This window comes from Alligator mississippiensis, chromosome 1 (assembly GCF_030867095.1).
Source record: "Alligator mississippiensis isolate rAllMis1 chromosome 1, rAllMis1, whole genome shotgun sequence".
Classification (NCBI taxonomy): Eukaryota; Metazoa; Chordata; order Crocodylia; family Alligatoridae; genus Alligator; species Alligator mississippiensis.
In genome coordinates, this window is record NC_081824.1 from 114660499 (window position 1) to 114948856 (window position 288358).

At 43.4% G+C, this 288358-nt stretch overlaps 1 non-coding gene across 1 annotated transcript; it reads right to left on the minus strand.

Moving 5' to 3' along the window:
- Positions 1–213019: 213019 nt before the first annotated feature.
- On the minus strand, positions 213020–213102 carry TRNAL-UAA (transfer RNA leucine (anticodon UAA)). The gene has a single exon. It is a non-coding gene; the product is annotated as a tRNA-Leu (tRNA).
- Positions 213103–288358: the final 75256 nt, after the last annotated feature.

Sequence of the window (288358 nt, forward strand, 5' to 3'; positions counted from 1 at the left end):
GCTGCAGCCGCTCCCAAAAGCGACTGCAGCGACTATTGGAAGTGGCTGCAGTGATCGCAGCAATTGGCTGGCTCTTTCAGAGGGGGGCATTGGTGCTCCTGCCTGCCTCCCCCATCACCTAAACAGCAAGCGCAGCTGGTCAGGGGATGCACCGGTGCTCTCAGGAGGTGCACATGCACCCCCTACATGTCGCCACTATACATGTGTGCTACTGCATAGTAGCTAATGTATTGTTAATTTAGTAATCGTATTTCCTGGTACTAGCAAACAGTGCATTAGCCTCATTTACTGTGCAGCAAGTCCCGTGCATATGTAGATAGTGTTAGATTAGTCTAATGCACAGTAAATATTCTTGTGGAGACATGTCTTGTATGTATTACATATTAAAGAATATCTCTGTATTTTTCTGAATTAAAAATGTTTTTCACATATATATTTGAGAGATGAACTCATATATCAACATTTCTGCATGACTAAATTAATTTTCAAAAGAACTTTTTTTGGCAGGATATTTTAAAGAGGGAATTTTCTTAATGAGCATTAACCTCAGAAATGAGTAAACACGTGGTTACCTAAAACAGATTGTTGCTGAAGTCTACAGAAAGCACATCAATAAAACTGTTTTTGCTTTAAGAATGATAGAATGAGATGCAGAGTAGTAAACTAATAATTAAATAAATCTAATTTATTTAGTCTAAACACCAAACTTGAAATGTGGACACAAAAGAAAACAGAATGCATGGAAGAAAAATTGCATGATGATTTATTACCAAGGTGTTTCCTTTGAAACTATGAAGACTGCATGTGTTAAACATTCTGAGAGAACCAATTATTTTACTGTTTGTGTAACATTTAAGGGGTGTCCTGTTAAGCCAGATTGAAGGAAGAGAATTTATGGGACAGCTTCCTTTCCTTGCCAACCAATCAGAGTAGATGTTTGGGAAGAGGAAGTCCTAGAGCTAACACATAAGCTCACTGTAAGCAGTAGAAATTACATAGCTGACTAAAATTATATTGGGAAATGTCTATGTGAAGACCTCACTGTCAAATAAAAAGGGAGGAGTACAAATGTCAGACAAGTGGAACCTGGAAGAAAGATAGTGCTGAGGAAGAGAGAAGGGATCGTAGAGAAAAAAAGGGACTCTTAGAAGGCAATTGCCCAGAAAACAGAATGGTTCTGGACCAGAAAAAATGTTTTGAAAACATAAATAGAGAGTGCTAGAAGAAGCGTTAAAGTAGATAAAGAGTCCTTTTGTTTAAGAGACTCTGTGAGAGTCTCTGGTTATGATGTAGCGGAGTTCTTAGGAGAGACAGACTATTGACTGACCAAGCAGACCAAATACTGGAAACAGAACAAGATGACCAGCTGGGGAAAGAACCACAGACAAAGAACATTACAAAGGAATTCAATCCTGGCAAATAGAATTGGCCAAGAACTCTCTAAATATAAGAATAACTTTTTTTCCCCCTTTAGGTCACAGAAGCGTATAATCTTTATTTAAGTACAAATATTTTTTAATATTTATTCTAGGTACTTTCTATTTTTCCAATGTACAATCCATTTAAATGTTCACAAATGGCTTAAGAATTGTGGGAGTTAAATAGCATGTTCACAAACATATCTGTATTACTGGAATTTAGAGCAATATGATTGAACTGTGTCACTTTATACCAGATGAGGATCTGACTCACAAACTAGTAGAGGTTCTTTCAGTCTTATTCTCCATATAAAGCATCCGCATGCCACAAGTATATCAAATGAAAGAGATATTTTGTATGTTTAAGCTATTTGCATGCTATTTATTATTCATTATGATTTTTTTTTGTTACACTAGTGCACAGAGATAGAGTCAGGACTAGGATTCTCTTGTGTTAGATGCCACCTTACAGACAGTCCTTGTCAAAAAGAGTTATTATCTAAGTAGGCAAGATAGCCTTATCTTAGTCATATTGCCCCCTATTTTTCGCAAAGGGAAATTAGGCACAGAGACTGACTGGTATGTTGAAAAAGTTTATTTTGAATTTAAAAGCGGAAAATGCTAAATGCCAATAGGCTTGTTTATATAATCCCTAACAATTTTTACTGAGTGTTTCAGGAATTAAAAAAAACACAGAAGAGTATGATCCATGTAATTTGGCATAGAAACAATGCATTTGACACATTTTTATTAGTTACAGTCATAGAAAATTAGAGTTGGAAGGGACCTCAGGATGTCATCTAGTCCAAACCCCTGCTCAAAGTAGGACCATCCCCAACTAGATCATCCCAGCCAAAGCTTTGTCCAGCCACATCTTGAAAACCTCTAAGGATGGAGATTCCCCAACCTCTCTGGGTAACCTGTTCCAGTGCTTCACTACCCTCCTCATTAGAAAGTTGTCCCTAATATCTAACTTAAACTTTCCTTTGCTGGAACATTTCTCCTTGTTCTGTCATCTGCCACCACTGAGAGTAACTTAGCTCCATCCTCTTTGTAACCCCCCTTCCAGTAGTTGAAGGTTGGTATTAAGTCCCCTCTCAGTCTTCTCTTCTCCAGACTAAATCAGCCTTTCCTCATAAGTCATGTGCCCCAGTCCCCTACTATTTTTGTTGCCCTCTGTTGGACTTTCTCTAACATAACATAACATAACATAACATAACATAACATAACATAACATAACATAACAATAATAATGACTTTGTAATAAAATCAAGTTAAAATGAAAAATTATATTCACAAAACAGAAAGAAGTATTTTTTTGTTTTTTTAAAGCATATTCTTAGGAATAAATATACGTGTTGTTATGAGGTGGATGTTTATAGTGAATATGACTGTTTCTGTGACAGAAATGCAGCAACAGTTAGCAAACAGGAAATATTTGCTGTGTTGATGGAGCCATATTAGGTATGGGTAGTTTTTTTAAGTGTCTAAATATCTTAGGCATTTAGCCTCATTGACTGCAAAGGGATATTTATTCCAAAGGCATAGAGGTCCCATATTTCCCAAGGTATTTAGGGTATTTAGGACGTGTCTACACATCATCCTACATCACTGTAGTGATGTGCTGTGGTGACGTACGATGCGCTACAGCGATATAGTGATCATGTGAGTCTACACGTGGCTGGCAGCTTCTTCACTGTAGCCGTGTGCTCCTTAGTGGCTAAAACTAACCATGTGCTACATGCAAAGTGCAATATGGGTGGTTACTGAGCTGTGCTTTGGTACTTTCAAAAGGAAGCACTTAAGCATGGTGCAGTAACAACGTCACCATAGGACAACATGTAGATACACCTGTAGATACCTAAATCCAGTAGCGTAACTAAGGGAAGCTGAAGGACAGGGGGATGAGGAGTGGAGCACCAGCCAGGGCACCAACTTGAAGGTGGACACAAAAATAGCAGTTGCTGCCACTGCTGGCTTGTCATTGCTGCTGAACTAGCCATTGCTGCTGTTTCATGAACTGTTGCCTCTCAGGATGCCAAACTTCCAACTATGCCTCTGCCTAAGTCCTGTTGATTTCAGTGACATAGGAGTCTAAATAACATTGAGGAAAAATCTCATCCCTTGTCTATAACCTTAAATTTAACAGATTGTTGTTGAATGTTTTTGTTGAGCACTTACTTGCAACAAGCATATCGAGTCATGACATTCCAGTAGGTTTATGTATGTACAGAATAGGAGACAAAACATGACCTTTTATTGGTATCCAAGGGGAACCATGTTATGATTATATGGAAAAACACTGTGTTATTTTAAATACTACATATTAAATAATATTTCAAATTATTAAAAAAATAAAAAAATAATAGTTAATTTAATAATTAGCATGCTAGGTGCTTGCTATGATGCTAACTGCAAATAGTGGGTGCATCTCACAAAACACCCACTGTGCAGTTGTTACTGCACAGTCATTTAGTACTTGCATAGCCAAGTACTAAATGGCTGCGCAGTAACCGGTGTTACTGTGCAATAGTGTTCTCACACGGTTGCCTGGTAACACTTACTGTGCAGTAGCTCATTACTACTGCCCAGTAGCTTACTGTGCAGTAGCATCACATCACAGTTCATGCCTGGCGATGCTACTGCACAATAGTAGCAAGCTACTGTGTAGTAGTAATGAGCTACTGCACAGTAAGTGTCTCATTTAGACTTACCCACTATATTCTAAATGTCCTTCAACTTTATAGACAATTCTATGGCAACATGTATTGCAAGACCTAGAACAAAAGGATTAATTTAAAACTTTACTCACTAGCAAACACTGACCAGTCACTATTTAAGATACCCTGCAGGTGCATCTACACGTGCCATTAAGGCAACCTGATAAAGATTCATAGACATTAGGGCTGGAAGGGACCTTGAAGATCATCAAGTCCAGCCCCCTGCCCCAGGAGCAGGAAGTCAGCTAGGGTCAAAGGATCCCAGCAAGATAAGCATCCAAACGTTTCTTGGAAGACTCCAGAGTAGGTGCCTGCACCACTTCTGGAGGGAGTCTATTCCAGGCCTTGGGGGCTCAGACAGTAAAGAAATTTTTCCTTGTGTCCAGCCTAAAATGGTCATGGACGAGTTTATGACCATTGGTCCTTGGTATCCCTTGGGGCACTCTGGTGAACAGACATTCCCCCAGATTCTGATGCATACCCTTTATGTACTTATAGGCAGCCACCAGGTCCCTGCTGAGCCTGCACTTTTCCAAGCTGAAGAGTCCCATGGCTCTCAGCCTCTCATCATAAGGCCTATTCTCTTGCCTTCTGATAGGCATCTGGCTGGGGTCATCTGAACCCAACACTCTTTCCTGCCTATGCAGGGGGTCGGACTCAATGATCTATTGAGGTCTCTTCCGACCCTAACATCTATGAATCTATGAATCTATGAATCTATGAATGCATGTGGCTCTCCTCTGGACTCTCTCAAGCTTCTCAATATCCTTCTTGAAGTGTGGAGCCCAGAATTGGATGCAGAACTCCAGCTGTGGTCTCACCAAGGTCAAGTACATAGTGAGGATGACAACCTGGGATTTACTTGAGAAGGATCTATGAGTGCAAGCCAGAGTTTTGTTTGCTTTACCAGCTGCCACATCACATTGGTGACTCATGTTCATCTTGTGGTCAGTCATGACCCCCCAAGTCTCTTTCAGCTGTGGTGCTAGTGAGTGTAGCACTGCTGAGCCTATAAGCATGCTGGGGGGGGGGAGGTTTCTGTGGTGGAGTACCTTGCATTTTTCGGTATTGAACATCATCAGGTTTATATCTGCCCACTTACTAAGCTTGTCCAAGTCAGCCTGGATCACTAGCCTATCCTCAGGTGTGGATGCTATGCCCCAAAGTTTAGTGTCATCAGCAAACTTGGCCACTGCGCTTCTCACACCAATATCAACATTACTGATAAAAATGTTGAAGAAAACCGGTCCAAAGACAGAGCCTTGGGGGACACCACTGATCATGGAGCACCATAATGATTTGCATTCATCAACTACTACTCTCTGGGTTCAACCTTGGAGCCAATTTCCCAGACATAGGATTGTGGTGTAGCCAAGGCCACATTTGACCAATTTTTGCATAAGGAGATCATGAGACACCAGATCAAAGGCTTTTTTAAAGTCCAGATATATGATGTTAATCTCTTCTCCCTTGCCCAGGTGATATGTCACCTGATCATAGAAGGAGATGAGATTGATCAAGAAAGATGTTGCCTCCTCCCCAGTGAAGTGAGGTGGAGGCCATCTCTTCCCAGCAGACAACTGCCTCTCTCACCAAAGAGTGGACTGTGATCATGGAAGCCGAAGCCTTCACTATGATACCAGTGCCACAGTCTCTGGTTGACTACCTCGATCCTCCTCTCCTTCCTCAGCCTATAGCCCAAAACCAGAAGGATCAAGGAGAAGACCACCTATGCCCCCAATCCCTTAAACCCTGCTCCCAAAGCACTTTAGTGCCTCATGACCAGGATGGGATCACTCTGAGCCGTGTAATTCGTGCCCACGTGAATAAGGAGCATACAGTAATGGTCAGTGGGCCAGATGAGTTTTGGGATCCTCTCAGCTATGTCCCAGATTTGGGCTTCCAGGAAGCAGCAGACCTCCCAGGCTAAGGGGTTGGAGCAGCAGATCATGCCCTCAGTCCACCTCTGGAGGGAATCTCCCATGACGACCACTCTATGACTGGCCATAGGGAGAGCAGGGGTGGTCGTTGAAGATGAGCCTGCATTGCCTGCAGGAGCTGGCAACTCGGCAGGCTCTACTGGGGCTGCAAGAGGTTCATACCTGTTGCAAAGCTCCAGAGGGTCAGGGACCTTGGTGCAGCAGGCCTTGGGGCTGTTGATCACCTTGGTCCAACCCCCGGGGTGGACAGCATGGGAGATCCCCAAATCCTCCCTTGTCTTGGAAGGTGACCTTGGTTTACCCTCTGCCTCCAGGGGCCGAAGGACCCAGCAGTAGGAGTCTATCTCCTGCTTGCTATCCGGCTTGATGGCATGCAGTCTCTGGAATGCAACCTGGAGCTCCTCTATCTGGCACCTCAGAGACTCCAAAGTGCAGCAAACCTTGCAAGGGGAGGTGGCCATGCTCCCGGTCCCATGTGCCTGGAAGCGTGCCAGGCAGCCCATCTGCATGGAGCCAGGTGAAGTAGGAGCCGGGTGGGGGCATGTCCCTCCTCATCTCTGACTCAGCTGCCCTGCAGCTAGCTGGGTTAGGGGTCCCTCCCTCCCTGCTGTGTGCTCCACCTACCTTGGGTTGCACTGGGGGTCTGGGTTGGGGTCCTGCTAGGGGTTCTGGGGGTCCCTAGGCTCAACGGGGGCGTGACAGGCTTCCACCTGTGCAGGAGTTAACTGTTCTTGGGCACAGCATTTACACGTGTCCAGGAAAACAGAAGTTTGAGCTGGGGTGGAGCAGCCCTGGCCTGGCAGCAGCCTCAGCAGTTCAGCCCTGGGCTCTGGGTGGCAGAGGGGCTGGCTAGGGCACGAGAGTGCCCAAAGAGTGGAGCCATGTTGCTAGGCAGCGGGTAGGGGTCTGGCCCCCGCTGCCTGGGTACAATGTATGCCTGGGACAGCATTAACATGTATGTTTAGGTGTAGTTATTTTCACTGCTGTTAGATAGTAGTGTCCCCAACATAGGTTAGGCACAAGAAACAAAGGCTGGAAACCAAGGCTGAAAACCAAGGCTAGAAACCAAGCCTGGAATGGTCTTGTGAAGTGAGATCCCACTGAGATCAGGAGGGCTAAAGCAAAGCATGCAACCCTTGTATTGCTGCTAACTACAATGTGGCTGTTCTGTGGATAAACAGAGAAGTTTTGTCATCGAAACTACATTCTGCTGTGGCTCAACTGGGATGCATGTAAGGGGAGAATTTAACATCTAGATTTGTACAAGATCAAAAATCAAATGTTTAGGGATGTATTTTCATATGCTACATTTATTGCTACTTAGTGATTTTTAAAAAAATTAGCTCACATCATTGCTAAGACTCTATATTTAGGATTTTGTCCTTATTTTTCTAGAAAATCTATGAGCATAGTGAGAGGCAGTATCTACTCAATGCACATCTACACATGCATTAAGATGCTTTTCCTAATTCATATAAAATTTAGTACCTTCAATGTGAAGTACTAAACAAATCCTCAGTAGGCTCCCTTAATGCTCAGTAATGAATGCACATACTTTTAAAGTGATGCTTAATGCGCAGTAGCCTATTTACTGCACATTAGCATAAGAGCATGTTTTTTTATGCAATGCTTTAATGTGCAATAAAATAGGCTACCACATATAAAAGCACATGTGTAGATGGATCCTATGAGTCACAATCTGAAATAAGATTTTGGGCTCTCAGACAATATTATTTCTAAGTATTGGTTTACAGTTTACATCCTTCAAGTCTGTCTTCATTAATAGCTACTTTATATACATGAGAAATCCAGGGCTTTTGGTCATGTAGAGGGCAAGAACTGCATAATGTTCTACTTGTTTCATAAACAATATGCTTTCGCTTATGTAATCCAAAGTAATTTTAAGGGGTTGGAATAAATGAACCTAGCAAAATAGGAAAAAGTATTAAAATAGCATCAACACTGAACAGGTACATGCAGTGTCACAAGCCTCAAATTAACTCATTCTGACTGCACGATTTTATCTGCACATAGTAGCCAGATACAGGTGTTAAACTTTTACCAGTATAAGTGATTGGAAATTGGTCTATACCCACAACAGAACAGAACTTCAGCATACAAAGCCAGTCTATACCCATAACTGAACAGAAGTTCAATACACATAGACTGGTTTAAAAATGGTGGAACTAGCTCTAAGATTTACCTCCCCCACCAAAGGGCAAATGTGTGTTCTGTTTGCTACAGATCTAAAGTACACCACTTACCAAAAACTGCATAACTTAGGTTGATTCTGCCTTGGGCATTTTGAATGTCCGGACCTAGTGTTCTCACAGCAGCTCATATAAAAAGCAGATGTTGCTTTTTGCCAAGGTCTGGGGTCTTTGCAGAAGGAAGTCATAGCATACTGCTGGTAATGCAGGATACCAAAGACTTATTCCAGCTTCTGTTTGGAGTTACAGGTCTGGCGGAAAATCGAGCCATGAGACATTACATGTAGCAATTGGATCTTTGTCAGTAAAATTTACTCAGTTTAGGATCATACTGTTGGGAGGTCATGAGTGAACCTATGCACCGGAATATGTGAAAGGATTTTTGAACAGCTTAAGTGCTAGGCAGCTGGAAAGGCAGACTTTACAATCACTGAGAAACATACTCTAGCAGACAGATTTGGAAGTGGGGATGTTTAATAGACCATGGAGAAGTTAAAAGGGAGGATTAGACAGGTGGTCAGGTCACCATAAATGCATAGGGTAGTGTTGTAATTAAAAATATTCCTCTACTCAAGTCTCCTGGCTTCAGCATCAGAACTATGGCTGGCATAGACATAATCTCATTTCCAAGGGAGTCTTCATTTATTCCAAGTCATAAGAAAATTTTACAATGGTTTTAAATTCCTACAAATGGTGACATATAAACCATTTAGATTTAATGAGAGAAAAAGATCCTTAAACAGTAAGGCAATTTTGAATAAAATTACTTGATAGTTATGAACTATGATATGATAATGCCTAGAGCTAAGTGAGGAAAAGAAAAATTCAAATGGCCAAGGTTGTTTCCATTTCACAGAATCTGAAATAGTCTTGCTTCTAACATGAATTTTTATCTACAATGTTATCAAAGGTAGTTTTGATAGGATTACTGATAAACAGTTTGTTAATTCTGGACAAATTAAAACGGTCACTGATTTTGTTTTTTTTAAAAGTAAAACAACATCTATGAAAAATGCTGTCTCTAATATATACTGTTTAGATGATGTCATCCCTTTGAATACTGGGCATGATGCATTGCATGCTAAATTTACTTGTTAAACATTGGGAAGTTTTTTGGGTTGTTTTTTTTTACATATCTGAGCTGAAATACGTCAGTACATTCTAGCTGACTGCCAAACTATGCCTGAGAGTCACACCCCACTTAATGAGTCCTTGTGTCCAGTCATTGAGAAAGAAGAAGACTCTGTCATTAAAAATGTAACATATGGATATACTGTCATTTAAAAAATATATCATTTTAAACAAGTGGAAAAGTTCCTGTCCATTCAACATTATTGCAAGTCTTGTTATATGGGTGTTTCCAGAGGCAGAACTGGAAGGGGTGCAGTGTTTCAGAAAACTCCCCCTTTCAGTGAACCACATTGTGGAAGCAACAGCTGAGGACTTCTTTTAAGTCCCTGAAGCAAGTAAGAATTCCCCCCTCCCTTTCCTTGCATGCTCAGCAGCACTTGCTCTCCCCTTTCATCTCCACCTCACTGGAGGGACCTACCCACTGCTGCCACTGTCTCCAACTGCCCTGAGGATGTGGGCAGGGCTTCAGAGCCACTTTCACCCTGGATCCATGCAGGGCCTGACTGAGCCAGGGACAGCAGCAGCAGTGGGTGGGTCCCTCATCTCTACCGGACTCCCTAGTGTTCCCTGCCAGCCTGGGAACAGGCATGGGAAAAGGAAACCCTCCTGCTGCTGCCACCACCACTGCTGCAGCTGCTGTCCCTGGCCCATCTTGTTTCTGGTGCAGCCCAGGTGTAGTGGGGCACGAATGACTCTAGATCTCCCCCGATCCCCAGGTCAACCTGGGATAGCAGCAGATTGGAGGAGGGGAATGGTAGGTGAGGGGAGGGAATGTATTGTTGAGCGTGAAGGGAGAGGGAGGGATGATTCTTACTTGCTTGAGGGACTTAAAAAAAATCCCCACCTACTGGTCCTGAGTCCTGGTCTGTCTGTCCTGGTTTGCAGTGAAGGCTAGAAGCCAAGGTGCCAACCCTGCAGCAGTCCCTTCTGCTGCACCCCCTTTCCAAAACCCTGGGTCCTCCCATGTGTATTTCTGATTCAGATCCACTGGGGGGTGGTATGTGGGACCATGTTCTTTGCACAGCCGGGGTAGCTAGGAATGGAAGTGTTGCTCATACACATTGTACTATATTTTGGCAATGTTTGTGAAGTTTGGAGGGCAGGGACATGAACTGGTTAGGCAAGACAATGGTAAAGTGTTCAAGACACAGAAAAAGGAGGAAGGAATGCTAAAAAAGGCATTTGCACGCATCTCATTTGGAGCCATGAGAGTTACAGGGAAAGTTTTCTATTAAAAAAATCAGGGGCTTATTAAGTACAGTATTCCCTGAACCTTACTATGGGAGCCACCATTAGAGGAACAGGTGGCTTCCCAACCTAAAAGATGGGTTAAAAAGATATCTTATTACAGAAGAAGAAATGGGGGATTCTGCTGGCACCATCCACAGATCTGTACCAGGTTTTACATGCTGAAATTCAGGGCAAAACAGCTGGGTGTCTCCTGTGATTGCAGCTGAGTTGTTGCAGGAAAACCAAGCTAAAGGCAGATGCCTATGATAGGGTGGCTAATAAAGTGACTGGTTTCTATCATACTCTCACTGGCTCAAGAAGAAAGGTGTTCTCATTCTTCTGAGGGGAAACTTTGAGTTGCTCTTACTTGGTCCCTTTCTGTGGGTTTTCATGGCATCTAGGACTTTGCTTTTAAGTGCTCTGCTTTTCCAAGACTTTCAATAGATGGAAGAGTGATAAAGTGCCCTTATAAAGCTTCCAGTAATGCAAAAGAAGTGAGTGGGTCCTATTCCTGGTAATAAAAGGATCATTCAGAATTTGATTTTTGACTGGCCCAAAAATAGCACATTTTTTCCTCCTGTGGCATGTTTTAATCCTCCTGGAAACTCACCAGCCTGGCAACTTTCAAACCCTTCACATTAAAAAGGTCACTTGTTCTGCTATCTAAAAACTTGTGCCCAATTCATTTCACTCTACACAGACCAGAGCCATAGAGATTACACTGTTTATTCTGCTGAGTATGCAGGTCAATAATGTGTAGCAAGGACTGTGATGGATTTGTGCCCATTCACGCTACCTGAGATTCCAGCACCTGCTCTCAAAAGAGTTGCATCTCAGGTTGTTAGGCAAGAACAGTTAATGTAGCACTTAGGCAAACACATTTATACTACAGCATAATCTAATCTTCAGGTTTGAAATATGCTGACACCTTCAGAATCAAATACTTTGACTCTCCAGGTGCACATGTGCTCCAGGTGGGTTCGTGGGTGCAGCTTTCAGACAGTACATTAAAAACTGCAGCCGTGTCTTTGTGAGGCAGTGCTTTGTCATTTTTATGAGGACACTGGCCTTTGCCAAACTTCCCTTTCCCCAATGATTGTGTATAGTGCTGTGCCCTGGCTGATTGCCACACTCCCTCCCAGCAGGCTGCACTTCACTGCTACTACATGAACATAGGCTGGAGTAAAAAGTGGCCTATAGATATAAAATACTAGTGTAAGGGGCTTTTTTTTCTGACTGCTTTTCCCATGAGGGAAGGCTGGGGAGATAACCTCATGTGATTCTTCACTATTTGTATTTCACTGAGCCTGGATAATGAATCTGCAAAAAAAGCAGACAATATCAGTGGGAAAAAGCTATGAGATTTTAGAAATCCTTCCTCCTTAAAAATCTAAATCATTGCTAATAACTCATTTGAAGACCTATAATTTTTTATCTTTCCAGGAGTCCATTAACTGATATTTATATTTGTATAGCATCTGATCCACAACTAAAGCTCCCATTCAATATTCCACTACAAGCTAAACAGCCCATAAGGCTAGCATGGGTTATGACTGATACCACACAGGTAGGGGGTAGGGCTGCCAACCATCCTGGGAGTTTATCAGGATAGGCATCAATCTCCCATTGACTATTGAAAGCAATCCGGGAGATTGATATTGTGAACAGGTTGAACAGTACAGTTAATAACATTATGTCATGTTGGAAAAAAAATCTCCTGGAATAACTTCAGTCAGAGTTGGCAATCTTAGGAGGTGGTAATGTGGCTAGTGTCTGTCCAGCTCTCTGATTCCTTGTTTGAATAGCAAGGTACCCATTTACAGCTGGGTCAAAGGTAGGTGGGGACGGGGGAAGGAGATAGGGGGCAGCCTTCAACATGAGTCCAGGGAGAAACTGCCAGTCTCATGTTTTCTCATAAAAGAACAGCTTAAGTGCTCTGCCACCATGTCCCAGTATTGCAGGACAACTAATAGATAATAAGAGTTGGTTATGAGAATGCAGATCTGTTCTCTGTGAATGATCTGATGAGCAACTGAAATTCTGATGGGGGTCAAGGCAGTGCCAAGTATCTCAGCATGAACACAGTTAGACAGTTAAGATCTCACACTAGAGAGTCTCCATGTAGGTTGGATTGCACTTCAGTTGGTCTCCCATGGAGTTTTTGTCTCAGCAGGTTTCCTATTCATTCTTTGAAACATTCCGTTCTTTTGGTTAAGAGACATGTGCTGCACGTACAAAACCTTCACTCATGACGTTATTTGACTGACATCTCCTGCCCCCGTTGGCGTGAGTGGAAAGAATACATTACACATAAATGCATCTTCTGTCTGTGGAATGGATTGTCATGAGACATGGCTCTACCAAAGGAAAGAGCTTTGGTTTAGGGCTGTGGACGCTGGAGTCAGTCCACAATAAACTAGTGTCTCTGGGACAGAGATATTTCAATCAGACACAGCATTCTAAAATGCATGCAGGCCTAGAAATAAAAAACACTTCACTCTCACAGAACCCTACTCTCTTTCAGTTTTCCTCCTCTTTTCTTTAATCTGTGCATACTCCAGATAAATATTTTTCCTGGTAGCTAAGTATATAATAATAAAAATATTTTTTTCATATATCTAGACTGAGTCTTGCCCCTGTACAAGTGTGGAAGGGAGAGACAGCCCTAATCATTATCCTTAACCCTCCATGTGTCTGTAGAGCTGGCCAGGGACTCATCGGCCAACATGGATGGGATAATCACACTCAGGTAGGGACTGGTTAAGGGTACAAACCCAGTGGAGTTTGGCTGATGTGACTGAAGGTAGATAATAGTAAAAAATAATAGAAAAATCTGTTAGCATAAGCTTCTTGAGGTCCTTAAGGAAGCAACTGAGGTCAAATTCTAGGGGTCCCAGCCGCTATGTACTACCTGCTTGGCACCATTCAGTATGAAGGGTGGATTATTACCCTTACAGAGTTAGTCAGTAGAAGTCTTTACATGGAGTTACAGAAAGATAAACATCCACACAAAGGTTAGAATGACTGAACATCTTGTACATTACAAATCAGGTTTTTTTTCCATGGTTACTTCCCAGCCTGGTGTATCCAGTCACTAGTGACTGTAGAGATCCAAAAATGGCACAAGAGACCTCTTAAGTACTAGGCTGCCCTGCACGCTTGGCACCAAATTCAGACGACTTTGAGAAGCAGTTCAAATCTTCTGGAGGTTTTTATTTTCTTTGTATTTCTTTCCATAATAAAGCAGGTCTATTTTTAGGATTTGGCCGATACATTTGAACCCAGTGGTTTTAGTTTCACTGTTGTTGTTTTTCCTGCCTTAAATAAAAAAGCAGTGGTCTTGGCTGATCTTAACTGTGCTTAAGCACTGCTTCTCTAAATGTTATACTCAAAGGGGTTTTGTATGTGCACATATGTGGAAAGTTTCTTTATGTTTCCTGGAATAAAAAGGGTCCTTGCTTCCTCTGAATTTATGGTCTGTATTTGCAATTTACTCCAGTAAGATTGAATTTAAAGGAACACTGCCATGGGAATCAAGCCCCAAGTTTAACAGGTGACAATCATGCATTTTATTTTTGATAAACCTCAAATAGAAAATGCATGATTGTCACCTGTTCAATTCCTTAGTTTCCCCCTAAAATTTATTCCTTGCTAAGGCCCACAGGCTGTGTTGTATAATTTTTTTTCCTTTGGGCAAAAAGAGCTAGAGACATCCACTTGCATAACCAAGGTAACCCCATTCTTGCATCTGCCAGACAGATCATTTGATGTGAATGTGCTGTCCACCCCACTCATTGTGCAGAAACCCCATCTCTTCTGCTTTGTTCATAGGTTTCATAGATTTCATAGACATTAGGGCTGGAAGGGACCTCAGAAGATCATTGAGTCCAGCCCCCTGTCTGAGGGGCAAGAAGTCAGCTGGGATCAAAGGATCCCAGCAAGATAAACATCCAAATGTCTCTTAAAGGAGTTCAGCGTAGGTGCTTGCACCACCTCTGGCAGCAGTCGGTTCCAGGCCTTGGGGGCTCGGACAGTAAAGTTCTTTCTTATGTCTAGCCTGAAATGGTCTTGGAGGAGTTTGTGACTGTTTGACCTTGTTGTCCCTTGGGGCGCTTTGGTGAACAGGCACCCCAAGGGACAACAGGTGTTCAGACACTTGTTCTTTTAAGGTTGGTGCATCATCATGTGATATAGGTGTGATATAAGCCAGAGTATTCCACACAGAGTGTAGTTGTTGATGACTATATTTGTACTACAGTGTGGCTCAGGACTGAGGGCTAGTTGTCTTAAGGGCTGTCACAAAGTCATGGGACCTGCATTTGGTTTATGCTAGAGTTAAGATTTTGCCCAGGTGTGTATTCTGTTGTCTTGAGGCAGCACACTCATAATTCGTCTAGACTAGAATAGGCAGGTTCATTTTGGTGTAAAAGAAGAAGCTGTAACTGGAACTGTTCCTTAGAGTACTAACAACAACATTGGGATTGACAAATAGAATTGATGACTTTGACTTGTTGATTCAGTATTATTTGTATTGTGGGAGCACTTGGAGGACTCCACCTCATTTATATTCCACAAGTTAGGGATGGGCAGACAAATAAAGCACCCGGCTTCCATCAAAGCTTTGTTCAAAACTCAAGCCAGACTTTTTCAACATTGACATAGTGGCTAAATGTTGTCCTGGGTACCTACAAAATGTTAGAAGTTAAAAGGCTGAAACTCAGTAAGTACCAGAAGAAAGGATGCTCTGGCAGTGTTTTTAGGAACCTTGGCTCAAATCCAAAAAAAAAGAAGACTTAATCTGTTTATGTTTTTCATCCAGTTCCTGATGCAAGACTTGGAGACTCCCCACTTTCCCCACGAGGCTGCAGACTCATGATGGTGCTTACTATCTCTGTGGCCTAATGAATTTTTAGGTGGAATGACTTTTGTCAGGATAGGCAGAGAGTGCCCCCACCCCAGAATAGCCTCTAGTATGGTAGTTAAGGGCATACTCCTGGGATATGGGAAAAGAGGGTTTCTATTACAAACTGGAGAAGGGAATTGAATAGATCTCCCATTTCCTGAGTGACTGCTTCAGTTGTCAAGCTATTGAATAATGGAGGTTGATACCATCATGTCCTCCTCTGGCCATATGAGGCCCTTTCTGTATTTTTGAAAAAGAAATGCCTAGGCCTCAACCTTCAGAAGAGGGTTCCAGGCTATAGATCTTGAATGGAAGAAGATACTGTCTGGCAGTGTTTTGCAAGGCAAGTCAGTCCTCCAGTACTGATGGGATTTAAGACCACTGTCCTCAGCATTGGTTTCTGCTCAGCATGTAATTTCTTGTGGCATATAATGTATCACATACCTAATCCAGGGGTATGTATCTCATTTCAGGGGCCAGTCACATAGAAATTGTGTACTGTAATATTCAGCACTAATAAGATCCCTTACTAGATCTGGCCTTTGCTATTACTATTAATTTTGTGTGAAAGGTACGTGGTCTTCCAAAAAAAATTAAGCTATAGCCAGACAGCTAATAACGATTGGTTGGATAAGGAAGGGGGCAAACTGAGAAATGAGATAACAAAAGAGATGGTCATAGAGCTTTTGATGGACCCGAATGAATTCATTCCAACGAGCCAGATGAACTTCATCCTAGTGTAGTGAAGGAACTTGCAAGGCAATCTTGTCACTCTTGACAATGATCTTCATGAAGTCGTGGGAAATAGGCCAGGTACCAGAGGACTGGAAGAGGGCCAAGGTAGTGCTCTTCTTTAAAAAAGGCAAAAAGGAGGACATAGAAAACTACAGGCTGGTTAGTATCATCTCAATACCTGGGAAGTTACTGGAGCATATCCTAAGGAAAGCCATTTGCAAGCATCTGGTAGAAGAAAGGCTGATAGCAAGCAGCAGCATGGATTTTTGAAAAACAAATCATGTTAAACAAACTTGCTGTCCTTCTTTGACAAAGTAAGTACTTTAGTGGATGAAGGGAATGCTGTGGATATAGTATATCTGGACTTGAGCAAGGCTTTTGACAAGGTCCCACATGGCCTTCACATAAACAAATTGGAGAAATGTGGGCTGGACAAAACTACTATAAGGTTAGTGTTCCACATTTTCAGTTTTTATTTAAAAAAAATCCGGGAATTTTTCAAGGTTTATCTTCCAAACATAAAAACCAGGTTGAAATCGGGATGAAAGGAAGAAAAGAAAAGATAATCGGTTTAAATAGGGGAAAATAATAATACATTCCTGCGGTGGTGAGGGAGGGAAGGAGTAAGGCTGGGACTAGGGAAGGGGCAGGGTGCAGCCCGTTGGTTGCTCCTGGGGCTGCAGCAGGGAGCAAAGCGGAGGGAACTGTCAGTGGGTGCGGGGCGCAGGATGGGAGGTGTGGCTCTTGCTGCTATGCGCACCCTGGGAGGGCTGTGGGCTGGGGGCTGTGCTGGGCTCTTCCTGGGGGGTGTATGCTCCTGGATCTGCACTTGGGATGATCATTTGGCACAACCCCCCAGCCCGCAGCCTTTCTGGGGTGCACATAGCAGCAAGAGCTGTGCCCCACCATGACCCGCACCCACTTAAAGTTCCCTCCGAAGCTGGCATCGGCTGTTCACAGGGCCACTGCAGCAGAGGCTGGAGTGAGTGGGAACAAGTGGAGCCCCAGGAGGCATGGTGCATGGCGCAGCTTGTCCCCGCTCACTCCAGCCCCTGCTGCAGTGGCCCCAGGAGCAGCTGATGGGCTGCGTTGTGCCTCAAACCCCGCAGGGCTCTGCTTGTCCCTACTCACTCCAGCCCCTGGGCTGCACCATGCTGTGCTGCAGGCAGCTGACATCAGCTGTTCCTGGGGCTGCTACAGCAGGGGCTGGGGTGAGTGGGAACAAGTGAAGCCCCGGGGGCATGGGGCATGGTGCAGCTTGTCCCCACTCACCCCAGCCCCTGCTGCAGCAGTCCTGGGAGTGGCCAATGCCAGCTGCCTGCAGCTGCTGGGCAGTGCTATGCCCCAAATGTCGAGGGGCTCTGGTCACCCCCACTCACTCCTGCCTCTGCTGTAGCAGCCCCAGGAGCAGCCGACACCACCTGCCTGCACCATGGCGTGGCACCAGCATCGGCACTTCCCACCCCACCCAGGGTCAGAGCCGGGAACTTGAACCCCCAGGCAGCAGGCCCATGTGGAGCAGTGGGGTGCAGCGCTGGCCACAGGGAGTGGGGCCTGGCTCTCCCACCAGCCCCCTGGTGGGGCTTGCAGTTCCCAGCACCTGGGGCAGGGCCACAGCTAGAACTACTGGGGTGCAGCTGGGACCCACTTGTCCTGGGAGTGATTCCCGTGGTCCCTCCCACCCCACAAAGGGTCAGAGCTGGGAGCCCTGCACCCCCACCTAGGCAGCGGCTCTGGCCCGCTTCCTCTGGCCCCTGTGCACCCACCGCACCCTCCTTCACATGCGGTGGCCATGCTGCACCCCCCCCCCCCAATCCAGCCAGAAACCTGTGCCTCAGCACTTTTAGCTTAATGGCACCCCCAGGCATTCCCCACTTGTGTCAGTTAGCAAGGATTTTACTGTACCTGGTAAAATTGAGTGAACTGAAAAATGGGTGTAAATCAGTAAAAACCGGTGTAAATCAGTAAAAACCGAATAACTTCAATAAAAAAAAATCAGGGAATTTATTGGTGAAAATCGGTAAAAACTGAAAATCTGGAACACTATATATGGTGTATAGGGAACTGGCACAATAGCCACAAGCAACATATAATTATTAATGGGTCCATATCAGAATGGCACAAGGTTTAGACTGGAGTCCTACAGGGGTCTGTCCTGGGCCCAGTGCTTTTCAATCTTTTTATTAATGATTTGGATGCTGGCATAGAAAGCTTATTGAGCACGTTTTCAGGCAACAGAAAACTGGGCAAGATTGTGAACATGCTGAAGGATGGGAGTGCAATTCAGAAGGATCTCAACAGGTTGGAAAGCTGGGCTAGACCTAACAGGATGAAGTTCAATGTGGACAAATGCAAGGTGCTGCACACCAGGAAGAATAATCAAAAATACAAATATAAAATGGGTGACATCTGGTTGGTTAGCATCACTATGGAATGGACTTGGGAGTCTTGATATATCACAGGCTCAGCATGACTCTACAGTGTGATGCAGCTGTAGAGAAGATGAATGTGATTTTGGGATGCATCAATACAAGAATTAGGTTCGCGATATGGGAGGTGATAGTACCACTCTACTTGGTTTGGCCTCATCTGGAGTATTGTGTGCAGTCTGGGCTACACATTTTAAAAAGGACATGGAAAAGCTAGAGAGGGTCCAGAGGTAGGTAACAAAGATAATACAGGGCTTCAAAAACAAGTCATATAAGTAAATGCTAAAGGAGCTAGTTATGTTCAGCTTGCAGAAAAGGTGCTTATGAAGACGCATGATATCAGTCTTCAAATACCTGAAGGGCTGGCATAAAGAAGAGTGAAAACACCTTTTTCTCCTGCTGCAGAGAGGAGGATGGGGACCAATGGCTTGAAGAGGCAACTAAGTAAGTTTAGACTGGCTATTCAGAAAAACTTCTTCACTGTTTAATAGGAGGCAATGGAATAGACTGCCCAGGAATGTGGTGGATTCTCTATCACTGGAGGTGTTCTAGAACAGGTTGGACAGCCACTGTTTGGGGAAGATCTAGGCATAGGTATGCCTAGGTTCTGCTAAGGGTATTTCCCATGCTTCTAGGTTTTGCTGGTTGCCCCACTCCCCCCTCCACCTTCCTACTACGTGTGTCAGGGTGGTTTTTTAAGCCCCCCTCAGAGGCACTGAGTGTTGGCTACAGCTGAGGCTTTAGATTTCGACTAGTTTAAAATCTAAAGTGTGCTGGGACGAAAGACAGAGCTTCCCGGCTGGAGAGTCTTGTCGCTCCACTCATGGTCAGGCCAATTGCCATATCTGGGATCAGGAAGGAATTTTACATCATGGTTAGATTGGTACAGACTGTACAGGGATTTTTGTTTTCCTCTGTAGAGGAGGGCATGGGCCTCTACCTAGGATCTCTGAAGCATATGTTGACAACCTTCTATAGAAGCAGGACGTTGGCTGCTATCTTTCCCTTGTTTTACTGGTGGCAGATTTGGGTGTTGTGTCAGGGTTGACAGTAGCCTTATGTAGAGTTTAATTTACAGATTGTATAGGATGGTTTGGATAGGGATGATCCTGGCTTAAACAAGGGGTTGGACTAGATGACCTCTGGAGGTCTCTTCTAGCTGCTTTCTCAATGTTTCTATAAAATAGAAATCCAAAGGTCAAAAGCTTTGTTGAATCTAGTGGCCCCTTGGGCTAGTACAATTAAGGAATGCCAATTTTTGTGACCAACAGCACACAGGCAGCGATGTCTCATATCATATCTGGCCACTTTGGACTCCCAAGACTGAATGACCAGGTACACTTTTAGAAGTGAGTCAACTGGGGGTGGCATAAAACTGGAAGACACAAAATCTCACAAGAAAACCTGTTCCTACAATATTTTTGTATGAGTCTTTTAATATTTGTATATGAACCCTATATGAACCCTCCTGAGCTACCCCATCATTTGTAATTTGCTTGTCACTGGGCACATCTACATGAGATGTTTATCGAGGAACTGCCTAATTAGCTCTGCAGTAAAGTCTCTGTCTACATGTGTGGCCCTATAAACCCACAGTAAACTAATTAAGTCTGACATAGGTTAGTACTTGTGAATACAAATACTATCCTATAGCGGAGTTCTTTAGTGTGTAGCAATGCATGTGTAGGGGCTGACTGGGGCACAAGAATGCTTCATTGTGGGAATTGCCTGCTGACTAGCCCTGTACTGAAGCACCCCTGTGCCCCAGCCAGCCCCTCCATTGCACAATGAACCAGGTTGACCCCCTGACCCCTTGTCAGCTGGAGCTGCTTTGGCCTGGCTCAACGTGCCGATGTCCCAGGAGTACATGTAAATGCAGCCCCTGGGAACAATAAACTATCGTGAGGTACTGCATCACATTCATTGCATGGGTAGGTGTGATCACAAACAGCAATCCTGCAGGGTGCTCATAGCCTTCAACTCTTATTAAAGCCAATGAACATAAGAGATGCCACAGGTCCATTTAGCCAAGTAGTCACAATGGTGCAAAAAGGATGCTAGGGGGAAATGTATTTTTGCAGAGTACCCTATTAAAACTAATTTGCCTCCTGCCCCTCTTCTCTTACAGCTTCCAGCATTTAGAAGCCTAGGTACTCCTAATTTGGAGCTTGCACCCATCTGATAGACCTATCCCGCATGAGTTTGTCTACTCCTCTTTTGAACCTGGTTCCATTGTTGGCCTCTACAATGGAAGCTAACAACTCCCAGTATATTGTATGTATTGCTGAGCACATCCCAGAGCTGGTCTTATAAATATTAGCATCTATTGTTAAATGTAATGTTATGATTCAGTGAGTTCCAGAACACTGACTTAGCATAACCCTATGCAAATAGTTTTACAATACTACATTAGAAATGACAAGGGAAAAAGCCATTCATTGGTATAATACTCAAATCACAGATCTCAAAGTTCTATAAGAACAGGCTTTCTTATGAAGTCTCTAGTCTTTCTTGGGAAAGAAATATTTCAGGTACTTTCTGCCATTGGTTTTGGGTGAAACCTGAGATACGTGGAAATATATTAACATTGAAATACATGTATGATTAGGTAAGTCCAGGATTAAGAAAAGGAGGGTATAGCAGATGTCACCTACCACCCCTCAGACCATGGGATGGATGAGGGTGAGGTTCTGCTGGAGCCCCCAGGCTGGTGGGAGATACTGGGAAAAGGGGAGGCCAGGCAGGCAGCAGGGGACAGAAAAGAAGGATTGCCCACTGCTGTCAAGCCTGGTATCCATGTGGCTGCTCCCTGCAGCACCTGCTGCAGCAGGGCAGGAGTAGCCCCGAGGCTCCCCTGGCACTGGAACAGGCAGGGTGGCAGGCAGGTCCTTCTTTCCCACCTCTGCTCCCTGGGTGTCCTCTGCCACCTGAGTGGATGCAGTTGTAGGGAGCAGCTGTGCTGGATGCTGAGCTCAGCAGATGATGGTAGTAGCAATGTGCCTGCTCCCCACCCAGCCCTCACCCATGTCTCCCACCAACTAGGGGCGGGGGAGGCATAGGGAACCATTTGCTGTTCCTGGCATAGCCTGGCATCCTGTGCAGCTGCTCCAGAGCCCCTGGCTGGAGTGGGGAAGGAGCAGCTCTGAGGCTTCTCTTACTCTCTTGGCCTAGGGACAGAAGTTACGTATACTGGTTTAAGTAATCAGAAACTGATTTAAACTGGTAACAGAACAGAAGCTCAGTGCACATAAACCAGTTTCAAAATGGCTGAAACTAGTTTAAGATAAACCTGGTTGAATGTAGTATCAGACTTAACTGATTTGGGTCAAACTGGTTTATGGAAGTTCCGTCCCAGACCCCTTGCTGATTCAAGTTAAATCAGAGTCCCCTAGATCCCCGAGCGAGGCAAAAGAGGGAAAGGGGCCAGGAGGCTTCCATGGCTGACCAGAGAAATCCAGGGCAGCCTAAGGGCCAAAAGGGGAGCACATAAAAAGTGGAAAAAGGGTGAGATCACTAAAGATGAATATACCTCCTCTGCTCGTGCTTGTAGGGAGGCAGTTAGGCGGGCCAAAGCTACCATGGAGCTGAGGATGGCAACCCAAGTAAAGGACAACAAGAAATTGTTTTTTAGATATATTGGGAGTAAAAAGAAGGCCCAGGGAGGAATAGGACCCCTGCTAAATGGGCAGCAGCAATTGGTGACAGATAGAGGGGACAAGGCTGAACTCCTCAACGAGTTCTTTGCCTCAGTGTTCCTAAGCGAGGGGCACGACAAGTCTCTCACTGGGGTTGTAGAGAGGCAGCAGCAAGGCGCCAGACTTCCATGCGTAGACCCTGAGGTGGTGCAGAGTCATTTGGAAGAACTGGATGCCTTTAAGTCGGCAGGCCCGGATGGGCTCCATCCGAGGGTGCTGAAGGCACTGGCCGACGTCATTGCAAAGCCACTGGCGGGAATATTCGAATGCTCGTGGCGCACGGGCCAAGTCCCGGAGGACTGGAAAAGGGCTAACGTGGTCCCCATTTTCAAAAAGGGGAGGAAGGAGGACCCGGGCAACTATAGGCCAGTCAGTCTCACCTCCATCCTTGGTAAAGTATTTGAAAAAATTATCAAGGCTCACATTTGTGAGAGCCCGGCAGGGCAAATTATGCTGAGGGGAAACCAGCATGGGTTTGTGGCGGGCAGATCGTGCCTGACCAACCTAGTCTCTTTCTATGACCAGGTTACGAAACGCCTGGACACAGGAGGAGGGGTGGATGTCGTATACTAAGACTTCAGGAAGGCCTTCGATACGGTATCCCACCCCATACTGGTGAACAAATTAAGAGGCTGTGATGTGGATGACTGCACAGTTCGGTGGGTGGCGAATTGGCTAGAGGGTCGCACCCAAAGAGTCGTGGTAGATGGGTCGGTCTCGACCTGGAAGGGTGTGGGTAGTGGGGTCCCACAGGGTTCGGTCCTTGGACCGATACTCTTTAATGTCTTCATCAGCGACTTGGACGTGGGAGTGAAATGTACTCTGTCCAAGTTTGCAGATGACACAAAGCTATGGGGAGAAGTGGACACGCCGGAGGGCAGGGAACAGCTGCAGGCAGACCTGGATAGGCTGGACAAGTGGGCAGAAAACAACAGGATGCAGTTCAACAAGGAGAAATGCAAAGTGCTGCACCTAGGGAGGAAAAATGTCCAGCACACCTACAGCCTAGGGAATGACCTGCTGGGTGGCACGGAGGTGGAAAGGGATCTTGGAGTCCTAGTGGACTCCAAGTTGAACATGAGCCGGCAGTGTGACGAAGCCATCAGAAAAGCCAATGGCACTTTATCGTGCATCAGCAGATGCATGACAAATAGGTCCAGGGAGGTGATACTTCCCCTCTATCGGGCGCTGGTCAGACCGCAGTTGGAGTACTGCGTGCAATTCTGGGCGCCGCACTTCAAGAAGGATGCGGATAACCTGGAGAGGGTACAGCGAAGGGCAACTCGTATGGTCAAGGGCCTGCAGACCAAGCCCTACGAGGAGAGACTAGTGAAACTGGACCTTTTCAGCCTCCGCAAGAGAAGGTTGAGAGGCGACCTAGTGGCTGCCTATAAGTTCATCACGGGGGCACAGAAGGGAATTGGTGAGGATTTATTCACCAAGGCGCCCCCGGGGGTTACAAGAAACAATGGCCACAAGCTAGCAGAGAGCAGATTTAGACTGGATATTAGGAAGAACTTCTTCACAGTTCGAGTGGCCAAGGTCTGGAACGGGCTCCCAAAGGAGGTGGTGCTCTCCCCTACCCTGGGGGTCTTCAAGAGGAGGTTAGACGAGTATCTAGCTGGGGTCATTTAGACCCAACACTCTTTCCTGCTTATGCAGGGGGTCGGACTTGATGATCTATTGAGGTCCCTTCCGACCCTAACATCTATGAATGTATAAGAATGCTTTCCAGCCTTGGGCTGGGGTGGGCTGGGCTGTCTGCTCTAGCAGAGAAGGGTTGGGGTAGGGGTAGGGGGAGAGAGTCAGGAACTACCTCTCCCAGGCAAACCTTGGCTGGGGTTAAACTCCCTTTCCCCAAGTACAGAGCTGCCCTGCCCTGCCCTGCTAAACTTACTGAAAGTTACTGCTGGCTGCGACTGTGGGCTACAAATCCCAGAGGCACCTGGATGCAGGAAGAGGAAGTGATGACAACCTTGCAGAGTCCTGCTGTTGTGATGCTGGACTGCAAATCTCAGAGACCTTGGGGGCAGCAGGAAGAGGAAATGCCAGAGAGCTGTGCTCTAGCACCCCTGGACTTCTGGCCTGAGCCATTGCAGGCATGTAACTGCATTTCCTGAATCAAAGGTAAATGTGTGTCCAGTTGTTTCTCAGTCTAATCTATGCAGTTTAGACTAACCTACAAAGATGGAATCAATTCAGCCTTGGGCTTTTTGACTGTCTGAGCTTAGCTCTGGTCATTTGGGGCAGAAATGGCAGCAGGTACACAGAAGCATAACAAGCAGGCTTTTTATCCTGGGCACCCTTGAGAGGCAGTGAGTGTGGGAAGGGGAGCCAGAGCTGCATGCTGTAGTCTTAACTACTCTGGGGATTCAGAAACAAGCCCTGGTCACTGCTGCTACTATGGCTTGGTTTGTACACTCTGGCTGTTACTTCAACAGCAGCAGCACAGTGTGCGCGCATCTGGCTGCTGTTGCAACAGCAAAACTGTGGGGCTGCTTCTGCTGCCAGGGCACAGACTTTGCAGGGGTGAGGGAATCCTTCTGACACTCCTACTAAGTTGGTGCCCAGGGCTGGTGCCCCAGTCACCCCCTGGTAAGATGCCTTACTCTGTTCTCCCTTCCTATGCCTTCTTCCTGTGTGTCCCCTATGGGCATTCCTTGCCAGTCAGGGGGCTCCATTTGTGAATAATCTCCTCTCTCCCCAAGCCTCACAAAGGTCTTATCTCAGGCTGGTGGAGAACTGGAGTCCTAGTATGCCTTCCAGTGACCTAGCTCCAGCAGTGCAAGGGTGGGTATGACTATCACACTGCACCCCTCTTAGATCCTCTCCTGCTTGTGTGCATGGATATAAAAAAAAAAAAAAAAATCCTGAAAGTGTTTCTTTCCTTTCATTCTTCGATAACTCTTTCTGCATACTAAAAGCTAGCCAAACTCTTCTGAGTCTCAAAAAATCTGTGGTTCCAATTTGGCTTGAGTTTAGACTGAGACACATTCATGTAAGTTCTGACTTTATTGGTACTAACTTGCCTAGCCTTAATTAAAACAATGTAGCCATCTCATAGTAAAGGAGTTTTGAAGGCATTAAGCTTGTCATATTTATGGATGTACTTTTCAAAGTACTAGAAGTGTTAGCTTCATTGTCCCAGACAAATTCCAGAGCAAGTAATTACATTCTGTCCACAGCATTCTCATGCCATTTCAATTGGATATGGTATTCTTCTTCACTTTCCACCCTACATTCTTGTAATATATTGCTATGTACTTGTAAAACATCTGGGCCCAAAGGCAATTCTCCTTTAGGCAGGTAGGCAGCACTTACATGGCTAACTGTAGCTGCCTACATTGCCTATGGGGCTACTTACATGGATTTTAGATCCTCCTCACCCTTGTGCTGCTCTCCTTACCCTTTTGAGCATGTGCAGGACATACTTCAGGCACTGACTCTCTGTAAGGCTGATATTCTGCCCCTGAAGGTGTGTAACTGTGTAAATCACCAAAACATTAGTTACAAAAAATGATGACTAGCAACTCTTTGATGAAGGAGAGCCCTCCTGCCTTTTAGCCCAATAGCTTGGTCATTAAGGCACTTTCTCAGTGGGTGGGAGAGCCAGGTTTTAGACTCTGCTTAGCCAGGAGAGATGTGAAGCCATGTCTCTCACTTCCCAGCAAAGCCACATCTTTTGCTTGGCGCTCACTAACCCTCCTCTGAAATGTGGCCCATTGGGCCATATAAATATGGGGCTACAGGTAACATTGCCTTGTGCCCTAGTGAGACAGCCACTTCTTTGAGAGTGAGGGGGCCCTGGGTTCTTCTGCCTGCCCTCTACCCCCAGTCAAATATTGCATTTTATGCATAATAGTTACTGAATAAAATGGATAGAAAGCAAAGGGAGGGCTTTTGCTCCATTTGCTGGCAAGTGTACTAACTACAAGGCAACTGAGCTACAAAGGTGTGTGACAGACCTGTTCTGCTGTCAAGCAGCTGCTAGCTGTGATTTTTATGTAACTAATATTTTAGTCATGTACTTGTAGTTCTGTGCCTTTCCAGATGGAATGAAATCACAACAGAACAAAACTGGATGTTTCTAAGCATGCTTAGAAAGGAATGACAAGTTGCACAGGGGGAGAGTGGATGGCAACTTGGGCAGCAGAGACCATGAGATGATTGAGTTCAGCATCCTGAGGAAAGGAAGGAAAGCAGCAGGGTAAGGATCCTGGACTTCAGAAAAGCAGACTTCAAGTCACTTAGGGAACTGATGGGCAGGGTTGCCTGGGAGGCCAGTCTGAGGGGGAAAGGAGTCCAAGAGAACCAGATGCACTTGAAAGAAACCTTTCTGAGACTGCAGGAACAGATCAAGGAGAGACTGAGGGACTAGATCGCTTCAGCCTTCACAAGAGAAGGCTGAAAGGTGATCTTGTGGCTGTCTATAAATTCATCAGGGAATGGCAGCAGGGAATAGGAAATGCTGTATTTAGTAGGGCACCCCCTGGAGTAACTAGGAACAGTGGCCACAAGGTGATGGAGAGCAGATTTAGGTTGGACTTTACAAAGAACTTCTTCACAGTAAGGGTTGCCAGAATCTGGAAAGGGCTTCCAAAGGAGGTGGTGCTCTAGTTGGGGATGGTCTAGTTGGGGATGGTCCTGCTCTGAGCAGGGGGTTGGACTACATGAGTACCTGAGGTCCCTTCCAACTGTAATTTTCTAGGATTCAATGCTCCTATGAGACTAAGAACTAAATCCACACAAGTGGCTCAAAATGCCGTTTTTGTGGTTAAAGTTAGCTGCATGAGCACTGCTTACCTGACCCTAAAGGAACTGGATTTTGGAATTTGGTATTTGAGAATAGTTCAATATAACCAATGAATAAGAGAAAGTAATAGCATAATATGTCTCTGTTATTTGTTAATAAAAAGGAACCTCTTAATAGGAAACTTACAAGATAAGAAATACTTAATTCTTTGCCTTAATACTACAATAGCTAGTGGTATACAACTAAGTAATATAATAATTAGTTATTTTCCAATAAAGATTATTTTGAGAGTAGATTGGCATAGTGATACTTGTTATCGCTGTTACTTATTTGTTCTGGTACCTTTTAAATCTGATGAGCCTTTTGCAACATGAGGCTGAGATTTAGATATCATACTCATATAAGAACTACAGTAGAGCTACGTAGCAAGATAAAATAGTCAGAGTTCTCTCTCTTGATGGTTACATATCTGTTTTATTTATGAATGCATCTATTGACCTGGAAGTAAAATATTTTTGAAAACAAAGTTTTCCTTTAGTGTTTTTAGATAAAGGCACCAGTAATTCTAAACATTTTACAAATATCCCCTGCTTTTTAGTGCTCCTGAGATTTAAAAGTTGTATTCTTTTAGGAAAGAGGGGCAAAAAAGAGGTTTGCAAGATCTTTTGCCCTTAATATGGACCAGTATTATTAATCATTAACTGATAAATATTTTTTTAAGAAATCTCCTTTTCATAGATATAATGGCACATTTTACATTGTTTTCTTTAAACCAGAAACTTCAGAAAACTAGTTTAGTGTGCAGATCAATTCACATAAGTGGTTTTTTTCCTTTTTATTTTCTTTCAATATTACCATTAGCAGTATCTAACATGTGCTTTGATTAGGAAAAAAATAAACATAGATGAGAACACCAACAACAAAATCCATAATCATGTTTCTTGCGTGCAAAAGAGAAAAAGAAGACTGCCTTTTAAAATATTTATTTTAATCTTGAAAACTTGTCAGAATGAAATCCTGGCCTGCTTGATGTTATTGGCTATAGTTCAGTTTTGCTCAACAGGGTACTGTGGGGATGGGTGCCAACATGAGAACTGAGAGAGATATACAGATCAATATGTTACTCTAAGGCTGGAATCCCATTTCACTTTGCATGCCTACCTGGCATTTACCCAGCCACATAATTGCCATTTTTGGCACTTATACACAGTTTCAAATTCTCTTTTGCCATTTGGTCTTATAGGCATATCTGTTGGAAGTGGTGAGGAGAAGGGCTTTCCTGTGTTTTATCCCAAAGGTTAGGGTATTCACCCAGGAAGCAGAAGAACAATATTTTATGTCCCCCCTTCATCCCAAGCATGGTTGAATCTACATTTCTGCTTTTAAGCACAATGTGCTAGCCAGCAGACCATGAACTTTTTCGGCCCGCCACATGAAGATGGCCCACTTCATGTTGCATTTATTATCCTTGGAATATAGATGGAGGACAGGAAAATTTCTACTCCAGCAGTGACAAGGGCTCAGGCCAGGACCCAAGCCCTGCTCCCATGTGGAGCAGCACCAGTGGTGACATGTAGGGGGTGCATGGGGTTGCACATGCACCCCCTGACTGGCCACACTCACCACTTAGGCAATGGGCAGGGGGAGCAGGTGGGAGAGCTGGTGCAAGCACCAGCCAATCACTGCAATCACTTCTGGGAGTGGCTGCGGCTGCTTCTGGGATCGGCCAGCGCTTGCTCCCAGAAGCAGCTGAAGCAGCCCACAAGATTGCCCGGGGGACCCATCCCCGTGTCCCCCAGTTGGCGGGATCAGCTATGGAGGGACCCCCCCGGTTGGCGGGACTGGTTGCAAGAGGGGCATGTGCCCCCCCAACTAAGGCGGCACCACTTGCCTATGAGCAGCACCCTTCTCACTGAGCGACATACTTTCTTTCTCTGTCTCCAGAGAGCAAGTTTCAAGAGGAGAGCTGGGAAGTGGTGTGGTTAATATCTAACTTGTGGCCTGCTGGGTTCAAACCTACTTTGTGTGAGGGGGATCTAGAACCTGGTTTCCCATGCCCTGGGTGAGTGTCCTAATCACTATTCTATTGAGCTAAAACATGGTGGAGCTGTCTTCCTCTTTTGCCAAAATCATGCTGGGTTTTTGCCTGGCTACAATTTTGGGACTACCCAGTGTTACAGAATCATAGAATCATAGAAAATGAGGGTTGGAAAGGACCTCAGGCAGTCATCTAGTCCAACCTCCTACTCAAAGAATGACTGTCTTTAACTTTATCATCCCAGCCAAGGTTTTGACTAGCTGGTTCTTAAAAACCTCTAAGGATGGAGATTCTACAGCCTCTCTGGGTAGCCTGTTCCAGTGCTTTACTGCCCTCCTAGTGAGATGGTCTTTCCTAATATCTAATCTAAACTTCCTTTGCTTGCAACTTATATACATACTTGGGCAAAAATATAGCACAGTGGACATGTCCAGCCAGAACACGGGCCTATTTAGCATGCTAAGTAGGTGTGTAGACACTTGTTTACCCTTAGCTAAATCTCAAACTGTGTATAAGGAAGGGCTGCAAAAAGACAGTTACATAGCTGTGTAATTGCCCTAAATGAATCAGGAAGACTAGTACCAAGAACTGTTCCCTTTAGGACTTGTTTGTACAGGACGTTCTGTGCAGGACTTATGTTTCAAAGTTGTACAATCTATAGTACCGTGGTCATAATAGGGCTAAAAATGCTGAGATGTTGATAGCAGTCTTGAAGACCCCAGAAAATTCCCTAAACACATACTAAATCTATGAGTGGCTTGGGTTTGACTGGTTTTTAGAAATTGGTTTTTCTGCTACTGGTAGCTGAGGGTTTGGTTTGTGGTGGATTTGCCACTTTTGCCTGGCAAGCCAGGCTTGGAGAAGGACACTTCAGATTGGTGGAACATTTCCACCAATCAGGTAACAGCTGGGAGGGGCTTGCCCCTCCCCTGCTCAAAGGGTCAGGGCGAAGAGTCCCTGGACCTGATTAAAGACTGTGCTTTGCAGGTCCGGCAGACTTTGAGGCAGGGCCTCCTGTGTAAATAAAAGCCCAGTGTGCTGACACAACAAGGGACTCAAGAAGAGCGGGGCCCAGAAGAGCTGGGGAGAGTAGCCCAGCAGGCTGAGCCAGTGGCATGGAGAGCCCCTGAAGATGCCACTTGGGGATCTAAGCAGTGGGAGGCTCCAGCGGTGCACGGATCGGTGCATGGAGCCCAGACCCTGGGAGCATCACAAGGCTGCTCTGGTCCACCCATGGTGCACAGGGACGGTGCACAGAGTCAGGCCCTGGGAGCTGCTTGGGGTGGCTTGGGCCAGTGGTCCCAGTGTGAGGTCAGGCAGCTGAAGCTGCTAACACGGCTTGGCATTGTGGAAAGAGCCCCAGGAGCCTGGAGTGGAAACCAGGAGAGAAAGCCCTGGCATGAGGCTGGACAGCCAAAGCCTGGGTAGTGTGGCTTGGGTTAGCCAACAGAGCCCTCAGTGCCCAGAGCAGGCCACAGAGCCATCAAGGAAGCCTCAGCAGGAGGCCGGGCAGGCTGAGAGTTGGTGGTGACATTGCTCCAGGCCACGGGTGAGCCCTGGGTGCCCAGAGCAGGGCACCAGGTCATTGAGAGGAGCCAGAGGCATCGCTGGAGAGAGGCCTTTGTGGGACTGGTCACCAGGCGATACGCCTTGTCTTCTTCAGAGCAGAAGCGTGAGTTTCTGGGGAAGCGCGTCCCACAGGGGAGGTGGCCTTGAGATAGGAGGGTCTGCAGGCTCTACCCACCTCCATTGTGGGGGAGCCATGTCCACATCGCAGACCCTAAAGGGAAGGAACTCCAGGGAACATGTTGTGGGGTGCTGATCAGTGTTTGCTTTGTGCTGTTTATGTTAATATAGGTATGGGTTCTCCTTAAGGGGGTTTATATTGGTTTACATGTTTCATTGCCTATATATGTTTACTGTCTATTAACTGAACTTACCTGTATGGTTGCCTTTATACATCTATTGCATTGCTACCTCAACTTACCTGGGTTTATGTGAGTTAATGCTTATATGTGTTTACTGTGTTGATGCCTTGACTTACCTGTTCCAGAGTGTTAATGTTCATCTGTACAGGGAGGTTAATTATTGCCTGTGCTGTGGATCACCTGTACTCAGTTCCCATTTACCTGTTCTATGATTTTGAGTCCCTCAAAGTGGTGCAATGTGTTGAATGCAGGTTATTGTATGTGGTGTCACATACCAATTCTATTGTAAATATTCTCTTATTCATATTTATTTTTGTGTAGCAATACATTTGTATATAGTCAAGTGCTTTGTCCCAGCCTGCCTCTATAGAGAAAAGAGAGAACTGCTCCCTGGTGGCAGGCCCCTCTCACAGCACTCTTGCCTGACCACATCAGCCCTTCCACTTTTGGACAGGGCATACCCCTGGGTGTACCTGGGCAACAGGTGTGCAGAGAGAAATCACATCTGTTTCCTAAAAACAGTGAAGCCCTACCTTAGCTGGCTCTGACATTCCTCTCCTACTTGAGCTTAATGGGCCTGCACTAATTATTATTATCCCTGCACTCATTTTGTTGACCTTCCTGGAGCTATGCTTGAGTTGTACTTGATTTTATATCTTTAGACAATTAGGTTGGGTCTACACAACAAAGTTTTGCTAGCATAGCTATATTGGTTTGGGGTATAAAAAGAACACACTGCCTAGCTGACACAGTTTTGCCAGGAACCCCTCTTGTGTGGAAACAGTGTCAGCAGCAGAGTGCTTTTGTCAGCTGAGTTTGTAGTTCAGGATGGTGGTAGAAGAGCTGCTTCCATCAGCATATATACTGAGTTTACACTTGATAGGTATCTGCCATCAGAGGCTATGTAGTGTAGGTAAGCCCCATGACATGAAAAGCTAACTCCATATTTCACTGAAAGAGAACCAAGAACAGGGGCGTATCAACAAGTTACCATAAGACAAATGGAGCAGGGGCTTTACCGCATGTGAACTGCCCTGAGTTAACTGGCCATTAATGAAGGATAAGCTACTTCTCCAAGACCTTGCTGTTTTCCTAATGCTGTTTTATAAAAAGTTGGTATTGGGTTACATTAATATAAAATGAATCAACAGGCTAGAGGGAGAAAACCCAAAGCCAAATGGAAGGAAGGAGGCTCAGCAGGGCACAAAACAGAAAAGCTAATAATCAGAAATGAAAGGATTGTTGTTGCTTACCAATCCCCACAAATGTCTTTCCTTAGAGTGCATGAGGAGATTTTTGCTTTAATCACAAAGATTTCCATTAGAGTGTTAAATACATATATAAATCTGACTCTTGAGACTGGAGTCATGGAGAAGCTGTTGCTTCTGCAGAGAATTTACAGCCCAGATGCGAGGGATTCAGCTAAACAAATCCAAATCTGACCTGACACAGATGCTTGAAAGCTAGAATGGTAAAGCATCTGACCTTATTCTGTGCGTTTCCTGTAATGAAAATTCCTTGTGATGACACTGAAACACACTGAGAGATTTCTTTCAGTAGAGCTGTAATGGGACAAATGAAAACTAGCAAAGAGCTCAGCATTAAAATAATAACTTTGGCTTTTGATCTCTTCCTGTTACTACCTCCTCTAGTCCCCAGCTCTGATTAATATCTGACTTTTTTAAATACACGTGACATCGCGTGCATGTGTTTGGGAGCATATAAGCTCAGGCAGGGGAACCAGCTTGCATAGATTTATGTTTTGTTGCTCTACTTGCCAAAAAAGAAACTGTGACAACCATTGGACTGTGCACTAGAATATGAATCAGTGAAGGGGAGAGGATAAAAGGGAGCCTCTGGGGAAAGATGGAGCAAAAGACCCTATTTCTGTACCATCCAGATTTCAAAAAGGAAATGGAATTTTAATAGTTTTGACTTACAGGATTAATAACCTCCAAAGAAAATCCACGTGCTGCCAAGTCCACTGCCAGACTGTGGATGCTTACAGATCCGCCAGTACTTCTGTTTGTTTTCTTTTTCTTCTTCCTGAAGGAGCGGCTAGAGCTCCTTGGCCTTCTCAATGTGAACACTTAGGACTTCATAATCCACCTTGTTGTTCAGCACTACAGCAAAAACAAGAAAGATATTTCCTAAGTATCTACTTGCTTTAAGAATTGCTGCTTTTTTGTTAACATGTATATTAACAAAATGTATATTAACAGATATATACAAACCAGAAAGGATACTAGTGTGCGTGTGCATATATGTGTGTGGGGGTGTGTGTGTGTACACACGCACACACACATTAATATCCTTTCTGGTTTGTATATATCTTTCTGTCCATCTCACTTCAGATTGCTTCTTGTTTTCCTGCATTACCTAACTATAAAAAAAAGGTTTTGGAAATCTAGAGTTCAATGTCAGAAAAAGGTCTGATGCCCTGAGGTGCAAGGGCCATTTTTTTTTTTTTTTGTATGCTCCATTCCATTTACATAGCCCATATCCCAAGTATGGAAAGGTGCTAAGATCAATCTATCACATATATGTAGTTACTCAGTATTTCATGGAAACTGACTTCAATAATGGATTTCACACCTGTAGTGCTTTCCAACCCTGGATGCCCAAATCTCATAAATTAAATGCCTTTTCAAGTTTTCCACACTGGGAGTTTTGTGGGTTATGGAGATGTCTCATAAATACAACCTCCTTTAGCACAACAAAGGAAACCTGGAAACCAATGCAATTGGTGTCTTGGACGAGGGGATTTAAAACAGAAGATAAGGAATTGCATTTTTTTTCCTAATAATTTTGGGGATGCTATAATAGATTAACTGGAAAGTAGATTTTACCATCTTTGGCATTGAAAAGTGAAATACTGTTTTGACCCTTAGAATACTGACATTTTCTAACTGCCCAGAGAAGGGAATATTTAATGTAAGATGCGTATGCATGTGCACAAGTAGGCACTGTACTCTCACAATGCAATTGAATCCAGGCACAGAAGCAGGAATATATCCCATACTTTCTTATCTGATGAGCTCAAGTAGTCATTTTCATTCAACACTTTCTTTATTTTGCACAGTAGACATTCTATTCACAGTATTAATGTTCTCAAACATAAAAGGCACATATTGTGATAACTGAGAGGTTAGTAATATGTAGCATGCTGATCTCTCTTGCTGTTCTATAGTATTTGCACTTTAGACGCCATGTTTAGTATTTAGAAATGTCTTCTAGAATGTTAAGAAAGAGGGCAATTGTTATGTGGTTATATATAACTTTGCTTTCACTTGATTGAATGGAGTTAGTAAGCGGCCATGTACACTCATGCTTGTAAGAATGTGGTCCTGTTCAAACAGCTATGTATGAGAGAAAAAATAAATTGTAGTCATCTTCCTGTTGTGATTATATCTCACAGGGCTTGAATTAATACAGGCCCCAACTTGTTCCCAAGGAGGTCAATTGGAGGTTTGCCACTGAATTTGACCCCTATTACATACCTCATCACCAGAAGCAAACTTCCTATAGCCCAAACTACACCAAATATATGCAGACCATGCTGGGACAAAAAATGTAAAAGCTGTCAACACATCTCTGCCACTCCCACAATAACTACTCCCCACAACAAAACCATCACCATTCCTAGATCTTAACCTACACCTCCAGAAATGTAATATATCTCATCCAGTGCACTAAATGCCCTGATGGAAAATATGTAGGAGAAACCAAACAACTATGTACCAGAATGAATGCACAACAAAAATCTATCAAAGACCAATTACCTGTGGGGGCACATTTCTCACAAGATAACCACTCTTTCTCCGATCTCTCAATTCTAATTGTCAAAGGGAGTTTACAAAACACCTTCCGTAGATGAGCCAATGAATTTCACTTCACAAATCTGCTGGATACAAAAAATCATGGACTAAATATAGACATTGGATTTATGGCACATTATAACCTGCCTAATATCTGATAACCCCAGGTAACCTGTCTGCATTTTAGACAGAGGGTGGTGGTTGACAAAAGTCAATTGTTGTGGTGTGCTGTGACCAGTGGGGTCCCTCAATGCTCTGTTCATGGGCCTCTACTATTCAACATCTTCATTAATGATGTGGACATTTCTAACAAAAGCAGACTGGCCAAGTTCGCCAATGACACCAAACTCTAGGGTAAAGCATCCACACCTGAGGACAGGAGGGTGATCCAGGCTGACCTTGACAGGCTCAGGAAATGGGTGGATGAGCACCTGATGGTGTTTAACACTGAAAAATGCAAGGTTCTCCACCTTGGGAAGAAAAACCTGCAGTATGCTTATAGGCTCGGCAGTGCTACATTGGCTAGCACTACAGACAAAAGGGACTTGGGGGTCATGATTGCCCACAGGATGAACATGAGCATTCAATGTGATGCTGCAGCTAGTAAAGTGAGCAAAATGCTGGCTTGCATCCATAGATGCTTCTCAAGCAAATCCCAGGATGTCATTCTCCTGTTGTACTTGGCCTTGGTGAGGCTACAGCTGGAGTACCGTGTCCAGTTTTGGGCTCCACAATTCAAAAAGGATGTGGAGAAGCTTGAGAGGGTGCAGAGGAGAGCCACGCACATGATCAGAGGTCAGGAAAGCAGACGTTATGAAGAAAGGCTGAGAGCCATGGGACTCTTCAGCCTGGAAAAGTGCAGGCTCAGGGGTGATCTAGTGGCCACCTATAAGTTTATCAGGGGTGCTTACCAGGATCTGGGGGAATGTCTATTCACCAGAGCACCCCAAGGGATGACCAGGTTGAACAGTCACAAACTCCTCCAGGACCGTTTCAGGCTGGATGTAAGGAAGAACTTCTTTACTGTCCGAGCCCCCAAGGTTTGGAATAGACTGCCACTGGAGGTGGTTCAAGCATCTACTTTGAACACCTTCAAGAGAAATTTGGATGCTTATCTTGCTGGGATCCTATGATTCCTGCTGACTTCCTGTCCCTGGAGCAGGGGGCTGACTCGATGATCTTCTGAGGCCCCTTCCAGCCCTAATGTCTATGAATCTATGAATTATGTTCTATCACCAGGTTAACATTCCCTCTTTCCACCCCACCTACCTGTCTCATACCTATTGTCTCCGATTGCCTCTGATCCTCACTGCCATGCATTTGCATTTTCACAGACCTGCATTTTGCATATTGGCTTCTGTTCTACCCTGAACACAAAACACCAGCAGACTCTCCTTATGCCTGAAGAAGGGTGTTTGTGCCCGCAAGCTTGCAAAGAACAATTTTCCCAACTATTTAGTTGGTCAAATAAAACATATGAGATCTACCCGAAGAACTTTGTCTTTCACATGCATGCACCTTTAGAGAAATAATTCATTCTACTAAACCACCATGACATTTGGATATGCCTTTTCATTTAATCAGTATGGCTTGCCAGGGTGTCTATGTATAGAAAGAGGAGGCAACATAATAATGGCTGCATTGGATAAGATTCAAGGTCCATGTTTTTCTGTATTGTCTCTCCAACAGCAGACAGTTCCATGTATTTTAGAGGAAGCTGCAAGGCAAGTCAAAGTGATTTATTGCACAATAACATAGCAACTTCTGGCAATGCTAGTGAATTAAAAAGATTAGGACACTTTGGCTAGCATTTTCAGAAGTGCCCAAGTCACAGAGACCATCAGAGGTACCAAAGCACCGTTAACGTGACTTAGGTGCCTATGCCATGTATGTAATCTTCAAAATGTTACCATTTATGTAAAATGAAAGAATCAAAGGATTCCAGGTTCAATGATGCACCAAAAGATTGTTTGAAGAAATAGTTCCATAGTGGAACAATAGAAGTCCTCTTTCCAGGATGTCTACAGAAATAAACATTGTTAGGCCCAATGATATGATGATAAATATGAGGAGGTACCTACCAAAGTTGTGATTGCAAGATTTGTGCAGAAACCATGATTTTGGGTGGGCTCCATGAAAAATGGTGGGCTCTGTGATTTTGGTGGGCTCGCTGCAAATAAATAAATAAGTTTTTTAAAAAAGCTTACCACCAGGCCAAGAAAAGTCTGGGAAGCCCTGCAGTCTTGGAGCACAGATGGCAGAAGGAGAAGGTGGGGGGCAGGGAGTGGGGGCAAGAGGAGAGAGCACGGAGGAGGAGGTGGCAGGGCAGAACAGGGCTGCTTGCAACAGGAGTCATGGAGGCTGCCTCTGCACTTAATAACACATGGAGTCATGGCTTCCCTGGGCTTATTCAGGGTAATTAAGCTGCAGTTTTGGGACATGTGCCAATCTGCAGGGAGGGGTGGGACTACCAGGGCTCCTTGGCCAATCAGAGGCATGAGGGGACCCACTATGCTCAGCCTGAAAAAATGGTGGCCGGCTCTGGGATTTGCCCACAAAATTGGTCAGCTGCCAATTTGGTAGACCCCCTAAATATATGAGTAATGAAGTAGTAAGATAGAAAAGCAAATTGTCAAAATTTCACAGTTGTTAGAATTCAGTGCTTTCAACATTGCTAATGTTCCTTGAAGAAGAATTGTTCCATCAAAGATGGAAAGATGAAAGGGCAATCCCCTTTTGGTATCCAAAGGTATAAAATAATGGAGCAGTTGGGAGGCAGTTGGGTGACTGAGGTGGCATGAACTGCTGGTTTAATGGTTGACATTTATAGTTTAACATGTGACAGTTTGAAGCACTATTATGGTATCAAGTCTTGGTATTAATAGGGAGAAGCCTAATCTATATAAAGGAGCTGGGAAGCAAGATGCTATGGTAAGACAGAAGATCCAGTGATGATTAGTCAGTTCTTCGAAAGGAAAAGTGACCTTGCTTCATGCTCTGTCTGTGTCAGTTCTGCAATTGCTGAAGTTTTAAAAAATTCCAAGCACTTGTATGGGTTGGGGAGAATATTTAAAAGAGACATTTGTGATTTTTTTTTTTTTATCAGTGTATCATTTACCCCTTTGAGAGGGAAACTTGTCAAATCTATTAGATCCTGAAGCCAGTAAAAGGTCACTTACTCATTCTCAATCAGGCCAGGGAGGATTTTTCATTCTGTTCGTCCTCTTCACATAACCTCTGGTCTCCCCACAAACATCCAGGAAGCTCTGTGCATGGCCCAGCCAGCCAGGTTTTTCTCTTGTGATTGATTGCCTTCTCAGTTCTTGCTTGGTGTGTGGCTGCTGCTTATATGTGCTGAAGTGCTCTGAATGTTTTATTTGGCAGTGACAGACTTACATGCGCTGAGCCCCGAGTTGTTCATAAGGTCTGTTGAGGGCTTTGAAAGCTATGAGCTGGAGCTGGATTGGTGACCTCCTTTTTTGTGCAAACTCCATGTTATTTTCCAAGAAGTTTAGATCACTGTGCACAGCACTGAGCAGCTAGACAAGGTATCACATTGGTCTGAGGCTTCCTGAATGTTTAATACAAAGAGGGAAAAGATTGGCTCAATTGGAAATTTTCAAAAATAAAATTTTTCCTAATACACGAAAGGCTTGTATTGGGTCAGAAGATTAAAAAATACCTCCAAAGCTTCCTTCTTGCCTCTCATAAGCTGGTGATTGCCAGCATGTAAACACTCAGGGTTATATATGTGACAAATACAGTTAGTGTAAAATAAAACAGATGAAAACATAAGAAAATAAGAAACATAAGAAAATAAAAAATGGGAAGAGTAAGATGAATCAGAATCAGTGAAAGCCTAGGTTATTGTGGACCTATTTTTCTTTCCTTGGCAGTCAAGTGTGATTGCTGATGAGTTTCAAATTTAAAAGCAATGCTAGCTTTCTGGGCTTCCTCAACATCTTTGAATGTTTCAGCTCTTCAAATGGTTACAGGACATGCAGTGCATCAGTGCAGTCTTTAAATGGCATCAATAATTCAATCATTCTCAACACATCACTGGGATTTTAAAGATTCAGCCTTATCTATGTTGTATAGTCTGCTGGCTAAAGAATTAGCTATTTCATGTCTGGCATCCTGAATGGTTAAGAGAATCTGTATGTGTGTATGTGTGTGTGTGTGTATATATGTCCATGCATATATGCACTTACTCAGAGACATTGGCTTGGATCCCAACCTGTGCTTCTCTAATTCTGAGGCCATTCATAGATTGACTCACTCTGATTGTCTGAGCTGTTAAAGGTCACCAAGGTAGTTTGAGCAGGCAAGTATTATGGCATATGAAGGAGACTGAACCATGTTCAATGAGCAGGTGGCTATGAGGTTGGATGACAAGGGAGATGCTATACCACTCAAAGGGGAATCTGACACTAGTCTGTAAACATGCTTCAGGACAACACAAAGCCTCCATTTTGCATGGGAACATCAGAACTGCTCTTCTCAAACCTGTGCCTAACTAAACCCCACACTTCATAATTCCTACCTCTTCTTCCTCTCAGCAAAGATTTAATCCATATGCTGCAATAAGCTCTTTTAAAATGCATTATTTTTTTTATCAAATAAGCTACGTTTCACTTTCTAACGTAAACTGAAACTTAATCAGAGAAAAATTAAAGCCAACCCATGCATAAAAATAGGCTATTTTGTGATGTGCTGTCCTTGCCCTTCCTCATGGGTAGTCACATTTTTATTGATTAGCAACAGCTGGTGAATTACAATGCATCTCCAAGCCATTAGTGTAGACTAGTTAGATGCTGGTACTCTATGAGTATGCCTATATTGTGTCTTCAGAGAAACAAGCTCCACTTCCTTGCTCCTATTCTGCATACACTGTCTGTTGAAAACGTGTAGTTGCTGTCAGAGCAGGGCTGAGTGGACCCTACACCGTTCTCTGCAGCAAACCCTAGACAAAGACCCTGAGAGCATCCTTGGGCTCCCCTTCCAAAAACAACAATGGAACATTTTTCTGACCAAAAGGAGCAAGCCAGACATTTCTCTGAGTAGTGGTCTTGGGATTGACATGGAGGCAGTACAGATATATCTGAGGACGTATCGCAGGCTGAGGGAGAAATTTGCAAAGGAGATTCATGTGACCAATTGCTACTGACATTCAATGGAAAATAAGTGTCTAGCTCACTGGTTCCCAAACTGTGGCTTGCAACCCCAAATGGGGTCGCAGCATCAGTGGATGGGCTCACAGGGCGTGCTGTTGTGGGTTGAGAGTGAGGGGCCATGCTGAGGAAATGGGGCCATAAATAGGGTCATGCTGAGGAAAAGTTTGGGAAGCACTGATCTAGCTACTCTTTGTGTGTTATAAAATTTCCTTGCATTTATACCTGTCTGTGGGGCGTGCCCCCAGCATGAGTAGTCTGCTGTCTTGCATTTCCAAAATATAAGGAAATTGTTAGAATGATATGTCAAACCTGCAAGCTGAGATCCTCATGGTTGTACACAAATAGTTAAACCTAGAAACCGTCATCATGGAAAAACTACAAGGGAAAGGCATAAAAAAAAGTTGACGAAAAGGGGAAAAAAAAAGAAGTAAGAATTAGGTTTAGAACTGAACTCCACCACTCAAAATAGCTTCATTTACAGGAAGGGCACAACAAATCCCTTGTTTTCTCAGCACAAGGGCTGTGTACTGGTAAATATTTTGAGAATTTTGCCTGTAGTGTTTGCCTAGCAAGAACATAAAGATTTCTTGTGAACTATGGGGGGGAGCTAGTGCCGCTGCACAGTCACTCAAATCTCCATTGCTCTTGTGTGCCTCTAGCCTACTGCCAGTAAGCGAGACCACTGGAGTCACACTGTTCCTATGAAACCATCCAGTACATTTTATTCTGAGTTCAGATGCAATGGTCTTCCATGTTGCAATCACAGACACAAGAGCAGCCTGTCGAGCCTTCCCTCAGCCCTCTCCCCCACTGTCACCACTTGGGATGGCTGTAGGGAGTATAAATGGAACAGGAAATTTGACCACGTCCAGGATCAATGTCATTAAAGACACGTCTTGTTTTAAAATCGAATTTTACATAACTGTTCCGTTATATAATATGCTTTTGTTTGTCGTCTTGATTTTTATCGACGCAGTGTGCATTCCCCTGGACCTTTTCATGAAAGAATGTTTATACCTGTGGGCAAGTGCTAATGGGAGTGAAAGGCTTGCATTCATGGGAACAGCATTTAGCAATTCATGGTTGCCAAGGTAAGCAGCAAAGGCATGCCCTCTGCCACTCCACTGCCTCTAAAAGAAACAGTCTCTAAGGTAACAGGCTAGCACCCCTTGAGGCCAAAAATCTCTAGCTTTTTAGACTGAAAAACACATTAAATAATACCAAGAAAAGCATTTTTTTGTCCAGACCTTTTTTCCCAACAAAAAAGGGGCTCAAAGTGTTCTATTTTTGGTCCTGTGCAGGAATTTAATTCAGACCTTGCCCAGTGCATTGTGAGCTAAACACCCCTTTCACAGTTTAGTTTCAGGGGCACATGGGACTAATGAGCCAAGGCATGACTGCAGTTGGAGGCTGGAGTCTCCCAGGCCTGTGACTGTTGTTCAAAGTGAATAGGCAGTTTCTCTGATTAGGTTGGAATTTGCAGCATTATCTGGATAGTTATGCGCAGCAAGCACTTTTTCCGGGATCACAATCAATGAGGGAAACTGAGCCACCTGAGAAAAATCTCAGCAAAGACCCTGATTGTTTAATGTTGTGACAGAACAGGAGAATGTGCCTCTTTCCTTGACTTTATCTAATGCTGAAACTGTCTGCCAGGCTGCCATCTCAAACAGGGGGAGGGGGTGAGGGGCGGGAAGTGAATCATCCTGGTAGCAACCACAAGATTTTCACAGGAAGAACTGCCATTACATTTTTGCTTTAAATGTTTCTGTGTAACACCTTATTAAATTATTAATATACACAGAATTGATTGCTTCTAGTAATTCAAGTATAATTGTGGAGGGGGTATTCACATTTTTATATGTGAATGGGTGAAAGGGGGTCAGTTCATCCACTGTACTTTTCATAGTTTTGGAATAAGCTCTGTTCGGAAAAGCTACATGTGGAAGCTTTGTTGTAGCTGCTTTAGTTATTCTCCTAAATGATCAAATCTGTTATGTATGTAGCTCATGGTCAAAAATAAAATAGTGAAGAGGAAGCTCATTTGTAATGTGTCTTTTAACACAAAGATCTACTTTAGTAGCATGCAGGTTCCTAAATCTACCAGGTCCCCAAAGTCAGTTCTTGTGAAGGGAAATGTCTTCTGTGAGTCCTTACAACAATTTGCATGATTTCCTCAGTATTGATCTGAACCTTCCATTGTTCAGAATAAAAGTGCAGGTTAAAAAGCCAGTCAGGCTGACAGTCAGGTCTGATTGTATTTTTGAATGTGTAATACATGCCTAACATTGCAGTAATTCCTTGGGAATACAATTCATATTACTTAGATGATTTACAACCACAACAATGCTCAATAACGTGAGAGAGTGGTGAGTGACCTATTTTCTGCCTGATGGAATGAATACCAACATGATTACTTTCACAGACAAGAAATGAATCATTGACAGGCTCCCTCCCACATATTCTTCCATCCCTACTTCATTTCCAACACTATAAATACATTCTCTTGAAGCTGTTCAAAGCTACACCCATAATAACATTACAATGAACTTTAACGAGAGAGGTGTCAGTCATATTGTCTGTCCCATAAACACCTATAATGCTATTTGATAACATTGTCTTTCTTGAACACACAACTTGAAGAACATTATTAAGGGTGCAAAGTCCAATGCTAAAAAGTTAGGAAATGCCTGATACAAGACTGATTCTGCATATACACCTGTTGCTTTCTGATCTAGTCTTAATTATATGATTGCGTATTATTTTTTCCATGGATCACGCATCAGTCTTTCTATAAGACTGACTGGTACTCACCGAAAGAGCAGCGATTCAATGTTTTAGTTTCTCTTCATTCTTCAGTTTGTGGCCTCATGCCATATCTACTGTCCATTATTCAAACTCTGCTCCGAAAACAGAGGGCTAGGCCCATAAAAAGAACTTAAACTCTGCACTGCAATTCTGAGAGGTTCCTGCTGCCTGCTGAAATGCATAGATATGTGATAGGAACATAGACTCCATATACAGTACATGGGGTGAATTAGGTATCTAAGAATGGGATTCTCAGAAGCTGGTACAGTAAGCAAAGAATTGCTTATTTTAGCCAATAGGAAAAGTCCACGATGGGTATATGTCTTAAATCCTATCTTAACTCAGGGACTCAGGGCTCTAATCTGGGTTTCAGATGGGTTTCACAATACGGAACCATATCCTTTTTTGGCACCTATTTGGTACCTATTCCAGACTTTCCTCATAGTTCATTGAATCATGGAGAAGAATAAGCATGAATCTATAGCATAATGGTTGGGTCAGTCACCCAGAAAAGGCATGAGATCTAGGTGACAGTCCTTCTCCCATGACTGCTTATGTATTTTATATTAAGTACTCATTGGTTTGAGACCAAACAAAGACATAGAAACCAAGTCTTCCTTCACTCAGGTGACTTATATAACCATGAGAGTATACTCATGGGTTAGGGTCATACTTTGAGAATGAATTTTTAATTTTCCCATGGGAAGTAGAGCTGTTTGCACAGAAGGTAGCCAGAGTCCTTCAAGTCAAAAGAATCCTACATCCAGGGAGATGGGACGTCAGATCCTGCCAGAAAATGAAGGATCCTGAACATTGTAGCCTATTGCTCTAGACACTGATCTTTTGGACACAATGCTACTGGCTATGGGCTCCATGTTTTATGGTACAGCACAAGCACTTTGAAAACACTTACTGGATCAGGTCCTGAAGGGGCAAGTGAGGTGTCTAGCTGCTCAGTAATGTCAATACTTGGATGTTTCTGGATATGAAGATGATGATGGGTGATCACTTGCGAATGAGTAAGATTGTCTTCCAAGGATCTTAATAGTGAGTTCACAGGTGGCTCCATAGCCCAATTCTAGATCCACATGTCTTGTTGCAGTGAGGCCAGTTGTTTCCAGGAGGGATGGGCACTGTGTTGCTGCATTGGATGTTCTGATGTTCTTTTTGCCTGTTCCTCTTTTCCTCTTCTGCCTGTCGACGAGCTGTTTCAAAGTGTTGAGGTCCCTCCCAAAGAGCCTTCCTCCATTTTGGTTGGTCCTGAGCAAGGGTCTCCCAAGTGTTGATGCTGATGTTACACCTCTTCATGTTTGCCTTCAGGGTGTCTTTGAATCACTTTCTTTGCCCCCCTCTACTTTGCTGATTGTCTTTCAGCTGTGAGAAAAAGATTCTCTTTGGAAGGTGGGAGTCCCGCATGTGAACAACATGACCTGTCCAGCAAAGTTGGTTTTGGATGATTGTGGCCTCAATGCTGTTGGAATTTGCTTTGACCAAGACACTGATGTTTGTATATCTATGCTCCCAGATAATCTGAAGGATCTTGCGAAGGCACCATTGGTGGTACTTTTCCAAGCTCTTGAGATGTCTTCTGTATGTCGTCCAAGTTTCTGAGCCATACAGCAGAGTTGGAATAACAATAGCTTGCTAAACAAAGAGCTTGGTTTCAGCGAGGATGTCGTTTTTAAAGAAAACTCTCTTACTCAGACCTCCAAAGGCTATGCTCAGACATTTCAAGTGGTGTTGTATTTCTGCATTGATGTCTGCCTTTGATGAAAGATGGCTTCCAAGATAGGCAAAGTGATCCACGTTCTCCAGAAATTCTCTGTTGATCTGGCAGGGGGAGGGAGGATTGTTTCTCCATTTGGAGCAGGTTGGTAAAGGACTTGCATTTTCCTGATGTTTAGAGTTAGGCAAATACTGTTGTAGACTTCTAAGAATACATTACGGATGGTTTGAAGGTCCAGTTCAGATTGAGCAATGACAGCATTGTGAGCTGCATACTAGAGCTCCATTATGGATTTTATCATGGTTTTGTTTTGGACTTGAGTCTGTTGAGGTTGAAGAGTCTTCTGTTCATCCTATACACAATTTCAATTCCAGGTGGGAGCTTTCTGTTGACGAGGTGCATTATGATGGAGAGGTGCAGACTCAGAAGCAGACTACCAAGCCCATAAAGGAATTTACCAGAGAACACTTATCTCTTGATTTTTTGTCACTTGTAGGGTTAGGTAACAGGCCTGAGATTCTACACTTTGGACTTCAGTGCCTGTGCCCCAGTAAAGCCACATTGTGCATCTACTAGAATTATTAATTTCCTCACAGACTTTACTAAGAAGCTATCCCTACAGTATGTTCATGGTTTACTAACATCAATTAATTTATAGTCACAAGACTGCTGTGGGGAGTGAGGGAGTCATTATCCTCATTTTGCAGATGGGAGTAAATATACTGAGACACTGCCATCAAAAGTTTCTACTTTTTGGAGACCTAATATGAAATATCTTAGATATGATTTTTCAGAGTGTCATGACCCAAAGGTCTGATTTTTTTTGTGTGTGCTTCGGGACTAAGAATTATCCCCGTGGGTATACAACTTCGTTGTACGGAGGAGTTCTGCTGCGCAGAGAACCAGCGTGCAGGGAAGTGTTCCCGCCACTTTGCAGCAATCTTTGCAGGGTGCATTTCCTTTGCAGCACAGAAATGCACGGTGCAAAGATTTCCCGCTCGTCGTATGCAAATTTGTGCCCCGCAATTGGCTAGTGCTAAATTATTCACACGTGGCGGCTAGCGATTGGCCTGCTAGCCATATAAGAGGCTTAAGCAGTTTCCGCCCAAGCCGAAGAGGACTCCGCATCCATCTCGTGGGGACTCTGGGTGTGCACGGCAGGGTAATAGAAACCCTGTGTGTCGCTCAGAGGAGTTTGGCGGCCTGATCCACCGCCCACCTCTTCCCGTCCTCGAACAGAGCCTACTATAGGACGTAACGATGAGTTTAATGCGCGCTTGTCCTGGACATCCGGAGTTTGTCATGTTCTGTCTGCGTGGAGCCTTGCAACCTCCACGTGTGTTCGTGTTTTTTGTTGTAACCGCAACTCAAGCAAGTTCTCAGCCTACACCATGACCATCTCGGTGTAAGTAAAATAATCTTAAAATCAACCGTTACGTGTCTGTGCCTAATTCTAGCTCGGCGCCCGCCCTCTCCGACCCAGCCTGCCCAGGCTGCTGGCCACAGCCCGCGTGCAGAGCGACGTAAGCGACCTGGGGTCAGACCCGGCGCGCACATGGCGACGAGGATGGGATCGGGATCACCGCGACCCATGATGGGATCGGGATCACCGCGACCCATGATGGGATCCGGCGAAATCCTCGCCGCGCACATGGCGACGAGGATGAGCTCAGGAGAGGGCTCATTAGAGTTAGAATTAGTTGAGAACTGCCCTTGGAGAAGTGGGAGACACAGCGTAGCAAGTGTCGGAGAACTGGAGGCGCACCTCGCGTACCACCAGGCGGGCGGAACGGGCCGGAGATGTGTCCGTGGACACCTTTCGTTAAGGGGAGAAGAGGGAACTCCAAAAGTCGGAGCCCTGGAAGGGGAAGAGATAAATATTCACCCCGCGGCGTTCGGGTGTATCATGGGCGATGAGCGGGTCCTGTATAGGCCCCTCGAAGCTGTGACCCTTGCCGAAGTCGACCCGGCGAGCGCAGTAAGCCCGACCCCCACCCGGGAGTGTGTCCGTTGCTCACGGTGTGCCCAAGAGATGGGAGAGACGATGCCAATCGGCTGGTTTTCCCCTTGTATGGTGGTGCCTAGACTGAGGGGTCGTGAGCGTCCGTCCGAGCTCCGCAAAGACCCGGAGACGGAGGACCGCGCCGTAGATGAGAGAGTGGTCCTACAGTATGACAAGGGGGAAAAATGAACACAGCTTTTCAAACTATGGTTGATTTAATGACTGAAACTTTAAGTTTAAAGACCCAGCTGCATATGGCCGTTCGAGCAGTCAGAGAAGCGGCTGAGAAAGGGGATCTTGAAAAGCCCCAACAAGATGGCGCCGAGCAGAGGGAAGACCGCGTGGAGGAGCCGGAAGTGAGGGATGGAGCTTTGGGAGAGCCCGCGAGGGTTCGGCCGGTGACTCCGCCCAGCGACGCAGCGTCGGTTCCGTCGACCACGCCCCTTTGCCGAAGGGAGGGGGAGTCAAGCGGAGGAGTGCATCCGCCCCTCCCGCCTAAGACAGCAACGACTCCCACTGTAACAATGACTGCAGCTCCGACAGAAACAGCAACAGCAACGACAACTCATGAGGAAACTGATCAGCCTGCAGTACAAAGCAGCCCAGTCATCGGTCTGCAGAATGCAGTTCAAGCTACCACCTATTATGCTCGTTCCAGAGCAGAAATGCAGAATTTGTGTAGAGAATCCAGGATACGATCCGACGAAACTCTGGCTGTGTGGTTGGGACGTCTGGTCGTGGAACTTGGGTCCGACCTCCTGGACCAGGAAGAAGCAAGCTTCTTGGTGAGACAAGCTTCATGGAGTAGGGGACATGTCACCAACATCAACATGGTGGCGTTTAGCGTCCACTGGCCTATTCCGATTCCAGCGCTTGTGGCAGGAGTGATTGAACAGAAGGCCCACGCATGGCACAACGGCCGACCAGAGCACACCGGTGCAGAACAGCTTGTACTGGCGATCATCGGAGTTTCATACTGCGCCTGGAACCCAAGAGAATGCACGTTGGGACTAACACCGCTCCAACGAATGCGACCGTGGCCTCATTGTCACCTGCGAGACCCTGGAACCGTTCCAGTGACCCTTGACAGTATAGATAGTTGCCTTAAAGTTTACGGGCAAAGAAACATCATGGTTCTGCGAATTGTGCTGAACCCACTGGTCGATCATCCTGTGAGTAGTCTCCTTCATTAGTTGTCAAGACTGCGCGTCCTAATGGAGCCAAGACTATCCAGTGATCGGGAGTGTCAACGCCAGACTGAGGCTCAGAACACGAAACACCGCGAATCCGAGCGTCCAGTATTACGCCAGAGAACACAGGAGGAGAGATACATGTTTGGATACCTCCTGCAGCGTTCTGGACTTAATAAGAGACAGCTTCGGATTTTAGGAGACGCGGGACAATGGCACTAGCCTACGAGTTAGGTTTTCATTATCTAGAAGAAGGCGACGATGACTCATCGACGATTTCGTCGAGTTGCTGAGACGGAAAAGAAAGAGAGCTGTCCATTATAAAATCGTGTTTATGTATTTGTATTTAATAGTACTGATAAGTTTAATCGACTGCATTATCGTGCGGTCCTGTGTGATTTTATAGATAGTATTGAATAACCATTTTAAGAGAGTTCTTTTACAGATCTGGGATTCGGAGTGCGTGGTGGAGAGAGGCCCCGAGAGGGACAACATCACCGAGAGGAACAAAGGCCTGATGCGTGATTCCACCATGATGCCCACCGAAGTCATGATCATTCAGTTTTTTGTTATGAATGTGATTTTATGTATATGTGTGTGTACCGGCTATTATTTGATTCAATCCCTTGAGGACGAACTTTTATTGTTGACTGATTTTGTTTATGCTCGTTTAGTTTCGCGAACCATTGGCAGAGCTATGAATAACCCAGATGATAGGTTTGAAGTATAATTCTATTGTGCCTTCAGCAAGGGGGGATGTCATGACCCAAAGGTCTGATTTTTTTTGTGTGTGCTTCGGCACTAAGAATTATCCCTGTGGGTTTACAGCTTCATTGCACGGAGGAGTTCTGCTGCGCAGAGAACCCGCGTGCAAAGGAGAGTGTTCCCGCCACTTTGCAGCAATCTTTGCAGGGTGCATTTCCTTTGCAGCACAGAAATGCACAGTGCAAAGATTTCCCGCTCGTCGTATGCAAATTCGTGCCCCGCAATTGGCTAGTGCTAAATTATTCACACGTGGCGGCTAGCGATTGGCCTGCTAGCCGTATAAGAGGCTTGAGCAGTTTCCGCCCAAGCCGAAGAGGACTCCGCATCCATCTCGTGGGGACTCTGGGTGTGCGCAGCAGGGTAATAGAAACCCTGTGTGTCGCTCAGAGGAGTTTGGCGGCCTGATCCACCGCCCACCTCTTCCCGTCCTCGAACAGAGCCTACTATAGGACGTAATTACAAGTTTAATGCGTGCTTGTCCTGGACATCCGGAGTTTGTCGTGTTCTGTCTGCGTGGAGCCTTGCAACTTCCACGTGTGTTCGTGTTTTTTGTTGTAACCGCAACTCAAGCAAGTTCTCAGCCTACACCACGACCATCTCGGTGTAAGTAAAATAATCTTAAAATCAACCGTTACATGTCTGTGCCTAATTCTAGCTCGGCGCCCGCCCTCTCCGACCCAGCCTGCCCGGGCTGCTGGCCACAGCCCGCGTGCAGAGCGACTTAAGGGACCCGGGGTTAGACCCGGCGCGCACACAGAGTACTTAAAATTCTAAAGTTGTGCCTGTGAGTGCTCAGTATTTCTGGAAAGCAGACCCCAGGATCTTAAGTCAAGAACCCAGCATATGAGGAACATCAACTTAATGGCCACTGGTGCAAAAGTTGGTTTGGGTGGTCTGCCTTCTATCACGTAGGAGCCCTGTGGCAGAGACAAAGACAGAATTAAGTTCTTCAGAGCCAAACTCAACTGCGTTAATTTTGAGACACCCCACTTTCTCTTCCTGCAGTCTTCTGGCCTTCCAACTCTTGTAAAACACCAGGCAGGAAACAGACTCACTGTTCAACCCCAATCCATCCTTAGAGTAGGTCCATTCTGAGGACTGAATAAAGCAGGGATCCTGTAGAAAAAAATGAAATCAGGTCATTCGAATTTGAGACTGCATCATAAGGTATACACACAACAGATGAGAAAACTAAGGCAACCTTCCCCATGTTTTGAGGGCTTGACATTAGAGCATTAACAGTGCTTTTTCAAAAAAGTTTTATTTTTGTGTATGTATACATACATGTGTAATTTCCTAGGCTTTAAAAAAAAAGCAATTGGAAAAAAAATCATCAGAAATGTAGTCATGTGGCATTATATGACACATGTGGATCAGTGGTCTTTAGATTCCCAGCACAGACTATAGTCACTTCCTGTATCTGCTAAGTAAGTAGTTATAGGTTATTATCCTTCGTGTTTGAACCAGCCCTTTTGAGTGAAGACATGGCCTCAGTGAAGATGAAATCTTTGGAGCATTTAACAGTAAAAAATTAAAAAATCTCCACTGAGCATGTGTGAGCTATACATTTTAATAACCTTATTAACTTGACTTAGTCTGAGTGGTTTCTTTTCAAAATAGGCACATCCTTAAAAGACAGGCCACCCTCTGCAAAAATATGTCAAGTCCATTTTCCAAAGAAACCTACAGCTTCTCAAAGGAAAGGTCATTAACATTAATCATCAAAAAAAACTACTTCTCACTCATTCTCGGAAACAGCTGAGCTGTTTTGGCTGAATCTTTCTCAAACAATTCAGCCTGAGGCAGATATCCAACATGTGAATTAGTCCAAATGGTTAAAGTTTGGCAAAAATCATAGTGACCAAAAATAAGGTCTTATAATGGGAAGTGCTGAGCAATCTTAATAACATGGTATGATACCAGCCTCCTGGATAATAATGTGAGTAATAAAAATTATGGATGGGATTTTCAAAAGTGATCATCAACGCCCTAGTTATGCTTGACTAACATTAATAGTAATGTTCTCTCTGACTTTTGTGGGAGAAAAGTTAGGCCAAGAATGAGCTCTTTTGAAAATTTGACGCTTTCTTTTCAATGATGAGATATTATAAAGTACCAGAGGCTAAATAGTAAACTTGGCTATTTCATAGACTGGATATTCTGACCCCTCTCTTTTAAGAACTGCTAGGCTGCTGGCTTGGAGAAGATGAAACCTTGTAAGAAATATTAAAATACTTTCAAATTCTTCTTAAAATTCTTGTCCACACCTTTCATGAACTATAAATACTCTTACTCATGTTCAGAAGCCATTGTGCTTATGTGATGTAAACTATACATGGTCTTCTTGTCATTTTTCTTTCAGCCCAGTCTTCCTATATACTGTACCTGTACATCTGTATCTACATCTATACCATGCTTATCACCAATAGTATCTCAGGGCCTGATCCAATGTTGAGGAAAGTCAGCTGGGATGATACCAGTTTATTGTCCGGGACCAATATGAGGCTGTTCTCTGTGACAGTTTTTCTCTAGTTTTACTAGCAGCTCCTCAACTTGAGACTGCACTAAAATTAAATCTTTTTTGCTGTCTTTATTCATTAATTCAGGAGAAAGTTAATTTTTGATAGGTTTTCAATCAATCACGTATTTTTGCAAGATACTAGGAGAGAATTCTGTTTAATATATCAGAATGGCAGCTTTCCAACCACGTAAGTGCCCTATTCACTCAGGTATTAGTTTTTTGGGAGTTATTGTTGTGTCCATATAGCTTCCAGTCATGCACAGTAGGCTATATGCTGGCCAGTAAGGTATGTGGCTACATAGCTGTGTACTTGTGCATGAGTCCTGGAAAAAAGCCAAACAGGAGGACAATGACTTTTCCATATTTTAGCTCTTAAATCTGTGTGATTAGGGTACTTCATAACATTAGGCCATAGGTCAGGTTTTACGTAGTATTCTCTCCAGTGTTCCTTTTGAAGCCAAGATAAACCTTGTGCTTTACCTTTCTTATTTCCTTCTTTATATATTGTTAAGGCCACAGATGCTAGTATTTTTCAGACATTTAAAAATTGTGACTTTCTTCTGATAATTTTATCATATATCAGAGACAATTGAGCAATGCAATTTATATGTAAAGGAAAAAATATTTCCCCCTGGCATGTCATTAGCTCTAAGACCTGGTGCATGATGCAACCCTGGGGGATCCAGTGTTAAACAATTCTGACAGCTTCTCAGAGTATGGCAAAACTAAACTTTTTTGCATTCATGCAGGTCTTTTTTTGGCCTGTCTTTGGTATATTTATGCAATTTAGTATAGCAACACATAATTTGAAAGGATTTGGATTTTAGGTTCAGACAGGCATCAGACTCGCATCCAAGTCTTATCTAAATGAGCCAAATTTCCTGATACTGCAGAGTTAGGCTGGAAATCACATGAGTTTAAGACCTGCCAGATTTCCAGTATTTCTTTTTCTGGTCTCATCTGAAACTACCACAAAACACCTTTTCTTATGATGTATCTGGTTCTAGCTTCTCCCCAGAATTAGAAGTGCAAAAGCATGTAAAAATATGTTTTTAAAGATGGCCTAATATTTTAAAAATGAACATAAGATTTAGCTTGATTTTAATAATGGAGAAAGGGCTGTTGTTTCACTTGAACTAGTTCATCTGTGTCCAAAGCAGCATTTGCCATGAAATATATCTGGATTTAAAAATATGTAAAATATACAAACCTCCAACATGACCACAGACAAATGTGGCATGTCTAATGGTATATTTGCTGAAGGAAAGCAATAGTGGTATTCAGGGATGATTTACTGTCTGTAGCTGCTAAATAAAAATAGAGTCATAAGAAAAGGGTGGGAAGTGCTTCTTTTAGATTGATTTAGTAATTTATTGCTATAGAAAAGTATGATTCACTTCTGAAAGCATTTTGGTGAAAAAGGCACTGTAGAGTTTCCTGCTTATTGTCTCTTATTGACCTAAAGACCTAACTTGCTTCATTTGTGAGTAAAAATATATTTTTCCCTCACTGAGGGAAATGTACATTTAAGCTTGTATCTTGGGGTAGATTTTAGGAGGCACTTAACACCTTTCATTGTCATCCTGTTGATACCAGGGTCAGTTAGGTGCCCAACTGCCTTTTGTGCCTTCCAAAATCTCTCCAATGATGTCACACTCCAATGGTTTAGTGATGATGATACATAGAACAGATAGAGGTTTTCCCATCCAGGGATCTGTTTGCTGGCCCCAAAGGTCGAAAAACTGTCTTTTACTTTTAAACTGAACCAGTGTGATATGAAGTCACAGTGAGATAATAAACAGGGGGTGTTTTTTAAGACTCTATCCCATTTTTAATGTGTGAATCAGCAACAACCTTGACTCTGTTTTTACTGAAGCCAGGGGTCCTCTGGCAGAATTGGGACTAATTTGTCCCAACACCATCTAAATGGTTATATTTGCATAATGGAAAACCCCTGAGTCCCATGGGATCATAAGTCAGAAAGAAGTAGGAGTAAACAAGTTCAGCTGTTTCCCATTTATCTACGTATAGGTTCAGTTTTTCACATTGATAAACAATGAAGTCATTCATATACACATATCTTCAGATATATATACACATGAACAACTTGGAAGGAAAATAATATGTTTATTAAGGCTCATTTCCCAAAATAGTATTTATGGGAATAATTCAAAAGTTTAGCAGAAAGGGCTGTGGTTTCTTGGTTTTACCATGTACATTATTTTTTAAAGATGTGTCTTGGATTTAACAAAGATGCCCAGCAAACACAGAAGGGAACATAGGCTAGAGATAAGCTAAAACATAAACCCTGCAGCATGCCCCCAGGCTAGCAGAAACACACAATCATGCACAAGTGGTATCCCCATTCATACATGCACACACACACTAAATCCCAACATTTTTCATGTGAAGATACATATTCATTTACTGATAATCTTCCCTTTAGCCTAGGTGGGATTCAATGCTGAGGCAGTCACCAAGTAAACTGCAGACAGCAAGCAGTGCTGTTAGGCCAAAGTGATAGAAAAATGAAGCCAACAGCTTTCATTGGAAAAATCTGAAAAGGCTTAACTTTAAGAATCAGAAAATCTTTTTACTGAACATCCAACCTAGAAATTCACTGCCCTACTGATATCCATTACCTTACAGGCAACAGTGCCTTAAAGGCAGCCTTTTGATATGTGGTTCATAGGCAAGACTAATCCCTTTGTCTGGTGAAGCACCCCTGTTTTAACAATGGTTCTGATAATTCACCAGTGGCTGATTCCGAATTGTTCTCATAACATGTACCTCACAAAAGAAGAACAAGTGCAACCAGGATTCATACCCGCAGGCCTTCCTCAGACTTTTGGCTTGCGTAGAGCTGGTCAAAAAGTTTGTGCATTAGAAATTTTGAATTTCAAATGACAATCCTAACTATAATAAAAAGAACAATCTGATGACTACTACTACTACTAATGTTGACAATTCAATAAGTTTGCAGGAAAACAAACAGACGAACAAAAAGGTATATATATATTTTAAAGTTTAGAATACTATTTTTAAATATTCCATGCATGAACAGAAAAGTTTTGGTTGACTTCAGTGTGCAGGGAATCATTCTCTATAACTTTTAATTGAATTTGCAACCATTTAGTGATGTGATTGGCTAATATGCTTGGTTAATTATTGTGACAACTCAGTGGGTATGTCTACACGTTCATTAATGCATAGTAGTTACTGCTCATTTAGTTTAGTACTTGCTTAATGAAGTACTAACTAAATGCACAGTAAGTACAGTTACTGCACAGTAGCACTGGTGCATGTTTTTAATGGTTACTGTGCAGTAGCCTAATAACACTGCACAGGAGCATATTAGCACAGTTTTTGACCAGTATGCTACTGCATAGTGTTATTAGGCTACTGCACAGTAAGCGTCTCATATAGACGTACCCAGTGTGCATTACTTTATGCTTTCTCCCTGTAACTTGTTTTAATACTGTTATTAAAACAGTGGAGATGTGGAGATGGCAATGAGGAAGCTCCTTAATTGAGATCATTAAACCAGACTGTACAGACTTGCCTCCTGGCAGTCCAGTTCCAGAGAGCACTGTTCTAGTGCCCTGTATTCTCTTGGCATTTCTCCTAGATCTCCATACAATAAGGCAGCCTAGAAAGCATCGTCCTAGGTAATGCTGGTGCTGTTCTGTGTTTATGCCTATACAATTTATCCCTTGATAAGGCATAGTAGGATGGCTGCCCAGATTTCACTAGAACTAAGTGATACAAATATAGGTAGGCATTATGCTGGGGATGAATGTGCAACCATGGGTGACAGTTGGATATGTTGGGAGAAAGCTAATGGGTAAACACAACCAAGCCAAGTTTGTTGTAACTGGGTCAAATGAGCATGTCACGACCTGTTTACAAGAACATATTTGAACTCAGAATGAACACAAAGTCACATGCATCATAGCTAAGGACAGATGCCAGAGATGCAGTTTGATATGAGGTGAGGCCTCAGCTGGAGTACTAGGTTCAGTTTTGGATATTAAGCTCTCATACAGATACAGACAAACAGGAGAGAGTTCAGAGGACAGCAACAAGTACGATAAGAGATTTAGAAAACATGACCTATGAGAAAAGGCTGAAAGAACTGGGTTTGTTTAGTCTAGAAAAGAGAAAACTATGAAGGGATGTGAGAATGGTCTTCTATTATGTGAAATGTTATTATAAAAAAGACAGTGATCAATTGTTCTCCATGTCCATGGGGCATAAAACAAGAAGAAATCAGCTGAATTTGAAGCAAAAAAGGTTTAGTTTAGATGTTAGAAAAACTTTCTCTGTGGGTAATGATGCACTAGTACAGGCTACCTGGGGAAATTGTGACCTCTCCTTCATGGGGGCATTTTAGAAACAGGTTTTAAACACCTAGGGATGGTCAAGACCAGTGTTTTTCAATCTTTTTGTACTCAAGATACCCCTCCATAACTTCTGTGAATTGGGTGGCACCCCATTTAAGAAACTAACATATTTATTATAGTGCTTACCTGCTTGAAGAGAAGCTGGTAAAGAGGGACAGCTGGCAAGAAAGAGCCTGATGCAATGAACTGGGGGAGGAGGAAAGGCTGGAAGGGAAGAGCCCTACACTTACCTCCTCAAGCTTACCTCGCTTATCTCCTCATTCCTGGCAGTACCCTTCAAAGACTGTCACATCACCCCACGGTGCTGTGGCACACTTGTTTTAGAGTCACTGCTTTAGGTACACTTGATCCTGCCTCAGAGCAGTGAGGTGGAGTAAATGCTTTCTTGAGGTCCCTTCCAGCCCTTCATTCCAATGATTCAGGAAACCTTAATCCTCCTGGTATTGCTGAGAAAGACTTATCTTAAACAAATGCAAAGTTTATTAGCAAATAGTTTGTGTCCAGTAAGTTATGGACTAGATTTTTAAGACCTTGTGGGGTGATTTTAACTGTGACTTTGATCTTTTCCTTGCTTGTTCTCATCATTATAAAGGTCTGTGCTCACATAATTAAGTGCATTGAATCAAGTAATCATTTCATAGGTATTCAGATCTAAGAACCTAGGATAGGATTCAGAGTGAAACACCTAAATATGAGTTGCCCTCTGGAGCAAAGCCGCTTATTTTTACCAGATGACATATCTAGGCTCCCTATAAAGCCAAAAGACAAAATTTGAAGATTTCTGGCAATGATCTGTGTTTAGGTACTGAAGTTTTCTACTCAGAGAATTAGAAGTGGTCGACACCTACAAACAGCATTCAGAAATCTTAGACCTGTGTAAAGGCAGCCAATGAGTAGTGCTAAGTATATGGATGTGCCTGAATTCCTCCTTGTGACAGGGAGCCTGGGATCCTGTTACTTTAAGGTGAGAAAGTACAGCAGATAGAGGCCAGGCAGCTGCATAGGGGCTGGCCGCAAGAGGGTGGGCAGCAAGGGAACACGGGTGCCTAGGCAGGGAGCTGCACATCTGCAGCCAGCCAAGGGAATGCTGCCCAAAATGAGCTAGCTGCAAGAGAATAAGCAGCGAGATACCAAAGGCTAGGAGTGCCTATTTCAGGGCCACTTGATCTGCCGTCGTGCAATAGGGCAGAGCCCTGCTATAGGCAACAAAGGGGCTGCTACAGCAACAGGTGTAAGCTGCCATGTAGACCAGCTATCAAGCCCTAATGAGAGTATGGAAGATGTAGCGAAGCTCCTGACAAACACTTGGGTTCCTGACAAACATCCTGGGCCAGGCAGGTAGAATGCTGCTAGCTTAAAGGGAAATATTACTCAGGGTGTGTGTCTACATGTGCATTTGCTGTGGTACTAATTTACTCGCAAGTAAATGGTGCTGGGCAGGCATCTACACATGCAGGTGAGTAGGAGATTATTCGCTGCCAATTTGCTCCCTCTTTCTGGGCCCCTGCAATGGGCCCCTTCCACCACTAGCAGGAGCCCCAGGTTCCATCTGCAGCTGCCAGCAGCTGGCAGCCCTCTTCAGAAGTCAAATCCTACTTGCTGCATTCTGGCCAACCACTTCTCTGGCCAGAAGCAGCATGCCCAGTGCAAGGACAGCACATAGCAATGCTCTCCTCCCTGCCTCTGCCTCTCTGAACTATGGCTGCTCTAGAACCTGCCCCTGGCAGCAACGGCCATCATCCTAGGCTCCTGCTGGCTACCACACTGGCCCTGCTGGCCTGCCACACTGACCACTCCCTGGCTCGCAGCTGTCTGGGCCCTCCTGGCTTCCCCATGCACAGCAATCACCTGCCAGGCTGCTGCACAGTGTCCTAGGGCTGCTATCATGCAGCTGCTGCCTCAACTTCATCTTCCTGTCTGGACCTGGACAGGGACACCAACAACAGGTTCCAGAATGCCACTGCTGGGCCTTGCCATGTCTGGGTCAGCCAGAACTGGTGGCAACACATCATCCAGCACACTTGGGACAATGAACAGTGGCTGGAGGCCTTCAGGATGACACAGGCCACCTTCTGGGATCTTCTGGATCTTGCCACTCCACGTGTCTTGCCACACCTGGAGTGGCAAGACACCAGCATGTGTCCCAACAGACACCCAGGCCCTTGCCCTGCTGAAGCTGGCCAGTCCCACCAGGCTGTGGTACATCAGCCATCTGTTTGGCGTAGGCAGGGCCATCACCAGGGAGACCAATTCTGGAGGTGTGCGGCACCCTCCAGGACTTGCTGAGGCACCCTGTGCTCCATGACTCCTGGAGGTGATGGTGGGATTTTGTGCCCTGGGATTCCCCCAGTGCATCAGGGCTCAGAACAGGACCCACATCCCCATCACCTGCTCACCCCATGGAGACTGCCCCTATTACACCCATAGGAGCTTTCACTCTGTGGTGGTCTAGGCCATCATGAAACGTCATGGGGCCTTCACACATGTGAGTGCTGGCTGGGTGGGCAGCACCCAAGATGCCCACATCTTCCAAAACTCTGGCCTGCTGGGCCTGGTGGAGAGTGGGCACTTCACATCAGGAGTGCTGGACCTGCATCTGGGCACTCTGGTGGTCCCACTCCTCATTAGGGACCCCACCAACCTGCTCCTGCCCTGGCTTATATGGCCCTACACTTGCCACCTGGACCCCCACCAGGACCATTTTAGCTGCTGCCTGGGTCAGACTCACACCTGGGTGGAGTGTGTCTTTGGCCATCTCAAGGGCCACTGGCACACCCACACTGTCTGCCTCAAGTTTGCCAAGGACAACCTCCCCTGGGTCATCATTGCAGCCTTTGTGCTGTATAACGTCTGCAAGGACTGGGGGGGAGCTCTTCCATGAGGCCTGGGCAGAGGAGGCACAGTGTGTGAAGGACTCCTGGCAGCAGGAACACCACCTGCAGTGGCAATGGCAGCCCCTGCCACCAAGGCCCCAGAAGAGCTGTCTACCCACCACACGGGGCCAGGACACTGGGTGCAAGAGGTGCAGGCTGACCAACTCCTCCAGCACTCCCTGATCTAGTCTGTCACCTACAGAGACCCCCCGCCCCCAACCACCACCAGCACTGCACACACTGCAGACATATCTCAGAAGAACAAGTTTTTATTTCCCTCACATCAACAAGAGCCCTCCTCCCTTCCCAACAATTACCCCCTTCCCCCAACAGAGCTACCCTTCCCCCACCCTCCCCAATAAACAGAGCCCCTCCACCACCCACCCTACCCCACCAAGAATAATTTCATATTTCATAGACATTAGGGCTGGAAGGGACCTTGGAAGATCATTGAGTCCAGCCCCCTGCCCAAAGGGCAGGAAGTCAGCTGGGTTCATAGGATCCCAGCAAGATAAGCATCCAGTTTGCTCTTGAAGGTGTTCAATGTAGGCGCTTGAACCACCTCCGGTGGCAGGCTGTTCCAGACCTTGGGGGCTCGGACAGTAAAGAAATTCTTCCTTATGTCTAGCCTGAAATGGTCTTGTAGTAGTTTATGACTGTTTGACCTAGTCGTCATCCCTAGGGGCACTCTGGTGAACAAACGTTCCCCCAAATACTGGTGGTCACCCCTGATAAACTTATAGGGGGCCATCAGATCACCCCTGAGCCTGCGCTTTTCCAGGCTAAAGAGCCCCAGGGCTCTCAGCCTGTCATCGTAGGGTCTGCTTCCCTGACGTCTGATCATGCACGTGGCTCTTCTCTGGACTCTCTCAAGCTTCTCCACATCCTTTTTGAATTGTGGAGCCCAAAACTGGACACAGTACTCCAGCTGCGGCCTCACCAAGGCCGAGTACAAGGGGAGAATGACGTCCTGGGATTTGCTTGAGAAGCATCTATGGATGCAAGCCAGCATTTTGGTCGCTTTAATAGCTGCAGCATCGCATTGCAGGCTCATGTTCATCTTGTGGTCAATGATGACCCCCAAGTCTCTTTCTTCCATAGTGCTAGCCAACATAGCACTGCCAAGCCTATAAGGATGCTGCAGGTTTTTCTTCCCAAGGTGGAGAACCTTGCATTTATCGGCGTTGAACACCATCAGATTCTCGTCCGCCCACTTGCTGAGCCTGTCCAGGTCAGCCTGGATCACCTGCCTGTCTTCTGGTGTGGATGCTTTGCCCCAAAGTTTGGTGTCATCGGCGAACTTGGCCAGTCCGCTTCTGATTCCAGTGTCCACATCATTAATGAAGATGTTGAACAGTATGGGTCCAAGGACAGAGCCTTGGGGGACCCCACTGGTCACAGGACACCATGATGAGTGACTTCCATCAATTACTACCCTCTGGGTCCGACCACGGAGTCAATTTTCCAGCCAGTGGATCATGGTGGACCCAAGGCGACAATTGGCCAGTTTCACCAAGAGGCGATCATGGGATACCAGATCGAAGGCTTTTTTGAAGTCAAGATATATGACATCAATCTCTTCTCCCTTGTCCAGGTGATAGGTCACCTGGTCGTAGAAGGAAATGAGATTGGTCAAGCAAGACCTACCCGCAACAAACCAGTGCTGGCTATCCCTTAAGATGTTGGCGTCGGCCAGTCCATTAAGGATGGCCTCTTTAATAAACTTTTCTAAGATCTTCCCCGGGATAGAAGTCAGGCTAATGGGCCTATAGTTAGCCGGATACACTTTCCTCCCTTTCTTGAAGATAGGTACCACATTGGCCTTCTTCGAGTCTTTGGGCACTACACTAGAGCGCCAAGAGTTTTCAAAGATCCGTGCTAGAGGCTGGGCTATGATGCTCGCCAGCTCCTTGAGTACCCTGGGGTGAAGATTGTCAGGGCCGGCTGACTTGAAGGTATTCAGCTTCTCAAGATGTTCCTTCACGAAGTCAGCATTAATGGAGGGCAGGGGATCACCCTCACCCGGACTTCCCTGTCCTGTAGGGGGCATGGGCGTCCCATGGGACTGATGAAAGACCGATGCAAAGTACCTATTTAATGGGTTGGCTTTTTCCTGGGCATCTAAAAACCCTTCTTCCCCATGAAAACTATGTACAATGTCCTTTGTGCACTATCTTGCGGGGAGGGAGGTATGGGGGGTGGTGCCTAGGGGGCAGAGCCGAAGGACAGGTGGCCAGCACCCTGGCCTCTGGCCACTCCCCCATGGGTGTGCATGCTGTGGAGAGTGTGGTGGGGGTGGGGACTCACCCAGGGGTGACAATGGCCAGTACCCCCCATTGTGGTTGGCTCTCCTTCTGGCATGTGGTGTCCATGCACAACAGGGATGGATGCAGTCCTAGACCCACTACAGACAGCTCCAACTCCACGCCCATGTGAAGCTGGGGCAAGCAGTGGGGCTGGGCCCAGGTGGTGGGGCTGGGTGGTGGGGACCTAGGATGGGGGCCAGGCCAGGGGCTCCTGGCTTCTGGAGGTGGCACAGGACCTCCTCCCAGGCCCAGGCAAGAGCTGCTACTGAATGGCAGGTGGCTGCCAGGGGACAAGTGGGGCTAGGGTTGGGGGCTGGGCAGTGGGCAGCATGAAGGCAACCGCCAGGGCCAGAATGGTGTCCAGCACCCAGCGGTCATTGCCTGTGGCCTGCTATGCCTAGGGCAGGATGGCATTCTTTTCCTATAGCACCTCCACCTGCTCATACTCCAGAGCCAGGAGCTGCACCCGGAACTCCCAGTCTGCCCACTCCTGTACCTTCTTGTGCTGGTCCCATGCATTTTTGCGGGCCACATCCTCCACCTACCACCTGTTCTGATGGGCTACATCCTCTGCCCACCACCTGTCTTTGTAGGCCATGTCCTCTGCCCACCAGACCCAAGCATCCCCCAGCTGTTCCTCTAAGGCCATGACAAGGTGATCCAAGAGGACATGGCCAGGGTCTTCCTCTGGTGGAGCTGGTGCATCCACAGGGCCCCAGCTGTGGGTAGTGGTGGCCCTGAGGCTTCAGTTCAGCTGCCAATGGCAGCCTCTCCCCTGTGTACAGCTGCAGGTCCTGTAGATCCGTGAGACAAGCTATTTGTGATATTTTGCAATATTTCTGAGATAAGATGCTCTGTATTAGGGGCTGTGTACTGCCTGGTCTCAGATCAGGGGTTGGGAGTGCACAGGTGGCCAGGGACCATGGTAAATCCACCTGGAAGGCCTGGGCCCAGGCAGCTGCTGGCTGAGTACCCCCCTCCCCCCATCCCTGCTTGCTTCTCAGGGGCTGGTGGGCAATTGGGTAGGGGCCACAGGCAGCCTGCCTCCCCCACCCCCTTCTCAGGGCAGGACAGACCAGGCTCCTGGCAGCAACTGATGTCACAGCTCCAGACCCCACTCAGTAAGGTTTTGCACTGTCTGCTGCCTCCCTGCGTGCTGTTGAGGGGGGGAAGCCCAAGGCTGGGGAGTGCAGGTGGGCCAGGTGAGGATGGGGGCAGGTGCCAGGGTCAAGGGCTGGAGTGTGGAGGGCTATTCTTCCAGAGCAGGGCTTACCATGTGCCTGCGGCTGGTATGGTTGGCAGCTCCGTACAGTCATGGCTGTTGGCAACAGCATGCAGCTCCAGCTGCTGTCCTCGAACAGCTGGGAGGGGTGGGCAGGTTCCCAGCAGGTCCCCCCCCCGAAGATCCGGTGCTGTTGTTGGCCAGTGGTGTCATGGTAAGCCACATCTCATGGCAGGTGCTGGGGCTGCAGAGCTGGTGAGGCAGGTGCTAGCCTGGGCTCCCTGAGCTGCTGGTGGTGGGACAAGCTGCTGGATGCCCAAGGGGCCCTACCCCAGCGATGTCTCACTGTGGGTGCCATGTTGGGGCAGGGGCTTGGGCAGGCTACCTTGCTTCTATAGACAGCATAATTATGGTCTGGGTCCCAGGGTGCAAGTATGTCCATCAGCTGCCACATAAAGGCCATAGACTTGAGGGCATAAAGGCCATTGTGCCCTCAAGGCCTTGATTTTTATGTGGCACTGCCACACCAACCAGTCATGCCTGTGCTACCGCATCAGGGTTGACAGCCCCTCATAGATGTGGGCATTGGAGTGGCCACCCTGCTGAAAGTGGCGCTGCACCTCTGCCTTTCTTCACAGTGCCACAAGGTCACCAGTCTCCTTCTGCGACCAGTTGGGACCCCAGGTGTGGACATGGCCATGGATGAAGAGTACTCCATTGTGGGTCCTGCACCAGCTCTCTGGGCCTCTGCAAAGCTGTCTCTGTGCTGCCAGGCCAGGATAGCTGCCTGCAGTGCCCTGCACAGGGGCCTGGTATGAGACTGGCAGCTGTGTGAGACTGCAGCACCTATAAGCTCAGAGCAGGTTGCTTCGGGTGGGCTGCAGGAAGGTGGAGCTGGCCCAAGAAGCCAGAAGCTGCCTGCATCTGGGCCTGGGGGCCAGCAGGCTTGTCTGGAGCCTGGAGCAGCCTGCAGGCCTGGATAGTGCAGACCTGGAAGCTGTGTGGCAGTGCAGTGCCAGGCAGTGGTGCCATGGTGCAGGCAGGCTAGGGCATCTGGCTTCAGGCCTGCCCAGGGAGACACAGGGGCCTGGGGTAGCCTCAGACTCCCTGCTGGTGTGCCCCAGGACTCTGAGTGCCTTCAGGCTTTTAAAGGCCTGAGGCAGGGGCTGCCATGGAGGCAGCCCAGCCCTGGGGCAGAAGAGGCTCCCAGCCCAGAGTCCTGGGGCTAACCTCAGGCTAGCCCCCTAGTGGCAGGGCTGACCCAGGAGCAAACTTGCTCCCAGGTCACATCTATATGTGTATAACTGTGCAATAACTAATTACGAATAAATTTGCTACCTGCATTTGCTACCATAGCCTAGAGTGGCTACATCTTATTGCAACATGAGCTGGGTAACACAGATTAGCTATAATCCTGCCCTGGATTGGCGTAACTTCAAATCACCTAATGAGTGCTTAAAATTAGCTTCAGGTGTTAATGTGTGTATACTCCAGGTGTTAAGAGCTCCGTGGGTGGCCCAAAATGACAGTGTAACAAGGCCTTAGCATGTTTACCCAATAAAAAATAAGTATAGATTTAACGTGGTTTAGAGGAAATGAAAATATTTGCATCTCAAATTTCAATGAGCCCCTTCTCCTGAGATTTGAAAAGGTTGCATTAATTTCAATAAATATTCATTTTCATGTTTCTCTGTTCTAGCAAGGATAAGAAGCAGAAGAGAGAAAGACTGTTAATATTAGAAGTGGGCAGACACTCCTGACTTTTTGGGTGTTCCATTTAACCAAATGGAGTCTCTCAAATTGATTGAGGGTTGCCCATCAGGAATACTAATGGCTCATTTGGGAGCAGCACTGAGTAACTCAGGAAGGTCATGTCCAGTTGTCACACGGATAGAAGGAAGCTGCCTTTGAAGGGAAGCAAGCCAGTCAATATAAGGACTGTGCTGCAGTGAATGGAATGGACGGAGTGGAGAACTCCAAAAGTAGGGAAGAAATAGGGGTTTAAGCTCTAACCAGAAAAGAGGACCTTGAGAGAAAAAAAATACTAATAAGCTATTCAAATAACATCAGCCCAGGTGGTATGCATGCAAAGCCCACTAGTAGGATAAGAAGCTCATTCTATTACTGCCAGCACTTTATTGCAGTGTTCCTTAGCCAGACCCCAAACAGTGATCTGCTCTACTGTAATTCCTACATTCAGTTACTAATGTAATACTTTTATTGCCAGTGACTAGCTTTCACCCTTTGAAAGTGCCTAGCTTTCATATTAGACTTGGTAAGAAACAGTCATAATTTAACTTTGTTTTGCAAGTATTCTGACAGACTGAGGAGGCCTTTTTATTTTGTTGTGCAGCGGTTGGGTGAGTCCCTTGCAGAACTTTTGGCATCTAAAAACCAAGAGTTCAAAGCTGCATCTTTTCTCCATGTGAGGACCGGTATGCAGAGAAGCCTCAGCCCTAACTTCCCACATCTAAATTCCACAGAAGCAGGGAGGTCAGAGCTGCTTTCAAAACCTGTGATAGGCTTTAAACAAGAGAGATGGCATCTGTGATTGTGGTAACAGCTTGACATAAAAAGAACACATTTTCTATTCATAAATCCTATCTATTTTTAAATTGAGACATGAAAGTGCTCAAATCCTGGAACCTCCATGGTCAGTGTATATCAGTAATATATACATTGTTTCCTTACAAAAACTTTTCACTACTCTTCTGTATGGAGTATGCCAAGAATGCTACAGAAAGCAATGATTTACAGGCCTACAGTAAAATGGAAAGAATGCCGTGAATGTGGCAGCCATTAGTCCAGAACTTCAGCTTTCAGACAGCTGTGAGAATTTTGTACTAGTGCCAGTTAATGTACATTAAATGTTATTGCTGGGAATATGGGCAGAAATGTTGGTTTGGTGAAAGGTTTGCTAGTCTTTTTATTTGCACGTTGGACTTTTTACCTAGTAAAGTAAAGGTTACTTTGCTGCACACAAATGACTGGAGGATTGGGTTGTGTTCCTGTCCATGGGCAGCTGTCATGAAAGCTAGTGGACCTCTGTATTGTTGGCCTGAAAAGGTACCGAATACCCTCAACTCCCTTAGATTTCAGTAGAGGTAGGGGTGCTTTGAACCCTGTATATGTAAGTCCTAGATACAGTTTGAAACAGTTGCGTCTTGAAAGATGACAGACCTAAACTTGAAACTCTTATAGCCTGGGTGGTATGCGACTGGTACCCCCCTCTTCAATTGAAGGGATATTAGAGCATGTGAATGTGCTTTAAGAGTGCAACTGCCTAGCTTAAGTCAGCTCACCTCCCTCCCCTACAGAGCAGAACAGAGACCAGGGACACCCAGTGAGGTTTAACTATTTACAGATTTAATTTACAGTGCAGTGTCAATAAACTTCTAAAACACGTACATAAGTATATATTCTTTGTTCTTTTTCTTTTTTGTTTTTTTGTTTTTTTAGGGCCGGAAGGGACCTCGGAAGATCATCGAGTCCAGCCCCCTTCCCCAGGGTCAGGAAGTCAGCAGGGATCATAGGATCCCTGCAAGATAAACATTTAGATGTCTCTTGAAGGCGTTCAGGGTAGGTGCTTGAACCACCTCTGATTCCAAACCGGGGGCTCGGACAGTAAAGAATTTCTTCCTTATGTCCAGCCTGAAATGGTCATGGAGGAGTTTGTGACCATTTGACCTTGTCATCCCTTGGGGCGCTCTGGTGAGCAGACATTCCCCCAGATCCTGGTAAGCACCCCTGATAAACTTATAGGTGGCCACCAGATCACCCCTGAGCCTGCGCTTTTCCAGGCTGAAGAGTCCCATGGCTCTCAGCCTTTCTTCATAAGGTCTGTTTTCCTGACGTCTGATCATGCGTGTGGCTCTCCTCTGCATCCTCTCAAGCTTCTCCACATCGTTTTTGAATTGTGGAGCCCAAAACTGGATGCAGTACTCCAGCTGTGGCCTCACTAAGGCCGAGTACAATGGGAGAATGACGTCCTGGAATTTGCTTGAGAAGCATCTGTGGATGCAAGCCAGCATTTTGTTTGCTTTACTAGCAGCAGTATCACACTGAATGCTCATGTTCATCTTCTGGACAATCATGACCCCCAAGTCCCTTTCATCCATAGTGCTAACCAGCGTACCACTGCCAAGCCTATAAGGATGCTGCAGGTTATTCTTCCAAGTTGGAGAACCTTGCATGTTTTGGTGTTAAACACCATCAGATTCTCATCTGTCCATATCCTGAGCTTGTCAAGGTCAGCCTGGATCACTCTCCTGTCCTCAGGTGTGGATGTTTTACCCCAGAGTTTGGTGTCATCAGCCAACTTGGCCAGTCCATTTCTGATACCAAAGTCCACATCATTAATGAAGAGGTTAAATAGTAGAAGCCCACAGGGCACCATGATGATTAACTTCCATCAACCACCCCCCTCTGGGTCTGAGCACAGAGCCAGTTCCCCAGCCAGAGGATTGTGGTGAGGCCAAGGCCGCAGTTGCCCAGTTTTGCCAAGAGGTAATCATGGGATACCAGATCAAAGGTTTTTTTAAAGTCAAGACATATGACATCAATCTCTTTTCCCTTGTCCAGGTGATAGGTTACCTGGTCGTAGAAGGAAATAATATTGGTCAAGCAAGACCTACCCGCAACAAACCCATGCTGGCTATCCCTCAGGATGTTGCCATTGGCCAGTCTGTTAAGAATAGCCTCTTTGATAATCTTGTCTAAGACCTTCCCTGGGATAGAGGTCAGGCTGATGAGCCTATAGTTTGCCGGATCCACTTTCCTCCCTTTCTTGAAGATAGGCACCACATTGGCCTTCTTCCAATCTTTGGGCACTTCACCAGAGCACTTATGTATGATTAGACTATTGCTTTATCCTTTCCAGGTTTGCTGACCTATTGTTTAACCTGGGTTTACTATCGAGTGTTCCCTTGCCTGCCACCTGGAGGGCCTGCTGAGGGTAAGGGCTGTACACAAACTTGAAGACCACCAAGGGTCAAGGCCTATGCTGATATAGCACCTTCATCTCCCATACTTAGCTAAGATTGCCTGAATATACATTTAATAAGAGTTACTGTCTTTATAAACTTACATCTGTAAATAGTATATAATCTATAAATAGTAATAGTCCTTTTTTAGATATGTGGGGAGCCGGAGGAAAAGCAAGGATAACATTGGACCCCTGCTAAACCAGATGGGACAACTGACAACCGATGCCCAGGAAAAAGCCAATTTGCTAAATGGGTACTTTGTGTCGGTCTTTCACCAATCCTATGGGACACCCCTGCCCATTTTGGGAGAGGGAGGCCAGGGTGAGGGAGATTCCTTACCCCACATCAATGCTGACCTCATGAAGGAACAACTTGAGAGGCTGGATACCTTCAAGTCAGCTGGCCCTGACAGTTCACACCCCAGGGTACTCAAGGAGCTGGCTAACATCATAGCTCAGCCCCTGGTACAGATCTTCAAGAACTTCGCTTCGCCCCTTGGGTCAGGGTGAGGCAAGCCTGCCTTCTACCTTCTCCTGATTGTTGGGGAATGGAATTGCCCCACCAATCGGCCTGAGCCATTTGGACTCAAGGCAACAAGCCGGGCTGCCAATGAGCCCTCTGGATAGACTGCCACACACTTTTCACAAATCCCTTTTTGCAGAAATACATGGGCCTACTGCAAACATTTGCCAAGGTAATACTACAAATACTATGGCAACCATATCAATTTATCATACCCAAAATGTTGTGTGTGGTACTTTTGTAGGTACTCTGAGATCTACAGGAGAAGAGTAGCACATATAAAGGCTAATTTGGATTTTTAAAGAGGGTGCAAGGCTACATAGGTCCCATGACAGCCATGAAAAATGGCAGCACTCTAGAGTTGTTTCTGAAGGAGAGGTTGTACTGGGGGAGGGGGTGCTTGGGGGTGATGGCCTCCCCAAAATTTGCCTTAGCCTCCCCTATAGCTACCTATTCTAGTGCTGCCCTTGTCCAAGCCCCCTGCCTCCCCCTTGCTGGCCACCACCACCTGCTCCACACAGCTGAGCCTCCCCTACTCCTGCCTGCAGCCCACAGAGGCATGGTGCCTTAAGTGCATATTATTAAAAAAAAATGAATAAATATGTTTGGCCAGAAGATGTATAGAGCTGCCTCCCCAATTTTTTGTCTAGCCCACCTCAGCCCCTCCCGCGCCCCCCCCTCCCCCCTCACCGGGAAGAGGCTGGCATTGCTACTGTTGAGAAGCCATCCCACAATCTAAGCAACTTGGAATTTTTTCTATGTTCTGATTTAAAATATTTTAGTCTTGCAAAAAACCCTCTCTGCCACTTCAAAGGGAGGGCTACTATAGCTATAAAAAAATTCAAGCACAAAACCAGAAAATGTTCCACAAACTTCATATTCTTGTGGCTCTCATGGACACACATGCATTTTGAATTGACCCTTCATCTCCAAAACAGTCAACTTCACAGTCTTGCTAAGGTTAGTCCTCTGCCTCTGAACAATGCATTATGAAAAGACAGTAAAGACAAGCAGAACCCAGACTCTTCTGGAAAACCTGTGAGTGCGTGCACAATCACAGCTCCCATTTGGTAGCAAAACTCCTCCATTCTATTAGGGCAGAGCCAGCTCAGTGAGCACAGAAGGGTTCTGCCACTGCAAAGAGGTTATCAGAAAGTGCATGTTGATTTCTCACTTTCTACTATCATCCATGACCCCTTTAAAAGCTGCTGCCTCCAAGGCTACATTGAATACCTTGGAGAACTCCTGTGGTGGTACAGTTTCTTGACAATGCAGAAGTACCAGAAGCCATGTAAGTGGATTTTCTTTGTCAGCAGAACTTCTACATTATAAAAAACCTTATAAATCTATCTATCCATGTATATATATGAGTTTATATATGTATTGTTAGGAGGCCTGTACTTTAGGCCTGCCAAATGTCCTTTTCAACTTTGTCAGTGTTATTGGTAAACTGTATTAGTTCATCAAAGTGATCAAAATGGGCATGATACACATGACTCCAAAAAACACTGAGGGATCATATAGTATAATTCTACAAAGCAATCAGAAAGAACTTTGGGATACAACATAATTTTCTTTCAGACTTGCAAGCTGCCTCAAGGATTATTATTTTTTTGGATACTACAAATATGTCCTAGATTAGCAACAGAGCTAGGTATCTAGTTTGGGGAAAAGAAACAGATGCATATATGCTCTCTCATCTAACAAGCAGGACTTACTCCACTGCTACTACCTTTTCATGCCCTCTGCCTCACCCTTCTTGAACATACACTGTTGAACATCCTGAAAGAAAAGCCTCCATCCACCCCTCCCTTGACATTGATACCAAGGCAGTCTCACCTCCACCCAGATTCTTCCGTAGCCTCAATAACCATGAAAGCACTACATCTATCTTCCTCTCTTTTTCTCTGTCTCTTTGGACTCTATGCCAGGTAAGAGCATGAGCTATAAATTGAGGTAAAATGTACAGCTGGGTAAATAAAGTGAGAGGAAAGGGGGGGGGAAAGGAAATGTGTTTCCTATCACATAGTTTAAAAACAGACTTGGCATGAGAGGGGAAAAAAACAAAACAGGAAACAAGGTTCTACATATAAATTAAACTTTTTCACCCTGAACCTTTTTAGATAGCCCAGAAGTAATAAGAATGTGTGTTTCTTGGACTGGCTAAGCAAGCATTCCAACACTAAATGGCTTCCTGTTCAACACGTTCAAAGCCAGAGACTGTTTTTTGGGGTTGGTTAGAAATATGTGTGAAGTATGCACTTTTATTTCAGGCCAAATCAAATGTTTTTCATCTCCCCCCACCAAAAAAGAAAGCAAAATGTGACCAAACAGTTTTCTTCTTCAACAAGGAAGTTCAATGATTAGCCTTAAATTAATCTGTAAACATTCACACTTCCCGTTAAAGATACTTAGAAAGAAACTGATCAATGTCATTCCACACTGGCATTTGAAGATGCTGAGCTATAATGAGCAGATACATGTGAGAGCCCAAGAAATTAGACCAATGAAAAGTAAGGAAACAGTGGATATTTGGGGGTGTGAAGTGGATTATAATTTTTTTCCCCCAGGGTGTCATACCTATAACTCATCAGTTGTTGATCTGTTTGCTTCTTCTACCACACTGGCCTCAAATGTTATTTTGTACTGCGTGTTCTTCATGGATCTTTTAATTTTTCTAGTTTCACAAGGTCTGACTACATTGCTGAAAGTGAAAATAACACAGGCACGAGAGAAAAATATGGGGTATGATGTGCCGCAGATGTACCAAGGGAAAGAGGGTTCTATCTCATCACCCAAGCCACAGAGTGCCATTAGCAAAGATTTTTACTAAATATTTTTTTTACAACTTTGGAGCAATAGATTTACATTTATTTAAATAAGGGCTCAATTTGGCCCATTCAGTCTAATTAGAGAAGTTTTGCCAATTACTGCTTCTAGTAACTGTTTTCTGCAACCAACTCCAAACAAACAGAGAACATGTAAGTGGTAGCCACCTATTTTCTTTCCTTTTTTTCATTCCAATGTTTCTGGGTAAACCCAGAATTTAAAGGCTGTCTTGTTTCAGTATTTGAAGAATGCTACGTACTTTTTCAATCTAAGATGGTACTGTTGTTCGGAGACATCGGTGCTGTTGTCTGTTGATGTTATGCCACCTTAAATGAAGCAAGCTGCTTACTTTACATTGCTATAGTTGGCCTAATTTTACAAAACCTATTAACAATTGTTTTAGAATGGTTCTTTTTGTCTGAACAAATATATCATGTAAATTCCTAGGGGCAGGTGCTTAGATGATGTACATCAAAACAGTTCTCTTGATTCCATGGTGACTCACATCAGCTGAAGATTTGGCCTATCTCTACAGGGGGCAGAGATGCCTACAGAGATACCTATAGGACTCTCAGTACATTAATATATGCAGTACCATATCCATCTTGGTGTCCAGTGCTGAACTGATCTCTAGATGCTATCCCTCTTTCCCAAATGTCCGCTGGCTGCCTACGACTTCTGAGTGCACCATTAAATAGTTATCATTTGTTAATTTTTGGCAATGGGTGTGAACAAGCATTCAGGGGACCTGATTTAGGCAGTTTTCTTTAATCTGCCTAAACCTAAACTGGGAGCAGTGAGTGCAGGCATTCGACACTACTGGGAACAGTGTGGACAGTCCAAGGTAAATGACTCAGAGTATGGGGGTGGGAGGGTTGGGAAGTCAAGGGTCCAGGGGTGATTGGTGGGTCCAGGAGGGGCTGGCGGGTCTGCAGGGGGATGCTAGTGGGTTCATGGATGGGCTTCCCAGTCTGTGAAGGGGAGTTGTTGGGGGGGGCTAAAAATAGCCCAGTCAGGGTAAGGGGATAGGAACAACACAATCCTAGGGCTAGGGTGAGTGGCTTGCTACTCCTCCTCTTCTTTTAGGCATGGCACTTAGCACATCCCATTCTGCCACAGTTAAAATCCAAACTACTCATAAAAGCCAAAAAATGATGTAATTTGGCTGCATACAGTCAACTCTGGTTTATTCACTACTTTGAGGGGAAATGAAATGGTGAAATTCTCCCTAACAAAAAATATTAGTGATATAAAGAAACATGATACAAGCCAATAAATGGGAACCATGGTGGGCACCTATACATGTGCAGCAAGGCTGCTCTGACATGCTGTAATTGCAGCGCATCGGAGCAGACTCAATTAATTAAGACACTGGAGTGTGGTAATTACTATGCTCCAGCAGACTCCAGTATCATGTCTATCAGCATCCTTGTGCTGAAAAATGACAGTGGGGGCATTTTAACTAAAGCTCACTCAATGAGCCTGCCACCATTTTTCAGTATGAGGACGCTGATACATGTGACACTCCAGGCATTTTAATTAGAGTGGCTTTCAGCGCCGTTCTAATTAAAGTACCCCCCTATCCCCACTCTTAGAGCACATCTATAAATGCCCTGTGGGACTGGAAATGATGATAGACCTAGATGAAGCCAGAGCTAATCACCTGAGATAACTGTATATAATTTTTTTCAGGATCCTGAAATTCACTAGACTGAATTACTTAGAACTAACTTCTGGTGAACTAACTCTAGATCAGGCATGCCATTTTAGAGCAATTTAAGCCCTATGAATGCCTGCATGCATTGGTTGGGCCAATGTAAAGGTAATGTTTGTATGTATCCATAGAGTACAAGAAGTATATTAACAATAAACATACTAAGAAATAAAAACCAGAGCATTTCAGACATCATTCTATGTTAGAAAGTACTGCCTCTTTTTAATGATAACCATTATAACTGCAGACGGTGACAACACCATTCCTTCTCCAGCCCCATATGTTTCCAACTGCCAGCTATTATGTGATCTGCAATCATCCCTTTGAAGAAAATGGTAGCAACAGGAAAGTAAATTCAGTAGCTGGATCAGGATATGAGCGGAGACCCAGGTGATAAAAAATAACTGAACTAGGACTTAAAAGATGAATCAAGAGACTATATGGTAATAAAAAACCAAATAATAAGGCTAAGAAGGTAACTCAGATAAGAAATTAGGTTCTGAAGATAAGTGGGAAGAAAGAAGACCAAAAAATTAAGCTTGCTATGCCCACTGATGATGTTATATACAAGATAGGAAATTAAAACATTTCACAGAAAATGAGAATAGGAAATAGTTGCAAAACAAAGATAACAGAAATGTTATGTCAGGAAGTTAGGGCAAAAGCAAGCTAATACAACTGCCCAAAGTTTGCTTTAGCTTGTCCTGGATACCAGACATAATTTAATATTTATATTTATAAATAGCGGTGGGAGCTGCCCTCCCACCCCCCTTCCCTGTGCCCCTTGGACAACCTGCAGCTCCATCCTGCCCTACCTGGGCTGGGCAGCGCCTACCCCAGCTCCAGCTTGACTCCCTCTCTTATCGCGGGGAATTTTGATCTGCCCCCACCACACCCCTTCCCTCTTCCTCCCCTTTCACCACAACAAACTTACCAGCTGCACGCAGCTCTCCACGCTGCCAGGCTGTGCTCCTCGCTGCCTGCGTGCTACTTTGTGGCTGCATGCATTCACGGGCATTTATCAGCCAAATTATCAGTCACATCAGTCTGATTCCCGATATAGTCAATTTTCTTTATATCGGTGCCAATCTCATATTGGACCAATGTAGCAGTGCACCTCTAATATATACTTATTATAACAAAAATGGATGGAGTATAGGCCCACTCCAAAATGGATGGAGCATAGGCAATCAGCCAGGGTTTTAAGAGAATGTGTGTGTGTGTGTGTGTGTGTGTGTGTACATACTCTGTCAAAGTCATGGCTGACTGGTCGGCCTATACTCCATCGGTTTTGCTTCATGACTTTTGGTTGAAGTCAAAGCTGCCCTCTCCACAGATGCACTTGCTGCTCTAGAAGATCACCTCCATACATGACAAGTCTTTCCTGATGGCTGCTTGCTAGACAGACCCCCCTCTATTGATTGCCTGTGGACAGGAATGAGAGTGGTGAGCCAGGCACTCTGCTGTCCCTTGCCAGGAGAATAGTGCGGGCATCTGAGTTGAGATCCCAATGAGAATAGTGCGGGGATCTGCCTTGAGATCCTGTCTAGGAAGTCATTGTACATGTGGACAATCAAAATGTGTCATGACTATGCCCTTGCCACTGGTCCTACCTAGTGGCAGCAACACTGGAGCAAGCCTACCTAGCCTAGTGCACTCTGTGCCAAGCTACCCACTGTCAAGAGAACTGGTGACCTCCACTGGCAGCTGTCGCATGGGGCCCTGGTCATAGGCATTTTTCTCTGCCACTTAGACCTGGCAGTATCAATGAACTACCCTTTCTGCAAGGAGGTGGTAGAGGAGACTCTCTTCCATGCCTTCCTGGACTGGCTTCAACAGCAGCCACTCTTGCTGCCATTAGCACCCTCTTTGGCACACTGGATTTGAACTTTTCTGTGACTGTGTACATTTTCTCTATCCCATACTAAGTGGCCAAGGGCAGCATGATCTGTCTGACCAATTTCCTGCTGGGCCAGGCCAAAATGGTGACTCTGAAAAGCTGCAGAAACTGGCTTACAGGGGCTTGCTCCAATTACACCCTCTAACTCTTCCACTTTGTGCTGGGCATTTGAGGGGACCCTCTGCAAGGTGGAAGATGGACAGGTGGTCCTACACATGTAACCCCATGATAGGAATGGGGGAGGGATTTCAATTTCCATGACACTGTTTTTTATTGCTGACAAGTGTTTCATGTTTAACCCCTGGAAGGGCCACATACCTTTGCACTTGCCATTTGTTTCTAATATTTGCATAATACAGGTTTAAAGAGTCAAATATATATACTCTCCCCTCTCCCCCAATAAGGTACACACACACACACACACACACACACACACACACTATTTAAATATGAATGAAGTATTATTATTTTGTAACAGTAGCTCTATTCTTGTATACTGCAATCAACCCCATTTTTGTATTCCTGAAATTCCTGGCTGGGCTCTCTCCCATAAGGAACTTTGCCCATCAAGGTTTTAATCAAAACAAGGATATTGTCTGCTGAGATACAGATATACAGGTTTCCCTCGATTTATGCAGGTTCTTTATGTGTGAATTTGCTTTTATGCAATGAGCATATTTAGATCCATAATTTGCTATATGTGAGGTAAATTCACTTTTATGCAATCAGTATAGATGCCCCCCGCCCAAGCAGGTAAGTCTGTGGGGGAGAGGAAAGGGCCATGACCCCACTCACCACAGCCCCAGCTGCAGCAGCCCCGGGAGCAGCCATTGCCAGCTGCTTGGGCCTCTGGGCTGCACCATGCTCCACTTGTCCTCCTATGGCTGGGATCATCCCAGCTCCCGGGCTGGACCATGCCGTGGTGCAGGCAGCTCATGTCAGCTGCTTCCGGGGCCGCTCCAGCATGGGTTTAGGTGAGTGCAGACAAGCAGAGTGTCGGGCGGCATGGGGTGCAGCATTCACCCCAGCCCCAGCTGACTGCAGCGGCCCCGAGGGCAGACAACACCAGATGCCTGCATCAGGGCACAGCACAGCCTAGGAGCAGAGGTGACTGGGGACAGGCAGAGCACGGTGCAGCCCAGCAGCTGCAGGCATCTGGCACCAGCTGCTCCAGGGGCCAACTGCAGCTGGGGCTGGGGTGAGGGCCGCTCTGTTCCCTCTGCTTTGCTGCCTTGTGCAGCCCTGGGAGCAGCACCCCTCCCCTCACCCCTTCCCTAGTCCCAGCTTCATTCCCTTCCTCCCTCTCTTCCTCATCACTATGGGAACCTATCTTTATTTGTTACATTGTAAAGTGGGTTCGCTTTATGCGAATTCGATTTATGTGCCGTTCTCTAGGAATGCATATACAGCATAAATCAAGGGACACCTGTAGTGCTTAAATCAGCACAGCCTACTGAGCAAATATAAGTAGGAATTCAGGGCCAGATTCTGTTTTACCTATTAGCACCTAAGCTGCTTCATGCAATCCTGTTCCATCATGCTTGAGCACCTGAAGGCCATTAATGTAGAAGTGGATCTTCCTCATCCTTTCTATTTTTTCTTCGCTTAGATTTAAATCTAAGATACAAGTTCATTATAAAAGTAGATGGGTTAATGTTTTTTCAGGGACTCAAACAAGATTGAATAGGATTGCCTAAATACATTTGGGTACATAACAGGTTGAATAGAACCTGGTTCTCAATCTGTAATGCTGCTGCAGTTTAACCAATTCTTCTCCCATCTCCTACTCTGCTCTTTCGTACCGCCTTTCCTTTCCTGTGGCTCATCCTTGGAATAAAACTTGCTCTCTGGCCTACTTCCTTGACCTGGATGCAAAGGTTTCCTTTCTCTGAGCCTCCTCAGTATCCTTTTTATATTTCCTTCCAACTCCCCTGAGGTCCAATATTCCATTCAAACCCTCTGAAGATTTACCCTTAATCCAACAACCACTTTTCTTTTGTTGGCATTCTCAACTTTCACTAGAAAAAGGGCTATTAATAAGTCTAGTGTTTAGAGTTAGGCCATCCCAGTTATGTTTTCAAATCTCAAGTATTCCAGGTTGGCTATGGGGTCCAGAATATCTCACCCCACTGCCCTCCCAAACTTGAGGGGGCACCACAGGTTACAAATTTTGTAAAATAGCAGCTGTACCAGAAGAGACAGTTAGACCTACTAAGAAGTAACCAGAAGATATCAGTAAATAGTAGTGGGCAAGCTTGTGATTGGTTTTCTTGTCAGGACAGAGCTTCACGGTATCACTTTTCCACAGGTCCAATCATGAGCCTTTCTTATAAGACTGTTCACCTTCTTAATTATTATTCAAGTGCTCTATCCAGCTGTCTATCCCTGACAGGGTAAAAAGTGTGTGGTACTAAAATATCTATCTCACATTGCTATCTGTATCTCAGGGTATTAAGAAATAAATATCCCAGATTCATTTGGTCCAGCTTTACTTAGCATTACATATTTTATATTTATGATTAATTAATCTTTATAATTAAAGTACAATTTATGATTTTGTGCTCAATATTAGATAGCTAAATTCTAGTGGAGAAATTTTTATCTTGCATGAAATGAAGCAAAGTCCAGGAAATAAAGTAAAGCTACCTAATGTTTTGTAGATTATATGAATTTTGGGCATGTACTACCTTTTGTTTAGATTATGTCTACTATGAAGTAAATAGTAGTTTAATGTAAAAAGATTAGGTATGATTCTACACTGTCTCTCCAAATAGATAGTAGGCATCCAAAAGGGTTTCTGTAGGGTAAGGATGTCAACAAGTTAAACTGTCTTAGCAGGACGGGCAGAAGCAAAATTGGAACATTGTTAGGAAAAATGTTAATGGCTGCCATGAACCTGCTGTTGGATCTATAGACAGTTGCCTGCAGTTCCTATTTTTCTCCTTTTGATTTTTTCCATTTTCCACTAAATCAAAAGGGTATTGGCCACTGATAACTAGAATATGCCCTGAGATTGTGAGTGATTAGATGCAAGATTAAAAAAAAATCAGACTTCAAAACAAACAGGTAAACACAGAAATGCCATCAAATTGAATAGATACACACAGATTCATAGATGCTAGGATCGGAAGGGACCTCAACAGATCATCGAGTCCACCCCCTGCCTAGGCAGGAAAGAGTGCTGGGGTCAGATGACCCCAGCCAGATGCCTCTCCAGCCTTCTGTTAAAGACCCCCAAGGTAGGGGAGAGCACCACCTCCCTTGGAAGCCCATTCCAAATTTTGGCCACCCTTACCTTCACAAGCCTCACCAATAAAGCAATAGCAGCAATAGCCCATTTAGTTATATACAGGCATAGAATGACATCCAACCATTAGTGGATAACAGTTATTTACCAAATAGATGCCAATTATTTTTGCTGTTTTCTACAGGCTAATAGGTATCAAAATGATAAAGCTAAGGGTCTTTGGTGCACAGAGTCTGGAAAGGTCAACCTGTTCATACTACTTCAATCTTCAATCATATGATTATTTTTTAAAACAAATTTGTTTATTTTTGTAGTTAAAAAGCAAAGTAATGATTAATAATACAGATTTAATATGAAAAATAAGTATTTCAAACTATTATGCAAGATTTATACCAGAGTGTTACCACTAATTTTTTTTGTTATGTGGAGAGAAAGAGAAATGTGAACATGATAGGTTTTTGAAAGACAAGAGATATTCTAGCTAACCTATGTGATTAAAGTAAAAAATCCAACTAAGTATGGAAAAGAATGTGAGTGAGAAAGGATGATTTCAAGGATAACTTATAGTAGTTGAAATCCCAATTTTTTTTGCTAAGTAAAGAATTCCTAATCCTGTTACACGATTTAACATAGTGCAAACGCAAACTACTTCAGTGAATCACTGCCATTACCAATATGAGCAGAAATACACTATATCAGCCACTGAACACGGTGTCAGAAAAACTGATAAAATATTAAGTCAGTGAGTCAGCTAGAGCATTCTTTTTTTTTTAATCTCCAAGACACAAAGCAGTCACTCCAGACATATTGCCTTTGGCCCTATTGCAGAATGCTTAGGTAACATGTAAGGTTACAATCTGACTGCTGACAAATGGGACAGTCACACTTACAGAGAGAATGTATGTGAACCCCCAGTGAGTAATAAGGCATTTATTGACATCCTGGAGTCACAATCCTGAAAAAATTATATACAGTTTTCTCAGGTGATTAGTTCCAGCTTCATGTAGGTCCACACATCTTTTCCAGGCTCACAGTGGTTCCCATTTGTCGGCTTTTATCACATTTCTTTATATCAGTTATATTTTTAATTAGGGAGAATTTCACCATTAGATTTCACCTTCAGGGCACTGAAAAAAACAGAGTTGACTGTATGCAGCCAAATTATTTCATTTTTTAGTGCTTATGAGTAGTGTGGATTTAACTGTGGCAGAATGGGATGTGCTAAGTGCCATGCCAAAGAGAAGAGAAGGGGTGGTAAGCCTCTGGCCCTTTAGCTTATTTGTCCAGGGAAGATCTTGGTTCCAGACCCTGCCTCAACAAGAGGATGTTTGACCCTGCGTTCCAACGAACTGCTCCAATCACATTGCCATGGTCTAGGCTGCAGTTTGGGAGAGAGGGGCCATGCCTACACATGTGCTATACTGTGGAGTAGACTAATTAGCTGAATACTAAAGCAATCACTATCTACACATGTGATGGTATTAGGCTGCAGGAAACTAATTTATGCTGGCATAAGATAGCACTGTTGGGGACAGTGCTATCTTATGGCTGGGTAATTAACTGGCAGTTACACACGTAGACACTGACCATGGGCATAAATTGTGCCTAGTCAGCCCAGCCAACCGGGAGCCAGACTTCTGCCTGCTGCTTAGACGCACGGCTCTGCACTTTCAGCTGATCCCCCATGTCCCCTGCCGGCCTGAACCTGTTCTTCCCTGCTCAAATTACTGCTGTCCTGGGCATGCATGTAGGTACTGTGTCAGGGAGTAGTTTACTGTGGCTCAAACTGCTCCAGAGTTTATTGTTGCACATTAATTGCACTTGAAGATGCACCCAGAGAGCCTAGCCTGTGGAAGTAAATGGGATCATGAGGCAAACGACAGCTTTCCTGAGGCCCTGTGGCAACATTTCTGAATTGAATTATTTCAGTTCCCAGTTAAAATGTTTTGGTTTGCAATTTTTTGTCAGTACACTGACATTTCCTGTGGGAAAAAGCCAACTGTTCCAACTAGCTTTGGCTCTTTTAGTCCTTTTATAGTGTGTTTAATGGGAGAAGGAAAAATCAACAAACTTTGTTAAAGAAGGAGCACAGGCCAGTCCCAAATAGAGTGGGCATCTACCACAAGCACGTGGCTGTCATGTCCAGGAGTGAGTGGCCAAGAAGTGCCAGGCCAATGGTTTATGTGCTAGGTTAGAGTGGCACCATACTACCAAAGAAGGGAAAATGGAAGCAATCTTTCCTACCCAGGGCAGGGGGATGGACTTGGTCTGTTGAGGCCCCTTCTGACCCTAGTGTCTATGAATCTATGACTCTATGAAAGAAACTACATAAAGGCCTATGAGTAGAATGGAAGAGAGGATTTGTAAAGACATAAAGCAGTTTCACTTGACAATTTCATGTCAACTGAAAAATGCTCATGTGATGACATCACTGGAAAGACAAGAGTAAATATTTCAGCAGACAATCTGTTTTAAAACTCTGAGGCTAAAACAAAAGTATTATTGATATTATTCATTTCCTTTCCTAACTTAACTGCTGGAAAGAGTTAGGGAAAGAGAGTGATTCTCAGTTGTTTCTCTAGACAGGAAACTTTCAGGTTATCCAGCAGCTGTTAAGGTTAATGTTACTCTTGGCTGTAAATACCTGTCTCAGTCTGGTCCTGATCCAGCTCCCACCAAGGTCAATATGTATTTTTTATTGATCACAACTGGAATTAAACTGGGCCACTTGTGTTTCAGCCTCTTTGCTCTCAAGATACTGTTACTTATCATATAGTATCCTTTAGAACTGTTATGTACTTACTGCCATTTGCTATTAGAACACAAGATGAGGATCATAAGACCAGGGTGGCCAAACAGCAGTCAGGAGCTCATGAAAGCCTGATGAAAAATGTCACAGTCTAGTACCTGTGAACTGGGCTGCAAACACAAGTAATGGAAACAAACCTTATGCACACGGTACAAAGCACTAAATTAAAAAAAAATAAGATTGAGAGATATATGGCTCTGTCTCTGGCAAGGCAAATCGGCTTCACACGGTCTTTGGCCTTCTCACGGTCTATAAACATACTACTGAATGCTGTGGAGGTCTACCAGGAAGACTATGGGCCCAGTCCTCAGCTGCAACAGATCAGCATTGCTCAATTGCTGTCAGTAGCTTTCTGCTGGTTTATATTAGGTGAAGTTGTGGTCCTTATTCACAGCATGCAGCTGTGGAGACCCTCTTTATGTGATTGTCTGGTGAGGTTTCCCTTCTTTAAAGCTGCTTTTGGCCTTTCTGGCAACAAGCAGGACACTCTAAGTGAATGTGTGTTTCACTGCCCGAAATAACATTCCTGTCATTAGAGCCCCACATGAAAAAAGATATGATATAGAAAGCACTTTATAAAAAGAAATAAATATTATTCTGTTCCCTTGGTGAGTGGGTTCAAAGTAGTATGCTGTTGCCTTTGGGAACTTTCTAATAGAGATGAGCAAACAAACAAACAAAGAAACAATGAAGAGGACCAATGCAATTTTTTAGCAACTTAAATTTTAAGAAATCTTTCTTACTGGATTACTAACGTGCTTCTTAACATATGCAACCAAAAACTAGTATAAAGTGTTTGATCAGATTAAAAAATACCTTTTCAATCCATATACTGATGCAAACATAAATTGGGTGTAGTAGTGTACGTGTTGCATGCTTTAAAATAAAGCTGCTCCATGTATTTTTCATAACTGATTTCTAATTTCCCAAATGTCAATGATCATCTTAGTCAGTGCAGTTTGAAGAAGCGATCTAGATCTAGTCCATATTAATTTAAGAGGATTTATCTTTAAAAAGTGCATAATTGTTCAATGAATTGTCCAACTACTACTAACATAAGACACAGGTTAAACAGACTAGTAGGGGCACATTTATTGATCCCTATGTAGCAGTGAGAATAATGATGAAATGTATTTGCTAATCCTTTAGTTGAAAGATTTATTGAAATTATTGTTTATATCCAATTTTTATTTGTCCAGCTGAGAGAGAGGAATTGTGGGAAAAACAATCATTGAACAAACTATCCACAAAAAGAGCATTTTTTTTTTTTTACTTAAACTGTTATTCAGCTAATAGTATTCAACTAGCTTTATGGATACTCCATGGATGCTCCACAGTTTGTGCAAGATGCTGAGGAGCCTAGGCTAGATTTTTAAAGGCATGGTGGTGTCCAAACATGCAAATAGGAATTTAGTGGCTATGAGTGCCTAAACCCTTTAAAATATCAGTATCTGTTCTGATACAGCAGATCACATGAATCCTGTCATTGTCTTTAGTAGGATGGGTCACATACTTTACATTAAGCATAAGCTAATCATATTGGCTGGATCACATTGTGTGGCCTGACACTGAAGAGGTGCTCAGCCAGGGAGAAAAAGAAGTTCCACTACACTGAACATTTTGTCATCATCCCACGAAGCTGATCAGGGAAAAGGAGAATGGTAAAAACTAGCTCTGTAATAAGAAACATAAGCCCTTTGTTTATTAAAGGATTGAAAGGGGTCCAGGGTTAGCCAACATCTCTGCATCTCTAACCAGAGTAGTTGCTTTTACTAAAATTTAGGTTTGGTCCCTCCTCCCTTCTGACAATGCACAATACCCTCAATTATTCAATACCCTCAATTATTCAAAATATCCTCAAATATTCAATGTCCTCAACAGAATAATGGAGGATCTGAGATGAGGGAAGTGCAGTGTGTTAGAGGTAATAAGCCACTCAGGGCCAGATTTGGGCAATCCCTATATTTACCATGATTTACAATACATGGTCCTGCCTCTCAGTGGTACAGCTTGCTGGAATAGGGTCCCCCTCTTCCTTATGGGAGTGACATCAGATTTCTGTTTCTCTCCAATGTGAAGAGGCTCCTGTAGCAGCCTTGAGAACACTTCTGAAATGTATGTCCCAGCTATATGTTCCAACTCCACAGTCATCCAAAAAGTGCACCCTGCTGCCTGGAGACCTAGATCTTCTGAATGGTAGCAGGTCATTCTGTCCGGTCATTCTCACTTCCTCATCTCTGGGTCTAGCACTTGTGGAACAGGAGGATTTGAGGAGTGCCATGGAAGCAGTACAACCAAACCCTGGAAATTACACTCCAGTCCTACTGCAGTATTTATGTTTAAGTCACATTTTCAAGTTTTTTAGAGGGTTTCCAGAAAGTCAGCTCCTCAAATTAGTTTTCCGGTGTGTTCCTCTATAGGCAAGTTCTTAGGTTTTATTTAGATGCCCACATTCAAAACCTCATTCTGAAAACCCCTAGTCAGGTTCCATTTAACCTTGATAGCACTTAGATTCGCTATGCATTTTGTTTCTAGGCCTGGTAGAACTGAGTGGCTCAATGCCTATTGTATGTCAAAGCCTGGCTGCTGCATGGTATAAGTCACCTGAGGTTTTCTTTCTGGTGGAAGTTCTCCGAGCATATCTAACGCACACCACTAGGATCAGGTCCTACACCAAATGTGGACACTGCTTTCTTTAAAAATGTGGCCAGTGGACAATGTGGTATGTGCCTACTTCTCCCCACCTTTCTTACACTAAAACCTATGATTAGAGTAGCAGCACAGGAAGCTGGAAATGCAAGTTGCTTCCTCTATCTATAAGAATTAAACAGGCCTTCAACTAACCATCATGCTATAGGCTGTTCTGGGGGTAGAGGGGCATTCTTTACTCTTCCTGCTGAAAATGTGCCACTGGGCACATCTACATGAGGAGCTGTAGCTTGTTGCTATGGCGACATAGTATCTCTAGCATCTCCAATTTTTTAGGCTGTTATGGCTCACCTGCAAATGACTCCCTGTGATGAAGTTTGGAACATAAATGGTTGCCAAAAAAATAAAGTCTTTCTTTCAAGAGTTGCAATGGCTTGAGTTTTGAGCTAAAGTGTTTGACGGTATTTATCAGCTTCTTCTCTGTGTTACTCAAACATAGCTTAGTAAAGGCCAACCTTTTTGATAGGTGTGCTATGAATTAGCCCTGCACTCTCCTCAAGTGCCACTCCCTTCCCCTGCCCAATTTCCTTTTCTGCTTTCTGGTTCTTGCCATATGCTCCATACCCAATCTGCCACTCTGCTTCCTTCCATGTGTTCCCTGGTTCCTCCCTTCACCACCCCTGCTACTCTGTTTTCTATCCTATCTACTCTGTGCTGCTTATCCACTCCCTGATCTGCCATGTGCCACACACAGAGGCTGCCCATGCCACTTGTGGCATGTATGCCACATGTTGGCCACTCCCTATGCTTGGCAAGGCATTAATTAAACCAGTGGTTCTTAACCTTTCTAGACTGAAAGCACCTCTTGTTTGACTTGAGGTGCCCCTCATTAGATTTAAAGCACCCCTCAGAAAATTCCAGCTCTTTAGTTTTCACTTGTTTTTTGACTACATAAAAATAATAGAGCAATTTTTCCGTTGCAAAAAACTCAGAAAGATCATAACAGGTCAGAATGTTTTAAATGCTATGGATTCCTATTTCAAATCTCTAGATTTTTGCAATATGTGCAAATCATTTTTGCACACCTAAGTATTGTGTGGCATCATGTGACACCCTTGAAAAGATCTTAAGACACCCCACAGTTGAGAATAACATAGCTTCTTTGGGCATGTCTACACAGTTTCCCTTCTGACCCTGGAAACTGTCACCAGAAAAATAAGGCCTATTCTCTTGTTCCTGTGTAGACATACTAGAGACTGGAAATTAGGGAGGGAAGAAGGGTGAGCCCTAAATGGCCTGGAAAGGACTTGACTGCATATTCCATGGTGAATTTTCTATTTTGGGAGAGCCTGAGCACAGTGCTGGATGGTGGGGGGCGAGCACATAGGCTAACTACAGACAGCTAAAACGTCTGAGGCTGAATTGATTCAATCGTCACAGGTTAGTTTAAGCTGCATAGACTGAACTAATAAGTAATAGGCCTGTGCAAAGTGGCTAGTATTCACTTTGGATTCGGATTTGGCCAATTCGGGGGCAGTGATTTGAATCACTTTCCCCAATCGATTCCGCCGAATCTGATTCACAGATTTGGCTGCTCCCCAATCTCTGAATTTCTGAATCACCGAGGCCCATCCCCCTCCCGCTCTCCCAGCCCCGGCAATGGCTTCCCCACCTGCCCCAGCTCCTGGCACTTTGGGGAAAAAAACCCTGACTCACCAGGTGCTGCCAGGCAGGGGGTGATCCCCACTGCCCCTCACTGCCCCCCACACAGACATGGCTTTTCATACTAAAATGTGGTAAATCATAGTGACAGAGGACTGGACAAGTAGGGTAAAACTACTTACCCTTGCAACCATTTTAAGAAGATCCTGTTATAGAGGCAAAATGTACCAGGTCTATACTAAATATGGGCAGGATCCTGGAAGCTGCTGAGCACCTCCTGTACAGCATGTCACATCCTCTCTTTCAATTATCTTCAGCTTTCAGTACTCACTCCATGGAACTGGCCCTGATATCAGTGTGTGTCAGAAGACTAATTCCCTTTGAGATCTGAGCCTTAAATTGAATCTGTCAGTCAAATCCTGAAGTTCTTACCTAGAGTTTACTTAGTCTTTATTCAGACCTCAGTAGCAGTGTGCCTGAATAAAAAGCTTCAGAGCCTTATCAGTAGTAATGGACTATATTTAACCTTTAGGTTGTTGCAGTGACTGCCTCATCCTGAAAGTAAATAAAAGTAATTGCTATCTGATGACCAAGGGTAAATGAAAAAACAAGTTACTGATCTCATTTCAGTTCCTGATGGAAAGGTATCTACCGTGAACAATCCAATCACATTCTGTTTTCTTTTTGGAAGTTTCATAAGAAAAGGAATGGCTTGTGAGCATGGAGAGTGAATTCATGGACGGTGACTGCAAATATTGTTGGGAAATATGCTTTAGAAAAATAAGTTAAAATAAATTTATACTAAGAGCTTCCAACAACTCTTACTACTGTTCTGACTTTTTCCTTCTCTTTTAGCCTTCATTTGTCCTCTTTTTCTGTTCTATCTATAACCTCTCACACTGAGAAACTTTACCTAGTGCCTCTGTAGGTCATGATGAACCCCGGCAGAATGGAAGGGGTCTCCTGGTCCATTGACTCCAGGCTTGTGCTATAACTTGGATGGGGCAACCAGGAAAGATGCCCCAGATGCTGACTTGGGAGAGGGGACAGAAAAAAATAGCTCCTGCTGCAGGTACACAATTACCCCAGCAGTAGTGGCAACCAGAACTCACCATAGCCCTTTACGTAGCAGCTGGCCAAGGGTGGATCCAGCAGGGGATGCAGTGGTGCAGTTGCACTCCCTTTTGATTCCTGCTCCACACAAACTTTACAACTAACTGCCTGGGATGGGCAGTCACATTTCTGTTGAGATAGGGCCAAGAAAGTTAATTGACTTCATGGCTCATTATCATCTCCCTGATTCCTGCTGATCTCTCGCCTTTCTCTTTTTTAATTGCTTTGATGTTCTACTATTCAAACTATCCTTTCTTCAGTGTTCTTTCTTAGGCATTCCTTGTAAATGTCTCTCTTCTTTTTCACAGCCCTGAAGACTGTTTTTAGCTCTTGCTAAAAACCTTAAGTCAGTTGCAGTAATATTAACTCAGCTATAGAAATGACTGACAGTGATGCATTGGAGGGACTGTCAAGATGCTCAAGAAGGCTAGATTTTGTTTCATTAATCTGAATAAGAGATGTTAATTTAACTAATGACACATACAGGACTAATGACACAAGATCTTGTGATCTGGTCTAAGCTTCTGCTGTCATTTTGCAAGCTCTGTCTTAAAATCAGTTAAGATTTCTTGCCCTCACTGTTCCCAATGAAAAGCTGCTTCAAATACCTCACTCTTCCAATGGTAAGAACCTTTCTATTGTTCATCCTAAAGTTATTTTGGCTAATTTACACCCATTTGTTCTCATGCCAACATTGTCCTTTAGATTAAATAGTTCTTTTTCCCATCTGTTATTTGCTTGCTGATGTATCTATAGATAGCAATAGTAGTCCCTTTCATCTTTAATTTTGCCAGATTATAAGCCAGGCTCTCTTAATCTCCTCTTTTTCTAGGGAACTTGTAGAATCTCCTTCCCTGAAGGTTTTCAAGAAGGGCCCAGGATGATATAGAAATAGCACACCCTGCATTTATACTGGTGGAGGGAGGGAGGGAGGGGTTGAACTATAAATGAAGGTCCTTTCCAACATTATGATTCTGTGAGTCCATAAAATAGGCCCTCTTCCATTTTGAAGCCCTTTTTCACTTTCTAAAGTGTATATTAACCTTTCCTTGAACATATGTGAATCTTGATGAAATTTTATTATCTCTTTGTAATTGCAAAGAAGGCTTAAAAGGAGCTTTCCATTGATATTAACATCACAGCATTAGCTTTGCTGAGAATCCTCTCAGATGTAACGATGAAGGCACCTCATCTATCTACTTGAAGCAGTTTCTCCTCCTCATTCTGTACAATTTGGAGGACCTTACACTCACTCACCAAAGTACCTATGACTGAACAACAGTCTTAAGGTAAGCAGATGAGGTTGCAGCGGTATGTGGTCTCATGAAAGCCTTTTGTGGAGAAGTTCACATTGCTGATACCTGAATAACTTGCTCCTTTCATTCGAAAACATTTCTTTTCAAAGCTATGTGCAGAACTTAATTCACTTTATAATACATGCCCACTTTTCCCTGCTAGAAAAGAGAGAGAGAAAATAGAACAAGAGATAAGGAGAATTAAGTACACAATATGGAAACATGATAGTCTGTATTACAATTCTAATGTAATTAAAGGCGTAGTACTTCCTTCTGTCTGTCCGTAACACTGGGGGCATTCACCCCGGAGAGGGTGGGTGGCAATTAGCTGCACAGGTCCTGCCCCCTCTGGCAGGGAGCCAGAGGTAGAGGGAGCCCTTAGGCTTTATAGATTCATAGTTTCATAGTTGGTAGGGTCAGAAGGGACCTGAGCAGATCATCAAGTCCAACCCCCTGCCAGGGGCAGGAAAGAATGCTGGGGTCAAACGACGCCAGCTAGGTGACTGTCTAGCCTCCTCAGAAGGACTGAGCAGCCCAGGCCAGCCCACCCCCAGCCATTGCACTCCCTGCCTGCTGGCACTGTCCGTGCCATGAGGACAGATGCATCACAGGAGCTGGGAGCATGGAGCTGCCTGGTAGGGTGTGTGTGTGTCTGTTGTGGGGGTGTGGTGTGGGTATGTGTCTGGTGGGGATGTGTGTGTGCAGCCAGAGGCAGAATGGGTGGGTGGGTGTGGGTGTGCAGCCAGGGGCAGAGTTGGGGGTGGTGTGTGTGGAGCCAGGGGCAGTGTGGGTGGGTGGGTGTGTGTGTGTGTGTGCAGCCAGGGGCAGAATGGGTAGGTGGGTGTGGGTGTTCAGCCAGGGGCAGAGTGGCAGGGTGGGTTTGGGTGTGGAGCCAGGGGCGGAATGGGTAGGTGTGGTTGTGGAGCAAGGGGCAGGTGGGTGGGTTAGTGGGTGAGTGTGTGCAGCTGGGGGAAGAGTGGGTTGGGTGCTTGTGTGTGTTTAGCCAGGGGCGGGTTGGGTGGGTGTGTGCAGCCAGGGGTGAAGTGGGTGGGTGGGTGTGGTTTTGCAGCCAGGGGCAGAGTGGGTGGGTGGGTGTGGTTGTGCAGCCAGGGGTACACGTGCAATCAGGGGCACAGTGGGTGGGTGGGTATGTGTATGGAGCTAGGGGCTGGGTGGGTGTGTGCGGTTGTGGAGCCAGGGGCAGAGTGGGTGGGTGGGTTTGGGTGGGCAGCCAGGGGCAGAGTGGATGGGTGGGTGTGGTTATGGAGCCAGGGGCAGCATGGGTGGGTGTGTTTGTGCAGCCAGGGGCAGAGTGGGCGGGTGGCTTTGGGTGTGCAGTCAGGGGCAGAGTGCGTGGGGGCGGTGTGTGTGTTCATAAGATGATTCCCACATGCACTCCCCACCATATACATAACCCACACTCCCCTTGCACTGCCATACATGCTGACCCTCACTTGTACACCCCTTGACACAGCCCTCCCCCAACACAAATCCCCCCACAAACCCGACACCCATTCACACCCCACATCTCCACACACATACACCCACATGCTCGCTCACTTCACATACCCACACACTCACAACCCCCCACAAACCTATACCGACCCCCCACAATATATAAGAGTAAAACTTCATTTTAAGCTATTATGTAATCACCTCTATGTGCACTACACAAACACATGTACATCGGGACAAAAATATTTTTTGAAATCAGATTAATGAATGCTGTAGATGTTTCCTTTTTAGAATATGATTTGGTATTTTTCTGGTTCCAAGATGGCACAATCCCTTGCTAAAAGGGGTACTTTCTCGGGGCAAGGGGACAGACTTCTGGTGGCAGGGGTCAGGGGTCAGGGGGTGGGACTTTCGGTCACAAGATGGTGACCAGAGGGTGGGGCACCTGTCAAGGGGTTGAGCTACCCATATGGCCTTCAACAGCTTTCCAAAGCTCAGTAAGTAGCCCTCTGCCCAAAATAATTTAGTCTGCTGAAAATGGTGGCTGCCTTTCTGATGAGAACATTAAGTTCTTCATCCAGTGAGAGGCTGGTGGTCACTGGAGAACCTCGGCAGGTGAACTTTTGGACTACTGCTAGCTGGTTCTCATTAAGGATGGTTGTTGAACCTTGTGGAACATCCTGTCCTAGTACAACTCTTTTCTTTATGCTGATGGTGAGAGCAAATGCCTGGCAAGCTCTTGAGAGGTGATCCATGAGTTATTGTAGTAGGTCTTTATCGTGGGCTATAAGGGCAGCATCATCAGCAAATATAAGCTCCTTGATAAACACCTTTCTAACTGTTGTCTTTGCCCTAAGTCATGACAAGTTGAAGAGTTTTCTGTGGGCATCAAATCTTTTCTAGGACTGCAAATAGGCCTGCTACACTAACAGTGTCAAATGTTTTGGTTAGATCCATGAAGTCGATGTACAATAGTTGGTTTTGCTCTCTGCACTTTTCTTGAAGTTGACATAGGGAGAATATCATGTCTATGGTTGATCTTTCAGCCCTGAATCCACACTGAGATTCAGGGTGGACACAACTCTCCAACTGTTATAGGTGCACCAAGATGACCCTTATGAAAGCTTTTCCTGCTGTGCTTAGTAGCGAGATGCCTCTGTAGTTGATGCAATCACCCTTACCTCCTTTATTTTTATATAAAGTGATAATGTTTGCATTGAGCGTATCTTGTGGTACCTCACCCTCTTTCCAGCATTTGAATAGCAGCTGCTGAAGATAGGGTAGTAGGCTTTCTTTCCCGTACTTGAGAATTTCCTCTGAGATGCCGTCTTTTCCAGGAGCCTTGCCACTTGGTAATGAATCACTGGCCTTGCTTAGCTCTTCTATAGTGGGCTCCACATCCAACTCTGGCATGACCTGTAGGGCTGGTATTTGGTCCATTTGGTCCAGTGATTCGCTGGTGATGTTCCTGTCTTGTGAGTATAGCTCTGAGTAGTGTTCAACCCAATGAGACATCTGCTTGCTTCTATCTGTAATGGCTTCACCACTGCATGACTTGAGAGGGGCAACCTTGCTGACAGTAGGCCCTACAGCTTTCTTCGGACCATCATATATGACTTCTAGCTTTCCTGTGTCTGAGGCTGTTTGTATGTCATCACAAAGCTTATTCCAGTACTGATTTGCACAGTGTCTGGCTGCTTTCACATAACACCTCATTTTAATTATACTAACATAACAATAATCATCTGTCAGATCCTACTGCCATTTATACTACCAGTTCACTGGTGTAACTTTATGGACCTTAATGGAGTTCTTCCTGATTTACACTGATGTGAGAAGTTAACCATCCTTATGGTATGTGGGTATGAGGGGAAGTGGAAACCTGTGAATAATGACATCGTCTGGCGATCAGAGATGACCCAAAAGACAGGAGAAACTATTATTTTTGTATTTGTTCTTCTTGGGTTGGCATTATGCATACTATTATTCTGAGTCTTTAGAATAAAAACTCCATGGTATAAGAACCATACCTTCTTATATTTTTCCTTATGTGTTCATTAAATGCTCATTAAATCGTTACGTAGTTGGTTCAATAAAAAATATCACCGTCAGAAATCCTTGCCTCTTGTATTAAATCATAGTAATAATGTTACCTTAGTTATACATTTCAGCATAATTTATACTTTGGAAAACACAGTTATATCTCTTTCAATAGGAAGAAAGGAAGCCTTATATTGAGATGTCAAAAATAACATCAAGGCAATGTGTTTTGCTCACACCTTTTTTAACCTTATATTCGGTTACTAGCTATACCCTGATGGGTGAGATGAGTGAGCTAAGGAGAGGAATAAGGTCAGGAGTCCAGGCCACTATTTTTTTTATTTACTGAGAACTAGAAAGGGATTTTCCAAACAGTCTGGGAAAAACACAACTGGGCTATTTAATGGGATTCTCAAGCATTATTGTTCTGTGAGTCTCATTAAAAAAAACCAACCTGCCTTTGTCTAAGGTCATTCCGGAACATTTGCCCTCGTCTGGTATTTATGCAGGCAGGAAATGTTTTTCTCTTTTTAAAATGAGCAATGCAAGGATATTGTGGAGAATGCATGTAGTGCAATGTGCTATCAGCACCCTCCACTTGTTTACCATGGCCATTTTCAATTGGAACTGGGACACTAAGTTCTTTTGGAGGCTCACTAAGCTGGCACAGTCTTCTGCGTATGACAAAGTAAACACTTCCCAATCAGCTTCAGAGGATTACTTTTCTCTACCTTATCTTGCAGCTTCATTTAGCTGATGAAAAGAAATGCAGAGTTTGACAGCAGACTTGCTTCCACAATGCATATTTTTCATTGATAACTTTACAGTTTTAGTCTTCCCACATATTTTGTTTCTCTTCTAAAGAGATAAGGAGCAAATGTTCTCTCTTTGGCTTTGTGAATGGATGTGGCCTATGTCCAATGTCACTTGAAAACAACAGATGCTCAGTTGCTATCAGTAAGGGCCTCTTCTATAAAAATGTACTGTGCTACTGGAGGCAATGGACTGGCTAAGGGTCATAACTTGCCAGGGATGCTAAGAAATATAAGACTGTTTCAGGAAGGCAGATTCGGACTCGATGATCTATTGAGGTAGGGTCGGACTCGATGATCTATTGAGGTCCCTTCCGACCCTAACATCTATGAATCTATTCCAATCTCAGCAGTCCTTAACAATGAATATTTTTATTATTAAATTAACATAGCTTTAGGATGAAAAAAACCTCTAGGCTTTAAAAGGCCAAGTGGATTAAACCATAGTATACCTTATTTTATTGTTATTATTATGTGAAGTCATTTTGGATTTTGTGAAAGTTGCCAACTTGACAACACTAGAAATGGATCTCCCTTTATATGCAAAAATAGGGTAAGAGGCAGCAGCAGTACCACAGGATTTCTCACACTAATATGTGTCCTTCCCTGGTAAAGGCAATCTCTGGGGTAGGTACGGCTGATGGGCAAGTGACCTTCTTTATTTTAATCTCCATATCTGCAATTGTTCTTTTTAATACCAGTCTTCACTGTGTCAAAAAACAATTCTGTTATTTTTTTCAGATGCATACTCTCAGCTTCTGGAGGGTAATACAGTCCAGTCCCCTGCATGAATGCAAGGATGCTTTTCCTATATCTTCCTTGTCCAATGCTAATCAAGCCTTTTCTTGAAAATCTGTAAAAGAGATTCCACAACTTCCCTTGGCAATCTATTCCACTGCCTTATTGTTTCTCCTGAGATCTAATTTAAATCTACTTTGGTATAATTTAAAGTCATTGCTTTGTGTAACTTATACAGAAATCAGCAGGCAAGGTTCTTTGAGTAGATGAGATATCTTTTATTAGACCAACTGAGTTGTTGGGAAAAGTTCTTTCAGGCTTATTAGTTGAGTTTATTAGTTCTTAGCTAGCTTTCAGGCTTATTAATTGGGCTTATTAGTTGATCTAATAAAAGATAATAAAATATATCACATCTACTCAAAGAACCTTGCCTCTCATGTCCTTAGACCAACAAGGCTACAACCAAAAACCCAGAAATTATACAGAAATCAGAACTCACTGTTAACTTGTGGCCTCTGTCTCAAGATATTGGGGTGTATTTTCCATCTAAAACAAGGTTCACAATCTGGTTTTGGCAGCCACCTCTTCTCAAAAGTACTAAATTGATTCTCAGGCATTGCATTGAAAATGTTAACACTCTAGTGATGCTGGTACTTACTGATAGAAAGGGAAGGGTTGGGCCAATGATTTAAGGTGTTAGCATTGGATTTGTGAGGCTTGGATTCAGTTCCTTGATCTGCCACAGATTTCCTGCATGTCCTTCTGCAAATCAGTAGGCCTGCATCCACAAAAGCTTGAAGTGCTGAATTCCTACTGATTTCTGTACCTCAGCTGCTCATCTGCAAAATGGGGAGATTAACATTTCCTTACCTCAAAAGGATGAGTTGAGACTACATAGATTAAAATTATGCAGCACTATGGTATAAAGGTTGACATATATTTATGTGAAATATATAGACAGCCACTGACAGTGACAAATTAAAACCCAGGGCAACTTGACTGCATTTTATTTATTTGCTTATTCTGGTGTGAGAAGGTTTGTTTTGTTTTGTGCACAGAAACAACATGCTCCAGAGGACTGCAGGAAATAACTCCTTTGTCATTATTCCTAGTCACCTTTTGTGTTGCACCCTGAAGCTATTCTGTGGGGTGAATGAGTCAAAGGATCTAGTTCTAGCATCTTTAAGGTTTTGAGAAGAGGAAATGTAAAAGAATGGATGAGTCAGTGATTTATGATGGAAAAGCAAGGCTATTTCCTCACAGAAATCCAAGTAAAATTTTTTTCAGGTACCAGAAGGCTCCAGCCACAGAGAGGAAAAACACTGGACAGCATGTGTAGATATTATTACTAGAATTAGGTTTGCTTTTTGGTAATGCTCAAGTGAACTACATAATACATAGTTAAGAATGCATAGTTCTTGCCTAAATACACTCACACATTAATATTTTTTCCCAATATAGTCTTCTTTTTGTGAGAGGAATAATCCATTCACATGTATTTAACTTAGTAAAACAATTAATGTTAAAACTTAATTAAATGTCTTTTGATTTGTCCATTTCTATTTTTTCTTGTTAAACTGAAACCCAGTCAGGTATCTATTACAAATCTGTTGGCAGGCTAGAAGTAGTAGAAAAGTTTTGTTGCTATACCAGACTTACTAAGAAGGAAAATGACATTTTACATTGTCTTAGAGTTAGGAAAATGGTTTTTTGGGGGGGAATGTCTAGACTTCAGAGCTGTGATTAATGATTTTTTTTCAAATGAACCAGCGCATTAAATAGTTCAGTGTCATAATCTTTAAGCACTGGAGCCACTGAGAAATATCCCATGATGTACAAAGAATGTGAAAGTACATAACCAAGTAAGCAGGAGGCTAGCCCCTTGAACCCTGTTATGCCTCATTCTGTAGAGACATCATAAATCTAATAGCGTGGAACCCACAACAACTTTGATTCTGTGACCTTGATTCTCATTGGGTGGCACATGCCAAAATCTGCCGTAACATCCGACTGGAGAAACTGCTGTCCAGTTCTTTACTTTGAAAATATGACATATGTTGTTACTGATGCAGAATGATTACCATATTCTACTGGACAGTTGATTATTTCAGTGCAATGAGAATCTGATACAATTTGCACAACTCTATGTGAGCTATCATGGTGGAAGAATTTGTAAAGTTGCTTCTTTAATGAATGCTGTAGTGTGGATTAATGCACACTTCTCAAAACCTTAGTTTATTTAAACTTTAAAAAAACATTGACCTGGTGGTAGTCATGGGATGGTTTTTAATGAAAGCAAACAATGGGGTAACACAGTAATAACTTCTAAGAAACAGAAGGCATCCAACATGACTGAATTACAGCAATCAGGCTTTCCTCAGTGTGAGACAATAAAAACTAGAGTGTGCAGTTATTTCTGTTTTTCTGAATAAAACTGTTGGTGCCCTTGGCTAATTTCAGTGACATTGCAATACCTATTTAATTTAGATTTACAAGGGCCATTATTCTTTGCTAAGTGCTTGCCAGTTGATTATTTAAAACAGATTTCCTAAGAATTCAAAAATATATATCACTTGCATATGCATTAATACTCAGTAAACATGTTTTTAATAATCAATTGGCAGGCCTTACTCATACAGCAGTACATCCAAGTTACAGCATATTTGTATGATACGTATTTTAAAATGCTACCATAATTTTAAGATTTATCCTACCTCTTTTCCAGTTAATGAAAGAAGTATGATTATTACATCCATATAAGAGCCATTTAGAATTTGGCTCTTGCCAGAATAATTTATTTCCAACTTTAAAATACAAAATTCATAATATACTACTCAGATAAAAAATAAAGCTTTTTATTGAAAGTTCCTACAAGCTGCTGTTCCATTTACAGAACATGAAATATCTGAAACAACAGAAGTGGGTGAGTAACAGAATTTTCAATTCAATGGTTGACATGAATAACCAGAAAAAGAAATTTGGGTCAGGTCAAACTGGAACAGGTTTTTTGGTTTGTTGTTGTTGTTGTTTTTTTGCTTGTTTTTCCTTTTTCTTTTGGATTTTTTTGGGCAAAATGTAAAAAATTCAAAATTACCATTTTGGTTCAACCCCAAATGCTTTATGTATAACAAACTTAAAAGCTTTGTTTCATTTGTCTATGTAGTTGTTGTTACCATTCTTTCTTTTTTATGTTGTTTTTAAATAAAAAATGCAGTTTTGAAAAATAAAGTAAGAAAGATTTGGTTAAAAATGCAGAAACAATCTTTTTGCCTTTTAAAAATTGAAACGCATTTAGAAACTGTCAGTATGAAATGTTTTGGTTTTTAAAAATATTCTTTCCCTTTTTTTGGCTGAAAGTGTTAACTGAGATTGAATTCATGGATAGTTTGTCTCAAATCAAAACTCTATTTCTTGATGAAATCATTGAAAACTCCCAAACCTTAAATCAAAACAAAACAACACCCCAACATTTTCTAAACAGCACTTCAAGTGCAGTACTAAATCATAGTATTCTCTCTCAATACTGAACTCAGAAGTAATTTATTTTATTGTCACATCCTATTTTTCCACAGTACACAGTTCTCTAATTAGGATTCTGAACCTGCTTTTGCTAGTGACTTCACTGAGCGCACAGTCATGCCTTTCTATCAAACTACAAAAGTTAAAGTGACACAGATCTTTCCTGGTCTTATGTTACATACAAAATTAATACTTAATTCAGGTTCTTCCAAAAATTCTGAGTTTCTAGACTTGTTCAAACATACGTGGCCCAAACCTAGATCCAAAGTTCCTTGAACTTTGCACTAAAATAAGACCAATAATCCGAATTATGTAGCTCATACCACCCCTTCTTACAAGCAATGTATGAATTACTAAGAGTCTTGGGTAGAAACCATGCAAAAATAATGATCTATTTTTGGAGAAATGCAAACTTAGTAGCACAACAAAAATACATATCTAGGGCATAAGCCTCATCTTAGTTTCATTTTGTATTCCTTCCTTTATTGCAAATTAAAACTTAAAGCTTGTGTGAAGGGTGGGAAATCATTTGATTACTAATATTTATTTGTACAACACCATTCACCAACCCCCACATCCTTAGGAACCTCTACAGAGGAGATGAGGTAGGCTGCAGGCTCCTCTGTACAGGTTTCCAATTATCCTCTGCCAGACCCAGAGTAAAATCCCCAGAGCATTACGTTTTCTACAGAGATGAAAAATGATGTGGAACAATGCTTAGAGGACACTGCTACTGAGGAAACCCTGGCAATTGTGTCCCAAAGCTGTTACACTATCAGGACTCCGAGGCCTACAGACAGATTACATCCTGGTCTCATTGAAATCCACGGGAGACTCACTTTACTATTGATTTCAGGAGTCAGAATCTTATTCAAGGTCTCCACACAGATAGCTCTGATTACCAACAAATCTCTGAGCACTAGTGGGTACTGCATGGCAAGCAAACCCTTCTCACCCCCACCCTGAGCACATGCAGCTAAATGGCCTGGAGAAAACTGGGTGAGAATAATCCAGTAAATGTTTTCCCTGGAACTCTCCTGTGCAAGGACCCACTGTTCTTACATAAAGAATATGGAATGAAGGATCAAACAAATGAACCTGTGGTATCTGTGCACAGCTTTATTAAAAAAAATACCAATATAAAGCTTAGCTGGAAATGAGGTCAGTCTCTGTCTCTCTCTCTCTCACACACACATGCATACACACAAGTATTTTTTTTGCCCAAAATAACCCAGTCTTGAAATCCTTTAGATTGCATGTCACTTAGCAGGACCCCCTTATAAACAGGACTCTGAAGAAACCAGACTAGCTGTATGCAGGTGGACCACAAGCTTGAGAAAAAAATCCAGACCTGAAATGCTAATGTTCTCACTATTGACCCACTTCACCCAGCTGGCAAATGCATGCTTCTTATTAGGATGTTTCTGGTATAGGGAAAAATTGGACTTACTGACCTTAAGTTTTTAGGAAGTGAAGAAATAGTCCTTCCTTGTGTGATCATTGCCTTGCTATCCTGCACTCTGAGAGCTGGACTTTTTTCTGGTGGAACATAAAGGGGCAGACTGGGCAGACACATTTAATCTCTTAAAAGGATACATACAGTTATAAACAAGGGGACATTTAATTGTTTCAATGTCTGGAAAATTTAGATCCAGTACAAGAAAATACCACTTCACATAGGATAATCTGTTCCCCATAGCAGGTCAAGGTAACCATGATGGCTGGATTTCAGAAAAATTCTTAATGATTTTATGCTCATTAACAGCATTTGGAGTTGGACATTTCAAGATGGGGCTAATCAAATCTCATGCTTCAAGACACAAACTGATCACTCCAGGAACCAGGAAGGCAATTTTCCACCTTGAGAGCATTACACACATGGTTTAGGTGCATTGTGGGTGATATTCACCTTCCTCTGAAGGAGTAGTTAATAGTCACAGCTGGAGACAGGATGCTGGATTTGAAGGACCAGTGGTCTAAACTAACGTAACAAATCCAGTGTTTCTGAGTCTCCAAATAGCTGTTTGGAGAGCTATGTACTTTAAATCTGATACATCATGGCAGCTCCAACAAGATACCTTCAAAGTAGAACCATGGGCCGCCTTATTGGTTGGGAAACACTTAGTAGTTTCAAAGGGACTTGCAGTCTTGTAACTGAGAGCAGTAACTGGCATGTTGTAGAATTCTATTTCTTTTTGGTCATCTACATGGCAGGTTTTTAGTTATTCCATGGCATTTTGTCATTTATGTACAGGTAGCTATTAGCTACTTTCACATCTGGCTACATGCACATTGAGCCTGTAAACATATCAACCCCAAACCCATGACCAGTGAGTGTCAGACTCAGGAGTAGGGTTCTCTCGGAGGATTTGTGCACACAATGTGTTGTTCTCTTTCAAAGAGTCTCTGTATCTTACTATGCACTTTTGCTATTGGTTGGATCATTGCTATTTGGTCAGACACAGATTCTTATGAAGCAGTGTGACAAGAAAAAAAATACTGTGTGCCATTAAGCATTAATAAGTAATAGTCTTGGAGAGTTTGTGCTGTCATGGTAATACTACCAAGTCATTTAAGGCAAATAAGCAATTTAGGGTCTGTCCATGCTCTGTGTTTAGATTCTTGACATGGTTTGGGGTACCTCTGTCCTGACATAGTTTCAGTATTCAGCCTGGTTAAGACTGTGGATATTGACAGTGTCTACATGTGCATTTCCTGCGGCACCAGTTTACTCATGAATAAATTACACCAGGCAGGCATCTACACATGCAGGGAAGAGGGACCAGATTTGCTGGCAATAGCAGCAAATCTGCTCATTCTTCCTGGGGCCCTGCAATTGGCTGTAACCACCACCAGGTAGCAAATGTATTCATGATAAAGGGTTTTTACCACACAGTAAGCATGTGCACATGTAGATGCATCCACTTACTGTGCAGTAAACTCTGCTACTGTGCAGTTAAGATGTGCCCATTGATGTGGAATCCCAGAACACAGATTAATCCCTTCTTTAGTCTAGCAGCCATGTGTGAATTGGGATGGGCTCTTGGGCACTGCTGCTACTTCCTAGCAGGGACAAAAACCGTCAGAGAGCACCTGGAGACATGTTAATGTCCATGCCAAACAACTGTGTACTGGCATACTTAGAATTTTAGTGCATGTGGTTCTATTAAGTAGCTTTCTCAGATACATGAGACAGACAGAGAGAGAGAGAGAGAGAGATTATATTGTTAGTGGAATATGTAAGTAGCATTCTTTACTCCTCATTCACTGAGGGATATTCACAAATTTTCCAGGGATAAACACCAGCAGGGTTGCTTTTCAAGAGTGCATCCTGCATTTTGCACTGTACATTTGTGCAAGCTTCAGTAGTGGTCTAGCTCTACATGAAAATGTCATTACCTATTCACATTTTCTTAAATGGGTGTGCCATGGATCAAGGGATAGCACAAACAAACTGGGAGCTAACCAAAACATTTCAGGATCAGCTATGGTTTGTTTCCAGCATGGTTTCTATTACTGTCTTGGCACTGGCTGTTTTTTCTTGGTTTCGTAGTCACCATGGGGCAATTCAGTTTCTTGTTTCAAAGGATTCTTGATCATTTGGGGCTTTCTCAGTCTTTAAAAATATAAGGAAAGTAATATAAAAATTAAACCTTAGCAAAACATTGATATTATCAGTCTTCATCACTTTATAACTACTAAGTTAATACCTTTACTGTTTAGTTTAATTAATATATTATGTGGTACAGCATGTTATTGTCTCCACATGTGTGAGGAATCTTTCCATTCCCTTGTGAATGCATTTAAGAAACCACATGAATGGCACCTGCAGTTTGAAGTATGTGTTCAAAAGGGAGGGAGGAAGCTATCCTACATAATTGATCTTCTCCCAGAAATTTTGTATGGTCTTCAGCAAACCCTTACTGAAATTCCTCTATAAGGTAGCACTGGATAGTGACCCTTGCTGTCTTACTGTTTCTGCATCTTTGAATCCTTTGTCTGAGAGATACAGCCTTGTAAAGAACTAACAGCGATGCAATAAGTGAATGCACATAGTGACTGCTCTGATCAGGTTGAACAAGAAACTGGTGCTACATTAAAATTTATAAAGACTATAGTAAGTTGCCCCTTTTGCTGATGTCCTTCTCTGATCATTGTTGTTTGCTGTTTTTGTTACCAGAAATCATAAAGAATTTGGGAAGAATAACATCACAATCTTTTATCCTCTATTTCTGCTAGCCTTTGCTTGATGAATTTGTTTCTAATGCTTTTTATTTATGAATCATTCTCAGAAATGATGATTGCAAAAAAAAAAAAAAAAAAAAGGCTGGGTTGACTGGGGGAAGAGTCATATCCTGCTTCTCAGTCCTTCTCCAAATTCCTCCTGGATTGGCATGTGTCCATAGTGTGGACCAGTGCACTAGATTTCAGGTAGATTTACAAGGGAGCACTCAGTGTTGCAGTGCAGAAGTCCTAGGACATGTTTATACCACCTCTATACTGTGTCAGAGAGCACCAGCATGAAGCTTGCCCTGCCCACTTGCTTTTGCCCTGCGGATTGAAAATACCAGAAATTAGGCAATGTAGCTACAATAGAGTGATTCTGAGCATGTACCAATTGGCAGCCCTTAGAAAAATAGCCTAAATGAAGGGGTGTTTGCACACAGCTGTTCTAAGGACAGCTACATTTCCACAGTTTGGGGTTTGGTGGGTGAGGGAGTGAGTGGGCAGGTTGCTTCACTGAGGTGTTCCTGGGCATGGCACAGAGGTGATGTAGACGTGCCTTTATATTGTTTGAAGTGAACAGGAGTTCAAAGCCCCATGTTAGATTCCCAGAGCCCTGTAACAAGGTGCATCTCCAGCGGTGGTCATATCACCTCCTGGCAGATGTATGGCATCTGTCTGCCTACCCTGGCCTCTTTATCTCTCTCTCTTTCTTGCCACACCTTGATGTTATGATTAGACTGATATATAGGAGGCTGGCTCTAGGTGACCAGAGTCTAGCCAACGGTACCTTGCCATCCCTCCTCCTTCTCTGGCTACTTACCCACCTGGGTAGTGCAGAGGTGCCCCCATACTCTCTCCTTTAGCCTTCACTGGGGCTCCAACCCAGCCCGCCTAACATGAGTCAGGGCCTCCTGCCCCTTTTGGGTTTCAACCCCCTCCTGTGCCTTTGCCTGGTAGAAGCAGCTGTTTATGTTCCTCGCTCAGACTAACAAAAAAAAAAGAGGAATGGATAAACTGAAAAAAAAACCACAGAAAAATTGCAGGGTGCTTGGCACTCTGCTCTGCAGCCTCTGTACCTCCCCTCACAGCTGCTCTGGTCCACTGGGTGTTACCAGCAAATGAGCACAAAAAAAAGTGAAAGAAAAGCACACCCCTCTTGGGTCAACATAAACAGTCCTTGGAAGCGTCCTCTCCCCTGGGACCCTCCTGGGCCAAAATAAACACTTCCCAATCCTCTGGGTGCACCTCTTAATTCAGGACTCCCCCTGAGTTAACGTAAGCAATCCTCATTCCTCAGGGCATGGTTGCTCCCCAGGACTTCCCTGGGTTAATATCAACAGTCCCCAGTCTTCTGGCTGCACTCCTTCCCTTCCTTTCAACAGGGTCTTCTCTCAGGCTGCAGTTTCCTTCTCTGGGCTTGTATCCATTCTTGCCTCCCACAAGGACTCCACCCCTCTCTCCTGCAGGTCCCATACCCCTGCCTGTATTTTGAGGAAGGGTTTATATTCTTCTTAGTTATATCCTAGCAGTAGGCTGCCCTGGTCTCTTGCCTGCTTGGCCCAGATGCTACCAAGCCTCCCCTATAGGTTGCCAACCCTCTTTCTCAGGCTACAAGTCCTAGCCTTAAAGTGGTCCCACTTCTTTCCCCCTGGCACTCTCCTCTCCATAACAGGGCTAGGGGTCCCTGTTACAGGCCCTCAGAAAGAGTTAGGTGCCGGTCTCCTTTTGGGTTTCACAGTCAAGAACCATTTAGAAAAAAGTAACCCAGACCAGGTCAGTTCTTCATTACTGAAAAACAAGAATGCCCCATATCCAATAATTCAGGAGTTGGAAAACTCACCTTGGAAAGATTTAAACTACTAATTCATTTTAAACTCAGATCTCCAAATTACCGGAAGGATGTTAGCCAACAGGCTCTGGAGTATTTTGGGGTAGTTTCTCAGTCTCAATCTCTTCTGCTGCAGCTGTTCTACTTTTCATAAAATATTTGGTATTCTTTGGCACAGGGAGTGAAACCTGGCTTTCCTACATCAGAGAATCATAGAAAGGCAGGGCTGGAAAAGATGTCTAGAGGTCTAACCTCCTGCTCAAAGCAGGATCATCCCAGAGCAAACCACTGCATACTAATTCTGGTCTAACCTATTCCTAAAACTACACAATCAACCTGATTGCACAGCTATGGGGCATATTGCCTGAAAACACTAAGAGCACTCTAATGTGCCACAGGTTAAGCAGAGTGATAAGGGCTGTCAGAGCTCCACCACTTCAAGGGTTGTTAAAATGCACTTGAGATGTCCAAGGAAGTGGTCCTACAGAGGAAAACAACCCCCATCACAGTCTGTAATAATCTGACCGGGGGTAAAACTCTTTTTTGATCCCAATGTGGTCATCAATCAGACCCTAAGTAGAGGGACAATGCCATTGCCGTGTAACTAGGAACCTCCAGGCTTTAGTTCCATCAGGACCACGGACACACCCTGTAATATGGAATGTAACAGCTTCAACAGAGGAGATGGGTAGAGGGATGCCCCCGTGCTCAATGCTAATTAGACAAAGGGGGAGTTGATGACTCCAGCTTGTGTTTGGTTTGGGGTTTAGGTATGCCTATATTTTTCAAACCAGGAATGCAAAAAATGACTAAGATACTTTATTAGTTGAAACCTAGTCACTGAAGGAATTCAGGCACCACTAGTGTTATGCAGGATTTTGAGGATCTATATTTTTGAGTTAGTTACCCAAAGTGGCAGTTAGGTTTCTATGTTCCCCTTGAGAATCTAGCCCACAATCGTGCCGTCAGAGATGGTCCATGTAAAGGATTTTTAAGACGCTTAATCAAAACATTGTAAAAACAGAGGTAACAAACAGGAAACAGTGGGAACTTTAGATGGGTTTTGGCGTTTCGTGGCCTACATTCCAATTACATTCCCAAGACAGAAACAAAGTTCATAGTGCAGGAAGGAACAGTCAGACAAGCTGGTGAGAGGAAATATTACATATGACTCAATTATTATATCTGCCTCACAACTATTTAGCATAAACTTTTGCAGATACCTATCTTTGTCTTGCACAGGTTTAGCTCTCCATATGTGTGTAACGACCGTCATGAGGACTGGGCACACAGGCACATAAATTCATAGCTGGATTGGTTTTTTAAGTGAGATTTTTTCACTTGTCAGGTTTCCTCTTCATTCCCTCTCTTACCTTTGCCTGAAAAACAAGGCCAGGATCCAACGCGTGCATCATCAAAAAATACTTACGATGAACATGAAGATAGTTAAACAGGCACTACCTTCATTATAAGTACCCTTACAAAAATAAGCCTACACATATGTCCACAGCTCTCCCATGCCTTTCATGTCCTTATGCAATATTTTTATCAGGGAACCATTCAGTTTAGTAGCATACTAGCATGGATACAAACCAGGTACTAATACTGACTCTCTGAATGTTCAAGGGAAACTTTCAACATTTCTCATGTATTTGAGCTTATTAATGTAATACTCCCCCCCTCCCCAAAGTAATGTATATAACTGCCAGGTGGTCTGCAAGCGTTTGGGATCTGAACCAATTTACATTTGTTTAAGATACAGCAGGATCAAAGATATGGTAAAATAATATGGACCATGGGCTGAATCTCATCTGTGGAACCCCTTCATCTGACCCCTAGTGCTGCCCCTGGGTCTGGCCACTAAATGGATCTGCACGACATGCACCTGAGGCATGTATCTGGAAACCCATACCATGTGTGGTGCTTGTTCCCACTGATCTTGAATTCATGGACACAATGTGGCCCCTCCTGTTGGTCTGAGATGTGGACTGCCTGTGGTGCAGTCTTGGATGGCATGAGGGGAGTGCTGTGTGTGGCATGGATCCCAGACCAACTGAGGCAGGTGCTGTGTGTGGTGCAGGTCCCAAAGTGGGTGCTGTGGGCACTAGATCTGGCATGGGGAGCCTGTGGACCTGATCTGGCTGGTGGGCTGGCCCCTTGACACTCATCTGGCCCATGGAGCCAGGGGAGCTTAACACCTCTGAGATATAACGTGTACAATGGAAAAATATTAAATAATTTTATGAAACTCTCAGGTTTCCAGAGCTGTCTGAATGGAATACATTTTATTGGGATCTACCAGATGCAATCTCATAGCCAAACAGCCCTAGTACTGGTACTGTGGTACTAAAAAAGAAAGTGTTGGGTTCAAGACCATAGTGTCTAAGGTATGCTGGAACATGTTAATTAATGTGCTGTGGCTCTCAGAGCCACTTAACTAAAGCACCCCACCCTCCCATCATCCCAGAGCACGTGTTTAGATGCCCAATGGTTCTGGGCCCTACATATCTAGGAAACTGACTCTCCCTTATGTCTGCTTGCAAACCTTAACATCAACTGTCAGCTGTAAGTACCATCACTGTGCCAAGTCCACTTGTGGAAAACATATGAAAGGTCACTCTCAGCAGTTGCTCCTCAGGTCTGCAACAACTTCCCTCTTGAGACCTGCCAGAACCTGAGCTTGGACATTTTTTCAGAAATGTTGTAAGACCTTACTATTTGGACAGACGTTTAGCAAATGAGAGGTGGGATATTTGTTAGGGGGTTTCTGTATTATGTTGATTCTCTAGTTTCCCTTTGGAGGTGTTTTATTCTGTTGTTGATTCTCCATTTTATAAATTTTTTTGTTCTCTTATTGTAATCTGCCCATATACTTTGTTGGGAAGGATGTTATATACATCAAATGCATAAATCACATACATTAAACTAAATGTAGATGTTTGTTGATAGCAATTACTGCCACTTGTTCATGCTGAGACATTATTATTGGGATAATAACCAAGTAAAAATGAATTTCTTCAGTGTCTGTAGGGTTTAGTGAGGGTGGACAGAGGGCAAAGTTAATTGTAAAGGATGTGACACAAATAAGAAAGAAAAACTGACCACAGCTCACAATGGGAAAAGGCGGCCTAAAAATTAGCTATTCTGCTTTGGGAAAGTAGGAAAGAAAATAAATTATAAAAAGAAAGGAAGGATAAACAACTGAATACTCCTGGGGATGAGTGTAACTAAAGGCTTGGTAATAGGATATCAGCCATTAAACTAGGAGGCATGTAGACTGACTCCAGGCAAGATCACTAGAGGCTGCAAGCTGTTACTTTCTGTTGGTCAGAACACAACAGGGGGCATCTACATCATAACTAGGAGTTTTGCAGGGCTTACTGTCCCACAAGGGCCTTCAGAGAGGCTGTGCTTCTGGCTGGTACAATCCTTTCTGGGACTTTTCCATGCATCATTTCATAGCTCTATTTCCCTACCACCCGTTCTCTGAGAGGAGCTAGGACAGCTATTGACACATGGTGGTGGACGGGTCATATTCAACCTGGGGGGAAGTGGGCAGCGGAGTCCCCCAGGGCTCGGTCCTTGGGCCCGCACTGTTCAATTTCTTTATCAGCGATTTGGACAACGGGGTGAAAAGCAACCTGTTCAAATTTGCTGATGATACCAAAATTTGGGGTGAGGTGGGCATGCTAGTAGGGAGTGAAAGACTGCAGAAAGACCTGGATAGGTTGCAAGGGTGGGCTAACAAAAGCAGGATGCGTTTCAATACGGACAAGTGCAGGGTGCTGCACTTGGGTATTAGTAACCAGCAGCACACTTATAAGATGGGAAACTCCCTTCTTGAGAGCACGGATGAACATGGGCCGACAATGTGAGGTCACGGTCGGCAGGGCTAACCAGACCCTATTGTGCATCCATAGGTGCATCTCAAGTAGGGCCAAGGAGGTGATCCTCCCCCTCTACGCAACACTGGTCAGGCCACAGCTGGAGTACTGTATCCAGTTCTGGGCACACCACTTCAAGAGGGATGTGGACAACATTGAAAGGGTCCAGAGGAGGGCCACCTGCATGATCCAGGGACAGCAGGGCAGACCTTACAATGAGAGGCTAAGGGACCTGAACCTGTTCAGCCTTCACAAGAGAAGGCTGAGGGGGGACCTGGTGACCGTCTGTAAACTCACTAGGGGGGACCAGAAGGGTTTGGGGGAGACCTTGTTTCCCCTAGCGCCTCCCGGGATAACAAGGAATAACGGCCACAAGTTGTTGGAGAGTAGGTTCAGATTAGACATCTGTAGGAATTACTTCACAGTTAGGGCGGCTAGAATCTGGAACCAACTTCCAAGGGAAGTGGTGCTGGCTCCTAACCTGGGGGTCTTTAAGAAGTGGCTTGATGCCTACCTGGCTGGGGTCACTTGAGCCCAGTTTCCCTCCTGCCCAGGCAGGGGGTTGGACTTGAAGATCTACAAGGTCCCTTCCAACCCTACTTCTATGATTCTATGATTCTATGGTCCCCAGAATATAGGACATCCTCTTAGTGGGGGGGTTAACCTTGGCCAATAAGTTTCAAGGGGTGAGGCCACCAAAAAAATGCCACCTCCCTCCCTTGCTGGCTTGGAACCCTGCTCCTCCTGGCTGTGTACTATGCCACCTCTAGGCAGAGCCAATAGAACTGTGAGGACAAATGATAGACATATTTCTACCAATGAACCAAAAAACAGGCCTTTTTGCAGTTGTTCCTCATTTAGAAATGGACAGGGGACAAAGGGTTTAAAACCAGGATGATCCAGTGTAAATCAGGACCAATGGCCACCTTAAGAGGAGCAAGGAGATAGCTCCTCTTCTCCAAGATGTGGGATTTTGATGATCAGTGTTGTATGTAGCTCTTGCTAGAGTAACAAGGAAGGGGTTTTTGTACATCCTTCTTGCAGATCATTCAAGAGCTGGTCATGATCTAGCCCAGAGGATTTCAGAAGGCTTTTCTCTATTCTCAGAACAAAGCTCTGATACCTTTAATCACACTAAGGCCCCTGCCACATGTTACATATATAGCACTGGTTATACATATGGTTATAATATATTAGCTGGTTAATCACAAAATAAATTTAGACTGGCCACATGTGCAAAGTAAGACTGGCCACACTTGAAAAGTAATTATCACACAATTAACTGGCTAATCACACAATGAATTTAGACTGGCCACATGTGCAAAGTAATTATCAGTCCATAAAAATGTCCATTCAGCTATAGAAAGAGCCAACAAACTACAAGTTAGTGCTTGAAAATGTGTAACAACGTTATAGCTGGTTTCTATTCAGCTTTAATTTGAATGTATGGCAGGGCCCTAAATAATACCTTCTATCACAAACAGTTTAACTGAATTCAGAGATACTGCAAATAGAATAAGATATGCCCAAGCTTGAGGAAGGGTGTCAGAATTTGGCTCTAAATATTATCTGATAATATATATCTATGACACTGGGATTCAAACTGCATCTATTTTGCTGTGTGTTCCCTCTCCATGGAAAATGGCTATGTTTACCCTTGAATTCCTTTCAGGGAATTTTCTAGGCATGTGCTGTACTGTAATTAAACCAATCCATTTGAGCCCACAGGAATAACTGGATGCAATTTATCTCAGCTGAATGATGAACATGACCCCTTGAATGGCTAAATCAGCATGCCAGCTCAAGAAGAGCATCCCAGAATAAGCATCAGAGGCTATATTTTGATATAATTTGTATATTGGGTAAGCACAGTCAAATCACTTTTAGAGAGCGCTGATACTAGCTCTGCTTTAAAATGGGTAAAATTTCATCTGAATAGTTCAGATGCTGATTAGAGCAGTCCAGTATTATCTTGACATCTTTATTTTCTATTTCATGTTGTTATAGCCTCTCACAGTCAAAACAGGTCAGAAAATATATGAGGCTTAGGAAGACAGGGGTCAAATACATTAACAAATTGGAATTTGCTTGAAGTGCATGATGTATACAGGTTATGCTGCAAAAAAGCAGAGACTGTAGGCAAGTACATACAGTGGTTCTCAAGGTTTTAGACTCAAGGTACCCCTAGCTAGATTCCAGGTACCCATCATTAGACTACTGGTACCCCTCAGAGGTGCCCACTCTTAGCTTTCACTTATTTTTTTTGAAAATGGAAGAATAATAGAGCACCTTTACAGTTGCAAAGAACTCAAAAAAGACCACAACAAGTCAGGCTGATTTTAACACTATGGATTCCTATTTGAAATCTTTTGGTTTGTCTTATGAATCATATATCTATACCTAATGGTGCTAACATTGTGTAGTACCCAGGGGCACCCTTAAAAGGATCTCAAGGAACCCCAAGGTGCTGTGGCATCCTGGTAGAGAATGTGATCAGTGTTTTGTGTTTGTATATAGTTCATTCTTTTTGGTCTCATAAAAGGATTAAAATGCCAATATCATCAAAAAGTAGAGAATATAGAAATTAGAGAAGGAACATCAATATAATATTAGGAGATGCAGATTACATTCTTATAATTGAAATTCAGTTATATAAAATATAAGTTGATACACAATGAGACTGGTAAGAAATTTTGCTCGGAGCTCATCAATTTGAAATGGCAGAGGAGGACAAAGGATGAGAGTGAGCCACCAGCAGATGCACCTGTGAAAAAAGACAAATTTGGAATGGGGTGAGGTATTTCCAATGGAGATAGGGAAGCAGTAATGCTATGTACAAGTCATTGGTGATAACTTATGGTTACTATGTACAATTAAAAACTGAAATTTGGGAGGGGGTATGACTGCTCTCTGTAGATACATCAAGGGGAAAAAAACACCCAAGAGGGAAGAGATGCACTTGAGTGAAAGGACAATGTTGCTAAATGAAAAATTGATATAAACTGGCCAGGAATAAAAGTAACTTGGAAATTAGAAGCCCATTAATCAGTAGAGAGCAGTGATGCTCGGAAACAGCCTTCATATTGGAGTTCCTATTAGAGTAGCAGGGGATAAAACATCTAACTACTGAACTTTTAACAAGGGAGTTGACAAATTTATTATGTGGTTCCTGCAGCAGTAAGGGGTAACTCTTGATGACTCTGGAGATCCCTGCCAGTCCTGTGTTCCTAGCTGACAGTGCATGGCCAATTGTACCTATATAGAGCTCACAAAATGCAGTAGTTCACCCACAAAAACAGCTATCCAGCTGTCCACTATGGGGACAGACAAAAGTGACAATTTCTGCCTGATCTGGCCACAGAAAGCAGCCTATAGCTGTGACCAAACAAAAATGCATGACTACAGACCTCTTAAAAATGGTTGACAGGGCAAAAAGCAGAACCCTCATTGCAAGAGGGTTCAGGTGAAGACGTTTCAAAACACAGCATTTTCTTTCTCTAAACTGTGTCTGCGCTGCCTCCCAGCCTGTTGCTGTTTTCAGAATGGGAGGTTGGAAAGGAAGCGAGGGAATTTGGTTAATGTGTTTTTCAGTCCCTGCTAGAGGCTGGAGCAGATAGTGAACTGGAGCTCCAGTTCGCTAACCCCATTCTTCAGCATCAGCTGAAAATCCTCTAGAACAGGGGTAGGCAATGTTTTTTGGCTGGAGTGCCAAAAAAACTCACAATGTCTCCCTTGGAAGGTGCTGGAGTGCCAGCATACTAGAAAAACAAAATGGCAGGATGGCAAAACATGGCAGGATGCACTACGTGTTAGTATAGTTAATGATCATAAGTATTGCCCTTTTTTACGGTAAATACCAGATTTTCTAAAAATTGTAAACCTGGTGACAATAAATAAAACTTATGTTACTCCCTTTGATCTTGTATATTTGTTTGGTATGGGTCCCCCCACAACAGCCTCCCAGTCCTGCTTGTGCCCCTTACCCCCCACCCAAAGCCCCTGCCCCCCAGCCCAGGCTCTGTGACTATCAGCAGCTACTGAGAACCTGGGCCGGCTGCAGTGAGGAGGCTGCAAACAGAGGCTGTCTCCCTGCCCCTGGCTCTGGCCCCAGCTGCCTCCCAGCCCCAGCCCTGAGCTCTGGGGAGCCACCAGGTGCCAGTGATGCTCCCCGCTGTGCTACCCACCCCGCTGCTTCTGCAGAGCAGCATGTGGAACCTGGTGAGTCAGGGGACAGCAGGGGGTGCAGAAAGCTGTCTGCCACTCTGAGCTCCCCGCTGCCCTGGTCACACTTCCCCTGCAGTTGGGGGCAGCAGCAAGGGGCACAACCCTGTGTGCTGCCCACGCTGCTCTTGTGCACACAGGGGAAGTGTGACGCAGGCAGCGTAGAGCTTGCAGCAGCAGGCAGCTGCCCTGTGTGGCCCCTCCGTGTGCTGCCGCTCCGGGTCACACACGCTGTGCTCCGGGGGACCCAGAGGAGGGCAGCAGGGCCGGGAGCAGGACAGGGAGCAGCCCAGGCTCCATGGCTATCAGCAGGTACCCAGAACTTGGGCCAGCTGCATTCTGAAACAGCAGGGGGCTGGAAGGGAAGGGCCTTTGCTAGGGGAAGGCTGGAGGCTCCAGCCAGCAGCTAGTTTCCCCTCCTCCCTGGAACCAACAGTGAGCTTCTGTTTGGTCCAGGGGATCATTGTAACTCAGAACACTTCCTGCAAAGTGTTCTCAGTTACAGCAGGGACCTGCACTTCTGTCTGCAACCTATCATTTGCAGGATCAGTGCCCTACTCAGTCATCCACCTACCGGTGTGAAACACAGCTATACAAGTATATCCACCCATGTTTTTCCTAGCCTGAAGCTAAATCACTTTAAAAAACAAAGCTGAAGTTAAGGGTGCTGACTATTCCAGAAATAGCACTGTTGTGAATTGGATTTGCTGATATTTGGTCAATATTTGCATTGTTAAGTGTCATATCATCAACTAAAATGTCTTTCTAGAGTGTTTAAGGTACATGGTTGCACAATGACTCTCCTAACACAAGCCCTACAATGTCTCCTTGCCTTGTTCCTCCTACTCCAAGATAGTGTGAAATGCAAATTCCCCTCCTCTTAACTATTTTAATACAGAATGTTATTTTCCTTGTCATTATTAACTCAGCTGCTTTGTTTGGAATGTCCAGCTCTTGGATTTTAAAGTGAATGCTTATTCACTTTCTACTTTCCTGACTTTTTGAACCAGGCAGGATTAGGCTGTAAAAATGAATGTCTGTTCATATCAAAGTCATTGTGGAGAACATGGACATGTTATTACCACAGAGCAACTACAGAATAGTAAAGACACAGCTTGGTACCATAGCCCATGTAATTGTGGATTGTACTGAAGTTCAGATCTGAGGTGGGATTTAAATCTGATCCTCATGGCATAGGATCACCTCCTATAAAAATATCAAAGAGGATATCCTCCAGAAATAGTTTTAAATATCAGATGCTCACTCCTGCCATCTCTGCTTTTCTATTGCATCTCCTTCCCTTTATTCCTGATCTCTCTCACTATTTCCATTTCCTGTATCCACTAAGTATCCTGTATTCCCCCAGTATTCCCTCTGTATCCTGTATTTCCCCTGTTCTGTAGTCCTCTCTAATTCTTTCAGTCTTTTTTTCTTTGGAAGGCTTTGTCTTTATTTCCTTGTGTTCTCTTTCAAGGCATTCTTTCCTTGTGCCGTCTTTCTTTCTGATATTCTTGTCACTTTATACATTGCTCACTCATGGGCTTGAATCACCACTGCATTTTACCTGTATTACTGCATTAACTTCCATTTATATTTGGAATAACTTATTGTTGAAACAGATATCTCCATTTGCTTTCATCATACTCCATAGGCACCAACCCTGTGGGTGCTCCAGGACTCAAGCACCCACTAAAAAAAATTATTGGGTGCTCAGCATCTACAGAGCACTGCTTGCAGATGTTAAAAAAAAATATTTTACCAGAAGAAGAAGCATGTTATTTTAAACTGGCTCTGCAGCATCTGTTAAGATCAGGTGCTTTGAAGGGTCCTGGTCCTTCCTTGTAGAGTGGAGGCACCCTGTAGGGCCTCCCAGGCATGCTTCTAGCAGGCAGGTGATGCCCCAGTTCAGGCTCAGGGAACAGCTAGATCTGGCTGGATGCTGCCTGTGAGCTGGGGCAGCATCCAACCACTAGCTGCCCACTCAGGTGGCTGTGGGGGGCACTTCCACTGTGGAGGGAAGGTCTGGGGTCCCCTGCAGCTCAGGGCCCATTGGCAGCTCACCCTCCAGCCTGCAGTTCAGGAGCTGTGCAGCTCAGTGGTAGCTCATGTGGGCTGGCTCTGTTGGTGGGGATGGGAAAACGGTGAGGAGCATGATCCTTTTTCTTTTTTCCACTGAGCATGCCTGTCTGGGGGATGAGCTGCTGGTGGACCAGAGCTACAAGGGCCCTGGACCTTCATGGTGGTTGCGCCCCCCCTCCCCCCCCCCCAGGCAACCTCTGGGGGATGCTGCTGCCACAGAGGGAAGGACAGGGGCCCCCCAGAGCTCAGGGGCCATTCAGCTCAGCGGCAGCTCGCCCCCCCAGCCGCAGGGCAGGCAGGCAGGCTCTTCAGGGGGCAAAAAAAGACTTGGGCCCGTCACCGGTGATGGAATGGTGATGGAAGCCCCTAAATTTCAACGGTGCATTTTTAATCATCAAAATTAAAAACCCAGCATTTCAATTTAGGGGACCAAACCCCCATTACATGTACAAGCAGCCCAAGACTTTGTGAGACCTGATGAAGAATGTCTTGCATTCAAAAGGTTGTCTAACTTTATCCTAACTACATAGCTAGTCCAGGAAAAGATATCCTAAGAAATCCTTGCCTCTCGCATAATTTCTGAACCCTCATGGCTACCACATCACTCTTACACTGCAAAAATAATTACAAATACATGCTGAAGGAGCAAGGAATACATAAATATTTGATAATATATCATTCTTTCTTTCAGTGTTATTGTAAATTAGGTTTTGGGTGATGGGTAGGACATAGTTCAAATAAAGGCAGCCAAGTGGCCCCCTACACCTTGTAGCTAAGGACAGATAAATGTGTGAGAGTCCTTTCCCTGCACATATCTAAAAAAAGGGACGTAGCAGGCTATTATTTTCTGTTACAAAGTAGAAAATTATATAAAACCTTGAGCACTGGTTATGTATCTTTCACAGGCTATGAGCAAATAGGCTCAGAGTGCTCATTGCTCTGAAATCATGAAAGTAATTGGGAGTTGGGGTGGGGGCTCTGTGTTTCATAGGAACAGGAGTCCAATAAACAGACTCACCTCAGTACTGCTTTGTCCTTAATGGCAAAAACACACTTCAGCTGAGTGTGGCTAAGTCTAGTTGCTTAATCAAAGCCAAGTCTGCAATATTGGACTAAAATTCTTGTAGTGTACACTAAATCAGAAGCTCTAGCAGGTACTATGTAGTTTGTGGGCCTTTTCTGTTTTTACTTCTGACTTAACTAGCGCTCAAGAAGAGCTGAAGTTACAGTGAAATAAAGAAGTATAAGGGGCACGGGTACACTGCAGAGGCTATTCCTAGACAGGATTATTTCACTGCACTTTTCCTTAAATGTATACTTTCTTTTCTCAGAGCAAAGGAGCAAACTTAGTAGACAACCCAGGAACACCCCCTTTTTCTTTTGGCCAGTTCCCCTGCCTTTTTTGGCCTGTATGCTCCCCAGGTGCAGAGGAGGATGAGAACTTGCTGACATTGGTTTTAAGACATTTAAAATGTGAAGAAAGGGAAATTAGATCCTGGCTGTGGTTTAAACTGAAATAGAGATCAAAGCCAAGGGCTTTTAAGCATAAAGGGTGTGTATACATTCTGGGAGTAGCTCTTGCAACTTTGATGTAAGACAGTCTGCTTGGGTAAGTCTACTGTACACCAGACCTGGACTCCTATCTAAGGTTACATTTATTTAAATAGAAATGTCTTTGATAGAAAATAGTGCCTTGGGTACTTCTTTTTTCCCATTGTAGGATAGTTATGAGCAAACCTATATATGTGCAGCTGTTCCCCACAGCTGGAGCCCCCCAGCCAATGAAGAAAATGCAGTGAAATGGGAGGCAATACAGACCCATGCCCTGATCTGGCGCTCTGTGCAGCTGCTCCCTGTAGCCCTCAGCTGAAGTGGGCAGGAGCATTCCTAAGGCTTCCCCTGACTCCAGGTCAACTAGGGATAGTAGTGACAATGAGCTCCCTGCTGGACTATCTGGATGATCTAGGAGCAGACACTGGATCTAGGAACAGTGATCTAGGAGCAGACACTGGAAGCAAGGACCATGCCACCACCTCTGTTCCCATGAATGCTGCCACTTAGCAAAACAAAGCAAGAACTTTGCTTATAGAAAATAACTTTGCTTAGCAGTCTTCTACCTACTACAGCTACATACAGTTATGGTACCTGTCTTTACTCTGGCATACTACAGTATTTATGAGTGGCTCCTTTTTTTTTCACTTACTACTTTTTTAGTAGCCCTGTTAAAGGTCTGAGCAATTCTGAGTGACTTCAATGCATTCCCTCACATGACCATGGATGCCAGTGGTGATAATAGCAGTGGGAGCTGAGAGTCTTTGATCACTCAGAGGAAGTACTCAGGATCTTGCCCAATTTGGCTTTTACATTAATTGCTATCAATGGAACTAAGATACCATCAGATTTTTCCAATTGGGGGTAAAAGAAAATCCTCTTAACATCTCACAGTAGTCTAAGGGAAAGAAAGTTTCTAGTAAATTTCTAATATGCTACCTCAATTTCCAGGGCTCCCCTTTTCCACTGAAACTTTGGTAGATCTAAATCCAAAGCTCCCCACTTCATAGTCCATGTTATGATAAGATTTACAAAGTCATAGTGAATTTCAGAGGAAAACATGATCTCTTCCTACATTACTTTTCTGAGATGTCACAAGGGAAATAATGCTTTATAGCAAGAGTCTCAAGACATATTAAAGCAGCCTAGAAAATAGCCTCTGGAACAGTTGCTCAACTGACAAATATCACTTTTTCCAGGATATTCCAGGGAAATACTCTATACAAATGAGCTTTCTTTTGGCATCTCATGCATACATATCTGCCAAATCCCTGTAAAGATATTGACCTGGGTAGTCTCAAACTGTATAATTTAGGGGGATGCTAGACTTCCAAAGCTTTTGACATGTGTCTCTAAAGTAAGCTGAGAATATCACTTTAAAAATAACTCTGTCTTTTAAGTCTGTATTTTAGGCACAACATTCCTAAAGTTTTAAACTAATTCATATAAAAAGATATTATCCCCTGTAGAATCAAAACTCCAAAGGTCAGGTGCTTATTAGGGTTTAGGTAGACAAGGTTCTTTGGGTGAATCTGATATCTTTTATTAGACCAACTTAAATAGTTGGAAATCAATTTTTAAGCAAGCTTTTGGGTTCAAAAACCCTTCGTCAAGCTGAGGAAGTTTCAGCACTTGGTGTGTGCTCTTCCTGGATGAAATGAAAAGTAAAGAAGCCAGAGGCTGGGCTTGTATGCATACAAGACAGGCAGTCAGTGAAGATGTAGATTGAGGAGTCAATGGGTGAAACACAGGCTGGGTGGGGAGAGAGAATAGTGGAGAAGAACTTGGGATGTCAGATGTCAGGCAGGTTATAATGTGTCATAAATCTAATGTCTATATTTAGTCCAAGATTTTTAGTATCCAGGAGGTTGATGAAGTGGAGTTCATAGGCTCATCTCTGGGAAGTGTTTTGTAAGTTTCCTTTGAGGATCAGGACTCAGAGATTGGAGAGAGAGTGGTTTTCTTGTGAGAAATGTGCTCCCACCGGTAATTGGGTATTCCTGTCTGATGGATTTCTGGTGTGCGTTCATTCTGGTGCGCAGTTGCTGTTTGGTCTCTCCTACGTATTTTCCATCAGGGCATTTAGTGCATTGGATGAGATATATTACATTTCTGGAGGTGCAGCTGTAAGATCCGGGAATGCTGATGGCTCTGTTGTGGGGTGTAGTAATAGTGCGGGTGGTGGAGATGTGTTGGCAGGTTTTGCATTTCTTGTCCTGGCATGGTCTGGATCCATTTGGTGTGTTCTGGGCCTGAGGAAGTTTGCTTCTGGTGATGAGGTTAGTGAGGCTTGGTGCTGGTTTGATGGCTAGGATGGGTGGCTCTGGGAAGATATCTTTAAGAATAGGGTCTTTTTCTAGTATGGGTGGCAATTGTTTGAGGATTTTCTGTACGGGTTGGAAGGAGGGGTGATATGTCATAACCAGCGGTGTGTGATTTGTGGGGGTTTTCCTGCTGTGCTGCAGCAGTTATTCACATGGTATTTGGGTGGCTCTTTCAAACATGCAATCTCTCTCTCTGGAAGAGTGTCCTTGTTGGGTGAAAGCCTTTTTAACGTTGGTGAGGTGGCAATCCCGGATCTTCTCTTCAGTACAAATGTGGTGGTATCTGAGGGCTTGGCTGTATATCACAGCTGTTTTGGTGTGTTTAGGGTGATTGCTGGTTCTGTGCAGATATGTATGTTGGTCTGTGGGTTTCTTGTATAATGTGGTCTGTATTTTATCATTCTGGATACTGATCATCGTGTCTAAAAAGGAGATGTTGGTGCTGGAGTATTTTAGAGGAAGTCAGATGGAGGGATGGTGATTGTTGAAATTCTGATGGAACTCAATCAGAGATTGCAGGTTTTCAGTCCAAATGATGAAGATGTCATTGATATATCTTAAGTACAGCAAGGATTTGACAGTGCATTTCTTGAAGAAGTCTTCTTCCAGGTGGCTTATTAAAAGGTTGGCATACTGGGGGCCATTTTGGTGCCCATAGCTGTTCCCATTGTCTGGAGGAAGTGTTGGTTATTACAAGTGGAATTGTTGTGTGTGAGGATGAAGTGTATATTATTCAGCTGCAGTTTTATTATTTTTAATCATGATGTTTGGGAGGCTTGGTTTCTGGAGTAATTGATATTCTATGAATAGAGCACCTGCAGCTCAAACTGCACCAGGGCATTTCAAACATGTGGCAATAGTGTTGACTATGAGAAGAGAAACTTGAGGATGATGGATCAAAGTTATAAATGTTAATGATGATGTTGAAAGGGTAGGTTGAAAACCTAAAGAAATCACTCAGGTTGATTCACTGCTCAAAGCAAAGAGTCACCTGGAATTCTATCTCCTCTTTCTCTAATTGGACTAGCAAGAGAGAGCCAATGTCAGCTTGTTCAGAAATACCCACAAGACGTTGGGTACTTTCAGACTCAGGGCACATACTATCATGACACTTAGACCAGTCTAAGTGAACAGAAATAGCTCTAAAACTGAAACATTACAGAAGTTCAGTGTACATAGGTGGTCTAAAAATGGCACAAGCAGTTTAAGATAGATGTGGTGCAAGATGCAATCAATTCAGATTGATTTAGTTCATCAAACTTCTGTACTGTTTCTATTGATTCAAGTTAGATTGCTGTCCTCCAGCATCCCAACCTCCGTTGCAGCCCCTGCTACCTTCCCTTGCAAGGAAGTACATTAGCACTTGGCCTGTGCTTGGCTGCTCTTGCTGAGTGCCCAGCAGGTCCCACCCTGGGCTCTCCCAATGCTGAGCAAGCACAGCCCTTCTTCCCAACCTTGCCTCCAGCCATCTGTCAACTGCACTTGGGCAACAAGGGAGAAGGGAGGTGTTTGTGTCTGCTGCACGAGCCCTGGAGCCTGGGCACATGAGTCCCAGGGCCATGCCCCTGCACTCCCAACACCTCGCCATGAAACAACCCAAGATTTACAGACTGAGCCCAGGAAAACCCGGCACTTGGGCATGGCTGCTCAGACCCTGACCCTTACACCCAGGCAGGGACCCACATTCCCACAGGCTCAGTCACTGCCCCAAAGACTCTAAATCTGTCACTTGCACACTACGTCCCAGAGGCCAGAGCCAGGCACCCTGTCACCCAGACCTCTCCCTTTCCAAGCAGGAACTGGTGTGAGCAGCTTGTCTCTGGTGGGTTGGAGGTAGCAGGGGACAGATCATTGGGGCTGGGCCTACATGGAGGTGATCCTGTGACCTCTGCTGCTCAGCCACTGCTGACAGGTACCTGGGCCATATGCACCTGGGGTGCTGCAAACCTTGTTTGGCCTGCAGCTACAGGGTCCTGGAGTACAAGAGCCAGGGAAAAAGGGGGCACTAAGCATCCAAGCTGAGACAAGCAGGTGCATGCCCCTAGAAACTCCAGATGCAGGGGCATGTAGCCAGCTGCCTCAGTGTTGCAGGTAGAGGACACTGGAAATTTCCAGGCTGGGTTGTGCTTGAGATGTTTTTGTCTATCAGCACTGGGCAGACCAGTCACCCCTCCCTCCCCCTTCCTGGACTGCAGCTGAGGTACCAGCCCCAACCCCCTGGCCTTGGGCAGCTCAGTGGGAACATAAATCTGCTTCTTTCACACCTCCCTGCCCTATCTCTCAGAGCCATGCTCAGCTACTGTGACAGGCTGAACCTCCTCCCAGCTGCCCAGAGCACTGGCGTTGAAACAGCCACCACCTCCCTCTTGCACGCTTGGAAAAGGCACTAAAAGACTTCATTGAGCTTTGCTGGCAAAGTGTAAAAATAGGTACAAGTGGGCAGGGACTTGGCATCCCGCCTCAGTCTGTGCCCACTCCAGAAATGCACCAAGTCTCCATGGGACCCTGGATCCCTGAACCCTCCGAAGGAATGGAGTAGGTGCTCACTGTAGTGCCTAGAGAGGAACCCAGCCCCTCCACGGTAACCCATCCCAGCACCATGGCAGGCCTGCAATCCACACACAAAACAGCTAGGACCCTGGTCTCTACTGTGCTGGGTGTAAAGCAGTGGTGTGGCTCCTGGCTCCAGGTGGAGGAAGGGGCCAGACAGGGGACTTACCACAGCTAACTTATGGTCTCTGCATGAATGCCCAGGTGACTGCTGGGAAGGAGATGCCTGTCCTTATACTTTTTTTTTATCAGAAAAAGTTTCAACTTTGCACAAGAGCTCTGTGTCTCCCCTTTTAACTTCAGAGACACCACATGTGCAAGGGAGGACAGTGTGTGGAGGACGCAATGCTGGCCCAAGGCCAGGGGGCTGTACAGCTGCAGAGCACATGAGAGATGTCCACAGGAGGTGTTGAAGAAAAAAGGAGGAGATGCTGCAGGCCTGGGTTGCTGACTTGGAGTGCTGAGCACACATAAGTGACTTTTGGCTCCAGGAGCTGCTGGACCCACAGAAGGAGAAACTCCAGATGCGTAGCAAGGACATCCTCAGGCTGGGGAAGACCTATACCTGGGCTGCCAAGGTTCAGTAACAGGGGCTGGAGATGGCCACCCATTGCTTTTAGGAGACAACCTGCATCTCTGCAGAGCTGACAGAGTCCCAGTGGCCAGGAGAGGGAGTTTATGGACAGGGTCTTGCACCACTTTGCAACCACTTATGACATCCCTGACTGGTGCCAGACTGCTTCCCACAGAGAGCCCAAAGCCCCCTGGGCCAGGGGTGGCAGGAGAGGCTGCCATCCAGCCCCTGATGACATGCTGTGCCCTACTCCAGGGACTCTTCCCTGGGGCGTCAGGAATGGGTGTCCCATGGGAGGACTCCTGGATTCCAGGTGGGGAGGAATGGTCCTCACTGTGCCTTGATTGGGAACTATCAGAGTGGGAAGCAGACCAGGGACAGGAGTGGTGCAAATGAGCTGGAGATCTGTGGTCTGGCAAAACAGAAAGGCCTCTGGCAAGGCCTATTCCAGCTGGCAGCAGTGGGAGAGAGGAGGAGGACTCGGGTGCCTGATGTCTGATGCCAGAGCTATCTGTGACACTGTCCCGATCTTAGAAGTAACCCACTCCACCCCAGCCCTGGCAGCCACCCCATCTACGCAGGCCCCCCAAGCAGTTCTAGGACAGTCCTGATGGGGCACAGGAGTGCTTGGAACTGGGGAAGAGCTCATTCCACCAGCCTGCTGGGCCAGGGTATCACTGGGATGGTGGCTGGCATCAAAGCTGTTCTGCTCCCTCCGTCCCCTCTCCATGTCTGGGTGCTGCTGTAGGGGAGTGCCACAATGACAGCAGAGAGGGGCAGTCCCTGCCCTCAGTCTTGCCATGTGAGGTGGGTCCCAGGTATACCCAAGGATCATTGGGTTGGGGGGTCTCCACAGAGGAAGACAGGGCCCCAGGGGCAGGGTGTGGGAGGCAAGGGATTGGAAAGTCCCATGAGGGAGCATCAGGAACCCATGGCTCCAGTTGTCGTGATACCATCCACCTCAAAGCTTCCTCCTGCCCCTGACCCATGGCCCTCTCAGGCAGTTAGTGGGTCAGGGATTACCCACCTGTCCAGCCCTACACAAAGTCTCTGGTGTTCACTCCTGAATCTGGGAATTAGTGTGCCAGATCTAAATCCTGCTTCCCCTCCAAGTTTCTGTGTTGAGTTCAGCCCTTGCAGCCTTTCCCCTGACCCTCCACTCTCTCTGTTTCTTAACTGCCTTTCCAAGTTATTTTGCCTCTTTCACAAACCTTCCCCACTGCATACCCATCACTGGCCTCCTCCAAAGGTTTGCATCAATAGTAAGAGGGACCAGATTGAGCCATGGGTAATGTTTAGGAGGTTTTGTTTAAATTAAAACAAAGAAAATGTTGGCAACAGCTACATTGTAAACTGAGGCACATTTCATCATACTGCATTCCCCCACATCTTGTTGTGTGCCCCTTGTGGGGAATGGTACAGGGAACAGAGTCTAGGCAGGCAGGGTTGTGAGTAGCACTGCCTGGGGCACAGGGCCAGAGGAACTTGGGGCAGGAGGTCCATTGCCTGGTGCCAGAGCATGGGCACTCAGGAACTTGAAGTCCTTTGGCCCTACTCATCTCGGGAGTGCTCCCAGTCCCCAAGAGTGAGGAGGTAGTCAACCAGAGCTAGTCTAGACCTAGACTCCCTGCCACCATGCAGGGCCAGTGCCCCCAATGTCAGTGGGGGGGTTCACTCTCCCCAGCATCCCTGCATCACACATGCTTAGTGCACCATATCTAGTCCATGCACCATGACTCCTCTGCCCAGGCTTCATGGAAGACCTCCCCCCTAGTCTTGTAGATGTGTAGAGGACAAATGCAGTGATGGTGAGGCATGAAAGGTGCTTCTATCCACCTCAAGAGAGCCTGCCAGCATGCCTTGAGATGGCCAAAGGCATTCTCTATAGTCATGCAGCACCTGCTAAGGCAGTAGTTGAAGTGTTCCTTTCTGTGGTCTAGCTGCCCCATGTAGTGCTTCATGAGCCAGGGCAGAATGGGGTAAGCCAGGTCTCCAATGATGAAAGAAGGGACAATGATCATGCCAACGATGCAACTGGGGACTCCAGGACCAGAATGCCCAGTCTTCATCATCTCGGGGAGCAGGGAGTTGCGGAAGACATGGGCATCTTGAGTGCTACCCACCCAGCTAGCGAAGATGTGGATGAAGCAGCTCTGGTGGTCAACAATGCCATGCAGGATGATGAATAAGTAGCTCTTACAGTTGATGAACACTCAGGGGCCCTGGGGCAGGCAGAAGGTCGGGATATTGGTGCCATTCACAGCCCCACCACTCAGTTGGGGGAGCCCATGTGGTGGAAACCAGCAACCATATCCTGCAGGTTGATGAGTCAGATGAAGCCATTGTCCAGCATGTTCTGGATGACCAGACACACCTTGGAGGTTTCTTTTCCATCCCTAGACTTACCCATGCTGAACTGGTTGGTGATACACCTGAGACTGCTATGGGTGGCCAGCTTCATGATGGTGATGGCTACCCACTGCTCCAGAGTGAATGGTGACCATATGCTGATGCCCTGGTATGCACTGTGGTGGGGGTCAACTGGGTGGCAATGTCCATGAAGGAGGCCCAGCACATGAGGAAGGTCTGGACCCACTGTTCATCATCCCAGGTGTCCAGGGCTATTCACTCCAAACAGTCACTGCTGGTGGCACAGGTCCAGAACTGGCACTATGGATGCTAGAGCACCACAGAATCTACAGAGTCCTGAGTGGCCTTATCCTCACAGGCCATTTGGAAGTCAATAGCCCAGTCCAGGTTGCTTGATGGGTGCAGGTGCAGTAGGTGGCCCCACAGGGGGATGGCCAGCTGCTGGATCGGGGCAAAAAGTTGCTTCCCATGGTGACCAGCTGCCACATCATGTCCAGATGGGGATGTATAATGTCCCGCAGCCTCCTTTGACAGTTGCATAGGGTACCAAGGAGGAAATGCCACAGCTCCTGTGTCTCCATGCTTATGTTTAGGTGCAGGCAACGGGGCACCTTCGTAGGCTGCGGGTAGGCAGGGACACAGAGGCATATGCAATTCATGAGGGAGGGCGCTTACTCTGGGGCTCTTCTGGAAATGTCAGGGCAGAGTAACAGAGGGTCCTCAGTGACATGGTGTGGGGTTGGGGGTATGCTTGCCCATGTCCAGCAGCCAACCAAGGGTGCCCTGAGTGCTTGGCAGTCTCCAATAGCCTGGGGAGCCCTCAGGGCATTCTGGGAGGCATGCAGGAACACCCCCCCCACAGCTATGGACCTCATCCAGGGAAGGCTTCCTGCATGCCTTACCCTCCAAAGGGTAAATGTGTGCACTCTTGAGCTAAACTAGGCCACTTAGAGAAAACCGTGTAACTTCAATTGATTCCTCTTTGGGCTTTTTGAACATCTGTACATAGCCTCTGAGGTAGAGAGAGTATTTTATTATTTAACTGACTTGTTTAATTTCTAGGACGTTTCTCTTTGTCATAGCATCATGTCATTCATTATTATACTGTTTTACAGGTGACTGAATCAAACAGAAGGTAACTGATTCCTGATGGTCACACAAGTCTGTGTCAGACCTAGTAATGGAAACTTGATATGGCATGTCCAAGCCCAATGCTTTCCTATGTCCTGTCTTTACCAGGTGTTCCTTTGTCAGACTGCTCCACATTTGTATAAAATGCTGATTCACAGGTTTTCCTAAATTCTACACTTTAACACAAGAATTAAACAAGGCAATTACTTGTGTATGTAAGTGTCTCAGACAATTTATTAGTAATTTGTTGGTAAAACTTTCTGTGATATACATGTTGGCTGGATTTAGTTCACTGGCTTTGAAGGTGCCTTTAAGTTGGTCCTTACATGAACTTGACTTAATGTCAAAGCACAAAGCATGACCGCACAGTTTTGGACCGCCAGTAAAGTTCCTTTAAAGGCTGGCAAACAGAGGAAAAGCCTTGTTTCAGCACACTTTAACCAGTGACATAATCTCCTCTTAACATTTTTTATATACAGCATCATGTCATTCACCAGGACAGGAAACTCATTTGTAAAAAATGTATGCCTCTCAGTTTAACAGGGAGGATATAAAAAATTGCTGTTACCATTTGAACAGCTTTTCTGGGTGCTCCGTTCTTTGGCTGATTTGCATTCTTTCCCACTGAGTGAGAGTGTGATAATGCTGTTGCCTATTTATAACTGACAGGGAAAGATACTTACTTAATGATGCAGTACTGAGTTAAAAAAAATCCCAAATGCTTGTACTGAATTCTTGTGTTCTCTGTTCCTCAGGGCTGGCGTCCTTGCTCTTTGTCTGAGGACACTTCTTGAAATTTGGCCTGTGAAAACAAAAGAAAACAATGTGGTCAGGACAACACGAGTCATGCTGAAACCTTGGTGGAATACAACTGTGTTTTTTGTCTCCTGATGGCTCTTTGTGCATTTTATTTTTGTTTCATTCAGAGCATGTAAATATGTTATGTACACTGAGAGCTCAGATAAGATTAGGCACATTGCATGAGGCACTGTGCAAACATTCAGTGAGAGAGACACCCTTCCCTTAATAGTTATAATTTAGTAAGTAGACAAAAGATGGGTGTGGAGATAGGTGTGAAGTGACTTTCACAAATTCATGAAGAAGGTTAGTCACCTGCTCTATAGTGTTATTCTTTCCTGAGTTCTTTCTATTCTTGCCCAATTATTAGTTAAATATTTTGTGCACAGTGTATTAAGCTGTTAGAACAGATCCCAACTGCTAAATACCCTGCAATAGTCTGAATAGGGCACTCTTCTGAAAGGCAGAAGACTTTTGTTCAATTTCTTGCCCTGAATCAGTCAGGCAGAGATTTGAACCTGGGTCTCTCATATCCAAAGTAACTTTCCTAAACAATGGGTGCATCTACATGAGACCCCTTACTGTACATTACATTAATCTAATGTGCAGCAAAGCATCACCATCTACACGTGCATGGCAATTACTGCACATTAAATTAGTCTAATGCACTGTTTGCTAGTACCAATACATACAGATATTAGAAAAACAGCGCATGAACTAATGTGCAGTAGCACACATGTAGATGCAAACTGGGAGCAAATTGCTCCCAGTTAGCCCAGGGGGGGCCACAATGGCTGCCTAGCTAAGCTCTCAGGCTCTGTGGGGCAAGGGGAGCTGTCTTCGCTCTGGGGGTTGCTCCCTCCCAGTTGTGGGGAGATCAGGGCTGACAGGGAGTACGGAGGCAAACTCTTCATTAATAGGTAGCATGAATGAAACATTGAAGTTGCTTGTTTGAAAACCTAGCCAACCTGCTCTTTATCAAGTAACTATAATTCACTTCTCATAACTATTCAGCGGGCCAAGATAGGAGGATTAAACATCATGGGTTCAGTTCTTCATTACACTTGAGTAAAGCTTGAGCACGCCGGAGGTGAGCTGCTTGAGCAGCTCTCAAACTGCTATCCGATTCCAGCAGGGAAATGGAAAAGGCACCTTATGTTACTGGTGCAAGCTTTATGGGTAGCTAACCACTGAGCATAATGGAGTCTCAGTTCATCACAGCTCTTGACATTTTTCTCCTCTCCTTCACTATACCCCATTACCTCCTGATCCATGGTGTGTCTCTTTTGCCATGCATTATAGGTATGGCAAAGATTGTGGGTAGGGTATGGACATAAAAGATAGTGGAGTTGCTTCTACCAACACCTTGGCCACATTGACCAGAGCTTACTCCTGCACTGCAGGAATTCACCAGCCAGGAATCTCTCTTTACTTACACACCATAAAGTGAACTCCACACACACAGAATCTGGCTGCAAAATTCTGAACCTGTGAGGACTGGGATAAGTAGTCTGAAGACAGGCAAATGACAAGCCAGGGTGATACCTTAGAGATTAACTCCTACAAAAAGGCATAAGCTTTCGTAGGCAAGAGCCTACAAAGAAGCATCTTACAAAACAGGCTCATGCTTATGAAAGGTATGCCTTTCTCCAAGGCCCCACCTTGTCCTGCCTTATATCTACAAAGAAAACAATCTAAGCAAATCTGTTTTAAGTAACATATACTCAACACTCTTCTATGACTTTTTCCCAGAGGTTGAAACTTTGAATTTTGATATTTTGAACCACATCTTACATAAAGTCTGAGCTCTCTGTGTCCTGGTATTTGCCAGTTCATATACTCACTTCCAGGAGTGAGATTTTCAGATGTATTCACTTGTGATCTAACCCATCTCCAGGAAAATCACACCCCACTTGTCTCATTCATACATATCCCAGATGTATAAAGAAACAATGAGTACAGAGTCCAACTCCCTTTTTCATTGCTTCATTAATAAAGCTGTCTGAAGAGGATAATTGCTGATCTCATCTGGCATCTTAGAAACAACATGTTTAAATGAAAAGGTTATGCTGCCTTCCTGCAAACTGCAAAACTGGACAGCCGTGTCAGTCTGGCACTTTGCCTTACAAAGGAACATCTGTAAAGATGACATTATTCTTTGTATAGAGTACAAGTACCTTAATGTGAGGGTCACCAAAAGCTTCAGCTTGGGATATGTGCTATTAATCTTTCAAAGTACACTGGAAAAAATCTCCACGTCAACTCAGTACATGCCAAGAAATTCACAATGGTAGAAGAAATCAAGTCTTTAACTCACCCTGCTATACCTACATATGTGCAAGCCTAAACATTTTCTGTCATGCTGATTCAGCCCCACCAGTTAGCTACAGCGTGAAACCTTGTATGGAAAATGTTGGATTAAATCTTCACTGGCAAGGCTACTAAATGACATGTTTTTAAAGGACAGTGGTAACTGGCAACTTCTTTGCCTTGGGGTTCCCAACACTGCTAACTTGGTTGAAGCTAACTAGTATTAATGGTAGGAAACTTTCCAGAAAATGTAGAGGCAGGGTCTTTCATCAGGGTGTAAAATCACATCCGCTATTAAGACCCTATAATAATGTATGCTAAGAAAATGACAGCAGAGGACATGATAAGACTATTTTTGCAACTGCATGTACCGTATTGCTTTAGGAAACACAACTATTCAGAGCAGTTTTTCTATTTCAAAGAACTCAGAAAGACCATAACAGATCCAAATGTTCTTGACATTATAGATTTTTATTTGAAACCTCTGGGTGAATCAGATGTAGTTAGATGCTTACACATCTAACAGTGCTAGTATTGTGAGGCACCCTGCAACACCCTTACAGGGTACAAGTAAGAATTACTTTGTTAGTTTAATCTGAATGTCTGTGTTTGGTTACCCACAGGGATCAAGATGAATGGTCATAGGTTATTCTCCTAAGAGTCTCATATCTGGATTAAAAACAGTACCTCAGGTGAACATTGTATAGTTGGCAAAAATACCAGAGGTCATGATTCAGAAAAGTTCTTAAATCTACCAGTGATGTAGTGACATGGTTGGGGGCCCAGGTCAAAGGGGCAGTAGCAACTTCCAGTTGCTGCCATGGTGCCACTGCAATCATGTGGTTGCCAGCAGCAGCTATTTTATTTCACTTCCCATGTCCTGCCCAAGTTGGCAGCCCAGGAGGTTGTCTAGGTCACCCTGCCCTAGTTACACCACTGAAGGCTACTCCTAATCAGTAAAGCATTTAAGAACATTAAGCTTGCATATAACCAGTGACACAAATGAGGCTTAGGCATGTGCTTAATGTTTTGCAAAACGGAGACAATTTTCCTGAACTGGAGTAATAGTAATTTCTTGAGCCCATATTTCTGATTCAAAACTATTCAGTAAATCATTCACTTATGGGAACACTAATTTTACTTATAATTAAAGCTGGTCCCAAAAAAAGGTCAAAAGTGAAACATTTCCCATTCCCCCACTTGAAATCTGGTGAGTCATCAGAAACAAAATATTCCACTGGACTATTTTGATAAAATTGATAAAATTTTGATAAAATTCTGCCCAAAAGGAGGCAAGAGTCCATTGGAAGCTTGCCTGATATTTTTCCAGATCACCCAGCCAGCTCTTTAGCAGCTCATTTGATGGTAATTCAGTTTCATTGAGAACTCATTTATTTTTTTTTGTTTTGAATTGAAATGAAATCAGGTTTTGAAATTGCAAGATCGTTTGTGGAATGAATAACTGTTCTCCACCCAGCTCTATTAATAATTTTTAAATTAATATGTTTAGGTAAAGTTACATTTCCAGAACTTGAGGGTATAATACTACTGCCTGGTTTACATTTTATCTTAACTGTGACTGTGGGAACCACAGTAATGAATAGGGAATATTTGGACCTCATCTTCTGTTACAGTTTTATGGAAAAACCATTCTGACCATTCATTATTTTAGCTAGATATGATCTGATACTATCAGCAGAAAATAGAGACACTGTATTGCAGCACCACCACATTCCAGCTGAGTATAAAGAACAAAAAATGGGAAAAACAACAACTCAAGACGCCTGCTAAAACTCATGCTTTACAATGAAAATACCAAAAGGGATTTCATCCCATCAGACAGGAGCTAGAATTCACTTTGTTCTTTGTAACTGGTCTCGGAAGAACACTCCAGTGGTCATCTATCAGATTTTGTTCCCATCCAATTTTGATAAGTAGGTTCTGGTTCTGCCTTTCATTTTAACAAAAGGTCCCAACAAAAATGTTCTCATTTAGCCTCTGATAAACCCCATGACCCAGGAATACTTGCTTTTGCATAAGTTAGGCTAAAGATTGGACAATCTAGTTCCATTCTAACAAAAAATCTCTCTCATGCCATAACCAAGGAGGGGGCAGCACCACAAGGGAGAAGGACTTACTGATAGATTAAAGAGAGGTAGTTAGCTATGTTAATCTGAAGTCAGGCAGAAGGCAGGATAGAGTTGCACCTTTTGTCTTTAATCACTCTTTTTTCCAGTTAGAAATGCTCTCTGCATGCCCTTTCTTAGTACCTGAGAAAGTGAGCTATTACTTACCAAAGTTTATGCATGTCTAATTCAGTTAGTCTATAAGGTGCAACTATATCCTGCCTTCTGCCTGACTTCAGTGTAAGAGCTCTCAAGGCTTGTGTTTTGTTCCTGACTAACCTGGTCAAAGAGTTCACTGTGTGACAGTAGAAGTAGGATGATGATGAAAAACAGACTTTTTAGAGAGCTCAAACTGTGCGCACATCCTGGGCCTTTTTTTAAATGCCTGAAACAGGATGCAGTATGTTCCTTATACCCAATATGCACTTTCTCTGTTGGGGATAGCTTAGTAAAGTTCAGATAAAGGGTGACTTCTGAAAAAAGGAAGTAGTTCATTTACTTTCACTTCAGACATTTAAATTGCTCTTCCAGAACAACATTGCCCTTAAAATGTATAGGAATCCATCTGTATGTGGAAGAATATTCTTTGAAGCAAGCACTAATTTTCAAGGAAGCTTCCAAAAGGAACCCTTTTCTTTTCTCCTCTCACTACTTAATTACCTATATTAATGTATTATTCTTCCTATATGCAAAATCATTTAGAAAAACAAACCCCGGTCCTAAAAGGTTAAAAATGTGTTATGACTCAAGGGTTGTCAAGTTCTTTTTAAGCAGTAGTGACTGAAAATAAGTTATGGTGAATGGGAGCTGTGTCTACTCAGCATTTAACAAAAATCAGCCCAAAGGTCAAGAATTACTAGGAAATGCCTCACCTCAGCTGGATGCCCAACTATATTTGGAGCACTAGTAACAGGACTATTTCCAGGCTAGCCTCCTTGTTCCAGTCATCAGTACCTTTCCAAAACTGTTACTTGCCAGGCTGAAATTTTCCAGGGCTAGTCTCTACAGAAGGTGAACTGATGTATAAAACTTGAGTAAAAATGGTTCATCCATTCTCCAATGGGGAAAATACATACATACATACATATATATATATATATATATATATATGTATGTATGTGTGTGTGTATATATATATATACACACACACATACATACATATATATGTATTTTAAATATATATATACATATATATATATTTAAAATACCTATTTTCTCCCCAAAAACAAACACAAGACTGCAGTGCCAAAATGAATGGAAGAGGAAGTAACAATGTCATCCCCTACTGAATTATAATTATTGTACATTGCTATACATGGTAAATTTTTTCAGTGTTCTCTCTGAAGGAAGATTATGTTATGTGTGCATACCTGATAACTTAGGCCATGTATAGGCATTACATTTCTACAAGGAGAATCATAGCTCTCCCAGTAGAAATCACAAACATACAGGCACACAGCTTCTCTCAAAACAAAAAATGGTGATTCCAGAGGAAAAATAACCTGTCTCCAGTGTGGTAGAGGTCACTCCTGGGAGAATTTCTCCTGGGAGAGTAAATACCTGTATACATCCCCACTACTTGACTCCTGGGGATCTGAAGTAATTGAACTGTAGGGAAATGCTCTCTGTGCCTTCCTGAGATGGGGGTCACCTCAGTCTGAAGAAAGCGTGGGGGGCAGATACTCCCATCCCTCCCATAGACCGGGGGAGTGGGAAGAAGAGAGGAGGGGAAGCTGTTCCCTGCTCCCTGCCAACTCCTCTAATTGAGTTCCCCAGTCTGAGGAGTGAGCGGGCATGAGGTTGCTCCTCTGCTCCAGCTTCCCCAGGAAAAGAAGGACTGGAGCAGCCACTGGCTTCCATGTTCAAGGAATAGAGTAGAAAAAGTGGTTGGAGGCGGAACACCTGTACTGCTCTCTCTCTCAAAAACATTTTTAGCAATGGAAAATTTCCACCACTAAAAATGAATGCCTACTTGTGGCCTCAGATACATAATAAGCACTTGCATCTTTTAAGATGCTGTGTGAAATAATTTTCATGGATATCCAAGCCAATACTGAAAAATTATGAGGTAGAAAAAGCATGCAAATCTTTGGATTCTTATCTAGAATGAGGAAAAAAAATTCAAGCACCATTTGCTACCCATATTCTCTGTAGATGCTTAACATACTGACCATTTGTAGCCAGGAAAGTCTGTGCAGTAAGAGCTATTATTTGGTATGAAGTATATTATTCCACAACTCAACTTTTACTCTTGAGACTTGTCACAGGTAGATAAAGCTGTGTTCAGAGTTTTGTGCTAAGTGCCAAACAAAAGAATAAGTATTCCCATGCTTAGTCTAACTTTCTCATACAAAGACCTTTGTTCTCAAAAAAATAACGTTTTTTCTCTCTTTCTCATGTCTCTTTAGAGGAAATTGAAACCTGAGGAAAACAAACATCAGGAATCAAGTGTGAGAAAATTGCATGGTGTGTCACTAACAAAGAATTCTGAACGTTTAATTTTCAAGATGGGAAATTTCTATTTAGTTTATGGCTTTGTGTCTGACTTTGGGCCAGTTTCTCCCTAAAAAGTCGATATGGGCATATTTTCCTTTCTTGATTATTTTTTTGACCTCTTCTACTAACCAGCTTGTTCTCTTGATGCCAAACAGCAGATTATCCTATCCTTGTGGGTCCTACCATTAATACCATTGCCACCAATAACTAGTGGTAACAAAAGTCCATGTATGCCTTTTCCTTGCACAAACACACTTAAGGAATGATACGGAAACTTCTAGGAATAACAGAAAATGCCTTTTCTTGGTTATAATTCCATAAGGAAGTGATAAAAAAAACAACAACTCTAGTTTGATCAAGTCATCCTCTCCTTACATCTATCTTTAAATCTGAACGTACATATATTCTGAAAAACTTAAGTCTGTTGCAGTGACCCAAACATGTACTTCTGTAGAAAGTTTTGTTCTGTGTTCCAAATTTTCCTATAGAAGAGGAACAAAATATGTTTGAAAACTAGACTAGAGATCATTCAAGAGCAGATCAAATGATTGCCTTTGATTTAAAAATATGAGAAGGGCCTTCTCCTAGACATGGGGTTAAAGCTATTTCCCAATTCCTGAAGCAATACTCTAAATGCATGCTTTTTAACTGATTTTTGTTCATTGAATAACCCTGATTGGATAACAGCTCCAAGAATTGAGAAGCTATACTTTGAGCTGGCTCTAGAAATGGATCTGTGGACTTGACAACCTTTTTCCTTTGGATTTATATCGCGTGTCCAATTCAGAATGCAAAGAACCCTTGGGATTCTAAAGCTCTGGAGAAAAGCCCTTTTTTAGCTTGAATGTTACATATCCCTGGAAGATAATTATTATATTTTTCTCCTCTATCACTCTTCCTTTATTTCCTACATTAATGGGTTCTCCAATTTGGCCCGCTCTTGTTCCTGTGTGATAATGTTTACAATTTCTTCTGCAATCTCACTAGAGGGGGTTTCCAGTGTAAAATATATTTCTGGAAGACAGGGCACAGACAAGCCATACATTTTATTTCAAACAAACAAAAAAGTCAGTTAAAAATGACCTAGGTGCATTAACACAACATATCATAGTGCCAAACTTTTAGGCTTCCTGACCCCTGAAATGGAATGGAATCCAGACTTGTGTGTCTGTGAGGCTGGGGCTGGGGTAGATGCTAGGGCAGGCCCCAACCAAAGAACCAGTGTGAAGGACAACTCTCAGATACAGGAGAGTGAAAGAGTTTCGAAGTCTGGGACTCCTCTCCTCTCCCTTTCTTTGTCTTCTCTTTGCTATCCTAGGTTTTAGGTAGAATAATACCATGTGGGTATTAATCCCTGGAACAAATCACCAGGATTAGAGCCTGGTAAAGTATGGCTCAAGATTTGGAGCCTGGTCCCTGTTGTTGCTGTAGCAGTTCTTGTATCTTAGCCTAGCTGGGTAGCTGAGGCCATCTGCAGTTCAGGCCCAGGAATCAGGATATGACTGGCTCCCCTCCTTTTGAGTTGTTTTCCAGCTTTTTGCCCCAGTTGGAGCTGTGGGATTTAGGACTAGGAATTTTGTGGTGCAACCAGCCTACCCCAAGCCCCCACATTGAAGTGGAGATCACTGCTCTACAGGTTCCCAGAGAGCAACAAGAGGCCCCTTGCACTGCAGAAGGACTACGCTCACTAGCAGCTCTTCAAGATGCAGCAAAACCCAAGGAGCCGCTCATAGGACTCTCCTGCTAAGTAGCAAGTGTAGGGGTACAGGCCCTCAGAACTAACCCTTAGGTGAGCTCCCGTGTCTCAGACTGCCTAGACATGGGTGGGGTAGGTAGTACTCTTCCCAGCTTGGTGTCATCCACAAACTTACTGAGGTTGCAATCCATCCCATCTTCCAGATCATTAATGAAGATATTGAACAAAATCAGCCTCAGGACTGACCCCTGGGGCACTCCACTTGATACTGGGTGCTAGCTAGACACTGAAGCATTGATTACTATGGTTGAGCCCTACAGTCCAGCCAGCTTTCTATCCACCTTACAGTCCATTCTTCCAACCCATACTTCCTCAGCTTGCTTGCAAGAATGCTGTGGGAGACAGTATCAAAAGCCTTGCTAAAGTCGGGGTATATTACATCTGCTGCTTTCCCTGTATCCACAGAGCCAGCTATCTCATTGTAGAAGGCAATCAGTTTGGTCAGGCATGATTTGTCCTTGGTGAATCCATGCTGACAGTTACTAATCACCTTCTTCTTCTCCAAGGGCTTAGAAATGGATTCTTTGAGGACCTACTCCATGATTTTTCTAGGGACTGAGGTGAGGCTGACTGCTCTGTAGTTCCCTGGATCCTTCTTCTTCCCTTTCTTAAAGATGGGCGCTATAGTTCCTCTTTTCCAATTGTCCAGGACCTCCCCTGATCATCACAAGTTTTCAAAGATAATGGCCAGAGGCTCTGCAATCACATCAGCCAACTCCCTTAGCACCCTCAGATGCATTGCATCCAGCCCCATGGACTTGTATATGTCAAGCTTTTCCAAATAGTCCCTAAACTGGTTTTTCAGCACTGAGGACTGTTGACCTTCTCCTCAACCTGTGCTGCCCAATGCAATAGTCTGGAAACTGACCTTGCCTGTGAAGACCAAGGTAAAAAAGGCATTGAATACTGCAGCCTTTTCCTCATCATCTGTCACTAGGTTGCCTCCCCCATTCAATAACGGACCCACACTGTCTGTGACCTTCCTCTTGCTGCTAACATACTTATAGAAAACCTTCTTGTTACCCTTCACATCTCTTGCTAACTGCAACTCCAATTGCACTTTGGCCTTCCTGACTTCATCCCTGCATGCCCAAGCAATATTCTGATATTCCTCCCAATCATGTTTTCTGAGCAGAAGGCTTGGCACTCCCTGCTTCTGCAGCAGATGGACATAGTCAGAGCCTGCCCCAGCAGCAGGCAGCTCCTGAGGGCAAGAAGCAATCTCCCACTCCCTGGTGGATGGCTGCCTGGAAGCAGATTTGCTCCTGGTCAGTAGTCTACATGAGAGTTACTGTGCTGTTACTAAGCAAATTTATTCATGATTAGTGAGGTTTACTGCATAGTAAGCATGTGCACATGTAGACATATATGTTTACTTAGCAGTAAATTATGCTACTGCGCATTTAAGCATCTTGTGTAGATATACCCTGCAGTGGTCATATTTCTGGTGCTACACTAACAAAAGAGAACTGAAGTAAAATCGGCCATCTGAAATACTTACCCAAAAGGTTTTAATAAAAATGAATTAGTTAATATTTAAAAAGTGCTTCAGTGCTTCATGCTCAAAATCATGATGTAATCACCAGGAATTATCATTATTAATCATTATAATGATTAAAAATAATCATAATGATTAATAATCATCATTATTATTTCTCAGCTAGAACAGACTTACAAGCTGAACAGTGGTATTATGAGATTCTCATATTTAATGTACTCAGTTACATTGCAATTTTTGTTAAATGCAATGATTTTTAGGGGTTCTGCAAAAGCTTCAGTAGTTCCTTAAGGCCAAGGCCATTTCTTAGTCTTCAGAAGAGATATTTCACTCCTCCTTCTTGACTTCTTTGAGTTCATCTTTATCCTACAGATGGGGGACAGACTGCCCAGAAAAAAGTAAAAGACAAACCACAGTGGCAGGAGGCAGCAGTTATGACCCCATAGCTCTTATTATTATAAATCAGAAACTTATTTCTGGCACTGATAATAAATACATTGAAAAGAATGATGGAACTGCTCAGGCTGGAAAATGTCTATCGTTCTGGTATGCCTTCCCAGATGAGAAGCTGCCCCATTAGAAAGAACTCTAAGCTGGAACTTTTCCCCAATCCCATGTGATTCCACCTTAGACAGATTTCACTGGGCTTATCTCTTATTTTAATGATTTAGTGATTTTCTCTTACTGTAGTAAAGACTGGGCAATTTAACTTCATTTGTACTGACTACAAAGCAAACCTTTCTTTTTAGCATTATTGAAAAATCACACACAATTTATTAAGGGTCACTGTTAGGGCTGTGCAAAGCTTCAGACAGAGCTTCAGATCCGGAGAAGCTTAGGACACTTTGGCATCTGAAGCAGCATGTCTGGATTGAAGTGCTGGCTTCGTTAGGCTTTCTGAAGCAGTTTGGAAAAGCTTTGGAGCCGCTTCAGAGATCTGGCCTTAGGGTATAATGGGGAAACAATGAAATATCTATTACTTTGTTTTTTTGTCTGATTTGGATTAAATTTTCAGGGACTGTAGTCTCTGCTGAGAGCATAAAGTCTACCAAGTTTCAAGAAGATCAGTGCAGGGGTTCAGGGGGAATTGCACCCCAAATTCTTGAAAGCAAAACTGATGCCAAGTGTATGTGTTACATCATAGGGGGGTAAAAACTGAAGGGATGGTGACTTTGGCTGAGACTACAAAGCCTGCCAAGTTTCAAGAAGATCGGTGCAGGGGGTTAGGGGAAAATGCACCCCAAATTGTTGAAAGCAAAACTCATGTCACATCTATGTGTTACACCACAGGGAGGTGAAAACTGCAGGTGTAATAGTCCCTGGTGAGGCCACAAACCCTGCCAAGTTTCAAGAAGATCAGTGCAAGAGTTTGTGGGGAACTGCACCTCAAGCTGCGGACAAGCACAACTCATGTCATGGGTGACACTGTGTGTGTTGAAGTGCAGCGGGATAACAGCTGCAGGGATGGTAGCCCCTGCTGCAGCCATGAAGCCTGCCAGCTGTCAAGATCAGTGCAGGGCTTCTGGGTTCTGGGGCCCTGCACCTCTAGCTGCTGACTGACAAAACTCGTGACATGGGTGCTTGAGCAACTGACTGTGTCTGTCTTGTGGGAGACACTACTGCAGGCCTGGCTGCTGAGCTACTATGTTACCAGTTACCAATTAATCATGATTCACTCAGGGCCCAGCTCAATACACAGTGCCTAGCTAATGTAACCAGTTAATTATCATCAATTAACATCTACAAAAGCAGAACCTAAGGAGAGGAAATAATCAATACAGATAATCAACTGCCACAAGACAGAGACAGTCAGTCCCACAAGCATCCATGGCACGAGTTTTGTCTGTCAGCAGCTAGGGATGCAGGGCTCCAGAAGCTCCTGCACTGATCTCCTTGACAGCTGGCAGGTGTTGTGGCCAGAGCAGGGGCTACCATCCCTGCAGCTTTCATCCTGCTGTACCTTAACACACACAGTGTCACCCATGTCACAAGTTTTGCTTGTCCTCATCTTGAGGTGCAGTTCCCCCCAAGCCCCTGCACCGATCTTCCTGAAACTTGACAGGCTTTTTGGTCTTACCAGGAGCTACCACCCCTGCAGTTTTGACCCCCCTGCATTGTAACACGTAGATATAACATGAGTTTTCCTTTCAAGAATTTGGGGCACAGTTCCCCCAAAACCCCTGCACCGATCTCCTTGAAACTTGGCAAGCTTCGTGTTCTCAGCAAGGGCTACTATTCCTGCAAGTTTCATCTAAATAAGACAAAAAACAACAAAGTTATAGATACTTCATTGATTCCCCATTATACCCTATGGCCGGATCTCCAAGGCAGCTCTGAAGCTTCAGAGCCACTTCGGCCAGATCAAAGCAGAAACCCAGTCCAGAGCTCTGGATTGGATCCCTGGTATCTGAAGCGGCTGGATCCAAAGCCGGATTGGATCGCTGCCAACTCGCACAGGCCTAGTGACTAATAGAGAGTAACTTTCTTTCAGTATATTGACACATCCACCAGAAATCCATATCAAGGATATAACTATTAAAATTTATAAGGTGCCCAAAAATTCTATAGTATTCTTTATAAATGCAACCAAATTCTTAAATTCTATTAGTCTATATGAGGGGATCTCTATACTGGTCTCATATTTTCCTTTTTTTTAAATTGTTGTCTGTACTGCTGTACTTTCTTGGCTATGCAATGGATTTTAAGATTCTGGGGCATTTATACACATACTTTTTCATGTCACAATGCACCAGAGATCCACCACTTCAGAGCAGACTCAGTTAATCATGTCTGCTCTGCATGAGAGCTGAGGTGAACTGTGCTGCACCACCTGCAGTTAAATAATCAGAGAAATGAGTGCCAGCATGCAGAAAATAGTGTGCTTCTGAACTAAAACACCTCCAATGTGGTTTTGTGCAAAAGTGCACCGCCAACATATTCTGCACTGACATACACTTTGCCACTTTTCAAAGTGCCTGGCACTGCGGCTCTTGTATCTGTAAAATTGCCCCTGATTTCTAAAGGTAGTTAAAGTGCTCACAAACTGCATAATGTTAAACATGTTTTGGTTGTCCCATTGACTTTGTGATTATTCATGTTGCTAAAGTTCTGTATATGCCTCAGTTCCTTTCTAAGATGTGGCAAAAGACATTATACCCTTGAAAACCTTTGAATGTAATTTGTGTCCTGATTCTATGGGGTGCAAAGTGCCTTCCATGAAAGGCTGCTTGCCCTCCTGCCTATCAAGTCAATGAAGGTAAAACGTAGGCAGCGCCCCACAGCACTGGGTCCTGTGGAATTACTGAAGCCAAAACACATTGGTGTATTATTATTATTACTAGAATTCAGAATGCAAAATGCCAAAGTAAACCTACTAAAAATATAGATTTAATTATAAAAACACAACATTGACTCCAAGAGAGTTTAAATTAAAGTGTCTGCAGATGCCAACTGTTTATTGCATAATGGTAAAAAAAGAGATTGAATTAGATTTAATTTAAATTTCTTTCCAATGTAACCCATCTGAACTATATTAATGACCACAGCGATAAACTACAGCCCCCTGCCAAACATAAAGCTATTATTTATGGTGCATTTGGATTTTAAAGCAGCCTCCTCTTATTTGATTTAAATAAACATGTCTCTTTAGCAACAGCCTTCAGCTAATTAAAATCTGTCAGTCAGTTTAGCATCTCAATGAAAGATCGAAGTTGGAAAGGGACTAAGAGGCATCAGAAGACAAAAGGAAAAAAATGTAAGGAATGTCAAGGGCGCTCCGGGACTATCAGATAAGAAAAGTCACTGAAAAATAAGCTCATTAAATGAAGGAATCAGAAAATATCCAAGTGATGTTAGCTCAGAAATTCATTTGCCTCTGTACTTTTCATTTTCTGTAGGTTTATCAAGAGATGTATTTTTTTCAGGTGACTGTCTTCAATGGAGAAAAGAGAAAGCACATAACTAGCCTAAAATAAAACAAAGGCCCACTCAGGCAAGCTGATTTAGCTAAGAAGTCTCTTAATATTATTCACCAATTGGGCAACTGTGGGAAAGTTCAGCTTTCAGAATGAACAAATATGGTGGCAAATTTCTTCACTGCAAAAGTGGGATTAAGGGCAGGAGGAGTTTCAAAAGCACTTAGCACTGTCCTAACTCAGTGACCACCCATTTTAATACAAGCAGTTTGCGATGAATGTTGAGGACTGTAGCCCACCTTAAATGTACTTTTCTTCAATGAATGTAGTAGTTAGGATCTGATCTGAAGCCTACTCTAGAGAAGCATAGATTTCAATTTTTGAGGCCCTGAAATTCATCCTAGATTTAAAGATTTTAACATTTTAATGACATTTCCTATACTTAAATGGGAAATACTGCTAAAACCAGTAACAGTTTGAACCCTGTAATGAAGTTTAAGCATTCTTATTAGGGCTGTGAGAAGCTTCGGCCCCTGATTCAATTTGGCAGAGATTCGGCCCGATTCAGTGGCCAAATCTCCAAATCTGAATCGACTCAAAGGACTCTTTGAGCTTATGAATGCTGTGATGCTGGGGTGCATGGAGTGTCCCACAGGAGCATGGGGGGCTCCCCAGCATACTCGGAAGCAGACCCGGAAGTGGACCAGAAGCACTTCCGATCCACTTCTGGGTCCACTGGGGAGAGCATAGGGAAACCCCCTCTGTGTCCCCTCCGGCTCAGCGACTGGTGCCTTCTGGGTCTGGGGGGGCACCTGGGGTCCCTCCTTCCAGTCCACTTCTGGGTTTACCACCGAGGACATGGAGGGCTGCCCCCTTCCCCCCCCCCCTGCACTCCTGTGGGGCGCTCCATGCACCCCAGCATCACAGCATTCATAAGCTGTGCTGGTACCTCAAGATATGTAGAAAAAACATTTAAAGCTTTGTCTATGTTCAAATCACTGATTCTCTGAATCAGCATTGAATCTTCAGATTTGGATTTGGCCAAATCGAATCAGGGACGGTGATCCAAATCAATGAATTGAATCGCTCTCCCCGATTTGGGCCAAATCTAAATCCCTTGTTCTTGTCATAATAATGCTAAAGCATATGGAGGCCCTGAGCCACAAACTTTACATACAGATTTTGACTACCCCAGTAATTTGATGCAGGAGTAGAATTTTGACTATGTTGTTGGTCATTCTATGATAGACATACAGAAAGAATATGAATGAAATCTAAATGTGGACCTAGACTTGTATTCCAAGCTGTTCTGAAGTTTGAGGTTGAGAAAATACTTCCGTATCCCTTCTTTTCCCTTTTAGTTTGCTTCCCTCAGATACCAATACACAGTGGTCCTCCTCTCCTATAGGGGCAAACAGAATCCAAATTATGTGTAAGTGCCAACAATTTTTATTGCACAGCTATATGAGTGCCACTTAATGTGCATGGAGTTGAAATAGGGTTTAATTAAACGAGAGATATCTGTTCTACCTGTAGAAAGGTGAGCACTGTCACATCAATAAACTATTTCTGGAGATTATTAGATATATTTTATCTTAAATTGCTTGAATAGTGCAGTAAACCCCGAGACATGCATTAGCTGGAGACTTACTAATACTGTGAAACAGAAGAAAGAAAACGGAAACATCCATTTGTTGGGCATTTTTGTTAATGCAAGCATTAACCACCAGTCAGAAAATTTAATTTATAGCTACAGTTCTAAAGCCATTTCATGACATTAATTCATTAAAACAAAATTCTTAACTGATATAAAGTGACACTGTTCCCAAGCTTTGTCAATTTATGGTACCTGAGAGCTGGCTGACAGAGTTTAATTCATAAAAATGATTTGTACTTGGCATCAATGGTATTTAGAATTGTGAATCTGGAATAGATTACATCAATTCACATTTTATGCATATATCTAAAATGTACACATGTATGCACACTAGAGACCTTCTGTTTTGTAATCATGTGAAATGAATTTTTCCCTCTTATTTACATTAGTACAAACAATGCAGCTGTGCCAATTTATACCAACTGAGGACCTGATTAGCTGAATTAAATTCAGTGAATTTTAGAGGAATAACTCCAGCTTCACAGGGTTGTATTTAGGAACCCAAACTTGCCACTTAAGTTCAAGTAATTAGTCTGAATGAGCTTACAAAAGCTCAAGTGCTTGGCTAAAATTTACATCAACTTTTGAAACTTCTTGAATCTGGAAAGCTGGGCTGGAAATCTCAGTAGAACAGGCTTTCTCCTGTAACTTTCAAAGGTAACTGACTGGTAAGGTAACACTAAGAAGTCCAGAGATATGCAAACATAAAAAAGACTGAAAATAATTAATTCTTTCAACCTCCATTAACATTTCATTCAAGTTCAAGTTCTGCTCAAAGTGGTTAGATCAGGGAAGTCCTTCTCTTAACTAATTAGGTTGTAATTATCAACATGGTATCTGAAATGGTTCATGAAATCTTAACTATGAATCCTCTTTCCAGTATATCTTCTGGCCTCATTCTACTTTCCGGTATTCCTGTAAGCACTGTCTTTTAGGGCTGTGTGAAACGGCTATGTTTTGTTTCAGTTTTGAATCCGGCATTTTGGAGGAACAGTGATTTGTTTCGGTGTTTCAGTTTTGATTCGGCCGAAACTGTTTCAGAATTTTGATGCTGTTTTGGTGTTTCAGCCATAGGCTATAATGGGGAATCACTAAAATGCCTATAACTTTGTCATTTCTTGTCTGATTTGGATAAAAATTTCAGGGACGGTAGCCCCTTCCAAAGGCATGAAGCTTGCTGAGTTTCAAGAAGATAGGTGCAAGGTTTCTTGTGAAACTGCACCTCAAGTTGTTCAAATCAAAACATATCACTTGCTGGCAGTGGCTGCCTGCTGTCATCCTGCATGCAGATCCGGGGGCCAAATCCCCTGGGAGGGCTGCAGGGCTGTGCCTTACTCTTCCCAGGGAGTTCAGGCCCCTGAATTTGCATGCAGGATGACAGCAGGCTTCTGGAACCAGTGCCAGTACCTGAGTCAGTTCGGCATACCCGACGCCGAGCACCAGGAAGACTGGTGCTGCCACTGGCCCCAGCTGGCAGTGACAGCATGCCGTCATCTGCATGTTCTACATGCTGTCCAGGAGCTTTTTTTTTTTAAAGCCCTGCACTCACAGGCTGCAGCAGCAGCGATTAGGGCCTCTGGGTGCTGATGGCAGAGCCCCTCCCTCCCCCCTTGCGCAGTGCAGGGCAGTGGAGGGCAGCGGGGATTGGCCTCCCCAGTGAAGCCCCCATGGATGCCCTGCCCAGCCTCATCCCCTATCCAGCCCCAGCTTCCTGGCAGTGGCCAGTCCCACTGAGGCAGGGCTAAGCATATCCTGCCCAAACCTCACTGATGTATTCCAGGCCTGGAAGTTCCCTAGTAAAGCTGTTCTCTGTTTATCCCCAGTGACTGCTCTTCAGCAAGCCTGCAGGAAACTGAGGGCTTGAGTGCAAGTGCAGAGGGATGTGCTCAGAGCAGTCACACTGCCCTCTGGGCAGCCCAGAGAATGAAATAAGTACCACCAGGAGGAAGAGCAGAAGTGGAAGGATATACCACTCACTGGGTGCATCTACACAAGACGCTTTATACAAGATTAGAGCAATTTATTGCACAGTAAGCATCACCATCTATATTTGCAGATGCTTACTACACAGTCATTTTCTCTAATTGCTCATATATTTGCTACCTGTAAATACAAATAGCAAATTTACTCTTCAGTAATTACTGTGCAGTATGGCACGTGTAGACAGCCGACTGGGAGCAAATGTGCTCTCAGTCAGCCAGGCATTCGAGAGATGCCTGCTGCCAAGGCACGGGGACAATGTCCTCTGCTCCACAATCACGGAGCTGAGGTGAGGAACAGTCATTTCCCAGTCCTTTCTCTGTGATCATGTAACTGGGGCTGAGAAATTAGAATCTCCCAGCCCCGTTCTGCAATCACAATTGTGAATTTGAGGAGTAGGAGATCCCTGATGCCAGGGCAGGGGGACATTGTCCCCACCTGGACTCACCCCAGCAGCAGGCAGCTCCTGGAGGCAAGGAACAATCTCTCAGCCCCCACCAGGAAATAGCTGTCTTCTGGTCCCCTGCTCCCTGCCAGCTCCTGGGTTAGCACCCAGGGGGAGTCTAGACCTCCCCCTACCTAGGGCAGGAGCAGACCGCAGTAAATCTGTTACCACTTCCTCACACATGTAAATGCCTGCCTGGAGTAGGTTTACTCTGGAGTAATTTACTCTAGAGTAAGCCCACTCCAGAGCATTTGCACATGTAGATGTGCCTACTGAGTTGGATGATACTGTGGAAGGGAAAAAACTCTGGGTTTCAGTCTAGTTCCTTGTTCCCCATGGGGCAGAAATTTTCCCATGAATATTAAATGCAAAGTACAGCCATTCAGTTTCAAGAGTAGGGCATAATGGACAACACCTAATCTGTGGTCTAGTGATTAGACAACTGTGTGGGAAAGGAAGAGAATTTTATGTTCAAACTTTGTCTGGGTGAGGGTGGCCTTAAAGCTGAGTTTTCTGAGCCCATGGACTAGGGATATCAGACTAAAACTGGGCAGGGTTTTTCTCCTTCTAGCTTTTTGACAGCAGTATTTCCAACCTTACTGTGTCAAAAATTAAGAGAGAAACTCTTGAGATTTGTTATGTAAATCATGAGATGCTATTTTTGAAGTATAAACCAATATAGATGTATTGACTGTTGGTTTATACATTCCATTAGTCACTTATTTAATTACTAATAGGTCATAGATTTATACAAACATTATATTACTACAACTGATAATGCTTTAAAAAAAATTCCTACCTGTTGTTACGATTGGGACAACATCTGCTGGACTGTTGCATGTTTAACACTTTCCAGTAGATGTTGGGAAGGTTTCAGTTCATAGCAGGCTGGTCCATTTGTTCTTGTTACCAGTAAAGCAGATGAAAGGTGATGCCCATTCTGGATTGGAAGGTGGTTTTGTTTCTCTGCATTAGAGAGAAAACACGCTCTATGCCTGGAGCTCCCTCCTGGTGGTGGCAGAAGCCCATTGCAGGGCTGCAGGGAACTGGGTGCAAATCTTCTCTCTAATCCCTATGTGTGTAGACACCTACCCAAAAACCATTACTCTTCAGTATCTTACTGCACAGTAAATCTAGGCTGGAGTAAATACATGTGTGGACATGCCCAGTATGTGGCAATGGCAGTTACTGGATAGACAGCTATCACCTGGGCACAGAAAGTGAAATACGATTTTGCCCTATCCACCTGTAAAGGAATGGCACGAAGCTCACATCACCAGCAAGTTCTAGTAATACAATATATGAAGTTTATTTTCCACCACATTTATATAACAAAGAAAGTGACATAGCTATTAGAGGATTTTAAACACAGTTCCTCAGTAAGCCATATGTAAAATCTATAGAAATAATTTGGTCTGTGGTTAACCCCAGTTCACTTCACTCTGTTTTATTCTATTCAGCAATAATTCTCACCTGATACTGGTTAATAAGAGATGGTGATTACACACATTCACACACACTTATGCACACATGCAGCCAAATTTACTATCTTACCTCAGTCATATTGCTTGGGGTATGAGTGCATGAAGTGTAGTCTTTATTTGGTATTTATCATTGGTTCTTTGCATTTCTTTCCAATAAATGGAGAGAGTAGATTCCTCTAACGTACACAGGGCCATGGGGTTTATGCACCCTAACATTTATTTAATTGGTACTTTATTCATTGCCTATTGACGTCAACGAAAGTCTTTCCACTAATTTTAATGGGCATTGGATCAGGGTCTTTTTGTGGAATAAACTTCTCTGTCCCCCTTCCAAAGCATTTTTTCCTAGCTATTCCATGTAAAACAGAACTGATGTTGTGGTAGAAGACAGGAGTATATCAGTTTCAATTCATTGTTATTGTCTCATACTCTGTCTGAAACTTCTAGGCTCTTTTTCAAACCCTACTTTCGGTTGTCTCCACAAGCAGAGAGCAATAATAATTATGTGCACATTATTACAAGAACAAAGAATCTTAAGTGGGCTACTGAGGTATGCTCATGCTATAACTAGGGATCTGTATGAGTGTATTACTGTAATTTTAAACCCCTCCTGCTGTGTGTTACCCCTACCTGTTATGTCATAACTAAATTAGGTGGTAAGGTTTTCTGAGAAAGAGTCTTTGGGGTTTTTTTATTAGATTCTCAAACTGCTTAGAATACTCTTGGGCATTATTAAAAGAAACAACACAGCCTTGGAACTGACTTTTCCCAGACAATTATGCTATACTATATCACAGTCCTACACAAATGCAATGTCTACCCCTTAGTATCATCATGGGAAGTTGACTGCTTAGAATAAAGTTATAAAATGCTATTTTGAGCTCCCAGGAGAAACTGAGTTAACTCCATTAATACACTATGTACTTATCAATGTAAACTATATTATTAGAGTTTTCCTGGAGCAAGTTTGAAAGTAGGGAATTTCTAGGTGCCTGTAGACATGCTCATTCATGTTTGAATTAGAACGCTCCAGCATTGCCTCACCATCATGTGTATTAAGCCCCTGTTCATTTCAAAATGGCCACAGTGGCACTTTATCTAAACCTTGTTGAATGAGCTTTAGATAAAGTGTCTCATGGCCATTTTGAAATGTGCATGGGCTTAATACATGTGACAGTAAGCTGTTCTAATGACAGTGGTAGTCAGGGAACTGCTCTAATTAAAATGCTCCTCCCTCTCCCCCCCCAAGCATGTGCTTAAGCAGTCTCTGATTAAATGCAGCCCAGTTTAGGTTAAAGACCAATGCTGTATCTTAGCATGTGGAAGAACACTAGAGGCAGTGTTTAGTGCCAAATCCACCAGATTTGCCCTTTTCATGTCCTTTATAGTCCATCTTCATGGAAGCAGACATTCTGGAATCCCCAAAGGAGATGGCTATCCCTTCTGCGCAGGCTTTCCAAAGCTTTCTTCCATCTTTGTAATAGCATTGCAGAGAGAAAGGACTTCTGTAGAGCAGTGAGTTGACTTTGCAACTATGTGCCCAATGAGAGGTTTTCAGGTAAGAGCGAAAGAGTTTAAAACAGTCTAAGAAATTTATAGTAACTATATATAAACATCACTCACTCTTGATGTAGGGGGCCAGCTGCAAAACTCCAATCTAAATCTGAGCTTTTTTTGAAAATCAAAGTTGCGTGTCCACAGCTAAGGAAAAGTTCCATCTGCTGCTCAGTCTACCAAGTAGATTACATTTTCCTTTGACAAGAGAGAAGCTGTTCATATATTGATAATGATTTATACATATGTGGGGTCCATATGACTTACAGAAAGCAGCTGTTTCTAGTTTAAATATGCCCATTAACTAAAATATCTGGTGATTGTTTATTGAAGATTTGTCCTTAGTGGGTATAATATGCTGTGGGTGCATTTACAGGAGACGTTTACTGTGGAGCTGCCTAATTAGCTCTGCAGTAAAGTCTCAGCATCTACATATATGGCCCTATTAGGGTACATAAACTCATTAATTCCTCCATAGGTAAATACTTGTAAACACATGCACTATCCTATGATGGCATTCTTTCACGTGCAGCAATGCACATGTACATGATGAAAGGGCTGGCTAGAGCATGAAGGTACGTCAGTGTGGGGGCTGCCTGGCAGCCAGCCTCACACTGGAGCACCCTCATGCCTCAGTCAGCCCCTCTACACTACACTGAGGTGGGTCAGAGGAGCCCCAGGCTCGCAGGCTAGCCCTCTGGGCCTTCTTCTAGCCAGGGCTGTTCTGCCCTGGCTCAACATGCTGCAGTCCCAGGAGGACATGTAAACATGGCACCCAGGAACAATAAACTCTGGTGCATATCGCTTTGGAGTTTATTTAAGGTATATGCACCAGAGTTTATTGTGTCACATTAATTTCACGTGTAGACATGCTCTGTGTTACTTAAACAGTGGGTGACTTTTTAAATAAACCATTGCCTGTGAAATAGGACTAAGTGTTTCAGGTTTCTAAACATTAATTTTAGCAGCTTAATAACAACTGTCTTTCTGATTCAGTACAAAATACATTTTAAAATAAATCCTGTTACGGAGTCAAGCATAGAAAAAAAATCTTCTGACATTCTGGTTTGACAGAAAATAGAGAAGTTCACCATGTCTGCTCACAAATCTAAATACATTTCAATGCACCTTTAAAAGAAACTCAGCTTAATTGAAAGGATAAGAATAAAACTAGTATGATATTTTGATCACTCATTGACAGTTGACGTATTGGTGTCAAAATGATTTTGAGGAAGGAACCGAGTGCACACTTAACAGCTTGCAGATGACACCAGGTTGGGTGGAACTGCAGACACTCTGGAGGATAGAGCTAGAATTTAGAATGACCTGCATAAGCTTAAGAAATGGTCTGAAATCAATCAGGTGAAATTCAGCAAGGACAAGCACAATGTCCTACACTTGGAAGGGAACAAATACTGACTCGGGAAGGATGATCTAGGCTGCAGTACTGCAGAAAAGGACCTGGGCAGTCACAAAATTGAATATGAGCCAATGGTGTATTCTTGTTGCAAAAAAGGTCAATAGCATATCAACCTGCGTTAGCAGGACTATCATTTGATTCTCCCACTCTATTCAGCAGAGATAAGATGTCACCTGGAGTACTGTGTCCACTTTTGGACCCTTCATCTCAAGAAAGATGTGGACAAGGTAAAAAAGGAGAATGACAGAGGAGAATGACAGAAATGATTCAGTAACAAGGGGAATAACTTCTGGGGATAGGTTGAAGGAGCTAAGATTATTTATTTTGGCGAAGAGAAGATCTGAGGGAAGGTTGGACAATAGTCTTCAAGCACATGAAGGGTAGTTATGTGGTTGCAGGGGACAAGATAAGATACAATGCAGCAAGGGAAATATTAGAACTTTCTCACTATGAGGTTAAGCACTGGAACAGGCTGCCAAGAGAGCTTGTGGAACTTCCTTGGATGTTTTTAATAGTAGGTTAGGCAGACACTTGATTGGGATGCTTTAGTCAGGAGTGATTCTGCCTTGAGCTGGGATTGGACTTGACCTCATCCAACACCTCCCAACTTTACTACTCTGTGGTTCTATGATGCTCTCTAATCCTTCCCTTGCTACTTCTCTGGTTCTAAGCACCTGTTCTCAAAAGAAATAGGAAAAAAGAAAATGTAAAATCAGTGGCTTAAAAGCATACTAATACAGCAAAATAATTCTTACTAGCGTAGTCCTTGACTGTGGAAGTATTTAGTCAGTCCTAGTGTCTTGTCTCCTACTTTATGTCCAAACCAGCTATACTGAATCTTAAGACTCTTTGCCAATCAAGAATGGCTTCATTTGACCCCATCTTCACTGAAAGCATCCATACCCAAGATAGCATTCTAAGGTACCTCTAACAATTTGACAAATGCAGGATATATAACACGATCAGGACTCATAGTAGAGATGATATCTTTTATTAGACCAACAAGATTTTTGCAAAAAAAAATAAATAAATAAATAATTGCAAACTTTCTGGCACAAACACCCGTCACTGGGCATTGGAGAAAAGATTGTAAAAGTTCTCCTGGGTAGAAATGAAAGTTCGTATTTCATAGGATTTCACAGAGGAGTCAATAGATGGAAAATGCCTCTGGGCAGTCAATTCATAGCTGGTATGCAGGGACCCTCTCACCTCCTGTGAGGATCTGTGATGATGCAGATTTCCTTGAAACAAAGACAGGAGCAGGATTTCAGGTTTCAGGTGGTCACAGTTGCTTCCTGCTTGGGAAAATATGAATATTTTATTTTAAAAAATATGTCATATCACATGTATATAACACATAATCTGCCTGTTCAGAAGATGCTTCTTCAACACACCACAAGGCACTAGGAGCACTGTAAGAAATGAGCTATGAATTCATTAAAGCTCTTTCTGGCTCATCCTTCTCCTGCCTGTATAAGAGACAATAAAATGAAATAACGGATTATTAGTATCTGCTTTGAGGGAAATAAATGGTCATGCCTAAAGCAGACAATAGTTTGGTAACCATAACAGTTTGTACTGATGGCTTAGAACAACCTGCCATGAAAACTAACACTGTCTATCTAACTTCCCACTTCTACATGACAATAAAGAGAAGGCTGAGAGGGATTACAAAGAATGTTACACTGAACATCTATAAGTACCTGATCCACACCCATGTTTCAGTGAATATTTCTTTATTACATTCATTTCTTTTAATAAAGGATAATGACAGCAGACTCTTTTGTCTGTGGGCTCCTTGATAGCTGAAGAACTGGATTTAGTAAGACTAAGAGAAAAATCTCTTACTGTGCTGCCAATCACAATGCAGTAAAGCAGAAATCTTTTAGGTTTAGAGCATAAAGGGAGCAAGGAACAATGTCATTTAACTGTGGACATAGACAGACATTAGGGCCCTAACTCATAGCACTTTACAAAAAGCACCATGAATTAAAGTGCTCCCCCCCAACCCTGACCAAACAGACATTCACCTGTTGGGGGGGTGGTGAGGGAGTCTGGAGGCAGCCTGCACTGGCCCAGGCCAGCCTCACAGGAGGCTCCCACTGTCCCCACCCCAGCACTACCCCTCCTCCCCCAGCCCCAGCCCCAGGGCTGTCAGTGAGGGAGCTCCCAGCTACTGAATGCCCAGAACTGGCGAAAAGGAGAGGGGAAAGAGGTCCCCTCACCTCATGCCCACCCCCCAGAGCTGGGTTGGGCTCCCAAGGTGAGGGGCTCCATTCCCCCCACACCCCCAGCTCTGGCCATTCAGCATCTGGCAGCTCTGTGCTGGCTACTCCTGGCTGCTGAATGGCCAGAACTGAGGTGGGGAATGGAGCCCCCTCACCTTGGAGGCCTGACACAGACAAGGTAGCTGAGGGGAGCTGCAAAGTGAGGGGGGCCCATTGCCCACCCCCTCCCCCTCAGCTCTGGCCAGTCAGCAGCCAGCAGCTCCCTCTTCTTCCCCCCGACAGCCCCAGGGGCAGGAAAATTTAACTCTGGAGGGAATACAAGTTCTCTTTTGAGTGCCTTCATGTAATACCTGATTTAACCAGGGTTAATTTTTCATGTGATTGGCCATTTTAAATGTTCTCTGCAGCCATGCACTTGTGTCATGGCTGTAAAGGGATTCCAGGAGCCAGATCACTGGAAAGTGCCACTTCTGGCTGCACCCAGTGTCTGTCCCTGTCAGCAGTTTCTCTCTACTTGTTCTGAGGTGGGCAAATATAAGCACCTGCGATTGGGGAATTTTGGAGCCTGCACAGAGTGCAGTGTCTCTCATCACATGTAGTATAAATAACTTGCAAAGTCTCTTCACTTCCTCCCCCGCTCTCCCCATGCCTTGTGCTGCAGAACCATCCAAATTCTTCTGTTTCTTGGCTGGTACTCACAGTCCTTGACCTGCTCAATGGACCACACTACATCATCCTTAAAGCCTTCATCTATTTTATGTTTTGTTTTACCTTCCTGGCAAATTAATTACATGGGTCTTGAAATAGAAAATCTGACCTGTGAAATATGGAATGTAATATTGAGAAGAGACTTGCTGTTTTCCTGCTTAGCAATAGCTTGGAACTGGACAAATACAAATCTTTGAGAGACTGCCAAGTGAAAATGACTTTAAGCATTATCTAATCTGTAATGGAAATTGGGTGCTTTTAGCATACCATACTCACTAGATACTTAAAACATCCAGCATAACTAACCACTATCTATTAATAGCTCCATTAACCATTGCCTGAAAGGCATCCCTGGGGTAGCTATCTGATTACAAAGAAGTTTCAACAGGGATGAATTTGGCCCCTTTTATTTACAAATCATTCATCTTATTCACAAGGAAGTGAAATATTGCTGATGTAATGGCTTAGATCTCAGTGCAGAAGAGTGTTTTTATAGCTGCTTTGATTTTTACAGGAATGTGCTTTAACAGGATTGCTTCCTTGTAATCAAATTATTTAATCAAAATGGCATTTGGCATTTACACTGGAGAATGAGTATCTAAGCTGTGGGGATTTTAATTGTTGAGTATCATGGCGAATACCATGAGGGCTATGAATGGGGTGCAGAAGTTGTCAAAGTTCTGATTACAGATATAAGTATAGTTCAATATGTTTTGCCTGTGATACCTCCTTAAAGGTAGAGAAAATGTGAATTATTGTGGGTTAGAAGATTTTAAAATTAGGTTGCCTTTTATTGAAGGTATTTATACCTCATTCTTAATATATTCACCTGGGAGTATCTGAAAGGCAAGGGAAGGCTGTTTGAGCCGTTCAGCATCAAACTCCAAAGAAATAATATTAGCTTGAGCTTACACCACAACATTACATCCCAAAAAACCCTAGTAGCTGGAAAAAAACAACAAGTTGTAGGGAATTCAGTGAAGATCCGTAAACATTATTAAAGCAATGAGGAATTAATTTCTGAAGGAAGATTATAAAGAACAAAATCCCTGATCTTTCAGTGAGATCTGTGTTAACAGATCATTGTATCTGTACACTCTTATGAATGTCAAAGTGACTCTGCATGGCTATAAGAACATGTGTGTACAGGTCTCATTTGGAGATTAGGGCCTACATATGTAGACATGCTAAATAATTGAAAAATTATGTTAGTGTGTATACCACATCACAGCAACCGTCCGCAAATATTTTAAAGCTGCATCCAGATGAGCATGGACTTGCAGCATGTGGCACCACAGACCTGTCTGCAGTGCCACACACTGCACATGCAGGAATTCCTCACACTACTACCTTGCAGCATTGGAGGTTTTTTTGACCCTGAGACATCCTGGGGTAAAAAAAACCCATGCCTTAAAAAAGCAGGGTGACACATATGGCAGCAGCACGTGCCTCCCAAAACCTGAGCCTGGCCTGCCAGAGCCATGCTCCAGCTGCCAGCCAGGCTTACAGTTTCAGGAGCACTGTGACTGCAGCTCCCCAAGGTCCTCAGGAACCTAGGTAAGGCTGCTGGCCCCAGTCTCCACTACCCCACCTGGGGTAACCTGCTATGCATCAGAGCACATGTGTTACAGGAGTTCCCCAGGGAAACAAACAGTCATGCTGGTCTGGACACAACCTAAAGGTGCAAACACTATGGAAGCAAATGATAATTTATAGTGACATAAAAACCATATAACTGACCAAATAGTACAGAATTAAACTAATGACAAAGGGAAAAAAAGACAAGAAAAACTTAGACAAGAAAGATATACTTGCAAAAATTCCTAAAATCAAATCTAGTAAAAACTACTAGACTGTGAAATAATCTCCCAAGGGAACAGTAGAAGCTGAATTATTTAATTCATTTGAACAGCATGGAACAAAGCATTGGAAAATATACCTCAGAGAACAATAGTGTGCTAGGAGGAATGGGAAAAAAATCAGTATTAGGTCACTTAGTCCATCCATGACTTGTATTTTTCTGTTATACCCTAAAGCAGCTTTGAGAAAAACATCTTAATGCACGTATAGTTCACTGCATAGAAGACACTAACCCAAACTAAGCTGACAAATAGTTACGAACCTTGTGAAAAGTTTGGAAAACATAAACAGCCTCTCCCCCACACAAAGGTACTGAGTGAGCACTCCATGCTGTGTATCATGCTTACTTAAATAGAGTTATTGAAAGGAATAACGTTAGTGTAGGATTTTCCACAATATAAAAGACTTCGCTGAGTGAAGAATTGCTAACTGGAGACATGCATCATTCTTGATCAATATTTGTTTCAAGAGACTTGGAAGCACTTATTTAGTATGTGGGGTCCTAAATACAATTTAAAATCTTGGCTAGTGAGTGAAATAGGAGAAAAACAAGGTAAAGATTCTAGGAAAAACATGAAAATTCACATATATCTTCTCAAAGATGCTTAGGGAATGGAAGAGGGAGACATGAAACCCCTGGAGAGGGATAATAAACTGAACACATTGCTCATAGCAGAGCTAAAATATTAATCATCACATCATCTTAATGAAGCAGGTTGAGAAAAAAAATGATGAAACTTGTACATATAATATTTGTAGCTAAGGGCAGGAATCCATGCTGTTATACATGATCAGCCGAGTGGTTGAACTAGATGACCCATGGAGGTCCCTTCCAGACTTACTTCTCTATGATTTCTTTATGATCTATGATTTCTCTGATAGGAGCACAATCTTGATTATTATAGACATAGCATATCTCTATGTGAGGGTGTACTACTTTGAGGGGAGTGATATGAACATATGTGCCACAAAACACCAGGGGTCATGCCAGGACTTCTCAAGGACCTTTGATATGCAAGGCCATTTCCCCAAGTCCAGTAAAGGGTGATCAGGCCGCTGAAACCATGAAGGAAGGCAGTGACTTTCCAAAGCTCTACGATGGACGAGCAGTCCTCAGAATACAGGATGAAAACTGCAACATTTCAGAAGCCAGCAGCAAGACAGAAATGAGAAGCACTTGTTTAAATTGAAATCTGGTTAAAATAAAATGGAAGCTAGCTAATGAACTTGCTAAGAATATAGCATTTTATGAAGTAAGCTGCTGCTTATGAAACCATATGCATTTAATTTAAGCTTAGATTTAATTAGTCTATAAGGTGCACATCTACCCTTCTGCCTGACGTCAGATAGTTACAACCTCTCTAATTACTTATAGAGGTAATAAGTTATTACTAATAACTTACTAATATCCATCTCTTCATTTTTCAGTCATGATACCTCTCTTCCCCAAGAGCTGTTTGTTGAATTGCCCATTCACCAACAGTCCAGTGAGTGCTTTAGTGCCAAAAGGAAGCAAAAAATTAGAGTAGAGAGCAAGGGCAGTCTACTAATAAGTGTTTCTAGGTTTCATCTGCTAATCAGTCAATGTTTCCCTTTTCCTGCTAAAAAAAGAAACACAATCATTCCTTGTCAGTTATGTTTGGACCCTGACTGGGTGTGAGAACTGCCACCATGATCAGTCACTGTAAAGTTTAATGAGATTCCTGCTCGAGACTTCTGGGGCCAGCTAGAACAATATGGAACAGTGTACCTTTTAAGATATTCATATTCAGCTCTTTAATATTCACAAGTCCCCTTTGGTAATTCACAAACCTAGGGCTACTTAATGGAATTCATAATGGTGTCTAGGAGTTTTCATATTACCCTATCTTATTAGAAGTTAAGAGACTTAAGAAGCTCAATGCACGTTTACTCAAGAGAAGATTAATAGGTGACTTTATCACAGTGCAGAAGTACCTATGTGGAGAAGATATTGCTGATAATAGATGACTCTTTAATGTAGCAGAAAAAATAGTATAATGAGATTCAGTGGTTGGAAGGGTTATTTCATACTCCATATAAGCACACATTTTTACAAGAGGATAATTAGTCACTTGAACAAGGAATCCTGTAGGATCTCTGTCACTTGAATTATTTACATTTCTTTTTCAAAAGTGCTATAGCCCAAACAGAAGTTATATGCTCGATGCAGAAATCATTGCATGAAATTCTATAGTTTGCATTATGTAGGAAGTCAAACAGTGTATCATAATGCCATTCTGGCCTTAAAAACTTTATAGTCCATAAGTGACAAAGAGTAATTACTTCCTAATAGTCCTTTAGTGGAGTCCTTTGGTGGTAGTCTTAATCTAGTCCTAAGAGATAAATATCCACAAATGTTCGCCCTGCTTAGCAGTCAGCAAAGAGCCCAAGGATATAAAAGTCAAGGAGATTAAATTATCTTCATATTCACAGCTGGTTCCTTAAGATTTCAGATGCAGATGGTATGGAGAGGCTGTTGACAGTTTACCTGTCATGTGGAAGATTAGATCTTCAATTCCTGATGTTCTCAGTCTATCACAGTTCACAAACAATAAATTAACACAAAATAAAAACACATTATTTATCAATCAGGTTTCAAAACACCAACTGACTTTTCATTAGAGGTCCAGGACCAAGGTCAAGAATTCCCAAGGACCCCAGGCTGCTCTGGAAACCCAGACACGGAGGCCCAGGTACACAGGCATGCATGCATCTATGTACCTAGATAGTATGTAGCCATATTGAGCACTCTCAGTCTACATGTGTACATTTATGTATTCACAATATAAAGCCTAAACCAGAGATTGCCAGGTAGATGGCAAGAAAATTGCTGTGTATGCATACAAAGAGAATAGAATTTTGTCAATTAAAAACATTTGGAAGCCAATACTATTGAAGAATATGGCAGCTGGTAGGATACAAGGTACATCTCCTAGGGCCCTTGTCCACAGCATTGGCTTTTTCTGGCTAAAGATGTTCCTGGGTTTTTTTCACTGTTGTAATGTAGCACGACTAATAACCTAATGTGTAAGTTATTTACCATGTTACGTCTTAAATATGCTCTTACTAGTAAAAAATGCTAGGTAGCACGTCTTTTACCCTCCTGCCCTCACAGTACTGATTTACGCCAGAGGGCATTTTAAGATAGGATTTGATTTAATTGTGGGGGAATGTAGTCGGCTTTCTTTGAGAGACACCCCTATTTTGGGGGCTTTGAGTTCAATGAGAAGTGGTGCTCAACCCCTGCAAAGCCTGCATCCCCCTCACAAGTTTTGGCATCAGGGCTTGGCAATTGACAGGGCTAGGAGAGCAGCTGGGGATGGAGCCTGTTTGATTCAGAGATCCAGCCGATTCAGCGGTTGCCAGACAGTGGGGGTGATCCCCACTGCCCCCAATTCCCTGTGCTGCATGGGGGGCTCTGTCATGAGCCCCCTTTCCCTGCCCACTCCCCCATCCCCAATGTCCCGCTCTTAAAAAGAAAAAAAAAAAGCCCCACTCACCAGCTGCTGCCACATGGGGAGTCAATCCCCACTGCACTCCACTGCCCCATGCTGTGTGGGGGGCTCTGCCATGAGCCCTCATTCCTTGCCTGCTCTCCCAGCCTCCCCCTCCCATGGCTGCCCTGCCCGATACCAGTGCCCTAGCTCTTAAAAAAAATAAATAAATAAAGCCCCGCACTCACCAGTTCCTGCCAGGTGGGGAGGGCAATCCCCGCTGCCTCCCACTGCCCCAGGCTGCATGGGGGACTCTGCCACAAGTCCCCAGAGGCCTCAGTGGCCACTGCAGCAGCCAGTGAGTATAGGGCTTTTTTTTTAAAGAACTGGGAGCTGGGGCTGGATGGGGCAACTATGGGAGGGCTGGGGATGGAGGCTCATAGCAGCACCTCCCACTCAGCATGGGGCAGTAGGAGGCAGTGGGGATTGCTTCCCCACCTGGCAGCAGCCAGTAAGTGGGGGCTTTATTTATTTATTTATTTTAAAGAACCAGGAGCTGGGGCCAGGTGGGGTAGCCATGGGGGGCGGGGGGAGCTGGGAAAGTGGGCAGGGGTTGGGGGGCACTCAGGAGGTCTGGAGGGCAGGCATGGATGGGGTCTGGAGGGGTCCCCTCATGGTCCCCTCCCCCCCCCCCCACTTACCAGCACAGAGTCCAGGTCCAGCTCCCTGCAGCAGTAAGCAGGGACTGCCCAAATCTCTGAAGCTCTCCAAATCTTTTTTGAATTGATTCAGACCTTTTTATTGGTCTCCTGATTTGATTCAGATTCGGAGATTCGGCCGCCAAATTAGACTGAATCTCCTCCAAATCAAATCAGCATGTGAAGCTTCGCACAGCCCTACTAATCGGGCATAAATTTGATACCTGCATGGCACAGGTATCAAATGTAAACTCAAGTCAGCATAAGTTGTCATATTTACTGTGCAGTATGAGTGTGCTCATGTAGACGTGTACCCATACTAAGCAGTCATTTTGGTTACTGCGCAGTAAATGCTCATGTGTAGACATGCCCACCCAGCAGATTTCATAGAACATTATGCTAAGCAGTAGCTATAGAACTCTATTGTGGCATGTACATATTATAAAACTGTGATATGAGTGAATCACACAAAGGCAATGATTCTACATCTCTAAATTATTCATACACACACTATTTCAACTCTAAATGTTGCTGCTTCCTAAATGTTGAATGCTTGACTTTGCAACCTTAACATGCTTTTAATGAAGGTTTTAGATGTAATAATATTAATCATTATATAGATTTATACATATATGTTCAATATATTTTGGAACACAGAAAATGAACAACAAATACATGAACCTTACCTTTTAACAATATGGTTGCTTAGCCCTTTTTGGAAGCACAATGATATGCTGTCTGCCTTTGTCATATATATCAGTTTTCACATTCACTTGTCTTTGTCTCACTTACTAGGACAAACATCTGTTCCCATGCAGAATGTCTGTTAGCACATTGCCCAGAAATGGCAATGTCAATTAAATTTAGATTACACAAATTATGATCTAACATTGTACTGTTAGGATAAAAAAGCAAGCAAGAGTATACAAAGGATGTGTGCCTGAAAGGGAGACCACAGAATTGTCCCTCATGATAGTCTTTACAATAAAATTGAAGATTTTTTTTTGTAGCATTTAACCTGAATCACTAAAGAATGGAAAATATTAAGCGCTCCAGCTGTCTAAGTCTTTGTCTCTAAGTCTTTCCTCTAAGAGTTCCATGTGCAACCTGCTTTCCGAGAAAATGTAATCTGTACCTAGGAAGCCAGTTCAGTTATTGCTTATCCTAAATTTGATACAAAAATGTTATAATCACCAAAAAGTATTAGTTCCACTGATGTATTGGAACATATTCTAAGACATTCTTTCTTTTGAAGTATCTCTGTGTATAAAGTTATCCTTTCCTTCCTGTTGCAAAATATGTTAAGCAGTTCATAAGCAACAGGAATATTAGACTAACGTTGTATTGGCTCCCTGACATCTTTGTTTCTTACTGAGGTTCATAACTTGAAAATCTGAATAAATTTCCAGTTGATTTTAGAAGATCAAACAACAACAATGACCATGTAAATGTGAAGGATTTTTGGTAATTTATTTTTGTCTAATGCACTGCAACTATCTCGCTCTCATTGGATCTTTAAAATAGTAATTTTCACATCAAGTTTGACTTCCTATAATGTGCTTAAATGGAACTAAACATTAAAGGGAATTCTATGCATCTTTGTGCATCTAATTGTCAGCTGCCATGAAAGTGGCATTATTGAAAGTTAGCTGCAGGTTGCAATTCTCTATTTCCTTTGTAGTGAGAATGTGTATGTGTGTGTGTATAGACTGAGCATACTCAGTTGGCTACACATGTGCTGAGCATATATATGATGTGGGTTCCCATTCTAGATACATTCTTCCATCTAAGTCATGGTAGCCTGCCAGAAATCTATAACTATGGAGGGGGGCAAGCTTGTGGTCTTCCCTTTGGCCTCATATTATCTCCCAGTGTTTGCTGCTCAGGGACTAGCTACAAAAGAAATTATGGCAAGATTTAGAGTACTATGCTGAGTAGTCAAGAGATACAGATTTAAACATCCATGTGAGGGGAGCCTGGAACATTGATTTTCTGCTTCCCAGAAGTTCCCTAACCACCCAGTTGTTTAACCTAAAACATGGGAAGACTCTTTACCCTTCTTATCCCCCCCCAACAAATGGTTTATGTGCCATTTAGCTTTCTGGCTGAGGACCTTGTGCACTGGACCAACTACAAGAATTCCTAAGGACCCCAGGCTGCTCTGGAAACCCAGACACAGAGGCCCAAGTACACAGGCATGCATGCATCTATGTACCAAGATAGTATGTAGCCATATTGAGCACTCTCAGTCTACATGTGTACATTTATGTATTCACAATATAAAGCCTAAGCCAAAGATTGCCAGGTAGATGGCGAGAAAATTGCTGTGTATGCATACAAAGAGAATAGAATTCTGTCAATTAAAAACATTTGGAAGCCAATACTATTGAAGAATATGGCAGCTGGTAGGGTACAAGGTATATGTCCTAGGGCCCTTGTCCACAGCATTGGCTTTTTCTGGCTAAAGATGTTCCTGGGTTTTTTTCACTATCGTAATGTAGCACGATTAATAACCTAATGTGTACGCTATTTACCATGTGATGGCTTAAATATGCTATTAATAGTAAAAAATGCTAGGGAGCATGTCTTAACAATTTTACCCTCCTGCCCTTGCAGTACTGATTTATGCCAGAAGGCATTTTAAGATAGGATTTGAGTTCATTGTGGGGGAATGTCATTGGTTTTCCTTGAGAGAGACTCCTTTTTTGGGTGCTTTGAGTACAATAAGAAGTGGTGCCCAACTCCTGCAAAGCCTGCCTCCCCCTCACAAGTCTTGGCATGGGGGGTTGGCCAGATAAGCATCCACCCAAAGAGGGTGCCCGCTGGCCAAGCCTGTACCCACACTTCTCCACCACCACCCCCACCGCATATTCTGGGTGCTTGCAGCTTGGGGCTCATGAAATCTTTTCATGCAAACTGCCGCAAGTGACTGCCTGCTACCCCCTCACAAGTCGGGCTTAGCATCAGGGGTTGGTACCACAGGCCACCCAAAGGGACTGCCTGTTCCCACACTGCCCCCCCCACACACACTTTTTCTGGGTGCTTGCAGCATGAGGCTCTTGAAATCTTTTTGAATCACTCCCACATTGCAAAGCAACCGTAAGTGGATTCCCACCTGGATATTCTTTTCCCAGCATTTTTTGCACAGGGTTTTGGCGTTCTTTTTTGCCCAGGTTTTGGCATTCTTTCCCAGTCTGGCACCAGCCTATTTGGAGTATTTTTTTACTCCAAAACGAGGTTGGAGGGGGGGGGGGGTTGCCTGTCCCGCTCAAGGCCTATAAATTGTTGGAGCAGTGGTCAGGGTGCACATATGCTGTACCAATGAGAGAGTTTTGAGGTGCATGACAGAGGGCAGTACAAGAGAGGCAGAAAAACTCAACCCGGTGAGGAGAGTTGCTCTGGATGCCACAGGAATGCTAATGCAATGCAGCGTTTGAGTGCAGGATGAGAGTCACTTTGCAACATGGACTTGAAAGACAAAACCGCTTTATGTACACATTGGTGAGTGACACCTGACACTTGGCTGTGCCTTGAGGGAGGGTGGTGTGCATTGTTTACTTCAACTTTGATGTAAATAGGGTGGGTGGATTTAATTGCCCCGAGGAAGGTGCAAGGTATTGCACAGCAAGAAGCCCTGCAGTTGCAGTGCAAGGTTCAGGGTGAGGCTGGGGGGAATGACCTTCCCACCTTCCTTGATCGTCAGCCGCCTTTCTCCACCTCCCCATGCCTCCCCCCCACCACCCACCCCATACAGTAGTTTAGGGCAGGAGGCACTTCTTCATGGTGCTTTTCCATTACAAATTCTTACGCTTGCTCTTAAACTTTCTGTTCCCCGCATTCCTTCCCTCCCTCTTATTTTTAGTTCCCGATTGCTATGCTCCATGTTGCTCTCGCCGGTCACAACAGACAGAAGAGAAGAACACACTCATGAAGCCTGAGAGGGACACCTGGCGCCATTTCCATCTCAAGTGACAATGCTGGCAATGTCACTTCCAGGTGCCTATTTGCTACTCTTAATTTCCTTAGATTCATAATACTGAAAAAGCAATTGAGAATTCACCATTAGCAGTGTATGTATAAAATTTAAGTCTCTCTCCACCTTAGCGTAGACAGTTTTCTAAACAGAGACAAAGGCATCATATTGTGTGAATACATCCACAGCTAAACATGCACTTGAAATAATGATTTTAAAATTAAAAAATTAATATTTAGGTTTAATATATGCACATGCCAGTATAGCAATGATTACATTTCTTTTGCCTCTGTTCAGGGTAAGAATAGTCTATGCTGTGCCTACTTACAGGCTTGCCTGCTGCTCAGCTGCCTGGCTTACTGTGTGCAAGATTTAAAAATGCTGAAAAATTACAAATGTTCAGGTAGTCCAAGCAGCTACTTACTGAAATATGCTTCATTAGCTCTTTTCAAAGATGATGTATGCAATGTTCCTATTATTTGTTTGTTTATATACCCCAATTTTTTTACCTCAATGTATTTCGCTACTTGGGCTCAGTGTACTCTCCATCCAGATACAAAGGAGAACAGTCATGTATAGGTGCTGGGTCCAGTAGGTACAGCAAAATAATTTGAATTAAGTTTTGGTATTAGGGTAGTGTATTTTCTTAATGATAATAATAATACATCTCATATGTCTGCCTTATTCGGTCTCCTGCCCTTCCTTGTTGTCTGCCTTCCTCTTGCTCCTGCCCAAAGATCTGAGGTGCTGGACCCCAGACTAGACCAGGTGCCTATTTCCTAATGATTGTGCTCTTTTGTATCTTGTGAGGACAATGATCACAAGTAATTCTGTCTATGGTAATGATTAAATTAATAACTATACTAGTAATAATCATAAATGATACTAACAATACTCTAGTTACCGAGTCATTTTAGTATTGATACATACATACAGTCACTCTAATCCCTCATACATAAACCATTCATACATACACTCAGTCTTCCCTGTCTTCCCTGTCTTAGCACCCAAGGTGGTGGGCAAAGGCACTTCTTCCAGTGGGCTGGCCATGTCTCAGTAAAAGCACTGAATTCCCTGTCTCCCTGTCTTCCCAAATGCCTGGAGGTGGACTGGGCCTTAGTACCCAAAGCCCAGTGGGTCTTTTCACCCAGTGTGGGGAGTGGGCAAAGGCACTCTCTCTTTCCCCTCTCTTCCCAAATGCATACATTTACTGAGACTAGTACTGAGCAAATGAAAAGCCCTCCACACTGGAAGATTTGCTCACTTTGAATGCAGATGCAGATGCTGCTGCAACCTTCACTGTCATTACAGCCTGGATGGCAGTGCTCCCCACCTCCCTTTTGCCCCTTGGCTGGTGGCTCTTCGCACCCACCATGGTTTTTGGGCAAATCCCCTGCCCCTTCAGTGGCAGTCATTTTCTCTGAATTTCCTGTAATGCAAGAAGTGCTTCCTGCACTGCAAGACATGCCCTCACCTCACTCCCTCTTCCCTGCTGCCTGGACCTCCTTCCTGGTTACTGGCCATATCTCACCAAAGGCTCTCACTCCCTCCTTGTATTCAATCAATCATAGTTTCATAGTTGTTAGGGTTGGAAAGGACCTCAATACATCATCGAGTCCAGCCCCCTGCCCTGGGCAGGAAAGAGTGCTGGGGTCAGAAGACCCCAGCTAGGTGCTTGTCCAGTCTCCTCTTAAAGACCCCCAAGGTGGGGGAGAGCACCAACCTCCCTTGGAAACCCATTCCAGATTCCAGCAACCCTTACCATAAAGAAGTTCTTCCTGATGTCCAACCTAAATCTGCTCTCTGTCAGTTTGTGGCCATTGTTCCTGGTTATTCCAAGGGGTGCCCTAGTAAACAGAGCATCTCCTATTGCTGGCTGCCCCCCACCCCCCCGATGAATTTGTAAAAGGCCACAAGATCCCCTCTCAGCCTTCTCTTGTGGAGGCTGAAGAAATCCAGGTCCTTCAGTCTCTCCTTGTAGGACCTTATCTGCAGGCCTCTAACCATATGAGTGGCCCTCCTCTGGACCCTGTGAAGGTTATCCAAATCCCTCATGAAGTTTGGCACCCAGAACTGGACACAGTACTCCAACTGTGGCCTGAACAATGCCTCATAGAGAGGGAAGTATCACCTCCCTGAAGTTGTTTGTGATGTACCTGCTAATGCATGATAGAGTATGGTTAGCCTTACTGATTACTTTGTCACATTGAAGGCTCATGTTCATCTTGGAGTCAACTATGACTCCAAGATCCCTTTCTGCTGCTGCGCTGCTCAGAACATCAGCCGTTAGCCTATAAGTGTGTTGGTGAGTCCTTTTCCCTAGATGCAGCACTCTGCACTTGTCTTTGTTGAACTGCATCCTATTATTTTCTGCCCACTTTTCCAACCTGTCCAGGTAAGCCTGGATTCAATCCCTTCCCATTAGTGTGTTTACTTTACCCCATAATTTCATGTCATCCATGAATTTGGACAGATAACAATCATCATATCAAATAACAATCAAGCAAATAATCAATAATCAATCACATTAACAATCAAATCAAAATAATCAAGCAAATCAATCAACCATTAAGCAATCAATAGTCGATCAAATCAACAATCAAATCAAAATTATCAATCAATAATCAGCCAGTAATCAATCAGTCACACACACACAGAGTCATAGTTTCATAGTTGGTAGGGTCGGAAGGGACCCAAGCAGATCATTAAGTCCGACCCCCTGCCATGGTAGGACAGAGTACTGGGGTCAAACGACATGGGCAAGGTGTTCATCTAGCCTCCTCTTAAAGACCCCCAGGGTAGGAGCCAGCACCACTTTGCTTGGAAGTTGGTTCCAGATCCTAGGTGCCCTGACAGTGAAGTAGCGCCTCCTGATGTCTAGCCTAAATCTACCCTCTGCCAGCTTGTGACCATTATTTCTTGTCACTCCTGGTAGTGCTCAGGGGAACAGGGACTCCCCAGTGCCTGCTGGACCCCCCTGACCAGTTTGTAAATGGCCACTATATCCCCCCTCAACCTTCTCTTGTGGAGGCTGAACAGGTTCAGGTCCCTTAACCTCTCCTTGTAGGGCCTGTCCTGCTGCCCCCGATCATGCGAGTGGCCCTCCTCTGGACCCTCTCCATGTTGTCCACATCCCTCCTGAAGTGCAGTGCCCAGAACTGGATGCAGTACTCCAACTGTGGCCTGACCAGAGTCACAAAGAGGGGGAGGATCACCTCCTTGGCCCTACTTGAGATGCATCTGTGGATGCATGACAAGGTACGGTTGGCCTTCCTGACTGCGTCCCCACACTTTCGGCCCATTTTCATTTTGGCATCAATAATAACTCCAAGATCCTTTTTTGCCTCTGCACTGATGAGAAGGGAGTTCCCCAGCCTGCAGGTCTGCTGCTGGTTCTTCCTCCCCAGATGCAATACCTTGTACATGTCAGCATTGAAACCCATCCTGCTCTCATCCGCTCACCCCGTAACCTGTCTAGGTCCGATTGCAGCCTATTCCTCTCTTCTAGTGTGCCCACTTCTCCCCACAACTTAGTGTCATCTGCGAATTTGAACAGGGTGCTTTTTACCCCCTTGTCCAAGTCGCTGATGAAGGTGTTGAACAGTGCGAGCTTGAGGACCGAGCCCTGCGGAACACCACTGCCCACATCCCTCCAGGTTGAAAATGACCCGTCCACCACCACTCTCTGGGTGCTGCCTTCCAGCCAACTAGTGACCCATTTGACTGTGTAGGTGTTGATGCCACATTCCCCTCATTCTTTAATGAAAACGGGGTGAGAGACAGTGTCGAAGGCTTTCCTAAAGTCCAGAAAGACTACGTCCACTGCTACACCTGCATCTAAGGATTTTGTGACCTTGTCATAGAAGGCCACCAGGTTGGTCTGACAGGACCTGCCTCTAATGAACCCCTGTTGGTTGTCCCTAAGCATAATCTCCCATGCTGGCCCCTCACAGACTTGCACCAGGATAACTCTCTCAAAAAGCTTACCCAGGACCGAGGCAAGACTGACTGGCCTATAATTTCCTGGGTCTTCCTTCCTCCCTTTTTTGAAAATGGGAACCACATTGGCCCTTTTCCAGTCCTCTGGCACCATGCCAGAGCACCATGAGTGCTCGTAAAGCCGTGTCAGGGGTCCCGCAATCACCTCTGCTAATTCCTTCAGCACTCTGGGGTGGAGGTCATCAGGACCTGCTGATTTAAATACATCCAGTCCTTCCAGAAGTTCCCTGACTAGGTCCTCACTGACCCTAGGCCTGCATGCGCCTCCCCTGGGACCTACTGGGGTCCCGGGGTGGGGGGAATGACCTGGTCCCTGCTCAGAAAAATGGAGGCAAAGAAATTTTTAAATAGGTTAGCTTTGCTGTCTGGTGCAACGACCAGATTTCCTAGCGTGTCCTGCAGAGGCCCCACATTACCCAGTACCTTCTTTTTACCCCCTATGTATTTAAAAAAGGACTTCTTATTGTCCTTGATCTCAGTAGCTAGTCCCAGTTCCATCTCTACCTTGGCCTCCTGACTGCCCCCCTACAGCCCCGAGCAACTGAGGTATAGTCCTTCCTGGTGATGGCCCCTCCCTTCCATTGGGTGTACGCCTCCTTTTTAGCTAGGAGATGTTCCTGTATGCTTTTGGTGAGCCATGGGGGCTTTTGTGTCCTCTTGCCCCCTTTGATCCACATTGGGATTACCTCCCTTTGGACTTGGAGGATTGTCTCCTTAAGGAACAACCACTCTTCCTGGACACCTGACTCCCGTCCCCTCTGGGACCTCAGTGCCTGCTCGACGATTCTCCTTACCTCATTGAAATCCGCCCTCCTGAAGTCCAGGGTTGCTGCATTGCTGCAGGCCTTTGCCACTTTGTGCTGGATGGTAAATTCCAGCAGGTAATGATCACTGTCGCCCAGGTGGTTGAGCACCTGCAGACCCCTCACCAGGTTGTTGCCCATGGCCAGGACCAGATCCAACAAGGCAACCTCATCAATAAATTAAGCGACTGTGGCATTGATGCCTGCACAGTTGGATGGGTAAAAAATTGGCTGATGGGGCACACCCAGAGAGTAGTGGTGTATGGGTTGTACTCAACCTGGTGAGATGTGAGCAGTGGGGTACCCCAGGGCTCGGTCCTCAGGCCCGCACTGTTTAATATCTTCATAAGCGACTTGGACAAGGGGGTGGAAAGCACGCTGTCCAAATTTGCTGATGACACGAAGATGTGGGGTGAGGTGGACAAACTTGAAGGGAGAGAGAGGCTGCAAATAGATTTAGACAGACTACAAAAGTGGGCAGATAAGAATAGGATGGGTTTCAATGTAGATAAATACAGGGTGCTGCACCTTGGGAGAAGGAATCCACAGCATACATACAGGCTGGGGAGTTCCTGTCTTGAACGCACAGAGGCAGAACGGGATCTTGGAGTCATTATTGACTCCAAGATGAACATGAGCCACCAATGCCAGACTGCAGCCAGCAAGGCCAGCCATACCTTGTCATGCATCCAAAGGTGCATCTCAACCTGGTCCAGAGAGGTGATACTTCCCCTCTTTGCAATTTTGGTGAGGCCGCAGTTGGAGTACTGCGTCCAGTACTGGGCTCCGCACTTCAAGAGGGATGTGGCCAGCCTGGAGAGGGTTCAAAGGAGGGCCACCTGCTTGGTGACAGGGCAGCAGGGCACGCCCTACAAGGAGAAACTGAGGGACCTGAACCTGTTCAGCCTCAGCAAGAGAAGCTTGAGGGGGGACCTGGTGGCTGCCTACAAACTCCTCAGGGGAAATCAGTAGCAAATAGATAGAGCCCTTTTCTCCCCAGCACCACATGGGGTGACAAGGAACAATGGTAATAAGCTGATGGAGAATAGGTTTAGGTTAGAAATCAGAAGGCAATATTTTACAGTTAGGGTGGCCAAAATCTGGAACCAACTTCCCAGGGAAGTGGTCCTCGCCCCTACCTTGGGCAAATTCAAGAGGAGGTTGGACGATCTCCTGTCTGGGGTCTTGTGAATTCAGCATTCATTCCTGCCTGTGGCAGGGGATCAGGCTAGATGATCTGTTCAGGCTCCTCCTGACCCTAGCTACTATGAAACTATGAAACTATTTCCCCAGGTGGGGCTGTGCACCTCCTGGGTTAGATGGAGGTCCTGTATCTTGGCTAGGCACCTACGTGAGCAGTCAGACCTGACTGACTGCTCTTTCCAGCAGATGTCTGGAAAGTTCAGGTCGCCCATGGTGACCACATCCTTTGATCTAACTACCTCCATGAGCTGACTTAAGAATTCCTGGTCTAGCTCTTCCCCGTGGTTGGGTGGTCTGTAGTAGACCCGCACCATTAAGTCCCTTTCCCCTTGACTTCCTTGTATTCTAACCCAGAGCACTTCAGTGTGCCCCTCCTCTGATCCAGTGCCACTCGTTGAGGATGTGTATTTCTCCTTGGCATAGAACGCCACACCCCCACCTCTCCTCCCTGTCCTATCCCTTCTGTGCAGCCTATAGCCCTTGATATTCACCACCCAGTTGTGTGTTGGGTCCCACCACATTTCAGTGAGCCCCACTATGTCTGGGTTTGTGCTAGCTAGCAGGAGGGTGAGTTCCTCCTGCCTGTTCCCCACACTACAAGCATTAGTGTAGAGGCATTTGAGGCCTCCTGAAGATGCATGCACTGGCCCCCTAATCTCAGTACTACCTGGGCCCCTGTTGCTTACCTGGGTATTTGTTCTTCCCATTGTCAGTCTAGGCTAGGCTGTTCTTGTGGGTGATGCTTGGTTTGGTGGTCCAAGGCTTCCTCTGCCCTTGTCTTCCCCTTCTGACAAGCCTAGTTTAAAGCCTGCTGGAGGAGATCAGCCAACCTAGAAGAGAACACAGCACTGAAATCATAAAAGCACTGAAATCATGAAAGTTATAAAAGTCATAAAAACACTGAATTCCCTTTCCCCCTCTCTTCCCAAATGCCTCATGCGTAGGCCAGGCCTTAATAACTGAGGCTCGCTGGGTTTTTTTTGCCTAGTGTGGAGGATGAGCAAAGACACTGTCTCTCCCTCCTTTCTTCCCAAATGAATACATTTGCTTAGACTAGTACTGTGCTTCCCTTGTTGAGGGCATCTTTACTGACATCAACACCTATCACCATAACTGATTTCAGCTGCAATTTCAATTTAGTGTGATTTAGCAATTTTAAAAGCCTTGGTAAAAATCCTCTGTGATGTTGGGTGGGGTGACACAGGGAGGCACTCCATTATATGAATCACAGGACTGGTGACGGTCAGCTTGGGGCCTGTATGACCAAGGCTTGTGTCTTGTGGCTGAGGGCACTTATCAAGTAATGGTGACCAGCCATTAGCCTTTTACAAAGACATTAGGAAACACCCTACACAACGTAGCATAAATTTGGATGGGGTAACCAAACTGACAGAGCAGGAACCCAGAAATCTGTGAGATGTCTTTCAACTGTCCACAGTGTCACTGTTTGCATCAGGCATGGGCACCCACTTATAGTCCTACTCTACCCACTCCACAGGTGCTGTGGATAAGCCCATTCCCCATAATTCTCGTACACATAACTGTGTACATCGTGCTGCACCAGTGCATGAGGAGACGAGGAACAATGGTTTTTGGAATCCAAAAAAGTTGTATTTTTCATTAACCTAAACTTTGAACTAAATCACCAGTAAAGATTTGCAAGAATTGCACCTGGTGTCTTGTTGCAGCATTGCAACAGAAATTCCATGGATTTCCAAGTGAACCCAAGTGGCACCTGGTGGTGAAATCATTGCAAGGCAGGAAAAATGCCATTTTTGTCTGTATGTCAGATACACATTGAAAAAATAATATTATCAAAATAATCCTCTTGGCACAAATTCACCTGCTAAAAATAAAAGATGTTGGAGGTGGTTTAATTTACCACGATAAAAAAGGACTAACATGATAAAACAAGGTGACAACGTGGATCTTCAGACATGATTAAGCTAGCAAAATGGAGATTTTTGTCACATGGAGACAGGAAAAGTGCAATGTGAAAGCAGGGGTGCGCTTCAAAGGTGTGGGGTGGGGCGGGGGGGAGGCAGCAGCTCTCCGTAAAAAGACCCCTAATGAGCACATGACATAAGGCCTAAGTTTAAGGTATTGATTTTGACTTATAAATTCCTAAGTGTCCTGGAATCATCTTAACTGAAAAGCTGCCTCTCCTTCAAGCTATACAAACACTGCTTTAATCAACAGACACATTTGACCAAGAAGTCCCTTAGGTATAAGAGAGAGAGAGCTGGCATAACATTCTCCATATCATCCTCTTGACTTTTTGGCATTTAGCACTCAGCTGGTCCAAATCAGCCCAAATGACTTGATCCTCCAAGTATACTGTAAGAATCATATCCCAGGGCAAGCATTTGAGTAAGGTTTGTTGTTCCGGAGAAGGGTAAAGGAATTGCTTTCTCATTTAGGAAACTGATGGTTGAGAAGAGAGGCTATATGGGAATTACAGTCATACAGATTCTACTGAATATTGTTCTCCTTTCTGAAAAAAAACCCAAACATTTAAGTTCTATGGAAATTTTAGATGTATATCTCTTTCCTCTGTGATTTAATCTCTTTTTGTAAAATTTGCAGGCATTCAGGTTTTGTCATTCCACCGTATTTCAGTAACATCTTTTATGTTAAAAGCCTTTTTCACTGTCAGCCTTTCTAATTCACCTTTCTCATTCAGCTACTTTCACTTTTAATTTTTTCACTGTGTGGTAATAAGCATGTATACTTCTACTTTTTCATCCTATGTCTAATTTTAACTTGTTCTTATGCCCTATTATTTTTCTAGACTGTACCTCTAACAGTTCAAGCTGTACCTTCTCTAATTTATATTGTATTATTTATTATTAGTTTCCTTTGATTGCTGACATCCCTAACAGATGCTTTTTCTTATAATTCATTATTAGGGGCCTGTTCCATATTGGTTTTGTAGGTGCCTAACCAGAATGTTGGCAGGATTTAAGTGGCTACATCTGAAATAACAACCTAGATTGGTCCTGGTCCATAAGCCACTAAACTCTATACTAGCCTAAGTTCAGGTGATGTTTCCATTCTGTACTGCAAAATTTCCAAAGTGCCCAAATTTGGGCTTTTGAGAAAACCCAGAAGCTTTCTCATTTGGTCACCTTAGTGCCTAATTCCTGCATAAACTCAATTGTAATTCATACTGATCTGGGGGCAATGCTATAGTCCTTGGACAGACTTTGATTCATTGGACATACTTAGGGGTCTATCTAACTTGAGGCAGCTGCTGGCTGATTTTGCAGGCAGATCCCAGCGTCAGCAGCCATATTTACAGGCCAAGCACAGTAGGCCCCTCCCCATGCCTCTCATTGGCTAAGGGACCCTGGTAGTCCTGCCCCTCCCTGCAGATTGCCAGATGGCCCCAAACCACCACTTAGATTGTAATGCATCAATTAATGGCTTTCTTCGCCTTAATCCCCCAATTAAGCCTGTGGAAGCCATTAATGACCACTTAGATTGCTTAATAACATGTCAATTAATGGCTTTTGTGGTCTTAATCCCCTGATTAAGCTCATGGAAGCCATTAATTGATGAATTATTAAGCAATCTAAGGACTTAATTGAGATCTAAAATGAAATATTTTATTAAAATAAAGCTATGCACACTATGAATTGCAAGTAATACCAACCACATATACTTTATTAATTAATACCAAATACATATACTTTATTAACTAATACCAACTATATAGATTTAAACAAAGGGCATTATAAAAAGGAGTTTATTGAAACTGAATGCTAACCTTGAGACAGGCAGTTCATTCTAGGTATTAAATACAAGCATGTTGTGCCCAGCTGCAGTTGCTGGAAACATTCTTTGTCCCTGTGGGGTGAACACTTGTCCATACACTGAAATGGCATGCTCAGCATCCACCAAGTTCATTGGAATGGTGAGGCAACATCTTGCCTGGGCGTAAATATGTGAAAATCAGTCATAGACAAAGTCCCAGGACACGGTCACAGGCCCAGGCATCTAGAACTCTTTGATAAGATTCATGAAAGCAACACATTTCTTGTCATGCTCTTTCCCTCATCCCAGGATTGCTTTCAGTAGCTGAGGGTAATAGCTCAGCAAAGGAACCTGGTTAGGGTCCAAAATGCAAAGAGCACTAAGGAAGGGGGCAGCCAATTGTCTGAAATATGGTGGCAGTGACAGGTCGTACCTGGAGTACTGGTTCAGATTCACAGCTATTGGCTGGAGCAGGTCCCTTCTGTGCTGTTTTTTCAGGTCACATAAACTGCTTTCAAAATGGTTGAAACTAGTTTAGGATAAACCTGGATGGATGCAGTATCAGATTTAACTAATTACACTAAATCAGTTTATTGAACTTCTGTCCCAGATCTGCTCCAGATTCAAGTTAATTTACAGTCCCCCAGGATCCCAGGATGCTTTGCACCTCCCCCACAAACCCGTCTTTTACAGGGTGGGCAGGGTAGCCTTGGCCCAAGATGTCTCCCTCAGTTGAGCAGGGGGCTTCTGCCCTGAGCTACTGCAGGCATGTGGCTGCATTTCTGGAATCAAAATGAATGTCCATTCACTTGTTTATTGGTTCAATTTATGCAGCTTAGACTAACCTTTAAAGATTAAATAGATTCAGCTTCAGGCTTTTTGACTGTCTGTATTTAGCCTCAGTGACTTCCTGTCAAAAGTATAGGCTTTGTGGGAGGAAGCAAGGGGGGCACTCAGAATGTTATTTTAGGGATACTTCCTATCTACTCCTCCTCTGCTGCCTCTAGTAGTGAAGCTACTTAAGGAACAGTACCTTTATAATAGTATACTCATGTGTGCAACAAGACATACATAGGAATAACACATGAGGTTAGATTGAGTTCTGAATTTTCAGAGCACTTTGTGTGACCTTGACCACTATTTGTTTGTTGCTTATATATGTCATGTGAGACACCTGCCTACACAGACAACAATGTGTAATGCCATCTAAATCAGAAGAATAAACAATCTTTCACAACATTTGTTTGTTCGTGAGTCATTACGGGGCTGCTCACTAGAGTATTAAGATAAACATATGGCAAAACTCTAAAGCCTATTTCTGGAAATTTAACTGGAGGGAACAGCTAATCCATTGTTCAGGATCTGCAAAGTATTACAAAGCTGGAGAAGGGAATGCACATAGGAAAAGAACCAAAAAAACCAAAAATACAAGAGATCTAAAATTCAGAATGGTTGTAATTACCCAGAATGGTTGTAGGCACAAGAAAGATGGCAGCAGAAAGATGGATGACATGGGCTGGAGTGGCAGGAGGTTGTATGTTGGGGATTGGAATTGTAAGTAGTGTTTTATACCAGAATTTACTGTTTCTTAGAAGAAAACAGAATAATACATGCTGTTTTTCCATCACCCTGAAAGACAGAGATATTGGTTAGAGATCATTACTCACAGTTTACTAATTTCTCTTAGCAAAAAACCAGCAGCTATAATAACATAGTTTCCCAGAAATGACAGCAAACCTCATGTCTCTGAAATGTTATTCAGTGTTACTCATCAGCATCCACCTTACAATGTAACACTGTCAATACTTCAGCATTTCCTCTAAAACAGACATTGTCTCTCTTCTCCAATCTAACAGGCCAAACATGAATTTACTTACCAAACTCTAGCAATCCCCTAGTGAGCTGGGACCAATAAAGGCTAAGGGTTTTAGTTAGGCTTAGAATAGGGGATGGTAGCCAGTCTTGGGCTAGAGTTAGAGATGGGCACAGTTGACAAATGGAGGATTATTGTTTGGGCTGGTAGGTGGCACAAGGCTAGATTTAGGATGGGGGCCATTACGCTGCATCTGGCTAGTGTTAGGGTTTGGTCTTCAGACAAAGGTTAAAGTTGCATCCATTAAATAGCAGAGGGCAGGGGCTTGTAGATAGGTTTGGGTTCAGGTTGCAAACTGGCAGATAGATTTGGGATGAGGGAAGGGTTGGAGTTGGTAGTGTCATGACCCAATGATTTTGTGTGCGCTTCGGCACTGCAGAATTATTTCCCACCACATGGAGCTTTCTTTGCACGGTGCAATTCTCAGCTGCAGAGAGAAAAACCCCGGTGCAAAGGAGTTCCCGCTGCTCGCACGCAAATTCGTACCCCACTATTGGCTGTTTCTAAATTATTCCCATGTGGCGGCTAGCGATTGGCTTGCTAGCCGTAGAAGAGGCTTGAGCAGTTTCTGCCCAAGTCGGAGATCTCCAGGGAGGACCTCATTTAGGGGGACTCCGCATCCATCTCGTGGAGAACTCTGAGCCACGTGGTAGAGCCTAACAAACTCTGCGCGTGTCTCGGAGCCGACCAGTGGTTTGATCAGCTACCAAGACTCTCTCCCTGTCGCCGCACGATCCCTTGACGTACCCTACCCTGAGCGCTCGTCGAGAGTCACCTTTCGGACTCTCATTTCGGTCGTTCCACGGAGCCTAGCAAACTCCATGAGTGTGTATCCAGAGCTCTGTTCGTGTTTGTTTTGTGGAGCCTAGCAAACTCCACGTGTGTCTTTTTGTAACTGCAACTCAAGAAAGTTTTTCCTGCCTGCACCGCGACCACCTACGGTGTAAGCAAAATAATCTTTAATCAACCTCTACGCGTCAGTGCCTAATTCTAGTTTGCCGTGCCGACCTTTTCCCCAGCCCACGTGCCCGGGCTGCTGGCCACAGCCCCTCGGCCCCGACAGGTAGGTGGCTTTGGACTAGCGTTAGGACTGAGGACAGCAAAAACAGAATCCCATTTCACTTTACACATACAAATGGCAGTTTTCTAGCCACAAAACTCCCATTTTTGGCACTTAGGCACAGTTTGCTATCCTATTGCACAGGCAACGTGAATGCATAAGCATCCATATGGCTACTGAGTACTCACACTAGGCTGCACTATGGCAAAGTAGGTAGACAGTCCTGCAACTGTGGCCTGACAAAAAGCTGCAGAAGGAGAACTCTCCCCAGATTGAAACAGGTTAGCTGGGTAGTTAGTGCACTTAGCGAGGAAGCAGAAGATGAGAGTCTAGGTCCCTACCTCACACAGAAATAAATTTTAACTTCCAACTCTCTGACTTCTCAGGTTGGTACTCTAAATACCAGACTACAGGTGCCTACTATCCCCCGCTTTAACCCTGACCTGAGCAAATACTATCTTAGGTCCACCAAATGGTTCCAAGATGACTATAGCCCAGGGTACCCTGGCACTTCCCAAATAAAATCTTCATCAGAGGCAATTTATCAATACCAGCCCTAATACTCAGCCATAACCCAGGGGCCACTTAACCAGTCCAATACTAAGGGTAGCCTGAAGTTGCCTAGTGTCTTCACTCCAACCAGAAGCAGTCTACCAAATCTAACTGTGACACCAACCTTAGGGTGCCTCTCAACCACATCCCAGACCCTAGCCCAGGATCACCTATGGTCCAAATCCTAACTTGCTTTGGGCTGTCTACCTGGCCCATGAGTCATCATTGATAGCTGTATGGCAGTTTCAGCAGTTTTTCTCATTGTTCCTGCGTATATTATCATAATATGGAGGCAGAATAATAGCAGAGAAGGCAAACAAGTCCCACATTCAAAACAGATTTTGCAGCCTGACACGGGTACATAGTTTATTCCATCTATTCAGTAAATTTAGGCACTTCTGCAATTCTGTTGTACTTTGCTTAAGTAATGCATCTAGTTTTGTAACTATGCATTATCTTAGCATTAAAATGAAATTAAAAAAAAAAAAACTGTGAGAAAGAGGAGGACCCATCCATCTTTTGCATTCATGGTTTTTCAGGGACTCAAGCAGAATACAATAGGATCACGCTTTGGCATCTAAGTCCACAAAGGTGTATTTAAATGAAATTGGATGTGGTGCTTATGTTGTAAATGAAAGCTGAAATTTTCAAAGGCTTAAATATAAAATAATGAAGAACTCTTGAGGAAAAAAAATAAGACTAGGCATCAACAGAGCCATGTTGTAAGCTCTTTGGGGCAAGGATAGTTTTTAATTACCTGTGTTCAATGCCTAGCATAATTTGGTCCCTGGCTGGGACCTCTATGTTTTTTCTGCTATACAAATAAACAACAACAACAACAGAAAGAGGCAGGCAGCTCCTTCATCACTCCTTGCAGAAAGCCAAGGGAATCAAGAAAAGCAGCTTGCCTGAATTTGTAGCTGCTTCTCTAGTATACATTTTCTGTTCTTGCCAAAGTCCAGGCAATTTGTTGCAGTTTGGGTCACAAAGAGCAACCTTACAAAGACATAGTTAGAAAAGGTAAAAACAAACAGGATGAGTATGGGTTCAGGGTAGGGATACTTTGCAAAATTGCTTTTCCTTCACTGTGGTTAAACCAATTCAAAGTTTCAAGCTGTTGCTGTCCCTTTAACTGACAAACCCACTACAATGGGCTTCTCTTTGTGAAAAAGGGCTCTTGGCAGGGTTCTCCACTCTCATCCAGTGACGATCACTTCTGCAGCATTTTCATTGGTCCGTTTGTCATCACCAGCGTCTGCCTCCCTTTCTTGTGGAAATAAAGATATGGGCAGGAGAAAAGACATATTTGGTAATGTTTTGCTTTGTAGCTTCCTCTTCACAAGACTGCCTCAGCTGCAAAATGTTAGGAGAAAAAAGAGATGTTGGAATGAATTCCAGACAGACCTAATGCCTGCAAATTTGTCTAACTAAGCCAAGTCCAGAAAGGCAAAACATGAAGAAAGTTCATTATTTGACTGCAAGGGACAGTCAAGTAACGAAACACTCTGCACTTAGAAGCTTTATATTTCAGACAGCTCGACTTTCATGTCACTCCTGCTGTTTCTCACACTCCTGTTAAGCCCCAGTACCTCTACCGCTTTTAAATCTCTTTATAGTATGTAACATAAAAAGCATTTTAAAGTAGTTTGTGGGCAAACACTGCGATCTAGTACACATGTGGGTGTGCTCATATCAGAGAAACACACAGCTCCCTTGATTACTAGGTGGTTTGTGTGAAAAATGTAGTGAAGAATATCTCCTCCAAACTTCTTAAGTCATCTTACATTCATTGATTGGCTGGGATTTTATGGAAGTCTTATTTGTGGGTACAACCAAGATGCACTTAGTACAAAACTGGTAATAGCAGGGCCCCTAATCCTGGGGCTGCTAGTTGAACCACACTATAATTTAGAGAAGCACCAGGACTGCTTTAACCATGCACTCTGGACAAAAGGAGGGGCAATTGTGACAGATGTGGAATTCCTTATGTGTCCTTTAAAATGGGCGCATCTACATGTGTCCCTATGGTGACTTTGTTACTGTACTATCATTAGTAGATCCTTTTGGAAGTACTAAATAATGGTGCAGTAACAGCCTGTACTGTGCCATGCATGCCTCACACAGTTATTTTTAGTTGCTATGTCACTGTAACAACACGCTATAATGCGGAACGCATTGCTACAGCAATGTAGCTGCAGGATCATGGTTTGTGACCACTGTCGTTATGTCACCATAGTGCATTGCTATGGCGATGTAGCGTCATGTGTAGACACACCAAATGTATTCCATTCTTTCCCATCTAACTAGAACTGCACAGATTTATTTTTAACAAATACTAAGTTTATCCAAAAAATGCAGTTTTGGTCATAGTAAAGCTGTTTTTGAACCTGCTAAATTGGTTTCACTGGGAAAAACTGGAGGAGAACTGGAGTCACTAACCTAGAAAGCAAGAGAGTAAAAATTGCTCTCTAGGCTGGTGTTTGAGGACACATATAGGTTCTCGTTTACATAACAGCATCGATACAAAATGAAAGTGTTAATAGGATAGACCAAAAGCACCATATCCTCTTCTACCCTGGTGGTGAAGTCATCTTGGTGATTACAGGTTCAGATTTCAGAGGGGTGAACTAGACCTGAGTCTAATACTTCTTGGATGGGTGTTATAAAATTCCAGATCAGATTGAATGATGCATGCATATATTTTATAATACAGAACCAAACACAGCTTTGCATTTCACTGAGAAAAAATAAAATAATTATATTTAGCTCACACCAAATTTATACTTAAAAAAAAACAAACTTGAATGGCTGTTGAACCTAAAATCAATTATTAGTACAGCCGTATGTATCAAGAGTGTAACAAGTGTAGGATAGCATAGATCCATATATCTCTGGCTCTACGCCACTCAACGATCCCCTGGTGTGATAAAAAAAAAAGCTCATCAGTTAAGACAGGTTTCACTCTGCTTTGGCTCCTCAGAGTGGTGAAAAGTAGAGCTGGATGAAAATAAAAACTTATTTTCAAGAAGCTTTTCACTATATTTGAAACTTTCCAGTAGGTTTGGCAGATTAAACTGGGGGTCAGAATTTGGCTTATTCTACAATAGCTGGCAACTACTTGTTTTTACTTTCTTTTACTTTGGGTGACATGAAGGAAATATTAAATTATCAAAGTTGTATCCTAAATTTTTTGTATTTACAAACTACTAGTTTAAAAAAAAAATCAATAGACTATGGGTTGTCAAAGTCCAGTTATTTGTCACATTATATCAATCAGCTGCTTCTGTTTTTTCCCTTCTTTTTTCCAAAATGCTATACATTGATCACATTTTGAAAAACAAAGCTAGAGAAAAAAATGAATTTCTTTTGTCTCTTTTGGAATATTTGCTTCCCCATCATTGTTGATTCCCAATATCTTCTTAGCGCACCTATTATAATGAGAACACATTCTCTTCTTGTTGTTTAATAGATGAGTTATGGAAATAATCAGCATGAATTTCAAATGCTAGAACAGACCATGTGATTTGCAATTTGCTACCAACGGGTATGTCCAGATGAGTGAAATGCCCCAAAGCAGTTTGAGATGCCGCAAGAGGCAATCTAAGAATAAAAAATATTTTCTGCACTGCATATTTTCAACGCAGACTCTAAATTTGATACTGGGAAATCCTGGTATAAAAAAAAAAAAATGCAGAAAAAACGTTTCACAGGTCACACTCCTGGAACGTGCCCTGAAGCAACCAAAGGTTGAGTCCTCCAGAGAAACAATCTGGCTTCTGGACAGAGCATTTCTATAGCTGCCCCATGCCCTGCTGTTCCATCAAGCTGCCTCAGTATGCTAGAGCAAATAGGAGTGGGGCAAGGCTGCAGCAGTGACCCAGACCCAGGTGCTGTTTCAGGTAAGTAGGGAAATGGGGGTGCAAGAGCTGTATGATTTCCTGGGGGGGGGGAATTGTGGATGTGGGGTGCGTGGGTACATGTGTGGGGGAGATGTGGGATGTGTGGGGAGTGGCAGGTGGTGTGGGGTTTGTGGATGTGGAGTTTATGGGGAGGGGTTGGGAGGCCACCACCCAGGCACCCCGTCCACCCACCCCCTGCAGCACACATCCTCTGGTACTGGCGGGAGCACTCAGCTGGGCCACTGGGGCCATGACCTGCTGCAGGCACAGTCCCAGTGTGGTGGCAGCTCTGGACCTGGGGTCTGCATATGGTAAATGGAGCAGGCCTGACTCTGCACAGCCTGGCCACTCCTTTGGAAAGGAGTCCTGGGGTGGGGATGCTAGTGGGGTGGGGTGGGCCAGGCTGGCTCCATTTGCCATGTGCAGACCCTGGGTCCATTGGCACCGTGCTGCTGCAGGGCTGTGCTTGCAGTGGACCATGGTCCTGACCACCCAGCTAGCTGCTGCTGCCAGTGCCAGGGGTTATGTGCAGCAGGGGGTGGGGAGGTTGGGCATGTGGCAGCTCCCCCCTCAAACCCCAAACAAACCGCACACCCACAAACCCCATACACTCACCCACAAGCCCCACACCCCCTCCACAACCCCTTACACCCACACCATCCTTTTCCTGCTTAACTAAAACTAGAACCTTGATCTCCTGTTGCTGAAGACTGATCTCCATGGGAAGAATGGTAATTTTGAAAAAGCTAAAGTCTTCAAGGCTTTGAAATATGAGAAGGACCATAAGCAGGTAGCAGACAGTAAAAGTGCCTTAAGAAAGGTTAGCTTGATTAGTGAAACATCAAGACAATAAAAAAAGAGAGAGAATCATTAAAACCTCTGGGATGATGGACAATAAACCAACTGACTCCTTCAGCTGCCTGAACAGTAATACAACTGCTGGTTCAGTGTGGAGTGGGAACCAAAGCAGAGTCCTTTTATCCTGGTCAGAAAATCACCTCATAAAGGATGGTTATGTTGATGCTAAGAGAACTTTGCCTTGACTATCATTCTTGAAATTGACCCTACCAAATAATTTTCATGGTTGTTAGAAAAACAGAACTGACAGTAACTGATATGTGTTTGAAGGATTAACTGACCATTTTGCATGTCAGGTAGTAGTAGTCTGATTGCTAAGCAAAACCATTGTTTATGTAAATAATAATTACCCAAAGTAGAAGCTATAAAAGTTTTCTTTGTATCTTGGTAAATCACATGTGTCTGATTACTGTGAGTTATATTCAACATAATGAATATGACACAATGTAAAAACACAAAGCAATATCTAGCAAGAAAACAGCTTTGTGTTTGAAGCTCCGTTTATAGTACTTAAATAATGCCTGTTCTTCATCGATTTTAATGACCAAAACAATCATTTGATCCTCAAACCTCACTTCCTGTATAGTCTAGGCTATAGAAGTAGATTGTTTAGATGGTGAGCTGTGAAATTTTGTCTATAATTGTGAAGTTATATAAAACTCCACTCTTCTCCTTTCTCTTTCAGGGGGAGCGACCAAGAAACTAGTCTAGAAATTATTTTGTAAGGATATTGTTTATAGTATTAACAGAACAGACAGAAATATGAGAAGACTTCTGGGGCTGCCAAAAATCTCATTTGTTGGAAGATCAGCCTTTGAATTTGAGAAAGTTCTGTAGGAAAAATGTTATTTAAATGAGATAATTTCTGTCTCACCAAAACATAATTATTCCCTGACATCAAAAAAATATTTAGCTGGCTCCCTTGCAGTCCTCATTGCTAGGACCAATTCATGTGACATCCCCTCTTGTACTGAGATCTTTTTTTTCTTGACACAAATTCAGGAGTATATAGGGCAGATATAACTCGGGTTACTCTAAAATATTTGCTTCTCTGTGGTTAGGCCTAAATCCTGCTCTATTACTTATCTTTCTTAATTCAGCCTTTCCACAGAATGAAAAAGTTTGCTCATATTAAGCTCTCTGTTAACTGTCTTGTTTTGGAATGATGATGAACGCTCCTTGCAAGATCGTAGTACTTTCAGCTTCTATTTACTTTGCTTTGTACTTATTCGAACCAAGCCTCAGGAACAATATTTTGTTCTTAGTAGTGAGCAACAATTCAGGAACATAAACTTCAAAAGTCTATTACTTTATTGCTGTCCTCAGAGATTATGAACCACAATGTCATCTCATGTAAACCATCATAATTTTATTGATTTAACTAACTCTATGATGATTTACAACAGGATCTCATGGATAAAAACCTACCTACTATCCTCAGAGGCAATTTTTCATTTCAGATCCCTATGTACTACCAGGATCACTTCATCATTAATTCTTCAGAGTAGTGTTTCCTGACTTCCTCTTTAATGTACTTTTGTTGTTCTGTTCTCATCTCTACATCTGCTTACCACATGAAACAGAAGCTTGGTGGTAGAAAGGGTGTTTTTTTCTCCCATGTGCAGAGGCCTCCAGGATCTTTGTTATTCCCCAATAGAACAATGGAAAACAACTTGCATTCTTTCTTCCTAAAGCCAGGGCTGCTCTCTTCCCTTTTTAAAGAATAGAAATAAAAAGAAGAAACAGAATCATGAGCACATATTCATCCAATTAAACATTCATTTGTATCCAGAAGCCCATATGTGTATAATATTTAAAAGCCTTTATTTATGATGGTGAGAATAGGGGCTGTATGGAACTACTGCTGGATGAGTGCTAATGGCAGTCATATCATTTTCAAGTGTGGGAGAGTAGATCTCTGGGCCTCAGTGAATGATGGATTTTTGGGGGGGTCAGTGGCTGAACTCTGAAATTCAAACAATAATAAAAAGAATTAGTTCAGGTCAAATCAAAACAGGTTTTTCCTTAATTTTCTGACTAAAAGAAAAAAAGCAAAATAGTTTATTTCAAATCATCCTGAAAAGTTATGTTTGACCTAAAATGAAATGTTCCAATTCCTATTCAGTAATTTAACCCTTTTGAAAACTGTATTTGCTAATAAGGATAGGTAAATCTCAAAAGAAGACTTGAGCTTTTCAAATTGCCCTTTTTTAATGGACTTAAATTTAGGTCCATTAAAAAAGGACAATTTGAAATGAAAAGTCAAAAGTTTGCATTTAAAAATGTCAAATGTGAACATGAAATATTTTGATATTTTCAAGACGTCCGAGAAATTTTTAAACCAAAACTATTTGCTGAATAGTCACAAATATTCTGCATGTCAATGAAGGCAAATAATAATCAATAGAGAATGTGAAAATGCATTCTTGATCTTAGTTATACATGACTGTTTACTGCATCATAAAGTAGAACCAGATTAAAGTGGTGTGCATGGCATTTAGTAACAAGTGTGTTAAAGGAAATTTGTTCAGTGAATACTAAATTAATCTTGGCAAAAAGATTCCCAATTATGTGACTCAAGAATATTTTCGGATATAAGAACACTTAAGTTTGGATAATCAAGATAATAGAGGGGATTTATAGTGGGCTGAATGATCAGGGATGAACACAGATCTGTTTAGAACAAGACGAAGTTACTGAAAAGCTGGAGTTTAGATAATCAGTACTGTTGTGTATGCAGGAAGGTGCTATAGGAGGAGATAAAACAAAGGTACAATAAACTAACAAATAACTTTGATATTTTAAGGGCTGAGGGTTTTTTTGGTAGCTTGACTGTTCCTTGATGTTGAGACACATTCAGATATAACGCACCTCTATTTTTTACCTTGCTAAGTAGTAATTGTTATACTTCACAAAGTGCAGCAAGTTGGATGATACCTTAAACCAAGGGTTTTCAACCTTTTCTAAGGAGCATACCCCTTCTGAGTACACTTCTGGTGCGGGGGGAGGCAGCAGGGGGGGTAGCAGCTGCCGGATGCAGAGTGGAGCAGGGTGGGGGTGGCAGCAACCGGACTCAGAGCGGGGGGAGCCTTGCACACGGGGGCAGAGTGGGGTGGTGGATGCCGCATGCAAGCTCCCCCCCCAGCAAATGGGCGACCTGTGTAGCCCACAGAGGGAAGCCACTGCCTTCACCTCCTCCACCCAGCTCTGCTCTTGGGAGGCAGAGACAAGGGTGGTGGGTGGCAGTGCTCCATCCCCACCTGCCTGCACGCACCCACTAGTCCCTTCCCATGTACCCTCGGTTGACAACCCCTACTTTAAACAGCTTGGAAGTTTTAGTGAACTTATGCAAATCTGTTGGCTGTAGAACTGTCTTTCAATTGCTCGCCCACAAACATAAACAATTAAAAGGCTGCTCAGATCTCCTTATAGTCTCTGAGCCACAAATAACATGGGAATAACTATTTGTGTGGTACTACAAAACACATACTCTAAGCTAAAAGCAAAAAAAAATTAGAAGTGCTTAAAGTTAAAAACATAACTGAACTCTACTTAACTTTAAAAATACATCCAGCTTTAGTCCCAGGTAAAGGTTGGAGGTCATTTCATCTTATAATCCAGTTGTTTCACTCACCTGTTGCTCTAACATTTCAATTATTACAATATCTTGTCATTGTAATCAATGTGGTTTGGCTGATAGGCAATGGCGGTTTTAATGGGTTATAGTGTTACAAGAAAACGTAGATGCCTAGATAGTCTTTCAAATAGTCTTTCAAACCCCACCCCCACAAATGCTGATCCTATTGGGTCCATTTCACAAGTATTTAGGGCATGGCACTGTGGTGAAAATGTATATACCTGTCTACAGTGAATTAAAGCTTATAACCACTATTAAGGTATTACTGTACCATTACCCCTAGTAGTAACATATTTGAGACTGATTTGAAAGAAGAGACTGAAAGAAACCATTGAGAAGGAAAGACCATATTCCAAAAGGCAACAGGACGGTATCTTGTAGTTTACTTGTAGTACATCTGTACCTAGTGAAGCTAATATTTCTTGGGTGGGGGAAGGAGGAAAATATGTTCTGAAAAGCTAGATCTCCCCAAGTCACTCTGCAATACACTAAACATGTATATGATGGCTTTGTTATGCTTTTGCTATATGTGAAGAAAATTCTTTAGGTGGCAAATATTCTTGTCCTCAGTTTAATGCAATAGCAGTTAGATTCTGTAACCTGCTTACTTAGCACTATTATTAACTTTATATGGGTGTCTGTTTGAAAAGAATCAAGATAATATCAAATGATGGAATCTCTGGCAAAACAGTAGACAGCTTCAAAGCAAACCAAATACAAGAGATTTCTTAGTCTGGCATTCGCTTACTTACATAAGCAAGGTCTGAAAGTTTTATGTGTTTATTACACCTTTTGGCAGCATTTTGGGACAGAATTGGAATGCTCTAAACTTTCTAGCTTTTATCAGACAAAGATAATCTTTGTCACTTCTCTATGTCTCCCGTCCGCTGCTTCACACTCCCAAGAGAAATACAGAGCGACTTCAGTTCTTTTTTGCTTTCATTTTTTTTCCTTCAGTTTGTTTCTTTTACCTCTTTGCACCTGTTTTCAAAATGCTCAGTTAAGTTATTCCTCACCCCTAGGAGAGACATATGGACTCAGAGAACCCCAGTCATGGAATCTTTCTTAGTGTCGTGGGACAGAAATAGATCCCTCCAAATAAACTGTTTAGCTAAGCACAGATGGCTTCTTCATGAGAGGACACGATGACTTCAGAAGATGGGCAATACCACACACACATTGGTGAGTAAATCTCAGACTATGAATCGTCTTGTGGGCTATAATTACTCTGAAGACAGGCCTTCTGTGAAGGCAAACTTTGTTCAGGCATCAGCCTGGGGAATATTCTGTAAACCTGTGAATCATTTCAGCTGCAAACACTTCCGTTAGGTGTACTTGATAAAAGCCATAGAGCTTTCTTGGAGTGGTTGGAAATTCCCTGTTAATTGTTCAGTTGATGTCTCCCGAGTGTGAATTTAATCAGCTTTTGTTCCTGAATGTACTTATTTTGAGCGAACTAATGAAAGTCCTAACTGTTTTATACCAATAAAAAGGATAGAATATAATGCTTGGAGTAAAAAACTAAATTATTTTCAAATGGGAACAAAGACTACCTTTTGCACAATCTTTGTGGTGTTCATGTTAAACTGGAGAAAACAAATGGACCTGGGGACTGGTCAAAAGTTAACAGAAACAGCTGTAAATCCTTATACCATCCAGGCCTCATTGAGAACTTAGGATGGTCATGTTCAGTGAAAACTAAAAAGAAAAAAAATCTAATTTTATTGTGAAAAGTATTGAAATCTTGAAATTAAACATGGACATGGGCAGGTATTCCTTTTTTTTTGGTTTCTCAGTTTTCATATTTCTTTTCTTCCTCCTTTTAAGTGGCTAAAAGTAAAAAACAAACAAACCTGGCCACGCTCTGCTCTGCCATGTCTGTCAGGCTGCAGAGGCCCCAGGGGAGGACAGCAAGGCAGGGAGCCCGAGTCCACAGCGGGCAGCCCACCCCCAACCCCACCCCACACACAGATATGGAGGGCACATGCCCCCTCTGTCCCCCAGCAGTGGGGAGCTGGCCTCCCCACCCTGACATAAGCCACTCACAGAGCCATCCCAATCCTCGCTGGGGCTCTGTGGCCATGCATTGTGATCCCGGGCCCCAAGCCTCACACATTGACCAGCTGGGCAGCAGCTTCAGCCCCAGCCCTGCCCTGCACAACTCCATCCCTCCCTCCTTATGGGGGCCTCAATTTTTCCCCTCCACTTACCTGTGGGAGCTGCTCTCCAGGATGCTTGGTGGCCATGTGCATGTACATGCACATGGTCCTCCCTACCTGACCACCTTTCTCCCATTCCCCACAACCCCTTGCAGGCTGAAACTCAGCCACTCTTCAAAAAGCTCTTTGCAAAAAAGCAAAATCCATGTGTTTCCCTGTTAAAATAGAAAAACCTATGTTTTTCTCTGGTAAAGGGAGAAATCTGTGTTTTTTCCCATTTTTTTTCATGAGAAACAGAAAACCCAGATCCTTGCAAATCACTGAACAGCTAAATAATTCAAATGACTGTGGTATGCACTGTTAGTGGAGCAATCATCTACACTGCTGATCTAAAAATTGGTTAGTAGAGATTGTAATGCTAGTAGACTACTTAACTTTTTATATATTCTAGGAATATCCAAAGAAGTGTGTTTCTTTTATCTTCCTGTAACTAGCAGCTAATTTAAACTTGGATAAAAGTCAAATAACTCTACCAAAGTTTCATTGTCTTCTATAAACTACTGCATCATTACCTAGGCATAGTTATGATGCATAGCTAGGCCTAAAGCCTATAATGAACCCCATATGGCCTCATGCAGAACCTCACTGAAATCAAAAGTTTCACTTACTTGGAGCTCATTATAGACTGACTGAAAAAAGGTGTTTGCTGCTTATTTTATATATATATATATATACAGAGAGAGAGAGAGAGAGTGAGGAATATATAGAAATATAGATATTATATATTTTTTTCTATTGACCAATACATATCAAGAAATCTGCTTTCATTTGTGAGGTACTGTGAGGTACTGGTTACAGTGTGTATATATGTATGTGTATGTATGCACTCATATATGCATGTACAGTACACACTACCCTCTACTGGTAGGAATCAGCAACCTGCATTCATGGGTTTTGTAAACAGAACTAACTGGAAAACAAGGTAGAAAAATGAAAATAAAAAATATACCTTGTATCTTCTTTGTATTTCTCCAAACTAGTTCTAAATTTATTTGTTAAAAGAAAATATTTCTTCTTTAAAAATTCTATTTTTTCAGTTTTTTTTCATCAACATTTCATTCCAATGAAATATTTGAAATTATCGTTATAAACAGCTGTGGTTATAAAGTAAAATATTGCCAGAGATGAAAGATATCCTGCAGCTCAAACAGTATGAGGAAGTAGTTTTGCCATCCTCACGAAGAATTGTAAAATAATGGCTACTTGCAGCCTCTGGTGTAATTAAGCTAAAAATCGGTTCAAGATGGATCTGGGATGTATGTTGTTCTATTGTCTGGAGAAGACATACCTGCTTTTATAGCTATTGTATTGGCACACGAGGGGTAAGATGGCTAGCATCAAATCCAGCTGCATTTTACTCCCCAGTCTTAATGGCCAAGTACCCATTTATAGTTGATTTAAATAGGGAAAGCCTTCAACACAAGTCCAAAATAAAGCTTTGAATTTACAGCTTCTGAAACCATAGCAGGGCACCTCAACCACACTGTAACCAGACCCCACTGGTATACACACTAATGTGAAAACCTCTTGGCTAGCTTATTGCATGTACATCATAGGTACTTGAAGAGGAGCTTCCTTTAACTGGGGAAAGTATGTAGTAGATTGGCAAGGTTGCAAGTGTGGCAGTTTGTTTTACTGGTCACAGCCTTCACGATGTGTACCATACCACCAACAATATTCCTAACACCTAGAGGAAATGACCACTGGGAACAGAATTAGCTCAACTGTGTTTTACATTTACTTCCACGGTATACAGCCATAACACTCATGAAGTCCTAAGTGGCACAAATTCATTGCATATGCCATCCAAAAATAGGCTAGTAATTTCAAGTAATTTGAGCCAAACAGACCTTAAAGCTGACCTTTCCCTTATCTCCCTTTGTTTGTGTTATTGTAGCTTTATCCAATCCAAAACTTTTTCTCTGGCTTTCTAACCACTAAGGTTACATTCAGTAGGTTATTAAGAAATTAGGAGTCCTATTCAGATCTTATCAGTTGGTATTAACAAGTTAAGCACTAAAGCATCAATTTATGATTGATTAAGTACTAGCCTTAGGAAGTGGATTTGGTTGTAGGGGCACACTAGATGGAAAACACTTTTCTTCATTTTCTATGCATTTCATCATTATCTGGAAGAATCGAGAGAGGAAAAAACATGAGGTAGTAATATCACCCCATGTATAAAAGCATGTTATTAGCAACATATTCAATAACAAAATCAAATTGAAGTGGTTTTGCTCCATGGTTCTTAGGAAGTGTTTATAGACCATGATATCAGTTTTTGTGGCAGCAGTAATACTGTATTTCACAGTTTGCCCAACTATGCCGCTAACTCTGCTGCATTTGATTTATTGGCTGGGAACATTGCACCAGGTAGTGAGACAATCAACTGAGATCAATAAATATGGATGCAGTTATGTTCATAACAATCAACCATAATATATGCCAGCAGCATCACAATTCTGTGCTTAGTACTAAACAAAAGACAAAGAGCAAGAAATAGCATACAAAAGATCATTTCCTAAATGTTTGCTATTCAGTCAAATATAAAGAGATGCAACAGTGATGGAATAACATAAGAAACCAGTTCAGTGTTTTACATTTTTTGAAGTAACCTGCAGTTAAGTGGTTTATTTCCTAATGTTTGTTGTGTGCTATTCAATAAGGAAAAATGAACTGATTCAATACTTAGGAATCTACTGTTTAGAGCAGATGAATAGAAATAATAGATTTCATAGATTTCATAGACATTAGGGCTGGAAAGGACCTTGCAAGATCATTGGATCCAGCCCCCTGCCCAAAGGGCAGGCAGTCAGTGGGGGTCAAATGATCTCAGCAAGATAGGCATCTAAGTGTTTCTTAAAGGAATCCAGGGTAGGTGCTTGCACCACCTCTGAGGGGAGTCTATTCCAGGCCCTGGGGACTCAGACAGTAAAGAAGTTTTTCCTTGTGTCCAGCCAAAAATGGTCAGCAAAGAGTTTGTGACAATTGGACCAAGTCTTCCCATGGGTGCCCTGGTGAACAGATGTTCTCCCAGTTCCTGGTGCACACCCCTTATATACTTACAGGCTGCTACCAAATCACCCCTGAGTCTTATGCTTTTCCAGGCTGAAGAGTCTTATGTCTCTCAGCCTCTCCTCAAAAGGCCTGCTCTCCTGTCCTCTAATCATTCTCGTGGCTCTCCTCTGGACTCTCACGAGCTTCTCCACATTCTTTCTAAATTGTGAAACCCAGAGCTAGACACAATATTCCAGCTGTGGACTCACCAAGGCCGAGTAAAGTGGGAGGATGACTTCTCGGGTCTTGTTTGAGATGCATTGGAAGATGCAGGCCAGAGTTTTCTTTTTTTTGCTGGCTGTGGCATCACACTGGTGGCTCATGTTCCCCTTGTGGTCAGTCATGACTCCCAAGTCTCTTTTAGATGTGGTGCTAGCTAGCCTGGCACTGCCAAGCCTATAAGTGTGGTGTAGGTTCTTTCTCCCTAGGTGGAGTACCTTGCATTTCTTGGTGTTGAATGCCATCAGGTTTTGATCCACCCACCTTGTAAGCTTGTTGAGGTTGGCTTGGACTGCCAGCCTATCCTCTAGGGTGGCCGCACTTCCCCATAGTTTGGTGTCATCAGCAAACTTAGCCAGTCCACTTATAACACCTGAATCCAGATAATTTATCAATACATTTAAAAGTACAGGCCCAACAACAGAGTCCTGGCGGATGCCACTGGTTACAGTGCACCAAGTTGATTTGGTTCCATCAACTATCACTCTCTGGGTCTGTCCACAGAGCCAGTTCCCCAGCCATCAGGTTGTGAAATTGTTTAGACTGCAATTCTCCAATTTTTCCATGAGGCCATCATGGGACACCAGGTCAAAGGCTTTCTTGAAGTCCAAGAATATGATATCCACCTCTTCTCCTTTGTTCAGGTGATGCATCACCTGGTCATAGAAGGAAATCAGGTTGGTCAGACAAGATCTACCTGCCACGAAGCCATGGTGGCTCTCTCTCTCAGCATATTACCTTCTGTTAGGATGTTGGTAATGGTTCCCTTGATGATTTTTTCCAATATCTTTCAAGGGATTGAGGTCAAGCTAATTGGCCTGTAGTTCCCTGGAAATTCCCTTCTTCCTTTCTTGAAGATAGGCACCATATTGGCCCTCTTCCAATTCTCAGACACCTTGCCCAAGCACCACAAGTTCTTGAATATCCTCACCATAGGCTGTGCTATGTCAGCTAGTTCCTTCAGCACTCTTGGATGCATTCCATCTGGGCCGGTTGATTTGTGGATGTCTTAAGGTGTTCCCTCACAAGACCAGTGATAATGATAGATGCAGGTTCACCCTCCCCTGGGGATCCTGCCTCTTGTCAGGCAGGGTGATCCTACTGATGGAAGACCAACATGAAGTAGTAATTAAAGAGATTGGCTTTTTCCTGGGTGTCAGTTAGCAGCAGCCCCACTTGGTTTAGTAAGGGTACAATGTTAACCTTGTTCTTTTTCTGACTTGCCACATATTTGAAGAAGGACTTTTTATTGTCCTTGATTTGAGTGGCCAGTTTGAGCTCAGTTTCAGCCTTGGCTTTCCTGGCTTGATCTCTACAGATGTGGACTAGGGCTAAGTACTCATTCTTAGTGGTGCTTCCCTTCTTCCATCCTTTATAAGTTTCTTTTTTTAGGTGTAGGTGGTCCTTGAGTTCCTTATTGAGCCAACGGGGTCATCCATCCCTTTTGCTACTTTTTCTGTGGGTTGGCATGGACTTCCCTTGTGCTTCAAGTATTGTACTCTTGAGAAACGACCATTCATTATGAACATTCCTCCCTACCAGATTGTGGTTTCTGAGGACCTAAACAAGTAGCCTCCTAAGCTTGTAGAAGTCAGCCTTCCTAAAGCTAAGGACTTCCATATTGCTGACTGACTTGGCAGCTTTGTGGTGAACAGAGAAAGTGATTCACTCATGCTCACTGTCTCCCAGCTTCTCTTTGATTCTCAGGTCACTGACTAGATCATCCCCTTTGGCCAGTACCAGGTCCAGCAGTGCCTTGCCCCTTGTCAGTCCATAGACTTCTTGAGACAAATAAAGCTCATCAATGCTTGTGAGGAAGCATTGCAACCAATTGGATATGGCTGAGTGCTCTTCCCATGAGATGTTTGGGTAGTTAAAATCACCCATGACAATCATGCACCGAGAGCACGCAGCTTAAGCCAGTTCCCTGACAAACTCATGGTCAAGTTCTTGCTCTTAATTAGGATGCCTGTATTAGACTCCTACTGTTATATCCCCTTCACCGTGTTCCCTCCTTATTCTTACCCAGAGGGTCTCAAGTCGCTCTCCTTGGTTGTCAGTCTCTATGTGAAAGCGTATTCCTCTTTCACATAGAGAGCTACACTCCCACCCTTTCTAGCATCACAAGTTCTCCTGTACAATGAATAGCCATCTATACCTGTGGTCCAATCATAGGTGGAATCCCACCAGGTCTCCGTTATCCCTATGAGATTGTAATCATTACTGTTTAGGAGCAGGGCTAGTTCCTCCTGTTTGTTGTCCAGGCTTCTGGTATTTGTGTAAAGGCAAGTGAGCTTGCCATTGCAGGCCCTAGGTTTCCCTGCACTCCTGGAAGACCCTGTCCCTGGGGTGGGGTAAGAGTTTGTTTCCTTGTAAAGCCTGACCTAAAGGTTTGGTGACTGATGCCTGGTGGGCTTGCACCAGTGATTATCTGCCCATCCCCGGCAAACTTAGTTTAAAGCCCAGTCAAGCAGGTCAGCCACTCTGGCTGAGAAGAGATTTTTCACAATGTGAGTGAGGTGGAGGCCGTCCCTTTCCAATAACTTGCTGGCTCTCTCTCTGAAGTGTAGGCCATGGTCGTAGAAGCCAAAGCCTTCATGATGGCACCAGCACTACAGTCTTCTGTTTACTTCCTGAATTCTTCTCATCCTCCTATGCCCGTGATCCAGGATTGAGGAGAAAACCACCTGTGCTCCCAACCCTTTAAACCCTGCTCCTAGAGTCCTGTAGTCATTCATGACCCAGCTGGGATTGCTCCAAGCCATGTCATTTATGCCCACATGGATAAGGAGCATGAGGTAGTGGTCAGAGGGCCGGATGAGTTTTGGGATCCTTTCAGCTACATCACGGACACGGGCTCCTGGGAGGCAGCAGATCTCATGGGCTGAAGGGTTGGGGTGGCAGATTGCTCCCTCAGTCCCCTGCAAGAGGAAGTCTCCCACAACATACATCTTGGAATCTATTCTCTGCTCTACCATCAGCCTTCTGCATATGGCCTTGGGCAATTCGTTCAATTTTAATGAATTTAAAATTCTGTGCCTCAATTTTTCTGAGTTATATCAGTTTCAAATAATTGTCACAGGTCAAGCAGTGCCTTGCCCCTTGTCACTCTATAGACTTCTTGAGACAAATAAAGCTCATCAGTACTTGTGAGGAAGCATTGCAACCAATTGGATATGGCTTAGTGCTCTTCTCATGAGATGTCTGGGTAGTTAAAGTCACCCATGACAACCATGCACTGAGAGCATCATGTGAAAAGTATGGATGTGATCTTCAGGGGAAAGGCATTAATGTGCTTCCTCAACTTGAGAAAGGGTGTTTGTGCCTGAAAGATTGCTAAGAAGAATTTTTCCAACTATTGGAGTTGGTCTAATAAAAGATATCGGATTACCCAAAGAACCTTGTCTGCCTATGTCCTTAGACCAAAATGGCTACAACCTATACCCTGTAAGGACCACAGAGCACTTAATGGTCTGATTTTAATTCATTTGCTCAAGTTTGCACTTGGTAGGTAGCAAAATCTATTAGGTACAAACATGCTGTGCAAATGTGTTAAATTTGGGAAGGCAAATTTTCTTATTTTTTTATTACCATAAGAAAACATGATTCTACTGGACCGGCAGTTTTTTGGGTGTATATTGAAATGAAAGGAATATATACCACAATGCAGTGATTTTCAAGCACGAATTACTCTGAAGTACATCTGGTACAGAACATACACATACTGAGTTAGAGAACAGCCTGTGGCCCAGTATCTGATTTGTTAATCTATGCTCCTTGAATTTGTAAATAAATACTCTTTCCACAATGCGATAAACTCTTTAAGCCATCTGGAAGAGAGACTTTAAGTATGTTAAAGAAACAGGAGCAAAGGAATTGCAAAACAGAATACCACTGCTTGTTTAGTTTAATATTGTAGATGGCTTACAGAGCCAAAATCCCACTATTAACTCAGTGAGAGTGTGGAATTGTGGGCTTTGAGTAGTGATTAGAACATTAATAAACTTGGCTGTAGTTGCTATACATGGAAACCAACTAGTATTTAAAGAGCCAAGACAGTTGCTTATACTTCCACTTGCTTATTGCCTTTCTGAACCATATTATAATGTGTCAGTGTTTAAACTTGTGACCCTTAGTCATCATGGAAAAGATAACAAAATCTGTGAAAAAGCAAGGGCCAAAGGGGATTAGAAGCTAGGCATAGAGACAAGATACAAAAGCAGGCAGCCAAATAGGTGCGATACAGGTCTAGTTATGAGCAAAAAGTTTTAAGTTAGGAAAGGAAAATACAGGAGAAAACAATTATGGTTGTGCACTACTTCTCGCGTAAATCATTGAAGCAAAAGATGATAAAGTCTTTGGGGAAAAGACCCAATTACCATCCATTTACTGATGACCTGGATAATACTTTTGTTTTCCTTCTTGAGAAGACAGGGTTTTTTTTGTGGTATCTTTTATTGAATAAGCTGTGGAGTTGGGAGAAAATTTTGACAAGCTGTTAGGTATCTGCTGCCCTTCTTTAGGTTGAGTACCATGAAGGCTGAGTATCATGAAGTTTTTTACGTACTTTGAGACTGTCCCTTTCCAAGACATTTATTTTTTGAAGAATTTGCTTTAAACCTAGTTGTTGATTAAAACAAGTTCTACATTAGATCTGCTTGTCCTCTCTCTACTGTAAGTAAATGAAAACGAAATGGCATGGTTTTATGGTGGAAGCTAAGTCCTCATCCCTCCAATCATGAGGCAGTCTCTCCACAGGTGCGTCAATGGAATCAGGAAATTATTTTTGGAGATGATACAAGACTGAATCAGAGCTGCCATGTCTAGTAATACCAATGTTCCTGTTCAATTGATGTCAATTCTCTAGTACATAAGTCTGATTTAGTTAGCAGCATCTTATAAGAGACCTCTTCTATTGGGCATGGCCTCTTTAAGATCTTAAAGACAAAAAGCTAGCAGCAACGTGCCTCCCTCAGAACATACTACAGTCCATTTATCTGTATTCTCAACACCATTGTCATATATAAAAGACTGAGGCTAAAGCATGTTTTTAAAATAAAAGGCAAACATCCAGACATTTTTGTAAGAGAGAAACATTTTGGGATACACTCTCTTGATTTTTATTGGTTTTTTTTTTAACTGCTTGATAATTTGCAATCTCATGACTCTCAACAATTAAAACTCATTAGCAAGGTTCTACTACAGGAAACCCTCACTATTTGGGGGTTGGCATTCGTGGTTTCAAATATTCGCGAATGCCGAACCCGCTTCTTAAATAAACTTAAAGGAGCTCCTCAGAAGCTCTGCGCTTGCTGCCACCAGGCTGCTGCCACTGGGCTCCCACCACTGCCGCTGCGCTCCCACCGCCAGGCTCCCACCATCCCCAGCACAGCTGGGCCACCACCGCACCAGCCTCCAGGGGCACTGAGTTCATGAATGCAGGCAGCATTCATGAACCTAGTGCCTTATTGACAAATTTCGCCATTCACAGGAGATACATGAATGTATCCCCCACAAATGGCAAGAGTTGCCTCTCTATATAAAAAGTATATGAGAGAGTGGAGGACAAGAGATCTTACTCACAAGAGAATATTTTCTTTAGCATTCTGCTGTCACAGAATTATAGATATTAGAGAACGAAAAGACATGCATGATCATATTAGCAATTCCCATAAAACGTGAGGATCATTTCACAGCAGATACTCTTCTGTGCCTTGTCCAATCTAACCTTAAATAACATAAACAATAGGACCTTCATGATTCTTCTTAAAATATGTGGGCCAGGTTGAACTGTGAGAAATCCTCTTAATTAGCTCATGGTTTCTTGTGCCTTAATGCTGAGTGCCTGACAGTCAGACTCCTGACATGCAGCAATAAACACAATTTTAGGCATTTGTTCTGCAGTTCTAAATACTTCAACCATAATTTTGTTTTTTTTCATGCAGCAGGCTCACAGGTTTATGTACTCTGTTGAAATTACACCAATATTGTCCTGTACACAATTCATCATTATTCATGTGGCTTATTCTCAGGAACATTTTTAAAAATTTAATACCATATATAAGTGATGTGTTGGTTTATGAAAGGAACTGTATTAGCAGCCCTAAGGGTACAAATCCACAACTCACCTGAAAGAAGAGGTACAGCCTAAACATTGGCATCATTTGTTTACCCCCACTGTCCTACATTGCATTACAATCCTCATCTAGAAGGACTATTTCTGGCCCTGTTTCATGTAAATAACTTAAACATATGCTTTAAGTTCATCCCTCTTCAGAAAAGCATATGCTACAGTTCCACATATATTTAAGTGCTCAGTTGTAGAGGGGATATTGGGAACTCCAGAACTGAGAGGTTTCTCTAATTATTCTTGAGCTTTTTGGCTGAGACCACCAGCAAGTGTGGCAACGGATGCCACTGAGGTGGCTTCACTGGGAGCTGAACTAAGGTTAAGAACTTCTCTCTCATAAACCACTAAACAATTGTCATATGGCAATGTATGCCGGCTGTATGAATTATGTTGTTGCATTTACCTTTGCAACTGAAAATTTGGAGCTGGACACATTTCTCCTCACTCTCCCTTGGTCAAAAGGGAATAGAATGGAGATGATCTAAATCCTTGCTGTGCTTGTATCTCAATAAGGTTATAGAAGCTCCAGGAGAAATTTTTTTTTTAATGTTATTTTCCTAAATGTTTCTCAGACTGAAAGAAACAAACCCCAATCCTTTCATGAGTATGGGCTTCCTGAGGTTTCCCCTGTTCCCTTGTTTTAAAAATGCCTTTAGCTACCTCAAATTAAAAGGGAATCATTGTGCTCTTTGTGGTCTGACCATCATCTCAAGATTCTAGTCACTGACCAGTGTTCACAGTTTTCAATTAAGGTCAGAAGAACTATTTTTTAAACAAAAGATAAAAAATTATCATACCAGGAAAGTGACATTTTTACAATGAATCTAATTATTATGATTGACCCTGCTTGTTTGTTCATTAAAAAATGAAGCAGACTGGTCAATGTCTGCCAAGGAAAATACTTTCAGCCATTTCAATTACTGTTTTAATTGGCCAGGCCTTCCTGCCAGATTATCCTCTAATCTGTGCAAGAATGTTGTTTGGAAAAGATGAAGTATGCCTGACTTGGAGGCCACATTCATCACTTCAGCACATTCTAGGCCCCATAACTTTCCTTCAGCATACCCAGATCACTTTACTTTTATAGGTTGTATAAAAGACTTATTTGTCACTATCATCTTGCTGAAGTGTCTGAGGACATCAGTGTGTCATGATCTAAAGACAAGAAGTATGATACAGCTCAAAATCCACTCCTCCCCCCGAAAAATAGCTTGTGGTTACATTCTCTCACAGAAACTGTTGAGTTTGACTAATATTACCTGAAAAATTATGGTCAAGTTGGCTTTACGGTCAAGAACTCAGACCACCCCTCAGACCACGTCTACACATGTGCTTAACTGCAGAGTATACTAATTAGCTGCGGAGTAAAATGTCACCATCTACATGTGCAACACTATTAGGCCACAGTGAATTAATTAATGCCGCTGTAAGTACTGTTGGGGATAGTACTATTTTACGGAAGGGTAATTAACTGTGCTTAAATGTACATCTGGTGCCTAGCAACATGATTCCACACTTTCAGCACCCTCATGCTGCAGCTAGCCCCTTCACTTCCTGACAGTGCCCCCCCCCCAGAGCCTGGGGCTGACTGCCTGTGCCTCCTACCAACCCAGGCTGAGCAGGGCAGGAGTTGCTCCATCCCAGCTCAAATTGCTCCACCCCAGTTCATAGATTCATAGATTCATAGATGTTAGGGTAGGAAGGGACCTCAATAGATCATCGAGTCCGACCCCCTGCATAAGCAGGAAAGAGTGCTGGGTCTAGATGACCCCAGCTAGATATTCGTCTAACCTCCTCTTGAAGACCCCTAGGGTAGGGGAGAGCACCACCTCCCTTGGGAGCCCGTTCCAGACCTTGGCCACTCGAACTGTGAAGAAGTTCTTCCTTATGTCCAGTCTAAATCTGCTCTCTACTAGCTTGTGGCCATTAAATTCAAATTGCTGCTGTCCCAAGTGCACGTGTAGATGCTGCACCCAGGAGTAGTTTACTCTGGCTCAAACTGCTCTGGAGTTTATTGCTTCATATTAATTGCATGTGTAGACGTACCCTCAGAGTGTTCAAATTAATATCACATATTCAATTGAAACTCTTTTTGATACTGTATGAGTAAGCAACAGTTTTTAGGCCTTTACTGCTTCTATTCTCTCAAATTATAAAAGCACTAAAGCAACTGTCTGAGTTAGACAAAGTTCTGCCCTGTAACTTAACATGCTTGATTTTTTTAGGATGCATCTGAACCTAACCAAGTGAGCCTAAAGTTAAGACTGAGAATTAAAAATGTCAAACAAGCCTAAGATATTTTTAAACTATTAAACAAAACTATTCATGTGACGAAGACACTAGATCTAGGTTCAGTTCCTTGCTCTACTAAAGACTTCCTGTGTAATTCTGGCCATGTTACCTAACAATAGGGATTTTATTAATAGGGATCTTATAGGGATCTTAGGGATCTTTTCAAATTATGTACTTGAAAAGGATAGGAAATTTGAGGGGAAAACAAATATTGGAATAATCTATAACAGAATAGCATGGAATAGCATAAAGTGTTACAATGATTGTCTTGCTGCTTATCTGAGAACACCTGTACAGTTGGCCCTCACCCTAGCAACATATAGAATATATCTCATTTTTACCTGGGTCATCTCAGTGTCACCCATAGCTACTGAGCTTAAAAAGGAGAGAGACCTTGTCACTATCAAAGGAAGGAAGGAAGGAAGGTTTTAGATATGAAGAAGTGGCTCCAGGCTCCTGTACCTGATACAAGTGCCAGTTATAATGACAGTAAGGGACCTATCGCAGAAGTAGTAGCCCTAAAATTATGCATTAATGATATTTCAGTCTGGCACTTATGAAAAATGTAGTCATCACCAGAGATCTTGATTTTCCCTGATAAAAAATCACAAATTCTCTGATAAAAAAATCCAAAATCCATGATCAAAATTAAAGGCCCCCCACAGGATGCCCCCAGCCCTGCTAGTGCCCCTCACTCTCCCCCCCACCGCCTCCCCAGTTCTACTCGTGCCCCTTACTTCCCCCACAACAGTTCCCCAGCCTCACACATGCAGACACGACACAGACACATAGACAAACACACTCACACAGACACACACACACACCCCAGCAGGTAGGTGTATGTGGGGGGAAACGAAAGCGTTGGGGGGCAGATTAAGAATGGGGAAGAGAGCAATTCTGTACCTGCTCCTGGTGGGGGCGGGTGAGGGCAGCTGTGCCCCTCTGCAGGCCCCACACATGCCACCCAGCCAGAGAGGGGAGAAGCTCACATGCAGCGACTGTCACCACACCACCACTGCTGGGGGGGAAGCTGGGTGGGGGCTGAGGGAGTGAGGATGTGTTGTGGGAAGACATGGAGTGCCAGCCAGCTGGCAGGTACTCCTGGTGGGGCTTTTCTCAACAACTACCCATCCCTCAGCCCAGGAGGGCAAGGAGGTGGGGTGGGGGGAAACAGAGCACAACCTGGGGCAGGGCAGCAGAGCGGCAAGGGGCACTGTCGGCCCCATGCAACACAGTGCAGTGCCCCCCCTCACCCCCCACTTTGGCTCACTCTGTGCCCACTCCCAGGAGCAGGGCTGGGGGGGAGAGAGCAGGGGTGTCCCTCTGCGGGTCTCACACATACTGCCCAGCTGTGGGGAGAGGGGGATGCACGCAGCAGCCACCACCACCACCACCACTGCTGCCACCTCACTTCGCATCGCTTGCCCATGGCCGAAGGTGAGAAAGCCACATGGGACATGGTGGTGTGACGGTGGCCACTGCATGTGAGCCCCCGCTCCCCACCCCGGTTGGGCAGACACTGCCTGGTGGTGGGAAAACTGCACAGGACATGGAGGCCAGTGGTGTGGTGGTGGCCACCACATGTGAGCTCGCCCCCCACCTCCCACCCGGCCAAGCAGACATGTGAGGCCTGCAGAGGGGCATTGCTGTCCTCACCCCTGCTCTGAGCAAGTTGGCATAAGTTGCCATATTTACTGTGCACTATAGATATGCACATGTAGACACATGCTCATAGTGCACAGTAATTTTGGTTACTATGCAGTAAATGTGCACGTGTAGACACACCCACAATAATCTACCTGATTCCTGAAATTCTTTCTACAAACTACAGGTGCTAATGACTCTTCTTCCTTTTTATAGGTCTTTATCTTCCATTAATCAAGCTTCTTTTCTTCTGCTAATTGCTTGTCTGATACCCTTGGGATTTTCTCCCTCCCTCCAATGTCACAGCTCTACCCACTATTCTTAAAAATTTCTTTTCCTCCTCAGGCCTGAAGAAGAGTGCTTTGCATTCACAAGCTTGCCTAACTTTATCCCAACCATACAGTTGGTCCAATAAATGATATCACCCAAAAATATCCTTGCCCCTCATATAATTTCTGGACCATCATAGCTACAACATTACTCTAATACTGCCCTCTGACACAACATTACTCTAACTCCACGCTTCATATCAACACTAAGAGGAGGGCTATACCTAAGTCCCAATCCTGTCACCAGTTGAGCACACATGCACTTATATGGACAAAGAGGTGCTTCTTGAGTCCTGCAGTGTGCCTGTTCACAGGCAGTTTTATTGTGGTGAGTGTACTAAGCAGGAAAAGGAGGGAATTTCTTCACAGAAATAGAAGCATGGAGAGGCAGTGCTGCAAGATGCTGTGAAAGAATTAACACTGGACTTCATCTCTCCTGCTTGCTGTACCAGAAACAACCTGTCAGTCATCTTGCATCACCACTTCTCCAGGAAAAAGCCAACTGTAGGCCATGACTCTAGCTTTTAAAATATTTAAAAATGCAAGAGGTGTCCAAGAAGGATCACTCTTCAAGTATCTAATGGGGTGGCAACACATAAAGCAGATCACTGTGCAGCAAACATTTTACCTATGCCATAACATAGGTAATGGAACCTGGGTATGATGATAGTTTTAAAACTGCGATGAAAACATGACATAAAATGAACAAAGGACCAGGCAGCTTCATGCTCATTTCTACCTTGATATCATTCATTTTATTAGAAAAAGCATGAAAAGACTTTTTTCTTTCCTTTTTGCAACCAAACCACTAATAAATTATGAAATGGGTTCATATATACACATACTTTGTTGAATTTGAACAGGCCTCAGTACTAAACATGACATACACTTAGATCAGTTTTCCATGTATTTAAATCTTTCATAACTCTTCAGCGTCTATACAGCAAAAACAAAAACAAACACATCAAGGAAAAAAAGAAGTAAATTAAGGGCATGTTGCACAGTTTTTTTTGTCTCTGGACATTTCATAGTAAATCTTCATGCCACTTTTCACTCTCTCCATCCACAAGGCACAACCATATTATAAGGATGGCCATGGGACTAGGAAAATCAGGAATACACCAAAAAATAAATGCTAGTTTTATTTTCTAACAATTCTTTTGATTAAATCAAAAGTTGGGTGGGCTTTTTAAATTGGAAGTTAATGTCCTTTTCTTGCTGATCTGTTGTAGGTTTGAAGATTTTTATTTTTCTGATGGCTGTTTTGAAATGTCATGGTTTAATTTATGCTATATTTTATTCTTGGATTTCAAAAGAAGAGAGTAAGACAAATATTGTATTAAATGTATTTAAAATAACGCTATAGTTATTATTATATATTATATACATAATTATATGTAGATATAAAATAATGCAATGTAAACAAATATAGACACATATATAAAATGAAAAAAAAAACAACCTTTATTTTGTATCTATTTTCAGAGAGCGTATCGAGACTATGTTTTATTTTTATGATTTATTTTTATAGCAGTCTTAGAATATTTTTCTTCTTTGATTGGCTGATGGTGATTTATTTTGGATTCAAAGAAGTTGTCAATGTCATAACTGCCATTCTTAGGGTGGAGAGGACTTTTTTGTTCTGTGATATTTCTTAAACTTGGTAAGATCATAGATTTATTAATCCTTTCTGGAAGTCTGTTCCATAGCCAGATGCTTTTAATGGAAAACGCTTGCTAGAGACCATCATTCACAATATAGTTTATAAAGTGCCCAGTAGATGCAGGAGATAGGATTATTATTACTATTTGTTATTTTTACTTCAGTAGCATCTACAAGATCATCAGGTAATCAGAGCCACGATGTGCCACACAGTGTATAGATAAGTAAAATAAAGATGATACTAGCCTTATAGAGCTCCTGTAGCTGTGAGGGGAGTCTGCTCTAATGCGCTGGAAATTAAGCGAGTCTGCTGGAGCATGGACATTGATGTGCTCTGGCAGCCTTCCGTGTCACATGTATCAGTGTCTCCGTGTGTCCCTGTGCTGAAAAAACGGCGGTGGGGCACTTTGAAATAAAACACATTTGATGAGCTTTAGCTCAAAGCACCCCACCACCATTATTTTAGTGTGAGACACTGATACGTATGACGTGCAGACACTTTTTATTAACGTGGCTCACTAATGAAAGTGCTCAGCGCCGGGTCCCAAAACACGTGTAAAAATGCTTACAGAGCTCACAGGCAGATCTGGATTTTATTCCTACTTTATCCAGTAGTTTGCTATTTTAGAACAGGTAAAAGTTCTAGAAACTCAGGATATTCTTCCCTCTGTCTATAATCATAATAACATTTACTAGCTTTTGTAATGTGCTTTGAGAATCTTCAGGGGAACGTGTTCAGGATGAATACACTAGTATTAATGATAGCAGTATATGAAACTTAGCTTGGACTCTTATATTTCAAGGAGAAAAATTCCCCTTGAAACAAAGTTGTACATTTGCTATAAAAATATTAGGAATATCACAAATAGCTTTTATCTCAGACCCATTATTGTTACTACTGCCAGTGAAGGCATTTTTGATCACACAACACTTTCTCAGTTGGACATCTCTGGGGATCATGTGGGCAACATTCTACAATCCAAGTCTATCAATCAAAGACTGAAAATGTTGCATTTTCACCTTTTGACCTGTTCACTCTAACAATAAAAAACAAATTCTTTCATGATCCTTTACAACACTTTGTTTTAAAGTCAGTTCAAAGGGGTTATTTTGTGGGTTTTTTTCCCTCCCAACAAAGAAGTACTATGAAGCCAACATAACTGTTTCCACATCACGGACAGATTTCTTTGGCAGACAATCTGTTAAAAAATAAGGCACTAGCCATGACTCCTAATTGTTGCAGGTGTTTAATACTGGAGATATACAGAGACACACAGACACACACACACACACACACACACACATGCAAAGATTATAAGTTTACAAAAGTAAGAGAAAGACAAGGGTAAAATGTACTTTGCTATCCAAATGGCAGTTTGCCTAGATGCATAAGTGCCATTTTTGCACATATGCACAGTTTGTGGTACTACTGCATGTGTAGTGTGGATGCTAAGCACGCTCAGTAGGCTGTATGCTGATTGGGCTGGTATGCCTGTGTTATGCTGGTTAAGTGTAAATCACTAAGTTGTTTCTAACAAAAGAATATGTTACCTACTGGAGGGGGAGGACCCTCATGTTTATGGCTAGCAGCCAAGTGTTTAAGGTAATCACTCAGGATGTGAGAGATTCAAGGCACTTGGGTATGTCAAGTGAAACAGGATGCTTTCCGAGGTGCCCTTCCCAAAGTTCTTACAATCAAATTTTATATTATGGAATATGTGAGAACTACAAGTAATGGGGGAACATGGTGAGTAAGAATTGGGATTATTATTAAAACTTGATTTTGTCATGTACACCTCTGGATGAGAAGGAGAATGATAGTGCTGTTGGCAGCAATAGAAAAAAAGGAAGTGGAGAGGGGTTAGGAGGAAAGCTAAGGAGGTTAGGTTTGGTCATGCTGAGTTTGAACTGATGTTGAGCTGATGAAAAGTCAGAGAAAGAATGAAATGTGAAACTGAACAGAAAGAAACAGGTCTAGAGTGGAGAAATCAAATGGAGATAGAATTGTCAGTACTGGGCTGATAGATGGATCCATGCAAATGGTTCAGGTCATCTAAGGATATGGTGGTACAGAAGAAGAAGTGGGTAAAAGCTGTTTGGGGACATTGAATTTATGACACATTATAACCTGCCTAACAGCTGACTCCCCAGATACCTCTCCACTATTTACCAGCTACATTCATCCTCCCTCTGCCCCCAACCTGTCTCTCACCCACTGACTCCTCAGTTTTACATCTTCACTGACTGGCTTTCTTGCATGCAGGCCAGCCTCCATCTTCTTTACTATTCAGTCCATCCAGGAAGAGCACACACCAACTGCAGATGCTTCCTCAGCCTGACAAAGGGTATTTGTACCCAAAAGCTTGCAAAGCATTTTTCCAACTAGTTGAGTTGATCTAATAAAAAATATCAGATTCACCCAAAGAACTTTGTCTGCTGAATTTTAAGCATGCAATTACATACTACAGAAGTAAGACTGGTTGTAAATAAATTACTACATTGTGTCACCATAATACTTCACTCTGCTGCCTGGAAGACCTGTTGCCCTAACTGGGAGTACTCGTGATTTACTTTCATTATTGTTGTGTATATGGGGAATCAAAATGCAGGAAAAGACTGTTAGAAGCATCAGAACTTCTTGAAACAAAATGTATCGGATGCATTTAAAGTGCTGTCTGAGAAAGACTGGATGGGTGTGACTGATTTAATACTCTTTTTCTGTGGAGCAGACACACGTGTTGTTTTGGGAAATAGAACCACCATCTTTTTTTAATTGTTTTAGTGGAGTTGAATATTTTTACATGATTTTAAGGTTGTTCAAAAGGTTGTTAGCTTGCAAAGCAGTTAGGAACATTCCATAGGCTTCAGCTGGGATCTGGGCTGCTGGGATGCCAGCATGCTGTGGGCAGAATTTTTTTACTGCAGTGAAGAGACTTCCTTTGAAAAGAACAGGCAAATATATGTGAGTAGGTTACATATTTCTGCGGTTGACATATTTTGTGGCTAAAAATATCTAGAGCCCATATGCCACCTTCAGATTCAGCCTCAGAGGCTGACCCAGTTTCAGAATACAATTTTTCTGTGTGGCTCATCTTTTCTTGTGTCTGAAAATAACATGAAAAAAGAGAAACCTTAGACCTAAGTATCTGACTTGGCAGGCTCCTTCTTTCCTCTATTTCATTTTAAAAGGTGATTGGTCCAGTTGTCTCTATTTAAGGACAAACATGCAGAACTTGGATAGCGCTTGAAAAATCTGAACCTGAAGAGTTCCTAAAATTTGATGTTTGGACTGGCCAAACTGAAAAAAAACCCATATTCCTTGGCATTAAAGACTGCAACATTACAGGAACAGATTTTCCCGGCTTGTTGGCAAGTTTACTTTGCTTGTTCATACTTTACCACTGTGATTTCTCAACATAAAAGAACCCAAACAATTTTACATAACTAGACTAATGGCCAAATTCCTACAAGATCTGGACTAGAGGAGAGGTGGGGGAAATGTTTCATTTAGACCCCAGTTCTCTTTGTTGTCAGCTGGAAATAATGTAATGATGATGTAATTAAAATTGAGAAAAAAAGAGTGGGTGGCATCATAGTCCACCAAGCTCCTCAGGGGTATTCACATTTGACCTCAGCTATCACAAACTGATATATTTTTTTAAATTTTAAGCACTAAACTGATTCATAAAATCTGGTAACAACCAATAAATAAATCTATAGAGCATAGGTGGTCAACAAGTGGGATGAGCAGCCTCTGTGTGGCACTTGAAAGACTGAGAAAGGAATAGACAGCACAGCAGCAGACAGGGAAGCAGAAAGTAGAGCAGCAGATCAGCCAGGGAATACAGGGCAGGAAGCAGAAAGAAAAGCAGCATTTCAGTCAGGAGAAAGGGATCAGAGTGGTACTCAGGGAAGGTGCACGGCTAATTTGCGCTACATATGACAAAAATGGACAACAGCCATAGACAAAAGCAAGCAACCAGTAATCCCTGTAGACAGTCCTGCACTACTGTACATGGAGAATATATTTTTCCCTGAGTCACATGGTGGTTAATTACTGTAGCCCAGGTACACCCAGAGGGGTGTGCCCTGTCCTCGGATGACAGTGGTGGGGGTCAGGCAGGGTGCTGATGGAGGGTCTGGCTACTAGAGCAATTCCTTCTCCTCTCTACAGAGCCAGGCTGAGACTGAGTGCTTAAATATATACAATTTATTACTATAATAAATGCTTAAGGTAAAACATTAAATATTTACAATAAAGCTTAGCATATATCACTACATATAATATTCCACAATTCACATAAACCATATAACTTACAACATATATAATAATTAATACATTTAACAAGATAGTTAAGGTTACAACATGATAAACACATATGAAGACTCAACTTATATAACCCAAAGAAGTTAATAATATTTTCTACACCTACCAAGTAACAATACAAATATACATATGTAGCCCAGGTGTACACGGGTTTGTACTTCCCTCTCCAATTGAGGGAATTATTGGCAGGGAAGTGTGCTGTGGAGGGACACAACAGGCCAGCGGCAGCCTCTGTCCCCTATAGAGTCAGGTCCAGTCAATCAATTACTTAAATATATACAGGTTTAGTATTACAACAAAACCGTTAAAGGGTAAGGACAGAGATTATATATATATGTACAAATTTACAAAACAATAAACCCTATAATATATATATATATATATATATATATATATATATATATACATACAGATATACACACACCCAGTTATCATTTAAAAATACAGATGAACAATACAACAAACCAGACGAAAGGATATTGATTGGGCTACCTTATAACTCTATTCATATACAAACTATTACTTCAAATTATTCATATAAAATGTAAGGCACAGTCCACAAATATAATCAGCAGTCCTTAGACTACCTGGGTGCCCTCCAGGGCAGGGGCCCCACCCCCAAGGTACCGCTACAGGAAAGGAGGTGGAGGAAAGAAAAAGGAGCGGAATACCCCAAAGACTCCTAAGTTCCCCCACTATCACCCAGGAGCAGCCCATGTGGTGCCCCTTCGCAACTCTCCTGGGGGGTCCCTCCCCTGTGGTGACCCTCTCTCCAGGGTAACTTACTGCTCCACAGTCCCAGAGGTTTGCCTTTTGTTCTCCAAGTCAAGGTCCGTTCTCCGCCAGGTTTTCCTGCCGCCTGACTCTACTGCTGCCATTCTGGTTTAGGGTCACAGGCACCGCTGTGTGTAGTCACTGCTTTACCTTGTGCTAGGGGTTAGAGGCCTGGACAGCCTTGTGTAGCACCGGGGCTTGGTCTGTTCCCGGACCATCTGGGCAGTGTCATCTGCACTGAGCTGCTGCCCCGTGCCAGCAGTTGTAGACCCGAGCCACCTCAAGCAGCTCCCAGGGTTTCTTACCCTCCCTGCAGCACCTCCTGCACCAGCCTCGTTCTGGGGGTTGAGGACCTGAGCCACCTCAGGGCCTCCAAAGATTCTGCTCCGTTCACCGGCCTGTGCACCATGTCTCTGGCCGCACGCCACAGGTTGGATGGGCTCCACCAATCAAAAAACAGGATCTCAAGCCTGGGATTCAACCCAAGCTTTGAAAGGCAAGCCTGCTACACATATTAACACATTAAGAACATATAAACCATATAAACTTCCTTAATGAATACCCATAGCTATATAGACCTCGACACAACAACAATCACCTAAAATAGGGAGTGCACCAAGTACCTCCCCAAGGGGTTTCCTTGGAGCCCCTCCTGTAATGGAGGGTAGAGGCCACAGACCCTCCTGTCCTGTTCCCACCTCCTCTGCAGGGCCCGCTGCCCCAGCAACTCATGCTTCCTCTCTGAAGCAGCCAAGGCTCATCTCCTGGAGGTTGATCCTCTCTCCAGTGTCGCCTTCAGCTCTTCTCGATGGCCTGGCACCCCGCACTGGGCAGCCCAGGGCTTGCTCTGTCTCATGGCAGCTGAACCCTTACAAGCTCTGGTTCCCCAGTCTAAGACCAGGGGGCCTCCCTTTCCTGGGCCCTGCTCTGGGCACCGAGGCTCTTTTAGTTAAAGGCGGAGCTGCACTGCGGGGCTCCAGTCACTCGGCCTAGGGCCAGGGCTAACTTGAGCAGCCACGAGCTGTTCCCAGGCAGGTCCTCATGTGCTGACCTGTGCACTGGGTGAGGCCTGAGCAGCTGTGAGCTGCTCCCAGGGAGGATTCTCCATGTGCTGATCTGCACACCATGTGGAGCCCAAGCAGCTGCTCCCAGGGCCAGGCCTCCATGTGCTGATCTACACATCATGTGGGGCCTGAGCAACCTCGAGCTGCTCCCAGGGCCAGCTCTCTGTGTGCCGATCTGTACACCAAGTGCCCAGCTGCTTGCTGAGTTTGCAGGCTCAAGCCGCCTCAAATGGCTCCTAGAGCCTGATCCCCAGGTACCGATGTACACACCACTAAAGCTTAAGCAGCTTCCCAAGGATGGCCATCTCTGGAGCTCCTCTCTCCTTGCTGTCCCTCATCATCTCTCTCCAGTGTGCTGAGCACACTACCCCTTTATACTCTTCAGGGGCTCCACCCCCAAAGTTCTCCGGACCTGGCTGGCGCAGTTCCAATTCAGGTCCTGCTGTTCCTTGCCTCCTCCCTTCAGAAAAGGGTGGGGCATTGCTTCCCTTGTGCTGCTTCCGGATTGGTGGGTGGGCTCCACCAATCAAACAGAAGACCCTCGATCCTGGGACTCAACCCAAGCTCCAAAAGGTAAGCCAGCTACATTACTTCATACCCTGCAACTTATGCTCCTACAACGGGAATTTAATCTGTTTATATATATGATAATTCATTGTTATAGATGTCCCATCGTTTGCACATGAAGAGTCAAGTAGTGAATAGATTTTATTTTTGTTTATGTGCCTGGATTCCATTCATCCAAGTTTGTATTAAGGAGAAGTAATGGACTCACCATCTTCTCTCAGAAGGGCTGGATCTGGAAAAAGCAGGTGGAGATCTCTGTGTCAACTATGAAACAGGAATGTAAGTTAAACTGCTGTTTTTTACCTTTGCATTGTTTAACTTACTGTGGCTTTAATTTTCCTTTCTTACCTATTAATGTTACACTGAGGATTGAACAGACGTTTCCACTCCATCACATATTTATGCTATTTCAGCATAAGGAATAACTTATTTGTGTGGTGATACACAAATAGTATAAGAAGCTTCCCTTTTATTAGGTACCATTTCTACCACTAGCTTCAAAGCAAAGTAACAGGCTGCTGTGTTTTTATTTCTCTTGATATATCTTAAACATTGTTCCCTTGTCATCATTGATTGAGGGATGGGGAAAAGGTATTTGTATTTGTAGAGATGACTTCTGAGGTTTAATCTAAGAATCAGAACCTCGCATTCATGGTGCTCCCAGGAGATTCCAAACCCATTCCTGAAATGTAATTACATTAATTACATGACTATGCAATAATCTATGAGTACAAAAGTGCCCTTATCAGAGGTGTCACCTCAGCTTGTTAGACAGGAGAAGTTATGTTAGTGAATAGAACACTGGGTGCATCTACAGGTGCATTTATGCAGGACCAGTTTACTTGTGAATAAACCACTTGCAGGTAAACAGTCCTGGGCAGGAGTGTACACATGCAGGGATGTGGCAACAGATTTGCTGCTCCTAGCACCATACTGCTGCCACATCCTGCAGCCCAGCAATGGGCCCCTGCCACCACCAGAGGGAACTCCATGCTCTGGCTGCAGCACCAGCAGCCACAAGCCATCTTTAAAGCCAACCCCACTCACTCCTCCCTAGCCAGCCACTTCCCTGGCCAGGAGCAGCATATGCAGCACTGGGGCAGCATGCGACAGTGCTCCCTCTGCACCATGGCTGCTCCAGCCTGTGCCCCTGGCAGCCACAACCAGGAACCTGGGCTCCTGCTGGCCACTGTGCTGGCCCTGCTGGCCTGCTGCACTGCCAGCTGGCCCAGCTGGCCCATTGCCATCTGGGCACTTCCAGCTCATGCATTGATCACCAGGCCACCACATGACATCCCAGGGCCACCACAGCCACGCACCTGCTGCCTGGAACCCATCCGGCTGGCTGGACCCTGGCAGAGATGCTGATGACATGCTGCTGGATGGCACCGCTGGGGCTGCCTTTGCCCTCCTGAGACTCCAGCCCTGCTGGCTGGAGGCATTCAGGATGACCCAGGCCATCTTCTGGGATCTTCTGGAGCAGCACCAGCCACACCTGGAGTGGCAGACCACCAGCATGTGGCCACCCCTCCCTGTGGACACCCAGCTGGCCCTTACCTGGCTGAAGCTGGCCATTCCCACTGGCCTGTGGTATGTCAGCCACCTCTTTGGCATGGACAAGGCCATTGTTGGGAAGGCCATCCTGGAGCTGTGCGGCACCCTCCAGGACATACTGGGGGACACAGTCTTCCACTTGCATAACATCCTGGTGGTGGTGGTGGGGTTCCATACCCTGGGATTTCGCCAGTGCAAGTTGCTCAAAGACAACACTGAAAGGCTTTCTTGCCAGGCTTAAATAATCTTTTAGACATGGCATGCACATATGTAGATAACATAACATTTTTTAAACTTTAAATATATTACCTTCAACTGCAAATACATGGGGCAGGATTTTTAAAGAAAAATGCAAACCTCTTCCCTTGGGATCAAGCAGAGGGAATGCCATTGCCCAGAATAGTTAGGTGGTACCATGTGGCTGACTGCCCATTTTGGTGGCAGGGAAGTTAAATCTTAAACTCATTATATGATGTTAGGCAAATTATTTTGCATTTCTGTTTCAGTTTGTCCCCTTCTGTAATATGGGGATAATACTTATGTCATGGAACAATGTGAGGATCAGCTAGTTAAACAGATATATAATACAAATTTTATATTTATTGGAGGAAAGCTATTATTACCTCCAATAAAACTTATTATATTTTTTTAAGTAATTCTAATAAATCTTTCATTCATTAGGAAAGAAAATTCTTTCCCTCAGGAATCCAAACTATGAAATAACTTATGTGACTTTATGGGCAAAGACACTAAAGGAATTTCTAGGACTATAACCATCTTGTAAACCTTGTTGTTTTAGCCATGTCTGCCTTACTGAACAATGCTTGAGGCCACCCAGAAACATCAAAGAGCTCAAAAAACAATCAAAAAACGACAAAAGGTAAATAGACTCTTGAGTCTACACTAAAACTAACTGAAATGAATTATAAAGTATTTACAATGATTTACACTAAACTAACATGACAGAGAAAGGGAACGATTACTTCCATAAATCCTCAGGTAGGTGGACAGTAAGGGTGTGAAGGCCCATTGGTGAGTTATTTATATTCTTCGTTTATAGGATGTAGAGCTCCAGGGAACTGAAACACGCTCTCTGTTGACAAGAGCAGCTTCAGAAGGTTTTATGGCTTTTGTAGCAAGGCCTAGATTGGGGTTCTGTGGAGACAATGTCAGAAAGAAAATATTTTAGTGTTATTTTATCACAGCCCTTTTGTTCCTTTTTTTAACTCTCCTCCTTTTTTGCTCCAAGTATTAGTTTTACATTGGAGCAATTTCTTTTTTATCCTAAATCAAAGACCTATCACAAATGGCAGCTTTGTAAAACAAACAGCCCTACAAGCAACATTTTTTCGTAGCATGACAATTGCTTTTTTATTTTTTTTCCTGTGTGAATTCAGCATGCTAGAGGTCACACACACTCCTCGTCCAAAGCAGCTCAGATTGTACTAACACCAGGTGAACAGTGTCTTTGTTTAAAAGATTAAATGTCATGCAGTGAAGGATCACCATCTGGTCTACTGTGTGAATCTCAGGCTGTGCCATTCATGTACACCTGTGGAATTCACTGTCACCAGAGGTCATTGATTCAGATATACTGTGGTTGCATTTATAAAAAAGGAATGGGTAATTTTATAATCAATAACATCTGTGAGATGCAAGCCATGATAAGGGGGAAAAAGATCAGTTTTCTGAGCAGCAAGGGATTTCTGCAACTGTCAGGAGCCCTTAATTCAGGCCAATTTTGTACCTTATCAATGTAAGAAAAAGAAACAGCTTCCTGCAGGGCTAACATAGCTTCCTAAATTCTGCTTCTGTTTTTCAGAGCTTGAAATAATCATCATAAATTTGACTATTATTCTTGATATAAATCAATTTGGAGACAGACACAGGGCAATAAAAAAAAAATAGCAAACAAAGGATCTTCACTGTTTGTAGCCTGCCCTTTGATCAGAATTATAGCAGTAAAGTCTCTCATTTGCTTTCAGATATTCCCTCACTTAACTGCCCAATTGAAACTACACTCCATTCAGGACTGATTGCTTAGAAATCCCAGACAATGAAATGTTATATTTCTCGTGCAACCAGTAGCAGAACTGAGCATATCAGCAGCAGGTCAAAGGAATGACATGTCATTGAAAAATGCTGAAAAAAACTTCTCTCCTATGGCTACTCTTCACTCTCCCAGTGGGATCCTCCCCAGGGTAATGACAGAAAGTTGTTTGCACATTAACTGCTTCCCTTTTAGTTCAAGCAGGTTGACAGGACTCATTCGTACCCTGAAAGGCAGAAAGTCAAGTGAGCTGAACTCTCTTGGACTACCACTCAAGCACTCACAGATTTGCTATACAAAAACTAGAGGGAAGGGGGGAACTTTCAAAGATATGTATGTCTGAAATTCAATGACATTGAGCATGTAGGCACTGTCCATGCACAGGAGTCAAAGCATAGTAGGATGTGCTCTAATAGATAGACTGGGCATGCTTAATAAAAGGGGTACTAAACTGAGGAGCAAATGAGTACACACGTTGACAATTCAGCCTCTCCACAGTAGATACAGGCAGCAGGAGCTCACAAATTCCATAGCAGCACATTAAAGAGTGACATGTTCTCTTGCTTAAAAATGAGCAGCGTGCACTCCAAGGCCTTGCTTCTGGATGCCAGCAGATATGTAGAGTACTAGCCACTTTGCTGATGTACTGACCAGGCTCCTTGTGACATTCCCCCTCCCTGCACTCATAGTTTCATAGTTACATAGATGTTAAGGGCTGGAACAGACCTTACAGATCATTGGGTCCAGGCCCCCTTGCACTTTGGCAGCAATGACTGCTGGGGTCAGATGACCTTAGCAAGGTGGGCATCAAAATGCTTTTCAAAGATTGCTTGGGTGGGTGACTGTACTACTTCTGGAGGGAACCCGTTCCAAACCCTTGGCACTTGACTTATAAAGAAGTTTTTCCTTATATCTGTCACAACCCAAGGGTGTGATTTTTGTTTTGTGTGTGCTTTGGCACCACTGAATTATTTTCCCGCCAATTTGTAGCTTTCTTTGCAGTGTGCATTTCTTCTTTGCAGCACAGAAATGCACTTTGCAAAGAGTTCCCGCCATTTGTATTATAATTCGAGCCCCGTTATTGGCTTGCGTTAAATTATTCACACGTGGCGGCTAGTGATTGGCTTGCTAGCCATATAAAAGGCTTGAGTGGTTTCCGCCCAAGTTGGAGGACCCCACGAACACCAGGAGGAGGAGAACTTCACACTGTGTGAAGATCTCTAAGTGCTGCGGAGCCTATCGGACCCAGCGCATTTCAAGCAGGCAACAGGGGTCTGATCAGCCTCTAGCCTCTCCCCGTCACCGAGCGCAATCCTCGACTTATCCCTCTTCCCTGCGTGCAAAAGAATCCACGGAGCCTCGACAACTCCGTGGGAGAGATCCGAATATTGTCTGAGTCCTCAAACGAGGATTTAAGCGGAGCTGTGCCTGGGAAACTGTCCAGCCTACACTGCGACCATCTTCAGTGTAAGTAAACAATCTTGAATCAACCATTACAAGTCCGTGCCTAATTCTAGCGTGTCGCCTGTTTTCTCTGACCCAGCGTGCCTGGGCTGCTGGCCACAGCCCGCGCGGCGCGAAAAAGGGCCCGGATCGCTCCCGGCCCGCACATGGCAACAAGGATGGGATCAGGAGAAAACATGCTAGAGCTAGAATTAGTTAAGAACTGCCCTTGGCGCGGTGAAAAACACCAAGTGAAAAGTTTTGAGGAGCTGGAGGTGCATATCGCTTACCACCAGGCGGGCGGAATGGGTGAGAGATTTGTCAGCGGACGCCTTTCGCTGAAGGGAGAAGAGGGAGCCTCCGAAGACGGAGCCCCGAGAGAGAGAGAAGTGTATTTGCTCCCTGCGGCGTTCGGGTGTATAATGAGCGATGAGTGGGTCCTGTTCAGGCCCCTCGATACTGTGTCCCTCACCAGAGTCAACCTGGCGGGCGCAGTGAACCCGACCGTCACCCGGGAGTGTGCCCGATGCCTACGATATGCTTGGGAGAGTGAAGAGCCGGTGCCGATTGACCGGTTCCCTCCCCTCATGGTGTCTAGATTAAGGGGTCGTGAGCTTCCATCCGAGCTCCACGAAGATCTGGAGACGAAGGAACGCGCCGCAGATGAGAGGGTGGCCCCGCAGTACGACAAGGGGGGAAAGTTAAGTGCAACATTCCGTACAATTGCTGATTTAATGAATAAGAATTTAAGTTTAAAGGCCCAGCTGCGTATGGCTGTTCAGGCGGTCAAAGAAGCAGCTGAGAGAAGGGATCCTGAAACGCCAGCCCAAGATGGTGCCAAGCAAGAGGGAGACCGCGTGGAAGAACCAGAAAAGAAGGGTGGAGCTTTGGAGGAACCCGTGAGAGTTCAGTCAGCGACTCTGCCCATCGACACAGCGTCGTCTCCGGCAACCCCGCCCAGCGATGCCTCTGCCGACCACACCTTCCTGCCAACGAAAGAGAGAGTCAAGTGGAGGAGTGCATCCTCCCCTCCTGCCTGAAGCAGTGACAGCAACAGTGACTCCCGCAGCGGCAGTTCAGCCTACAACAATGACTAACTGAGTTGCTACTGCCTACTATGCTCGCACCAGAACTGAATTGCAGGATTTGTGTAGAGCATCAAGAATCCAGCCTGAAGAGACTCTAGCTGTATGGTTGGGACGTTTAGTCGTGGAACTTGGATCCAACCTGCTGAACCAGGAAGAAGCAAGCTTCTTGGTCAGACAAGCTTCGTGGAGTAGAGGACATGTCACTGACATCGACATGATAGCAGTCAACGTTCACTGGCCTATTCCACAGCCAGCGCTTGTTGCAGGACTGATCGGTCAAAAGGCCCACGTATGGCATGAAGGACTGCCAGAACATACTGGCGCAGAGCATCTCATGCTAGCAATCATCGGAGTCTCGTACTGTGCCTGGAACCCTAGAGCATGTGCGCTGGGACTGACATCACTCCAGCGAATAAGACCATGGCCTCATCGTCATCTACGAGACCCTGGAACTGTTCCAGTAACCATTCACAGCCTAGATAGTTGTCTTGAGATTTATGGGCAAAAGAACATCGTCGTCCTCCGGATTCTGCTCAACCCAATGGTGAACCAACCCGTAAGCAATCTCCTTCGTCAGTTGCCATGACTGCGTATCCTAATGGAGCCAAGATTATCTATTGATCGGGACCTTCGACACCTGACCGAGATTCAAGGCACAAGGCACCGTGAATCCGATCTTCCATCATTGCCACAGAGAACACCTGAAGAGTGATCCTACAGCGTTCTGGACTCAATAAGCGACAACTTCGAATTTTAGGGGACGCAGGTCAATGGCAACTGGCCTATGAGTTAGGTTTCCGTTATCTAGAAGAGATAGACGGCGGCTCCTCGACAATTTCATCTAGTTGAGTGTACAAAAGAGGGTAGTTTAGGGTGGTGAACACTTGTATTATAGTAAAGCTCCATGGAAACTTTGTAAATATGTTGAAATGCATTAACCTATTTTTTTCTTGAGAGTTTCTTGTTTACAGATCCAGAATTCAGAATGCGTGGTGAAGAGAGGCCCTGAGAAGGATAACATCATTGAAAGAAGTGAGATCCTGACGTACGACTTCGCCATGACACCCACTGAAGCCCTGATCATGTAGTTTTTGTTATGAATCTGATTATGTGTATTTGTGTTGTTTATTGTTCAACTCAATCCCAGGAGAGCGAATTTTATGTTGGGGAATTTTATGTATGTTTGTTTGTTTGTTTGTTTGTTTGACAACTCGGATAAAGCTCTGGATCACTCTAATGACAAGCGTGCAGCATAATTCAGTTGTGCCTTCAGCAAGGGGGGATGTCACAACCCAAGGGTGTGATTTTTGTTTTGTGTGTGCTTTGGCACCACTGAATTATTTTCCCGCCAATTTGTAGCTTTCTTTGCAGTGTGCATTTCTTCTTTGCAGCACAGAAATGCACTTTGCAAAGAGTTCCCGCCATTTGTATTATAATTTGAGCCCCATTATTGGCTTGCGTTAAATTATTCACACGTGGCGGCTAGTGATTGGCTTGCTAGCCGTATAAAAGGCTTGCGTGGTTTCTGCCCAAGTTGGAGGACTCCATGAACACCAGGAGGAGGAGATTTTCACACTGTGTGAAGATCTCTAAGTGCTGTGGAGCCTATTGGACCCAGCGCATTTCAAGCAGGCAACAGGGGTCTGATCAGCCTCTAGCCTCTCCCCGTCACCGAGCACAATCCTCAACGTATCCCTCTTCCCTGCGTGCAAAAGGATCCATGGAGCCTAGACAACTCCGTGGGAGAGATCCGAATATTGTCTGAGTCCTCAAACGAGGATTTAAGCGGAGCTGTGCCTGGGAAACTGTCCAGCCTACACCGCGACCATCTTCAGTGTAAGTAAACAATCTTGAATCAACCATTACAAGTCCATGCCTAATTCTAGCATGTCGCCTGTTTTCTCCGACCCAGCGTGCCCGGGCTGCTGGCCACAGCCCGCACGGTGCAAAAAAGGGCCCGGATCGCTCCCGGCCCGCACAATATCCAGTCTGAAGTAATCTTCATTCAGTTTTTGCCCATTGTTTCTTGTCCTCCCCTGGGGGGCCTTGGTGAACAGATGCTCTCCCAGGCCCTGATGTACAACCCTAATATACTTATAGGCTGCCACCAAGTCCCCTCTGAGTCTTCTCTTCTCCACGCTGTACAATCCCAAGTCTTTCAGACTCTCCTCATATGACCTGGTCTGTAGGCCTTTGATCATGCACATGGCCCTCCTTTGGACTCTCAAGCTTCTCCACATCCTGCCTGAAGGGCAGCACCCAGAACTGGATGCAGAACTCCAGCTGAGGTCTCACCACTGAGTAGAGTGGGAGGATGACATCCTTAGTCTTGCTTGAGATGCCTCAGCGTATGCATGCCACTGTTTGATTAGCTCTGCCAGCCACAGTATCTATTGCATTGGCAGCTTATGTTCATTTTGTGGTTTATCACAACACCCAGGTCTTGTTCAGTTGTGGTGGTGGCAAGCATAGCACTGCTGAGCCTTTAAGAGCATTTTGGATTATTTCTCCCTGGACTTTACATTTATCCATATTAAACATCATCAAGCAAGCCTGTCCAAGTCAGCCTGTATTGCTAGCCTGTCCTTGAGCATGACTACACTTCCCCATAGTTTGGTGCCCTAAAACAGCAGCTACCAGGAGTGGGGTTCGAACCCACGCAGACACATGTCCACTGGATCTTAAGTCCAACGCCTTAACCACTCGGCCATCCTGGTATAGACAAGCTACCTCAGAAATAGCGTCTAGGTTTTCACATAGGGTGCCAACCATAGCAATCTGTTAGGATACTGTAAAGGGGGAGACAAAGAAGGCAGAAGATTCTACACTCACAGGGTCTTCTGCTTCTATGTACTAGCACAGGAACTAGCCCAGTACTGTAGTCCACTGGCTAGGACTGTAGGATGAGAGACTGGAATCCATGGGCATTTATAGACATGCTCTGGGATGGGGGGAGGGAAGCATGGTGCTTTAATTAGCGAACCTCTGAGAGCTGCACTAATTAAAGAGCCCAGAGCATCATGTGTCTCAATGTCTACATGCTGAAAAAATGGCAATGGGGCACTTTGAACTAAAGCTTGGTGAATGAGTTTAGTTTAAAGCACGTCACCACCATTTTTCATCATGGGGAACACTGATACACATGACACTGGAGTCTGCTGGAGCACGATAATTACCACACTTCAACAGACTCAATTAATCAAGTCTGCTCCAATGTGCTGTCATTACAGCATGTCGGAGAACCCTCCCTGCACATGTATAGGAGCCCAATGGCTCTAATCCTGGATTTTCTGCTAAGTAGCGGGATGGCTCTGCACAAGTCATTTTACCCCTGCCTGAGCATAATGCCTACCATAATGAGTCCTTTAAGCTCCACTGTAATACTACAACTCATTCCTTATAGAGCTTTGTGAAATATTCACCTCAGCTGATGCCTAATCAGGGGTCTCAATATCATATTGAAACCCAAACCATATTCTTCATCAAGTTTGTCACTATTTTCCTTTCAAGCAAAACTGAACCAAGTGTAACAGGAATTTGGCCTGGTTTATATATTTGTGTCACTATTCTGCATGTATTACACAGTTTTACACAGTTTTAATATGAAATTAGGTGGAACCTGGAAATTTAATTTGAGCTTTGTTTTGAGGTTTCTAATGTGATGGTCAACAAGCAACTACCAGGAAGGAAAACCATGTAGGCACAAAAAAGTTAACATTGTATGAAAGTTTTAGTTGTGCCTCATTATCTAAAGCATCAAACAAATGCCTTGCCACTTAAAAGGAAAAATGGTAACTATACATCTAAATCCCATTGTTTAATATAGTATTTTAATGTTCCAATACTCTGTACCTTGAATTTTCCTGTCTTAATCCATACCAAGATCTAATTTGAAAAGACCTATACCAAGATGGCTTTAACAATTAAAGCTGGCTGCACAGACTTCAGGGAGTTGTGTTGCTCTGGATGGGCAAAGTTTGACACATCCGACAATTGTATTTCAGGTGTATTCATTTGTTTTCCAGGAACAAAACTCTCCAGAATACCAAAACTGTTGTTATACTGACAATTAAGCATAGCAAATACATACCAGATATTTTCTGAGTCTTTGATGATTGTAATTGCATAGTTATTGATTTTGCTTTCTTTGTCTAATTGCCTTTAAAATGCAGTAAGTGTGTTGTAACATTTCAAGTTCTGGTGCATGATTTGTGCTGGAGGGCAGGGGAGGTGGGGGTAGGCAAACAGAAGAGGCAAGGAGACCATAAAACAATCCCTATGGTGACACTTGTGAAAATGCCTGTCAGCTTGTCTGTTCTCTGGTCGTTTTGCCTTCTATTTTCAAGGCAAAGGGTTTTACAAAGTGAATTATCTTCATGCAGATGAAAATAACCACTTATTTTGGTAAAATTTATAACGCCAGATTCTACTTTTAGCAAGGAAATGCAAACAAAGCTGGGAGACAGCTTGTTCCCTGACCCCAAATTCATTCTATGTTGCTATAGCATCACCCCTGAGAAAATGGGACTGGCTCCTTTCCTCTCCTTAGACCTACTCAATGGGCTTTTGTCAGCTGTTGAATTATAGCATTAAAATTTAAATACTAGGGATTTAATGGAGGATTATTATGACACCCTGGTGCATTCTTTGTGTTGCTGTTGGCAACAAACCCAAGGAATGAGTGAAAGAAATAAAAACGAGGAGCTGTCCGTTTAAAGTAATGCTGGTGCTAGTACACATTTTGCATGGAGGAAAATATTTTCTAATTTCAACTATTATTATTGTCACATCAAAGGAGAGTATATAGCCAAATGTGTCACAAATACTTTTAAATCATTAAGAATCAATGACAGCTGAACTCTCCTCCAGAGCTGTTATCTTTTCCTTGAAAATTGTTTTTTCTACCTTATTGTGCAAAATAAATTTATCAGCAGCCAGGAAATGTGCAAGCAACAAAACATCATTAATCTTGTTTCATTTGCTCAATGAATAGTAAAAGTCTTTTAGAAATATTGGTTGTCAAACATGTCAAAGTAAACTTTCAGAGCAACAACTAAATGTTTTGACCATGACTTCCTTGTATCCATATGGGAAGTTTTGGGAACAATATACTATGTTGATAAAAGTTCAAGCACAAGTCGCTGAATAGACGAGAGAATGTTGTGTCATGCTTATGCATCAGGGTCATAGTTTTCATGAATTTGTGTAAAAAATGCCTATTTAATGGGGAGAGAGAGAGAGAGAGAGACAGACAGACAGAGAAATTTCTTATTTTTTAATTAATGCAATGTGGCTAAAAGTAATGTTTTATTCCCTGTTGCCATTTTTGTAACCAATGTAGCATTGGTGTTATTAATTAAGTGGGAAATAATGATATAATCTGTTCCATTTAAAGAGGCATTAAAGATTCCCATATGAAGCTTATCTTATTTCTCCATCTGATCTTCTACTTCTCACAAAACAATAAAGACTAAATTAATTTCAGGTCTAGCAACACTAACTTCTGAGGAGTCACACACGGTGTCATTTTGACCCATTTTCTTCTTCTGGTTATTTATATTTTTACATTCCTTGTGTAACATAATGAAGTATAAGTTTTACATAATTTAAAATAGTAATAATACTACTTGGACAAAAACTTCAGACAGTAATTCAGCATGTTCTTCTTGTAGTTTAATGCAAAATACTTAAGAAGCTGGCAGTCTAGAGACCTAGATGAAGTATTTATCTAAGGCTAATTCCCAATTTTCACAATGTAAGGATATCTGGGGAGCAGTCATACTGTACTCCTTTCACGGTACAAAGGGCAAGAACATTAAACATGACCCTGCACTAGTCCACTTGTGTTGACTGAAAGACACCTCTAATAATAAATAGTGTCCCATTGATGAAAACAGCTGGAATAAAAGGAAAGAAGGTGAATGTAGCAGACAATAAGAACACGCACTGAATGAACATCAACAGCAGCAGCATGTATGGGCAAACACACTTCATGGGATATTCAAGAGGCCCTAAGAAAATGTAGTGAGGACAGTCAGAGAAAGGTGTCATGCTGCTGTTTTCCCTCCACAAATGAAAAACATAAGATTATATATCTGATCATGTCTTGGATTATTCTTGTAGATATGATGATGCAATCTCATTAAGTTAGCTGTCATTAGGGTACCATAAAACATAAGAGACTACCTATACTTGAATACAAATGAATGTACCCTGGAAGAATCCATGGCTGGTGTCAAATCTAGGGCTATAGTTTTGTGCATACTCACCCATCTTTTAAGTGCCATCATTCAATATCATGAAGAATAAATACCTGATGGTTTACTGTACTTTTTTGTTCTGATGAGTGACAAAAACTATGCCAACAAAAACCTATGAGTGGCATGAATATTTGTCCTTAAAAATGATGGATGACAGAGATTGCCTAATTACTTGGGGAAAAAAAAAGTAAACACAAAACCAAGAATGATAGTATGACAAAGAAAGACATATAGAAGAAAAATCTTTGAATATCTGGTCCAGTGATTTCAAAAGAGGTCCTATTTTATAAATTAAGAATTTTGGTCAGCTAGAGATGAGGTCATATCTGAATCACTGGGAACATAGAATCATAGAAAATGAGGGTTGGAAGGGACCTCAGGAGGTCATCAAGTCCAATCCCCAGATCAAACCAGGACCATGCTCAACTAGTTCATGCCACTCAAGGCTTTGTCTAGCCAGGTCTTAAAAACCTCCAAGGATGGAGATAAACATCAACACTGATCTCTTACTGTGATAATCTTCTTGTAACTGCAAAACACAGCAGTCTGATCTTGCTTATGGGTGTCTTCAGTCAATGGAAACAAGAGATATTCAGTAAAGATAATTTAAAAAATAACAACAGAATTCCTACTCTGTCTGAATTTTCTTGAGAGAGAATCTTAGGTTGGTCATTAGATCCATGGGGAAAAATTGTTTCATTTCACTATTTTAAGGAAATTGTCCTAATGTGTTACCGCTAAAGTAAGTTAGGGTGAACCTGCCCTGATCTTACTTGGGAGTCTCATTTTTTTGTCAAGGACATAACATAACTAAAATGTTCTGGATTTCAGTTTCATAGATTATAAAGCTATTTTTACTAAATTCCATTAAATCTCAGGCTATTTTTCTGTCCCTTTCCATGCAGAATCAACATAATTGCCCATATTTGTAGTGTAAGGACCCCCTATAGTCTCAAATTTCACACAACCAATGGGAGGATTGGAACTACAATTCCATCAATTTAGTTGAATCCTCATGCACTGTTTTGAAAATGTTGGGGTTTTTTTGCCACATTTTAGGTGACCCAGTTTATATATACAACACATTCACTTTTGTACAAGTTAAATGTTTAATTAATGGACATTGAATAAACATTTCCAAATCAAGCCAATCCTGATAATTTCCTCACTTTTTTCCAGGTTCTGATCCTACCTGCACATTTGTAAACTTGGATTAATTTTAATGAGGTCAATAAAAGAAGTCCAGTGCGGTAAATTAGACCAGATTCAGGACAATGAGCTCCATTGTCACTTCCAAAGCAAGACATGCTCCTGTTGCAGAGTTAAGAGTTTGTTTGAACAGGAAATAGAAGAGTGTGAAAAGATATGTCTCACTTGTGTGGCTGACTTTGCAGAAATTCTCAGGTAAGCAGGGGAAATGCCCATGTCTTTTAGTAAGGTTATTCTGTGCCCTGAGAATGTGGGCACTCCTTTACAAGGAAAACCAAAGGAGATTGATGCTGGCAGATACTTTGAATTGCTAGGACTGGCCGCATGTGAACCTGGTAGAGACAAGTGCAGAGTTAATGGGATTATTTTGTTCCAGAAAAGTCTCTCTAGTGCTTTCTCTACTGATCTCATCATTCTGCTCAATCTCTGACTTCCTTTTCTTACGGCCACTCCTTTCCTATCTCTTGAAATAAGTCTTGGAAGACTTCCAGGTTAATGGCAAGTCTCTCTCTCTTTGTCTCCTTCTCTCTCTTATGTAGATTATTATAGTACATCACAAATGTACACATAACTTCACAAATAACTACATTTTTTGCTGGCCATTTTCTCCATGGGGCTCCATAATTCTTCCTTGATGTGGGTTTCAGAAGTCTGTCATTGAGACAGATGCTCTGTACTTCAGTTAGAAGGATTTAAAAAATAAATAAATATTTTGGAAGGGAGAAATTAGTGTTTTAACCCTACACTGAAGTATGTATTAGATATTGCTACCTAGTATTTTGTACCGCTGCATCAGGTCCCAGCCGAGATTAAGACTCCGCTGTGGTAGGTATTGTGCAAATATATAATAAGAGATAATCCTGGCCCCAGAGAGTTTACAATCTACCAAGACAAAACAGACAAAGCATGGCAGAGAAACAGAATCCCAGAGAAGTAGAGTTGCTTAAGGTCACACACAGTAGGTTAGTGTTCTGGGAATGGAGCCAAGTCTCTTGAGTGCCTGGTAGAGCTAACTGAAAGATGAATGAATTATTTAATAATATTTTTTTTAAATCAACACCTTAAAGTTCTTCCCAGTTTCCACATTTTAAAATGAATCATTTTTCTGCTTTTTGGTGAAATTTTAAAGTAAGATTTTTACCAAAATTGTTTTTCAAGTCATTTGGGGGAAAACTCAGGTTCCAATAAACAATCTAGATAAACATTAAGGCTAGGTACAGACATTCAAAAAGCCCATAGCGGAATTGATCTAAGTTACATAGTTTTCTGTCAGAGGTGTAGTTTAGATCAGTAGCGAACAGAACACACATTCCCCCTTTGGTGGTGGGTGGACGTGCAGGCTGCCTATCCTAGATGGGGTGCCACCATTTTTAAACCACTCTATGTGTGCTGAACTTCTGTTATGTTATGGGTTTAGACTGGCTTCCAATCACTTATGCCAGTAAAAGTGAAATTTCTGTACCTGGCCTACATGAAAACTGGTAGTAATATCACTGAAAATGCCATGAAAACAGAAGAAAGTAATTGATAACATCAACACGGATGCACTATTGTTTTGTGGAAAAGACTATTTTGAATTTTAAAAGAACTGAAATGCAAACAATTTAGCTGGCTCCTAACCCTAACCTGTTACTGTATCTTGTGTACCACGCTCTGTATACCTTTTAAATAAAGTTCTCATATTTGTTCTGCTTTGGTCTTTTGACAGATAATAACAATCTATAAACCATGTATAAAGACTTCATTTAAGCCATTTAATATATCCTGTGATTTTCACTTCTATGCTGAAATTGTACTTAATAACAATCTGAGCATGCTCTCTTATGATGGATCAATAGTCATGTGAGATAGTAATAAAGTAACTCTGTCTAAAATATCAAGCAGCATGGGTCAAATTTACCCTCAGCTAAAAGAATAATCAGGAAGGAAGTTCACTCTAGGATGCTTCAGACACTACATAATCATATTTCTGTTCTATGGCTTTAAGGTCAGTTGGATCTAAACAAATCCTTAATTTTCCTACAATCTTTCAAGAAGGGCATTGGCTACTGGGTTTTGTTTTGTTTTTCAATTTCTAGTTCTTGTTCCAAATTTATCCTCAGTTTGGTTGTACTGCTAGTGGAATGCTTCTTGATAAGTGCATTGCTAAATGTTTGCTCTTTTGCAACTGCATTTGGTAAGCACTTGCTAAGAACCCAAGGTTTCAGGAGGTAAATAAAAGCCTGTTTTCTGTTACAATAATGTTTTTGTATAATCTACTTCCTTCTGCTGAATTAAGAATGACTTTATCTGTGACCAATTCTTTGCTTTTTTAATAACTTAGAGCTGATGTAATGGTACTATCTGCAGTATAAATATTCGGGACATTGGCTTTCCTTTGCATGAGCATAATGTCTAGTCTACTAACTACATGCATTAGTGATTTGTCAAAGCTTGCCTCATTCTGATAGTCTTTTATGGTGTAAGATTCTAATGCATTGAACTTAAGCTCATTTAAATTCCTTACTCAGTTCATTTTTGGGAAAAACTTCCACTGTCTGTGTTTTTAAAATGACACATTTCACCATCCTATCGTTGTGCATTCACTCTATTTGACCACTTTATTTGACTTGGTGACTACCTCAACAATTATATATTTCACAGCTATTCACTTGTGCACAGTTTCCTTCCATTCTAGCGTGGATAATTTATTCCACCCATTTTGTTCTCACTAATCTGATTTTACATACCCTAACAAATTTCCTCTCTTACCACAGACCAGGCATATCTTGTCTGGTATGGGACACTGCTTGCCATTGTCATTGCACCCACTACAAATCATATAGTCTCCCACTCTTACATTTCACTGAGCCTTACTACTGCAGAACATACTGTGACACTAATTTGTTTGGAAATCACATTTTGGGGGGGAACATTACTTCTTTTTTCTGATGGCACATTCTTCTTTGTCTGGTAATGTGTTTATAGTTTTTGTAACATTTCATGCCGCCTGATTATTTTTGAAGTGGAGTCCCAATTTAAAACATCTTGGAAGCACTTTAGTGTTTTGTGGCCAGAAGGCTTTAGTCCTTTAATATGATAACAAGACTGTCGATACATAAATCTATCATCAAGTGACCCACTCCTCTTTAGTGCCTATCTCATCAAGACGCATTTCCTAAATACTTTCCTGCACGAAGACATTCTGGGTTTTGTGTAGTTTTTCCTGCAGTAATGGTCTGTGTACCAAACTGATGTATCTGAATGTTCTCAGGACATTGTGGCTTTGGCATACGGAGTTTGCCACTGCCAAGTTATTCTAGGAGAGAGGCCCAGCTTCTTACACCCTTCGGTTTTACCTGCCTTGTGTCCAGCAAAAAAAAAGGGAGAGCACAGAAATTAAACGTTTGTTTTCTTCTGGAGACTGCCACAGCTCCTCCTTGGGTACTACTGCAACTCTGGCCTCAACACTGAAAGAACATTTGCCATGTGTTCACTTGCTTCTGGAACACTATAGTCAGACTGTAACTAAGTACAGACATTCAAAAAGCCTGAGGTGGAAGCACTTTAAGTATAGCACTTTACTCAGAACAGTCTAGATTAAGTCAGAACCGAACAGAAAGCATGTGCTTGGTTTGGTGGGGGGTGCTCAGAGTCTGGCTGCAGTGGCTAAGGCCAGCAGGTTGGGGGGCACTCCCACGTGCCTCCCAGGAAGCTGTGGGAGGATGCTGAGCCCAGCTGAGCAGCCACTCCCGCGCCCCAACTGGCCAGTGGGCCTCTCTCCCTAGCTCACCACCCCCCGCTAGCTGGCGCTGGAGAGTGGGGGAGGAGGTGGAAGGAGCCCCTCTGCCACAATGACCCCCTCCAGCTTGCAGGCTTGGGTCTTGGTTGGGGCTGGGCTGGGTCCACACAGCAGAAGGTCCATTTCCACCCCTCCCAGGCCATACAAGGAGACAGAGCCTTTTCTGTTTCCCCTTTGTGACAGTCCAGGGTCACGTGCATGTAGAAAAAAGGGTTGTGTTACTGCCAATCTGACAACTAGGGCCTGGCAAAAAAAACCCCAAAACCCAAAGTTTTGCAGGTCTGATGTCTAGTTCTGGTTCCTGCCTTGTTTTATGTTCCTTTGATTCTATATTTATGTATGAATAAAAAAAAGTATTGTGGAGCTCTTACTGCTTCCTGTATTCAGCATGCCTTTGCAGTATTGCAGACATTCATAATGGAAGCAAGGCCAATGGTCAAAAATCCCTCCTTCCTTCAATTCGTGCCACCCTGTTTTCTTCAGTGAAAGAGCACAAGGGCAACTGAGGTTAAAATATAGCCATGAGAAGAAAATAAAGAAGAAACAAGTTGCATGTTTACTGGAATTAAACTGAAATTGTACTGGACTAACAAGCAATGCTCAGAGTAATTCCAGATTTTAAACTGCTTCTTGCCCAGTTGTTTCTTAGCCAGGCTTCATTATTTTTGATGAGCTCATTTAAATACTTCATTTTATTCCTCAATTTGTGGACAGCTGGAACATTACATTTAAATTCCAGCTGTTATTCTTCATATGAATTCAAGAAAAATCCAAATCCCAGCCTATTATGTTTGTAAGCAAGAAACGCTCCTCTGCAAACTAGATAATACTCCTTCCCCCTTCTACTTAGAAAAATATACCACATGGGAATACAGAAACTGCCACATCAGACCAATGGTCAATCTAGTCCAGAATCCTGTTACTAACAGGGGGGTAACTAACAAATGCTTCAGCGGAAGATGCAAGAAATATATGCGTCTTATGGTTTTCCTTTGCCATGTTTTGCATTCCTTTTAAAAGCAAGTTTTAATCCTTTCTATGACTCCTGTCCTGCAGACTCACAACTGTTTAATATTCCTATCATAAGCAGTCTCATTTATTTTTATGCGATTGCTCAGTGCAGTTAAACTAAGCATCTACATAAACATTTGGAAGGCAAAGCCCAATATAGCTGTAGCTTTCCTTATTATCCATACAAATATCCAATCTTACAAAAAAAAAACAAGTAAGCTCTTGGTCTCAATGTTAGCGGGAGTATCTACACAAGATGCAACATTGGTGGAACAACAAGCAACGGCGACATAGCTCATCACTACGGTGATGTAACATCAGTGGGCATGAACTGTGATGCTACCATCACTGTGCAGATGGGTCAAGTATGACCCATGTGGCACCAAGACTGCGTAGTACCGGAGGTTACTGTACCGGAGGTTACTTGCTAAAGCAAGTAGTAAATGACTGTGCAGTAACAACTGTGCAGTCGGACACATGTGTAGACTCACCCACCGAGTAACAATGAGTTCCACAGATTAATTAGGGGTGTACTTGGTAGCTGTGTTGGTCCGAGACAAGAAAACATACAAAAAACTAGAACTCTTGGTTCCAAAATGATACTTTTTATTAGACCAACTGGGAAATTGCAAGAAAATTGTCCTTTTCTGCAAGCTTTTGGGATCAGAGTAACTTCATCAGGTTCTGGGGAAAGTATAGATGGTACAAGATGGTAAAAAGTCCCCATAGGTAGGAAATAAACTTCATTTTTGCACAGAGGGAGCTGAAGATGGAAGGCTGTCTCCCTCTGGGTCCATGAGAGTGTCTTAGTGAGTTGTGCTGAATAGCTCTTCGATGTGTAGATTAGGTAGAATCCCTTCCTTGGAGATGTCAGATGGCAGGCAAAGAGGTAAAAAATCTATCTTGTTGTTCTGCAGTGAAGTTTAAAATCCAAAATCAGCTAAAATTTGGCATCTTCCATGTTTCAGGGGTGTATTTGGTAGCCATATTAGTCTGACACAAGAAGACATACAAAAAACTAGAACTCGTTGTGGAAAATAAATTCATTTATCAATTTTACATCATTCATCTTTCGGTATCATTAGATACCCTTTTTTTCTTGTATGATGAAAAATTGTAAATGAATGTGCCCTACATTATTTTTCTGTGATTTTTAAATTATTTTCCATACCACCATTACATTTGCTCTTCTTCTTCTCCTCTCTGGCTAGGCACAGACATTAAAAAACCTGAGGTAGAATCACTGAAACCTATACAGGTTTCTATAAATGGCATAGGTTAGATGAGGAGGGAATGGAACAGAAGTTCACCCTTTGGCAGCGGGGAGTGTAGGGGGAAATGTAGGCTGACTGCATTGGCCAAGGCCAGAAGCCTGTGGGTTCTCAAGCATACCTCTCAGTGTGACTTGCAGCCTCACCAGGCTACCAGAGATTGCCAAGTGCTGCTGAGTGCCCCTTGCTTGTATGGGGATTCCTGGGTGGGTTTCTACCCACTCACCCAGGGGCCTCCATGCACCCCACAAGCTGGTGCAGCACCAGAGAGGTGGGCATGGCTGAGAGTGCCTTCCCACCACCCCTGTTAGCATCAGTCACTGTGCTGACTTGGCTCTGTGAGAGCCTGGGGGACACTTGGTTGGAATAGCTGGGCATGGGGTGGTTTCCTGTGAAGTGGGGCTAGCAGGGGCCTGCAAAGGTGCCTGGGATGCTGGCAGACAGTGACCTAACTTGATTTGCTAGCAGACCTGGTATTGAAGTTTGCTTCACTTGTCAAACCTAGACAGATTAAGTCTTATATCATATCAATCCAGGTCTATTTTAGACTGAGACCTGCCATTTTAAACCAGTCTACGTGCTCCAAACTTCTGTTCTGTTATAGGTATAGAGCAGTTTCTGACCACTTATATGGGAAAAATGTATAATGTCTGTACCTGGCCTCTAAACTCAAAATTCCCACTGTCTTGTATATGTGTCTTTATCTTTAATAATTTTTTGTTACCCCTTATTAACCTTTTGGGAATTATTGTCACTAGAATTGAAATGGTATCTCATGTGAGAAGGTAATACTGATTTATATAAGAGAGTTATAATATTTTATGGTTTATTTTCTATTTTATTCTTTATTTATTCTAACATCACTTGTTTTGTTTAACAACAAAATACAGAGTCAAAAGGAAAAAAAATGCTTGTTTACCTGGCTGACCTAACAGTTGTGGTAGTGAGTAGAAAGACTGGCATGTTTTTCTGATGACACTCTTCTAGCTCCTCCTTTTTTTGTTTTTGTCCCATACACAGTGAAGTGCTATCCATTAAGAAAAGCAAGGGGAAAAACAGTCTCTAATTGTTCTTAACATTGGATTTCTCTCTTCCTGGTGAACTCAAAATCAAAGGAAACCAGCAATGTAAAAGTTTTTGTTTGTTTTTTTCCCCCTGGACAAAAGAACCAACTTTTCTATCCAAATTATTCTTTTGCACTACATACTTTCTCCCATATAAAAAAAATCAAACCAAAACCAAAATAAAAATCTTAGTGCACAATCAAAGATATCTCTGCTCTCTTTAATCCATGAATTCAGAATTTCTTAACCTCATGGTATCAATTAAAGACGTCAGAGGCATAACAACCAGGTTCTGTACTCTGGGTGGTGGCAATGGCACCAGTCCTGCAGTGGTGGTAGCTGCTGTTCTTTTGCTTGCCCTCAGTGAGTCCACTGCTCATCATGTTGATGAAAGAAGTAATACATGACTGTGTCGGCAAGAGAAAGAACAGTAAAGCGTATTAAGTTTTTGGTGCTGTCATCAGGCTCTGAACAATCTGGAGATCTGCATTAGCAACTCAAGAAAAATAGAAATGGACTCTTTTGAAATAATGGATCATCCAAGCTTTCAATTTGTTAGTTGATTAAAATATTACTTTTTTAACTGACTGGTCATTTGTACTGGGCAGGCCTCAAAATGTTTGGCGGGAACTTTAGTTTGATTTGGACAAATAATAACATGTTCCATACAGCCCTTTGAGCATGCAAAATAGTCTGGCATTCTGTCCAGGACAGGAGTTTTGGTGAGACTTCTGGTACTTCCTCCTTCTGGACCGTCAGTAACTCCACAAGAACATCCTGTCTCGAAGTATCCTGGCATTTCCAATGATAGTTAAAACCAGGAATTTCCAAGGCAAATGAAAAGGAAGAGGAAGACATGTTATATTGCTATTGATAATTAATTTTGCCATTCCTAGAGGGAAAAAAATTCAAAGCCACTGTCCCTATTAAAGAAAATATTCCTACTATTTCTATCACTATGAAATGAAGTTAAAGCCTTCTAATCCAAGTTATGCAACTTGGGTCCAAGCTGCACATTTCTTTCTTAATGACAAATGTTACAGAAAGTGAGTAAACTTCATTTCCAGACTAGAAATCCAAAAATAGAACAAAAAACACCACTGAAACCTGCATTTGGCCCTAAGCAATGCAATAGTACATATATTTCAATACCACAGGACTAAATAATAAGTTAACAAGTTATTTTAGCCTTGCTCTTAGCAACAAGTAGTTGACTCGGTACACACTGTTACAGACACAAGCAGGATAAGTGAACCACTGCCTAAGTTGTCAACTGTAGTGTGTGGATTAGGTTATGGAGAAAATAAAAATATTAAATGAAGTGTCCCTGATAAATATTGACTCTTTGGCAGGTTCAAAACCCTTAATGTTAAATAAAAATACCTGGTTTCTTAGTGACACTTGATCTATGAAGTCATCTCCAATAATGTTATAATACTTTGGAACAGGAACAAAAAACAAATGAACCACTCTCACTCGGCCAAATCATTACAACCGCCTTTGACTAATTCTCTCCACATTCTCTCTCCGTGCAATTTACCACCCAGCATCTGAACCTTGTCTTCTTTGTGATATATGCTTGTCTTTTTCCTTTTTTCAAGCTCACAGAATAGCAATTGTAAACATATCTAGTAGTTAAATAACTACTGCAAGAAAAATCCAAGTAACAAAACAATGTAGAAAAGAAAGGGAAAGATGAAATAATACAGTATATCACAGGAATGAAATATCCCTTTCCTTTATATTTTTAAACAACAACAAATAATCCTTTGAATACATTTTGTCTAGTTTTAACTTAATGCTATTTGTAAAAACTAGCAACCTTATACTCTTAGTTAGTGTGGACCTTCCTTCTTTTCATAGATTTCATATGTTTGTGTCGGAAGAGACCTTAGTAGATCATCGAGTCTGGCCTTGGGCAGGAAAGAGCATTGGGGACAGGTGACCCCAGCGAGGTGCTTGTCCAGTCTCCTCTTAAAGACCCCCAAGGTAGGGAAGAGCACCACCTCCCTTGGAAGCCCATTCCAGATTCTGGTAACCCTTACCATAAATAAGTTCTTCCTGATGTCTAACCTAAATCTACTCTCTGTTAGTTTGTGACCATTGTTTCTAGTAACTCCAGGGGGTGCTCTGGTAAACAGAGCATCTCTTATTCCTTGCTTTCTCCCCCTGATGAATTTGTAGACAGCCACTAGATCCCCTCTCAATCTTCTCTTGCGGAGGCTGAAGAGATCCAGGGCTCTCAATCTCTCCTCACAGGACCTTACCTCCAGGCTCTTAACCATTTGAGTAGCCCTCCTCTGGACTCTCTCAAGGTTTTCCACATCTCTCTTGAAGCGCGGCACCTAAAACTGAATGCAGTACTCTAGCTGCAGCCTTACCAATGCCGCATAGAGGGGAAGTATCACCTCCCTAAACCTCTTTGTGATACACCAGCTAATGCATGATAAAGTGCGGTTAGCTTTATTGATCACTTGGTCACATTGTCAGCTCATGTTCAACTTGAAGTCGACTATGGCTCCAAGATCCCTTTTTGCAGCTGTGCTACTTAGGAAGTCATCTCCCAGTCTGTAGGTGTGTTGGTGATTTTTTCTCCCTAGGTGCAGCACATTACACTTATCTTTGCTTAACTGCATCCTATTCTGTTCTACCTACTTTTCCAACCTATCCAAATCTGCCTGAATCTGTTCCCTACCCACTAGTGTGTTTACATAGCCCCATAATTTGGTGTGGTCCATGAATTTGAACAGAGTGCTCTCCACGCTCTCATCCAGATCACTGATGAAGATATTGAACAGCACTGGTCCAAGGACTGAACTTTGGGGGAACCCACTGCCCACATCTTTCCAGGTCAATATTGACCTGTCCACTACCACTCTCTGGGTATGTCCCTTAAGCCAACTCATCACTCACCTGACCGTGTAATCATCTGTGTCACAGCCATTTAGTTTACTTATGTGAATGGGATGAGACACTGTATCAAAGGCCTTTTCTCATACATCTGCTTGGTGTAATCTCACCCTATGTATCGTTATGATATATGGTCGCACATTTATTTTGCTTGTAATGGCTTTATAATTCTAAGGTATATTCCTTTAAAATGGGAAATACCGGTAGAAAAAAAGTCAGACTCTCAAAATGGGTATATTTTTGCAATTGTAATTGTACTTGCTGTATCTAATTTAAAGCCTGGTCCTGAAAATACTGTCAATTGCAGATTCATAGATTCATAGATGCTAGGGTCGGAAGGGACCTCAATAGGTCATCGAGCCTGACCCCCTGCATAGGCAGGAAAGAGTGCTGGGTTCAGATGACCCCAGCTAGATGCTTATCTAACCTCCTCTTGAAGACCCCCAGGGTAGGGGAGAGCACCACCTCCCTTGGGAGCCCGTTCCAGACCTTGGCCACTCTAACTGTGAAGAAGTTCTTCCCAATGTCTAGTCTAAATCTGCTCTCTGCTAGCTTGTGGCCATTATTTCTTGTAACCCCCAGGGGTGCCTTGGTGAATAAAACCTCACCAATTCCCTTCTGTGCCCCCGTGATGAACTTATAGGCAGCCACACGGTCGCCTCTCAACCTTCTCTTGCGGAGGCTGAAGAGGTCCAGGTGCCCCAGTCTCTCCTCATAGGGCTTGGCCTGCAAGCCCTTACCCATACGAGTGGCCCTTCTCTGGACCCTCTCCAGGTTATCCACATCCTTCTTGAAGTGCGGTCCCCAAAACTGCATGCAGTATTCCAACTGCGGTCTGACCAGCGCCCGATAGAGGGGAAGTATCACCTCCTTGGATCTGTTCGTCATGCATCTGCTGATGCACGATAAAGTGCCATTAGCTTTTCTGATGGCTTCATCACACTGCCGACTCATGTTCATCTTGGAGTCCGCTAGGACTCCAAGATCCCTTTCTGCTTCCGTTCTACCAAGCAGGTCATTCCCTAGGCAGTAGGTATGCTGGACATTTTTCCTCCCTAGGTGCAGCACTTTGCATTTCTCCTTGTTGAACTGCATTCTGTTGTTTTCTGCCCAAATGTCCAACCTGTCCAGGTCTGCTTGTAGTTGTTCCCTGGCCTCCGGCGTGTCCACTTCTCCCCACAGTTTTGTGTCATCTGCAAATTTGGACAGAGTACACTTCACTCCCTCGTCCAAGTTGCTGATGAAGATATTGAAGAGTATCAGTCCAAGGACCGAGCCCTGCGGGACCCCACTGCCCACACCCTTCCAGGTCGATACCGACCCATCCACTACGACTCTCTGGGTCTGACCCTCTAGCCAATTCATCACCCACCGGACCGTGTAGTCATCCAAGTCACAGCCTCTTAACTTGTTTACCAGTATGGGGTGGGATACCGTATCGAAGGCCTTCCTAAAGTCTAAGTATACGGCATCCACCCCTACTCCTGTGTCCAGGTGTTTTGTAACCTGGTCATAAAAAGAGACTAGATTAGTCAGGCACAATCTGCCTGCTACGAACCCATGCTGGTTTCCCCTCAGCATAATTTGTCCTGCCGGGCTCTTGCAAATGTGAGCCTTGATAATTTTTTCAAAGGTCCACGGCTTCCCCCGCCCTCATCTTCCCCTCCCCCCAACAAGCCTAGTTTAAAGCTCACAGGAGGAAATCCGCCAACCTAGAAGAGAACACACACTTACCTTTGGGGGACAGGTGAAGCCCATCCCAACTGAGCATGTCCCTGATTGTGATGTGTGGGTCATTGTCCAGGAAGCTGAAGCCTACCTTGAGACACCAGTTCTTACCTTAGGATAATTCTGTTACCCTAAGGTTGAGTAGCATCATACTCTGTGAATTTTACAAATGAAACTAATAAAATACTTGTGGAGGAACACCATATGTATAAGGGCACCTGGTTTCTATCTTGAATAGGGACATAAACATCAATGTTACTTGTTGGAGCAAATGTGAGAATGGTTAATCTGTGTGTGTTTCTTTATAACAGTGTAGCTCTACTGATTTCAATGTAGCATAAAACTGAAATAATACATTGATAATTTAGGCCCCTTGCTTTAACTTCTGTGGTTAAGATTATGGGTCCATGGAGAGATAAAGGGGAATAAAAACACATCTATTGTTCCCTCATGCTGCTTACTCTGACTACTAATTCTCCCTCAAGCAGATGACTTAGCAATTGACCAGGGTCTTTTCTCTATTTTGCACTGGCCAGACAGGTTGAGCTGGTGTGGAGGTTTAATATTATGTTGTATGACAGCAGAGAATTATAACCCTTTATCATCTAGGAGCACAGAAGGATCCTTGTGTGGGAGTTTTAATTCAGAGGTCCACCTGTGAAGCACAATGTCTTCCAAGACCACTCCACTTGTGCAATGCTTTACGCTCAGGACTGTGGCTCAGGCTCTCTCTAATTACAGGTAACAATGATCTAGATCCCAGGTTTTTTTAGTTAACTAAAATTTAAGTCCTGCTACATAAAAACTATTGAACTGAGCCTGATGCTCTTTGTATACATCATGAAACTTAAGGCAACAGATATAATATCAAAGTTTTGATTCTTTGCATGGTAAGTTTTAATTCTATGCATCCTAATCTTTAGTTCAGTGATTCTTAACCAGGATACTGCAGTGCCTGGATATCCTTTCAGGGGTGTCATGCAATGTTAGCATTGTTAGATATGCAAACATGATTCCCAAGATAAACCCAACAATTTCAAATAAGAATCCATAGCATTAAAGAAATCCTGACCTGTTATGGATTTTCTGAGTTCTTTGCAATAGAAAAAATATTGTATATTTTTCCATAATCAAAAAATAAGTCTAAACTAAGAGCTGGTATTTTCCAAGGGGTACCTTGAGTCTAACGAGACAGGCCTTGAGTCTATAAAGGTTGAGAACCACTGTTTTAATTACTCTGTAAAAGTGTATTGGCCACAAAAGACTATCATAATAACAGTAACAAAAATCAAATAAATAATACAAGTTAAACATGAATAATAGAAACCAAAACAATGTACTGCTGAAAAGAAATGGCTAAGAAAACAAAATCATGAGGACAGGAACAAAGCATCAATTTGAGGGGAAGGAATATGGTGACTTTCAAATTTTTTGTTGTTGTGAACTGAGGATCTTCCATAATGAATCATATAAAGCAGATTAAATGTGATATTATGTGCAAATTAAGCAGATCATTAAGCAGTAAACGGACTATAGTAGGGACTTCATTCTTGACTCTAATAATTTATTTTAAATACTAATAGGCCAGTTGTTCAGAACTAGTCTTTTTTGGATTAGTTGCACTTGTTCTTTTTTCCTCCTATCATATGAAAGACTTCAGAGATTAAATACTGGATGCCATATAAGGCCATTAGACCATTAGTGTTTGTTTCTTGAACCATCCAAAAATGGTCCTGTGAAGCATAGATGAAACTGACGTTTCTAACCCAAATGACAAATAAATACTTTTACGCAAAGATATACAACTTAGCAATACAATGATGGGTTGTATTTTCCCAGGCCTTGATAACAAGTAATTATGCTTGAAAAAATGAATCAGAAACTCACTGCCATTACTAGTCAGGTAGATTAATGCAGGCAATATGGTAGAACTGGGTGTTTAGGAAAGATCTGAAGTGGATGTTCATCATATTAATTACGTGTATACATGTACATTCCTGAATACAATTCACTGAAAAGGAAACCATTGTTGTAATATGTACTATACTAATGTCATTGACGTATAAATTCTGCTTTCACTGAAGCAGTCAGAAGTGTGTGTTAGGAAAGGGGACAGGAAAGGAAAGCAATAATACTTTCATTTATAAAATTTACAACTCATGATCATTCCACTTCTGGTTTCCAAGTGCTAGTACATGTAGAAGTGCAGTGGAATCTAGTCATCACCTCAGTTTTGCCTTGTCACACCCTTTATCTGTCAGGCATTGCCAACCATGTTAGCTAATCTTTCTCTAGTAAGAGCAGGCATTGAGCTGTATCTTGTGTGGTTACAGAAAAGAGGGGAATGGGCTCCCAGCATGGGGGCCAACTTAACTTAGCACTAAAGGTATGCAAGCCCATACTTAATTAAAAAAAGAAGTCTGAAACTATCAAGCCCTTCCTGCTATTTTGAATAGTCAGAATCTTAAAAAAAACAACAAAAAACCCTTCCATAATATTTGATGGATTTAAGCCATTAAGATGTGCCTTCCGGATAAAAAAGTGTACTCCAAGTTTTAGCATGACCTGAATTAAAATGTCTGGGTTATAAAATAACTATAAAACAAGGTTTATAATGGAAATAGCAACTGACCTTTGGCAGTTGCAGTGCTAAGAGCTACCGCTATAATATTAAGTTACAACTGTTCCTTGGGCACAGGCCGACAAGTTATATAACAGTAACCATTGCCTGATTACTCAATCTCTTTACCTAACCCTAATTGCATGCTGGACTTCAGACTCCCATAATAGTTCTCTTCTACAATATGCTTAGAGAAGCCGTCGCTGACGCCACTAAACCCAACTACTGCTGCCTTTCAACAGACCAATAATATGCTGCTTACGACTACCACCCACCCTAAGGGACATTATTTTGTTTTTCCTTCTCTCCTTTCCTAGCTGGCAACAGATTCCTGCCCGAAATGACCTAGTCCTGGAAAAAATTTGAGCAAATAATAGATGCATAAGCTACAGGTACAGTACATACTGTACTTTAATTCTTGGCATACATGTGAGACAACCACCCAGCTGCAGGAAAGAGAATAAACCATATTCAAATGTGTGATATAAAACTTTATTTTTTACTTGGGTTTTCTGGAAATAATCTATGCCCCAACAGCAGATCTTGAGAGTGTTTTTATATCTTGCCTCACCTCTGTAATACAAGAACTGTCTTGTAGTATGCAGAATTTGAAAGGATTTAGAGGCCAAAATTTTCACAGTTGGCTGCCTAAATTTAGAAAGCCTACTACTATGTTAAGGTGACTAAAAATAGGTCCAATTTTCAAAAGTGCTGAGTATTCAATAGCTGTCTTTTAAGTACTCTATACTCAGTGCTTTTGAAAATCAGGTCACTTTTTAAGGCACTGAAATTAGCGTTTTAGAGTTCAAATTTCAGTCTCCATTTTGAAAAGCTTTAAGTTTCACAGATGCAGAGCAGCCACGACTCCTACTGACATCATCTGGAATTTATAATTTAGTAATTGGATACAGAGGCCTCCAGTCAAGATCAGATCACCATTATACTAGCCAACAAACAGAGAAGCAGTGAGATATAGTCTCCATCATATGAAAATATTCAATGTTACCCATAGAATCATAAAATCTGAGGGTTGGCAAGGACCTCAAGAATCAGATAATCCAAAACACTGCACAAATGCAGGTTGCACTATTCTGACATCATCCCTTTCAAATGCTTCTTTGACCTCTTGAAAGCTTGAAAGAGGTCAATGAAAGAAGAGCCTCTCCAGCAGAGGTGGGCAAAATACAGTCCACAAATCCAGCTCTCCAACTGATTGGATCCATCCCACAGGTGGGTGCCTGCCTATTGATTGGATCTGGCCCATGATGCACTGCATGGGGTTGATCCTCACTTGCTTCCGCCTGGAGCAGCCCATGCTTTGACCACTGATGGCCCCCTCACACACATATCGCCCCCCACACAGCCACTCTGCATGCCCACCCCCCCCACATACACACACCCAGCTCCCAGACACACCCCATCCACCTTACACACTCTCCTCACACACAATATACAAAAGTAAGACTTTATTTTGAGCTATTATGCAATCGCCTCTGTATACACTACTCATAAAAGCATAAATCAAGCCAAAAATTATTTTTGAAATAAAATTAAAATATTATAGTATATGTTTGATTTTTAATAAAAAAATTACTTTTTATTTATAATTTGTTACAATGATATCTTTTGAAAGATTTTGTATGTGCAGCCCTCGACAGCTCACCAAAACTCATTAAGTGGCTTACCAGCTGAGATATTTGTCCATCCCTGCTCTATAGCAATGGTGGCCAGCCTGGACCATATGGGACCCAAATGGCATGGGCAGCCTCTGTGTGGCGCATGGGAGGTCAGAAAGGAGGCAGGGAACACAGAGATAGGTAGGGCAGGGAGCAGAAAGCAGATCAATAGATAGGGCATGGCAAGGTAATCAGAGTGGCACTCAGGGAGGGTCCAGGGTTTACCACTTTGTGGCATGCCTACAAAAAATGTTGGCTTCCACTGCTTTACAGCTTCCCTACTTAGCTTGTTCCACTCTCCTATTAGCCTACTTGTTCTGATAGTATGGAAATGTTTCTGCTTTGCCCTCTAAATCTGCTTTGATGCAGTTAAAACCCATTGCCTCATGTCCTGCCCCCCAGAAACAAGGGAAAAGTTGTTCTTCCTGTTCTTTATGGCAGACTGTAAACATTTGAAAACTGCTACCACGTCTCCCTTTAATTTTCTTTTCTCCAAACTAAATATACCTAGCTCTCTCACCCTTTCCTCTAATGGCTTACATTCTCTTTTATCATCTTTGTTGCTTCTCTCTGGATTCTCTCCAGTTTTTCTATATTTTTCTTAAAATGAAGAGCCCAGAACTGCATACAGTGTTCCAGCTGAGACCTAACCAGCATTGAGGAGACTATCACCTACCATGTCTTACATACAATATTCTTCTTAATGCATCTCAAAATTGTATGTGTTTTGTTTTGTTTGGTGGGGGAGGGATTGTGACTGCATCACACTACTGACTCATACTGAGTCTGTGATTTCCCGAAATCTCCATATCCTTCTTAAAAATACTATGGCTTAGTCAGTTGTTTCCCATTCTGCATTTGTGATTTTGGTTTTTCTTCTTTAGATACAGAATCCTACATTTTTCTTTGCACATAGCCCGCTTCTTCCATTTAATAAGATCTTCCTAATTGATTGTAATCCTCCTACTTTTATGTCTTCCACAAAATGACCAAGAAGCTATTTCTGGCAGCCAAGTCATTAATAAAAATGCTAAACAGCACCAGACCTAGAACAGATCTCTGCAATCCCACTTGAAACCTCCTGCCATTCTGATATTAATCCATTTCTAGTTACTCATTGCTTGTGGTTATTCTGCCAATTATGTATCTGCCCAACAGTAATAAAATCTATCCCACATTTCTCCAGTTTATTTATGAGAACATCATGTGGGACTATATCAGGAGCCTTATCAGAGTACAAATATTTTATGTCCACCATTGTCTCTTCACCCACCAAACCAGGAACCATAGCAAAGAAGGATACCAAATTGATTGACAGAATTTGTTCTTAAAAAATCTGTGGTCACTGCTAGAGAAATCTGGCTAAGTTCTTTCAAATCTTTTAGTTTACCTACCTACAGTAGTTTATAAGGGAGCAATATGTAAAGTATCACATTGAACAATGAAAATCCAGATCATGGAAAGAACAGAGACTTCTGGGACACGGAAGTGAAACAGATTCTTCCTCGTTCCATGGAACTGCAGTGTTTAAGGCTCATTCTGAAAGCAACCATCTTGCAGAGTTACTATAATTGCCAGAAGACTCTGGTCCATCCAGCTAAACATATTGACTGCAGAGTCAGCATGGATAAAGAAGCATGGCAAGTCAGCATGGAGAAAGAAGTCAGCTACCTCATGATGTTCCTGTCACACAACAGATGGAGATTTCTCAGAAATCTGTGTGGCAGAGTTTCAGCGCAGGAAATACTTGAGTGAAAGGCCCTGGATGCATCAAGATGTTTAAAGAATTCCCAAGTTCTACGTATCGAACAGATATGATAATTAACGATGGGAATGTCAGGAAACGTGGCATTTTGAGAACAGCTTGTTACCCCTTCTGACCTGAACAGCTAGCCAATAGTTTGGTCTTGTGGATTGTTTCTGTCAGGAGGAGTAATTGATGATACAGTCAGGTATTCTCCTATTGCACTCCTATTTATTAACAAAGAAAGAACAGAAAATGTCTATTCCTTTGATTGTAGTAGGAATCAAGCAACCAGAGGTAATTTCCTTGCTCACAGGTCCAGACCTGTTCTTGCCAGCACTCTGCCCAAAAGCATATTCTCTCTCCTCATGTTTCTCTTCCCATACCACCTTAGTGCTTCTGAGACACTTCCTACATCCAACAACATTTGACGAAACCCTGCCACCCACATAGCTCAGTCTACTTAGAGGTCTCCTATGGCTGTGTCCACATGTGGTATAGATGTTTGGTTCCCCAGGGACAACTAGTGGTGTCACACCTTGTGGCACACCTTGTGCCACTGCTAGTTGTCCCCAGGGAATGCCCTTGCCATGAGCTCTCTGGTGCACAGCAAGTTACCTGGGGGGGGTGGTATGGGAGGCTGGGGCTGGCACTGGGCTGGCTCCAGCAGCCTTTTCTAGGGTCCTGGGAGCTTCCCAGGGCTGCAGCAGCAGTGATTCTGCCACGCAGAACCTGGCTGGCAGCCTCTGCATGACTCCAGGTGGCCCAGCTCTGCTTTTGAGTAGTGCTCACTGCCCATGCATGCACAGGTGTGTTTTTTTTCTCTACAGGTTTTTTTGACCCCTGGATATCCAGAGGTCAAAAAACCCCTCCATGCTGTTCCCTTACAGTGTGGAGAACAACTGAACATTTGGTATGTGGCAGTGCAGATATGTCTGCGGCACCACATGCCGCACAGCTATGCTCGTTTGGACATGGTCCATGTGGCTAATGTTTTGGGTGCCCTCCTACCTTTTTTTAGCTGTTTTAACAGCAAAAAAGGAGATTAAATGCTTCATATATGTATAATGAATAAAGGGCAGTTGTCACACCCAGAAGTTTACTGAAGGTTCAACCACCCTCCTTCATAGTGTTTTGTAAAATCATTGTAGTGTACTTGTAAGGAGCTCTTTGTGTTGCGGTACTCTGTAATAGCTGCTGTTTCAGTCACTACATGTATTGCAATGCACTGAGGCATCTTTCTTTGCCTCCTTGTATGTGCTCCTCCGTATACGGGGGAAGATGCATTTTATATGTGTCTATGCATCTGTCAATCTAAGTGCTCACATGGCAACCAATGTTGTATCTCAACACTTGTCAAGTAATTGAAAAGTAACAACAATTGAAAAAATCTCTTTCTTGGGTCCAGTGACTAAAGTCCTTCAAGCACTACCAGTTCTTGCTCATAGTTGCAGCTTCTTAATTTTAGAGATGGCTTTACACCATCCTCCTCATTGTGCAGAACAGCCTCAGACTCTTCTGCATAATGCCAGGGGCCCCTGTGGGGCTGTCCACCAGTTAGGAATACCCAGAGTTCAGTGGCACTCCAGGATCTTGCCATCGTATTTCTAACATGTCCTGAATATTAATTACTGTTGGAGGAACCAGATATGGAGACTACAAACTACAGGAGTCCCCTGCTGGACACAGACGGACACCTTCTAAATGAAAAGGGAAGAGAGCATATTAAAGAACTTGGCCCTAAGTGTGTTGTATGTATGTCAAATCGTCTTGCTCTCTATACCTTTCTCCCTAGTTCAGTGGTTCTCAACCACTTTAGACTACAGGCACTCTCAGAAAATGCCAGATTTAATTTCCATTCATTTTTGTTGACTGAAAAATGATAGAGAAATTCTATTGAAAATAACTCAGAAACATCACAGGTCAGAATGTTTTTTGAAACTATGGATTCCTAATGGAAATGCATTTATTTTGTGGATCATGTTAGCTAACAGTGTAGCACCCTTGAAAAGATCTCAAGGTGCCCCAGGGTACCAAGACATACTAGTTGAGAATCACTGCCCTAGTTAATCTCATTTGGTGGTATTCTGAGCAAGTTTCCCACTATTTAAATCTTCCTAATTTCCTTTGTAATAGCCACATCTTCAATATCTTCACCTGTATAAAAGTGAAATAATTTATTTAATGAACACTTAATGCACATATTTTTCTTTGCATCAAAGGTATAGCTAGCTGGGTTGGGAATGTGGTGATGAGTTTATTTGTTTGCAGTGGCTTTGCATGTTATTTCTTTTAAACATATAATATTGAGTAATGAGGTTGGTACCATCTAGAGACAAGAGACACCTTTTGCTGAGGACATAAAGAATTCAGCTACCTCATGATGTTCAACATGCAATAGAACAGATGAAGATTTCTCACTGACTCTTTTCCCTATTCTCTAGTACCTCCCCACCTTGTGTGAGCAATTTTTTCAGAGTTAATTATTTATTTGTTCAATTTGCCCCTATTTTCTATTCATCCATTGCCTGAAATACACTTCCTTTTTTACCAAAACAATTTACTAATTGTTTAAAATAATGTGCTCGAAATAGTAAAGTTTGGACTTTTTGCAGAAATGCTCACTTGGACTCTTGGTTTGAACATTTGCTGTTCATAACTGAATGCTGACACTGTATGGTTGTTCATCTAAATCATGTGGTATTGGCTCTGTTATCTCATTGGATGAGTCAAGTCAGACAGTTAAAATTGATCCCAAAATGGCAACCCGGACCTTTGCGTGAAAATACCTTTGCACAAGGCTTTCATTTTCTGTGACAGTAGTTATGAAATTTATGCCCACTATGGATTTGTTCCGGGAGTGCAATCCTAAATTATACAAATCCAATGATCAGTACATGTCATCATCAAGAAAAAAGTGGTGAGCAAGAAATTTGACTGCAACCCTTCAATTGGATGATAAGGTTGGGAAGGTAAAGTCTGGTTCTCCCCGGGTAAGTACAGACAGTCAAAAAGCCTGAAGTTGAATCAATTCAGTCTTTACAGGTTAGTCTAACCTGTGTAGATTAAATGAACAGACATTCACTTTTGATTCCGGAAATGCAACCATCTGCCTGCAGTGGCTCAGGCCAGCAACTGGGATGCACTAGAGCATGCCTCCCTGCTCAACTGAAGCAGACAACTTAAGCCAAGGCTAGCCCATCCACCCTGTGAGGAGGGGTTTTTGGGGTAGGTGCAAAGCATTCTGGGATGCTGGATGACTGAGAGTAAACTTTAATCCGGAGGGGATCTGGAACAGGAGTTCAATAAACTGATTTAACCTAAATCAGTTAAGTCTGATAATATATCCATCTGGGTTTATCTGAAACCAGTTTTGACTATCTTGAATGCAGTTTATGTGCCCTGAGCTTCTGTTGTGTTACAGATTTGAACCAGTTTCCGATCACTTATACAGGTTTATGCGTAATTCCTGTCCCTAGCTCCTGTGTTTTTATTAACAGCACAATAAGGGCCACATCCCAACTGGAGTCTTTGGCAGGTGCTGAATTACACATCATAGCTAGCAATAACAGTAGGACAGGGAATGCAGGGGAATTTGATCTTGCACTAGTGAATGTTGCTTCATGGCTGCCAAGTTACTTCTGCTAAACAATACAGCAAATATAAAATCAAACTGATGGGGAATGAGAGGAGTGCCTTCCTTCCATGCCTTACTTCCTTTTGCATACTGGATACATATTCTCTGTGATGGTTTTACAGGAGGAAGTGAAAAGGAAATAATATTAAGATGAATACATTTTTAGAAAATGAATGTGTTTGTATTCCCAAAAGTTGATTTATGAAATTCTCTTCTAAAGGTTGGGAGTGAGTTGATGATGCAAACCAAAGCATGACAAAGTAAACTGAGAATTGTTAATATGCACATGCATACCATCCACCTCAATCAGCATTCATTTACTTTGGTAAGTAATAGAAGCACATACAGCAATTGCATTTGAAGGGGAGAGTGTGAACTTATTTCACTACCACTGCTTTTTACTACCTTCTTTTTACAAGTCCCAATGGTTGAAACTCATAGATTTATAGGGAAAGATTCGTAGGTCTTGTTGTTATTCAGTTCTTATTCAGACTAACTTCCCCTAGCTCCAGAGAAAGTTTGTCTGAATAAAAACTGAATAAGGCCCTCTGTATTTTTACATAGAAATCAGAGCTGGGAATTACTTTTTAGGTTATCTGGGAATACCTCAACCTTTTCCTTTAAGCGTTCTATGAAAACTGGACATGAAGACAGACACTAACAAAAAAACCCTAGCCCACATAAATGATTAATCACAATCAAATCTTTCAGAGTTATGCTAATTTCACACCCACTGTCTCTGACTACTGGGTAAGAGGATTACTAAACTTCATTGTAAAATAATATTTACTTCAAACCAATCTCCATTTCTATGTGCTTCACAGAGGCATTACTTCATAGCCTAGATATCTACTATCAAGCAAACAGACTGGCCAGCCCAAGAAAGAAACATAGTAGTCAGTCAATAATTGATTGCAGACATCTGCCGAGTGCAGGGCCCGCATTCTCCAGTGTTTGTATTAAACAGCTTTAGAGGCTAGACAGCAGGACTGACTGGTTTAGAATCTGTTACCATAACAGTCCCTCAAGGCAATGACGCACAGATGTAGAGAGGAAGTAGGTTGTCTAATTTATAAGCCGTGCTCCCTATTCCTGCTCCCCCACCACCATTCTGACATGCCAAATAGCCCAAGTGTCTAATTGCACCTTTAAAAAAGTGTCTGGAAGAAAAAACAAAGTTATTCATAAATTCTGATTACAGCTTACACAGCCTCATCTGTTTGCTCCCTTCAGCATTCTCTTGTTTACTTGCACTTTATGGGTGAAATTTTGACATTTAGCCACGGACTGGAGCAAAAGCCAATGCAGATGTATATCACTCCAAGAAAGGCTCTGGGAAAGGATTTTGGTTCAAGAGGCCATTCCTATATTTTACTTCCATAGCATTCCTAGCGCACACAGAGGTCTCCAAGCTATAGCATCTCTTGGTACTGCATTCACAAAGATGGTAGAAGCTGCTCTCCACAATGTACCTGGATCACAGAGGGTTTGGTGGGGCCTCCCTATCCCCTTCACCCTCTGCTTTCACTCACCAATTGACATGGATTTTTTTATTTCCCAACCAAGAACAGCAAAGGTATTTGAAGGTTTTTTTCCATTCCCCTACAAACTGACTCTTTAGTGATGGATGGTCTCTGGGCCAAATTCTGATCTCAGTTACACTGATCTAAATCTTGGTAAATTCAGTGGATTTGCCTGTATGAGCACATGTGTAAATGCCATCTGAATCTGGCCCTTTGCCTCTTTACAAAGGCAGGGTTTAAACAGAGTTATGGCTCTGTCTGTCTGCCCCCTGGTGTTGCTGTTCAAGACTAGCCTGCAACTTCTGCAGCTGGGTGAGTAATTTCATTTCAAATTAATCAGGTAACAAATGTTTACTTTATTTAAAAAGTATAACATAAAAACAAAGAGTGGGGGAGATTTTAGACATACTGTAAAAATCAGAAAAGTTAGAGTAGTCTTGCAAGTCATACTTTTATTCTAATATTGTCAGATGCTCCCTGGATTTTCTGGTTTGTTTCAAAAAAGAGTTTTAAAATAACTAAATTGTGGCAAACAAAGAACTTTAAGAATTAACTGAAGAATGTAATCTTGTATCTATACACAAATCTTTTGCAAGTAATCCCATTTTCTGCATGTGCTTCTTTTTTTTTTACTTGATATTTTTTATTTAGTCTTGTTCATCCTCATTGGATTTTTTCATGAACTGCATACTTAATATTCTTTACTTGTGCTGTGTGACTGGTCTCCTAAATTTTGCTCCTTGACTGGATGAAAGTTCCTAAAATAATGATTAGCAAATATTCTTGTTTGTGCCCAGATACCCTTGTTCACCTGTAAACATGGGAATTTAGGTGAAGAACAGCTATTTTCTAACCATTTTTTGAAGTTAACTGGTCTAAAGAGGAAGGGTAGAAATATAGTTTGAATTGAGATGGCTGGAAAAGGAAAAATGCTTATAAACACTCTATTTGCAGTCATCTATCTAACTTCGAGAGGCAATCATTGCAGGATGTACTGAAAGATTTACAAGTCTCACCTTACAATATTTTTATACCAAACAAGTTCACATAATTCAGATATATTTTGGAAAAGCACCAGTCTGCTTGTTGCTTATTTAAAAGCACCTTTGGCAAACTTTCAGTTACACCCAAACCCTATTAGCATTAATTAATCCAAGCATAGATGGAAAAGAACTATTATCACTTATTGCACATTTACATGTCCATTAACATACTTTTGCTGGAGTTCCCTGTGGTTCAATGGTAGAAAACTTGTCTACCACACAGAAGATTTGTGCTCAGTTCCTGGATTTGTGCTCAGTTCCTGGATGCTTATACAAATGGCTAAACTCAGTCTGGCTTTTGGATTCTGTCTCGGTGGCCTAAAGCAGCCTCCACTCTTCCAAAAAAATCCTGCCTAGTCATATGTATCAAAGGTCTGGGTGACTTCTCATACATACATCATGATCTGGAAAGATCAACAGTTGTCAAATGTGCATTAAATTTAGTACCTCCTGGCATTTATAGAAGTGCTCTGGGAAATGGGGGGAGGGTGCTAAAGCATGCGAAGCATCATATGTCTCATCATCCCTTTGCTGAAAAATGGCAGCAGGGTGCTTTGAACTAAAACTTGTTAAACAAGCTTTAGCTAAAATACCCTGCTACCATTTTTCAGCATAGTGACACTGATACAAATGATGCTGGAATCTACAGGGGCACGCTAATTACCACACTCCAGCAAACTCGAGTGCTGTAGTTACAGCATGTTGGAGAAGCCTCCCTGCATGTGTATAAGAGCCCTCCATTGTGAGATTCTAGAAAAAGGTGCATTAGCCTATTTGAATGTACATTAGCAAAAGAACACAGGTTTTTTGTGACAGTTTAATGTGCATTAAAATAGGCTAAAGTGCATTAAAGCCCACATGTAGATGCACCCATTGATAACTTTTTATCAGAAACTGTCCCGACTTATGTTACCTTTACTAATTTTGAATAATGCCATATTCTGCCAAAGTAGCACTGGAGTCAATGGAACCACTCACTGAGTATGGTGCTACCTAGTTGTAAGGGTTTTAGCATCTGGTCCATTATAACAGAGTTTTTTAAATTATTATATCCTGGTTAGTTAATTGCATGTATTAGAGCTTACTGCTTCTGAGACCAAAATTCAAGCCTTAATTTTTGTTAAAATTATAAACTATATTGTGAGAAGAATAATTCCTTTCCTCATCCTGTTTCTGTTTCTCTGTGTGAGTGCACATTTATTTTTATCTTCAGCAGAGGTTCCCTTTTTAGCCTTGGTACAACAACCTTTCTTGCATTACAGGCACTAGAGAGGTCATCTTTTTGAGCCCATGAAACTACTCCTGTAACTCAAGGAACTCCTTGCAAGGAGTTTATGGATGTTGTCAGACCTCCAACATCCTCTTTGCCTGAGCAACCACAGGCTGGCCAAGAGTAGATCTTGGGTAAAGCCTTCGAGAAGATGTCTCTGCTATTTCACAGTGATCTTTGAGGATTTGAAATTTGTTTTCATTCTACAGTGGAATGAAAATTTTTTTCACAAAATTGAATTGTTCAACCCTTTACTCTGTGTGAAACAAAATTCAATTTTTCATTACTTATCACTCCAAATATGGAAGATGATGGACTTGAACTTCAATTTTCCACGTTCAAAGTTAGTTTATTTAGGTGCGGGCCAGTTTGAGCTACAAATCCTTACCAGGACTTAGATAAGTTTCAGGCACAATCCAGTGTGCTGCCATACCAGTGGCCAGAAATTATTCTAGGCACTTAAAATTTGGATCTTAAAGTTTCCTAGGTATTTCCATTTTTGTTTCTGGAGGTTTGTTATTATGAGTACCTAGAGCCTACTTAAGCTCATTATGATCCAGTTTCTGACCACAGCAAGTGCCTAAGAAGGAGAAGTCTAAGTGACCTGAGGGCCCGCTATAAAACACATTAGATGCATGTGTCTTAGAATTGGTAAGAGCCTTGTACTGACCACACTAAATTAAATGATAAATAATTTATAAAATGGAAACACTTGTGGTGGCTGTGGTTGAAGCATACTTAACTCACATCAACCACACTAAATTCAGTTAAAAAACAACAGTCCTGGCAAAGCCTGCCTTTTGCCCATTAGCCTATTTGTTAAAGCAAAGGTGTCAAGCGTCTCACTTAGGCATGTTGGTTCAAGAAAATTATCTATATGTATGTGCCTAGCACCCCTATAGAGGCAATGAGAATTCATCCCACAGTGCCATTCATCTGGCCCACTAGAAGTTGGAGGGTTGGGCTATGGCTGTGGTCTGCCACAGAATTTGGGGACACTGGACCCTTAAGGACGTGGCTTTCTATGGTAGGAAGGTAAGCAAAGCTTTCAGTCACCCTGCAACTGCTGGATCCCCAGTCCTGCCTCCGATCCCTGGCACTGCCCCCAGACCCACTGCAGCTAACACTGGCCCTGTGGATCCAGAAAGAGCCCCAAGGTTCAGATCCAGCCTGGTGCCTGGGTTGAGTTTGACACCCATGAGTTAAATCACTAGAAAACTTAGTTTAAGCACACATCTCTAGTTCCAAACCTTAGCACCATTAAACTTTTCAGAGGAGTGTCAGCCTCCCCATTCACTACAGGGATCCTACATGCACAAACATAGATCACTTTCTTGGGCCATCATGCTTAGATTTAGGACACTTAGATGTAGATACCTCCAAAATTAAACTGGATTATAGAATCATAGAAAATTAGGGTTGGAAGGGACCTCAGGAGGTCATCTAGTCCAACCCCCTACTCAAAGTAAGGCCATCCCCAACTATATTGTCCCAGCTAAAGGTTTGTCTAGCCAGTTCCTAAAAACCTCCAAGGATGGAGAGTCCACAACCTCTCTGAGTAACCTGTTCCAGTGGTTTACTTACCCTACTCATGAGAAAGTTTTTCCTAATCTAAACTTCCCTTGCTGCAGCTTAAGACCATTGCTCCTTGTTCTGTCATCTGTCACCACTGAAAACACTCTAGCTCTACCTTCTTTGGAACCGCCCTTCTTGTATTTGAAGGTTTCTATTAAATCCCTCCTTAGTCTTCCTTTCCCCATACCACATAAGCCCAGTTCTCTCAGCCTATCCTCATAAATCACATTCCCTAGCCCCCTAACCATTTTTGCTGTTCTCCGCTGGACTCTCTCCAATTTGTCCACATCCTTTGTGTAGTGGGGTGCCCAAAACTGGACACAGTACCCGAGATGTGGCCTCACCAGTGCCAAGGGGAATAATTACTTCCTTTGACCTGGTGGCAACACTCCTACTAATGGAGCCTAGTGTACCATTGGCCTTCTTGGCAACAAGGGCACACTATTGGCTCATATTCAGCTTCTTGTCCACTGTAACCCTAAGGTCCTTTTCTGCAGACCTGCTACTTAGCAGCATGTCCATCAACATTAGGTTAGCAAGACGTTTGGCTGGGATAGTTTAGTCAGGGATGATCCTGCCTTGAGCAGGGGCCTGGACTAGGTCACCTCCTGAGGTCTGTTCCAGCCCTGTTTTCCTATGATCCTATGATCAAGTGTTACAAACTCTCTGATTTTCTCTCTCACTGCCATGTAACAGTCTGACTTCAGTGAACTGACCCTCTCTTATCTGAAATATGCACTGCCTCAATTTCCAAGAAAATAGTCTAGTGTATCAACATTTTTTCAGAAAAAACAAAATGTGCTTTGTAACGTAGGACCACATTTCCAAATTTTTGTAGCTCAGCTCTGCCTATAGAAGTCACATACCTACATTACCACTTAAAAAAAAATTATAGGCAAAGGAATTCTTGACTTTGGAGGGCAGGGGGGAGGCTGAATTCCTTAAGAAAGATTCATTCTAATGAACTTTTCCATCCTGTTCATTGTGTACCTTCCAAGCAAACATCACTGAAATATGAAATGAGTTTTCTGTTATAATTCAGGATGTTCTATTCTCCTCAAGAGCAATCTCACCAAAATGTACTCAGTCCTTATTAAGACAAAACTTCATTTTTCAGATGAGAAAACTGAGGCATGGGGTAGTAAAATGATTTGTCCAAAATCACCCAGAAGGTCAGTGTCACTAGAAGGGCAGAACATAGCTTTCTTCTCAGTGTAGTGCTAGGATCCAAGGATCCAAACTAAGCTGTCTTTGGTGTATTAACGTTCCTATTGTTGCTACCATAACCTCATATATTTCCGTGAAAGAGATTTTTCCCCCCCCTTTTCATTATTTTTTCAGGCTGAAGAAAGCTATGTTAAGCAGTGATGGGGTCAGGTCTGGACTTTAAATTTCCTTTCTCCCAACCTGTATGGAATCCAGATTCCAGTTTGGCTTGTGATAAAGAAAGATACTAACTGCAATGTTTTGATCCAGATTTAGGTATAGTTTTCAAAACAAAAAAATCATGGGTTTGGATTCAGGGGAGAGGGAGTCAGGACCATCTCCAATACTGATGAAGAATTTATTAGCAAAATTCATCCTATCATTCTGGCTAAGCATGAGGTTTCTATCCCAAATGTGCAGAAAGTCTCAGAGTTGGGTTGTTTGTAAAGCTTTAGATGATTTCTGCCTTTCAGATGCTCCCCTCCAAACTCCAAATCTTTCCTCCACTAAGTTCTTTTATACTATTGTTGTCTTCTTCTGTAAAATGTTGTTTCTGTGTAGCTAAGGGATTTATTAATGGCAGTGTATTATGAAACAGCATATTGAGTCCACCAGTAAAAAAATGGAATATGAGTTTCAGTAAAGACCATTGTTTGCATACAAAGGGAGTAAACAGATTAATTAAAGTCGCACTTTTTCTGTAGTTGCTTGGCTCTAACAGTGTGTTTTATATGGATTTCCAGACGACTGGCATCCCTGCTGCATGCATACGCAAAGAAGTACACCTCAGACCCTTAAAATCTACTGCTGAGGTCTGAGATGACGTAGAAAGAGCAAAATCTTTCCTAATGCTTAAACTCTCCTGCTGATTCAGAACATTCAGCACCTCATTAGTGTGAGCTATTTGTTTGCCAGAAAGTGCCAGGTCACAAAAGGAAATCCAACTCATCTCACACAGGGAGAATCTGTCTCCATCTAGTGCCTACTATCCTCTATTCACATTCAGCTGTGTTATCTAACGTGAAAGTCTCAGATTCTCAACAGAGTAAATGAAAGGAAGGAGCACATTTTGCAACAGAGAATCTTCAAAACCAAACTGCTTGCTTGTGGTACATCACGAGAAGTGCAAGTGTACCATGTTCACAGATAGCAATTAACATTTAAATCCTGTCAGCATGAGAAGACAAAGACCAACACTTTTTCTAATTTGTTCTTTGGTGGAAAACAAAAACTGAGATGGGGTAAGCAACAGAAAGTCTTTGGATCCACTGTTAATATTCAGTTTTGTTTGTCAGATTGTTTTGTTCCAATTACTTTAATTGAAATATGTTTATTTCATTAAAGCTGAGGGGTTTTTTTATTTTATTTTAAGAACAGATATTTTAACAAAGGGCAACCACTGTGGCAGCATTAGTGAGAAGTAACATGGTTGGTAAATTAATGACAAAAATAATAATGCTTTCACTTCAGTACATTCTTCCAGCACTACCTCCCAAAGGACTTTTTAGGACTTTTTCTAATTAAACACCCCTGTGAGGAAGGGACTTGGTGATAGAATTGGTGCTTTCGAAGCATCGGGTCGACTCTTCACCTCCTTGCACTTTATGTGGCCACTGACACTTGTGCAAAGCAAATATAAAATGCTACCATCTGAGAAGAGCCACATTCCACTCCAACTTTGCAGTAAAGTAAATGACACGGTACGGTTCAAAGTATGGATGAGTAGGGTGTCTGGTTTTTTTAAAGGAATATTCATTGCTTCTTTTTGAGAGAGAGCTGAGGGAGAATGTTTGGCTTCAGAAACTACCAGCCTATTACTTCTGGCTCAGCACCTCACTGCCTCAAACTGATAAAATGTTTTTCATCCCTATGGACAGAAGTATAACAGGGTAGCTCCATGCCCGGGGAAGCTTCCACACATGGGGCACTGCCAGCTTATCTGCTGCTGCCAACAGTGGCACAGTCAGCCATCAGCTATAATGGCATCTATTTTTGCACACGCCCCCTCAGTTACACTACTGCCTATGGGTAATTGTCATTATCTCCATGTCAAAAATGTGGAAACTGAGGTACAGAGAGCTCAAATCATGTTCACCCAGAAGCTCAAATCATGTTCAAATCTCCTGGCTCCCATTCCAGTTGTGCACAATAGATGTGTGTACAGGCAGTCCTCGAATTAAGATGTTTCGGGTTACAACGAACAACACTTACAATGTTTATAGATTGACACCCTGTTTTGATTTTCTGACGTCAGTTTTGACTTTACAATGCTTGATCCAACGCAACGCTACCCAAGCAAACAAGTTTGTTGCATCACCCATCTCCCTGGAGAACATCTGTCCAAACTTCCTTGGACGCTTTCTTTAAGAAACCAGACAAGACTCCAGAAAAACCTGCAGCCAAGACTCCTGAGAAGACTCCAGCCAAGAACCCTTCAAAAAGTCCAGCAGTCACCTTAAAAAGTCCTTCCAAATCAATATAATTGCTATTTACAATCTAAATACATTAATGTAGCTATGACAGACAAGGTTCCTTGGGTGAATTTGATATCTTTTATTGGAGAATAGTTATTAAGCAAGCTTTCGGGTTCAAAAACCCTTCATCAGGCTAATGTAGCTATATTACTCATCTATAATTGATTGAGTACAAAATTCTGGGTTATTTTTGGTGAAAATAGGGTATTGGGCCTTGCTTCTGGAACCAATCCCCCATTTATAACATTGTTCCTATGGCAAAATTGGTTCCGAGTTATGACGTTTTGACTTAAGACGTGGTTTTCAGGAACCAATTGTGTCATAAGCCCAAGGACTGCCTGTACAGTAAAATATCTCAAGAACTTTCACTATAGCAATAATCCTCTTCAAAGCTGCCACTACCCTCAGACTCACAGACATGATTTGTCATGCCTTGCTATGTGAGGCCTAAACCTTGAATCTATATCTTCCTAACTTCTGGCAAAGTGTTCTGGCTGCAGATCAGGCACTATCAAGCACCATCTTTAATCGTCTTTTTGAAGAAGCCCCCTAGGAATCCAAGGAAGGAAGATGTGTGGAGCCAGGAGGAAGAGAACGAGTTAGGAAGTGTATGACTTAGTGTGATAAATGTTGCTTTTGAAGAGAGTAGGCCTTGGGTTCTAGCCTGGGTCCCTAGTCACACTGGGATAGAAACTTCCCTGCTGCTTTTTATCCCAAACATTGTAAAGTCAGGGGTCTTTGGTTCACCTGTGGTCGGTTGGTTATACCACTGTGCTGAGAAGTCGAAAAGAGGTAGGCTCAAACTCCCTCATGGTGAAGGGGAATTAGAAGCTGAGTCTCCTGCATTTTGGGCAGTGCCCTAACCAGTAGACTCTTGAGCTAAAACATAGGAAAGCCCTTCTGTTTCTTTTCAAAAGTTATGCAGAGGTATCTTTGTACAGAGATATGTACCTGCCTGGTGTTTGTGTAGCCAGCTGTGCATGCTCAGTAGCCACATGGATGCTACGTGTCCACACTCCACAGGTAACAGAATTGCTAACTGTGAGTAGGTGCCAAAAATGCCACATACATGGCTGGAAAACTGCCACTTGAGCATGTAAAGTGAATAATATTGGGTCCTCAGTGTTTATCGTATAAAAGGGTTTGTGCAAAACATTCTTTGGTTTCAGTGCATTAGAGTTTAAACCTCTGAAATCTGCCCAGTATTGCAGCATGAACAAACCACCAAAGCTTGGCTGAAATACCTTCACTGGGGCAAGGGCTAAGCTTGTGACTGCAGGCATAACTCAGTGCAAGGGGCTGTGCTGAGACTAAACCTCCTTGGTAGTTTTAGGGATTGTGCGTCTGAAGCACAATTTTGCCTCATGGCTTTGGTTGAGGTGGGTGAGAATAAACAGTGACTGAGAGCTGCGTTTAATTTTATAACAAAACCAGATGAGTTTTTCATACTTCTGGGTTTTATAACAACAGCTTCACATGCTGCCGATCACTTAATGGGCAGACTTCAAAAAAGGCTGGGTTTTGTTAAGCATTCAAAAGTTTGGATGCTTGTACAAACCTCTTTGGTTTGGAAATGGGCAGGCATTCTCATCAGATCTGGATTTCCTGCAAGTTTTCCAGTACTCATCTCTTTCAGTCAGCTCTGGGATGGTGCAAGGAGAACCATCAGGGTGTTCTGGTATCATGATCTTGGCTGAAAATGCAAACATGCAAAGCAGTGAATTTTGGTTTGTGTTACCAGCTTTTCCAAACTTCAAAATGGGTCAGTTCTGACTGTCTGAACTGGTTCACTCCTTGATAGGTGTTATTTACTTAATGGAGTAACAATAGCTCTGCTGATGAGTAAATATACATTTGTGGGTGTACTAATAATTTGCAGAGGATGTGGTGCTGAGGAAAGGTGCTAAATTAGTAACCATGAAATCCTCCACATATACACAGAATAGTAAAATGGATTGAAGCAGCAAAGCAAGTTTCCCCAAATCACTAGTATGTCTCAAGTCTGTTCTGAAAGGCATGCCTCTAAGGAAAAGAGAATAGTTTGGTTTCCAAAGCCATTCAGTTTTTAGCCTCTCTGTTGAGGCTGCCAAGACAGTAACATAAGGGCAGTAGCATAAACTTGCAGGGACAGTAATTCAAGCTTCCAGTGCTTCATTCTGCTCTTTAGCTTGAAGCAACCAGAGGAACAAATCTCTTTAGCTTGAAGCAGCAACAGTTTGGAAATATCTATAGAAGGCCTCGGGGTGTTTCCTTTCTCTATTCCCTCTAAATCAAGGGTCTCCAACCTGTGGCACAAAAGCCACAATTGACATGGACAGCTCCTGTGTGTGGCACATGGCAGACTGGGGAGAGGGCAGGCAGCACAGCTGCCATAAATAGAGTAATATATGAAGCACCCATTAATATATTAAGTACCCATTAGTATATTAATAATGGAGGCATCTGACTTTGCCCTATAATTACCAAGACGCTGTCACATAGTGCTTTCCATATCCGATCTCTTTTACATCTAGCTTTAAAAATAGCACACAAAGGTTAAGGCCTGCTTCCAGACCATTGAGCACGTGTAGACATGCCCAGTGTATCACGCAGAAAATTTGACTTTTTCAACAAGAAAAAAATAGCCTCTGGGTTTCCAGTTTCACTGATGCTGCAATATAATAACTAGCATATAATATAATAACTAGTATAGTCTCTAGATTCTGACTCATTTAAGAATGAATTTTCTGAAGTTTCCAAGTGAGATGTGCCCTGTATATAACAAAGAGGTACACACAGCTTAAGATGCTTATTCCAGAAAGTGGTATCTTGGTGAAAACTATGGCAATTGTGGTCCGTACAGAATCAGAGGACATACCAATTATATTTGCCTTTGGGGAAGAGATACTATTGTACATGCTACTACAACTATTGCCTTTGGCACATCCTAGATACTGGGTGCTTTTCCTGCACAACAAAAAAAAAAAAAAAATGGAAAGGGTAAATAAATATGAACTGGTACAGCATCTCAAGTAAACAGGGATCACAGTGACAAATGGCTAATCTAAGTACAGAGCAATAAACACAGAAGCATGAAACCTTCAGTGCTTCAATACTGTACTTGTATTGAGGCAGGCTTTGTAGTTCAGTGACTGTTAAGTGTCTCATCAGTAAAGAGGCTGCTGGTTGTAGCCATGTTGATCTAAGGCCATAGGCAGATGAAGTTCTTTGGGTCGACGTGATATCTTTTATTTTCCAACTAAATAGTTGGAAAAATTGTTCTTTGCCAAAACCTGAAGAAGGGTGTTTGTGCCCAAAAGCTTGCAAAGAAAAATTTTTCCAACTATTTAGTTGGTCTAATAAAAGTTATCACATCTGCCCAAAGAATCTTGCCTGTCATCAGTAAAGAACCACCACGTTGTGTTATACGATGCTGCAGGGGAGTGGCACAAACAAGCCTTGGATCTACATGTCAGTAGGCATGTCAGTAATGCAGGTGGATTGCCTCAAGTTTCTCAGAGGCAGAGACAAGTAGGCGACCCCAGATACCAGAAACATGGGCAATGCCAACAGCTCTGAATTTCACTGGGAGCCAGCTGTACAAAACAAGTCTCTCTTTAGTTTTAAGAATACAGCTTTTTATGCTACTGATTATTCAGACACAAAAGCATGTGTTCTCAGATTCCTGCAATTTCTCATCACCATTCTCAGTATGCCATTCATTCCTTTTCTACCATGGAATATCTAGCTATATCCTCCCCGTTTACTTAAACAAAAGACAGAAAAAAGTCTGATCCTGAAACATACTGAACATCTTTTACATCCACTATTAAAACTATGTGAGATTTAACCCTGCTCTGCAGCATTGCTTCAAGCATGGGCTCCTGGTTTTCAGAATGATAGCTCTACCAGCATCCAACTGCCTGTAACAGAAAGAGACTGACTCAGAAGCTGTGCCGAAACTTGTGATGATCTATTTGGAAGATGTGCAGTAGCAGGGAATTGTCAATTCTCCTAATTTATGTTTGCCTTTGAAGCAAACACAACATCCCTGCAAGTGTGAAAACATGTGTAAATATGATCATCTTTCCACTAAAGTGTAGCCAGCCTGTAGCTCAATGGAACTGACTTTTCAGAGAGCATTACCTTTCCTTCTTGCAAAATGGAAAAAGAAATTGCACATAATTCTTTGAATGCAATTATACTAAGGAAACTTTCTGGCATATTTTCACTCAAAATGTTCACTTCTCCTCAGCTCTCATTATTCATTAGAAACCATGCTGTGTTGCCAACAGATTGTTTATGGGAAGCTTTCAAAAGAAAAATATAATTGACGCAACAAAAAGCAAACCCTTTTAATCAGTTTCTCATGCCAAAGATTAGCTGTGATCCTATCATGTGCATATAATCAAATCCAAGAGGAGGTACTAACTCAAAGGTACTTAATTATATTACCATTAATTAGCCTAAACTCAATTTACCTGGTAAGTTCTGATGGGACAGGCAGAAACTGGGTCAGTGTATTGCAGCCTGTCTTCAGGAGCCTCATCAAATGGATATAAGTAAGTGTTGTGAAGGAGAATGCAATAATATCAATTGGAAAATATGACTAGACAAAATATTTCATGTCTTAGGCTTTCAGATGGAATGCTTGCCTGTCCTTCCCTCTCAAGACCTTAAAAGCTAAGCATTCGCAAATGCTTCATCATTAAAAGGATGAGATGAAATGTTTTTGGTACCCTTTTGCCACGTGAAGGATCTTGCAAGGAGATCTGAAATGTAATGAATCTGCTTTCTCTAGTGCTGCTCTCTTCTGCTGCAACAGAACAACTTTTGTCCCTGAGCTCTCAGAGTTCATGGCTTACAGTCAATATACATGGAAAACCAAGGCCACCTAACTGTGATTCTTGCCATATACTTGTAAGTTGGGCTGTCAGGTGATGTTCATGTTAATAAATGCCCTTAGCACGCTGAGATCATACTTGATTACAAAGTAGGAGCCAGCAGTGTATCTAAGATTGGGAGAATGGGGCACTAGCCCTGAGTGCTGACTTGGAGGTGGTGCCTGTAGGTCCCCTTACCTCTCCTTCCCCTCTCTCCTCCAACCCTTCGGAGTCTTTTCCACGGTAGGCAAAGTCCAGCCATTGAAGCCAGGCAAGAGCAGCCCCTTAGTACATTTTAGGGAGAGGGGGACAAGCAGGGCTCCAGGGGTGGTCCTGTGGAGTCCATGCTGGCTGGGCTGCTGCACCAGTGTGCAATGGATTCATTTCTCAGCTGAAGCAGAAGCTGTAGCAGCTCCTGGCCTAATACAGAGAGAAGGGGCAGGTAAGATTTTGCAAAATCTTATCAAGCAAAATCAGCAATTCAGATTGTATCCAGAAACATAATGGAAACTAGTTCGAGATCTAGACTGCATATGCTACAGGAGGCTGAATGGTAAAGAAATAGCTACTATACAAGTGAAGAGGATATTGTTATAATTAATCTGAAGGTGACAAAACATGGAAAACTGTCACAAGGTCCAAGAGATTTCAGCCCTCTGCTTGGCAAGCTCAAAATGACACTCTTTGATACTACTGCAAGAGCTGTTGGATGTAAAGAAGGATATAAAAAGAACTTGTGGTTCTGGTCTGCATTACAAAAAGAAGGACTTCGGGTAGATGTGATTAGCGCTGTGTGAAGCTTCGGTAGCCAATTCGATTCAGAGGAGTTTTGGCTTGATTCGGTGGCCAAATCTATGAATCCAAATCAAATCAGGAGACCCATTAAGCTGTGAATCCAAATCAAATCGGAAGCCTTCAAATTGATTCAGAAAGATTTGGAGAGATTCAGCCATAGACTCTACAGTCAGGCATTAGGCAGTGCTGGCAGGAGCAGCTGGGGGAGCAGCCGGACAAGGCCTGGCTTGAGCTGGCAGTCCTGAGAGAAGCCGCGGCTCATCCAGCTGCTCCCCCAGCTGCCCCCCCCCCCCCCCACTGGGGCAAGGCAGGCAGTGCTGGCAGCCCTGGGAGAAGCTGTGTGGCCTGGGGGAGAATGATCGGGGAGCTGGGGGGAATGATTGGGACTGGGGGATTGAACTGGGAAGTGGGGAATTGAATCAGGAGCTAGGGAATCAAATTGGAAGCTGGGGGGGAATGACTGGGGGCTGGGAGAATGAACAGGGGCTTCCCCTCAGCTCCTGGTTCGATTTCCCAGTTCCTGGTTCGATCCCACAGCTCCCAATCATTCCCCCAGCTCTCTGATCATTCCCCCTGGCTCCCAATCATTCCCTCCAGCCCCCATGGATTCTCCCGGGGCTGCCAGCACTGCCTGCCTCGCCCCAGCAGGGGTGCAGCCAGGGGAGCAGCCAGATGAGCTACATCTTGAGCCAGCAGCCCCAGGAGAAGCCACAGGGGGCTGGGGGGAATGATCGGGGGCTGCGGGAACAAACAGCGGCTTCCCCACAGCTCCCAGTTTGATTCTTCAGTTCCCAGTTTGATCTCCCAGCTCCCTGAGCATTTTCCCCAGCTCCCAATCATTCCCCCCCAGCCCCTACGGCTTCTCCCAAGGCTGCCAGCACTGCCTGCTTTGCCCCAGTGGAGCGGGGGGACAGCTGGGGGAGCAGCCGGATGAGCTGAGGCTTCTCAGAAATGAGATTCACTGCCAAATATCTTTGGATTCAGATTCAGCCAAATTGAATCAGGACAGTGATTTGAATCACTGAATCAAATCACCATCCCTCCAAATCACCGAATCCAAAGCAAATACTTTCCACTTCGCACAGGCCTAGGTGTAATATCTTTTATTAGACCAACTGAGAGTTGGAAAAAAGTTCTTTGCAAGCTTTCGGGCACAGTCACCCTTCTTCAGGCACAGGAAGTCTCTGCCTTTCTGAGATTCCAAGGAATGAAAGAAGGCACACCTCCTCCTGTCGTAGAGACAAATAACACCTCCACCATTTTCTCCAGGCCATTAGCATTAGCTTGTCGTAGCAAGAGAAAAGACAGATAACTTCTAGGGATGAGGTATTGATAACATCCTTTCAGACTGCAGGTCTGAAAAAATGTTAACATGATTGTGCCTTTTGTTTTACAAAGAGTAAAGGCGGCAGTGTTTCTTGTATTGTATGTGTTACTTGTCCACCTGCTTCTCACAGCAGACCCATGATGGAATGTGGCCAACTACACAGCGCAGACATTTATGTACAGACCGGAAACATTTCCTGCATGCAGTTCCTTGCTTCCCTCAAATGTAATTTATGCACTCATTACCCTGCAGTAGTGTAACTAGGATGGAGAGAGCACCACCCCCAGGCACCAATGCAGAGGGGATACCAGCAGCATCCTATTTTGCTTCTCCTGTCCTGACATTATTCAGGAACAGGACTATCATGATGATGCCATTCTAAAGTGAACATTAACAAGAACTTGTCATTTTTTCCCCTGTCTTATTTTGGAAAAAGAGACCTAAGTTTTTGCTTCAGTTTTAAGCACCTTCTTGGGTCAACAGAGAATGATTTGTAGTATATTTCCTTTGTTTTCCAAAAGAACTTTCTAACAAATAGCATCTGGAAGTATGGTTTCAATCTGGCTGTTGAAATGTGGGTCAAACTAAGTTGCCAAGACATTCTTTCTTGTCACACACTGCTCAGACTCTGAAGTCACATAGGGGCATATATCTACACTGCCTGCATGGTGAGCCCAGGAATACTGCCAGGAATATGTCCCACCCATTCAGGAGCAATTAGGCAGTGTAGCCAGTTTAGAACAGCCCTGACTGCATGCCAAGAAGCATAACAGAGTCAAAGAGCCTGACAGCAGTGCTGGGTGGGTGTGCAGGACCTTGCTAAATTACATTACTAATTTCCTGGCTTAAGCTCAGTCTGACAAGGAGCAAGTGGACAGAGGGTGCTTCTTGCTGGTGCTCCTGACCTTGCCACAGAAGCACTGTAACCCTAAATGGCTTATGAGTGCTGCACTCTGTTCACTGTTACAGTGTGATTATGTAGCAGAGGTTTTCCAGTAAGTATAGATTAGCACAGTTCATTATGGTGCAGCAGGCAATGGTTGTCCCTTTGACAACTTACTAGAGCAGCTACGTGCATGAGCTCTAGGGTCACATATCAAGCCTCTTTTGTTTGTGTTGAAAACACACAAGTTCAGCCACCCTCAGACTGGGAACACCACTAATTGGCTAAATCCACTCCAGAATGTACGTCCACCGGCTGGCAGAGTGCAAGAGAGTTTACGTCACTCTGCCTTTATGAGCACAGTTCAAGCCAGAAGAACAGCGGAGAAGTGGCAACACCTCTCTTTAAATGTGCATCATCAGCACTAAATTCTGCGTCATCACTGCTGCACTACAAAATGTTCTTTATTCCCTTGGTTCCAAGAACCTCTAGCCTGCCCAAATCACCCACCACGCACTCACCAAAAACTGTAAGTTTCTAAAAATGTAAATCAAGATTTTCAGAAAAATATAAATTAACACTGGCATGCTGGTACTGCTCAACAACAAAGGCACAACTGTTTGCCTCTATTGTACCTGCTATGCACGTAAGAAATCCATGTGCTGTAGGAAACAAATTCATTTACTAGGTAAATCACAGCTAAGGATGTGGGGCTGGGACTGGAACTTGGTTTTTCATCTCCAAAAACACCATGTTTGAAACAGAGAGGAGCTGGCAGCTAGTGATATTAGTAGGTCTGTCTTCCTATCTGTTGACTAGTTGTTACAGGACCACATGTTCACAAATACATATAAGTATGGCAATACAGTACATTGTACAAGCTCATGGAATAGGGGCATGTTTCAGGAGAAGTTATAGCTCAGTGGTAGATTATGTCTTGCTTATCATTACAAACACACGTATCAGGAGTGCTCAAATTTTTCACGATTGGGCCCACATCTTAAATAAACAGATTGCCTCATAGACCTACTTCCCTGTAACTTGCTGTCACACCAATACTCTTCTCACCTGTTCCTGATCGTATAACACCCTTTGGTAAGTAGAATAGCTGCTTGCATGGAAAAATAATGTTAAGAAAATGTCTAATTTCTCATGTTTTATATGAGTCAGCAGACAAAAACAAAGAAGGAAACCAACACAACGTGACCAGCCAAATCTCCATGAACCACTAACAAGGGCCCCATATCTTAACAGGAGTCCTCAGACCACAGTTTTGAGAACAGGTCTTATATTGATCAAGTTCAAGTCAGATGAATATTGTCTGATAACAGGAAAATGATTATGACAGCACTGGAATCCAAATCACTAGTTGCTTTTAAAACTAAATTGGACAACGCATCATAAATATACCTAAAATAGGAAACAATCCAGCATGGATGTTGAGTTGGACTAGAAGAACTATTAATTCTTTCTTGCCTCATCCTTGCAAAACTGCATAATTCGGAAGTGGTCAATTCAGAGATGAGTTTTAGTAGACCATAATTAACAGAATGGAAAGGTATATCCATCACTATGAAAGTTTCTATGCAGTGTTCTTTTTATATCCAGGCTGTATATCACTCATTGGAACAAATTCTATTCTTGGTTACACTCACTCAAGTCCAGAGTAACATGATGGCACCAGTTGTCTTCAGTGGGATCATTACAGATTTATCTTGTTGTAAGAGAGATGAAGCTGTTCCAGAAAGTTTGATGCTGACCTTTATATTAAACTTAGTATATTTTATTCCTGAACTTCCCAAAAAGTTAAGACTGGAGATGGCATCTCTAAGTAATTCATTATATAATGTAGCTAGGTGTGTTACAGCAGATATATTTTAATATTTCTGTTGCTTATACTTATGAATTTCTTGCATATATATGTGTATGACTCTGTGCCTGTCTAGACTATATGTGGAAGTGTTATCTATAGGAAACATTGTAGGGAAGAGACTCAAACATCATTTCTGTCCCTGCTTCACAGTGTTAATAATTTGTCCCCCATTTTCATCTTCCCCCTGGGCTGCCCTTTCTGCGATGCATCTCCCAGGTGACTCTGGCCTATATATAAGTTTTAAGATAGCAAAATAGGATTATATGCATCAATAAAAAGAAAGCATTTTCAATTTCCATCTAAGAAATATTTTACTAAAAAACTATAACGCCTGTTCTGGATGCCAAATGGCAAACCCACCTTCTTAGGCCTCCACCTGTTAGCTTCCCTTGTTTCCTCTAGTGTTCCCCTTGCCCTTCTACAGGTCTCTGTGGCCATGGGTCTTGCCTTCCCTAGTTCTGGGTCTGCTCCCCAGTCTTTGTGATTCTTTGCCTCTGTAGCAGGTTCTGGTCTCAAGCTCCAATCTCTGTCCTCTGCCATCTGAACAAACTATGTCCAAGGTTTGGGGTGTCCCCAGGCACTCTGCCTCTTCTACAACCACAGTGCAGTCCTCCAGGGAACAAAACAAAAAGAAAGAAAGGGACAAAGTCATACATGTCCACTTTAACTCAAAAATGCTCCACCTGGGGTTAACCTAACCCTGAGGCAGTGTTTACCAACAAAAACCAAAGACACAAGGGATATTTATCTCACTCAGTATGGACTCTAAGGCTGCCTTCACTCTGACTGCTGTTGAGTCCTTCCTTTGTAGCTCTGAGTCCTGGCACCAGACTCTTCCATTAGAAGCCCTATCCCTTGTAGCTCCCATAGACAGACGACATCTTTCTGGCTTGGGGCTTGGGATTATAAAGCCCTTTCTGGGGCAGCTGACCCTCCTCTTCTACTCCAAGACCATCCAGCACTGTTTGCACCTGTGCTGGGAGGCCATTTTGTTTCAGGTTTCTCCACCTGCCAGCTTGGCTCAAGGAAAAAAAGGGGAGAAGGAAAGAGGGTCTATTACCCATAGATCCCCTCCTTCTTTAGTAACGGGGTAAGGGCCCCATTACAAAAACATACTGAAAATTCAATTGTCTCTGAAACACTTAGGGGCACATTTTGGAAGGCATATAGATTCCTAAAAGATGCTGATAGGCATCCAGTAAAATTTTCAAAAGTATCTAAGCAGATATGGCACTGAGGAGCTTTTTGAAAACCCTCTGATGTCCATGTGTGTATTTTTATGCACCTAAGTACCTCCAGCCATTAGTGTGCCAAAGCTTGAAGTCGCATCAAATGTTCAATATGTTAAAAAAAAAAAAAAGGCTTTTGTCCTGGATTATTGGCAACAATGACACAGACTAGCTAATGCCACCAAAACAATACACAAAATATCATTTTCCAGTTTCTCATTAGACTCAGACGTGTTTCTATACTTTATCAAATTTTACGCTGGGACATTCCTCAAATTCAGCAGCATCATGTAAAAATATGTGTGGGGAGGAACGTGCTCTGTGGCAGAAGGAACTCAAAACTGGTGCCTCCCTGAACAAAAACAGATGGAAAAAAACTGGAAAAACACATGTAAACCACATCAGTGATACATGACCTACATCAAACCTCCCTCCAAAACATCCCAGGCAAGAACCACATCAGAAAAAACTTCCTTTTAGAGAGATCTATTAGACCAGTAGCTTACAAGAAGCAGGGCATGACCCAAAAGTGGATAACCAAAGGGCAACCCTGAGTCTCATCATACCAACTGAAAAAGCAGTAAATCACAGTGGTTATTGGGTACATCTATACAAGACACTACTGCACAATGGTTACTGCACATTTATTTAGAATTTGTATAATCAAGTACTAAATAAATGTGCAGTAACCAGTGTTACTGTGCAGTAGCACCAGAAAATGCCTTTTTAGTGATGTTTCTGCACAGTAGCCTAATAATACAGCACAGTAGCGTATTAACATTGTTGGTGCTGTGACACACTACTATGTAGTATTATTCAGCTACTGCGTGATCAGCTTCTCATGCAGATGTGCCCACTAAGAACAAAGAGAGGTTCACTACTTTTCCCTGCAGGTATAGCTGCTCCAACCCCTGCTTCATCTCCTTTCCTATGATTCAGGAAAACTACTCCCCAGCTTTCTGGAGCTCTGACCCAGGGTCAAGGGCCCATCCATATATAGCATCACATATGGATACTGAATACAGCATCAAGGGCCCATCCAGAGGGATGACCAGTCTGTTAGGACAGTACTGTTTATGTGCAAGGCAATAGGCATGGCAAGGGAGGTAGAAGAAGGAAGCAAACCTATTTCATCACAAGAATATCAGGCCCTTTTTTACAGGAACAACACACTTTCCTAAGCAAGCAGCTCTTACCTTTGCTTACCACCCTAGCACTGGACCACTAGCTTCCTCACCCCATGCTATAGGCTAAACAGCAACATGAAGGGCCTAGTGTAGTATGTAACTAACCTCTCTCCACCTGATTCACCTACATAGCATGGATAAGAACAGCAGTGAAGGCATGACAGCTGGGGAGCATACTTGGGATCACTGTACTCTGGCTGAAGTGCTGCCACATCTTGACAGCTATTGTGAGCCATGCTAACTAGACGAGGCTATCTTGTGCTACAGCCACACAACCATCCTGCTGTGTAGATGTACCCTAAGCCTATCCACAATAAAAAGTTTTCACATGATACCAACCCCACAAACCTTTCTGCTGTCAAAATAAATTTGGTAAACTGCAAGGTGATTTTGCAGTCATGTAGCTCCTGATCAAAAAAGCTTTGAGGACTACTGTATTGAACTGTGAGAATGGTTAATAACACTATGTATGACTGAAGGGGTTTGGGTTGTAGCCGTGTTGGTCTAAGGACATAGGCAGACAAGGTTCCTTGGGTGAGTTTGATATCTTTTATTAGACCAACCCAAATGGTTGGAGAATAGTTATTAAGCAAGCTTTCGGGTTTTTGAACCCTAATAAAAGATATCAAATTCACCCAAGGAACCTTGTCTGCCTATGTATGACTGAAAACATTTTTACCAATATATTTCCCAAATATACTACATAAAATACAAATTGAAATAGGAATCCACTAGCATGGCTCTGCTAATTAAAGGACCCTGTTATTACAGTCTTTCTGCCTCACAGCATGCCCCCTTTAATGTTACCTTTAGTAAAAAGTTCAAAGTATTGAAGAAATTATACTTCAGTATACTTCCATCCAGGAAGAGCACACACCAATTGCTGCAGCTTCCTTAGCCTGACGAAGGGTTTTTGAACCCAAAAGCTTGCTTAATAACTATTCTCCAGCCATTTAGGTTGGTCTAATAAAAGATATCAAATTCACCCAAGGAACCTTGTTTGCCTATATCCTTAGACCAACACGGCTACAACCTAAACCCCTGCTTCAGTAGTCTCATTTCTTAGAGGCTCTCTAGAAAAGGAAGTTTAATCACCATAAATTAACATCAGGTTCATTAATGGTCATCCCATGATCAGGTAGAATCTGACTGTGCCATGGTCTGACCATGAAGCTGAATGGCAACCTAAAAAGCATTTGACCATATATCATATTGAAACATTCTGGATTTGCATTAGCAATTCTTACTACTTATCTCCAATTGTGATGAGCCTATGACCTCAGCCACATAAGCTGGTGTATGATACTTAATATTAGGTAACACCGTACAGTATGTACAGCTCTGTTAATCCCATTTTCAACCTGTCAAGCAGATTGGCAACATAAACAAAATTATTGATCCTTTGGTCCAGCATCAGAGGCACCCATTGGAGAGGAAGTGGAATCAGGAAGACTCAACTTCCTACTCTATCAAGACACAAAGATGCTGAAATTCAGCTGTTTCTGCTCTCACAATGTAGTTTTTATTACTATTTATTATTTGTACTACTCACTCCCTCTGCTCAGCAATTACCGTATGTTCCCCAAAACCACATGGCCCCAATACCACATGGCCCCAAAAAAGACATGCACCTTGTTTTAGGATAGGTAGATTGAGGAGATGTAGTGCAGCTAAATTGCAGATCTTTCAGCAGTATTGCTGAAGAAAGAATAGCTTGATTAATGGAACATCAAGACACATAAAAGGGGAGTGAGCCATTAACACCTGAATTACATATAATGTTTTAAATTACACAAATGCTATAAATTATACCGATTTTTACTGTCTGTGCTGATTAAGCTATTTGGCTACACCTACACAAAAATAGATTAAAAATAAATTATCTTAATTTTCTTGTCCTGGCCAAAGTCCAATTTTGGATAATTACATGCAGTACATCCTTTATATATGAATTTACCATATTCTAAATATAGAACATACACTTAATACAGCAAGACAGGCAATTTTTAATAACATGCACAAGCATATGTAGATGCTAAATAAGCCACCAAAAGGAATATTGTTCTCTGAATAATGAAACAGGTAGATACTGATAATCACATGCAAAGTGTAATGGAAATCCTACAGAAGAACCACAGAGTTCAAAGTACGTCACTAAGTATGTTCCCTAGTTCATGCCAAAGTCTACATGCTCACACACATTTTTGTAAATCAGATTTCATTTTCTGTACATTTTGCTTATTCAACTAAAAGGACAAAGAAAAATAATCAAAATGTTCCTGCATTTTGCCTTAAAAGTCTCCACATATATTTGCCTATTAAAACATTGGCTTGTGTATTCGATGTAAGTCATTTGGGCTCCAATCCAAAAAAGCTCTTAAAATATATATATTTAACACTGAGCACATGAGCAATCCTGCTGAGACAAAAGGATTTCTCAGGTTCAGACAGTTAAGCACATGCTTACTTGCTTTAATAGTATGGGGCCTTATGTTTGTGCAAAACATAAAAAACCAGGTTTTTCTCTTGAACTGTTCCACTCAGCAGCAGCATGCACATCTGCAAGCAGAAGTTCCCCACAAAGATATACATTTTCCGTACAATACAAGCACGCTTTTAAATAGGACTCAACCCTTCAAGCACTAAGTACTCTGGCCATGATTCTGCCAGGTACTGCCCACACACTTAACTTTGACCATGGGAATACGCACATAATTGAAGTGACTATTTAAGTACTTTGCAAGGTCAGGGCCAGAGTTTTCAGGAACCTGCCAAAGAAGAAGTTAGATATGAATAACCTTACTCTGTTTTAAAATTGAGTAGAGTGTCTGCTGTGAGTCTCAATATTTAGACATCCTGATCTTGATAAAAACCTAGGGCCCTTTCAATTCTATAAAATGTTACAACATGAGTTCACATGCAGTATTACCAAAGACAAGGGCTTTGATATTTTATTAGTATTTACTTTAAAGTGGTATGCTTTTCATGACATCAACTGTAGTATAATAAATAACAACCATTCCATTGGTTTCAACATCTTAGGGCTGGTTTTGTGCCAAAAACTGTTCTGACGGTTTGTTATGTGTATCACACTACAAAGGTTAGCCTCAAATCCTCCAGCCGTATTATGTTGCAGAAAGGCATGGAACAGGAAACCCAGTCCTAGGACTACTGTGGGACTAACCAGGATGCTGGTATAATCTGCAGTAATGCCTGGGTTCACCTTATGCCTGGCTGCCCACAGGTACAAACAGTCTTTCTGACAGCCACTGTTCACCCATGCTTAAGGATGTCTTGGCCTCACTCTTTCCTCCTCCTCCCCCCTCCAGATGAGTGAGAAGGACTAGTATAGAAGCTGAAATAGCATTTCTGTGGCATTCTGGATTTGAGCCACACGGGGGGAATCCTCAAAAAACTGGTTAAACCCACTTTCTGGCTGCTTTGTGCTAAATATACTGAAGGATCCAGTCCTGGATCCTGAAGAATAATATATAATCATAACATGTCTAGCTATATGCTTCAGTGGAAATGTGCAGAACAGCATATACTGAAACAGTGGTGCTTTCTTTAAACCAGCTTGAACCAACTTACACTGGTTATATTTGAGCAGATGAAAAGAATCTCTAATTAAGTGGTTAAAACACATCGCATAAACATTCTCAGGTAACTAATGAAAACAGATTGAAAACATAGGAAACTGATTCTTTCACCTCTCTCTGCTCCATGGAGATGGAATATTATATTACATGGATTCTGCCCTGTGTTTTTCATTCCAACAGAAGTTTTCTTTCTCAGACTTCTGCAATCAGATTACTAATGAATCAATAAATGTCCCTTTTAAATTTGTTCTATTGACATGATTTTTTTTTCAAATTTGGGACATCTTGCACAAAAAAACTAAAGATGGGCACGTATTCAGGTAGCCAGATTTTCAGCTCAAAGAATGTCTGCAAGATATACATCTCTATCATGAGTTATACAGTATATTCCCATATGATTCTCACAGAACTTAATTACATTTCATTATGCGTGAGAGAGGACCCAAGAGTCTTTAGAATGACATGAACGTCTAATAAAAATAACACCACTGGCTATGCCAGCCTTCAGATGCTCTCCAAGGAGACAAATTTATCAAAGGATGCCTGGAATTTACTGTTAATGGTTGTTAATATGCCAGGAAATCACTACAAATTCCTAGTAATGATGAATATACTGTACTATAGGTTAAAAGGAACTCTGAACGGTTCCCACCCTGAACAAAAACAAGTGGAAAAACTCATGTAAATCTCAGGCAAACCACATCAGTGATACAGGAACCACATCAAGACCTCACAAACATCTTGTGAACATCCTGAGAACCACATCAGTCACGTACACAGAAAACTGGACATGTCAAACTCACGTCAGTTCCTTTGCAATATACCAGTGCCCTTTGCAACATGCAAAAGCCACCTCTAAATCACTTACATGAAAATTATTCATGCCAAATACACTCACATAGATGTGATTCTTTCTTTCTTCCTTCTTTCCTGCCTTCTTCACTACTTCTGGGGTGGGTGCCTCTGGTGGGCAGGGTGGTCACCTTCAACTTAGAAACCAGTAACAACTATGCTTTGCTAGCAAACCTTGCCATTGGTGATAGCTTGTCTTTGCTTTTCTGGGTCAAGAGAGGGGCCTGAGCCTCAGTCAGAAGCTATTTCCTGTTGATCTCAGTTGCCTTGCTTGGGACACTGTCCTGCCCTCCTATCACCTGGCCTGGGTCTGGGGGGTCACCTTGCACCTGAGACCTAATGCCAAGCATCTAAGATTTCCAGAACTGCTGCAGGATCCACAAACCTGCCCTGCATTAGGGGGAACTGAGCCTCACCTTGAAGAACCTCATCTCTTTCTTAGTTAGGTTCATACCATCAAGCCGAGTGACGTCCTCAACCCAACCTGGTGTACCTGGCTTCCAGCCAAGGCCCTAAATACATGATTTGGCCAGTGCCACGTCCACTTCACCTTTCACTCCTGGCTGAAGTGAAGGCAGCCCTCCCATGGACACTGTCACTGCCCTGGAAGACTATTTCCATGAGCAATGAGTCCTCCCTGTATGGAGCTTTCTGGACAATCCATCTCTATTGCTGCCTTTAATCCTGGCCATGGATATCAATGATGTTGGTAGGCCCCATGTTCTGCATGCCCAAAGACAGTGGCATTGGCCTCTGATTTGAAAGCCTATTCCAAAAAAAGGGACTATATGAGTGAACTTTCAAATTGTGTCATGACCTGGAAGTGGTACCTAGTAGTGGTGGCACAGGAGCAGGCCTGCCTGGCCTAGTACACCTGATATAAACTGCCCATCATGTAGACTGATGTCCTTCAGTGGCAATTCCTACAACAGACCTGGGTCACTGGCACTTTTATTCTCCAACTTCACCCAACAATATTGGTGGCCTGGCCTTTCTGTGAGACAGAGGTGGAGGAGCCATTCTTCCATATCTTCCTTGACTGTGGCCACTCTTTACTGTATGCAGTAGCCTCTTTGATGTACTGGACTAAGGCCTCTCTGAGACAATAAACATTGTCTCTGTCCTATACTGGGCTGCTGAGTGGAGCACTACCTTCTTGACCAATTTCTTGGGGGTGGAGTGCAGATTTGAAGAACCACAGGGGCTAGCTCTAATAATGTGCTCCACTTTTTCAGGTTCTTCATCAGGATGTGGACTTTTGAGGGGTTTGAGTTTGGTAATTTTGCCCAGCAGCACAAGGCGGACCATTTTGTAATGTGGTGGGCATTGATGGAGCACTACTGTTGAATATGGCTAGCAGCTCATAACAGTGTGACCATGACCTATATAAACAGGAAAAAAGAGTTTCATTCCTTAGATAGAGTACAATGTTAACTGAACAAGCTTTCCTGTCTAGCTCCTGGAGGGGTTATGAATCCTTCTCTCTCTATTTTTTTACTTTTTAAATGTTTTACTTTTAAACTTTTAAAAGGTTTAAAATCACTTTCTTTCTGTCTGTCTGTCCGTCTCTCTGTCTTTCACTAAATATTTATCAGCTCGGTGAGTTTTTTGAGTGAAAGGTAAACATAATATAACATTTAGAACACACACACCTTGTAATGTCAAAAAGGCCAAAACTGCAAAAAGGAAACTTTTAAGGAGGTTGAGTAAAACTTGAGGCATGTCATGCTCTAATATAAGACCCAGGTAATATTTTTATACTTTTCTGCAGTTTTCACTTCAGTTCATGTGATTTATAGATAGTTTGTGCTTTAGAGGCAATGGAGCTTTAGAGTTAGCTCTATGACACTCAAGCAGTGGTAGAAAAGACATGGGGCAGAATTGTATCTCCCTTAGTGGACAGCCAAAATATAGATTGCAGTCTACCCTGAATTTACCAGAGTCAAGTGTAGGACCAATTCCACTACCCCCTCTGGGTGCATATGGAAAAGGATTGACCACTGGAGACACACACACATCTTTCTATTCCCATAACAGAGGACCCTTAGATACTGAGAGGGGATATCAGATTTACTCCTACATTCAGATTTGACTGCAAGCTGCATTTGGCTGTCCAGTAAGCAAGAAAAAATGTTGCCCCTAAAACAATCTGGTTATTTATAGCTGAAGAACAGATTACAATAATAAATTATCACAAGTTAGATACAGAAAAGACAAATTACATTACTGGGACAACCTTCTTTCTATACAGGACTTGATTCAAATTGATTTTCATTTAGGCATATCCAGGTCCACAGGATACATCATATAGTAAAATGAGCTTGGGCCAAGAATAATGGACAAAAACCTCATCAACAAAGATTCTACAAATTTCAAAATTTTATTAAAGGCTTTTCATTATTAAGTTTCAGAAAAAGCATGCTGAAACCACTCTGTATTTTAGTGTTAGACATACCTAACATACTCCCTGTACCTCAGCAGAGCTTATAAAAATATAAGCAAATATTCGTAAGGCAGGCCCAATTAATTTAACCTTATTCCTTTCTGAGATTTCTTTAAATAATAAACATGGTGCTTTCCCTGGGAAATTCTCCCCCAGACATGCAAATAAACATCACTATTTTTTATAAATCTACGCAAGTAAAGACAGTGCTTTACAAACACATATGTGAAGGTTTCTGCGTCAATAAAATCACGGTTGACATTTACCAATATGATACATGGAATAAAGCCCCAATTTAACAAAGCATGTAAACATATGCATAACTTTAAGCAGGCAAATAATAGTCATGCCTACACACTTTTGTCAAATAATAACTTATCAGTTCAGGGACAATAACATAGGTCTGTGGGGTTATAGATATGTCTACAAGGAGAGCTTGTCATCAGTTGCAAAATCTTTTTCATAACACTAATCTCCACCCTGTGGAGGAAATTGAAGAGGGCATGGCTAGTCCTCTTTTCTCAAAGATGCGATATTTGAATCGTGGTACAGTGCCTTGTGGTGCAAATGTGTAAGAGGGTTTATGTATGTTGCCTGATCTTCCCCACTGTTCACAGTTTTCACTGACTGCACTGGATCTTCCATATGCAATAGAACTGCAGGATTAAAGCCTCTGTTTACTAATCTTCAAAGTTTCTCAGTTCATTTGCAAACTCAAGTGTGGCTGGCTGGGGACATTTCCAACTTTAATAAGAACAATTCGTACAGCCTTAGTGAACTCCTATTCACCCTCTTTGGTATTAAGGCTTAGGCTCACTTTCATAAGTGCTAAGAGCTGTTGGTGATAATCATCTTTGTTTTCCACTTCCCTAATTGACCTTCTTGAGTCAAATCATTTTTTTTTTAAACAAGAACAATATATTTCTAAATTCCATCAAAGCTCTGCTCACTTTTTCACTCATCACTAAGAATGGAACATAAGTTCTTATCTCAGACCCTCATATCTATTTATTTCTGTCAATGAGCAATCTTTGTGTTTTGCTGCTAAAACTGGAGTGAACTTCATGTTGTATCAGCAGTTTTGCAAGCCTCCTATCATGGGAAGTAGCTTGCTGTTACCAGGCCTGCCAGACATCTCTAAATGTTAGAAGGTGCTGTTGGAAAAGTAATTTCAGAAACAGAGATGGCAGCAATAAATTACAAGCAACAACAACAAACAAACTCAAGCAGAAAGACTGCTGTACAAAGAACTGCAGGTCTCTTGCTTAGTCCTAGAATAAAAAGGGCACATAGATCTTGCAGTAGGATTTGCCATTTCCTCATGTATAGGCATGTTATCTAAAGATGCAAATAACCTTCTCTCCTCTTCCACCTTAAGAAGTGTGGGTAACATTGCTAGAGAATTGAAAACTGGCCCCAAGATTCATCTTGTTTCCCTTCTGTATCTTCTTCTGGATGATCTAGATCTGTGAAATTAAACTGGAGTTTCATTCCCTTGTGTTTCTCTTAACAGCCCCTGAGCAAAAAAGAAAAATGAAAGAAAAAACCAACAAATTGTACCTGTAAATGCAAGAGTGGCAGAGACATTTTTGCTAACCTTCTCTCTGTCAGGCTATTGATCAAGTATTGAGTTTTCTAAGGAAATCAGTAACAGCCCTTGGACGATTTTCTTAGAGCTGGCATCTTTTCAATAACTTCAGAAAAATAGTTGAATCTTTTTCAGAGGTGTCTGCTGGCTGGAGATACTATGGGTTTAAAGTTTCAGCCAGCAAAGGGCCTGTGATTAAACTCCAAGAAGCCACTTCCAGCACTCTTCTGACATCTTCTGTAAAACATTTCTGTTAGAGCCTGAGACCACAATCAGACTCAGAAAATACTTTACGCAATTTCAAACTAACTTTGCTATGATTTTTATGAAGCATCTTACAAGAAACAAGCCTTTTCATGTATTGAAGCAGGTCTACTTTTGCAGCCAAAAATATCCAACCCCTATATCCAACTAACATGCACAAACAATTTGCTTTACTGTTCCATATGGGAGGTGTCACTGAGAAAATTCTGAGCTCAGTAAATATTACCAGTTCATTTCACACAGCAAAACAAGCAGACCATAAGGTTTTCTAAAAGTGAATTGTCTGCCCCATCCATTAAAAACAAAAGAAATCCCCAAGGGGGACTAATAGTACTGACTTGAAACAAGAATTGTCTGGGCAGACAATGTGCAGTCTTCTCCAATTCAATTCATTTCTGTCCTGGAATTTTGGTTCTTGATCACAGTTCTAGGCTTGGTAGAGTAAGATGATTGGGGTGGAGGGGGTGAGGGAAGTGCTAATAGCCAACAGAAAAGCAGCACAGTTACTTCCAGCTGCTGTTTTGATAGATGAACAATACCAGGTTCATCCTAGTCAAATTTCAGCAGCAGCTTATGCAGCAAACTGAGGAAAGAACAGGATTTGAAATAGCTAAACCTGTGCCACTTGGGAACTTGAACCAGGCCTTCAGGCTGTGTGGATACTTTTAAGAGTGTTATGTGTTAAGTTGTTACATTTGCCTGTGGATTGCAAGAGGGAACCGAGAATGATCATTATAGAATGATCAAGCTTGTTTATTCAGAGAGCCACATACTCTATGAATAAACAAGCTTGATCATTCTATAAGCTTAACTGCTTGGTCTTTTGAGAACAACACATGGTACCAGGGGTGGGGTGTGAAGAAAGAAAAAAAATGGAGCAACTCAGAATTCCAGAGGTGTTAAAGCTGTCCAGAAACACAGCAAAGAACTGGAAGAAATTTAAGCAGAGCATCACCATATATTTGACAGCCAGTGGAGCTACAGAGAAGGAAGATTCACTCAAGGTAGCTTTTTATATATATATATAGCAGGCCCAGAAGCTCTGTCTCTTTATAATAGCCTACAACTGTCTGAAGTAGAACAGAAAAGCTATGGCAGAGTAATAAAGATTTTGAGGAATATTGTATACCCAAACAAAATGAAACCTTTGAATGGTATAAGCTCCACATGAGACAGCAGAAAGTATGAGAGACAATAGAGGAGTTTGTCAAAGCCCTCAGACTGCTGAGCCAGACATGCAACTTTGGAGACCTACAAGAGTCCATGATCAGAGACCAAATAGTATTGGGTATAAGGGATACAAGCCTCAGGAAAGACTGCTGGAGGATCCTGAGCTTAATTTGGAAAAGGCAGTTAGAATGTGCCAAGTAGCTTAAATAGCAACTGCCAAGCCGCAGAAGCTGGAGGAAAAAAACAGAACAAGCTGAACTAGACATGATTACAAGACTGCAGAAATCTAAGGCAATGCACAAACAATACAGAAAGGAGGGCCTCACTATGAAGCAGGCAAGTGGAGGCCAAAGAGAACTGATTGAAGAAACAATGGTCAGCTGCAAATGCTGTGGGGGTTACCACAAGCCCATGCAATGCCCTGCATTTGGCAAGCACTGCAACAAATGCAAAAGATTTGATCACTTTGCCAGAGTTTGCAGAAAGGAGTAGGATGCACCATACAAGAAACAGCAGGTGGATGCTCTCTGCAATGAGGAAAAGGAAGAATTCCTCATTGGCACAATGCAAAAAGAAGTTCATTCTTCTGAGGATTGGACAGTCAATCACCCTGAACACCAATGAATTAATGGTAACTTTTTAATTAGATACAGGGGCACAGGTCAGTGTAATACCAAAATATGTTATTCAAAAAATGAAAACTAAATCTGTGTAGTATGGGAGTAAGCAAGTGAGACTTAGAGCATATAATGGGAACATGATTGCAACTAAGGTTGTTTTTCTACTGCATGTTAGACACAAGAGTAATATAGTAAAAATTCAGTTTGTAACAGTCCCAGGAAAGCTAGTGCCATTTATTGGACTGCGAACATGTTAAATACTATGCTTGATTAAGAGAATGGATGCCACTGAGGGACTAGAAAGCAGGAATACAGAAAAAGAGTTTTATGATGTGTTTCAAGGCATACGGAAATTGTCAACTGTGTACAAGATAGTATTAAGAGAACCAAATACTCCCATCATACATGCTCCAAGAAATGTTCCTCTTGCACTAAGGGAGACACTAAAAAAGGAATTAAATAGATTAGTTAACATGGACATAATAGAAAAAGTAGAGAAACCAACTGCTTGGGTTCATTCAGTGGTCATAACAAAAAAAAAAAGGTGGATCCTTGAGATTGTGTCTGGATCCTAAGAAAATGAACGGGCACATTAGCAGGGAGCATTTTCCCATTCTCACCAGAGAAGAAGTTTTGGGCAAGGTGGCAGAAGTGAAACATTTTTCAACCTTGGATGCCTTTTCTGGATTTTGGCAAGTTCCCCTAGAAAATAATAGAACTAAATTATGTACCTTCAATACGCCCTTTGGAAAGTATTGCTTTCACAGGCTTCCTTTTGTTCTGCATCTGAAGTAGCTCACAGAAAGACACAAAACATTTTTGAAGGTCTTGATGGAACTATGGTTTATACTGATGATGTATTAGTTTGGGAAAATACTAAGGAAGAACATGACTTGAGGCTAAGAAAGGCACTAGAAAGAGCTCACAGAGCAGGTTTGAAACTGAACAAAAAAAATGCAAAGAAGTAACATGTCTAGGAGAAAAGCGGTCTGAAAAAGGTGTGCAAATCAATCCTTCAGGGGTTAAAACCATTACAAACATGTCACCCCCTACAGATAAGGAAGGAGTGCAAAGATTACTGGGAATGATCAGTTTTGTGGAGAAATATCTACCGAGCTTAGCAGAGCAGACCAAACACCTTGGATCACTCCTACAAAAGAATGCTTAGTAGACAGGAACATGAACTTGAAGCTGAATTTAAAAACTTGATGAAAAAATAATGAAAGCTTTGGTACTAAAATACTATGACCCTAAAAGACCCATTACATTGTCAACAGATGTCTAAAGAAGGCATTGGAGTAGCATATGCTTCTAGGGCACTCTCTAAGTCAGAATGTCTGTATGTACAAATTGAGAAGGAAAGTTTAGCGCTGGTATATGGCTGTAAGAAATTTCATATATTCATCTATGGGAAGCCTGTGATAGCTGAAACTGATCATAAAGCTTTGGTAACTATAGCAAAGAATGGGTTATCAGACATACCACTCAGTTTACAGAGACTTTTCTCTCAACTACAATTGTATAATCTAGGAGCTAATCATGCCAGGAAAACATCCATTTATTGCAGATAGACTGTCCAGAGCATTTGACACAATGTAATATGACAGAATTCCAGATGCAGACATAGTATATGTTAATCTAATTACTAGAGTGATTTCTATTACAGATAAAATGTGGGCACTAATTGCGGAAGATACTGCTCGGGATGCTACCTTGCAAAAAGTGATAACAGCGATTTGTGCTGGTTGGCCTGGAAAACATATACCTAGCTCCTACTCTCAGTTCAAGGAACAGCTGTCAGTACCGGATGGCATTTTGTTCAAAGGCTCATGACTTGTTGTTCCATCAGTGCTAAACAAAGACATGTTAAACAGAATACATGGAGGGCATTTAGGCATTCATAGACTCATAGATTCATAGATTGTAAGAGGCCGAAAGGGACCTCGGAAGATCATCAGGTCCAGCCCCTGCACCAAGCAGGAAAGACAACTGGGGTCAGGTGACCCAGCAACGCAACTGTCCAATCGCCTCTTGAAGATTTCCAGGGTAGGTGATTGCACCACCTCTAGGGGGAGCTTATTCCACAGTCTGGACACCCTAGTTGTGAAGTAGTTTTTACTAATGCTGAGCTTGAAACGGTCTTCCAGGAGTTTGTGACCATTATTCCTAGTGTTCCCCAAGGGTGCCCTGTTGAACAGTTGTTCACTGAGCCCTTGATGTACACCTCGGATGTAGCAGTAAGCTACTACCAAGTCCTTTCTCAGTGTTCTTTTTTTCATGTTGAAAACTCCTAGATCCCTCAGCCTTTCCTCATTTGGCTTGCCATGCAAGTTTCTGAACATACGGGTCGCCCTTCTCTGGACTCTCTCAAGCTTTACCATGTCCTTGTTAAAGTGTGGCGCCCAGAACTGGACACAGTACTCCAGCTGCGGTCTCACCAATGCCAAGTAGCAAATGCAAAAGGAGAGCGAGGGTTGCTCTATATTAGCCCAACATAAATAATGACATAGAAGATGCTCTAAAGCAGGGTGGACAAAACATGGCCCATAGGACAGATTCGGCCTGCCAAACAATTCCATCCAGCCTGTGGTGCCTCTCTGTAAGCTCCCTGTAAGCCCTGGGTCTGGGCTGCCCCTGTGCAAACTGGTGCCTCCATGCAGGTGGTTTGGCTCTGGTTGCTAAGCAACCACCCCCCACCCCAGTCTGGCCTGACCCACCCCAGCCCCAAGCCAAGGGGCACTAGAGACAAGAAGCTTCTGCCTGGCAGAGGCTTTTCTTAGCTGCCACGAGGCTGTTCCCAGCCTCCCCGACTGCAAGCCTGGAAATGCAGGTGGTTGCTTCACTGGGCCAGGGCCAGGGACTCCAGCTGGGGGAAAGTGAGTAGGAGTGCAGGGAGCTGTGCGCTATGGACACAGGCTGGGCTGACCCTACATGCTGCAGGGGCTGTGTGCTACGGGGCTTGGTTGGGCTGCAGCTGCATATTATGGGGCTGGATGGGGCTGGCTCCACACACTGCCATCACCTGTGCCCAGGGACTGGGGTTGGAGCATGGGAGCTGTGCACTATGGAGCTGAGTGCAGCTGGCCCCACACCCTGCCACCATGTGTGGTTGGGGACTCAGGTGGGAGCATTATAGGGCCAGGTGTGTCTAGCCTCACATGCTGCTACCACATGTGGCTGGGAACTGGGGTGGGAGCACAGGGAGCTGCATGCTACAGGGTCAGGCAGGGCTGGCCCCACTCACTGCCACCACATGTAGCTCCATGGAATTGCACACTCTGGGGACTCTGCGCCCCCGCCCCTCACTTACCCCCACACCCTCCCACACACCCCACTCCCACCATGCCCCCAACACACACTCAAACCCTCCCATAACCCACAGTTCCCACACAGACGTCCACATCCCCAACCCCTTATCATACCCACACCCCAACCTTAATTGTACCAGGATGGCCAAGTGGTGAAGGTGTTGAACTTAAAATCTAGCAGATATATGTTTGTGTGGGTTCAAACCCCACTCTGGTAACTACTGTTTAGGGCTGGACTCAATGATCTCCTAAGATCCCTTCCAGCCCTCTTGTCTATGAACACTCCTCTACACCCCCATATACAAGAGTGAATCTGTACTTTGAGCCATTATGTAGTTGCCTCTAAATACATAACACAAAAATATTTTTTAAATAAAATTAAAATAAGCTATAGTAAGTGTTAGTTTTTTTATAGTTTCATAGTTGGTAGGGTTGGAAGGGACCCAAGCAGATCATCAAGTCTGACCCCCTGCCATGGCAGGAAAGAGTACTGGGGTCAAATGACCCTGGCAAGGTGTTCATCCAGCCTCCTTTTAAAGACCCCCAGGGTAGGAGCCAGCACCACTTTGCTTGGAAGTTGGTTCCGGATCCTAGCCACCCTGACAATGAAGTAGCACCTCCTGATGTCTAGTCTGAATCTACCGTCTGCCAGCTTGTGACCGTTATTTCTTGTCACTCCTGGTAGTGCTCAGGGGAACAGGGACTCCCCCAATGCCTGCTGGTCCCCCCTGACTAGTTTGTAAATGGCCACTAGATCCCCCCTCAGCCTTCTCTTGTGGAGGCTGAACAGGTTCAGGTCTCTTAGCCTCTCCTCGTAGGTCCTGCTCTGCTGACGCCTGATCATGCGGGTGGCCCTCCTCTGGACCCTCTCCATGTTGTCCACATCCCTCCTGAAGTGCGGCGTCCAGAACTGGATGCAGTACTCCAACTGCGGCCTGACCAGTGTCATATAGAAGGGGAGGATCACCTCCTTGGACCTGCTTGAGATGCATCTGTGGATGCATGACAAGGTGCTGTTGGCCTTCCTGACCACGTCCCCACATTGTTGGCCCATGTTCATTGTGGCATCAATGATGACTCCAAGATCCTTTTCTGTCTGAACACTGGTGAGAAGGGAGTTCCCCAGACTGTAGTATGCTGCTGGTTCTTCCTCCCCAGGTGCAGTACCCTGAACTTGCTAGTGTTGAAACCCATCCTGTTCTCATCCACCCACCCCTGTAACCTGTTCAGGTCTGATAGCAGCCTATTCCTCCCTTCTAGCGTGCCCATTTCACCCCACATCTTAGTGTTATCTGTGAATTTGAACAGGGTGCTTTTTACCCCCTCACCCAAGTCACTGATGAAGATGTTGAATAGTGCGGGCCTGAGGACCGAGCCCTGGGGAACCCCACTGCCCACATCCCTCCAGGTCGAATAAGACCTTTCCATCACCACTCTCTGGGGGCATCCCTCCAGACAATTAGTGACCCATCTGACTGTGTAGGTATTGACACCACAGTCTCCTAGTTTTTTAATGATAATGGGGTGAGAGACAGTGTTGAAGGCCTTCCTAAAGTCCAGAGAGACTATGTCTACCGCGACACCTGCATCTAAGGATTTTGTGACCTGATCATAGAAGCCCACCAGGTTGGTCTGACAAGATCTGCCTTGAATGAACCCATGTTGGTTGCCCCTAAGCATCACCTCTCCTGCTGGCCCCTTGAAGACATACGCCAGGATAATTCTCTCAAAAAGCTTACCCAGGACTGAGGTAAGACTCACTGGCCTATAGCTTCCTGGGTCCTCCTTCCCCCCTTTTTTGAAAATGGGAACCACATTGGCTCTTTTCTAGTCCTCTGGCTCAACACCAGAGCACCATGAGTGCTTGTAAAGCCATACCAGGGGTCCCGCAATGACCTCTGCTAATTCCCTCAGCACTCTGGGGTGGAGATCGTCAGGACTTGCTGATTTAAATATGTCCATTCCCTCCAAAAGTTCCCTGACTAGATCTTCTCTGACCCTAGGTCTGGGTGTGCCTCTCCTGGGGCCTAGGGGAGTCCCGGTGGGGGTGGGGGTGACCCGGTCCCTGCTCAGAAAAATGAACGCAAAGAAATCGGGGCAAGGAGCTGAGCGGGGAGCCAGGCACACCTGGGCATCCACGTGCACGTGTGCCCCCTTACCGGCTTGGAGGCAGCAGCAGCAGCAGTGCAGAGGTAGCAGCAGGGGCAGCAACAGCTGATCCCCCTAAGGTAAGTCAGAGCGGAGGGAACCGGAACAGTGGAGCTGGATCCGGAGGGGAAGCCCGCCAGGTCCCTTTTTTGTTAAGCCGGGCAGGGAGCTGCGCTCCCGAGCCACGCGTGCGAACAGAGCATGCAAACAGGGTAAGGGTAGGGGCTTCACAGGAACTTAAATAAATAGCACTCAATATGATGGTGTCAACTCAGACTGCTGCTAGGGCCCGGGGGGAGCTGCCTATCCAGGGCTTGTCTGAGGCCTCCACCCAGACACAGCCCTCTGGGGGGCTAGCATCCCCCTCCCCCCTGGCCTGTGGGGGATGCCCAGCAGGACCGGGGGTGCAGGGAACAGGGGCCCCCACACCTGTCCTGCAGGTGCCCACCTTAGGGCCCTGTAGGCGCAGGTGAGGGAGCTCCAGGAGGAGGTTAGCAGGCTGAGGGGCATCAGAGAGGCAGAGGATGAGATTGACGGGTACTTTCTCTCCCTGCAGGGCCAAGCACTTAAGGGAGACGCTCCAAAGGGAGTAGCACCCCAGGAGGCACCATCCCCGATGGAGTGGCAGACAGTTCCCCCCAGGGCAAGGGCTGCTCACAGCAGTCCGGTACCCATCTCCCCAGTTCAGCTGTGGAACAGGTACGAGGCCCTGGCGACACTACAGGAGATGAGAGGGGAAGAAATCATCAGAGAGGAGGACACTTTACATACCTCGTGCCCCAACCAGACTGAAAGTGCTAAGCCAACCCAGAGGAAGAACCGTTGGGTGACTGTCATAGGGGACTCAATCCTGAGAGGTACAGAGGGTCCCATCTGTCACCAGGACCCCTCGCGTGAGGTCTACTGTCTGCCCAGCGCCAAGATTGAGAATGTGACGGGGATGATCCCAGCCATTATTCCCCCCACAGGCTACTACCCCATGGTCCTTATCCATGTGGGTACGAATGATGTGGCCAGGAGAAGCCCTGATCACCTGATGGCAGACTACCAGGCACTGGGGGGTCTGCTGAAGGAGATAGGGGTGCAGGTGGTGTTCTCCTCCATCCTACCAGTAAGCGGACATGGAAGGAGACAAGTGACCTGCATTGGCGAGGTCAACTTCAGACTTTGGAATGGTGTCAAGGCAGGCTTTGGCTTCCTGGACAACGATCCACACATCACGACAAGGGACATGCTCAGATGGGATGGGCTGCACCTTTCCCCCAAAGGTAAGCATGTTTTCTCTTCTAGGTTGGTGGATCTCCTCCAGCGGGCTTTAAACTAGGTTCGTTGGGGGAAGGAGATGACGTCGGTGGAGGAAGCCTCAGACAAGCAAGCCAAACATCACCTGCGGGAGCAGCCCAGCCTAAACCAATGATAAGAGAAACAGGTAATCAGATAAGTGACATGGGCCTGGGTACCGCCGGGATTAGGGGGGTGGTCCATTCATCCTCTGATGGCACTCTATGTCAAGGAGCAACACACATCCATAATGTGTATCACTGGGTCAGAGGAGGAGCAAACAGAAGTGCTCCGGGTTAGAGTACAAGGGGGTCAGGGAGAAAGAGACTTAACAGTGGAGGTTACAGACCACCCAACCAAGGAGAAGATCGAGACCAGGAATTCATAAATCAGCTCACGGAGATAGTTAGGTACAAGGATGTGGTCATCATGGGTGACTTAAACTTGTCAGACATCTGCTGGGAGGAGCAGACAGCCAGGTCTGACCACTCACGCAGGTTCTTAGCTGACATACAGGACCTCCATCTAACCCAGCAGGTACACAGCCCCAGCAGGGGAGACAACTTGTTGGATTTGGTCCTGGCCATGAGCGACAACCTGATACGGGGTCTGTGGGTGCTCGACCACCTAGGCGATAGCGATTATCATCTGCTGGAATTCACCATCCAGCGCAAGGTGGTGAAAGCCTCCAGCAAGGCAGCAGCCCTCGACTTCAGGGGGGCGGACTTTAATGAGGTGAGAAAATTAGTGGGGGAAGCAATGAGGTCCCAGAGCTGGAGGGAGCTGAGTGTCCAGGAGGAGTGGTCGCTCCTTAAGGAGATGATCCTCCAAGCTCAAAGGGAAGTAATCCCTACACGAATCAAAGGGAGCAAGAGGGCACAAAGGCCCCCATGACTCACCAAAAGCATCTGGGAATGTCTCCAAACAAAAAAGGAGGTGTACACCCGTTGGAAGTGAGGGGCCATCACAAGAGAGGGCTATACCTCTGTAGCTCAGGAATGTAGGGGGGCGGTCAGGAAGGCCAAGGTGGAAATGGAGCTAAGGACTAGTGACCCAGATCAAGGACAACAAGAAGTCCTTTTTCAAATACATAGGCAGGCAAAAGAAGGTGCCAAGTAACGTGGGGCCTCTGCAGGACATGCTAGGAAATCTGGTCATCTCACTTGACGGTAAAGTTGACATATTCAACAATTTCTTTGCCTTCCTATTTCTGATGAGGGAACCGGATATCTCCGCCACTGGCCCCCCCGAGGGCCCTGTGGGTGGCACACCCAGGCTGAGGGTTAATGAGGACCTTGTCCGGGAACTTCTGGAGGGACTAGATGTATTTAAATCCGCAGGTCCTGATGATCTGCAAGGCAGAGTGCTGAAGGAACTAGCAGGGGTTATTGTGGGACGTCTGGCACAGCTCTATGAGTACGCATGGCGCTTGGGCGATTTGCCGGAGGACTGGAAAAGGGCCAATGTGGTCCCCATCTTCAAAAAAGGGAGGAAGGAGGACCCAGGAAACTATAGGCCTATGAGTCTTGCCTTGGTCCTGGGGAAGCTTATTGAAAGAATTATCCTGGCACATGTCCAGGAAGGGCCTGCAGGGGAGGTTATGCTCATGGGCAACCAGCATGGGTTCATTAGGGGCAGGTCTTGTCAAACCAAGCTGGTGGCCTTCTATGACCAGGTCACCAAGTCCTTGGATGCAGGTGTCACAGTGGATATAGTCTTTCTGGACTTCAGGAAGGCCTTCAACATGGTCTCTCACCCCATTCCCAGTAAGAAACTAGGAGACAGCGGTGTTGATGCCTACACGGTCAGATGGGTCACTAACTGGCTGGAGGGCTGCACGCAGAGGGTGGTGGTGGATGAGTCTTATTCGACCTGGAGGGATGTGGGCAGTGAGGTTCCCCAGGTCCTGGTCCTCGGGCCCGCACTATTCAACATCTTCATCAGTGACTTGGGCGAGGGGGTAGAAAGCACCCTGTTCAAGTTTGCAGATGACACTAAGATGTGGGGTGAAGTGGGTACACTAGTAGCAAGGAACAGGCTGCAAGTAGATCTAGACAGGTTACAGGGGTGGGCCAAAGAAAACAAGATGGGGTTCAACACTGACAAGTGCAGGGTAATGCACCTGGGGAGGAAGAACCAGCGGCACACCTACAGGCTGGGGAACTCCCTTCTCGCTAGTGTTGAGACAGAAAAGGATCTTGAAGTCATCATTGATGCCACAATGAATATGGGCTGACAGTGTGGGGGCGTGATCAGGAAGGCCAACCGTACCTTGTCGTGCATCCACAGATGCATCTCAAGCAGGTCCAAGGAGGTGATCCTCCCCCTCTATGCGACACTCGTCAGGCCGCAGTTGGAGTACTGCGTCCAGTTCTAGGCGCTGCACTTCAGGAGGGATGTGGACAGTATGGAGAGGGTCCAAAGGAGGGCCACCCACATGATCAGGCGTCAGCAGGGCAGGCCCTACGAGGAGAGGCTGAGGGACCTGAACCTGTTCTGCCTCCAAAAGAGAAGGCTGAGAGGGGATCTAGTGGCAGTCTACAAACTAGTCAAGGGGGACCAGCAGGCATTGAGAGAGTCCCTGTTCCCCTGAGCAATCCCGGGAGTTACAAGAAACAACAAACACAAGCTAGCAGAGGGTAGTTTCAGGCTAGACATTAGGAAGCACTATTTCACTGTCAGGGCGGCTAGGACCTGGAACAAACTTCCAAAAAAAGTGGTGCTGGCTCCTACCCTGGAGGTTTTTAAAAGGAGGCTGGACGAACATCTGGCCGGGGTTGTTTGACCCCAGTACTCTTTCCTGCCACAGCAGGGGTCAGACTAGATGTTCTCCTCTGGTCCCTTCCAATTTTACCAACTATGAAACTATGAAATTGTTTAATAGGTTAACTTTGCTGTCTGGTGCAACAACCAGATTTCCTAGCATGTCCTGCAGGGGCCCCACATTACCCAGCACCTTCTTTTTACCCTTTATGTATTTAAAAAAGGACTTCTTGTTGTCCTTGATCTGGGTAGCTAGTCCCAGTTCCATCTCCACTTTGGCCTTCCTGACTGCCCCCCCTACAGCCCCGAGCAACAGAGGTATAGTCCTCCCTGGTGATAGCCCCTCCCTTCCATTGGGTGTACACATCCTTTTTAGCTAGGAGATCTTAATGGATGATTTTGGTGAGACATGGGAGCTTTTGCACCCTCTTGCTTCTTTTAGTATATGATTTGTTTTTTTTTCTGGTTTCAAGATGGCAACCTCCTCCCCCCCCCCCGCCTACACACACACAAAGGAGTACTTCCAGGGCAGTGGGATGGACTTCTGGTGGCAAAGGTTAGAGGTTAGAGGTTAGGGGTGGGACTTCCAGTGCCAAGATGGCAACCAGAGGGCAGGGCAAGGAGCTGGGCTTCCCATGTGGCCCTTGACATCTTACCTATACTTGTTAAGCAGCCCTCCAGCTGCTAGAAATAATTGTCTACCCCTGCTGTAAAGGTTTGTACAATGTGACTAAAATAGATCAGTTTAAAGAAAAGAGCCCATGATGATCATGAAGGATCCCATAGTTCTGTGGTGATGACTGTGAAACTCAAGCTGAACTGTGCCTACTCACACAGCTGGCGGGGGGGGGGGGAAGAAGGGGGATGAATAGTGGGGAGATACCTGGGGAGTCAGATGTCAGGCAGGTTGTAATGTGTCATAAATCTAATGTCTATATTTAGTCCATGATTTTTTGTATCCAGGAGGTTAATGAAGTGGAGTTCATAGCCTCATCTCTGGAAAGTGTTTTGAAAATTTCCTTTGAGGATCAGGACTGAGAGATTGGAGAGAGAGTGGCCCTCCTGTGAGAAATGTGCCCCCACCGGTAATTGGGTATTTCTGTCTTTGATAGATTTCCGGTGTGCGTTCATTCTGGTGCGCAGTTGTTGTTTGGTCTCTCCTATGTATTTTCCATCAGGGCATTTGGTGCATTGGATGAGATATATTACATTTCTGGAGATGCAGCTGTAAGATCCGGGAATGCCGATGGCTCTGTTGTGGGCTGTAGTAATTGTGGGGGTGGTGGAGATGTGTTGGCAGGTTTTGTATTTCTTGTCATGGCACGGTCTGGATCCATTTGGTGTGTTCTGGGCTTGAGGAAGTTTGCTTCTGGTGATGAGGTTAGCAAGGTTTGGTGCTTGTTTGAAGGCTAGGATGGGTGGCTCTGGGAAGATTTCTTTAAGAATAGGGTCTCTTTCTAGTATGGGTTTGTCATAGGCCACTAAGGTGCCTCCTTCTTTAAGAGCAGAAACTGCCCAGGGAGAGGGCCTTAAGAGCCAGACAGAAACCCTACAGGTGTAGGTTACTATGGCTGCAGGCTAACAAAGGAATTAGCCTGCGCCCGGTCAGCTGACCGGAAGAAGGCAGGGCCCTGGGCTGCCCAGGGCTGAGGCCAGCAGGGGTTAGTTCTCTGGCAGCAACCAGGGGAAGGAGCCTCCAAGGAAGAATTGCCCAGAGATGCTGGTGGTCGCTTGATATGCTGCATGTAGGGCTAATGGGGCTCCAGGAGCTCACCAGGTACCCTGGCCTACAAGGCACTTAGCACTGGGGGGAAAGTTTGACTCTTGAAAGGGACAGAGCACATCCTAAACTGCTTGTATTATGTTAGAGCCCAGGGGCTCCTATTTTGGTTGCTGTTTTTAAACCAGTGGACCAGGCTGAGGCTCCTGGGGGAGGAGGAGGCCTCACTGGGGGCCAACTACAGTGTGGGGACCCCAGTGCCAGTGTGGGCACAGTGACAAAGGGGCTGTGGAGAGCCCAGGACCAGTGTGGGCAAAAAGACAGGGCTGTGGAGAACCCAGTGCCAGTGTGGGTGCAGAGACAGGGCTGCGGAGAGCCTGGTGATGACAGGAGGCCAAGCTATAGCAAGGCCCCAGAGAGGCAATGTTTAAATACCATCTGTGAGGCTCGGGGTGTGGTAAAGGGGTGGTTTTGGAGCCACACATCTAGCCCATAAGGCTGAGAGTGTCCCATGAGGCAACCACTTTTTAGCAGGACCCAAAAGGGGTCCAAGAACTCACAGGGTTCAGTGGGGTCCATCAGGACTGTGTCCAAACACAAACTTGAGGGCAGTCTCTCTTTTTATCATAATTACCAACAAGATGTGGCAGGAGAGGAAAAGGGTGCCCGTTGGGCAAGATTGACAGTCATGGAGCCCTATGGGGCATCACAGCTATCCCTGGGGACCCCATCCCATGACAGGGTTGTAATTGTTTGAGGATTTTCCATATGGGTTTGAGGGGGGGAGTGATACTTCATAATCAGTGGTGTGCGATTTGTGGGGGGTTTACTTCTGTACTGCAGCAATTCTTGACGTGGTATCTGGGTGGCCTCTGGCTTCTTTACTTTTCATTCCATCCAAGAAGAGCACACACCAACTGCAGAAACTTCCTCAGCCTGACGAAGGGTTCTTAAACCAGAGAGCTTGCTTAATTTTTTTTCCAACTATTTAAGTGGGTCTAATAAAAGATACAAGATTCACCCAAAGAACCTTGTCTGCTTGATGTTGAACAAGTATTTGAAATTAGATAAGGCCATATATGAAGTCTCCCCTTACTCAGTCAATTGTGACAGAATGGGGAGGGGTGGGGTTGGGTATGTCATCTTTACAACTGTTTTCCACAGATGAAAGGCTGTCCGGAAAACAGTGTTTATAAAAACATTCCTGTGCTGATTGTCTGCATTCCCCAGGGGAGGAGAGGAAGCAGCATCCACTGAAAAACTGAGGAGACCAGTGAACGAATGAATACCTTCTTGGTGCTGCTGAGCTCAGCCCTCAATGAGATGACTATAACCTGGAAAGTGGAAAGGAATGTGATGGCCTCCGCTCTGTTAGGCAGCATTTACTGTAAGGATGCACAAATTCGAAGAGTAGCAGACAGCCTTTTTTTCCACACCAAGGTAACTTGTTTTGCCATTGAAGTGTGGGAAGCTGAATATGCAAACCATGCAGTCTTGTATCCAGCCTATGGATAAACAGATTTCTGCCAAGGCTAGCCATTCCTTCCTTACCCTACATGAATCCAGAATTTTTTATCACCAGTTAAAAAACAACAAAAAAAGTAACAAAGAAGACTAAGTCAGTGATTCTCAACCCACAGCACCCTGGGGTACTGCAAAATTATTTTAAGGGTGCCATGCAGTGCTACTCAAGATTAGCACTGTTAGGTGTGCAAACCCTTACACATGATTCACAAAATAAAACCAGAGATTTCAAATAGAAAGCCATTGTGTCAAAAACATTTTGACCTATTATGGTTTGTCTGAGTCTTTTGCAACAGAAAAAATTCTTGATTATTTTTCCAAAGTCAAGAGAAAGGAGTGAAAGCAGCTGGCATTTCTGAGGTGTGCCTAGAGTCTAAATGAGGGATACCTTAAGTCTAAAAAGGTTGAGAAAACTGGCCTAAGTAATAAAGTGTGCATTTGTAGGTACCAGACTGACAAAGAGGAAGTATAACTGTGGGTATATTTATCTACAGAATGTCTGGTTGTAAATCATGTAATTTTAAACACAAAAAGTGGGCTTTCTCTACTTCCATTTGGCTACTTACCATGAACGACTTGTGCCTCCAGTGGCTGGGGGGGGGCACAGCGGTGGTGGGAGTGTGGCAGCAGCAGGACCATGGTGGCGGTGAGTGGTGGAGCTCCCGTAGATGCTGCCGGCGCTGTTGGCAGTGGGAGGGCAGGGTAGCGAGCACCAACCAAGGGTCAGCAACCTCCTGCAGCTGCCGCCAGCAATATCAGCGGCAGCCAGCAGGGATTGCAGATGGCCTGCAGATGCTGCTGGCAGTGTTGGTGGCACCTTTTTGTAGGGTGTGCACTGCCATGCTCAGGGGGTGCACCCCCTATGCGTGCACCCCCTACGCATCACCCCTGCTACTTACTATGAAGCTGTTTGTTTGTGTATGCAAAGATGGCACATAACTGCAATAACATTTGTGCACACAAATGCACTCACATAGTTTCTTTCTTAAATCTATCCTTATAAAAAAGCATAACAGCTATTTTTAATAACTGTAAGAAAATTACTTTTTTAATTAAAAAGTGTACTTGTCACAAATATTAGTTGGGAACTTATAGCATTTTCAAGCCACAAAATGGGAAAAAACTACTGTTACAGATATTTGCACATCATCCATAATGTCTGTGCGTCACTTGCATAGTTACGTGAAATAGTTCACATTATTGTCAACATCATGATGGATGCACATGATTGGCATATGTTTTTCATTACTCACAGCTTAATGTCAAAACTTTAGAGCAAATACTGGAAGAGCTATAAGCACAAGCAGCAATAGCTTCTCTCATGTCATCTTGCTCCCTCTTTCTCTCATGCCCCCCCACCAAGAGTAACACCAGCTAAAATGGAAACTCAGAATAAAGATAGGCAAAAATGAAAGTAATTTAAATCTTCAGTTGTAAAAATCATCAAAGTCTGGATGCTATCTGAAGTTCAGCAAAACTATCTAAACTGTTAAGTCTACAAAGCTGGGCTGGAAACTAGCATTCTCATAAGGAGAGCAGATTTTCTCATGGAAAATACCTGTTGCAAAATTAGACCTTCCCGCCACCTCCCCAGCCATTTGTTTATTTTTAATGAAAATGTGTTTATTCATAACTACATACTGGAATGCTTATACCATAGCTGAAGGGAAAGCTTAACACTGCTGCCCCCCCCCCAAAAAAAACAAAACAAAAACAAAACACCCAACCCAACAACAACCTTCCCCTGGCTCTGATTTGTTTTTATTCCCTTAAAGAAGAACAAAGGTTTGACTTGCTTTAATTTATACGTTTGTGTTATTTGTTATTGGTAAGTATTTGGATGGCCACTAGTTATTCTTGAAAGTGTTTTTGACCCTGCACAAATGTTTATTCCTCCAAAAAAGGTTTATACAAACTTCACTGTAATTGTTTTTTCTGTTTAAAATAAAAGATTCACTCATAGGAGAAGACAGAAGAAGAAACAACATCCTGTGGTTTAACAAACAGTTAAAGGTTGAAGAGTGATGGAGGGGTTGGATTTGGGGTTGGCTTTTAAGGACTATCAATAGAAATGGCACAAAGCAATCAGTGCCGTCCACTATCTCCTAGGGACAGAAATTACACATAAACCAGTATAAATGATCAGAAACCAGTTCAAATTTGTAACAATGCTTTTGAAATAGCTGAAAGTGGTTTAAGAAAAACCTGGATGGATGTAGCATTAGACTTAACTGATTTAGGTTACATCGGTTTATTGAAATTCTGTCCCAGATCCCCTCCAGATTCAAGTTAACTCACAGTCCTGCAGCATCCCAGGATGCTTTGTACCTCACCTGCAAACCCCTGCAGGGTGGGCAAGCTAGCCTTGGCCCAAGCTGTCTGCTCTAGCTGAGCAGGGAGACCTGCTCTAGCACCCCCTGGCACCTGGCTTCAGGCACTGCAGGCATATAGCTGCGTTTCCAGAATCAAAAGTAAAAGTCTGTTCATTTGCTTATTGGTTTAATCTATGCAGATTAGACTAACCTAAGAAGACGGAATCGATTCAGTCTCAGGCTTTTTAACTGTCTGTACTTAGCTCAAAAGATAAAAAAATCATGAGTCAGACAAAATAATCCCATGAGATTGCTGCCATCCCCATCATATTTTTTAAATATTAATGAAGATTTTGGTGTGTCTTCTAAGTTTTGATTTCCCCTACAGTATCTTCATCTGGGTATGACTACAGCAGTCAAATGTACAGGACAAGGGGTCTTGGGCTCCCACTTCAGGAGTTCTAGCTGGAAGAACTGACTGCAATCACATTAAAACAATTTATAGAAATATTTCCTGCAGTGGAGTTTCCCAACTTCCCCAAATGCCAGTTCATTAATTCTTTAGCCCTACCTCAGCAGATGTGCTCCAGCCTCACTTCTTGCTGGGCTTCCCTTGGACAGTTGGGTGGCTCTCTGTAAGAGTCATCTTTTCTCCTCATGAAAATGGTTTTGGCTGCCTGTTCTTTCCCACTGAGAACCTTCAGAATAATGGTGAGAAGGTTTCAGTGGACAGACAAGATGAAACATGAGATACAAACAAAGAGCTTCCAAAAGAAGCCCTTTTCAAGTCAACAAATTTCAAAAACTATTTTAATCACAATGATGTGATTTTTAACACACGTTCTAATGTTCATAGAGACTTAAAGCCTAAAAATGTTAAAGATAGCTTAGAGGAGCAGGGGGAGAAGGACTGTTTTCTAGTTTCTACCCTTAACTCAGGCCAATGCATATCTGGCCCTCCCTCAGGGGTCCTTCAGGGAAGTAGACACTAGATCAAGTGCTTTCTCTTTCACATACAATGTGATCTGTGATGTGCAGAGGGACTCAGCAAACTGCAGCAAGAAAGGAACAGCATCTGCTCAGATTGCTCTCACTTTGCACCAAAGTCATTCCTAAGGTTTTAGGGAAGACAGTGTCACCATCCACTTCGAAAGGGTGACAGGACTGCTTCTTCCTCACGAGGCAGGGTTCAGGGGACATATTTCCAAATCACAGTCAAATTCTCCTTTTCTTCTTGCTCTCACCAGCTTTAAAAGCTCATAGGGTGCATCTACACATGCATGTTTACTGCACAGTAATCTAAATTACTGCACAGTATGGGTGCACATCTACATGTGCACGCCCGTACTGTGCAGTAACAATGGCAACTTACACCGACTCGGGCATACATTTGATACCTGTATGATGCAGGTATCAAATTTACCTTAGTATCAGCTTAGTTACCATGCAGTAACGCACATGTAGACATCTTACTGCGCAGTAACATGGGAGCTTCCTGGCAGGGTCTGCCCAGCCACTAGGTGACCAGGTGAAGCCCAGCCCCTGGGCACCTGCCTAACCCCTCTCCTGCTGCTGGGCTGGACTGCTCACTGGCAGCCCCTAGCTGCAGAGTATAAAATCCTGCAACCATTTTGTGCCTCGGGGCATATACTTCAGGAAGCCAGCAGGAGCTGCTTGAAACTGCAGCGCCCCAGCAAGCCTCAGGATCCCCGCTGAACAGCTTGCAGGCTGTGTTTGCCAGGCCTGTCCCACTCCCTAGCTGCTGCCTGGTGAGTGCTGCAAATGGCTGCAGTTTGCTCCACCCCTTGCCCAGCCCTGTGATCCCACCAGGGCCAGCACCTGCTCCCCACTCTTGCTCACCCCCCACCTCTCCCTCTTCGCAGGACCATGGTGAAGCACCTCGGCCATGCGGCTCTGACTCCCTGGCTGTGCCCTTGCAGGGGTACTGCTCCCAGCCCTCCAGGGCCAGCATCACAGGGCCAGCTGCATGAGGGTCCAGTCAGCTGGCATGGGGCATGACATCCACCTCCTCCCCTAAGGTGCCCTGGAGCAGGGAGTGCAGGAGGAGGGGGTTGGCCAGAGCCACCACAGCCAGTGCCCCAGGCCCAGCTGGTAGGTGCATGACTGTCCTGGGGCCTGGTCAGAGGGGGCCTGGTGGGGCCATCAAGGCCAGCACTATGGCCAACAGCAGTGCAGGGTGCTGGTTATTGCTGGCAGGGGCTG